The sequence below is a fragment of the Chionomys nivalis genome, chromosome 2 (assembly GCF_950005125.1).
Source record: "Chionomys nivalis chromosome 2, mChiNiv1.1, whole genome shotgun sequence".
NCBI lineage: Eukaryota > Metazoa > Chordata > Mammalia > Rodentia > Cricetidae > Chionomys > Chionomys nivalis.
In genome coordinates, this window is record NC_080087.1 from 85830000 (window position 1) to 86118357 (window position 288358).

Below are 288358 nucleotides of genomic sequence, written 5' to 3' on the forward strand. Positions count from 1 at the left end.
CACTTCTGTCCCCTGACTTCAGTGCGTGTGTGTTTTGATGACAGTGGCTTTGGAGAATAGATTCTCTGAGAGAGAATTATGCCTGCATTCTGCCTGTTCTGCTGAAGCTGCCAGCATTGAGAAGTTGCTGGGTCCTAGGAGCGGTAGCCCCTGCCGCCCCGCAGGAGGCCTGGCTGCAGTGGCCTTGGTATCCCTGGGCCTTGTTCCTGCAAGCGCCAGGCAGGCCCGGGAAGGAAGAGTTAACCAGAAATGAAGCGGCGCTGCTCCGGGGCAGGCAGGCTCGCTGCAGAACAGAGCAGCATTCGTGCGAAGGCAAGTCATTTCCCGAAACACTGCAGACACACGGCCTCGGGCAGCCTAAAACCTTTGGAGACCAAAATGGCTCGCAGGGGTTGGAAGTAATAAGGTGTTTTTCCCTTCTTTCTCCTTCACTGAGATTCTGTGAGGTTGCTTTGCATGGCTGGGGAACAATGGTGCAGTGTTTTCTTGTATTTTCAACGGGTATTAAGATCCATTACATTGTGACATTTTTAAGATTGGTTATCCTGTAGTTTGGTGTTAAATTGAAGTTGTTTGTTTTGAATTTAATTCTTTCATTTTTCAAATAGCAAATGTGGAGTTGCTGTGGCCCGGCATGGGGTTGCCTTACTGAAGTATGTTTGGGTAAGGCGCTCAGGCCATCCCCAGACCTTGGCAGAATTTGCCAGGGTGAAACTTAACCTACTTCCCCGTGGGATAGTCCGTGAGGTTCCTGGGAGGTGCTTTCAAAACCAGGAGGTAGGGGTCGTCTCCACGGCAGCATAGGAGCCGAGTTTTAATAGAATGTTCTACAGCCAATCTGTTATGGCTAATGCAGTCTGCATATAATTATTTTCTACTCTGTGTCTACGACAGCAGTCGAATCGGCTTCCACCCAACAAATGACCCAGCAGCAGCGGGCCAGCCGCCACTGAAAATGACATCTGTTAACTCTTTGTCACATGCCCCGTCCTTCCCTCTGTCTCCTCCAACGGCTCCGCACTTAATTGGGCACTGAGCATCTGACACAGGCTCTCGAGTGGAAAGACCTGCTTAGGGGCAGGGAAAAGTCTAGCTCCAAGTAATTCTCCCCTTTCTCTCCCTTAAAAATAAAATACAATAAAGAACCATAGCAAATTGCTATAAAATAAACATTCATTCGGAGCGCCAGAATAGATTGTAGGACTATGTTTTGATTAAGCCCCAAGATTACAGGGGTTACTGTAAAACGTGGTGTCTTGAGACCCAGGCTTTTGTGGGAGGAGGGAAAAAAAAAGTCACATCAAATTCTTGTTAAACCCTAAGAAATTTTCCATCAGAGGAAGAGAGGCCGCCAAGAATACCCTTGGTGCCTATGAACTTAGAATCAGGCACACATCTGTCCAGCCATTACCAACCTGGTTAATGGTGGCAGTTTCATCGTAATTGGTTGCTGGAACTTGAGATGACCAGTCTGATAAACCCAAATTTAGGACCAGCCCCAGCTGAGGGCACACTGCTTTTGCATTGGACCAGACTTCCTTGCTGGAATCTGTGGGTAGCAGCTAATATCCATCACTGGCCTGGCTACCACATTGGTGGTGGGTGATACTTCCTTCTCCCTGCCTCCCATCCCTGCCTCAGCTTCAGAGTTCCAATCATGCTGGAACCCATAGGTCAGGGCTCAACATCTGTGATCTGGTGTTTCAGGACTCACTCAGTTCTCAGTCTGTTTGCTCAGCCTGGGTTCAAACCAAGTGTCTCATCTATGTGATTGCCTGCTGGGATTCCCCCAAAGCTTTGGCAATGTAGCTAACTTATTCCCACAGAACTAGAGCCCCACCCTCACCCCACCCCCAAAATGTGCCTGGATGCTTGACCTTGCAAGAGCGAGCACGACTTCCCTACCTTGGCCCACCTGGAGGGAGAGGACCTAGAGAGACATGTGACATGCCCCAGGAGAGCCTTCCAGGCCATTCCTAGCCTGGAGGAAAATCCAGGTAGCTACATCCTGGCTATAAAGTTGAGCCAGCATAGTTCCTGGCCGCCTGGGAGACTCCAAAGCCTTTCTTTGCCCTTGATGGAGCAAGCTGAAGGATGCTGCCGTACCACAGATGTGAGCGAGGAGAGCTTTTTGATTCCGGCAGCAGATGGAGACTGATCGCACCCCAGCATTCTCCACACTGTGTTCAGTTCCTTCACCATGTCTTTCCTCCTTCTTTCCTTCTTCCTCTCTCCCTCCCCTCCTCCCTCTCTCCCTCCCTTCCGCCTCTCTCCCTTCCCTCCTCCCTCTCTCCCTCCCTTCTGCCTCTCTCCCTCCCCTTCTCCCTCTCTCCCTCCCTTCCTTCCTCCTCTCCCTCCCCTTCTCCCTCTCTCCCTCCCTTCCTTCCTCCTCTCCCTCCTTCTCTCCCTCATTCCCTCCCTCCCTCCCTTCCTCCCTCCCTTCCTTCCTTCTCAGTGCAAGGGATCAAGCCCTGAACCTTGTACGTCCTAGGCAAGTTCTGTAGCACTAACATTCACAATTCTCCTTTGCCAGGTTGGATAGAATTCTGTTTTAGTACCATTTCAAACCCCTATCATCTGGGGCAGCCGAGACTGCTGCTGCTGCTGCAGAGAACTGGACTTCAGTTCCCAGTACCCACATCAGGCAGCACATAACCACCAGAAACCCCAGCACCCAGGGGAGCTGACACCCTCTTCTGCCTCTTCAGGTACTGCATGCATATAGCACACACACACACACAGACACGCAGAGACATACATGCACACAGACACGCACACATGCACACACAAAAGCACACAGACATGTGCGTGCACACAGACACACGCACAGAGACACACTCACAAAACACACACAGAGACACACGCACTCACAGAACACACACAGAGACACACATGCACACAGAGACGCGCACATGCACACACAAAAACACACAGACACATGCACGCACACAGACACACACACTCACAGAGATACACACTCACAAAACACACACACACAGAGACACATGTACTCACAGAACACACACACAGAGACACACATGCACACAGACACGCACACATACACACACAAAAGCACACAGACACATGCGTGTACACATAGACACACACTCACAGAGACACACACACAGAGACACACACACAAACACATGCAAAGACACACGCACTCACTTCAAAAATAAAATCTTAAAAAACAAACTGAAAAACCTGGTTCTGGAGAGCTGACTCAGTGGTTAGGAGCACACATTCCAAAGGCTCCGAGTTCGATACTCAGCAGGCAGAGCAGATGGCTCACACGCACCTGTCACTTCAGCTCCAGGGGATCCAGTGCCTCTGGCCTCCTTAGGCACCCGCACACATGTGACATATGCTACACAGATACAATACACTTTTTAGTTTTATAAGTCTTTTTAATTTTTTATAAAATATATGTTGGCCATGTTTCCCCTTCCCCAGCTCCTCCTGACCCCTCCCCACCTCCCTCCCCACCCAACTTTATGTTCTCTCTTTATCTGTCTCTTTGTCTCTCTCCACTCACAATATTTTAAAAAATTTTAAAAACAAACAAACAAGCCCAAACCCCTAAAATCTGCTAGGCACAGTGGTGAGCATGGAGACTCACACCTGTAACCCCAGCATTCGGGAGTTGCAGACAAGAGGAACTGAAACTTAAGGTCATCCTTGGCTTCATAGCAAGCTGGAGGTTACCCTGGGTTACAAAAGACCCTGTCTCAAAAACAGCAACATAAAAATGAACTTCACAGTCGCCCCAAATTTTACCCCTAAAGCATCCTTTGAACCCACCTAGGACAGTCTGGTAGCCATTCTCTGGCCCTCACTAGCTGAGAGATTTGTGGGCTCAACTCCTGGATGCCACGAGCGACAACAGGTCCTGGAGGGTCCTGGGTATAAGCTACAGGTGTGAGCCCTCCTAGGGCCCAGATATCAAAGGCTCCATTCACTGGGGGTTTAAATACGTGTTTGCGTGAGAATGTAGTCCAGGCCAGGTGGATGGGAACTCTGGGCGTGGCAAACGTGAGGATGGAGGATTATTTCTGTGTGGGCTCCCTTGCCAGTATTAGGGTTCTAACCCATTAAAAGGGTCTTGAATCTTGAATCAAAAATACACTCTTTGGGGGCTGGAGAGATGGCTCAGCGGTTAAGAGCATTGCCTGCTCTTCCAAAGGTCCTGAGTTCAATTCCCAGCAACCACATGGTGGCTCACAACCATCTGTAATGAGGTCTGGTGCCCTCTTCTGGCCTGCAGGCATACACACAAAACATTGTATACATAATAAATAAATAAATATTTTTAAAAAAATACACTCTTTGATTCTGTCAGTCAGGGTTTGTCCTGAATAGCCAATACACCTATGAGGTGGGCCTTTGCAGTTTTTTCACTTACCAAACAATTCATTCCTATAATACAGTTTAATTCAAAATAAATTATTACATAGGCAAAGATTGAAACCAATCTTTTAAATTCTTTTTCATTTTATGAATATGGGTATTTTGCCTGCATGTGTGTTTGTGGACCACATGTATGCAGTGCTCACAGGGGCCAGAAGGGGGCGTCGGATCCCCTGGAACTGGAATTACAGATGGCTTTCAGCAGCCCTGTGTAAGCTGGGAATCAAACCTGGGTCCTCTGGAAAAAAAACTCAATGCTCCTAGCTGCTGAGCCATCTTTCCAGCCCTTGTTTTTTTTTTTTTTTTTTTTTTTAATTTCAAATGGTTACATTGGTGTGTGAGTGTGTGCATGTGGGTATAGATGTCTTCAGAAGCAAGAAGAGGGTATTGTATCCTCTGGAGCTGGTGTTACAGGCAATTGTAAGCAACCTGACACTAGGAACTGAACTCGGGTCCTCTGGAAGAGCAGCAGGTGCTCTTAACCGCTGGGTCATCTCTCCAGCCCTAAAAACAATCCTGGGACAAGCACACTGTCATTCTATGTCGCTTTTGGAACAGTGGGATGTGGTCATAGTTCCCTAACCTCATTCCATGCATGGCCAAGAATCAGGGTGAGATTGAATGGGACCTGATATTGGGTCTCCTGCGCCTCAGCTGTGTAGACAGAAGCACCCACCCCCACGGGACACATTGTGTCACTGACACAAGACTCAGAGTGAAGACTTTGACTTTGAGCGATAGAATAGACGGAGCTGATTAGAAGATGAGCCACAGGGAGGACTCCGCCCCATATCCTCCTTTATTCCTTCCCTGGCAGTGAGCAGGTGCCAGGGATTGTTCCACAGACGCCAATAGGCACATCCACTTTGTGGTCTACACGCCCTAACCCAAAGCCAGGGCCCTGATTCCAAGGAAGGGCCTTGAAAGGTGTTCGGGTCACCCCTGAGGCCAGAGTCTTTCTCTGTCCACCGGTCCCAGACCCTGGAGTCTGGAACTCAGGTCCTGACATTTCCGTTTAGACTCTGACCAGGGCATGCACATCTGGCTTACATTAGAGCAATATGTTTTTCTAACAGCATCTTGGCTGAAAAGCCAAGCAGATAAATGGAAACAAACCCAGCTTTATGTGAATGAAAGGGGGCTGGTGGGAGGGCAGCTTCTGCCTAAAGGGCTGCTCTGGTGAGGCTTTTCTCCGACTCTCCCCACCCCCTCTCCCTCCACCTGCCTCTCACAGCTTCTCCTGATAGGCCTCCTGTGCCTCCTATCTGGTTGTGGCACATAGTGCCGTACATGTGCCCAGGCCTGGTAAAGAACACGTATCCTACAGTCACGACACGCCGATCACTCCGCTATTTCCACCCCCACTCATCACCCATTGAGTAGGATGCCATTTGGAGGCTACCTCAGGGGGCTCAGCCCAGCACTGTGTATGACCTGTCACGAATATAGGATGCTTCTAGACTGGCTTGTACCTTCTCCTTATTGTCGTTATTATTATCCCTATGACCCCTCCAAGTTCCACCTGGCCTGGGGGTTCCATGCTGTCACGTCTCATCCAAGACTCTACGCTCCTCCCACCTAGCCTGGAAGGGTGCAGTGGCAGCGTCCATGGAGTCAGAGCCAGCAGGTGGTCGGTGGTTGATTGCCAGCACACTGGCAGAGATGCCACTCTGTCGGGGTATTTCAGTTCATTTGGAGGAAGGGGCTGGGTATGTAGGCCAGGCTGGCTTCAAACTCAGCACCCATTGTCTCTGCTGTCTAAAAGCTGAGTTCACAGCTGTGCACTAGAAGGCCTGAAACTGTTGCTGTTTTAATAGAAGCAGAGCAAGCCCCCCCCCCAATAAAGGCAGCCTGTATTCATCACTGTGAGCCGCAAGACCAAATGGCACTGCTAAGAAAATGCTAGAAGAGGGTTCCTGGGGTCATAGGACACTATCCATGTTGACCCCTAGAAGTAATTCCCAGATGTATCAAGATATCATTGACAGCCGGGCGGTGGTGGCGCACGCCTTTAATCCCAGCACTCGGGAGGCAGAGGCAGGCGGATCTCTGTGAGTTCGAGACCAGCCTGGTCTACAAGAGCTAGTTCCAGGACAGGCTCCAAAACCACAGAGAAACCCTGTCTCAAAAAAACCAAAAAAAAAAAAAAAAGATATCATTGACAGATTAAAATTGTATATAGTTGTGATATAATGTAGCGCAATAACTGTTCTATACGTTATGCGCTACCAAGGTTTGCTAGTCTGGCAAGGGCTTGGAGATTGAAACAGAGAGAGGGAGTAAGGAGAGACAAGGGTAACCCCAAGAATGCCCTCTTTATTGTGTTCCAGGGCAACTTATATAGAATCTCCTTGACTAATGACCACACCCTAACTCTCAGCTGCAAGCCCACCAGAAACCACTCCGCTGCCATCAGGAACTCCTGAGGGTCTCTTGTTTGCTCAGAGCAGCTGCAAGCATAGGAAAACAAGCTGTTTACTCCGGCAGGCAGGGAGTCACAGGAAATTCAGGGTCTGGGGGTCCACAGTCCCCAACAATATAAGAGAAAAATCCTGGGCTTGAAAAATGGTTCAGCAGTTGCTGCTCTTCCAAAGGTCTTGAGTTTAGTTCCCTGCACCCACATCAGGTAGCTCACAGCTGACTGTGTAAGACCAACTCCCAGGGATCAGACATGCTTTTCTGGCCTCCATAGGCACCTGCATTTACACACACACACACACACACACACACACACACACACACACAGAGAGAGAGAGAGAGAGAGAGAGAGAGAGAGAGAGAGAGAGAAAGAGAGAGAGCAACAAATCTTAAAAAGATAATCTTAAACAAATCTTTTTAAAAAAAAAAAAAAAGAAAAAGGAAGATCACTTTTTAAAAGATGAAAAGCACTCTTGGGCTACTCTCTGTGTTGACCTGCTCCCACGGTCCCCTGGGAAAATAAAGACAGCTGTTCTGGGGCTCCCATAGCTGAGAACTTCCCAGTACTGACTGCGCATTCTTGGTCATAAACCAATTAGTCATTAGATGGCTCAAGATTATACCACTCTGTTTTGCAAATACTTTTCTGGACTCTGTTAAATGTGTGAGAAGAGTCTCACCGGAACCCATCTCTTCCAGAACCTTCCCGCATTTGCCAGCGCCCAGTGGCTGCTTCCTCCCTGCAAAACCCTTCAACAGCTTGACCATCTACTGACACAACCTCCTCCAAGAGATTAGACACTCTGAAGAGAGGAGGCTGTATCCCAGCACATGCGCTGGCCTCAACCCCCAGTGCATAATCTGGGCCTCATGTGAACAGGTGCTCTCTTTCGGGTGTCTTGTCTTATTTGGGAAGGCAGATTCGTTCTCCACATTTCAGTCCTTTTTCTCTTTGCACAGAGGAAGCCCGAGCAGCCACCTTTCAAATGCTCCAGTGTCTGAAGCTGTCCTCTCGCCTTGGACTGGAAGATCCCCTCAAAGGCAGAGTCTCTTTCCTCACCCGCCTGGACCCAGAGCACAGCAGCCTGCTGCATAGGCAGATGCTGGGAATGAATCTGTAAAGCATGCAAGAAACTGGAGATTGCTAAGAAAATGGCAACATGGGCTTGTTTTCCTTGTAGGCTATTGTCATAGGAAACTGGTCATGTGAGCACAAAGGAAACAAGGGCAATCCGGCTGGGGGTGGCACACACTTTTAATCCCAGAACTTGGGAGGCAGAGAGGTAGGCGGATCTCTGTGAGTTCAAGGCCAGTCTGGTCTACAGAGTGAGTTCCAGGACAGCCAGGGCTACACAGAGAAACCCTGTCTCGAAAAACCAAAAACAAACAAACAAACAAAAAACCGGGTCACTATTGCTCCGATGAAACACCAGAACCAAAAGCAAGTTGGGGAGGAAAGGGTTAATTTGGCTTATGCTTCCACATCACTGAATGAAGTCAGGACAGGAACTCAAACAGGGCAGGATCTTGGAGGCTCGAGCTGAAGCAGAGGCCAGGGAGGATGGTGCTTACTGTCTTGCTTCCCATGGCTTGCTCAACCTGCTTTCTTATAGAACCCAGGACCTCCAACTGAGGGATGGCACCTCCTCTATTGATCCCTAATTAAGAAAATGCCTTATAGATGAATCTCACAGAGTTGTTTTCTCGGCAGAGGCTCCTCCTTTCAGATAACTCCAGTTTGTGTCAAATTGACATAACTGAACTAGCACAGGGATCTTCCTTTATCTGCTCTTCCTTAGTCCTGGTTACTGGGTATCTGAGTGTACCTTAAAGAACTCCCCCACCCAGTCTTAGGAATCTGCTAACTGTGCTTTCTCTTTATCATTTTACTTTTTCATATTAATACCTTTTAAAATATATTATTTTACATTGGTTTATTTATTTGCGGGGGGTATTCATGCACGTATTTATATATTTATTTTGTGTGGGGGGTATCTCTGCATGTACATGTGTGCATGCCACAGCACATGTGTGCAGATCAGAAAATAACTTACAGGAGCTGGCTCTCTCCTTCCACCTAGCTGCCTTTATTCACTGAGGCTTCTCCCCTCCCTCCCTTCTTGTTATTTTTAATTAGTAAACAAAGTAGCAGAGATCAGAACTCAGTGGTTAAGTGTAGACAAACTTTCTATTCAGGACCATCAGTTCCCTAATAATAACATGGAGACTTACTATTAATTATGAATGCTTGGCCTTCGTCTAGGCTTAACTAGTTTCTTAGTTAGGAACTAGTTCTTGTAGCTTAAATTAATCCGTATTTTTAAATCTACGCTGTGGCGCATGGCTCGTTACTTCATCTCCATACTGCTCATCCTGCTTCTTCTATGTCTAGCTTGCAACTCTCCCTTTCTTCTTCCCAGAGCTCTCTCTGTCTGCAAGCCCCACCTATACCTCCTGCCTGGCTATTGTTTAGCTTTTTTACTAAACTAATCACAGTAATATATATTTACACAATGTAATCAAATATCTCACAACATATCCCCCTTTTGTCCAAATAAAAGTGAAAGGTCTTTTTTTTTTTTAACTCTAACGTAGTAACATAATAGTAAGTAAAATAAGAACAATTTTCAGGTAAGAATTACATTTACAATGTCAAGTCCATTTGTATTTAGCAATTTCAGAGAAAATATCTATCTTAATGAGTCCAAAGTTTTATATCTAAACCATTTTTATTATAACTTGTATCATTACCAACCCAAAACTATCTTTTTAGACCTCAAAACATTTTCTTAGCTAAACAGTTTAAGCTTGTATGTCTCTCAACCTTATATAACTTTGTATCACTTTTGTGAATTTCTTTTTCTGAATTTGGTAACAAGGGAAACTGTAACTATAACTATCTCATCTTCAACTTCATTAGACACCAGAGAAGGATATAATATTACCTGAATAAGTAGCAAGCACAGAGAAAACAACTTCTAAAACTATAGAAAATAATAGAAACACCTGGCTGTCTGGACAGTTAACCAAACCTGTAATGTTGGGGCATCCATATTTAACCTTCAGGCCTAGAATATCTGACAGACTTTTCTGTAAAGGAGGAATTTTGAAGAACTATGCTACTTTATCTTGGCAAAGCTTGGCAGTCATTTTCTTTAATGTCCTGCTTGTCCAATTTAGACGGCATACTGTCTGCAACCATGGCAAGGGCAGTTTCTTGCCCAAATGACTAACTTTGTCACAATAAAAACAAACCCCATATGGAAGTTCTTTGATGCTCATTGTCCTTTTTTGAAGTAAATTTGTACTGCCAGAAGCAGACGTGTCTCACTGTCATGAAAAGCCTTATGTTACTTGAACATTTTAAATGCCATATTCTGTAGGTCTTTAAAGTGTTTGAAGACCACCTATCTATTTAGAATATATCTGTTTGACCTTGAAAATATATCTTACATGACTATAAGTTTAATTTTTATGGATGGCTAACTACTAACCTGTCTTTCTTTATTATCCTAAATAGCTTTCAAGGACTAAAACTTTATATTACATTTTAAATGAGCTAAATAGGTACAATATCTCAAACAAGATTAGAAACATATATGCAGTATAACAAAATAACCTTAAATTTGTATCAATATATAAAAATCATACCAATATAGAATATTTGAGACTAGTAGTTGTTTTTTGTTTGAAAGTAGATTCAATAATCTATCCTTTATCTTATCATTTCTATAGTCCCCCATTTTCTTTTCAGAATGAGATTCCTGAATCTAATCTTCCTTTGCTCAGCATTTTTCTGATTAGGAATAGTAACAACTTGTAGCCAAACCCCTAAACTATGACAAACATTTATAACCCACCAAATGACCAAAGAAAACCTATCCCACCTCTTGGGAATGTTGATGTTGTGTTTTCTAGACTGCTTTCTATTGTCTGGCAGTAATGGCATCTCCAGGGAACCCTGAGAAAATTTAGATAACGGTCAAGTCCTGAAAGAGCTACTCTAACATTTGTTGTCCAGTCTCTGAGCAATGGGAAAGTGTAGGGTTTATCTGAAGTCCTAGCTGGAGGAGTCTGTGAGGCTGGACCATCTCAGCTAGCAGCTTTGAAGTTGTTCTGGTTGTAGAATTTATTTATTTATTTATTTATTTATTTATTTATTTATTTATTATGAATACAATACTCTGCCTGCATGTGTACCTGTACCCCTGAAGAGGGCACCAGATCTCATTGTAGATGGTTGTGAGCCATCATGTGGTTGCTGGGAATTGAACTCAGACCTCTGGAAGAAGAGTCAGTGCTCTAAACCACTGAGCCATTTCTCCAGCCCCCTGGTTGTAGAATTTTGAAGAAACTGTACAGAGGCATTCTGAGAAGCTGGATCACCTGGGCCTTCTTTTCTTCATTTATGTCTGATCCTTTTGTTCTGAAAACATACAAACTTTTAAAGGTAACATAGATATCTGCACTAGCTCAAGTATGGAATGTGAGGTGTGCACAGGTCAGCTAAAGATGATTGTTCTATGTCTGAGCAGGTAAAAGGCATTTGTCAACTTTATAAGTTTGTTTGGACTGTAGAACCAAACCTCTATCCGTGTCATATGAAAGGATGACAAGTAATCATATGTCATGACTCATCCAGTCTCAGAGCTCTTCACAAAGGATCAGCTTAGACATCCCATGTTCTGTAGTTTTTCTTTCGTTCCTTTGTTTTATGTTTGTAGCGCAGATCCTCAGGAGGTCTCGTCTGGTCAAATCTGATCTTTATTAACTTTGAGGAATCTGTAGCTTTTTTGTTTCCTCTCCCCTAAGGCAACACATTTTTTGAATTCCATTCTGAAGCCATGACATCTTTAAACCACCCAGGCTGGTTTAATTCAGCAGTCCTTTCCATAATCCAATGTCGCTCAGCAGCTGTTATTTCCTCACCAACATTCAAAATATTCAAAGTTAAAAAATGTCAAACAGGATCTAAACACCCTGTGTATTTCCTATCTTTTTTTTGTGTTTTTTTTTTGTTGTTGTTGTTTTGTTTTGTTTTTTTTTTTTTCGAGACAGGGTTTCTCTGTGGCTTTGGAGCCTGTCCTGGAACTAGCTCTGTAGACCAGGCTGGTCTCAAACTCACAGAGATCCGTCTGCCTCTGCCTCCCGAGTGCTGGGATTAAAGGCGTGCACCACCATCGCCCGGCCTAACTAGTTCTTATAACTTAAATTAACCCATATTTTTTAATCTACATTCCAGCATGTGGGTCATTACCTTATCTCCAAACTGCCCCTCCTGCTTCCTCCACATCTGAATGGTGACTCCCCCTTTCTTCTTCCCATAGCTCTCTCTGTTTCGAAGTCCTGCCTATATCTCCTGCTTAGCTATTGGCTGTTTAGCTTTTTATTAGACCATTCACAGTGACATCTTTACACAGTGTAATCAAATATCTCGCAACAGTTAAGTGCACTTGTTTCTCTTGCCGAGGACCAGGATTTGCTTCCCAGCACCTACATGGTTGCTCCCAACCATCTCTAACTCAAGCTCCAGGGGGTCTTCTGAGTGCTGAACCACCAGTGTACACCTCCACACTCAGCTCAACTGAGGCTTTTCAACTTCCCCTCAGAAGACCAGCAAAGGCCACCAGGAAGTGACTGGTCAGTGGCCACCTTCAAATCTGCATGTCTTTACCCTACAACCCAGTCTGAGAGGGGCATCAGAAGGCGGGAGTGTAATGCCACAGTTTGTTGCATCCCTGACCTGGTCGGTAATGACAAGTTAGGTAGACTGCGCAGAAATCGAGAAGCCGGCTTCATTTTTCTCAGGAGGAAAAAGTGTCCATCTATAAACCACCTGCACAAGTGGAGAGCTAGACAGTCGGATTACTTGGTTGGGTTGTTTATATTGGGATTTGCTGCTGCTGTTTTATATTTTAAAATGCTTTGTATTTAAAAAATATGACATTGACTAACCTCTAAGGCAGTATGTGGAGCCTAAGTAAGCAAGATGGCAGGCGGGAAGAAAACTGCGGGAGGTCCCGGAGGCTCCTTCATTCTTCCTTCCGCAATTCTCAGTTGTGTCAGAGTGCAGGGCTTGTTCCTAGTTTATTTCCACAGGTGAAGCACTGACCGCCTGCAACTCATACAGTCCAAAGAGCTGTCTGACTGATGGAGAGCTGGAGAGGTGTCTGTGGGGACGCCCTAGGGCTGAGAAACCCCGTCTCAACAAAGAGTTCTCAGCAGTCCCCCTTCTCCAGTGCTGCACGCTTGAGCTTCCGGGATCTGCAGTGGGCAGAACCTCTTCTTGGGTACTGTGCCACGCTTTCATTTTTGGACCTTAAATAACCATTTTAGAACTCCCTCCCCCCTTCTCTCCATCCCAGTACCTCCTCCTCTCTTCCCTTCATCCTTCCCTCTCCTCTCCCTCCTCCTCTTTCTTCCCGCCCACATACAAGTAGTTGTCTTACAGTATCTACAGGGGATTGGTTCCAGAACCTCTGTGGATGCTGAAATCTGAGGATGTGCAAGTCTTTCATATGCAATGGAATAATATTTGCATGTAAAGCATCCATGCGTTCCCAGATGCTTTAAACCATCTCTAAATAATTTGTGTCTCTAACACAATGCCTTGCTCATAACTGGTCCGTTGGACTGATTAGGGGAAAAAGATAAAAGTAGTACAGTGCTTACAAATACTTTCGGTATGGAGTAAGTTGAAGGGATGTACATGGAGTGAATACGGAAAATCCACTGTATATGTATTACATATGCATGTATACGTATGCATGAATGAGTTTGAATGGAATCTCACATTATCCCTCACGAGTTCTTGTTTGGAACTTTTGGTCTCCAGCTAGTTTGTGCCGGTTTTGAAGGTTGAGGAGTCTTTGTAAGGAGTGGGGGTGGGAGCTGACTGGCGAAAGTAGGTCACTGGGAGTGGGCCTTTGAATGCTCCCTGAGGCCCTGGTTCCTGCTTCTCCCTCTGCTTCCTGGTTTGTCTCCACACAACCCTATGGCCAGGGAGCGCTACTGCGCCAGATCTTGCCCGTCACAGGAAGCTGAGGCAGGGCGACCGGGTTTCTTTGATAGAAACTACACAGGAGAAAGGAATCCATGCTGTAGGCTGTCATGGACTCGCCTTGATACCTCTACCGTGTCTTTCTTTCTTGTTTCCTTTTCCACCATTTCTCAAGGTGGAGAACACCCCATAGTTCTATACCCAGCAACGGTAACTTTGTTTTCCTTTGAATAGAGCTTAAAGATTGTTTTCCTTCTTATTAATTTTTTTAGTGTGTGCACACGTGTGTGTGTGTGTGTGTGTGTGTTTGCACATGTACTGGGGAGTTGGAGGATGGTAGATCCCCTGGATTTGTTTTTACAGCTGTTGTGAGCCACCCAATGTGGGTGTTGACTCTCAAATGCGGGTTTCCCACCAGAGCTACACTCTCAACTACTGAATGCTCTCTCCAGCCCCCACTCTTCTTGATTACATTATCCATGGCGAGTCGGCATTAACTCTTGTTTCTATAATCCCTGTTACACAATGTGCCTTCAAAATACAGTTGGTTATAGTGTTTAGGGTGGTGACATGCTGTAAGTCCTTTTCTGAGGACTTATCTGTTCAGTGGTTTAGAAAAAATAGACTGATTTGTTGGGGACACATGTTAGTGGCAGAGCACTTGCCTAGCAAGTAAGAGGTTCTGGGTTCCATCTTTGGTGGGATATAAATAAAAACAAAAACCAGAATAGTTTAAAGATTTATTTTATTTTAGTTATGTATATGTGCATGCGTGTGTGTGTGTGTACAAGACTGAAGGTCCTGCCATTGACCAGAAGACAGCACCAGATCCCCTAAAGCTGGAGTTACAGGTGGTTGTGAGCCAACTAATGTGGGTGCTGAGAATCAAACTTAGGTCCTCCACCAGGGCAGCGATGTCCTTAACCACTGAGCCATCACCCTAACCTCATCAACTGGTTATATTAAGATGCATATGAAAATTAAAATAGGACTGGAGATGATGGCCCAGTGGTTAAGAGCCCTGCCAGCTTTTCCAGAGGACTTGGGTTCAATTCCCAGCACCCACACAGCAGCTCATAATTGTCTGTAACTCCAGTTCCCGGGGATATGACACCCTCATGCAGACATACGTGCAGGTAAAACACCAATGCACAGAAAATAAAAATAAATAAATCATTTAAAAAAGAAAGGAAAATGAAGCCAGGCATGATGGCACATACCCTTTTTGTTTGGTTGGTTTTGTTTCTGTTTTTTTGAGACAGGGTTTCTCTGTAGCTTTGGAGCCTGACCTGGAACTAGCTCTTGTAGACCAGGCTGGTCTCAAACTTACAGAGATTCGCCTGCCTCTGTCTCCTGAGTGCTGGGATTAAAGGCATGTACCTTTAATCCCAGCATCAAGAGGCAGAAGCAGGTGGATCTCTGAGTTCAAGCTCAGCCTGGTCTACATAGTGAGTTCCAGGATGACCAGGGCTATAAGGGCTACACAGAGAAACCTTGTCTGGTAAAATAAAGTAAAATAACAAAAAGATTTGAGGTTATGTTATTTAGACAATAAACTCACTTGCACATTAACCTTAATTTTAACATCTCCTTAGCATCTTCCAGCCATCTATCTCATCAAAGACTCTTGGTGGTTTTTTGGGTTTTGTTTGGTTGGTTGGTTGGCTTTGACTCTTGGTGTTTGTTCTGCTCTCAGGTTGCTAAGAGTCTTTGGACTGTGAGTGGAAACTTGCCATCAGCTCGGGGAAGATCTGAACTGATGAGAAAAACATCCCTCCCTTGCTTTTTTTCTGTATCCCCTGGACTCAAGCTATTCTCCTGCCTCAGTCTCCCAATACCTGGAACAACAAGCATATGCTACCATCTCTGTCTTCTTGTGAAAGCCCCTGGAAGAATGGGGGTGGGAACTCTAAGCCAGAAAGCTGCCCTCCTGGGGATAGTGTCCTCCTAGTGGCACTGCGGTGATGCTAAAGACTATGAACAGCCCTTGCCTCCCAGGACCACATGCCTGTCCTCACCCTTGCCCATCAAACTCTCTATGCGTTTGTTTCAGCCTCACCTGACCTCCACATCTCTAGTGCTGTAGCTCTCTGATCCTATGCCCTCCCTCCATGGACTGGAGGTGTGGGGGTGTTGTTGGTAGTGGTAGTGCTGGGGCTCAAACCCAGCACTGTATACATCTTAGGCAGAAGCTGTACTGCTCAGCCAACTCTTTTAGCCCCACACTGGGGGATTCTAGGCAGGGCTCTACCACTGAGCCACACCCCCAGCCCCTCACTGGGGGATTCTAGGCAGATGCTCTACCACTGAGCCACACCCCCAGCCCCTCACTGGGGGATTCTAGGCAGATGCTCTACCACTGAGCCACACCCCCAGCCCCTCACTGGGGGATTCTAGGCAGGGCTCTACCACTGAGCCACACCCCAGCCCCTCACTGGGGGATTCTAGGCAGGGGCTCTACCACTGAGCCATATCCCAGCCTCTCACTGGGGGATTCTAGGCAGGGGCTCTACCACTGAGCCACACCCCAGTCCCTCACTGGGGGATTCTAGGCAGAGGCTCTACCACTGAGCCACACCCCAGCCCCTCACTAGGGGATTCTAGGCAGGGGCTCTACCACTGAGCCACACCCCAGCCCCTCACTGGGGGATTCTAGGCAGGGGCTCTACCACTGAGCCACACCCCAGCCCCTCACTGGGGGATTCTAGGCAGGGGCTCTACCACTGAGCCACACCCCAGCCCCTCACTGGGGGATCTAGGCAAGGCTCTACCACTGAGTCACACCCCCACTCCCTTACTGAGGGATTTGAGGCAGGAACTCTAGTGGTAACCTATATCACAGGCCTTCTTTCTGCTTTTGATTTTGAGATAAGGACTCACTCGGTTGCTCAGGCTGTCCTTGAACTAACTCTGTAGTCCAGGCAGTCCAGGACTTGAGGTCCTCCTGCTTCAGTGTCCCAAGTAGATGGATGACAAGCCAGGTCCAACTTATGCTTGCTGTCTTCTCAGGGTTCTTACTCTCCCTCCTGAACATGTCAGGGGAGGCTTGGTTATGGTGCTGAGGGTGGAGCAGCACAGTGGGGTCGGTCCAGAGTAGAGCTTGCGGTCTAAGAAGATGGAGCACAGGGTAGGGGAGACTAGACCAGGGTGGCAGAGTGGGGAGGGGAGGAGCTAGTACCCAGGGTGCTGACTGAGTCTGTATCAGAGCCCAGAGGGTCAGGGAGGTGCCTGAGGCTCTTAGAGAAGGGGGGTGTGCAGCTATTTTGAGGACTCAGGAGTTGTGTTTCTCACAGGTTGCTGAGACACAACTAGGAAGGAAGGACAGTGGACTGGGCCGCAAGATGTCAGATTAGAATTGGAAGCACCATTAGAGTTCTGTCATTTCTTTTTTTTTGGTTTTTCGAGACAGGGTTTCTCTGTGGTTTTGGAGCCTGTCCTGAAACTAGCTCTTGTAGACCAGGCTGGTCTCGATAGAGTTCCGTCATTTTCTGTAAGGGTAAAAATGCAGTACGATGTTAATCTCAGAACTTGGGAGGCAGAGGCAGGCGGATCTCTGAGTTCTAGGCCAGCCTGGTCTATAGAGAGAGTTCCAGGACAGGCAGGACTGTCACACAGAAACCCTGTCCAAAACCAGAGCCGGGCGGTGGTGGCGCACGCCTTTAATCCCAGCACTCGGGAGGCAGAGGCAGGCAGATCTCTGTGAGTTTGAGACCAGCCTGATCTACAAGAGCTAGTTCCAGGACAGGCTCCAAAGCCAGAGAGAAACCCTGTCTCGAAAAACCAAAAAAACCAAAAAAAAAAAAAAAAGTCAAAACCAACATCAACAAAACCAGCAAGAAATCCGTTCAAAATCACAGCATATTTGTGAGACTGGTCAAGACAATACAAACTGAAATACAAATGGTACGTGCCAGGAAGCAGGGAGGTGGTCACAAGAGGGAACGGAACTGGAGAGGAGGCTCTGTCCATGGTTAAGGGCACATGCTGGTACAGATGACCCAAGTTTGTTCCCAGCACGCACATCAGGTGGCTCACAGTCCTCTATCACTCCAGCTCCAGGGAATCCAGTACCCTCTCTGACAATGGCAGGGATGAGACATACAAACTAAAAAATTAAATTACATCCTTTTAAAAAAAACAGAGTGGAGGCATGCCCAAAGGATGTCAAAGCAAAGCCAGGTGTGATAGCTACAGGGTTGGGGGATGCAGGATCAGAAGCAGCTCAAAGTCATCTTCATCTACAGAGTGAGTTCAAGGCTAGCCTAAGGTGCCTAAGACCTCTTCTTTAAAAAATGTTTTTAATCAAAAGAGGCATTATTACCAGCAATAATGGGGCAAGAGAAGCCTCAAAATAAATCATGAAAGAAGCAGATTATCCCCTATTGAAGTGAATAGACATTAATGAGTAGTAAGAGAAAATAACTGAATGAAAGAACAGAATATCAACAATAAACGAACCGATGGGAAATTTGATGAGCGGGGTCTTGACTTTGTTCCTAAGTAGCCACCCACCGTGTTCTTAGGACTCAGAGAGAGGAAGGGGGTCGCTTCTCGCAGGACTAGCCCAGCACACAGCATCTCAGTCTTGTCATCAAATCGGACACAGTGACTGCATTAGTCGGCTCTCTGTGACAGAAGACCTGGCATTGGCTACTCATGAAGACAACAGGGTTTACTTAGATCATCTCTTGGAATGCACCAGATGGCACGGTGTGTGCTGCGTCATCTTGTGGCACAGGTAATGTTCCTTTTGTCGCCGCCCTCTCCTGACTCCAGGATCTCATGATTGGTACCTAAACCCCTCCCAGAGCACGTCATGAGTGACCCCAGGGTCACTCACTAGTGACCGTGTCCCTCTCTTTCTCTCCATCTTTATGTGCATTGGTGTTTTGGTGTTCTGCCTGCATATATGTCTGTGTGAGGGAGTTGGATCCTCTGGAACCGGAGTTGTAGACAGGTGTGAGCTGCCATGTGAACTCAGGACCTCTGGGAGAGCAGCCAGTACTCTTGACTGCTGAGCCTCTCCCCAAACCCCTAGTCACCATCTCTTAAAGAGTCCATCCACCTCAGGACTGCAGCCCAGTGAGCCCTTGGGAGGGATCACAGTTAGACAACATCCAGCAGGAGACATCAGTTACAAGACACAGCTGGATATGGTGGCTCATACTAGAAATACTAGAAAGCTGAGGCAGGAAAATAGACACACGTTCAAGGCCTGTCTTGGTTATGTAGTGAGTTCTCAGTCTGCTTTGACGACAGAGATCCGGTTGTCTCAAAACACCACCACCATCATCAACAACAGAGGGGCAGCCTGGGGTACCTAGCAGGGGCCTATCTCCAAGTCAAACAAAACAACCCCCCCCCAAAATAACTCAAACCAGCTGGGCAGTGGCACACACCTTTAATCCCAGCACTTGGGAGGCAGAGGCAAGCAGATTTCTGAGTTCAAGGCCAACCTAGTCTACAGAGTGAGCTCCAGGACAGCCAGGGACACACAGAGAAATGCTGTCTCAAAAAAACAGAAAACCCAAATCAGGGCCTGGAGAGATGACTCAGTGGGTAAAGCACTCATGACTGAATTCAGTTCCCAGAACCCAGCTGAAAACCCAGACGCAGTGGCTGCCTCTAAAATCCAGCCCTCCCATGGAGAGACAGGACAGTCAGTGGGAAGTCTGTGGGCCAGCCTGCAGCATGTAGAATAACAGAAAACATCAACTATCTCAAAACAAAACGAGGGAGAAGGGTCGTCCCCTGACCTCCGCAGCTGTACCACGGTTCAGCCCATCTGCCTTCACACACACACTAAACATACGAACTAAAATGAATTCAGAATCACTCCTCACTAATTTGTATAACTTTTTTATGTTTTATGTTCCCATCAAAATAAAGATTAAAAATTTGTTAGAATAGTTCATCAGATTCTTTTTTTTTTTTTTTTTTTTTTGGGTTTTTTTTTTTTTTTTGGTTTTTCGAGACAGGGTTTCTCTGTAGCTTTGGAGCCTGTCCTGGAACTAGCTCTTGTAGACCAGGCTGGTCTCGAACTCACAGAGATCCACCTGCATCTGCCTCCCGAGTGCTGGGATTAAAGGCATGCACCATCACTGCCCGGCAGTTCATCAGATTCTTTGCCATCAATGTGGGCCATGTTTGTTTCCAGTCCTTTCCTGTCCTATCTACTTATTCCCCGCCTCACTGATGGTTCCTTCGGGGACGTTTTCCTTGGTCCTTCTGGGCTCCCCTGACATTTATTTGTTATTTATTTATTGCTGGGACAGCATCTCCTTGGAGCCCAGGCTGTCTGTGAACTTACTATGTAGCAGAGGATGGTCTTGAACTCCTGATTTTACCTCCTGAGTTCTGGGGTCACAAACTTGTATCGCTATATCTAGTTTTATAGGATGCTTGGGACAGAACCCAGAGCTGCATGCCTGTTACTCAAGCATTTTACCAACTGGACACCTTCCCTAATCCTCGCTGCCCTGACCCTCAGTACCCAGTGCCCAGAGTGTTTCCCTTTCCCTCCCCTCCTCTCCCTTCCCCTCCTTTCCCCTCTCCTTTCCTCTTCTCCCCTTCTCTCTCCTTCCCTCCCCTCTCCTCTCCCCCCCCCCCACTGCCAGCACTCATTCCTTTGATAACCTCATCAATCTTGGCTTAAAATGTCACTGATTTGCCAAAGAAGTTCCATCTTGTCTCCTGGCATCCTCCCTGGGTGTACACTGCTCCCCAGTTTTTTCACTCTTGTGTCTAACAGACATCTCAACCCAACATTTTCCCAACTGAGCCCAGGCTGCCCCATCTTGCTCTTCCCCCACAGTCCTCTCAGCCCAGGAAAAGGCAACTCCATCCTTGTTTTGCTCGAGTTGAAAACTTGAAGTCGCCATGGCCACCTCTGTGGTCCTCACATCTCACACCTGGACATGCTGGCTTCTTTCTCTAAAGTACATATCCAGACAGAAACTGCCTCTCACCACCTCTCCAGCCTCTACTCTCAGGAGCCAAAGGCCAAAGCTTAGCCAAGCCCTTGGATGCAAGTAGTTCATTTGAGATGTTTTCTAGGTACATGCTGGGAAATACAGGCAAAGCAGGGGAGCCAACACAAAGCATGTTTAAGTGAGGTACCGTGCGGGTCACTGGAACTTGAGTTCCCCACTGGGGCTGATCGTGAGATGCTGAGAACATGCCTCCCACTGTCAGATGCAAAAGGCAAGGCGATGTCTAGGCCTTTCGACCCTATCCTCACTCCACATTGGTTGAGGATAAATTGGCTGAGTACAAGTTCCAGGGACTTAAAGTCCCTCCCCTGCTCCAAGCTCAGGGTCTATCCCTCTTCAGTGATGTTCTGCCTAAACACACAAGGCTGAGTGACCACAAACCAAATCCTTCCCCTGCCCCCAAAAGCACGAACCCCAAAAAATCTTCTCTTCTTCAAGTTGTTCTCTCGCGTATTTTGGTCACAGAAACACAAGGCGTAACCAATGCAGCAGTCTCAGGTTCTTTGGATCTTTGTTTAAATGTTACCATTTCAGTAAGGCCTTCTTGGTAAAAGGAACCTGACTCCTTCCAGTAAGGACATTCTAAAGACACTTTAGTAAGGTCCTATTTGCAGGCTGGGGATATGGCTTAATGGGTAAAGGGCATGCAATGCAAGCATGAAGTTTTGAGTTCGAATCCCTTGGACCCACACAAAGTTTAGCGTGGTAGCATGTGTCTGCATCCTGGGTGTTCCTATGGCAAGATGAAAGGTGGAGATGGGAGACTCCCTGGAGGCTAGAGGACCGACTGGCCTGAGAACAAAGCAATGAACAATAAGGAGACCACATCTCATACAAGATGCAAAGACCAGTACACGAGGCTGTCTGTTGACCTCTGCGCACATGCCGCACTTGCACACATGAGCATAAACACGTATATATCACTACATGTACATCATATACACATACAATATAAAAATGCTTTTTAAAGGATATAGGAGGATTTGCAAAGGCACGGGCAGCCAGAGAGGTGTGTACAACCAGCCATAGTTCACACCTTCAGCCCCTAAGAGTGGAAGAAAGAGATGCGCTCTCAGCCCCAGCCCCACGGAAAAGCCTCCTGCTGGAGCTGAGGCCTTTGGAGGAGGGATGAGAGATGCTGACCTCATTGTCTTCTGCCCTCCAATCTCCCAAGTGTGCTGCTCAACAGCCTCAGCCAACGAGCAGCCAGAAGGCAAGGAAGCAAGAAGCCAGAGGGTAAGGAAGCCCCTTTACCCTGTTTGTGCTGTCAGCCTGCAGGCACAAGGCAGGAAGCGAGAGCCAGTGATGGATGTTCCCCCGACACACGCCAAAATAGTAATACACACACACACACACACACACACACACACACACACTCCTATCCACCTTCCTGCTTCATCTTTACCCCATAGCAGTTAGCATGATGGAGCCTATGGTTCACTTGACTTCTTTTGTTTAATTCCCATCTGGACTCACAAGGTGTAAATGCTGCAAGGTTGGGGATATTTTTGTTTGTTTGTCTTGTTTTCATTCACTATTGTATCCTAGGAGACCTAAATGAGGACTCTGAACTCAGCATATGCACAACTAAGATTTTTTTCCTCTTTTAAATATTTATTTATTTTAAAATTGACACGTATGTCTGCAGGGCCTATGTGCATCTATGTGCACCACATTCGTGTGGGTGCCCAGAGAAGCCAGAAGAGGATATTAGAGCCTATGGAATTAAAGTTACAGGTGGTTGTAGCTGATATGTGGGTACTGGGAACCGAACTCTGATCCTTTCCAAGAGTGGTATGTGCTCTTTACTGCTGAGCCTTCTCTCTAGCCCCTTAACATTATGGAATACTAGTTGAAGATGTGTTACATTCATGCTGTGGAATATTTGCTTAGTGGTGCAAAGATGTGTCACATTCTCTTACTCTGTATTTGTTTAACTCTGTAAAGCTGTGTTACTTTGCCTGTCTAAATCACCTGATTGGTGTAATAGAGAGCCAGAAGGCCAGGAGCTAGGCAGGCGAAAGAAACAGGCAGGGCTGCTAGGCAGAGAATAAAGAGGAGAGGAAAGAATCTAGGATCAAGAGTGAGGAGGGAGGAGGGAGAAAAGGAGAGGGGGATGCCAGGGGCCAGCCAGCCAGCCACAGTGTAAGAAGGAAAAGAAAGATATTTAGAATAAAGAAAGGTTAAAAAGCCCAGAGGCAAAATGTAGTTAAAGAGAAACAGGATAATATAAGTTAGAAAAGCTGGCTAGAAACAAGGCAAGCTAAGCCCAGGCATTCCGAAGTAAGAATATCTCTCTGTGTGTTTATTCGGAAGCTGGGTGGTGGGCCCCCAAAGAGTTTTTTTTTTAAAAAAGGCAACTACACCTTAACATTTCCACTGGGGGCTGGAAGAATAATTCAGTGGTTAAGGGTGCACAATAAATAATCTGAGTTTGGTTACCAACACCCATGTTAATGGGCTCACAACTGCCTGTAACTCCAGCTCTGGGGCAGCCAGTGCTATCTTCTGACCTCTGTGGGAACCGCATGTGACATATACAGACACACATAAATAAAAATAAATCTCAAAAAGGTTTTCTTGTCTTGCTTTCTTTTTCTTTTCAGTACTAGGGATGGAACCTAGAACCTTTCATGTAGTAGCCAAGCCCTCTACCACTGAGCCAAAATCCCAGCTACCACCACCACCACCATCATCATTGTCATCACCACTACCATTATTGTCACCACCACCACCATCACCACCACCATCATCATCACCACCACCATCACCACCATCACCACCATCAGCACCACCACCTTAGTCACCATCACCACCATCACCATCATCACACCATCATCACCACCAACACCACCACCAACATCATCATCACCACCACCAACAACAACCACCACCACCATCATCACCACCACCAATACCACCACCACCTTAGTCACCATCACCACCACCATCACCACCACCATCATCATCACCACCATCACCACCACCACCACAATCACCACCACCATCACTATTTTGTGATCCTGGGAAGGTACCTAGGACCTTGCATGTATAAGCACTCAACTGCTGAGCTACAAGCCCACAACTGAGATCTCTTGAGTAAAGTTACTACCCAGTTGTGATAAGCACAGGAATCCTCCTAAATATCCAAAGGCCCTCCACAGGTATCTGCATACAGGTAAGGCTATTTGGTACAGAACAATCAAGTTTCCAAATGGAATCAAGGTTGATCCATTGACCTTAGAGTAGGGATGTTAGCTTAGATTATCTGTACATCCAGTGTAATTACGGGAGTTCAGAGAAAGAGAGAACGAGAGAGATTGAAGGATACTGGGCTGCTGACATTGAGACAGGAGCAGGAAACCACAAGCCAAGGACTGCAGGCTGCCTCCAGGAGCTAGAAATAAGGGCTTCTGCCCTCGGGTCACTAGAGAGCTCAGCTCACAATCCTGAGTCCCGTTTCACACTCTGGCCTCTAGAAAAAAGACAAAAAACATATCATCTCGAGTTTACCACTGTTTTGTGCCACAGGGTTTGTGGCTGTCTGTCACAGGCGACACAGGAAAGCGATGTACTGGCTTTTGCAAAAGCAGGCTCTGGAGCTTGATGCAGTCATTTGAAAAATGACAATTATTTTGTGTGGGGTGCGTAGGTGGGTGAGTTTGTACAGGTGTCGTGGCGTACATAGAGAAGTCAGAGGACAACTTGCAGGAGTTGGTTCTCTTCTCCTACTGGATAGATGCTGGGGATTGAACTCAGGTTGTCAGAGTTAGCTGCAAGCACCTTTACCTGCTGAGCCATCTCACAGGCCCCCATTACACTGTTCCATATCCATCTGTCCTGAGTAAATGGGACTTTTTTTTCTGGCTTTGCTTTTGTTGTTTTATTTTGAGACAGAGTCATACTGTGTAGCTCAGACTGTTCTCGAACTCCCTCTGTAGTCTAGGCTAGCCTCAGACTCCCTCTGTAGCCCAGGCTAGCCTTAAACTTGTCCTCCTTCTACCCAGCCTCATCCTCTTGAGTTCTGGGATACAGGTGTGCCCCACCATGCCCAGCCAAATGAAGCTATTAAACGCTCTTTCCGCACGGGTGGGGAGAGGCTGGGTAGGTGTATAAACTGAATAAGCTGGCCATTCGTGTCATCCAGATGGCTCAGATCCTAGCCTCCAGCAGGGTCTCTTCTAGGCCACTGGCCATGTGCCTGCCTGGCTGATGCAGACACTAAATATACCTGAAGAGTGAACATTCCCCGGGCAACTACGAATTCATAATGTTTTGTCTCTCCTGTTTATAGGACATCAGGGACTCCCGCCCCCATTTTTGACTTTTGTAAATAAAACTGAGAATTTCTTTAAGTACAAAGGGATTTCTTTTTTAAAAAACAATTGGTCCTCTGCATCACAAACCCCACACCTAAGGCTCAAAGAAAATCGAAGAGAAAGGGAAGGCCTGACTGTAAGAGGCAGAGGCCCGGTAGGCCTGCTGCAAGACAGTGCCTTCTGGACACGACAGGGAAGCTGCACCCACAGGGACTCAGCAATATGGCTGTTCAAACAAGACCTGTGTCATGGCAGCCACTCCACAGGCTGATGGTGAAGAGGGAAATGTCACAGGCCCCATTCCGAGAGGAGGAGCTACAGGAGAGGAAAGGCTTCCGGGAGAGGAAGAACCCGCTTCCTCTAAGGATGAGCCGCCATAGGTTATGAAGCCCCAAATGGCGAGCCCCAAACCCTTGTAGGAACGGACTCAGTGGGTTGTGTGTATAGAAGTAACAGTAATGATTAAAGAAGAGGTCATGAGGTTGGAGAGATGGCTCAGTGGTCAAGAGCACAGCTGCTCTTCCAGAGGACCTAGGTTTGATTCCCAGCACCCACATTTTGGCTCACAACTGTCTGTAATTCCAGTCCCACAGGGGTTCACCATTTTTTTTCTGGCTTCCATGGACCCTGCACACACGTGACGCACATCCATGCAGGCAGAACATGATTGCACATAAAATAAGATTTAAAAAGACGAGGTAATGATTTTGAGTGTCGGGGGGAGACATGGGAGAAGTTGGAAAGGGAGATAGATGGAGGGTAGAAATGATGTAAATACCAAGTATAAAATCCTAAGAAAACAACAACAACAATAATAATAATAATAAAATAAGAATTGTCTTATAAGTCTTCAAAACAGACCAGGCAGGCTTCAAGGCCCTGGCAGCTTCTCAATGCAGAGAAGGTCAGCTCTCCACAGTTGGGCACCACCCAGTGGACGCGAACCTCCCACATAACTGCAAGGGGAGGGGCAGCTGGAAGGGGAGAGTGAAGGTAACTTAGACCTTAACCTAAAGGAGGCTGTGTCTGGAGGTGGCTTAATGAATTCCCCTCTCAGGCCTGACTTTCCACATGGTCCCTCAACCAGGGCATGGGAACTAGGGGAGGCTCACAGGAGGTGGGGGGGGGCGGCAAGAGAGTGAGGTGTCGCTCGAAACTTCTCCCTGATGTAAGATTAGTGCCAAGGCCAGTTCAGTGGCTCGGGGTGGTGCCCATCAGGATGAGCTATCCAAAACCACCCTCCTTCTGGTCCCCACCCAGGAGCCCTGCACCCCAGCAAGCTGCACACCCACGACCTGAGCATGGAGGTGGGGGCTTTCCCGAGCGTCTGGGGCGACGGGAGAGCCAAGGTGACAGAGGGAACAGGCAAGCCTTCTGCAAACCCGACCACTCTGGAGGTGCCTGCCTGTGCCCGCTCTACCCCGATCACAGCGGGTACCACTGAAACACCGCAGGACTAGAGCTTGCAAGGCCGAGCAGGGAGAGGGGTTGTGAAGGGAAGCCAGCAAGAGAACAAAGGAGGCTTTGCCTGAGAAGAGAGGGAGGCACCTTCCACTGAGGCCTCAGGGCCTAGGGAAGTGAGTCACTGGGCCTCCGGGTTGGACCCACCTCTGGGGGCTCCGTGGGACTGAAAATGCAGCCCAGCTGGCCAGGCACAGACCCTGGGGTGCGGCAGGGGTTGTCTTTGGAGTTTGTTGGGTGGGGTTTTCCCCAGCTCTCCTCGCCACCCCCAGGACCTGGTGTGCGTCCAGCCTGGGGGCCTTGGCGACGGTTTTGTGCCTCATTAGGCACAGCCAGGCGGGGCCCCGATGCCACTACTGAAGCTGCACTTCCCCGGAGGCTGTGGGCGTGGTCCCCTCCACCAACCCTCGGCAGGGACCAGAGTTCTATAGCCCTCTGCAGAGCCACACTGCACCCCTGCTAGAGCGAGGCATCCGTGCCACCCAAAGGTGGCGCCCTCCTCTGTTCCAAGCTTCCCCCTTCCTGTCCTGTCCACCCTCCCCACCCCACCCCCATCCTGGGGATGGGAACTTGGAGATCTCACTGCACGCCCCAGCTTCTTGCACAATCTTCTCCCAATTATTCTCTGTATAGTGTGTGGTAACAGGGCGAGCATTCCAGGACCTTGTACTTACTCGTACAAATCTGCCTCCTGTTTGTCTGCAGGGCCAGGCGTGTCTCCTTGGGCCCGGGGAAATGGGGGTGTGTTCGCGTCCGAGAGGGCGTGGCCCGCGTCCGCCGCGGGGGCAGCCGCCCAGCTCAGTCTATTCCGTCCCAAACTACAGCCACTTCGGGAGCCCTGGACCCCATCCAGGACCCAGAGGAGAAAGCACTAGTGACATCTTAGACACAGGCTTCAACATACATGGCCTGTGTCCCCCTGTGGGCAGGATCGGCATCCTCAGGAGCCTCATCCTGGCGTGCAGGTCTTTGCCCGTGCAGGCTCTGACTCTGTGCTGAAGTTTTTGTCCTGGTTTGTGCTTTTTGTTTTGTTTTGGCATGCTTTCTTTAGTGGAACTGGGGAGGGGGATTCGTCTCACTCTGTAGCCCAAACTGGTCTGAAATTCACTATGTCGTCCAGGCTGGGCTCAAACTCAGGGCAACCCTGCCTCACCTTTCCGCGGCAGGTGTGAGCTGCCACTCCAGCCTGGTCTGCAAGTTTTGTTTAAGGTGGATCCTAGGAGGGTGGGCAACGATTATTCTTCAGCCATGGTTTTGGGTCAAGAAACGTTGCCTCCACAACCCCATGGATCACAAAGGGTGGTCGTCACATCTGGCTGTTCTGACGGAAATAAAGACAAAATTCCAAAATGAAGCCCATCTGTAGTCCCTCTTCTTGTGCGTTACACCCCACCCCAGCCTGTGAGATTGTTCATTCTACACACACACACACACACACACACGCGTAATCTGGGATTATCTGTGTTTGGTGATGTGACGAACTTAGAAACTACAATATGGTTTCTCTTCTGCATAGTTTGACAGTACCTCTGATAAATGATGGAAAGTAAATAATCCACGTGGGTAAACAGGTGTCTTCCCTTAGCCTCATGGTGCGGCATCGTGATGGAGCAGAGAGAGGGGGTGAGGCAGAGTCCAGGGGCAAGATACAACCTTCAAAGTCAAGTCTACAGGGACCTATTTCCCCTAAGCCCCGCCTATCCATCTAGGAACCCATCAGTGGGCTGACCTGTTGACATTTTCCAAGTACAGTGCTATCAGACTTTGACACATGAACCTTTTGGGGGAACTTCGTATCTGACCCATAACGGAAGTTAAGGGGGGGGGGTGTGTGTTGGAGCAGAGCCCCTCTGCTAACTAATGTCCAACACCAGCATTTCAAGTTATGCTTGAATGGCTAACCCTCAAACAGAATAAAACCTAGCATGGTGGCGCACGCCTTTAATCCCAGCACTCGGGAGGCAGAGGCAGGCGGATCTCTGTGAGTTCGAGACCAGCCTGGTCTACAGGAGCTAGTTCCAGGACAGGTTCCAAAACCACAGAGAAACCCTGTCTCGAAAAACCAAAAAAAAAACAAAAACCTAGCAGTCCTTACTCTGGGGGAGGGGCTAGGATAGGCAGACAGGAGGACTCTGTTTTCAGTGGATAAACAGTGACTGATGGACAGCCAGGCCTGGACTCACATCCCCAGAGCGGTCCTTTCCCAGGAGGGAGGTTTGGTGGGCTCACCGTGGATCAGACAGGTGACACACATGCTAAGCATTGGGGTTTGTCAGAAAAGAGCCTCTGTCCACATCTTCCGAATCTAGGGGGTAGTTTGTAGCCGGGGTAGGGATGGGGATCGTCGCTGTGACCTAAAAAGGAGAGAGGTCCCCATCATGGCAAGAGCGGCATGGCAGCAAGAGTGGGCGTGGCATAGCTGCTTCTCACATGTAGGTGCATCAGGAAGCAGAGAGTGTGCCTCTAACCACCAAGTCCCATCACTCCCTCTCCAGTGACCTCTTCTTCCACCCCTGCCTCCTGAAAGTTTCACAACCTCCCCAAATGTCATCACCAAGTGTTCAAACGCAAGAAATTGTGAGAGCCATTCCACATCCAAATGCTACAATAGGGAACACACGGGACGCACTGGGATTGAGTCTCACTTTTTGCCTAAAGGTCACTGGGTCATGAGGGTGATGATGGAGCCAACAGACTCTAAGATCTGAGAGAGAGGAGAGAGAGAGAGAGAGAGAGAGAGAGAGAAGAGAGAGAGAGAGAGAGAGAGAGAGAGAGAGAGAGATTAAATGCTCAGTCAGCTCTCTTTCTCCCTTGGGGTTTGTGTTCTTTTCAGGCCACCATTGAAAACGCTGATGCTTCCTAGAGAACAGCAGTGCCAGCCTTGCTCCTGGCAGGAAGCTACCCTGAGATGTCAACACCACCTTTGTCTTTGTCTTGTTCCACACAGGGCATCTCCTGAGTCCTCCAGAGAACACCTGGGTCACCACAGTGCATCATCAGGACGTCCTTCTAGCAGAAAGGGATTCTGGCGGGAGCAGCTCTCTAGGCCTCTCTGCCCCAGCCGGTGAGTTTAACGATTTTAATTTAAATGCAGCCGATACTGTATAGCTTTCTGTGAGTAGGTGCCCTTGACTCCCTTCCTCAGATCCAGGTGAAGTTATGAAATGTAGCAGGGAAATTGTCTTGGGTTTCCCACTGGATGCTAAGGCTTTATCTTTGAAGGTTTCCTTGGATACTAACAATAAGCCTTCGCTGGCTAGTGAGAAACCTTGCCTCTATAAATGTCTCGATGAACAGACATTAAAACCATTCCTTACCAGAAGTGGTGGCACAACACCTACAATCCCAACACCTAGGAGGCTAAGGAGAGAAGATGCTAAAGAGTTTGAGGCTAACCGGGCTACTGAGAGAGACCCTGTCTCAAAGGAAAAAAAAATCTTTTTTTTTTTTAAATTTATTTTTATTTTTTAATGTAGACCAGGCTGGCTTCGAACTCAGAGATCTGCTAGTCTTTCCCTCTGAACACTGAGATTAAGGACACCGAGTTCATCCCTCTGTTGCTAGCAATTGTTACAGTTCCTCCCCACCCCCTCACCGTGTCTCTCCAAGCAAGTCTTTCTATAGGCCCCCAGCCAGCCTAGAACTTGGTATGTAGACCAGGCTGGCCAGGGACTCATAAAGATCAGCCTGCCTCTGCCTCTGGGATGAAAGGCGTGAGCCACGATACCCGGCCCTATTACAGTTATTTTTAAGGACCTCCATTAGCAGGTAGCTCGTGGCAGGGGACAGTCTCAGCTTTGACCCTGTGCAGTAACCCAGACTGTTCAGTGTCAATGAGCCTCTGCCCATCTTCAGAGGGGCTTGGCGGGGGCAGGAGGTGGGGTGGGGGCAAGCCCTCTCTCTACTAGGAATCACTTGCTTTGCAGGTTGAGGGACAAAGATTGTCATGTCCTCATCACACAAGACTGGTGTGATTGTCATTTGAATTGTCAACTTGACACAGGCCAGAATCACGCAGGAAGGGACGTTGTCCTGCGGGCGTGACTGTGAAGGACTTTCTTAATTAGGCTAATCGAAGTGGGGAAACTCAGCTTCTGTGTATGGGGGGGGGGCATTACTTCTAAAAATGGGCCCTGGTCTGAAGGAAAAAGAGTAAGCTGAGAGTGGCCATGCACACATTCACTGATATCTTTGTGATTATGGATCTGATTTAACCAGTGCCCCCACACACACCTAAGTTCTGGCTGCCTTGGCTTCCCCACCACACTGCATTGTAACCTAGAACTGTGAGCCAACTAAATGGCTTCTCTCTTAAGTTGTGTTTGTCAGGAGTACCAGGAAAGGACACCAGACAATTGGTGGTATCATGGGGCTGCTGGAGCTTGGGAGCCAAACAGCTTTGCCCATCTACTTGAACATCAGCTCAACGTGTGACAACCACACTGTGCTCAACACCTGTGCCAGCCCACATGGCACACTCCAGACCGACAGCTGTCCTCTCTGGCCATCAGCTGGACCTCTGGCTCTGTCCGGAGCCTGGTAGTACTTGGTTTCCAGTATCCTGATGATGCCTGTCTGTATGCCCCACCTTGTCGTTTAGTTAATGGACGAAAGTGAAATAAAAGGAGAACGTGACAGCGAGGATTCTTAGAGATAGGGAAAGAGCAGGCAGAGGGGAGAGTCCAGGCTGAACATGGCTGTCAGACTAAACCAGACCACAAGAGGAGGAGGGAGGGGAAGAGAGGAGCTGCTGACCAAGAAACTGCTGTAGCCAAAATGGCTGCCTTATACAGGGATGAGGGTGCGGGGGGGGGGGTGGGGGGGTGGGGGGGTGGGAGGAGAAGCCCCTGGGAAGGAGAGGTTTAGGGTAGGGGGCGAGGCGAGGAGTGCTGGGAGGAGCCACAGACATCTGTGTGGCCTGGAGTATCCTTCTGGATCACTGTTGACCCGTCTCCAGAGTCAGGAGGGACAGAGTGTGATGAGTTGGGACTACCTGGGCAAACATCCCCAAAGAACACAGGGCAAGGATGGAGGCCAAGTTGGTTGAGGGTTTAGTGGGGTCTGGATCCCTGGTTCTCAAAGGCTTGTTCTGTGTCCCTTTTTGGCTTAGCTCACACACGCCTCATCACTGTGACCAGACAGAAGCAACTTCAAGGAGGAAGGACTTGTTTGGGTTCCCAGTGGGTACAGTTTATCATGGCCAGGACGGGACAGCAGCTGGGGCAGCAGGAGTCTACACGGTGGCTAGTCACCGTGTCCTTAAAATTCCACTGGCCTTCTAAAGCTGCAACCAGTTGTGTGGGATCAAGCATTCAATTTTGTTTGTGGGAGACCCTTCACACTTCATTCCTCACCATAATAGGCGTAGAAATTTTCTAGTCCCAGTGCTCTGAGAGCAGGCCCAGGATCTGGGAAAGGTCCCAGAGACTCACGTTCATTCACAGTGACATCTGCCAGCAGGACACACACGGGGTGTTGGCAGCCTACAAAGCTCACCAGGATCCTCAGGTCAGGAGTCCTGGCATTTGAACATGGAATCCACATTCAAGGTTCTGTAGAACCCAAGCCTTCTAGCGGCTGCCTCAGAGCATTGAAAACACACCAGAGTTGTCACTTATGAAATAACCCTTTACTGTTTCTGGAGAACACAATCAAGTAAGAGCTTTAAAAAAAAAAAAATCCCAGTTTCCAAAAGAATTACTAACGTTGTGAACTGCCTTTGAGCTCATGAATGGGACGGTGTGGGCCCACCTGCTACAGCTTTCTCTAGCACCAGACTGGCAGAAGTTTGGGAGGAAGCGCTGTCCCAGCTCTCTCTGTCCAGTTGCTTATAAAGAATGATTAGTAATAAGGTTTCCAGAGAGGTAGAAAGTGCTGGTATTTCATGGAAATGATATGATATTCACTCTCTGTGCTTTAAGGAAAGGGTGCATATTAATCATTAGGAAGATGATTTTTTTTTCCTTTTTTTGGTTCTATAGAACAGTCCCGGCTGCTTGAACTTCCTCTGTAGACCAGGCTGGCCTTGAACTCACAGAGACCGGCCTGCCTCTGCCTTCCAAGCCCTGGGATTAGGGTGTGCGCCTCCACCGCCCGGCCCTCTTTTACCTCTTAAGACAGGGCTCACAAGTTGCCTAGCTTGGCCTTGCACTTGTAATCCTCCTGTCCCAGTCTCCGAAGTAGTTAGAATTACAGGACTGTGTAAAATTACATTTCTTGACTAGTTAGCAGAGGATGGTCTTGAACTCCTGATCTTCGAGCCTCCACCTCCCAAACGCTGGGATTTCAGAAATGCCTACCATGCCCGGTTGTGGCTTCCAGCACACAAAAAAAAGATGGCTTGAAAGTACTAGAGAATCTCCACACCAGCTATTATGCTAGAAAAAAAAATCCACGAATGCATACAGTATTAGGTGTTTCCACATGACTTCCTTGCAAGAAATACCTTTTTCCTCCTCAGATGCCTGCCTGATGCCAAAATGCAGATGTGCCAGCTGCAGGCACGCTGCTCAGCGGAGAAGTCTAACAAGTTTGTCTAGCAAATTAGATCGTATGCTGGGATGGCGTCTCTGTGGCCTCAGACTCAAGGTGCTGGCCTGTATTCCCAAGCTCCGAGGCAGATGGAGGCTGGTGGCCCCGGGCAGGCATATAAAATGGGTCCTTGTGGGCTTCAGCACACAGGGCTTTGAGTAAAAACTTTTAAAAGCTCATTAAAATTAGAGGCCTATATGACATGTTCAGACACTTTCCCTGGAAAGGGACATAATGGAACCCAGTTTGCATGCTGGCTGCGTAGCCTCTGTCCCTTGGCTGGTCCAAGACATTCTGCGTCACCTTCTCACACCATTGTGTGTTGGGGTTTAAAGAGAACAAATTAGACGTAGCAAAAAAGCTACAGTCCCAGGATCTGGGACTCTCAGGCCGGTCTGGAGTACACAGTGAGTTCCAAGCCAGAAAAAAAAGAGGGGAGGAGGAAGAACATCAACCCAGCTCCAGCTAAAATACCATGAGAAAAATCCCAAACATTTAAGCGTGGTCTCACCCCTTAGAAACCTGCCTACCTGTTTTGCATCTGACTGAAGGATAAGAATCAGAAAGCAGAAATCTGTGCAGCCCAGAAGGGACCCACAGAAGTAACTAAAACACCCAGATGCAGTGAACAACAGCAAGCTTGTAACTATGCGCCTCCCACTGACCACAGCTCCTTCCTCAATTTGAACCCAGGAAGGAAACGCCCTCCTTGCCCCCTGCAACCCTCACTGCCAAAGTCAAGTGAGTCAAGTGTGGGAATCGAGCTGCGGCTTTTGCATAGGATTGGAGGCCCAGTCTTTTTACTTTACAGCGTCCTTTATGGCATGAACCAGGAACGCAACGTGTTTACACAAACACAAAACAATTGTACATCAGCATCTTTACAATATTAAAGGAGTCATATACAAGTCTACAGGCATTATACACAAGAGGGTGCCTGCCAGGGCACCCCCTCCATCAGTTCTCTGCAGTCCCTCCACGTGGGAGGAGCTAGGGAAGATGTGACAAGGCCAGAGTGTCCATCTTTTGGGCCTATCGTCTGGGAGACGGTGGGTCTGTGAGGACCTCTGAGAACCAGTCCTTGTTGGGATTCGGGGTTAAGAGCACTGGGTAAGCTTGGGTCTGTGCCTTACTGACGGGCTAGTTCAGTACATTTAGTTAAAACTCAGTGTGCATGAGTGTGGGAAAATTGGAGCTGGGGCCAACAGTGGCTTCCTGAGCAGGGGACCCAGAGATGGATGGTGACAGATGGGTCCCTTGGTAGACGGGCCCATTCCTGAGATAAGCCATGGCCCCACACTGACTGGATGCTTGGAGACTTCTCCAGGAACCCAGACGTGAGCAGTCAGTTGGGATTGGAAGCTCCTGGGCATTAGTGGGTCAGGTGTGCACCAAGTATGGCCTGGGACACAGGTGGCAGCAGAGTGTCTCAGATAACAGTCACGGAGTCACTTAGCCCCCCACAGCCCTTCTCCTGGCAGCCCTGCCTCTAGGGGGTCCCGTGCCATCTCTGGCAGCACTATCACCTGCCACATCTGTCCCCACTGCCCCAGCTCAGCAGGCACCTGGGCCCGAGTGCCGGCAGCCCATCCTTTGCTAGGCTTGCTGAACAATGGACTGAGAACTAAGCACCTGGTAAAAGCAGCGATGGTCTTGTTGGCCTTGCCGACCTGTGTGGCAACAGTTAGTTGTCTTTTAAATATTGTAGAAAAATAAGCCGTCTCCAACGTGAGGAGGCTTGCTGACGTCCACCAAGCGAGGAGGAGGATACACAGCTGCTCTCGAGTGTCTGGCCCAGCAGAGGACGCTGAACCGGGCTGAGGAACAGAAGGGCTGGCAGCTGGCAGCATCGCTGCTGCCACAGCATCTCTGGGTCACATGGACAGTCCTTCCATGGGCATGCCTCCGGCGCCCCTCATTCTGTTGCCATGACACTTAGCACTCCCACGGATGAGCTCAGTCTTGTGCCCACTGTGAAGCACAAACAGGCAGGACTCCTCAGCACTATTTTCCATGTCCCCGGGGTTGTCTCAAGACTGAGGGGGTCTCAGGTAGGCCGCGAGGCAGGGCCTAGTCCAGGGGTTCTTGCTTTATCCGGACAGCAGTTGGGGTAGGCTGCGGCCGCCGCTCCTCTCGGCAAAGCACATACTCACTGAACTGGGAGGAGTCCACACCACCCCCGCAGGATGCAGCCACACTGAACCCCCTCTGAAACAGCCTTTCTAGGACCTGCAGGGGAAGAAAAAGGGGTCAGGAGTGCCCAGCTTCCAGAGTTTGCCTGGCCTGGTGGACAGCCGGGTACCAGGCAAAGCAAGCTACCTTCTGTTGGGCCTGAGGAGGGAGGGGTGCAGTCAGGCCTGGGGGCCCCTCAACTTAGCTAACCAGGGTGGGCCTCTGCTATTCCATCCAGGCTATTTCTTCCAGCTCTCAGGGGTGCCCAGCTAGGAACTAGGGAAGCAAAAGGGGCTTTTGGGTCCCTTCCCTGTTATCCAGGGTGTGGCCTAACCCATCCCTACACACACATGGCCCTAGGCACCCCCTCTCTCAATCTCCCGCTCCAATAATGGAAAGCCCCTGCCCCCTAGCCTCAGGGCAGCCACCTGCTTCCTGGAGCTGAGTCCCAGATGGTTTGAGGCCTGAGGGCTCATCAGCTCAGAGTTCTAGGTGGAGGGAAGAGGGGGAGTCCTTTCGGTGGTTGAGTCTTTGTAGGCCTACGTGGCCTCCTGGGCTTATGTCTCTGGGAAGGTGGGGACTGGTCTTACATCTGTGTCCAGCAAGTAGTAGCCTCTTACTCAAGAGCTTACAGGAAGTGGGGGGCTTCCCCACAAAGGGTCCTTTCTGTCCTAACCCCAAAATATAAGTGTCTCTGAGTCAGGAAAAAGCTTCCAGAAACAGGGAGCCGAGGCAGGAAGAGCTGAAGTTTGCATCTGGCCTGGGTTACACATAAGATCCCGTCTCAGAAAGAAAGAAGAGCTCCAGGCGGCTGTTGCCTGCCAGTGGCCTCAGGGCCGGCCTCATGGGAAGACTCCCTGCCTTTCCTGGTGCCTGGGTTTAATTTGAATCCAAAGTCAGCCTCTGCATGTTAAATGAAGCATGTTCCGTCAAAAATACTCTGGGCCAAATTTTTTTTTTTTTTTTTTTTAGAACATCCTTTTAGGGGAGAAAGAAAAGTACAGATCAATTTTTTTAAGTCCACCCCCCAGGCACCATCATTTAATTATGAGCGAGGCATAAATTATGCATTGGCACATTGTTGCCTTTTCTGTGTGGGTCTCGTCCGTCCCATTCCGGGACTGTGTCCCCCGCCCCTCCCCCTCTGCATCCTGGGGCTTCTGGGGAGGCACCCAAGGCCCTCACCTGTACAGAGTTGAGTCGACAGTAGCCATTGAGGGGGAAACGGATGACGTGCGTGGGGTCCTGGTTCCAGCCAGCGTTGACAGAGTTGCACATGACATCCCCGGTCTCAGGGAAGACCTCCTCAATGAGGGCTTTCTCGCCACTGAGTGCGATGCGTTCACCCAGGTCGGGGGTGACTCGTACCACCAGGCAGTCACAGGCCCGGCTACGACGTCGCTGCTCTTGTTCTTGCTGCCACCGTTCCAGCTCCCGAACCATGGGCTGCAGCTGGTAGTATCGCGCCTCCTCATACAGCAGGTTAAAGTCCTGTGGACAAACACATAGTGTCAGGGAAGCAGTAGGTAGTCCCATCTGGGCCGCTCATCCTATCCACAGTGCGTCCCCTTTCCCTTTTCACAGATGTCTTAACTCCCAGGACACAGTGTGGACTAGGATGGTCATTTCCATTGTAGAGATGAGCAGAGTCCAATGAGTGTGCCCTGGATGTAAAGAAACTAAGAGCAGGCTGGTATGTTTCTGTTGAGATTCTCTTCCTGGTCCTTCAACTGGATGGCAAACAGAAGTGTCATAGAAAAAGCTGGAAGCTACTGGTAGCACACACCTTTAATCCCAGCACTTGGGAGGCAGAGGCGGGCGGATCTACAAGTTTGAGGCCAACCTGGTCTACAGAGTGAGTTTTGGGACAGCCAAGACCACACAGAGAAACTGTCAAGGAAAGAGGGAAAGAGGGAAGGAGGGAAGGAAGGATGGAAGGAAGGAGGGACAGAAGGAAGGAAGGAGGGAGGGAGGGAGGGAGGGAGGGAGGGAGGGAGGGAGGGAGGGAGGGAAGGAAGGACAGAAGGAAGGAAGGACGGAAGGAAGGAAGGAGGGAGGGAGGGAGGGAGGGAGGGAGGGAGGGAGGGAGGGAGGGAGGGAGGAAGGAAGGAAGGAAGGAAGGAAGGAAGGAAGGAAGGAAGGAAGAGCGAGTGAGCTAGGAGCTAAACCAGAGGGGTGGGAGCTGGGTGTACACTGCCTTCCTGGAAATCCACCCAGAAGACAATCACACAGGATCTGGGGCATTGCACCCTTGCCCAGCTCATGCAGACCTTCATGGAAAGCATTTTAGCTTGGTCACCCATCAGCCACAAGGCTACAGATCTGATGCTGACCTTCCCTGATGCAGCTTCCCCTCTTTACACTGGGCCCTGAGAGACATGATCATCAAAGGACAGATCTGCTGAGTGCCTGTCCTCGCCCAAGCAGGGAGAGAATATAACAAGGTCCTCATCGAACAGCCCATTCACAAAAACTGTCCCCACAGACCCTGACACTAGCCATGTGTCCACCAATTCTTGAGTAGCCTAAGCCCATTGACTCATGCCACTCAGCGGGGCTCGGGGCATAGCAAGGGAGATCAACTCTCACGACACAGTTCATCCTGAATGCCTAGCGTGCTTCTGCTGGCCCCAAAGGCCCATCATCTGGACCACCTCGAGCCGCGACCCTGCCTGCTTTCCATAACAGACTCCTTGGAGCTCCATCCCAGGTCTGTTCTCCCAGTTTTTTTTATATGATACCTCTATGCCAACTTTCTCCCCAAGCCTAGAACGTTCCATGCCCAGACTTTCGCTCACTGACTCAGGGCTGAAGCTATGAACTGGGCATGCCCTCCAGTACCTCCTGACCCAATAACCCACTCTCACAGCCTTCACACCCTTCCCCTCAATGTCACCCTCTCCCTACTCCCAGCACGCACAGAAACACAGTGACATAAGTAACTAGCCCGTCCCCACTCCCGTTCCCTGCATTTCTCACAGCAGAGCCCGCGTGAGATTTGCAGACCAGACCACTCTTCCCCACTCTCAGCCGTGCCAACTGCTGAGCCACCCACCAAGATCCAGCTATCACCAGCAGCCTCCCCTCCCTTCCCAGTTCACATCGCCCCAGACTGTCTCTCCAGTGCTATCCACACCCCCAGGACGGCCCTCCCACCCGTCGGCTCCACTCTTCCCTCACCACCCAACTCAACACTTTCAAACCCACCCAGGCCAGGTTTCCTCATCATCTGGCTAGCACTCTTATTTTGTTTATTTGGTTTTGTTTCTTTGTTTCGAGACATGGTCTCACTATATAGCCCTGGCTGGCCTGGAACTCCCTCTATAGACCACGCTGGCCTCCAATTCACAAAGACTAGCCAGACTTTACCTCCTAAGTGCTGGGACTAAAGGTGTATGCCATGATTCCTGCTGACTTTTTTCTTTTTCTTTCTTTTTTTTTCTTTAAAGATAGTGTCTTATTTTGTAGGCCAGGCTAGCCTAGAACACTCAGCAATCCTCCTGCTTCAATCTTGGAAGGCCTGGGATGAAGTGCCTGTCTCGTGGGATTCGCCATACCACTGACGATTTCTGAAGCACTGGCTCCATGCAATTGAGACCTAACCTCTACTTTCTAGACTGGAAAGGGCAAAGCCTCCAGCTTCCTCCCATAGCTCTATTTTCAGACCAAATCCAGTTGCTGCCATTTTGTAACTAGGTTGGATGAAAAAGGGCCCCAGGGCAGCTGGCGCAGTGGTCGCTGCAGGAAGCCTCAAAGCGAGGAAACACAAAGACAGAAAGACATTTGCCAGCTAGAGCCAGGCCCTAGCTTCCCTCCTCCATGATTCCCCAGGACTTCAGAGGGGCTCGGCGCTGAGGCAGGACCACAGGGTGACCAGCCACCTAAGACAAGCTCATCCCAAGTGCTGGGAGTAATGTTGGTTTAAAGGGGGACCACCTAGCTCTTAGGGGTTTGCCCCACTGCAAACTGACACCAAGGGACAGACACACAGATCTCCGACTCCTCTATTCCAGCTCACGGCAGTCCTTAAACACAACCAGCACCAACCTGGGGTGAGCACCAAAGCTTCACTGTTGCCACACCCCGATAAATACGCGGAGGATGTGAGAAAGCAGAATGAGTTTAGAAAAACTGATCTAGCCCTTGGCTTCATCGGCTAACTTTTTGTCGTTGCCATGACAACCGTGGGTCCATTTATTAAGTCACAGCGTCCCCTGGGTAATGCCATGACACTGGCAGCGCAGGGGGTGCCGCTGGCTGCGGACTTACCTTGAAGTCATCCGGAAGCAGCAGTTTTGACGTCCGCAGGAAACTCAGGATGTAGCGGAAAATCTCCCCATCCCGGTCGATGAAATAGTGTTGCTTGAGACTGTCTAGGACAATGGGCTCTGTGCCGTTGAAGAGGCGGCTTATTCTGGGAGAGACGGGAAAGATGGGATATAGGCAGGGTGGGGCTGAATTCACCTGCCTCATCCCCCCCACTTCTTAGAGGTCATTCAGCTGGAAGCAAGAGGTCCCCCTTAGAGATTTTGAAGGGTGACCTAGAGACCTTGACGATCTTGACTGCACACGCGTGAGGCAGACAGACTGCCTACACACACACACACACACATACACACACACACACACGACACTAGGGCAACCACTCCAACCACAGCCACCAGCTAGAGCCAGCCAAGGGACATACCCAGCTATGGCTGATGGCCCACTAACACACATTACAGGCCTGGAAAACCACGGCAAGGCAGAGGCAGCCACATAAACTGTCCGGTCCGAGTTAAATACACACCCATGCCAGAAAGGTGTGCCCAGAAAACATGAGTTGAGCACCCAGCACTCCGGTTCCCAGCCACGCACCTGATAAATGTATGTCAACCAGCCCAGTCTCTGGAGACACACACTCTCTCACCCAAGCCACTTGAACCAACATCAAGTAATAGCACATTCCCTCAGCCAATAGGCACAGGATCGCAGCCTCAGGTAGTGACGCTCACCAGCTAACACAGGAAGTCACAAGTTCCCCACAGCTGCTCACTGAAGGAGCCACTGGGGAGAGCCAGGCAAGAGGGAGCGTGTGTTTGCATGTGGGCTCCAGCCAGCACATCCCCCCAAAGCATGCGATAGTGAGGTCCAACCCTGGACTCATACACACCACAGCATGTGCCGATGTGGTGCAAGGCTGGGGTTAGAAAGGACTCTAGTGCCAAAAAAGACAATGCTAAGACACAGGGCCCGAGAGAGGCAAGCCTCAGGGGAGCCCTGATACCTCTCCCTGTCCAATTCATGGCAGAAACACCAGGTGTTAGGGCCGACCTAGGTTAGTGCCTCCCTAATGCACACAGCGGCAGGGTCGGGTTTGGCTAACTGCTCTGCAGATCTCAAAGGCTAAGTGAGATAATCAGGAACCCCAAAGTGGGTTGAAGGGCGCTAAGAACTTCGCATGGGAGCAGAAGGGAGGTGGGTAGTGTCCTTCAGTGGTCAGTTGACTTTGAGTCTGGGAGAACTGTTCCTAGGAAAGCCTTGGAGGCTGGGCAGTGGTGGCACATGCCTTTAATCCCAGCACTCAGGGCGTGGGGGCGGGGTGCAGGGTGGGGATGGACAAAGGCAGGTGGGTCTATGTGAGTTCAAAGCCAGCCCGGTCTAGGACAGCCAGGGCTGTCACCCCCCACCAAATAGCCTTGTAGAACCAGGGAATTAGGGGATAAGGATTTATCGGTCTGGCCTGTACAAGCTAGGACCCAAGGCCCTTCACTGCCTGAACCAACCACCCTGCCCCTTCCAAGAATCCTCTCTCTGTCCTGTTCCCACATCCACCCACTCTCTGCATAGTCCAAGTCAGCCACGCCCAGTCACAGCCATGTGTACCCAGAGCATGCCAGCTGCCAAAACTGAGAGCTCAGAGCCCCCAGTGCCCTTCTCAGGTACTCCCAATCCACGCAGTCCATGTCACTGTGGGGACGGGACACGACCCGGCCTGTCCCATAGGGGCAGTATAAAGGGCAAGGTTGCCTGGCAGGTGGGAGTGAGCAGGTCAGAACCTGTGGGTTAGGGGTGTGGAGGCCCGAGCCTGAAGAACCAGAGCTACCACTGACAAATATAAATCCTTAGGGCTACAGAGGCTGCTGGTGACAATGTCCTCCCCAGGACACAGGGAAGAGCAGACACCCCGGGACCACTGTGTTTTCGCGCTCTCTGTCTCTCTGGAGAGGGCTCCTGACCGGGGTTCTACTGTATACGGGCCACCCTGACCGGTCAGTGAGAACTCAGGATTTCACTGCCTGGCGACCCCGCTGGAAACTCTTGTGAGTTCCATAAGTTGAACATTTCGCTGTAGTGGTATGGGGGACACCCAGAAACCCTGGACAGAGATGTAGCTAAGCCACAGTATCACATGCCAGGGAAGACAGCTAAGGGTCTACACCAGGCTCTGGCAAGGAAGAGGGCAGAGCCACGTCACAGGTGAGTCAGCAGATTCGACACCTCAGCCTTCCTGGGAACTCTTTCCACCCTCCCCCGGTGGAGCTCAAACGTTCTGTGTAGCAAGCAAAATGCTGGGTCTGGCTGGGTTCCAAGATGCTCTGACGTCGGAGTTGGCGGAGGCTCCCGAGCGGCCTGTAGGTCTAGAGGATTCCCAGTCCGGGGCTGGCAGGGTTCTAGGCTGTCTACTGAGCCAGGACAAGCAGGATCTAGATCTTTCCATGGTTCGGTGTCTGTTCCGGGACTAATGACAACAGGGTACCTCCTCTTAGAACAGAGGCCTTCATGGCCCCAGCAAACAAGGCTTACACCAGATGCGGGGCAGGCCAGAGGGAAATTTTGGACAGTCACCACAAGGAAACCCTTAGCATTTCACAGGGTCTCATGAGAAAGCTCCCATGTGACCTCCTGAGTTCTGCTGGTGGCTTCTTATGTCTAGAGTAGGAACCATCCCTAGACTAGCCCTCTGAGGGTGGTGAATTTGCTCTGGCAGCTGGGACTTGCAGTATCCAGCTACTAGCCCTGATTATACAGGGCGCCATCGCATGGCCATCATCTCCTTCCTTTTAGCTGTCCGCCTTTTAAAGTGCCGACCCTGACTTCCTGGAAGGTTTAGTGCACCTGGCCACCTTCATGTGCCGCTCCTGTGTCAGCTGCAGCAATGCAACACCCAGCGGGTACGACACAGGGAGAGGCAGACCATGAGTCCACTCTCGACCTCAGGCCATATGCTCAGGGTGAACCAGAGGAGGCACCCACCACCAGGTCCACAGTGTCTAGGTCACCCTGATCAACCAACAGCCAGAGATTGGGGTACAATGCTATGAGCTCAGAAGCGGGGACAAGGGTCCCTTGAGTCTTGCAGCGCTTCCCAGGGTAGGACACTGTTGGCATCCGGAGCGGTCTCCAAGGGCAACTTCCGCACTCTTAATTCTCTATCTCCACCTGCCCCTCAGTGATACACATCTTTTCTGGGATTGCAATAATCCACTTTTGAAAAGCGAGGGAACGTGAAAGGCTTTTTCCATACATAATAGCTCTGTGGCTCCCCATGACCCTTTGCCTCTACTTGCTCTAGGCCTCAGCTTCAGGCCCAGCAAATAGCTCTGCTGGACCAGAACCATCTGGGCAGAACAGCAGATTCACCCTGAGCCCAGCTCTGGTAAAGACCACAGACTGAGAGCCCCTCTGGGCATGCTCGGGCAGTGGAGGGTCCCACATGGCCACAGCATAGGTCCAAGCCCTCAGCTCCCCAGAGAAAGACCACGGCCCGCTGCACAGCAAGTCGATCAGCAAGGACAAGCTACACTGTGGAACAGGGAGGGAAAATGTTCTCAGTCCCCAAAAGCCACCAGGGGCAAAATGTGTGAAGGGAGAGCCCTCTCCCCGCCCACCGAGCCTGGGTGCTGAGGACTGCAGGAAGGCCAGTGTCGGATCTCAGGAAACACTCTTCCAAGACGGTTGTGGGCGAAGATTTTATGAATCTCACTCACAAACACCGTCAGCCGATTAAGGGTTGATCTATCTCACACAACTCCGGCACGCCGCAGAAGGCAAAACTGAAATTAAATGAATAGAATCCATCTCCTAGCCTAGACAGGGCTCTGCAAGCGAGCATGCCGTCAATGCGGTACACGGCCTCATGATTCCTGCCCTGCCAATGCTCCGCATTCATGAGGACCCCGTGCCTCATCTCTGTGTTGCCACTGTCTGCAACAGACGCACAACCTACTTCCAGCATCCCCTTCTCCGGGGGCAGTCCTATAACGACGAGGGTCTGCCAGATACTTCCACACACCGAAGTCCTCTAGGCTCTGAGCCTCCACCCTGGTGATGAGCCCTCGGTGTCTAGGGAATTAATTAATTTCTCTTCTTATTTTAAATGTATAAAAGAGAGGTGATGTCTGCCAGGCCTGCCCTCCTGCTGGCTAGCGCCGCTTGCTGCTCTGCCATGCCAGGAGCAAGCTGCATGCAGTGTCACCTGTAGGAGGTGTCAGAGACATAGCCCACCCCCAGTAGTCTTGCCCCCAGCTGCCAGGCCAAGGTGTGTCCTTGGGAAGTAGATCCAGAAGCAAGCTGGCTTGGCGGCACTCAGCACCATGGTAAGGGTCCCTCCTGGGACAAGTCTGAAAGTTCCCTGTCAGGGTCCTGGTCATAGATAGTCCCATACATTACAAGGCATCAAACTCATGCTCAGCCACTGTCAAAATGTCCCCAGCTGTCCTCTAATTGCTGGCTCGCTCTACACCCTCCACCTCCAAAGGAGAGCTTGTTCTTAGCACTTCGGGTCAAATGGTGGCCACCTAAACAAAGGAGGGGACCACGGCAGCTGGCAGTCCATGCCTTTTCCCAAGGGTAAGGATAGGAAACAGCACTGACCATGTCCACCCGCACCTGACTCCCGAGTGTCACTCTGTGAGAGTCCCCAGCCAGCTGCTGGTCAGGCTCACAGGGGACTGGATCTCTAGGGTCAGGAACTCTGTGTCATACCACAATGGTTACTAGTGCCAGGTCAAAAGCCCCAGTCTGAAGTGGTCTTCGACAAGCAAGCCATCTCTCAAATCCTCAGGAGCACCAGCGAGCGACTGGCCTTGGGATTTGTAGCCCTCGCCTGACTCCGGGAGCAGAGCGCTTACCTGGAGTCGGGGTACTTGGTGAGCGTGGCCAGGCTGCTGGTGTACATGTGACCGCCCACATCTATGTGCACAGGTGCGTTGGCTTTGGTGAGCTGAGCTGGCAGGGGGATCCCCTGGGCAGCCAGGGGAGACACAGGCGACCGGGTGAGTGACAGCCGGGACATATTTCCTCCCTCCTAGAGACAGAAATAAATTGAAAAACAAGGGTTCCTAAATCTCCCTTTATTTTGAATGTGATCACAGATTTAATCAGATCATTTCTGCTTTGTGCCTGATCACATATTCAGCTGACAAATTACGGCCACCACTGTAATTAAGTGTATTTGCATCATTTTCTTCAAAGTACTGGGGGTGGGGGGGTGGGGAGAAGGATGCTTATTAGCAATAAGAAATCAAGAAAAAAAAATTTTTTTTCAAGGTGTCAGCCTCCAGGGGCATAAAACAAACTGCAAAATTCTAATTAAAGGTCGCAGGCTTATGTGTTAGATGTGAAACATCCCCTGACAAACGAATCACCAATTTGTGAATTGGGATTCAGGGGTTTTTTGCAAGTTTGTCTCAGTAACGAGACACCTCTAAATTAGTGACTTCCTCAGCACCTAAGGCGCCGGAGCTTTATACATGTAGTAAATTTCACATCAAATTAAGAGCATTTTTGTTTAAAAAAATGTACATAATCGTACAGTCAGTCGATATCTATCTACTAAGTGCTGGGTCCCGGAAGACCTGCAGCTAGTGGGCAGGTTCCTCAGAAAAGAGCAGAGGGGCCGAGGGGCCGACCCAGCCCACCCTGCAAGCTCACCGCGGTGGTGCTGCCGCTGCTGCCGTGTGCGTTAAGCGAGGACCCGCTCGGCCGCTCCTTGCGGTGAGGCATCTAGGCTTCCATCCCTGCCCAGAGTATCTGTGGGAAGCAGTGACAGGGGGCTTATTTCTCAGTAGCCATGGGCACTCACCTTCCCCGGGGTCAATGATTTTTTACAAAGATGCTGTCTGGGACACCATACACACCAGGAAGCCCTCCCAGATTCCACCCAACACCCCAAAGCACACCTCCAGGCCATAGCATCCATCCACTGCACCTCCCCCCACCACACACACACACACACACACACACACACACACACACACACACACACACATTTTCTAAGCAGCTCCATGTCTGCTAATTCGGCTAATGACAGCCTAAAACATATGCTCGCCATTATTGCCCTGCAATGTTTCAGAACAAATCTGATTTCTTTGGTATTTTGAGTTAGAGCCATGTTACCAAGCGTGTCTCCTCTTGCATCAGTGGAGAGAACCTTGGGGGAGTACGGCTCCCCTCAACTGACTGGGGAGCTCAGGACCTCTCACAACCCAGTTAAGAGACAGTTTGTATAGGACACCTCTTCCCTAAGAAGCCTAGGCACAGAGATGAAGAAGTGTCACTGGGGAAGGCACCAATCACCCAGACTCCCAAAGCAGACAAAACCTGTCTTTGTTTGCCTACTCTGCACCTCCCTGCTTCTCCACAGACCCCTAGAATGGTGCTGCCGGAGCCTAATGTATTCCAGACCCCCTCAGGATCATAGGCCCTTGAGGCACAGAGAGCTGGCCAGACAGCAATCAGCAAATGGGCTTTCTCCCCTCCTCCCCAGAGCAACTCAGGGACTTTCCTATGTGCCACAGACACCTGAAATAAAATTGTGCCTCAGAGCCCCAGAAGGCTCCCCTGGGGGGGGGGGTTTACTGAACTCAAAAGGGTAGGTTTCTGGCTACCACTTCTACTGGCTTGGAACTGTCTCAAAGGGAGATAGAAGGGACAGGGACAGACACACACACACACACACACATACCGTGGTGGTGGGGATTCCACATAACCTGGACTTCTCTGACATACGTGTAATCCTTATGAGTCAACTACACGATATCCTGGTGCCCACATGAAGCTTTTTCCTACTAAACTCTCTCCTCTAGATCTACGCCTTAAAATTCAGCATTCAATCATAAAATGTGGTCAGAGGCACATGGATTCAATCCCTCTTCTCTGAGCTGAACTGTTTGGGGTGAAGGGATGGTGTTCTACCCCCATGGGGAGGGGGGTCCAGTTCCCTGTTTTGGACATTCCAGGTCATTCAAGGAAGTTTTGAGAAACCAAAACAGAGCCGATGTATTATCCAGCCCTGGGAGGGAGTGGGGATGAGGGAGTCGGAAGATAAGATCTACCAAGGGTCAGCAGAGCTAGAAAGAATTCCTTCCCAAATTCTACCAAAGCACCATGCCCCCACCCCCTCCAGGGCCCAACTCAGAAGTGACAAGTAGCATCGGATCAAGCACCCATCTCCCAAGCCTGTCGAGTGTGTTTCCCACAGCACAAATCAGAAACTCACCGTTGGAAGCCCCAGGCCTTACGCCTTGACCCGAATCTCCACTGCTCCCTCCAACAAACGCATCTGTGGTGGACCACGACCCTTCTCCCGAGACCACTGCTAAGATCACAAGCATAAAAGTGCATTTGATAAGACACACAAGTTCACTGCACCAAACACCACAGCCCAGAAGCGGCTGAGGCTTGGCCAAGCCGCCTGTTGCAGGGACCTCAGCGGGTTTGCAAACTGGCCCAGCACTGACCCGCTTTTCCACGCTGTGGTGGGAGACCCAGGTCCCGCGCCCACCCGCAGCCGAGCCCCGCCCGCCAGAGCAGAGGGAAGTGAGCAGAATGCCACGCTCATTTACACACAAAATGATTTTGTGTCCCATTGTGCTCGCAGTTGTTCAGCTCTCTGGGGGTGATTAAACTGGCTGAGCTGCGGCAGCTTGAGACGATTTCACTAAATCGCTTCTTCGTGAAGTCGCTTCTTTGCTAAGCTGTTATTTTAACCATAAAAGGTAAACAGAAGGCGCCTCTGAGTTCCCTTCAGCTCTACGCCCTGGGCTCCTGCCCGGAGCGACAGTGCCAGGGGCCTGCAGGACTGTCCAGGGGGTGAACTGGGAGGGACGCGGTGGGCCACCTGGTGCGCGACAGCCCGCCGGCCCGTGTAAATTTCGGGGCTCCAGGAGCCGGCTGGGCCGAACCTCCGGCCCCGCGGGGCGGGGTGGCCAAGGTACCCTAAGGGCCCAGCGAGGAAGGGGTGGGAGTGCGGTGGGGGCGGAGACAAAGTTAAATCAAGAGGCAGACACTTCAAGACCACAGATGGGAAGCTCGCCTAATTAAGGACGTAAAAGCGCTTTTGTTCTCAAAGTTTATTGTTGCCGGGATTTAAAAAAATTAATTGAAACTAATGCTGTTATTCACTCGTGCAGTTAAATTCCTTCATGCACATTTGAGACACGGAGTGAAAACTTCAAGGCTTTATCTTTCTGCAGTCGGAGGTTTCTTGAGGGAGGGCAGAGAGGCGCTACGGTGGCGCGGAGTGGGATAACGAGGGTGTCCGCATCCAGGTCAAGGGGTGCGTGTGGGCAGCGGAGATATGGAGACCGAGGTCCGGTCTTGGGACCACCACCAGTGAGTCTAGCATGTGACTCGTGGGGGTGGGCGTCAGAGGACGCACATCTGTCCCGTTAGAGACTTTTCCCCCCCTTTTCTCTGATTTGGGCGCCAACCCGGTTCTGTGCGCCCCGAAACCCCAGCTGCAAGGAACCGGTTTCATAAAGTCACCGGCTCTGCAGGGCACTCGAGCCGGTACTGGAACCAGAGTGCCGAGGACCTGGACGTATACACCGCGCGGCAGGAAGATCGGAGCCGGGCCGAGCGGGGAGGGTCCACCCGCGGCCAGGACCAGCCCACGTGGGCACCCCCCGCCCCGTGCGCGCCAGGCCTTTGTGCTGGGCGCCCCCACGCCGCCAGCCCCAGAGCTCAGCAAAGGGACAAAGCAGCCCGCCCCCCCCAACCCCCAGCCCAGGTCCCGGCCCCGGGCCGAGTGACTTTCTCGGCATTGCCGCCACTTTGGGAAGCAGAGGTGTGCGGCGCTGAGCGATGGCCGCCCGCGCTGAGCTTACCTCGGAGCCGGAGCGGCGGATCGGGCTCCGGCGCAGCCCCCGCCCCCTGCAGCCGCCGGTGTCGGGCGCCCGGCGCAGCCTCGTCGCCTAGTGCTCGATGCGCGCGGGTCGCTCCGGTCTCGTCCTGGAGTTACTTTCTCTCTCGCCCCCAACCCTCCCCCCACCCACCCCTCCCGCCCCGGCCCCCGCTCCGCGCGGCCCCTCGCGGCGCGCCGCGCCGGGGCCTCCCCTCCCCGCCCTCCCCTCGCCTCCTCCCTCCTCGCCGCGGCCGCCGCCGCCGCCTCCTCTTCGCGCCGCTCTTCGGCTGCCCTCCCGCCGCTCCCACCTCCTCTCCTCCCTCTCTCCAACGGCCTCCTCCCCCTATGGCTGGGGGAAAAGAAAAAAAAGAAAAAACAGCCCCCCAAACCCAGCCGGCAGCCTGTGCGCCTCGCTGCGGCCCAGCCCGGATTGCAAAGGGCAGCGATCCGGTTCCAAATTACCCCGGCGCGGCGAGCGCGAGCGGGCGCGCGCGGGCGACTCCTGGCTCGGGGCTCAGCTGCGCCTCGGGGCAGAGGATTAGAGTCGCAATTAGCTCCGCGCGCCCGCGCCTGCCGCGCTCGGCGACAAAAATGCACCGTTCCCCCCCACACCACCACTTCCTTTCCACCTCACGATTCCCACCCGTGGTTCCTGGAGCCCGGTGCCTGGGTGCCGGGGGGCTCGGCCAGGACCCTTCCGGGAGCACTACGCCCGGGCCCCGCGCCCTCTGCGCCCCAGCCCCCCGCCGTCCGGCCACGCGGCGCCCGGGCCTCCTCCGGGCTCGGGGAGGGGGCGGGGGAGAGGCTGATTTTAATCATTGTCATTTCATCTGATGTAATATTTCCCCGGGCGCTTTCAGCTGGGCATAAATTTTCGACTCCCAAATAAGTAACACAGGGCACGTTTCTCACATTTCTCGACTCCTCGGTTACAAAGAGGAGAGAAGCAGCCGCCGCCGCGGCGCCCCAGGGCTGAGGGCGGGACTTGGTGTGGGGAGGGGAGAGAAGCTGCCAGGCGGCTTACCTCCCTCTCTCCCTCCCTCTTTCCCGGGGTCTCGGCCCCGGCTGCCCCTCTTCTGGGGAGCAGCGCCGCCCGTGACGTCTGCGGACACGCGGTGACCACCACGGGGGAGGGGCGTGGGGGGCACCCAGCCGATCGCCCGGGGCCACTCGCGCCATTTCCTGAACGAACGCGGCGCGATGGAGACGGCGGCGGCCAAAGGTCCCTGCAGCGCGGGGCCTGCGCCCAGGACGCCCCTAGCTGCTCCCCGCTACCCCTTCCTCCTTCCCTTGCGCCCCGCCCGTCCCTCCTTTCTCGACCCTTTCCCGGCTCCTAGGAAACGGGTCGTGGCCGGTGCGCTTTGCCCATACTGCGCCCCCGCCTGGTTCCCGGGACACCAGGGCCACAGCCAGGCTTTCGGCTAGAAAGGCGGGTGCGCTCCGGCTGGGAGCGGCGCCCCGGTCCCCTTCACTGCCTCCGACCGGGCCTGGGCGCCCTCTACCGGCCAAACTCCTGGGGGTGCTCTCGGGGCCAGAGCCGCGCACTTGTAGAAAGATGATGGGGGGTGTGGGGGGATTCTCCCCTGGTTCAGGGGACCTCTAGTGCCAAGAAAGCATCCCAGCCGCGCGTCTGTAACTTCACGCGGGAATAAGAAACTTTCCTCCTGAGGGACTTATTTATTTATTTATTTATTTATTTATTTATTTATTATCTCAAACTCCTGGAGAAGGGGGAAATTTTCTCATTAAAGTTACATCCCTGCAGTTAGTTCAATTACTTGCTATATGCAGAAGATGTTGTAAATTTATAGATTTAAATAGCTTACAAAGATGCCGCGGGCCCCATCAGTTAATTTCCTTAATTTATGGATTTTAAGCGGCTCCAAGAACAGAAAGGGACCCGGGAAGTAGGTCAAGGGATTTGAGCTGTGGGGGCCATGGCTGCCCACGTTTGCTTCCCACGCTCCGAAACCCCCTGGGCTTCTAGCTCCCAACGTGGCTTAAACGGTGCCCGTCTTCTGGCTAGCGTCAGGTCAGGTCCACTTCCCCAGCTGGATAGTCAACTCAGTTCTGTGGCTGGCTTCCTCAGTCTTGACAGTCCATCTTAGTGGAACCTAGAAACAGTCGAGTCCCTTAGTGTTGAAGAAGCTGACCCTTAGAACAAAGGGAAAACAGCTTTGCAAGGACTGAATTCCTCCCTGACTGACAGGGATGCCCTCAGCTTCAGGAGTACAACTTTCCCAACTTGAAAAGGGGAGGGCGAGGGAAGTATGCTAGATTCACTTGAGGACCAGGGACCCTCTGAAAACTACTTGTCATGGCCCTGGTGGCCCCCAGCACCCCTCATGTCTCCTCACCTGAGTGACTGTTGGTGAGTCTTTGTTTTGTGTTCAGTGCGGGTGAATACATACATACAAATTCAAACTTGAAAGATTGGCCTGAACTCAGCGGTTTTAGGAAGCCACATGGCAGTGTGATCCGGACTGGTATTCATGATTTAATGTTTCTTTTCCCTCTAGATGAAGTTCCTGAGATTCACAAGGCACATGTCAAGGACGGGTGTATAAATGGATTTTTATTTATTCACAACTCCACGACTAATTGCTTCCTTTTGCCTCAAGGCCACGAGATTGGTTTTAATATGGCACTTCAAAAGTGTTCACAGAACTCCAGAGATAGCAAGTGTCATTGTTTCGGAGACAAATCTCACCGCGGTACTGCTGACCCTGAAAAATAGCAGGTTTCTCTTTACTTTAAATCCCCATAGGTCTTTTTTTTTTTAAGTTTCACTTGATACCAACTATATTAAAAATGCACAATTTAATCAGAGCAAGGGCTGACCATTTTGAAAGACCCTTATTTCCTCGATGCAACCGATCTTGGTGTCAGTGTTCTCCAGTCCTTTTATTGAAATGCTGAACTCGGGGTGTGTCATTCAGAAGCAGTAACTTAGGTCTTAGTTTTTTCCTGGGTGTTTTGAAGTTCCTGGCTGACGCGGCTGGAGGAGAGACGACTCAGCGGCGTGTCCATATGCCATCCTCATAGAGGACAGGAGTTCAGCTCTCAGCGCCCGCACGGTAGCTTACAACTGCTTATGACTCCAGCTCCAGGGGATCCTGTACCCTTCTTCTGGCACCTGCCCTCACCTTCACTTTACACACACAATCTAAAATTAAATAAACAATTTTAATTTAGTTGCTAGCTAAATGTCAACCACCTCTTACACCGAGAGACGCTGGCACAGCCATGACAGCTGTTTAGCGATCTGTGGTGTTTAGTCCAATAGGGATACATTTGCAAACTGAACGTGTATAATTAGGACTGGAAACACACTGGACCATCTTATGGTCTCTATATTTCATTACTACAGTCCGAGAGATGAAGCTGGATGAATCCAGGCAGAACTTGTTTCGTTTAGATTTGACTAGCGCCGAAGTCTTTTATAGTCTGCAAAGCAAGTCAGATCTGGGCTCTGTTCAGATTGCCCCATTTAACTTTCCGCAGGAAGCACAGGCCAAGGCAGTCCTGTTAGCAGCACTGCTAGTGAAGGGTGGTGGTGCAGGCCTGGAATCCTAGCCCTGGGCGTGGAGGGGGACTGAGAGAGGTGGAGCCTGAGCTCCAGGCCAGACCGAGACCCCTTCGAGAACAACAACCCTCCAACAGGCCCTTAATTAGAGAGAGGAAATGAACCTTAAATTAGGTGCCTGAGCCTACTTCAACATTCTTAGGACTGGACCAACAGGTGGAGCGAGGGTCCGTCATCTTGGGCGAAGGAGGGATATGTGTGCAGGGGACCTGGGTAGAGATGTCGAGATGTCTTTTCTCCCAACTGGAGACTTCCTGGGGTCAAAGCCAGACTTACCTACATCTGTGTCCACCTCAAGACTAAGAGAGGGCACCTCTTCGTGCTAGGATGAAGCCAGGCTGGCCGAGAGTTTACAGATTGAGCTTCACTTGGCCCCGCCTCCACCACCTTGTAGACCCCCCCCCCAAAGTTTTTAAACTTTTTTTTTTTTCTTCCAGACAGGATTTTTCTCTGCAGCCCTGGTTGTCCTGGAACTCACTATATAGACCAGGGCTGCCCTTAAACTCAGAGATCCACCTGTCTCTGCCTCCTGAGTGCTGGGATTAAAAGTGTGTGCCACTACCACCTGGCTTGAATTTTCCTTAGACGATTCTAGAGAACTTGGAGACCAAGGTGAGCAATGAAAATGGAGACTGGGATAAAGATCTGATAGCCCATGTCTATAACCCCAGCGCTGGGGAAGTAGAGGCAGAAGGGACAAAAAGTTAAGGGCTAACCTGGGCTACAGAGTGTCACCCTGTCTCCTGGGCTACAGAGTGTCACCCTGTCTCCAGTATGCTAGGTGTAATGACCCAATGTTCATAATTTCAGCACTTCAGAAGGAGAGGTAGGATGATCAAGGCCAGCCTTGGCTACATCGTGGATTTAAGGCTAGCCTGGGCTACGTGAGACCTGATCTCAAAAACAACAAAGCAAAATATCAATACAAAAAAAGCTTACACCTAATTATATACCCTTAGACAAAAGGGAAATTATCCCAATGAATCCCACAACCCTTCCCACCACACCCGACTGCCCCAAACTGGGTTTCATGCCTACAAATTTTGAACAGTCAGACTTACCTCCTGCCTTGGAGTCCCTTCCTTGGGAGTGAAATGAATATTGGGCAGAATTGGGCTCTGCCTCGGGAAATGGGTTTTGCTCTCAGGCTTAGAATGCATAAGAGTTTGCGAGGTGTTTCCTAGGACCCTTGCCAACACCGAGCACAACGGCACATTCCTGCACTACCAGGACTCTGAGAGGCCAAAGCCAGCTTAGGCTGCATAAGTATTTAAAACTCTAGGGCTGGAGGGAAGGCTTGGGAGTTTGACTCCTAGTCCCCAAGGAAATCGATACCTTCTTCTGGACTCTTTGAGCCGCTGGCACTCAAATGTATGTTCTGGTCCCACATACACATATACACATAATTTAAAAATACTAAAAGTAAGTCAGGGGCTGGAGAGATGACTCAGCAGTTAAGAGCATTGGCTACTCTTCCAGAGGACCCAGATTCAAGTCCCAGCACCCCCACGGCAGCTCACAACTGTCTGTAACTCCAGTTCCAGGGGATCTGACGCTCACACAGATATGCATGCAGGCAAACAGATGTGCAGGAAACAAAAACTTAAAAAGTAAGTCGGATGTGTGTCTATACTTATAATTTGAAAATCTTTGTGTGTGTGTGGGGGGGGGCAGGGTCTCTTAATGTAGCTCTGACTGGCCTGGAACTCCCTTAGTAGATCAAGCTACAGAGATTCACCTGTCTCTGCCTCCCGTGTGCTGGGGTTAAGGGCATGCACCACCACACCCAGCATAATATTTAATCTTAAATAAGTTCCTCGAGTCCAAGACAGAGATGGTTTGATCTGCCTTTCACCTACACCCTCAGGAGACTACGCTCCGAGGTGGGGGTGGACAAGCAGAATGTGGCTACTTCCAGGCAACCAAACCAGGCCACTGGCCCCAGGCTTTCCACCTGGGTTCTTCTCAAGGCTCATTCCACTCTAGGGAGCTGCTTCAGCGGACCCTTGAGTAGCCCCCAGCAATCCCTCCAGGCATGGGGGATGGGGCTGCTCTCTGTTAACTGGGAAAACAGGCTAGTGGACACTTACACTCAGGACTGGTAATGGTCGGAAACCTAGGGGCCAGCTCCAGAATCAAGCAAAGTATGTGTGTGTGTGTGTGGTGAGGCTCTTTCTGGGGTCCTCCTGTTAGGAGAACATAGGCCCAACACTTGGGTCTTGTTGCTAAGTGACTTTGTATGGCTTCAGGTGACTATCTGGTCTCATAAGACAAAGGGCTCCATAGATGCTTTTGCAAGAGTCCCAGGGAAGTTTTTTCCCCAGGAATAATTACAGGCCATGAGGAAAGTGACCTTTGGTCTCTCAGTCCAGTCCTGGGGCTCTTTTTCCAGAACAAAAGCCTCCCAGGATGGCCCTCTGTCCCTTCTCAGGCAATCCCTTCTCCTTGGGGTTGTTTTGGAGCCTTCGTGGGGACCACGTGTCTACCTGAGTAGCCTTGGGCATGCCATCTTCTGTCTGCCTTCAGTTGTGATGTGGGAGCGGAGAAAGATCTTAGCTGATGGGAATGCTAAGGAAATGAAAGGTAAGGACAGATGGCAAAGAACTTGGCCAGGCCCAGGATAAATGCTTAGAGTGTGTGGTTCTTAAAGTGGACAGCGTGCTGGGATGTGTGGCTCATGGTGGAGCGCTTACCCAGCATGGGCAAAGCCTTGGCTTTCAGTCCTAGCATCAAAAGAGATGACGATGACATGGTAGTGACGGTGGCTGCAGCCCTTTCCAAATGACCTTTGTACCCTCACCCCTCCTGCCCATCCGTAGGAGACACAGTGGATCACGGGAAGGTTGGGCGGCTATCTCTAGAGCAGCCCCTGGATTCTAGAGTTGGGGCTTAAAGCCCCCGTGACTGTGTAATTAAGAGAAATGTATACACCTTGGGGGTGGGGGGTGAGGCTGTCAAATTTGCCTGAGGATTAAAGATAAAATACAGGACTTCAGAAAAATGTCCTATTTGCTTGGAGGCAAGATTAGGAAGTGTCCTGGGGTTTTCTGTCCTCAGGGCCCAGGAGACAAAGGGCAGCCTAGCTCCAGGGAGCAATCCCTAGCGTAAGGGTCTTCTGGGAAGTTCTCCTTTTCTTCTTTTCCAAACCCGGAAATACTTCTCTGTCTTTAAAAATATTGGAAGGGGTAAGGGCGAGTAGCAGGAGGGTTTGACCACTACCTGGTGGGCACAGGTGCTGAAGTTTCACTGGGAATTCCATTGTACAGGTCTTAGATTTAACAAAATTGGTTTTTTTTTTTTTTTTTTTTGTGTGTGTGTGTGTTTTGTTTTATGTTGTTTTGTTTTTCCAGACAGGGTTTCTCCATGTAGCCCTGGCTATCCTGGAACTCTCTCCGAAGATTAAGCTGGCCTCCAATTCACTGAGATCTACTACCTACCTCTGCCTCCTAAATTCTGGAATTAAAGGTGTGCACCACTACCACCAGCTTAGCAAAAGCCTTTTTTATAGATTATTATTATAAGCAAATACAATAAACCTCAACAAAATGCACAAAAAGGAAACATGACCTGGTCCTCTTCCTACAGGGATGGTGTCGGTTTGTCTACCTAACCACTTCCTATTCACATACACACCACATGCTCCTGGACACGCTATCGCTCAGACTCACATAGATACACACACATGAATACACGTGCTCAAAGGCACAGAGAATTAAGACTCTAGGCACAGTGCCGGGACAGACACGGATATAAACAGTAGTGAACACAGAATGGCATACGTGACTCCAGTTGTCCATGTATGTACAGACGCCCATGTGTTCCCATGTGGCACAAACATTTGTGAGTATGTACCATGCACACACAGAGAGACACACACTTGTGATTTTCAAATATGGAATTGAAGGCAGGAGGCATGACTCAGTGGCAGAACTAACTAGCACTTGCAAGGCGCTGAGTTGGAGGCCCAGCCTGCAAAAAAAAAAAAAAAAAAAAAAAAATCAGATAAGGGATTAACCTATTTGTCCAGCCGCAGACTATTTTCCGCCCACTGCATATTGTTTTCTTGTTGTTCCTTGCAGTGTTGAGCATGGAACTCAGTACCTTTGGTTCTGCTCCTGAGCTAGATCCCCGTGTCCCCATCTTGTATGTTTCAAACTATAGGAAACGATGTCACAGATAGGCAGACAGCCACCACCGAAATGTAACCGATAGTCGACAAAACAAAGGAAATAATACAAATCAGTTAAAGCCGATCCCTTCTGTGCAACTTAAGTTGGATTCCTCTGCGGGTAGCAAGATTCACGAGCAAGGGCTAGCTGCTTGTTTTAGATTTTATCGAAATGGTGTGGAAATGTGCCTCCCCTGGCATCGTGTGTGTGTGTGTGTGTGTGTGTGTGTGTGTGTGAGAGAGAGAGAGAGAGAGAGAGAGAGAGAGAGAGAGAGAGAGAGAGCAGCTTTGCTCACATAGTTGGGCATGGCAGGCCCCTCCCTTGTCCTTTCCTTTCCTGGATCCACAGGGATTCCTTAGCTCCTGCTCCTGAGCCCCCTCCCTCAAATGGCGCCTTCGCCTCCCAGCAGGTCCCGCCCCCCCCCCTTCTCTCTTTCTCTCTCTCCTCCTTCTTCTTCTTTACCTGTAGGGCATTCAAGCCTCAGGCAGAAAACCTGGAAGGTCACCCAAGGAAGTACAAACAGAAGACGAGCCTCACCGCGTTATCGCTGGCTACATTTTCCTAAGCCTTTGTTTTTACATTTAAGGCTCTCATCCTTTTTAGAATTAACTTTTGCCTATGGTTTGAGGCCTTGAGCTTAAAAAAAAAAAAAAAAAAAAAAAAAGGAACTTTCAAAACAGCTAGCCAGTCTTGTAGATGAACTGATAAAAGATGTTCACACACACACACACACACACACACACACACACGAGGTGTTTGCCTGAACTGAGGAAATAGAAACTTCTTGGGTTTTGCTTTATCACGGAAGGAGCTGGAGAGTTCGGATACATTGTAAAAAATTAAAACATCGATTCCTTTAGTAATTAGAACTAATTACAAATGAATCCCCTACACCCTGGCAATCTCATTTTCCTCTTCGTAGGGAAGCTGGGTTCAGATGCCTAAGAGGTTAAATATTGATTCTGATGTCCCCTGCCCTGTAGTACCTAGCGCTGTCTGTGGCCGCCACCACGCCATCGGCTTTGTGGTGGGCAGAAAGGACTTCAGACCCAGTAGCCAGTGTCGCCCAAGTGCAGTCTACAAGGACTGGGCGCCAACAGAGCCTGGAAATGGGGGATGCGTCATCCTGCTGCGGGGCTTGTTCCTGGGGCTTCGCAGCTAACAGACAAGACTGCTGCAGGGGCAGCTGCAGGCCAAGCCCAGGAATGAACGGTCTAGGGTGGGGCTGGGCACCGGCCCTCGCAGGAAAAATGAAGACAATTTTGTTTATCATGTGTCACCAGTGGAGGACTCTAAACTTTGTCCTGTGTGTGTGCGCACGCACTCACAAACGTATACAAATTCCATGAGAATAGTATACATGCTAGTCTATAACTGATAATTATATAATGTGCTGAATATAATTATACACACCTAATATTATGTAAAATTATGGGTGCTGATTCATGTCTTGGCTCTACCCAAACTTTTTAAATTTGTTGAGTTAATTAATTTGTTTTTTATTTTTTGTTTTAGAGATGGGTTCTCAATATGTATCTCTGGCTGTCCTGGAGCTAGCTCTGTAGACCAGGCTGGCCTCAAACTCAGAGATCTGCCTGCCTCTGCCTCCTGAGTGCTGGGATTAAAGGCGTGCGTCACTACGTTTGACTTTTTGTTTTTTTTAATGTGTGCCAGGCTGCATGTGTAAAGAAAGGTCAGAAGGCAACTTCTGAAAGCCAGTTCTCTCCTTCTACCACCATGTGGGGCCTGGGACTGCACTTAGATGTTCAGGCCGGTGGCAAGTGGCCTTACAGCAGAGCCATCTGGTCCGGGCCAGACTGAGAGGTAAATCAAGGTCCAGGGTGGCTTTTTCTTTTTTTTCCTTTTCCTTCCTTCCCTCCTCCTCCTCTTCCTTCTCTTCCTTATTCTCTGGGACAGGATTTCTCTGGGTAGCCCTGGCTATCATGGAATTCATTCACTAGACCAGGCTGCCCTGGAACTCATAGAAATCTGCCTGTCTCTGCCTCCTGAGTGCTGAGACCAAAGGCATGAACCACCACTTCCAAGCTTTAAGCTTTTATCGTAATTGTTTAGTTCTGTTTTTGAGATGCCTGTCTCTGTAGCCTAGGCAGGCCTTGAACTTGTGACCCTCCTACTTCGTCCTCCCCAGTTCTAGGTTATATGAGTACACTACCAGATTCTAATTATTTAAAAGTTGTGAACAGCCGGGCGGTGGTGGCGCACGCCTTTAATCCCAGCACTTGGGAGGCAGAGGCAGGTGGATCTCTGTGAGTTCGAGACCAGCCTGGTCTACAAGAGCTAGTTCCAGGACAGGCTCCAAAGCCACAGAGAAACCCTGTCTCGAAAAACCAGAAAAAAAAAAAAAAGTTGTGAACAGAGGTAAACACAAACATCCTCCCACCTGGACATGACCAGGAACATCCAGTTCATGTCGGAATTCTCCATTCCAGTCCTGTATGCCTGACTGTGATGACCTAGGATTGGCTAGCTGCTCCTGGCCAGCCCCTCTCTGTCACTACACCTGGCTCCATCAGCCCCCGTGGAGAAGTATGTGGGGAGAGTTGGTCTCGTGTACACACATGCCCAGCCTGTTTGCCCATTCTGGGTCTGTCTGTCCCCCGCACAGGGTCATGCACGGTCCCTTTGCCCACTCTGGGTCTGTCTGTCCCCCGCACAGGGTCGTGCATGGCCTGTTTGCCCACTCTGGGCCTGTCTGTCCCCCGCACAGGTTCACACACGGTCTCTTTGCCCACTCTGGGTCTGTCTGTCCCTCGCACAGGTTCACACACGGTCTCTTTGCCCACTCTGGGTCTGTCTGTCCCCCGCACAGGGTCGTGCACGGTCCCTTTGCCCACTCTGGGTCTGTCTGTCCCCCGTACAGGGTCGTGCACAGTCCCTTTGCCCACTCTGGGTCTGTCTGTTCCCCACACAGGTTCATGCTTCTTCCCACCAACAGATCCCACTGCCCACTTGATGTGGCTTCGACTGGGATATCCAAAATTCCTTAGACTCAAGACCCCGATACAGACTCAGATCCCAGTCTTGCTGTACTCCTAACCTGGTCTCCACCACATCTCACCTATTACTCAGCTCTGGAAGCTGGAGGTCATTTGAAAGCCTGCTTTTTGACCCTCATCTCATCCCCAGTCCATCATTAAGATCAGATAAGGCACTCCTCAGACCCATGCACGACTCCACCGCTACCTCACGCTGGGCCAGGTGCCACCAGCTCCACAATGGGAGAGAGACACAAAACAGCCCTCAGACAGACAGAGGGACCTCCTGGAGACAGAGCCACCAGTATGCAAGGTCCCAGGCCCTGGGTTCCAGTCCTCACCTGAGCCCTTGGTCAGGTCCTTTCCATGTGAAGCCTTAAGCGCCTATTGTTTGCTACTGAATGGTGCCGGCTGGAAGGCTGTCTAATTCTTACTACTGTTATCTAAAGACGGGACTACCATTTCCACCAAGGTGTGTGCACATATTGTAAGTCTGTGGTCTGTGACAAAATCTCACGTATTCTTGAGGACTCTGAATAGTGACATTGTCTCTATCGGAGGTCAAGTTCTGTGTGTGTGTGAGCGTGAATGTACTCTCAGCCAGTTGAATGCTGGTCTTGGCCATGAGACAGACTGGGTCTCTCTCTGATTCTATCCAGCCCCCTGTAGGGGTTGCCTTCAGGGAGGTGAATATGCCTGAGAGCCCCGAGAGGCTGGTGGGCACAGGAGGCTAGCCCCGCTAGGGTAGGGTAGGGTGTAATTGCAGAAAAGGGGTGGGAGTCATGGCTTCAGGGTCTGCACAGTCGCCTGGATGTGAGGCTGAGGCAGCAGTGTCTTAGCTACGTTCTAATTGCTGTGAAGACGCACCACGACCAAGGCTACTTTTAGAAGTTTGTTGGGGGTTTGCTTACAGTTTCAGAAGCTAGGGTCCACCGTTGTGGAAGCAAACATGGCAACAGGTAGGCGCGGCCACTGGAGCAGTAGCTGAGAGCTTACATCTGACCACAGGCAGCAGGCAGAGAGGGGGCAAGCTGACTGGGAATGGTCTGGACTTTTGAAACCTCAGAGTCACTCCCAGCAACACACCTCCAACAAGGTCACACCTCCTCCAACAAGGTCACGCCTCCTAATCCTTGCTAACCAGTTCCACCAATGGGCACCAACCAGTCCAGCAAATTCAACAAATGAACCTGTGGGGGCTGTTTCCTTTCAAACTGCCACAGGCAGGCAGCAGATCCACGTTCTAAAGGGAAGCCCCCCCCAACTATGTTAAAAGCCTTATTCCCACGATGAGGCCTCTGAGGGGGCCAAGGTCATGAGGGTAGAGCTCTCACAAATGGCAAGGCTATCCTTATGACAGTCTCCCAAGGCTGCTCTCCTGCTGCTAGCATTCTGTGAGGATGCAGCAGAGAGACGACTCTGTAAATCAGGAAGCGCACTCCTGGCAGACTCGAGCCATCTTGATCTTGGATTCTAGAACCTTGAGATTCTGCAGATGGAGTCCAGAGTGTGTTAACATTCCAGGCAAGTCCATCTGCCCCTGAGTGACATCCCCACCTTCCTCTCTTTAACCTGAAGACAAGGTCTCTCATCTTGCTCAGGCAGGCGTTATGCTCACCATCCTCCTGTTTCGAGTTCCCAGGGTAGCTGGATGCTGCATTACCCGGCCAGGCTCAGGTTCCCTTATGACCCTCTGGGATACAGAAACTGGGCCATGGCACTCCGCAAAACTCTTGACCATCTCCCAGTGGCAGCACAGGCTCTAATCTCCTTATTGGGACCTAACAGTCACTGTGGAGCTGCTATCAACCGTCACAGGCAGCCTCCCTCCTTCCCTATATACACTGTGCCATTGCCAGCAAGGGAGTCCACAGCGATGGTGCTTGTTCCCTAGGACCCAAAGCCACCCACACAGGGTTGTCCTGAGCCATGTGTGTGTGTGTGTAAGTGTATAAGTGTTGCAGGTACAAGTACACATGCATGTATGGAGGTTAGAGTTGACGTCTAGTGTCTTCCTCTCCAGTCTTCTCTCCTCTCACGGAGAGACCGCACCTAGGCTCAGCTAGGCTGGCTGCTGGCTGGCCAGCTCTAGGCGGCTGCTTATCTCCACTTCCCCAGTGCGGGGATGTCAGACACCCTTCCCTGTGCTTGGCTTTGCACATGGGAGCTGGGCATCTGAACTCAGGTCCTTGGACTTACTCAGCAAGCGTTTTACTGACTGACTTTATCCCCAGCCCCTTGGTGCTTGGTTTTGAACAGGGCACTATGATATCATATAACTTGTCCATCTTTGGGGTGCAGTAACCCTAATCATTGCCTTCCCCAGCTTACTCCAAGCCCTGTTCCTCAGTCACTTCCCAATGATCCTGTTCATTCTATGCCCACACCCTAAGGCTAGCCAACCTGGCTGCCAATCCATGGAGAGCTGACCTCTGAAAAATGATGGTGAGCCCTTGTCCCCGTGTCATTAATTCTCCTGCGACTGAGGCTTTTCCCTCGGGGTGGGTGCGGGGCCAGGTGACTGATCACACCTGCTTGGCCTCTTGAGGACTTTGACCAGTGGGAGGCATCAGTAGAATTTTCCCGGGTGAAATGCTGCGTGGAGATTAATGGCCCTGAGCTGTGTGAAGCTTTGGGTGTGTTAGGCTTGAGTGCGCGGCCCCAGGTGCCCGAGGCCCTTGGATCTGCCCACCGCCCTGCTCTGCCCGACCCCTTCCTGGATCAGAGCTGCACGCCCATCTTTGCCTTTGCTTGGATCTCAGAGTCCCCCAGAAATGGTAGTCTCGGCATCTTGCCTGAAACCTCCAACACAAATAATTTTCAATTTGCCTGGGAGTTTCAATCGTACAATCCGATGTTAAATAATAGATTAGATGCCTCAGGGAGAGAAACAGGATTTAAGAAGAAATAAATAAAAGGCAAAGTAAAAATCTGAGCATGGGTTTGGAGAGTAACTCTGATCTCCCAGTTTCTGTTCCTTCTGCTCTTGGCCTGGATTTGAGCACCCCGTTCCTTCCCATGGTGGTGGGACAAGCAGGTCTCTGGGGCAGTGGGGCCACCCATACACATCCCTGGAAGCAGCTGGGGCTCTCTTCCAGATACCAGATGAACTCGCTCCATCCTTCCCCTGTGCCCCTTTTTGGGGGGTTCCGCATCCCAAGGAGAAGCCTTAATTTGTACCTTTTAGCTACTGTCTGGCCGGGGTGCCAGGCTGGGCGGATGCTTGGACAGACACACAGACATTCCTGGGCAGCTTTAAGCCATGGATGACAGGAAGTTGCAGGCTGGCGGGTGATGGATGGGCAGTAGACTGGATCTCATGGAATTGTGTGAGATGCCCCAGAGGGGAGATTTATGGGATGGGACCTGCCCACTGCCCCTGAATTGTGGTCATTTCTGCTCATCCTGTGTCGCCCTTCCCTGTCAATCCAGTAGAAGTTTCCAGATTCTCAGCTTCCACCCATCTCTCTCTCTACTCCTCTGCCCTCCCTCCCAGACCAGGCTGGTTAGGGTTGATCTCTTCTCCTCCTCTTCTTCCTCCTCCTTCTCTTCTTCCTCCTTCTGCTTTTCCTCTTCCTCCCCCTCCCCTTCCTCCTCCTGTTCTCGTGGCTCCTGCTCCCACTCCCTTACTTTTCGAGGCAGGGTCTCTCATAGAGCCCACGCTGGCTCAGAACTTGCTGCATAGCCAAAGAAGACTATGGGCTCATGATGGATCATCCTGCCTCAGCTTCCAGATTACTTAGATTCCAGGCATGCACTAGCCCACTCAGGATCTGTCTCCTTCTTTCCCATCACACTTGCTGGGTGGGTGAGTTCTTGTCTCCCCATGCTACCTTCCAGCAATAGTGGGGGAGGCAGGCCATTCATCAGAGACCCCGGCAGCTACTCCACAGTGTCTGGAATTTCTGTTCCCAGCAGATCTTGTCTTTCCCTTGCTCCGGAGACTGCTGGATTCCTAATTTGCTCTCACAAACCATCCCCCACGAGAACAGTGAAGTATTCAGATAGGTGAGGACTGGACAGCAGACCAAATTGCCTGGCGCTGAGAATGGAGACAGTCCTGGCGTAGCTATGTGGCCTCAGGCAATTGTTTAACCTCTCTGTGTCTCAAGGTCCTTATCTCTAAAAATCTGGGGAGGCTGTAATTGCACTGTGTCTATCTTACAGGGTGGTAATGGCAAGTAAATAAGATAATATATTCATGAAATATGCAGAGCAGTATGGGGTAAGCCTGTAAGTACCATGATTTTATGCGTCTTCTGTGGCTTGAACCTATGACCTCAGCATGTCAACAAACGCTTTAACAGGCACCCACATCCCCAGCCTCTTACTGGGGAGTCTAAGAAGGCAATAGACCAAAGCTCGACCAATATCCCAGTTCTTCCTCTTTTTAATCTATTACATTTATTTGTTTGCTTTATGTATGTGTGGAGATCAGAAGACAACATCTAAGAGTCAGCTCCCTCCTCCACCGTGTGGGTCCTGGGTATTGAACTTAGATTGTCAGAGTTAGCGGCAAGTGCCTCTACCTCTTGAGCCATTTTGCCAGTCCCATTACTATTTTCTGAGACAGCGCCTCACTCTGTTGCCCTGCTTGGTCTTTAACTCACTTCGTAGGCCAGGCTGAGGCAAGACCTCACATGTGACCCAACACACCTGGCCATCCTTTTTACTACTTCAAGAGCCCAGGCCGAAGAGGACAATGGTGTGGTGTAGATTACAGCTCCAAGCAGGTGAAAGAACTTGGTTAGCCCATGAGGGTGCACGATTCTGATTCCAGCACTGAGGAGGTGGAGGCGGGAGGGTGGTGAGCCTGGCCAGCCTGGGCTACTAAGTACATCCAGAGCCAGCCTAGCCTAGGGTAGCAACGTGCTACGGTAATAGGAAGAAGAAAGCAAAGAAAAAAGAACAGAAGGGAGAAAGGGAATGCCGTCCAGATTCCCTTAGGAGGCAGGGTCCTGAGAGTGGAGGCACTGGAATGGAGGAGGTGAGGCTTGGGTGGGGCAGGGGATCTGAGACAGCCTCTCTGTGTGCTGATGCAGACGTGGGGCAGGTAGTTAGCCAGGGCGGGTGGAGAGCCGCTGGAGGTCAGGGGGTGAAGAACACAGTATAGGGGCAGTGCAGAGCTCTCTTCTGGGGATGGGGGTGCGGCATGCAGGCAGGTGAGTGACTGCTGAACTCAGAATACTGGAGGCAGCTGAAGAAACGGAGAAAGAGGTGGGAGTGGGGTGATAGTGGGGGTGGAGGTGGGAGGGTGTTTCCAGAGAAAGAGCAGGTAGAAGAGGGGAGTCAGAGTTTTGTTGGGAAGATAGAGCAGGGTTGAGGCAACCCTGGAGGAAGATTTGTTTTTTTATTTATTTTGATTTTTTTGAGACAAGGTTTCTCTGTGTAGCCCTGGGTGTCCTGGAACTCTCTCTGTAGACCAGACTGGCCTTGAACTCACAGGGATCCTCCTGCCTTTGACTCTTGGGGATTAATGGTGTGAGCCACCACTGCCTGGCTTATTTCTTTATTTTTGAGATGAGGTCGCACTGTGCAGCCCTGGCTGGTCTCACACGACCAAGCTTGTCCCAGCCTCTTGGGCGCTGGGATTACCTGGTGTGCACCATCATGCCTTGAGTTTTCTTTTTTTTTTTTTGGTTTTTCGAGACAGGGTTTCTCTGTGGTTTTGGAGCCTGTCCTGGAACTAGCTCTTGTAGACCAGGCTGGTCTCGAACTCACAGAGATCCGCCTGCCTCTGCCTCCCAAGTGCTGGGATTAAAGGCGTGCGCCACCACCGCCCGGCTATGCCTTGAGTTTTCTGTTTTTGATGGAGTGACTGGTTTTGTGCTCTGTGAATGGGAAAGCATAAGGACTGTGCTTGGGTCCTTATGTCTGGAAGGGGGAGGGGGAGGAGGCAGAGAGATGGGGTGAATGGGAGAGAACCCTGGGAGCTGGGAGGAGAACAGGACCCAGCAGAAAGGACGCCTATGCTTGGCGAGATGGAGGGGCTATCCGGGCTTTCCCATTTATTTAAATACGGGGAGAGGTGAAGCTCATGAGCGTGTGTGTGTGTGTGTGTGTGTGTGTGTGTGTGTGTGTGTGTGCGCGCGTGCGCGCGCGTGTGTCCGTGTGTCTGTTCTGGTTGTGTTTGAGAGGACAGGTGCGTGTCAATGTGAGAGGAGGTAGCACTCGAGTGTCCGAACGCGTGCGCGTGCGTGTGTGATTTATACATGCTGCCAGTGAGGTCAGAGAATAATACCTCGTACCTACTGGATGGATGGAAACGATCGCCTGCCTGGTGTTGGTGACCCCGCGCTGGGCCGGTATGAGGGGTGAGAGAAGTCGAGGTGCTGGGGAACGTGGTATCGGGAGAGATAGGGTCTTTTGGAACTGGTGGGTTTGAAAGTTGCCTCCGGGGTCTTTCCAGGGGCTCTGTGGAGGCTGAAATTTCACTGTAGAGAGACTGGGGTTGCAATTCCTTCCGTCTGGACCCGTCACCCACCTGACTCTGTAATGTTGCTGCCATCTGGTGGCCCAGCTTGGGATGCACAGGCGTCTGTTTAGGAGTAAGGACTTAGCCCCTCCTGCTGGTCAAGAGTGGTACTGCACCTATGAAGTCCCTGTGTTGGCTCCAGTCAAGCCACTTGGCAGAGACAACGTGCTTGGCTCACTGGGCTACCTGTCTGGATTTTTGAAGGCCTTAGATGGATTCTACTTTCAGAACCCAGGAGCAACCCTGGGCTCTGCAGTTCTGGTTGTTGACTCTATCCAGACAATGATAGATAGATTGTGTGTGTGGTGTGCGTGTTTCCTAGTGACGTTGTTGACTCTATCCAGACAATGACTTCTGTATCCAGGGAAGCTCAGCCACTCAAAGACCTGGTGGGTATCGTGTGTATGCACGTGCATGTACTTGTATGTGTGTGTGTTCCTAGGGTGACAGATCACACTAGAGGAGGACACCTGAGACTGGGCAGTTAGTCTCCAAACTTGATGAGCTTTCTTGACACCCATGACCCTTCCTAGTCTCTGATCCTGTGGCCCCCTTTCAGGGAGCATGGTGGGCACACGGGACAGGACTGGGTAGTGAACACAAGATGCTGCCAGAGAGAAGAGGGGGCAGGATTGTCCATGATCCCACCCACACAGGCACCTAGGCATAGGGAGTGATACAGAAGGACATATAGACAGACAACACACAGGCATGCACGCACATTCTTTCCTATGTTACACAGTCTGCCCCAAGCCCATGAGGCTGGATGCTGGAGATACCACAGTGAATTCTGGGTAGGGCCTCAGGGCTGGACCTGTGGCCTTCAGTTGGTGGCCATGCTGGGGGCCATCAAGGTGATGATTATGATTATCAGAGACCTGTGACCTGTTCCCCCTCCCTTATAATATAACCCCTAATAGATGATACATTGCATGTAGGCCTGCCCAGCTCAGGCCTGGGTGCCCCTGAAAAATGTGACGTGCCTTATCTTTAGCCTGTCCCTGACTCTCTCTCTCTCTCTCTCTCTCTCTCTCTCTCTCCTACTCTTGTGCAGGAGCAGACCAAGTCACAGTGCAGGCTGCTCAGCTGGGCCTTCGGGTGTCCTTTTGCTGAGTAGTAGATACTTGACTCCCTGCCCCAGGCTCTGCCACATGCCCCCACGACCAGGGACACTTTCTGCATTGTGAATCCAGTTCCCCTCTGTGAGTGCTGGAGCCCAGGGCCTGCTGTTTCTGGGCACAGTGAGCCAGGTCCTTCTTGACATCTCTTACTTGGGTCTGGAGCCGGTTCTGGCTCAGGTAGAGGAACAGCCTTCTCAGCTTTCTGGGCCTCTGGACATCTGCCTTAAATGAATCTCAAGTCCCTCCGGCTATGATTTTAGCTGCTTCCTTGTTCCTCTGGGTCCCTCGCCATCAGATGGTCACCTCCAGCTGGAACCAGAGGACAGCCTCATGCTTGCTCAGGGCTCCTGGATAGAATGTGGCCTCAGCTACTTGTTCCAATCAATGGAAGATTCCAGAGTCCACAGTGGAGGCAAAATGGAGATGGACTAGCTCCAGCCAGTGTGGAAGGCCAACTAGATTCGCATCTACTGCCTTGGGGACTCAGTGTTGTCTCTTCTTAGGGACCCAACAGCAGCTCCCTCATCAGTGGGTCTCCCAGGAGGACTGGTGGATCCTAGCAGTCCTGGGGAGACAGGCAAAAACATCTGCCCCCAATACAAAGTGCGTCCACCTCCCTACAGGCGATCCACACAGCCCCCATCACACCCACATGCTAAGTACCAACATTACCCACACTGGGACCTTTCTGTTGTCACTCTGGCTGGTGACAGTTTCAGAATCAGTTCTAACATAGAACTATACACTTTAGGAGTGGTTTCTCCTGCAGCTTTGCCTTCCCCTTCCCCAAAGGATGGGTAACCACCAGCCTTGAAGTGTTCGGTCAGGTGAATAGATAGGGCTGGAGTTATGGCCAGGGTCAAGGCTGTGCAGATTATAGCCTTAGTCAGCTTAGGTCAGATGTCCAGGAAGCGGAGGACATCACTCCCAATTGAGAAAACCACAGGAACTGACCTGTTCTCAGTGCCAAATGGGCCCCAGTAGTGGCCCTAGTGGGCAGCTGGCAGAGTGTGTGCCCCTGTTCCTGCAGTCCTCAGAGGGCCTCCTGTAAGGAGTGACACACCTCCCTCGGTGGGAACAGATCTGTCTCTTCCACAGGGACTTCTCTCTAGGAGGGCCCGCAGGTGGTTTGGCTGAAACCCCGCCCACAGGCCCCAAACCAGAGCTACACAGAAAGATCCTGTTTTCACAGAACAGGTAGTGGAGTCGTGGCTCAGCGGCCAAGAGCTCATTCTGCTCTCCTAGTTCAGACTAGAGTTTGGTTGCCAGCACCTCCAGGGGCTCACAACTGCCTATAACTCTGGCTTTGGGGGAATCTGATGCCTCCGGCCTCCACAGACACCTGCACTCATGTGCACATATTCACATAGACTCAAAAGTAAAACAAATCTGAAAAATAAAATTCTAAAACTCCCCAGAGCGTAGGACAAGCAAGGTCCCTGTGACCTCACGGCATGACATGGAGTAGACACCACTGCTCTGAAAACCATGTGCTTTATTCCGGCCTCCCCCTGGGTCATAGAAAAGCAGCAAACCACGTGGTTTGGTACAAGGCAAAGGCTAAGGGAAGGCAGGACATCCCTTACCGCTGGGGCCCTCAGTTTTCCCTGGTCAGCATCTTGGCTGAGCTCTTGGAGCATCCATGTTATCAAGCTCAGCCAACACAATGAGGAAACGGGTGTGGGACAAGAGTCAAGGTCCATTGTCTGGGCCTCTGTCCCCCCACCTAGGGCCGGTCACCACACCTCACATCCTCTGAGACCCACAGTCTAGCTCAGCTCCTAGAGACTAGGGCGTGCCTACGCACGGGTGAGTGGGCAGGCAAAGCCCTCCCCTGACCAGCAGGCCTCACCCCTCAGTACAGGTCCGAGAAAGGCTTGGAGTAGTTGAACATCAGGTAATCCATGTAGTAGAAGTCATAGGTGCGCTGTCGCTGCAGGGAGGAGAGCTGAGCGAAGTACTGATGGGTGATTCTCGACGTGGTCCGAGCCTCCTGGGAGTGCCTGTCCTTGAACCTCGGGAAGGTCAGGTTCCCAGGCGCCTGGATGAGATGTAGGAAGAAGTTGGCATCTTCCTCCATGCTCTCGAACTTGCCCACGAAGTCATAGTCGATGAGGCAGGGGCTGCACAGCCGGCTAACATGGTCCCAGTGGATGTCCATGCCCACGGGCCGGTGGACATCCAGCAGGTACTGGATGAACTCCGGGAACTGCACACCAGAGCCAGTCCGCAGTGCCTCCCGCGAGGCGTTGGCCCGATATCGGGCCAGGATAGCCTTTCCGAAGACAGGGTGATAGTAGCTGTTCGGATGCTCAAACTTGTCTCGAAAGGCAGAGACCAGCCTCTCAAAGGGTTCCCGGACAAAGAGCATCTTGGTGTAGGTACTGAGACGGTGTACAATGCCCTGACGGTCGAAAGTATCCAGGCGCTTGAGGGCGCTGCCATAGTGAACAGTGTTGTGTTGTATATCGGCGGTGGATGAGGCCAACCCTGCAAGAACCATAAGCACTCGCTTCCAATTGGAGCATCCTGCCTTGGGCACCTCGCAGTACAGCACGCGGTGGCGGTCCTCCACAAAGATGCGGGACACGTGGCGCGGAGTGACCGCTCTGCGGCTGCTGCTGGCCCTGTACTTGGCACAGGCTTCTCGCATCACACGTTTGCGCTCCTGCTGGTTCTGGTGCAGGCTGATCCAGCGACTGTCCATGGTGTTGGGTCTCGGCTGGACAAAGGTCTCAGACGAGTTGTTGCCTCGGATGGTCCCTGCAACTGGCATCTTTTTGATGAGCAGTCTCCGCCTGCGCTGCCGGAGTCGCGAAGGAGACCCCGCCGCCTTCGCCTTCCGGTGAGGTTGAGGCTGGTCAGGCACCTGCAGTTGGAGGCCTCTTGGGGATCCGCTAGGTAAATTGTGTGTGACCCTTTCTGTGGGTATCCTCAAGTGGCCATCCTGGGACAAGGAGAGAAGTGGTTAGGGATGTTTAGGACACCTGGGCATGGAGGGTCACATGACCCTGGCCCTCCACGTGGCAGGGGCTTCTAACCACTCTGGCTTAAATTTCTCTCCAGGAAAGGGAAGTGAGGACAGGCTGGTGTTGCTGGTGTGAGCCTCTCTGGTCTAAGACCTGCCAGCTACACAAAAGTGCAAAAATGTGGGACCTGAACGGCAAATATAATTTCTACCACAAGGTGGTGCAGTTCCTCCAGGAACGTCCGGTTGGCTAGGGTGGGCGGAGGGAGATGGTGGCCTGCAGGAGGCTTGCTCGGATTGACAGTCTGTTAGCTCAGTCCAAAGGAGCCGACTCACAGAGAAGGGAAATTCATGGACCCAAAGTCCCAGGTTTTGTTCCCGAGGCTCCTGGAAAGGACCCAGCACATTCTTCTTCCTATAAACAGATTTACCTTAAGCTCTGAACTGTCTTTCCTGTCCTCTCCTACTTTCCCCCAGGCACCTGCGATTTATGGGGTTCTCAGAACTTACATGCTGGGGCCTCATGCTGAACTTCATGCCTGGAAAGCAACAGAGGAGAGAGACGTGTTACACCATGGAAGTTAAGTGTAGAGTACCACATACCTGCCCAGCTCAACATGCACGACCCCTTAAGGCCACCCTCCATCCCATCCTGTCATCAAGTCTCAGAGTACTTAATACAAAGCTCCATCCGGTCTCTCTCCATGCCTGTCACCACAGCCTACTCCATACTTGAAGATGACAATACTTGTACACATCAAGCATGTGGAAGAAAGGCACTCCCTAATCCCTGGGAGGTTCCCTTGCCTTGACATCCCCGTCATAGCTCTGGTCTTCTCGGTACACTCAGGGGTATGATGTCCGTATCTGGCTTATCCTGGTGTCCCCTAAAGGTGTGAGCAGAGCCGAGGCATGGGCAATGCTGATTGGTGATGTGGTAAAGATGGAGAGAGATCTGCATGTCTCTGACTGTGTTTGTTACTTTTCTGGTTGCTATAACAAAATGCCTGGTATACACCAATTAAAAGGGGAAATATGCTCTCCCAAAGGACCTGGGTTCAATTCCCAGCACTACAGCTCTAGAGACTCTAACGCCCTCTTCTGGCCTCTGTGGGTACTGCACATATGTAGTACATATACATACAGCGTATACCCATACACGGAAAATTAAAATAAATAAAGACTTTTAAAAAAGGTAAGATTTAATCAAGACCGCTGTTTTAGAGGGACCAGTCCATGGTTGCTTGGCTTCATGGGCTTGGACGCAGTGTCATGGGGGTAGAGGAGGGTGGAAGCATGTGGTAGAGGAGAGTTGGTCAACTCACAGCTGACCATGAAACAGAGAGAGCAACACAGGAAAGGGCCTGGGACAAGATCCCTTCAAAGACCTACTTCCAGTGACCCACTCTGTCAAGCTAGGTCTCACCATCCATAGTTCTCAGAACTTCCTAAGTAGGAACAGGAGCTGAGGACCAAGCCTCTAACACACGAACCTGGTACTAACACTTTTGTTGTTATTGACACAAACCACAGGAGGATGTAGTTTTGACTCACAAATGCATCGTGGGTGAGACAGTGCTTCCTGGCTTCTGTGTGTGCTTGAGAAGAAATCTGTTCTCTCTCAGCTGACCGGAAACCAGAGATCGTAGGCCCAAATTGAGGCTGGATATAACCCTCTAGGTCATGCGTCCCCAAGGTTTCACAGCCTCAAACAGCGCCACCAGGTGGCCAAGTGTTCAACAACCCAAGTCTGCGAAGGACCTTTCACATTCAAACCAAAACAAGCCTTTTGGAGGACACTTCATATCCAAACCATGACATTGGTCAAGCTCTGGAATGCTCCCTCTGCCCATTGGGTTGGGCAGGGGTCACCCAGGGCAGCGTGTTCTAGGAAAGTTAGTCTTTGGCCAAGACAGGGGATTCTGCTTCTAATCATTCGGTGTGCAGGGCAGCAATCCGCGGTTGGGAAGGCAGATCTTCTGCTGAGGGATCTCCTACTTCAGATCTTACCCGTCCACTGAGATGCCAGGAACTCTGGTCCTGGGTCCTGAAGTGGACATTTGTGCCCTGAAACTTTGCTGCAATCTGGTCACAACCAGAGAAACAGCTGCCTCTCACACAAGCAAAGAGGACTGTGCTCAGCCATACCTGACTGGTTCCCGGCAGGGAAGGAGTAGGTGTGAGAGGCCAGCACTCTCCCTGATGTCTCTGTGTATTGGGCAGAGGGCAGTGGCTATAGTAAGTGGACAGGGGGACACTCAAGTCATTGCTGACCCCGACTCTCTGAATTTCTCTGTGGGATCCAGTTTCTTGGCTTCAGTGCTATGACCCTGATCTTGTGGTGTCCAGTCTGAGGCTATGCCCCACATCTCCTTCATTCGCTAGCAAGCAAGGAGGCCAACCAAGGCTCCTTCTGGGATGGAAAGCCTAAATGCCCTGAAGTTTTGGAACCATCACTGTGTGTGGCCACAATAGTCAACACATTTGGTGTTTTCCTCAACTATTCTCTACCTTACTTTGTCATGTGTATGTGAGTGCACTTATGTGTATCTGTGTGTGTGTATCTCTGTGTGTGTGCATCTGTGTGTGTATCTGTGTGTGTGTGTGTGTGCATGCGTGCATGTGAGGGTACAGTCTTCATCACTGACCACCTTATTCATGGGCATCTCTCACTGACCCTGGTGCTCATTACTTCAGCTAGATTTACTGGCCATTGGGCCCTTGGGATCCTACATCCCAGCACCGCCAGGCCTGGCTTTCTTACTTCGATGCTTGTGAGCCGAACCCCAGTTCTGATGCTCACACGACAAACATTGAGCTAACTAAACCAGTTCCCCAGATGCCAGAACCTTCTTTTCCATGACAGGGTCTCACTTTTACACCAAGTTGGCCCCCCATTCACAAACCGCCTGCTCCTATCTCCTTGCTAGGCCCATAGGTGTGGGCTACCATGCATATCTTCCAGAACCTTCTTCAGCTCCTAAGTGAGGGAATGTATTGGGAACCTTCTCACTGCTGTGACTGAAGTCAGGGGGAGGTTTTATCTTGGTGCACAGCCTCAGAGACTTTAGTCCACCATGGCCGGGTAGGCAATGTGGTAGTCATGGTAATAGTAGCATCAGGCAGACTCCTCCCACAGTGGTGGACTGAGCAGAACGAGATGTGGGTATAAACTTCAAATTCTACCTTTAGTGACCCACTTCTCCCTGCTGGACCCCATCCCCTAAAGCACCATGGCCTTCAAAACCGTACAACAAGCTGGTACCCAAGTGTTCAAAATACAAGCCCGTGGGGGGCCATTTCATACCCAAACCTTAACCCAGGGAAGCAGAGGCAGACCTTGGACTCTCTCTCACTTTCTTCTGCTGGGTTGGGTACAAGTGGTGCCCTTTTGGAACAAAGGAGGGCATGCCTGCTTTTCTGGGTATCCCCAAATCTATGTGTGTGTGAGCACATGCATATACACATGGGAAAGCTTATGAACAATTCTCCCTGGTGGGGGGAGCTCTGTGCAGAAGTGGGGTGAGCAGCGGGTGCCGGCTTAGAGGTGAAGCCCTCGCCCAGTGGCCCTTCACAATAGATGAGTCTATTCCATCTTCACCGGCCTCTCCCCCCCCATCCCATCCCCTGTCTTCAGCACAATCTTCCAGAGCTCATTTCTCCTTGGCAGGCGGGGTCCTCTCCTGCTGCCAACGATGACAGATCCCTTCACCAGAAGGGACCCGCTGCAGCCGCTCCGTCTCCCTCTCCACCACGGTGTTCCTTAATTATTTTCTTCTGGTGACGGAAGCGGGTTCTGCTAAATCACCTCTCCCCCTCGGAGTCTCGGATACGGGGATTTACTCCGGTTGTCACTCCTGTCAACCTGTCAAGGTGTGACGGTGCTTATTTATATTCCTTTTCTGGAGCCAATGAGTCATGCTAAACCTGGCCAGGAGTGGGGCTGACGAGCCGCTTGCCAAGGCTTTCCCATCACTTGGCAAAGCCAGGCTGTGGCCGCTAGGGCTGGGGGCCCTGTCCCTTTTCACCTGTGCAGAAGGAACAGGAAGACCCTGTCTTGTGCATGGTGCCTCCCAATCCCCAGGACACAATCCCAAACGCATTTGCCCACCAAGTCAAGTTGGCTGAAACGGGCCCCCTAGGAAAAGAAATTTTACCTTGGGGTTAATAACAGATAAAAGGACTCAGCTCATGTGGAGCTGTGACTGGGCCTGAAGCTGCCCAATCCCAACCCTGAAACTCAGAGCAGATCGTTAGGTGACTGATTTGATTCCCACACAGCTACTTCTGAATAAACAGAACTGTAATGAAGGGACTCTCCCCGATGCCAGAGGTCCAGCTCTCACGTGGCGGGGGCGGCTTTCCCGTGTGTTGCTTAAATAAAGGCCGAGGCTCTGGGCAAGTCAAAGCCAGAAACCAGAGTATCCTAAGGCTGGAGCATGAAGTGCATGCCCCAAACACTGTACTTCAGAACCACTGACACCTCTACGGAGCACCCAAGAAAGGTCAGCTACCATCATTTCTGACTGTCCTTAGGACTGGTATCAGTAGTATGGGTCTCTGAAGAAGAGGGAGGCTACCGTTTCAATATAGCCACCTCCAGTCCCCGCCTCCTAGGCTCCAGATAAACAGCATCTACACAAAAACAGAACTTAGCAGGGCACAGTGAGACGTGGTAATCCTAGCCCTCAAGACGCTGAGGCAGTAGGAGCTAGTCCAAGGTTGGCCTGAGCCATGAATGAGCCCAAGCTCAGCCTGAATCAGCTTAGAAAAACCAGTGGCTGGAGATGTGGCTCAATGGGTAGAGTGCTTGCTTACAACTATCCAGTGAGGGGCTGGGGTGTGGCTCAGTGGTAGAGCCCCTGCCTAGAATCCCCTAGTGAGGGGCTGGGGTGTGGTTCAGCAGTAGAGTCCCTGCCTAGAATCCCCCAATGAGGGGCTAGAGTGTGGCTCAGTGGTAGAGCTTCTGCCTAGAATCCCCTAGTGAGAGTCTGAGGGTGTGGTTCAATGAGGGGCTAGGGTGTGGCTCAGTAGTAGGGTGCCTGTCCTAGATTTCACTCCCAGAGAAGCAATGAAGTGAGCCTGCTGGGAACATAAGTTGTGATCCCCAGCACCCCCTTTCTTCCAATGACATGATTTCTCCCACCCTCACCCAGGAGACCTTCCCTCAAGGTCAGCCACACCCTCTCAAGGTCAGCCACAACCCTCAAGGTCAGCCACACCCTCTCTCTGCTCTCCACATCTGGGTCGCCTACTTGCTACTCTTAGCACAATGCTAAAATCTGCAAGGGCACTACAACCCTCTGCACAGCAGGAAATAAACTATTTCTTTCTCCTTCTGGACAGATGACATTCAAAGAAACACACAACGTGAGAAGAGTGAGCATCAGTGAGAAAAAACAAGGCGTGAGTTATGGGGACTGCCAAATGCGCTCAGTGCTCCCAACTCTTCATTGCCTGAAATTTTTTCTCCTCAGTATTTTGGCTGAAAACTTTTCTGGTTACTTGCTAAAGGGAAGCAAAGGCTCATTCATTCTTTATCTTTTTTTTCTTCCATTCTCTCTCTCTCTCTCTCTCTCTCTCTCTCTCTCTCTCTCTCTCTCTGTCTCTCTCTCTCTCTCTCTGACTGAGGATGGAACTCAGGACTTCATGCATAAGTGTTCTACTAATAAACCCCTCACTGGGGGATTCTAGGCAGGGGCTCTACCACTGAGCCACACCCCAGACCCTCACTGGGGGATTCTAGGCAGGGGCTCTACCACTGAGCCACACCCCAGACCCTCACTGGGGGATTTTTTTTTTTTTTGGGTTTTTCAAGACAGGGTTTCTCTGTAGCTTTGGAACCTGCCTGGAACTCCCTTTGTAGACCAGGCTGGCCTCGAACTCACAGAGATCTGCCTACCTCTGCCTCCCGAGTGCTGGGATTAAAGGTGTGTGCCACCACCGCCCGGCTCACTGGGGGATTCTAGGCAGAGGCTCTACCACTGAGCCACACCCCAGCCCCTCACTGGGGGATTCTAGGCAGGGACTCCACCACTGAGTCACAACCCCAGCTCCACAGTCAGGTTTCTTTTCTCTTCTTTCCTCCACCTTTTCCTCTTTTCCATTCTCTATTTTATTTTTGAGACAGTCTCACTAAACAACCCAGGCTGACCTGAAACCTACAATCGTTCTGTCTTGGCCTCCCAAGTTCTGGGATTAAAGGCGTGTGCCGGCATGTTTGGCATGCACAGTTTAACAATCAGGAGGGACAGTCAGAGTCTGTGACCAGGTCGGAAAGAGGCTTCATTAGCATGTGGGGTTTCCGGGTGAAAGGATCTTATGTGTAGCCCTCTGCAGAGATATAAGGAGATCAAATGGGGTCCATAGCGAAAGCCCAATCCCTAACGGTCAGCAAAAACTGGGGGAGGCAACTGGGCCTAGCCCTGTGTTTAGACTGTGTAGACATTGCCACTCACAGGGCGGGAAAGGAACAGAGTACCTAGACAGGGCTGAAAATGCCTCATGTTCCCAGGGATGGCACACCTGAGGAGACAGCCACGTGGACTACCCAGGTCACAGTCCTGGTGGGCACTGATTAGAGAGGCCTGCCACTCTGAACTCTGGGGTCCACAGAGGAAGAGTCACTGTGAAGGAGACAGAACCAGAGGGGTGCGGGCGGGAGAAGTCTAGGGCCAGGAGAGGCAGAGGGTGGGTTCCACATTCAAGTCCACCACTGATTCTTTGATCTTCTGGAATTCCCTTTTCCACCTCCTGGAACTTCTGGCTGAAGATGCCTCATAGCTGTCCACATGCTCGTTCATTCTGGGGTTTCCCAGGAGACTCCCCTTGGTTCTGTCTGGGTTCTGGGAGCCTTGCTACACACACTGAGCCCACACTCACCAACCCTCACATCCCCCCAGGACTAGCAAAGCCACCCGTGTCCTGGGCAACTCAGGTTTCAGTGTCTGCACCACGTTTCCCACTTCTTGATGAGAAGGCCATGTCTGACACAGGCTCTGGACAGGACCCAGCGCCACAGGGCAGCACTGCATGGGACCAGTGCTGAGCGAGCAGCCGGACCCCATATCACAGGAAACATGGCCGGTTCCTGAGTGAGAGGTTGCTCTCTGGGAGTCTGAGGAAAAAATACCCAACAGGATGTACATACGTGGAAAAGAAGGAACAAGGAAGGGAAGGAGGAAGGAAAGAGAGGGCAGAGAGGAGCGAGAGAGAGGAGGGGGAGAAGAGAAGCAGGTGAGGGGAAAGGAGAGAGCGGTTTTAAGGAGTTCGTCATGGATGACAGCTTACACAGACAATCTGACAGGCAGAGAAGAAGGTCAAGTCAAAGGGCTATTTGAAGGCAGAATTCCTTCTTCGAGAACGTGAATCTTTCTTTCTTTTCAAGGCCTTCAACTGACGGGTAAGGCCCGCGCACACTACTAGGCAGGTCCTTGGTATTCTTATCTTCTAACGTTCTAAATGCTAACTGCACCTAGTGTATGTATTCACAGCAACAGGAAGATGCAGGCTGGTGTCCCTTGAGCTGGATAAGCTGGCTTCCTTTCCTCTGTGGCCACTGCCGCTAAGTATCTACACACTGGGCTGAGGAGAATAACCAAAGCAATTCCGTCCCTTTGGAAGGATGAAAGTCGGGGAAAGAAGGGGTTGGGGCTGGAGAGCTGGCTCAGTGGTGAAGAGCACTTGCTGTTCTTGCAGAGGTCTCAGGTTGGGTCCCAGCATATATATGGCGGTTCTGTGACTTCAGTTCTACGACATCTGATGCCCTCTGATCTCTGAGGACACCAGGCACTCATGTAGTACACACAAATACACTCAGGCAAACCATTCAATATCCACAAAATAAATTAAAGAAATAAGGCTGTTGCCAGAGCCTCCCCACTCCACAAAGCCTATGGAGAGGAGCCTTCCTGTCTCTGCCAGCCTCTGACACTTCTGGGGTATTCCTTGGCTTTGGGCAATGTGAGTTCAGTTTCTGACTACTTTCTTTCTATGGCTGTCTTCCCCCCAAAATTGCTTTCACTTGGTATGCATGCAGAGAGCCTGTGTGGTCACAGTTATGGGTACTGGGGGTGAAGACGTTAGCATCGGGGTAGGGCATGCAATTCAATCTGAATCAGGAGAAATGTTTTTATGGGTCTGTAGAGTGTCCTAAGGGCAGGGCAGGACCAGACTAGATCTTGGCAGCAGAGGTGGAGCAGGGCAGGTGGGGGTGGGGATCTTTGGGTTTTTGAAGGACTGTGTTGGAATTTGATGTCCATAGGGGAGGGGCTTTGTCTTGTTTGCCTTTGTTAGACTGGAGCAATGCCTTGTATAGGGGCTCAATAAATGCCTGTGGTAAGGCTGATGCTAACAAACTGTGTTGGTACCAGATGTGGGACGGGAGGTGGGCCTCTCCTTGCAGAGAAGGTGGCTAGGGTTCTGCTCAGAGTCACCAACTCTTCCCAAGTATTTCTCTAGTGCAGTTCCGTGGCCTGGAAGGGGCAGCCCAAGCAGAAGGATCTGCTACCACTCACGGCTGGATGGCAATGAAGCCCTGCCTCCCCTTGACACAGACACCCCTGGCTGGCTGTATCCTGCAGCATCTGTGGCACATCAGGCTGGGGTCCCGATGCTGTGGACACTCTTCCTGTGGCTCTCTTCCCGAGGGCCCAGGTCACTCCAACCTTGAGGTATCTGCCAGCCCAGGGCTGAGCTGCTCCCAGGGACCTCTGCCTGACTCCCTGTGAACAAGCACCTCTGCATGGGGAGACCATTAATGTATGCAGATTAGATGCAAAATGAAAGACCCAAGTGCTCGGCAATTAGAGAGCAGCCTGGGCTTTAGGCACCAAATTTGGATGAAAGAAACCTCACAAAAAGGCTTTAAATCCTCACGTGTGTTCACAGGAAAATTCAATTTACTAAATTGCTAGATTACAGGGCATTGCCTGATTGCCTGAACTGGGTGCAGGGCATGCCTACATGGCTGCACAAGGTGTGTGTGTGTGTGGTGTGTGTGTGCGCACACATGTTTATGGGGGCTGTCCCGGCCAGTGGAGCTGTTCCCAAAACAGATGTCAGCTGTCCCTGGACCCTGGCTCTGTGGTTGGCACGGGCACTTTGTGGGAGGTGAGATTCGGACCAGTCCGTCATTCCCAGGTGGCACAGCAGCAACGTCTATGCGGTGGCATCTGTCCTCCAACCCGGAGCCTTGGCTTCTCTGGGTTGATGTCGTCCAGGTGTCCTGACTCTAAGTGAATTCAGTCAGATGAGGGTTTGCATTGGTTCATTTTCTGAATTACCTAAGACTCAGTAACAGATAAAACACAGTTCAGTTGGCTCACGGTCCCAATGGCCGCAAGTCCGAGAGCATGGCCGGCACCTGGGGCCAAGCATGGCAGAGGGCAGCTCATGTAGGAGGGCATAAGCTTGCAAACTCAGGTTGCTTTCCCCTCTTCTTAACTCCTTCTCCTCTTCTTTTTGCAGTTCTAGGGACTGAACCTTGGGGCTCGTCCCACACCACCGGGCACTCTGCTACTGAGTCACGCCCACGGTCTCTTGCTGGTGGATTCCATGCAGGTGTTCTACCCATGAGCTGTCCAATTCACTCCTTCTGTTTTCCCTAAGGCCCTAATCCTATCTAGGGATGGAGCTAGCCTTGAGACCTCACCTAACTCTAACTCTCTCCCATGTATCATCACCGTGTGAATCTGCTGAGTCGATTAAGTTGGCGAACACATGAATTTGGGGAACACGTGAATCCGTGGCAGAGGGTACCGTGATCTCTAAGTCTGGAATCATCCCAGGACATGGCTTAGAAAAGTTGTCTGGAGGGTTTGTTCTTAGTTATCGGAGTCAGGATCTCACTGTGTAGCCCAGGCTGGCCCTAAACTCATGATCTTCCCGCTTCAGCCTCCTGAGTGATGGGATAACATTTATGTGACATCAGGCCTGGGTGCCTGAGTATGAGTCACATCATTTGATGAAGGATCAGTATATCAAAAAGGGAGAATGAGGGCGAGTGACTATAAGGTTTGTGGGAGAGACAGACAGACATGAGTGCTGTGCAACCTTAAACTCAAGTCTCACTGTTTCTGTTTTCTCATCTATACAATGAGCTAAAAGCACTCATCGTGTAAGTCCACAAAGGCGCAGGTGGCATGGGCCATTTGGAGCTGCCATCTCCCGGTGCTGGGATGTCCTGGTCCCTTTCCCAGCAGCTGTGTTCCCGGGCACAACTGCTGCAGCGGTGCAGGGGCTCTGGAAGGACCAGCCGAGGAAGGAAGTAGGAATCTCCCATCTCTGAATGGTGGGCACTGGCCCGGTGGATTTGGCTGCTTCTTGTTTTGTTTAGTAATTCCACTCTCTGCCTCTGTGATTAGGATTCTCGATTCAACTGGGTAGTTCCCTGTCAGCTCAGCCTGAGCTGTGAATTCCCTGGGAACTGTCAAAGACCGGCCTGTAAAAGCTGTCTGTCAGTCAACCAGCCAGCCGCTTGGCTAGCCTGCGAACCCAGCAGCTGCCCCGCCGTCACTTGGTGGGGGAAGGAAGCCCTAAACATGTCAGTCCTCCAGATGCCCTGCCCATCTGCAGGCAGAGAGCTGTAGAGGAACTCCAGCTGAAGCGCTTCTTTGTGTATAGTCTGGGTGATTCCCACTGTGTCTGGGGTAGGTGAGGGGTCACACACATGATCACCGTACTTCAGCGTGTGTAAGGTGGGATTTGATTGACATGTCTTATGATCCAATACAGCACACATGGCAAAGAGAGGTGTCACATGTTCTCCACCCAGTGAGCTTTCTGCCATGTGATGTGGCATGCGCAGGGTAGGGGGCACTTGAGTTGGCATCCCTGCTAGTCTCGGGGACTCCATACAGGACTTAGCAAAAGATGTGCCTGTTGTTCCTTCAGGGGCTCTTAAATGTGAACCTGGAAGGACAGGTAGGAGCTAGTGAGCAGAAAGCAAGCAGGAACAAACTTCATGACACCCACGGGTGACACCCTGTGGCCCTCAGAGCTCCTATTTCTGCTTCTTGCACTGGCAGCACCTCAGGCAGCTGGCCTGCTGTGCACGACATCAGAATGCTGTGCACAACATCAGAATGCTCTGCTATTCTCCACCATGTGCTCACCTCCAACCCACTCAACAGGGGGCGAATACCTAGACGGGCCTGCGTGCTGCCATTGGGGACAGTGTCTCAGCCAGGAAAGGGATAGTTTAGTCCCAAACTCATGGAGTTCTCAGTCCAGTTAGGAGGGAAGGCGGGAATAAGCGACTCTCCATGTGCTTGTAGGACTGGGGGCTGCAGCAGGCAGGGCCAGTCAGTCAAGAAATAAGGTGACAGCCGTTGGCACCTGAAGGAAATCAATTCCAGGCAGAGCTCAGCTGCTTTGCCTCATGAGAGCCAGCCTCACGGGGTGAAGGGAGGCAGGCCCAGGGCATGAAGAAAGACAGGCTGAGGGGTGAAGGGAGACAGGCCCAGGGCATGAAGGAAGACAGGCTGAGGGGTGAAGGGAGACAGGCTGAGGGATGAAGGGAGGCAGGCTCACAGGGTGAAGGCTCGTGGAGTGAAGGCAGAGATGCAGAGCTGAAAAGACTGGAAGGGTCCAGCCAGCAAGGGTCTTTATGATCTTAAAGGCACCAGACTTCACCCCGGAGGGTACAAGACCTCAGCTCTGGGCTTGTGAACTCAAACACCACTGTGTGGTGAGGAGGTGAAGATAGAACGGCAAAATCCATCAGGCAAAGTTGCCCTGACCAGCGAGAGGCACCCGAGGCCTGGCCTAGACGCTAGTAAACGGAACTGGAAAAGGACAAGACCTAATACTTCAGTTTAGTGGAGAGGGGTTGAGCGTTCCACAGCTTCCTCCCTGAGCAGCTGGGTAGGGAGGAGTCTGACCTTCTGAGCTGATTACCAAGGTGTAAATATTCCCACCACAGCGGATTTCACATGGTTGTTGTGAATTTTGAGCAAGACTCTCCTGGACTGATAGAAAGTCAGCTCCAAATCACATGGGTACCAGCAGGACCTGGGGGCTGGCTGGGAGTGGAGAGAGGCAGCTTCCTGTTTCTGGCTTGGGTGTTAAATGGGACTCTGGTGTGTTTTTGTTGAAATTCGGAAACAAGCCCCAGTAGAGTTTGGGGTGCTTAGGGGCTCCCCAAGTGTAAGGACAGGAGGAGAAGGAGGGGATGAGCTGAGGCTGGATAGACATACATGTCCAGGAGCCCATTTCTCACTGGTGCTGTGTGTGTGTGTGTGTGTGTGTGTGTGCCAGAGTGACAGGAGGGCCCGGAAACAGGATGGAGGCACTGGGCCTGGGAGTCACAGTTTCGCAGGGCTGTGCCCAGTGGATCAACTGGGATGGATGGAGCTGGGTTCACATGCCTATCATCCTAGCACTTGAGAAATGGGGACAGGGGCAATGCTGTGGAACAGTCCCTTTCTACACTATGAATATATATTACTCTCAGTGGTTAATAAAAGGCTGGCAGGCCGGTGGCTGAGCAGCAAGTCAGGCGGGAAAGCCAAACTGAGAATGAAGGGGTGAGGGAGGGCCGAGTCAGGAGTCAGCAGGCAGAGGCGAGGGAGCAGGACATAAACGTGCCATGCTCATAAAGGTATTGACACACGGCAAAGCGTAAATAAGGAATATGGGTTAAAATAACGTAAAATGTAACAGCTAGTTAATGATAACCCTGAGCTATTGGCTGGGCATTTGTAATTAATATTAAGCCTCTGGGTAATTGTCTGAGAGCGGCTGCCAGGACAGGAAAACTACCTACAGGGCAACAGGACAATTTCAACTACATAGTGAGTCCCAGGCCAGCTTAAGCTACAAGAGACTTTCTGTAAAAGAACCCAGACTTAAAATAAAAGAGGGTGAATGTGGCTTCTTATAGGACAAGGGTACCTGGTGGGAGACGCCTTTCTATCATCTCAACAGGAAGGGGGTAAATTCGGTTTAAATAATAGTGAACTCTAGAGTCCCAGGGAATAAAAGCAAGGGAATCGCCTAGGAACTGGAGCCGGAGGGGGCTCCACAGAGAGGCAGTCCTGTGCTGGCCACTCCGAGGACGGATGTGTTCACTGTCTCCCTTACTGGCCTACAGAGGCCATCAGTGGGGAAGGCTCATTACTGCTGTGGCCTGACCTAAAGATAATGATCGCTCCGGCTCCGGCTGGCCTCGGACGCGTCGTCTGTCTGGGCAGCAGCGTCAATTACTGAGCTGTCCTGTGGCTGTCAGACTTGTCACCGCGGCTGACTGTGATACCCTGTAGAGCCACAAGAGCAAATCCATCTTAGTGGATGCTTCTCTAAAGTGGGCATGCCACCTTTGTCCTGAGGGAGGCACCCCACCGCACGCCACTCGCAGAATCGCCCAAGGCCCTTTCAGGGGCTTAGGGGTGGGTGCTCTGATCCTTGGTGGCTGTGCACTGGTGGCTGACACTGACCACTGGTTGTACCCAGAGGCATCCCCTAGTCTCCCAGTCCTGACTAGACTACCAGGGTCCTCTCATCCATCCAGCATTTGAACACTGGAGCCTCTGTCTCCCAGGGGTCATTCTGAGTGCCCAGCGACAGACTGGGTTTCAGAGGCGAGGCCGAGAACTCCCTGGCCCACTCACTCCAGGAGGAGGCAGGGAGGCAGGGAGAGGCCAGCATAGCTGTTCTCTGCTAATAGCTTCAGTTCACTTTTGTAAGGGAAAGGCCTTCCTGGAGTCAGGTGCAGCCAAGGACGGGACATGAGTCACCCCGGAGGCCTCTGGGCTGAATGTGTAGGAAAGCCATAAGATCCCAGAATACAGATATGAACAATGGACTTGGCAGTGGCTGCCTGTGGAGATGCCACCTTCCCTGTGTGTCTGGTTTTGTGAGAGCCAGTCTTTAGCTCTGCCCAGCCCAGCTCACGGTACAAAGTTCCCTGGAGTCCTCTCCCTAAGAGACCTCGTCTGGCCTGTGAGAAGAGGACCAAGCATACTAGCCCCAGGCCATCCCAGACGGCAAACGGCCACCTTCCCCATAGGGCTGAGTGTTCTACACGCAATACACTCACGTTTAGCCCCACAGGCCCCGTGCACGGTAGGACCTGGGCCAAGACAGCTGATGGTTCCGAGAACCCAGACTACAAGGCTGAGAAAGCAAGGGATGGGTTTCTAAGGGTTACTTTCTCAAAGGTCAATCCTGGGGCACCTCAGAAACAGCCAGAAGTGAGTGAGGGAAGGAGATGGGGAAATGGATTAGGATCGACGCCATAGCGTGGATGGGAAATGATAGGTCAGGAACTCAGGAGAGGAGTTGGGGAGGAGTGATTTCGTTGACTATTGGAGTCGGGGCAAGCATGAGTAGGCGGAGGGGAGCCTCCGACAAACAGTCCGATCCTCCACAGAGCGAATTCTGTCAGGGACGAAGGAACCTGTAGGCCTGAAGACTGATGTTGGGCTATCCCAAACCTGAAGGCAGAACTCTATTATAAACAGTAGAAACTAGGTGCAAATAGTGCCCATTAGCCAGGGTATGGCTGTACACCCTGGTTTGATTTCATTCTTCCTTCCACCCACCCCCACCCCCATCTATCTATCTATCTATCATCTATCTATCTATCTATCTATCTATCTATCTATCTATCTATCTATCATCTATCTATCATCTATCTATCTATCTATCTATCTATCTATCTATCTATCTATCTACCTACTTTGGGTAGGGGGCAGGCAGACTCTCACTCTGTAGTCCAGGCTAGCTTTAAACTTACAGATCAGCCTCCTGAGTGCTGGGATGACAGACGTGAGCCACCATGCCCACCTCCCCCCTCAGCTTTGGAGGCGGCAGAGAAACCACACAGTGCAGTCCCACGACAACACCACTGTCACATGTGACACCGCCCTCGTTAGCACTGACCCAGCACACACATATCAGACTGTCACCCAGAAAGCTCACACTTAGAATCTGGCAGTCTTCTCAGGAACTCCCTCAAGGAAGATGCTCCCAGTTGCATCTGAGGGAGACAAGGTGGGCAGGGACCTCGATTCCAGTATTTAGCTGGGTTGGGGTGGAGGGGCAATGGAATATTCCTCCCAAGGCTCAGCCTTTCTATGCCTTGAACACACTGAGGCTGGACATCTACACCTGGTTTGCCTCTGCAGACAGAACTTGGCCCTCATGGAATGAGCACCCAGCGGGTTGTCGGGGTCACTGTGAAAAGACAAAGGCATTCTGAGCTGCTCTCTGCCTCCTTTGAAATCCAACCATCACAGCTGTCCTGAGGCTGAAGAGACAGGCCAGAGGTGGTCGCTCCTGGCTGTGCGTGTTTCTGAAGAAAGGAAGACACCCCCCCGAGGAGGTTCACCAAACAGATATTGGGGTCCTTCTTTGGGTCGTGACATATGCCACTCAAGGAAACAGAGCAGTCTGTGTCTTTGGCCTCCCACACCTGTGTGCGGTGAGGGTTGAGGAGTGGGTGGGTAGGCGGGCCATCCTCTCAAGAATTAATGACTTTTGAGCTGCTCTGCCCATCGAGGTACCTTTTGCAGGATTAAACGTCATGCCTTCTAATGACTTGATTTATATCCATACGTTTACTGCTCCAAACAAAAATATTGGAACGATGGCAATAAATCATGCCAAGGATGCTTTCCAGCTGTGACTAGCACGTTTACTGTTTGTTTGGGAGCTGATTGGGGTACCAAGGGTGGGAGTGGGAGCTGCTGGGTAGCAATATACCCGGGGCACAGGGTGAGCACAGGACACAGTTGGTATTAGGTAGCCGCAAGTTTGCTGGGCCACCAGAGGGCTTCTGATGCCTGAGTCTTCAGGGAGAAAGGATTTTAGAGAAGGATTCAGAGAAGCCAGAAATCCCCTGAGTGAGAGAAGTAGCTTATGGTGATGGATGGTCCTGATGATGGCATCCCGAGCTTTCAGCCATATGCCTTCCTGTATCCCTGAGTAAGAGATGCAGAGATGGGTCAGGCTAGATGGCTCTGCAGGGCTGAGCTCCCTGGAAGAAAGACAGGCTGCAGTCAGAGCGGCCCTCTGCTGGCTTCTGTCTCAAATGATGGGCAGAGAGTGCTCTTTGGAAAGTAGGCCCTTGCCCTGCTGAGAGAAAGAGAGAGAGCTCAGAGGAACTGAGGTCAACTTCAAGGCTCACTTCGTGACAAATCTGGATAGAACCCAGCCGCCTCTGGCCAGAAGTCTGGGAGAGCGTGTACCTCCTCATGGGCAGAACTAATCCTCATCCTGGTACCAAAATAGAAGGAAAGTAGGTGGAATGGAGGGAAGATTGGGGTCCAGTTACAGGCCAAACCTGACTCATGCATGCACAGCAAATTACTGGGATTCATCCTCGGGAGACTCCCATGACCTGGAAGAGCAAAGCAAGGGCAGGTTGCCCATAAGAGGCCACAGTCCAGGATGACCAGGGGTGTTGGCACTGGGGAAAGAGTGTGCTGTGATGTGAATCTGAAATGTCCCTTCCAGGCTCGTGTTTGTGGTGCTTGTTCCTTAGTAGGTAATGCTATATTTTGCAGGCTTTAGGGAGGAGGTCATGGCTGGTAGATGCAGGTTTTGGATGCTACACCTGCCCTGGTTCTGACCTGCTTTCTCTGTTTCCCGGTCTCTCATGATGTGAACAGTCACTGCCTCACACGCCCGCTGCCACGGACAGGGTTGCTGTGATGTGCTTTGCCGTCTCCACTCTCCTGCAACTGTGAACTCAAGGCAGTCTTTCCGCTTTTGTTCCTGCTGCAAAAATATAAGATGAGCTCCCTTAGCTGGGAGGTGCTGAGGAGCTCAGATCGCCCATGTCAGACTCGAGGAAGCACGGACGATGGGGAGAAGCCCATGATGGCATGTTGATGGCAGGTGGGCGAAGGGAGGATGGTGCATGGGGTCCATGGAGCATGTGTGTGTGTGTGTTAGTATGTGGATGGTATGTTGATGGCAGTGGCAAGGGATAGAGATGGATGGTGATGAGTGGTGTTCAAAGTTTTAAGAAAAATATTTAAGACGGAGTTCCAGCAAGGGCGGGTAACAGAAGGCCAGGCAGCAAGGGCAGCATGTATAGTTGTCATACAGCCACAGGCGGGCTTTGGCTTCCTTCGACTGGCTGAAGGTACTGCCTCTGACTGTGATGTTACCATAGAATTAAATACAAGAAGCCCTTCCCCTTTTCACCCTCCAGGACGCTCTGGGTCGGCACATGGGACTTTGGCAGCAGTGGTGCCTATGAGAGGAGAGTGTGGGTCTCCCACTGACCTGTGTGAGCTCTCGGGATAGAACTGGCTCCTGGGAAGGACACTGCGGTCCTTTCCCGTCTGCAAATAACCACCAATGTCAGAATAATGCTTCCGTCCATCTTTGATTAAAACAGGTGGAAAAAGGAGAAAGACTGTTTGCTTTACAAAGTCTGGCAAATGTTGATAATGAAACCTTCCAAACATCAAGTTCGGGGAAAACCTTCCTAATTCCAGGCAGATAATGGATAATGGTAACGTATTTCAACTTCAAAAGCAAAAAATAACCTTTTATCATCGAATTTAACAATGTTGCCGGCGAAATATGTTAGGGGAATGTAAAATGCTATTTAAATGATAAAACGCGTTGTCTTGAACAGCGAGGATTTTAATTGCCACAATCAGAGTCCAAACACACTTCCTTGCCGGCCCTGACAGACACGGCTAATGACAGGTGTCCGTAAGGAATGACAGTGGAGGAAAGGGTCATTCGTGGCTTCTGTGCTCTCCCTTGGGAACCATCAGCTCGACAGCTGTCTGGGCTCGGTCGCGCTCATCAACATCGGTGCTTGTGAAGTATAGATCGCCTCTGATATTAATATTAATCACCCACCACATTAATATTAATCAGTTAATATATATTTCCCATGACAACAAGAGATGAAGGAATCTTATTATGTGGCCGATCAGGGAACACAGAATCCCTAAGTGGATTTCCTTGGGACGCACAGCAGAAAGCATGCTAAACCTCTTGGACCTGTGATCTCTGTGGAGCTGGAAGCTGGGGCTCACGTGTGGGCAATGCAACACACATGCAGAGTCCCAGTGGAAGCAGGTTCCTTTCCACACAGCCAACAGTGGGCAAGTTGCAGGGACTGGGGTTAGCCACACATCCCTTCCTCCTGGGACCTAAGTAGGAGACAGGGTGAGCAGGCACAAACTAGCTAGGTGGGAACCCTTCACAGTCCACAGTGAAGAATGATGCTCCTGCCTCCACTCACCATCCTCAGTCATGGTGGAGGGCAATACCAATTCTGTAATTACTCTTTTGGGACCACATGTGTGCCAAGCTCTGAGACAGAGAGACACAGGGTAGGGAAAAGCACGGTGTTCGCTAGCTTTGTTGATTTGCTTTTACAGTCCCCATTTGGAGGGCGCTGGATGTCTTACTATTATCCACACTGCTGGCCTGGGGGTTGCCGAGCTGAGGACTACACCTGACTTGGTGTTTTGGGTTTAGCCATTAGCCACCAGCATCTCTCAGTGTCCTGGGAAGAGTGGCCACCAAGAGGGTTGAACGGGAGTTTAGGGACAAGAGAGGGCCACTGTAGGTCTCTCAACATTACCCCATAGTCACACTGGCAGAATGAGTTCAGGGTCCTGCCCTGGGCAGCCCACTCTGGGATCCCTGGGGGAGGCCTGTTTGCTTGGGTGGGGGCAGGGTATGGGGGGACACCTACCTGCCTTCTGGCTTGCAGATCGCTTCTGCAGGCATATGCACATCTGAGCACAATTAACATTTTGAGCACTAATTATTTTACTTGGGCGTCGAAGTCTGAGGATCCTTCAATTTCAGTTTAATTGGAGAAAAATGGTCATCAGTTATTACACAGCAGGAGGGAGGCTCCATGCTTTCCTCAGCACAGAGGGGCAGAGCTGCATCGGAGAGGGAGCAGATGGGCCCGGCTACAGCAGCTGGCTCTGGGGAGGGTGTGGTGGGTGGGGAGGGAGGGCCTTGGGCACCCTGCCCCATGGCCGTCCCTAACATCTGCTGGGGGAGGCTTGCTGGCCGAGGTAATGACTTGCTGTTTTGTCCTTTCTTCCATTATCAGTAACGCGTCTGTTATACAAAGACCAACGGCGAAAGGAAATGGGATTCCTTCTTAGGGGAGAGCTCATAACTTCATATTCCCTTGAACTTGATAGTAATCTGAGCTCCTAATGAAATCCTCAGACACTCCCCGCCTGGCTGGCGGAGTATGCAGGTGCCAGTCTGGAGGAGGGGGCTCTGTCTAAGGGGCATCTGACACCCTGCTGCTCTAGCCAGTTCCCTCCAGTGTCTCTCCTGCGTCTTGATTCATGGGGTTTCCTGGGAGAACCCTGGGGTTTCGGTGAACACAATTATGGGACATTTTGACTTCTGCCAAATTTGGGCCCGTCTAGAGAGAGACTCAAGCTGACCCACTGGCGAGGATGATAAGGTGGCCCCGGGGGCTTGGCTGCTGCTGGCTGTGGGATATAGGTGTCTGTTTTGGTAGCCCTCGGGATGAGCCTGGCCTGCAGTCTGAGGGTGGGCAGTGCCTGGGACACTGGGAAGGGCTCACTTGTGTGGATCCTCCTTGGGTCTGGGCCTCGTGGTCCTGGGAAAGGGCTTGAGCAGAAAAACTTACAGTCCATCCTCAGTGAGCAGTGTTGCTGCGAAAGGGAAGTTTGAGCCCCATGGAAACTGAACTCAGCTATAAACCTATTAGGGCAAGAGGTAGGCTCTGCCCAAGAACACACCCTCCCATTCCTAGCGGCTCTCCCCAACACTCAGTGACTCCTGGGGCCCCCATCCTCCTACCCTCCGCAACTCTTTCAAGTTCCAGATTGTCCCTGGTTGGAGAGAGTCCCTGCTTTCTCAGGGCCCTCTCAGACCTAAGGCCTCTGGTCCACCTTTGAGCATCTCAGTCCCCAACCATACCACTTCCTGAACTGGCTCTCTCATTGTCCCCGTCTTTACAGAGGGCTTTGTCCCTTGCAGAGCTCAGGTCCTGCAATTCATGGACAGGTTAAAGGGCTTTTCCATTTCCTTTCCGTTTTCTGCAGCAGAGTCTGTTGCGAGGCAACGGCATGCAAGAGGAAAAGGGATGCTTCCACAGCCTGCAGCAAAATCCTACCCGAGTGTGCTGTGAAAGCAACTTCAAAGCTCCCAAGACTCCCTCAGAAGGTTTTTCAACAAGAAATATTTCATTTATGCAAGAAAAAACATGTAACATATAATATTGACACTATGAAGAATAAGAGCCGGGTGAGGATGCAGCCAGGGATCGAGTCCCTGTCTAGCATGCATGAAGCCTTGCAGGTCCAGCACTGCAAATAATGAAATAACCACAACGGCACCAACACCCAGGGATTCACCACCCAGTAGAAGGTGCCAAAATCTACTAATGTCTCTGAAGTCCCTCCTGTGTCCTCTTGGAGGGACACCTACCCCTCCTGAACCTGCCAGCACCACTTCCCTTTCATTTTCCTCAAGACATAGCCTGGCTGCTTCAAACTTGCTGTGTAGCTGAGGATGACCTTGAACTTCTGATCCTCCGGTCTCCACCTCCTGAGGGCTGGGATTACAGGGTATGCCAACATGCCAGGTTTGTGGGGTGAACCCAGGGTTTTGTACATGCCAGGCAAGCACACCACCAGGCCCCATTTCTTGCTTTCTTTCTGAGCTTATTTTTTTTTCCATGCTATACTTCTAAGCAGGTAAAAAAGAATTTTTTTTTTAACATGGAAACTTAGAATTGGATTCAGGAGAAATATTCACAGCACAGAAATTGGCAAACACTACAAAAGCAGCCTTCATTTCTCCACCCTCACCCCACAGAAGGGGTATGACCAGTGCGTGTCAGGCCATTTCCAGGGGGGAGTGTCACCTTTCAAAAGAAGAGGCTGCTGTCCACGGAAGTCAAGTCTGGGATTAAGGATACAGCTGGGTACCCCTCCTCTAGCCATACTACTAGTGGTGGGGGAGGGGCACACAACCCTGCTAAAGTCGATCTGGGTGAAGCTTCCGAAGCGCCTGCTAGAATAAGTTATAGCCAGGTCCAGATTGGAAGGGACCCCCACAAATCTGCCCGCCCCCTCATTTTTATTCGATGGCTTGTGGTATTTACAGACCATTCCTTGGAGTCAAACACATGCTTACCAGAACTCTTCCTACCCTGAAATTATTTATGACTTGGCATTCAGGGTGGAAAAGCAATTTTCTCAGAATGTCTGATGTCATGATATATAGTCCGTTTGACATGCATGTGCCCAAACAGATTGCCGTGTAGGCCTGTCTCTCGGCGACCAGGACCCCCAAATTAAAAAAGGGGAATGAATGTAGCTCGGTGGATGCAGCTGAAGAAACCGCTCGAAGCATTTAACGGAAGAAGAAACCGCGCAACGCACTGGTCATCCGGTGGGATTGTTTTCTTGGAGTTTCTTGGGAGCTATGTGACGCTGGGGTAGCGTGAAGCTTGCCGTTCTGGTTCATGGTACCGTACACTTACACTTCCTGCCTGAGCCCCACTGATCCAACGCTGTCTGGGTCCCTGTACGTGGTGCGGATAAGCTGACAGAGGAACCTCCACAGGTGTGTGGATACAGGACCAAGGGCACATCCGTACAACGAACTCCTTACCTATGAGAGTAAAAGGCCAAGATGCAGGCCAGATGGAAGCTCTCTCCGGCCAAGCAGCAAAGGAGCCCAGCACAAAAGAGAACACGGTCAAAGATCTTACTGACATGAAATTCCAGAAGAGGCCAAAGTAATTTCAGGTGGCAGGGTCAGATCAGCGGCTGCCCTGCGAGTAGAGGTGGGGTTCTGAATGCCCAGAGACATGGGGGAATATTCTGGAGTGAGGGCCATACTGTGTGTCTCCGCTAAGATGATGGTCCCTATTTGTCAGAGTTCGCTTACAGTGCATGTGTTTTCTTGTTTACATATTATATCTTAATTAAATCAACAGAAAATGGTATGAACATATTTTAGAGTGTTAAAGTGCCAGGTTGTTTTATTTTTTTTTTTTAATGCTATTTTGGTTTTGCAGAAATCTTGCTTGTATCTCAGAATCAAATGGCAGCCCTTGGAAGGCTTTCATGAATCGGAAAGGGGAAGTGTTTCCAGTAATGTCAGCTACCATTCACTTTCAACCATCTTTGAATAAGCCAGGCAATATGGAAACACTGGGAGTTTGCTTTCCTGAAAAGTAATCGCCAGGCAGTTTTTGTCCTCTGCCTGGAAAGTCTGAATTAGGGCCAGCACTGGAGCCGGGAGCTGGGGACGGGACAAGGGGAGGTGGGGAGCCTGGGGGAAAGGCTGAGTCCAGACAAGACTGGCAGCCCAGCCAGGCCACTCAAAGCTGAGTCTCCCTACAGAGGCTGCTCTCAGCTACAGAAAGTAACCTAGTCCAAGGTCGCACCTCCCTGGGGCTGCCTGCATCCTGAGTTGATTCAAGTGGAGTTTGCGGTCCGCTTCTTTCCCGGCAGCTGGGACACAGCCATGTGGGCTCCAGAGCTCCTTGTGGGCTTGGCTGACTAAATCACAGCCCGAATTGTGCCTCCATCAATTCTTACTGCCTTCTCTACCACAGAGGCGTGTGCTCCAAGGTCACTCCCACCTCCATCTTCCTACTCAGCCTGCCTGGCACACTTTCTGATGTCCTTGAGGTCTTCCCTCAGCAGTCTGAGAGTGCGCAAGCCAAGATGAAAGGTAAGAGGGACAAGAGCAAGCAGCCAGAATGGGCGGGTAAGCACAGGCAGCCCACTGCCGGTGTAAGAAGACACAGTAATGCGGCTGTTAAAATGTGCACTCCTGGTGAATGAAGCTCACACAACAGTGGAGGAAATACTCTGGTGTGTACAAAAGTGTATCTGGAAGTTAAAGAGTGTGGGGCCAATGGTAACTTGGGACATTGAGTTGGCTACCAACTGCCTCTTTGGTAGCCTATAAAGAAATTCTCCACTGGGTTCAGTGGTAGAGCCCCTGCCTAGATTCCCCCAGTGAGGAGCTGGGGTGTGGCTCAGTGGTAGAGCCCCTGCCTAGAATCCCCCAGTGAGGGGCTGGGGTGTGGCTCAGTGGTAGAGCCCCTGCCTAGAATCTCCCAGTGAGGGACTGGGGTGTGGCTCAGTGGCCCAGTGGGGAGCCGGTAATAAAACTCAGCAGCAGGGCACTCGTGGCCTAATACTTCCCTAATACTTCGGAGAGGAAGCAGGAGAGAAAGAGAAACAGAAAGAAGTAGACACAAAGGGGAGGAAGGGAAGGAGGGAGAGAGGATAGAGAGAGAGGGAAAGAGGGAGAATGGAGACGGGGCAGGGAAAGAGAGAGAGAGAAGAGAGAAAATTAGAATGTTTCCCCAAACTTACTCTAGGTCTGGCACCTGAATGAGACCTGAAAAAACGAACTGGGACATCAGGGCTGAGACTTGGACAAGTTCCCAGACGTCCCAGAATCCTCTGGGCTTCCCAGCCTCCTGCAGTATAAGCTGGTAGTCAGTGCTGGTCAAGAACACATGTCCTGCCAGGCGGTGGTGGCGCACGCCTTTAATCCCAGCACTCGGGAGGCAGAGGCAGGTGCATCTCTGAGAGTTCGAGGCCAGCCTGGTCTACAAGAGCTAGTTCAGGGACGGGCACCAAAAACTACAGAGAAACCCTGTCTCGAAAAAACCAAAACCAAAACAAAACAAAACAAAAAAAGAACACATGTCCTCCTTAAGATCTGCCCGCACACCCCCACAGAACCAGCAGCTGCACCCTCGCCAGAGAATTGCTGGGTTTGCTAAAGGAAGTTAGGGTGACATCCCAGGAGAGAGAGGAGAGAGATCCAGAAAACATACAGCGTCAGGACCCAGGAGAGTGGGACTTACTGCTGAGGGTGCTCAGTGAGAGGACAGACCGTGAAGCTGGCTACAGAAGAACGGGAGAACCATTCAGAGAGGAGCACTCCCCTGGGAGACGGGTGTCAAGCATGTGGAATGGATCCTGGAAAAGATGCTACTAGGGTGGCTGTAAAAAAGCTGGGAGGGAGCAAGCCAGAAGCGATGATGCAACTGCTGGTACAGATGCCAGACGAGAAGCACAGGTTGCCAGAGATGACCTTTCCACACCGGGTCCCACTGGTGAAAGACTCTGCTGGGTATGTTCGTGGGAGACTTGGCAGCACCCCGTTTTAGTGAAGTGCTAACATCTAAGAGAGGTTCAAGGGTGAATGTGAAAGACGCCATCAGCGACTCGGACTCCCTGGTGGATGCAGGACAGGATCCTGGAACAATCAAAGCCAAATGGCGATGCCTGGCCATGATAACCAGCGTGCACACTCATCCCAGTGTCAGCCCCAGAGGCTCACCTACAGACGGTCATAGCACACGGCATCTCCAAGGATGAGAGAGACGGGTACCAGCAGGGAGGGTACTGCCAATATACACACCAGAAAGAAATCAAGGAGGCATGCTGGGAGGCAGAGGGCAGGCCTCCCAGTAAAAAGACACAAGCCACATCCCAGATCCAGAACTCAACAGTCAAGAGCGATGGCAGTTCCCTGGTAGGGAGCACTCCATGATGTCACGGGAAACAGGCAGAGCAATGCTTCCCCAGTTCCTCCCCAGGAACCCACTGTCACAGCTGGGATACCTGGATACTGGGGAAAAGGGAGCACACAACCATCCCTAGACTTTTGGTCCGAATTGGGATTTACACCTGGTTATTTGGCCCCTGGGAGCCCTTGGCTGAGCAGGTGACAAGTGGTCCCCGTGTGGCTCATGGTGGGCTCACGGTGCTCACTTCTCTGTCCCTGGAATTATACTCCCAATGGATGTCTGTGATAACTGGCAGGGCCTCCATGCCCTTGGCCTGTGGACGTAAACAATCATAGTAGGACATATCTAATGAAAGCTTAGAAATGTCCCTTTGTGTTTTGTCTTTTTTCATCTTTTTTTTTTACATTTATTTATTTATTTGGTGGGACTAAACAGAAAACCTTTCTATTGTGCCCTAGAGTTACTTTACCGGTTTTGGTGTTCAAGGTAGGTCAGACTTGCCTTGAACCCTCAATCCTCCTTTCTTAGGTTTGCAACTGGTAGACTATAGGCATGGGCTACCACGCCTGCTCAATTGCTAAGGTTGCTGTTTTAGTAAGCCCCCTCTTTGATATGAGGTTTCCTATAGCCCATACTGGTCTCAGACTTACTATGCAGCTGAGGATGCCCTTGAACTTGTCTCAGACTTACTATGCAGCAGAGGATGCCCTTGAACTCTTAATCCTCCCTCCTCCACCTACTGAGTGTTGGATTTCAGGTATACACCATCCAGTTTATGTGGTACTGGGGATCGAACCCGGGGCATAGCGCATAAGAGGCAAGCCTTCTCCACATCTGCAGTCTCTAACCATCTCCTTTAGTGAACATTCTCAGCTGCAGTCAACTATTGCAAAAAGCCTGACATGCCACACACAGGTGGAATGATCACCACGCCTAGTGCAGGAGCTGGGGTTAGAAGCAGAAATGACTGAAGGTCATGATTGGCAGCACAAGGGAACAATCTGGCAGAGGTCAGAAGCAGAGTAACTGACAATGAGGCAGTCCAACCCAGGCTTCGGCGGGCACCACAGATCTCAGCATCACAGCTCAGCAACTGGAAGGAGGAGGCTGTTTTCAGGACCACAGACAGCTACTCACGTATGGACCTTCAGGGTCTAACTGACCCCAGGTCCTTAGCTCTGGCATAGCAAGCCTATGGAAGCAGAAGACGAAGTCTGTCCTACCTTTCACCATTAGTAACTGATGGGACTACGACTGCCTCGACAGTGTGGGCAGTTCCTTGTGGTCCTATCTGTTCAGAAGCCAAGATACATCAAACACCATGCTGTGCAGTGCCAGTTCTGGGGGCTGATGTAAAAATAATTTGTCTCTAGGGATCTTCAGTCTCTAGTGAGGAAGACAGATGGATAGGCAAGGGACAGACTCCAGGGGCCCTAGACTTCTGGAGAGAGAGAGAGAGAGAGAGAGAGAGAGAGAGAGAGAGAGAGAGAGAGAGAGAGAGAGAGGGAGGGAGAACAACAGAGACAGACACACACAAACAGAGACTTCATGTTACAGTTGGCTGACCTCTGATTTGAGACTCCTTGCTGGGCTCTAGTCCCAGGTCTATCACTCATTTGTGTAAGGCTGCGATGAAATACCCGCAAAAACAATTTAAACGGGGGATTTATTTCAGCTCATGGTTTTGGACTACTCAGCCCATGGTGACTTGGCTCTCCACCTTTGAGCTAGTGCTGAGGCAGAGCTGGTGATGGAGGGAGTGTGGGCAGTGGGCAGTGGTGGGTGCAAGTGGAGACTGAGGAAGAGACTAGACAAAGATCCAACCTCAGAAACCGACTTCTTCCATCAAGGCGCCACTTTCTAAGGTTTCTAGAATCTTTCAATATAATGCCACTAGTTAGGAACTGTGTGTTGAACGCATGAGTTTGGGATGGATGCTTCATATTTAAGAAATAACACCAGGAGCCTGCCAGTTGGGGTCTGAAGAAGTCTTCTTGCCTGTAGGGATTGGGAATTTCTGCTAGGGAATCTCACAGCCCACAGTGAGGGCAGAGATGTGTGAGGTTTGCTTGTCATGAGGTTTTCTACTTCGATCTCTTAAGGATTTCTGGAAGATCCCAGCCCAGGTTCATGTTCCCATCTAATCCCAGGATAAATTGATAAATTACAGCCATACAGCAAACTGACTTCGAAATAATTTAATGTGTGTCCTTGTGTGTGCAAATTCATGTGGAGGTCAGAGGTCAACCTGCGTGTAGTTTGTCAGGAAGTCTGTCCTCCTTGATGCCTTCTTTCCTTCCTTTCTCCCTTCCTCCCCCCCCCCCCCCCGCGCGCTCTGCTTCTCTCTTTCAAGACAGTGTGTCTCATTGGCTTGAAGCTCATTGAATAGGTTAGGCTGGCTGGCCAAAGAGCCATGGAGACCTGTCTGTCTCCACCTTCCCCGGGTTGAAGTTACAAGTCCATTATGACCAATGCTTTTTAAGGTGAGATCTGGGGACCAAACTCACGTTCTCATGCTTGTGTGGCTGGCACTTTGCCAGCTAAGCTAACTCTCCATTCTAAAATAACTTATTTTACACATTTATTTGTTTACTCTGTGTGTGGGGGCACACACATGTGCAAGCATGTGCATGTGTCGCAGCAGCCAGTGGCAGCCAAAGAGATAACCCACAGACTCGGGTCTCTCCTGCAGTGTGGTTCCTGGGGACATAGTGGGGCTTGTCTGACTCCTCATGATGCCCTTATTTGTCAGCCGAGACCCCACCAGAGCCTTTGGTTATCTCTTTTGAGAGACACCCTGAGACTAGACATCACAGAGGAGACTTGATTTCCATGTCAGGGGATGTCAGAAGAACCAAGGTGATGTTTAAAAAAGTCGGTGAGCACATGTGAACTGGAGGAAATGTCCTGGGTGCATGAATAAATCTGAATCCCATGCAACACAAGAACAGATCCATAGCTACACACCCAAGCACTCCCAGCCTGAGCACCACTCAGGTCTCCTGCTGTGACTGGACCCACAAAGTAAACAAATGAATTGTTGTCTAGTTATTCACTAACTCCAAGCACACAGGACAAAACCAGTGCGGTAGGGGTGAAGGAACTCCAAACACTGGGTATTGGGGCTGATCGGATTCTCTGAAAGGCAAGATAAACAGCTACTCAGCCATGATGGGAGGAAAAGAGGGAGGGAGGGAGGGAGAGAGGGAGGGAGGGAGGGAGGCAGGGAGGGAGGGACGCAGGGAGGGAGGGACAAGATTCTTGCTTCTTTGACTTCCAGGGGATGAGTGGAGTCCAGGCGGGACCACAGAGTCATGGTAAAGTGTCATACTGGTAAATACTCCATTCCCTGGGAGCAGGGAGAGTCATCCAGGGCCAGAAGCGGTCATGACTGAGTGCGGGGAGAGGCAGAGGTGGTGTGGTTTGAACTAAAAGCTAAAATGAGTCTCTAAATCTCCACGAACGTACATTTTTCTTGCTCACTCTACCTCCCTCTGCAGATGAGAAGGAAGTGATGTGTGAAGGCAAGCCCACAGCTTCTCACGGTCAATGAGTTTCTGAAGGAGGGAGAGGCTGTCCCCGGATACTGCCTGATTTCCGCAGACACGGTCGCCACTAGGAAGCCCTTCCAGAAGGCCAAGGAAATGGGACCCCAGAGCCTTAAGGAGTCGGGGTGATTTCTTCACCTCCCCATCCTCTCTCTCCTCCTCTAGGAAACAATCTGCTCACTTGTTAAAGAACTCAGGCACTGACTCTGCAGATGTCAGAGGAGAACTAATATCTATAGCAGAATTATAGCGTGAGGGCTCCTCGCTGGGTCTGCTTCATTTAGAGTCAATTCCTCGTTGCCTCTAAGAGTACCGTGGCTTTGAAGCGATATGAGAACGTACTTAATCCTGCCCAACCTGGGGCCATCTGTTTCGTGGCATCTTGCCAAAATCCCTGGGAAGGGGGCCCTAAGTGACAGATGATTCCTGAATCCTAATCTCTCTGCATCTCTTCCATCTTCCTAATCAATGCAGAGATCAAACGCTGTGAAAAATTTCCAGGCAAACACTGGCAGGGGCGCCTAACCCGATCAGTGTAAGATCCTACACCCCCACGGTGAGTGGGCCGTCATGGAATCCCCAAATCAGCCCTAGGAAGTCCAAAGCAGCCAGAGTCGTGGTGTATTTATCTAGCGTGGAGGCCTAGCTTCATGTCACTTCCTCATCAAGAATGGGGAAAAGGGTAATTGGATTTAAATGTCAAGATGTTCCAAGTGTAGGGTGGAAGACACATATCTATTTTCCTGGCTAGGTTTTTTTTTTTTTTTTTTTTTTTGGTTTTATGATAATGAAAACTGCAGTCACTTGTTGCGGGAAGATGGGAGCACATTTGTTCGGACTTGAGGACTTGAAGAAAAATGCTGAAGTCACAGCCAGAGGGCAGGCGAATGACTATCAGATGCGGGGAGCAGGAGCGGGGGCAAGTAACAAGGGACAAAAGGAAGACTGAGAAGATTTGGCAAGACTCAGCTGGGCAGAGGACATTCCTGAGAGGGCCCAGGGAGAGCCCAAAGGAAGAGTTGGCTAGGACATCAACCCTGGGAAGATGGCCACACTCCAGAAAGGAGTACATCAAGCTGTATAGGCCGCAAGAACAATTCTTTTCTGGAAACTCTGTCTTGTGGCTTTTTTATTTTTATTTTTAAAGATTGTCTTGTATTTTAAAATCACGGGTATATGTGTCTGGGTGGGGAGTGGCACATATGCATGCAGGTGCCCACAGAGGCCAGAAGGGGGCGTCAGATCCCCTGGAGCTGGAGTTACAGGCTGTTCTGAGCCACTTGACATGGATGCTGGCAACTGAACCCTGGTCCTCTGCAAGAGCAACCCACCCTCCAAACCTCTGAGTCACCATCTCTCCAGCCATTTTTGCAAACAAGATTTTGAAAACATTATTAGGGCAGTCAAATGCTCCCATATTTAAACACTCGTTCTCTCGCAGATAAGGCTGTTTTGGATGGTTGTGGAATCTTTGGGATTTGGGGGATGTAGCTGCTGGAAGTGTGTGTGTGTGAGGGGGGTATCACCATGGCTAGCTCCACTTCCCATCTCATTTTCTCTTCTTCCGGTTCTACTAAGATGTGCAAGGTGCCACTGCCACGGACACAGACATTCTAGCTCTCATGCCTTCCTTACCATGATGAATTTACGTCCCCTGAATCCTGAGCCAAAACAAATTTGTCCTCCTTCAAGTTGCTTCTGCCTCATTTTTTGGTCACCAACAGGATGAAAAGTTAACATAAGGAGCTAACAGTATGGGAGGCGACCTGTGTCACCTTTGTTTCGGCTGTAACCATGTCCCCTTCCAGTCCAGGGCAGTCTATTTCGAGTGCTGAGGGCAGTTATAAACATATAACTCAGTGTCCCCATGCCTGGCTGTGACCCACATATTATTTCGTGGGTTACATTCTACATCACCACAGACCCCCAATTTCCAAAGTCTGGGGTAGGGACATGAGGGAAGTAGCCAGGTTGCTACTTTCTGCAAGGATGGGACAAAAGTCTGGACCGGTCCTTCCCAGCTGTCCTGGAGCAGATGACCACAAGCGGGCAATCACCCCGCATGACCTGGCAGTTGTGCACAGCACCTAAGTGCCTTAGGAGGATCCTTTCTCAGTGAAAACGAGGCCATCATCCCACAGGAGGGCAGAACAGCGAGGAACAAGTCATAGACTGTTAGCAGAACCAACCAGGAACCTTTCTGAACAGCTGCTGAAGTATTATCACTCATCACTCTGCCGCCATTCTGATTGGATGGGAGTGGGGACGCTGTATGACCCTGATACACAGCCATGGTGACCCTGGTGTGGTGGTCTGAAAGAGAATGACCCCCATAGGCTCAGACATTCGAATGCTTGGTGTGCAGTTGGTGGAACTGTTTAGGAAGGATTAGGAGGTGTGGCCTTGTTGGAGGAGGTGGGTCACAGGGAACGGGCTTTTGAGGTGTCAAAAGCCCACACCATTGTCAGGGAGCTCTCTCTGTCTCCTGCTTGTGGATCAGATGTGAGTTCTCAGTTACTGCTCCAGTGCCATGCCTGCCTGTCTGCTGTCATGCTCCCCTCCGTGATGGTCATGGACTCTAACTCTCTGGAATGGTGAACTCCAAATGATTTTTTTTGTAAGTTGCCTTGCTCGTGGTGGTTTTTTTTTTTTTCCCACAGCAAAAGAAAAGTAATTGACACACCTGGTTAGACTCAGGCTTGCCCATTACCCATGAATATTCATAGTTGACTAAGTGAGGTGAAGGTGCTCAGGAATTGGGGTGCAATGGGAACTATGCAGACCCAGCAGTAGGTCTGGCATGACTGACCCCTGATTGGTCCTCACTTGACCATGAAGTCCTCTCCAGTCCCCTTGCCCGCCAATGATCTACATCTCAGCTCAGAAAACACGGCCAACACAGACAAAGAAAACAAGTTGCTCAGCCTGGTAGTGGACTTTGGGGTAAGGTCCAACCGCAGTGGATTCCAGACACTGTCTCCATTGGGGTGTTCTCTAAGGTCAGGAGGCGTCCATCTGGACAGTCTCTAGGCTTAGCATCCACGACAGGGGGGTGATGCAAAATGCGCTTGCAATAGAGAATTAGCGATGGACTCCCAGCCCGCCTCCGGGTGTCTGTCTTAGTCACCACAAATTGTTGGCTTTGTTGGATGGTGGTCACCTATGGCCTCTCTCAGCAGGGAACAGTCAAGGACACTGCCCCATGGATGAATGGGTGTTACAGAAAATAAGCATCCTTAATTAGAGACACGTGTAAGAGACACTGCACTCCATTACAGGCAGTAGTTAGGGGACTGTGATTTTCTGGATGGGTCTGAGAATGAAGTGTTGTGGTGTGTGTGTGTGTGTGTGTGTGTGCTCTGCGTGCAGCGTGGTGGGATGTCTTGGCTGGTGGCCTGCACTCTGCCTCCTCCCTCGCCCTCCACACGGGGGGCCATTTGCCCCTTTGTTCTGCCTCCCTTCCAGTTCAGTTGCTCTGTCCGTGAGGTGTTTGAAGCTCTGTCTTCTGGATATGTCTGTAATTCTCTAGTGTGAGCTATGTCAGGCCTCCACGGGAAGAAGGCTCTAGGCAGCCGAGGGTGGCAGGGGAGAGGGGGACCTGTGGCTGCCCTGTCCCTTTCTCTTCCACCCCCTCACAGCCAAGCTGCTGGCAGGAATAGTCTGGCAGCTAGGATTTTCTGATCCAAAGCCAGGCCTGGCACTGCGCCTTGCCAGAAAGCACATGCCTTTAGGAGAATGTCTTTTCTCCTCTGGGCTGGGGACTTCCCTGCCTGGAGAGCTGTAATGGGCAAGAGGGGCTGGGGACAGCCCTAAGAATGCTAAAGCGTGACAGCAGACAGCTGTTGATACCCTCTGGCTCAGCACCGAGCGCCTTCCCATCAACCACACGGAGGAACACTCCCCTGGGAGTCACAAGCCTGGCCTGTAGCACACTCTCACACCCTCATCTCCGTCCCACTCGAGGTGCAGCGCTGTGTCGTGCTCTCTGGGTCCAAGCCACCATCTTCTCACGCTGATAGGAGCCTGGCCTTGGAGAGTCCATTTGGTTAGCAACCGAGGCTCACAAATGTCTGCCTCTTAGGAGACTATAGTGACATGAGGGTCCTGGACGGGGCTCCCAAACATAAACTGTGATAGTCAGAGGGTGTTTGGGCTCTTTGTAATGTGTTCTTTCGGCTCTGAAGCTATGGCCACTTTGTTCATAAGTCTGGTACAGCTGCACTTGTCTGTGGTCCCGGCACCCAGGGACATGGAGGAGGGGCTGAAGCACGGGAGGAACACTGTGAGACCGTCTTCTCTACACGACACGGCTGTCGCACTCATGAATGCACAGTGACTGTTGGGCCCTTCAATATTTCATCAGGGGCGTGAGAGGGCCCCGCAGGGTCCACCTCTGCCCGAGAAGCTCCTGGCAGCTAGTGGTTGCTAGGAGGGGAAGAGCTGCTTCTACAGTGGCATATCTGTCCACTGCGTGTGCCTGTGTGTGCTCTAGTAAATAGCTCTCTCAGCAAATAAATTCTAATTCAACTCAGTGGGACCCCCCATACACACATACTTGCACACACCCACACACTCACTCCCACACATATACACACTCACACATACCCCACATACTTTTCCACCCACCCACCCACACATACTCCACACTCACACATATTCACACACCTTTATAATACACTCACACATATTCACGCACACATACTTACACACCTACTCACTCACACACACAACCCCCCACTCCCATACTCCCCCACACTTACACACTCACGCATATTCACAGTCCCCACATTCACACATGCACAGCCCCTTACACTCACACGCTCACTCACAACACTCACACACACAACCCTCACATTCACACACACACACTGACACACACAAGAATTCTGGGAAGGGACTTGACAGGAAGAAGAGGTTCATTGTAGGTGGCGGGGGTGGGGGATGAATAAGATCAAAATACATTATATACATGTACGGAACTGTCAGACAATAAATAAAAATTGATTGTAGAAAGAGGAGGGTGAAGAGGGAAGCCTGAAGCATAAATTACGGGTGGGATTCACAGAAGGAAGAAACACAGGAGCCTTGGAGGTGAATCCGGGGTCAGTGGAAGCTGCAGTTCCCAACTTCGGAGCAGCCATTTAGACAATGGTTTCCTGAAGACCAGGTGTTAGGGGCTCAGCACAGGGAGCTACTGGGAGGCTATGGGACCTTTAAGAGGTGGTCCCTAGTAGGAGAAAGCTAGGTTCTCTGGGGACTCACCTCCATGAGACTCTGCTGGACCCAGGCTTCCTGGTGAGCAATGTGTCCAAGCACACACTGATACTAGTCCTCACCATAGGCACAGAAGCCATGGTTCCACAAGCAACCCTGGTCTGAAACCTTTTCTCATTATCAGCTGATTGTCTCTGATATTTTGCTACCATCATAGAGAGCTGACTAACATACTTGGTAATGGGCTGTGGTATAATTAAGAACTTCTCTGGACTTTGCCCCTGGGTTCCTGAGCTATAGCTGTAAAAACTCCCATAATTTCTCGCCTGATGAGATAGCTCATTATGTAAACGAGGTCACCAACTGTAGGAAACTCTTAGAGAGCCCCAAGATGGAGGCCAGTCATTAGAAATATCAACCACTTGAAATGGAGGATGCCTGATGTCTGAGGAGAGGATGGTGGTGACTGGGGACTAAGGTCAATTATGCGGCCAATAAATCCAGACTACTCATAATCAAACAAAACCCACTTAAAACTCTGGAAAATGGAGAGATGGGTCAGTGGTTAAGAGCACTGACTGCTCATCCAGAGGACCCAATGGTGACTCACATCTGCCTGTAACTCCAGGACCAAGGAATCCGACGCCCCCTTCTGGCTCCTGTGAGCACTGCACACATGTGATGCACATAGACACATGCAGGCAAAATACCCACATGCATAAATAATAATTAAAAAGTAAAATTCCGGACAATGTTCAGAGGACCTTCTGGTGAACAGGCTGGGAAGGTCATGAGTCTGGACTCCACGGGAAAAGAGGGCAGCTTCTGTTTAGGACTCCACTAGCCTCTGCCCCTGGAGGGTCCTTTCTACAGACTGTCACTGTCAGTCCAGAATTCTTTGGATCTTTCTAACAAACCCTTGAACATGAAGTAGTCATGCTAACTCCCCAGCCTGGGCCAGCAGCTGGTAACCTGGAGACCTTTCATGAGGCTGGGGTGTAAAGAAAAGCCAGTCTCATGGAAGACTCTGTCCTTAACTTGTGGGGTTTGATGTTAACTCCGGGTGGCCAATGTCATGGTTTTATTGCAGCCCAGACCAGCTGGGGGTGGCCCAGAACAGGAGCTCAGCAGGAGCAGCGAGCTTCCAATGGAGAACAATGATTCCTGATACAAGGACTAGACAACATGGCCTCAGAGTGAAGAACAAATGTCCTGGACCTCATCCTGACAGCAAGGACAGATGTGAGCAGCTGCGGGGCGGGTGTGTGTTGGGGGGAGGGGTGCTGGTTTCCAGGGAGGGCGTAGGGGGACTGATTTCCAGGAAGGGTGTGTGTGGGGGGACTGATTTCCAGAGAGGGTGTGGGGGGACTGATTTCCAGGGATGGTGTGGGGGAGGCTGGTTTCCAGGGAGGGTTGGAGGGGCTGGTTTCCAGGGAGGATTGGGGGGGCTGATTTCCAGGCTTTGTAAAGAAAGATTCCATTAGAGTGGATCCCAGTCCAGAGACTAACTCACATGCAAACTGTACATAGTGGCAGAAACCTGGCTGGGTAAAGGACACACCCAGCTGCGGAGAGCCCCTCATTCCCACACTTCAGTCTCAATGCCCCCAAGGCTGTGGCAGCCTCCCACGCCAGGTCTGTGCCAGCTGCAGGGATGTATCAATACTTCTCACTTAGCTGTGACGGAACACCTGACATTGGGAAGGTTTTGTCTGGGCTCACAGTTTTGACTAAGCATAGCAAGGAAGGTGTGGGGGAGGTCACAGCAGCAGAAGCCCATGTCAGAGGCTGTTCCCAGCATTCTGGACTAGAAAACAGGAAGCCAGACCAGAATTTTAGGTGGGCTACAGCCATCCAAAGACCCGCCCCCATGACAGACCTCTGTCACTCATTTCTCAAAACCATGCCGATGTTGGTGACCAAGTGTTAAAATACAAAAGCTAGTGAAGATGTTTTTCACTCAAATCATAACACAGCGAACGAACTAGAGAATCCAGCCCTAGCCCCACGCTGACCACCTTGTGGAGAACTTGAATCTTGTCTGGAAGCACCACACTCCAGAGACTAACCTAGGGCACGGACAGATGAAAGAAAGATGAAGCATTTGCTTGGTCACACACTGACTGAGGTTTTCACATTCTCTCCTCAAATACCCACTTTTAACTCAAAACATTTATTCTTTATTCTTAACTATACGAATGCATATGTGTCTGTGTGTATGCACACAGGAGTGCAGGACCCATAGAGGCCAGAAGAGGGCATCACACCTCTGGAACTGGAATTACAGGAGGCTGTGAGCTGCCTGATGTGACTGTTAGGAGCCAAAACTCAAGTTGTCTTCAAGAGCAAGGCGTGCTCTTAACTGCTGAGCCATCTCTGCAGGCCCCTTTTCAACTTTATGAAGGAGAGAAAGCAATATGTATTCTATAAAGTCTGAACTACTTGTGCTGGGCAATGGTAGCAATCTACAGATTTGGCCACATTGTCATTTAGGGGACATAAGTGGCCATCAATGGGGGGCTGTGCTCCTAAGATAGTGTGCTTGGTAGGCTGGGTACACTGAACACATTTGTAACTTAAGATCACTTCATATATACATGGCATTTTATTTAGCCATAAAAAAATTATGTAGTTTTTTAAAAAACTGGATAGAACTGGAGGCAGTTTTGTTAATACAAGTTAGCCTCAGACAAAAATCATGTTTTCTCTCATATGCAGAACCAAGGCACAAATATCTTAAAATTTCAAAAAGCAGGAGATGAAAGAGATATACTAGATGTATCCAAAAAGTCTACACACACACAAAAAAAAAAAAATGAAGAAGAACCAGAGATAGTTTAGTGGTTAAAAGCACTGGCTGCTCTTCCAGAGGATCCAGATTTTATTCCCAGGACCTACCCAGAGGCCATCAACTCCAGTCCCAATTGATCTGACTCCCTCTTCTGGTCTCTGCAGGTACTCCATGCAAATGGCGCACAGCCATGCAGTTAAAACACCAATACCCAAAATACAAGTAAATAATCTCTTAAAAGATTAAAGGATTCTGATAGCATCAGATCTTTCAACAGCAACTCTGAGTTCCCTCCAGTGGATGTTTCTGTGATGTGGGAAGGTCATCTGTCAATCTGTTGTTTCATTGGTTAATCAATAAAGAAAACTGCTTGGCCTGATAGGTCAGAAAATTAGGTAGGTGGAGTAGACAGAACAGAATGCTGGGAAGAAGGGAAGTGAGCCAGATGCCATGCCTCTCCTCTCTAAGCCAGACGCCATGAATCCAGCCACCAGGTCAGACATGCTGAATCTTTCCAGGTAAGACACCACTTCGTGGTACTATACAGATTGCTAAATATGGGTTAAGCAAGATATGAGAGTTAGCCAAGAAGAGGCTAGAACTAATGGGCCAGGCAGTGTTTAAATGAATACAATTTGTGAGTTGTTATTTTGGGGCATAAGCTAGCCAGGCAGCCGGGAGCTGGGTGGCAGGAAGCGGCCAGCTGCTCCTTCTACATTTCTGGGGGCGATCACGTCCTCGGATCCCAGCCCTTGAAGCCTGATTTCTTCCCCCACCATCTGTGCCTGCTAACTTTCAGGTGGACAGCAGACAGACTTGGTCCAGGAGCATTGCATGGCAGTAAGTTCTAATCTGGATGGGGAAATGAAACCCACATGCTCTGTCCTGGACCTGCAAAGATAGGTGACTTCAGATTCTTTCAATTGGTGGTGTATTCAGTGTGACACTCTTCATTGTAAGGTGAGGAGGATCGGGGTTACCCCTACACCCCTTCCCTAGGCACTGTTTTCAGAAAATTTCTCCCAAGTGCTCTTTTAACATTGTCCTTGCTAAAACTCCCTGTTTCTCTGCACAGCAGCCAGGGTCACCTCATCTGTTTGAGAGGCCAGCAAGAGGAAGGTTTTATTTCTCCCGTGATGCCCCAATACAAAAAGGAAAAAGAGGCCCAGCCTTTTAGAGGTCTGTCCATCATCCACTCAAAGGACCAGTCCTCTAGACTGCAAGCCTGGGGACACACGGGAGCCAAGGACCAAGTCTCTAGATTGCGAGCAGGGGATACACGGGAGCCAAGGACCAAGTCTCTAGATCACAAGCCGGGGACACACGGGAGCCAAGGACCAAGTCTCTAGATCACAAGCTGGGGACACACGGGAGCCAAGGACCAAGTCTCTAGATCACAAGCTGGGGACACACGGGAGCCAAGGACCAAGTCTCTAGATTGCGAGCCAGGGGACACACTGGAGCCACATCCAAACCACAGCAGATGTGGTCATAGAAAAAAACAACCATTCCCCAGGAGGCTAAAAGCTGCCTCCTCTAAGCTATCGGTGCCATTCTAAAACAGCATCCGTACCAACTAAGGACACCGGGAAGCTGAACTAGACAAGACTGTGTGCATCATCCACAATTTCCCAAGACATCCTGAGTTGGTTGTGCTTACCTGAAAGAGCAGATCAATAGTCTGAAATGAGGCAGGTTGGGGTCTAGAGCTAAAAATGTAAAATCTGTATTAGAAATAGTGTTCCACCTGCCATCCCAGAACCCACGTGAGTGGCCACGAGTGTAGTTGTGAGTGTACCATGAGGTCAAGGCACTTGCTGGGGTGTCCAGGCTTCATTTATAACAACGGCATGTTGGTGTTCTGATTGTCCACAGCCTGCCCGTGGCTCAGCCATCCCATCTGGCTGGGCTGGAGGAGAGTACCAAGCAGGCAGAGGCATGACCTCTCTCTCCATCCCCAAAGAGTGCAATCTGATTGAGTCTGGGGCTCGGCAAAGTAGTAGAGTCTAGGAAAAATGGTCACCAGGAGGAAGGCACACAGGTTACACAAACAATACAGTTGGAAGGCAGCTACCAGCCTGCTCCTGCAGGAGGCTCCCCCGGGAGCAGATCCACTTGGCACCTGGTCACGGTAATTACTGCTGAACTTTAAAACCGAATGCAGCAAAACCACAAATATTTAACGTGTGCTTCTCCTCCCCAGGGGCCTCCCCGAGAAAACAGGAGCAAATGGCCAGATTCACAGCATGAACTCCCAAGTCTGTTCCAGTGGGAGCCACAGTGCTTCAGGAAGCTTCGAGGCCCAGCCCTCAGTGTCCTCTGGCTGCTGTGGAAGCCCACTCTGGGACTCCATGGTGCAAGCATTTGCCAACACTTACATTACTCACAGTCTGGGAAAGGCCAGAAGCATGTACATTCTGAACATAAACATGGGCTGTCGTCTCTGTTTCCCTGATGGGCATGGCTTGGCAGAGGGCACCATGGGAACCTGGGCTAGCCTGTCATGTTAGCACTAGCTGGTTTGGGACCCAGCAGATGGACGACTTCTCGAAGGGGATGTTTGGGGTACCTAGTTTTTCCCACATCAGGAACATAAAGTCAGCCTATGGGCGGTGGTTTGAAGAACATGAAATATAGGGAGAAGATCCCAACAGCAGGATGCATCCAGGGACCAGAAGTAGCTCCCTGTGACTGCAGAGGAAGTAAAGGAAGGGACAGGGATGGGTGAGACCCAGCTCCATCCTGCATCCTACCTAGAAAGGCTCTCCGGAGTCCAAAGGCTTGCCCTACCTTGAGGCTAATGCTTCACACTGAAAAGGCTCAGTGCTAGAGCCGTGTGCTCACGCCTCAGGGCAGAACAAGGTCAACTTAGATCTCTGCTTCCCACCAATAAAGCAAGAAAGGCCCAGCTAAGCAAGTGGCCTTCATGTTCCATCCAGGCTGCTTCCCACTAGGCCAAAAGAGAAAGGACCACCTATCCAGAGCAGAGCCCTGAGTGGCTATATCCTTAGGGTTCCCTGTGCTCAAACTGACTCCGCCTGAGCATCGTTACTCCCCATGCCCAGATCCTGGACCAGCTGCTCTGACCTGAGCCTTCCCAAAGCATCAGTCATAATCAGACAAGAGGGGCCGGGGAATACGGGACAGAGATGAAGCTGAACACTGCAGCCCCATTCTCCCGGTCCACCTCTTGTCACCTTGGAGTTGAGCTCCCTAGAGTCCTGGTTTGGGAGACTCCTAGAGGGGATGCTGGGGAGTCAAGGGAAAACTAAAATCATCTGAAATAGATGACAGGAAAAGAGGGGCTCCCTAGGCTAATGGTATAACACTGGGCAGAAACTCCAGGGGTGCTGTACCTGAGCCCCACATGACACAGCAGGGACCCTGGGCCACACCAGTGGCCAAGATACACACACACATAGGCACATTCACGCCACATGACAGAGAGACAGAGATAGAGAAAGGAAGTGACACGGAGACGAAAGGGGGTGGGGATTTGGAGACAAGGCCTTTCTGTGTGGCCCAGGCTAGCCCCCACCTTCCAAGTGCTAGGATTATAGACATGGGTCACCACATTGCATACATAACCACCGTATTTCAGTTTTTGCTTTTGCAAATTTAATTACTGAAAATTTCATATTTGAAGGATTAGAACTTTTGACTCAGTCCATATCAAAAGAGCTAGCTCTCAACAGTTGTATGTGGACAGACTCAGGTACAGGGTACCCCAGAAGCTGAGTGTGTGTGTGTGTTGGGGGGATGTCAGTCAGGAACCAAAGGGAAACAGAGGCCCTTCCCTGATCAGCTTCAAAGACTTGGGTTCCACTGTCACACACAGCCACACAGCTCTTACATCTCCCCTCCCCCACATACTCACACCACCTACACACACCTTCATGACAATACCCTAGGTGTAACCAGAGCCTAGCGGGTCACCTGATGGGAGCTGTGCCCTGCAGATGCTCTCCTGGAGTACTGGAAACCACCAACTCTTGTAGTTCCCGTCATGCCCTGAGGCATGTCTCCAGAGAGCTGGAAGGCTGCAAGAACCCCTGCTTCTCTGCAACCTGGCCTCTAACTGGGCAGAAAGGCCGGCTCCCCAGCCCCGCCACTGCCCCATCCCCTCAAAGCAGGCCTCTTGGGAACCTTTCACCTGCTACCTGTGGCAGGTCTTCCTGGCTGAGCCTACCCTGCCGCGGATGCTCTTGGGACAGGGAGAGAAAAGTGAGGCGGGGAAGAAGAAAGAGCAGGAGTCACGGCTCAGCTGATCCCGCTAAATCTGACCTCTGCCTGGCTTTGGAACTGCCCCTGGCAGGGTGGAGGCCACCCACCGGCAGCCGCCAGATTTGCAGCGGCACACCGTGGGGAAGGGCATCCTGGAAGCTGCGGCTGCACATTATAAGGTGTCTTCAATTATTCATGGAGATTTGGAAGAGCTGTCTGCCTGCCTGGAGCAACCCTGCAGCCACACTTTGCAGGATGGAAGCTCGCTGCTCCTCTGTCTGTTCCCCATGGGTGACACTGGTGTCCTCTAGGAATAAAGGAGCCACTGGGAAAGCAAGGTACCCCTCCCATGCTCTACCTGACCCCAATGGGGAGTGAGGGTGGGGAACCGGATGTCTCCTGTCTCTTAGTATCTTCCCTTTCTTCTGAGAACTGTGCAGAGGATTAAGGAACAGGGCGGTGGTGGTGCACGTCTTTAATCCCAGCACTCGGGAGGCAGAGGCAGGCCGATCTTTGTGAGTTCAAGACAAGCCTGGTCTACAAGAGCTAGTTTCAGGACAGACTCAAAGAGAAACCCTGTCTCAAAAAACCAAAATAAATAAATAAATAAATAAATGAATAAATAAATAAATAAATAGAGGAACAAGGAAACCCTGTCTCAAAAAACCAAAATAAATAAATAAATAAATAAATAAATAAATAAATAAATAAATAAATAAATAGAGGAACAGGGCACAGCTACACCCAGGGCAGTGGCTGTCAGGAAGAGGCATGACCAACACGGAGTAAGTGGACTGGATTTGGCCAGAGTTTAGGAAGGGTCTCATTCCTAGAGCTAGCCGGCAAAGCCCAGCCAAGAAGGAGGCAGCCTGAAGCAAGAGCGGTTCGCCTCACCCACACAAGGCTGCTGCCAGCATCCATACGGAGTTGGGGGCACCCAGCTCCAGGCACAGTGCCCAGTAAACCAAACACAACCCCAGGGAGGGAGGTACTCACCCCCTGCTTCTGTTCCTGGCTTGCCCACCTCCATGCACACCAGCATTTACTTCCCCAAGACCCCTACCATCTGAACCAGGTGGCACCACACACTAAGAGGGTCACGGGACACAGGAGCCAGCTGGACAACTTGCTCGGTCTATGTCCGAGGATTTAAATCAATCATGCTCTTATGGGTGAGAATTGGAGAAGTCTTGGAAATTCCAGGGCCACCGTTAGGGAAAGGATGTTTGAGTTTAAAGCAGACCAGCTCCGGTGACGCTGAGATGGCACCTGAATGTGGTGGCTCTCTTTGATGCGGTTCTGTGTAAAGAAATGCTCCCATCCAGCCCAGGTCCCCGCCCCTCAGGCCGCCTACTTTCTCCAGCAGGAAGGACAGCAGGTGCAGGACCACCCATCCCAAGTGTGTACCCAGGTGAGAGCAGCAAGGGAATGTTCCAGATTGGGGCCAGTCTATAAGGCATGCCATCTCCTAGAGAGATGACTCAGGGCCCCCCAGGGCTGCGGCAGTGTCTGACATACAGTCACACATATGACAAACCCAGGTCCCCTATGTGCACACGCACACATGCAAAGTGAACAGACACATGCTTTTCCAAGCTTGCATGTGTGCCATTCTCAAGGAAACATTCGGACAACCACACATGAACACAGAAGGGATCATGGATCATGGCCGGGCATTCAGCCTCCAGAAGTGTGCGTGCACACACAGAGACACAGAGAGAGTCAGAGAGACACACAGAGAGATCTGCTCACAACTGCAGACTCCGAGTCCCCATAGCCACGTGAGGGTCATGTTTAGGAGATGTGAGCCAGCTTAGCACCCTGGGTTTGGCAGGGGAGGGTGGCTGAGGAAACTTTGCTGGTGCCTTCTGGGAGAAGAGCCATGCTGGTATTAGGCAGGGTGAACACCAGGTGAAAAATGATTAGCTGTCACTCAGGGCTTGATGGATGCAGCCCGCCCTCTTCCTCTTGCTCTCGGCAAAAGGCTGACGCATTATTGATCTACTTAGCGTATTCAGATCGGCAGTCACATAAAGGCTGAGCCATGACTAGCTAAAGAACATGGAAGCAGGGGTGGGCTATGGTGGGGTGAATGCTGCCGGGGTGCTTCCTCAGGTCACCCCAGACCCCTGTAGGCCTGGTTGAGTTACTTATGGTAGGATGCCTGGTACTTTTTTCTTTCTTTCTTTCTTTCTTTCTTTCTTTCTTTCTTTCTTTCTTTCTTTCTTTCTTTCTTTCTTTCTTTCTTTCTTTTTTTTGGTTTTTCGAGACAGGGTTTCTCTGTAGCTTTGGTGCCTGTCCCGGAACTAGCTCTTGTAGACCAGGCTGGCCTCGAACTCCCAAAGATCCGCCTGCCTCTACCTCCCGAGTGCTGGGATTAAAGGCGTGCACCACCACCGCCCGGCCCCTGGTACTCATTTCTTCTAGAAACTTTGTGTCCCATCAGGTCCCTTCTGGGATCATGGTACCGAACACGAATCCTCAGGCCCAGCTGAAGAGGGAGGGGTAACATGAGGGAATAAGATGAGCAGGACAGAAGCAGAGGCAACCTGAGGACAGGACCCAGGAGTACTGGGGTAAGAGCCACAGGAAATCATCAGATCTGAAAAAACTAAGTTCTCCACACTGCTTCCCAGCTTAATAAATCTTTGCAGAACTTCCCTTCATTTATTCCTTATGCTACTGACACTCATTCATCCATCCACCCATCCATCCATCCACCCACCCATCCATCCATTCATCCATCCAGTCACCCATCTATCTGCTCACTTACCTATTCTCCCACTCATTCATCCACACTACATCCATCTATCCATCCTCTCACCCATCTATCCATCCACCCCGCCATCCCGCCATCCATCCATCCATCCATCCATCCATCCATCCATCCATCCATCCATCCAGTCACCCATCCATCTACCCATCCATCCATCCATCTATACACCCACCCATCTATCTGCTCACTTACCCATTCTCCCACACATACATACATCCATCCATCCATCCATCCATCCATCCATCCATCCATCCACTAACTTACCCATCATGCATCTCTCCATCCACCCCCCCCCATCCATCCTTCTGTGCACTCAACAAGCATCTATCAATCGCCTGTCATATGCTAGGCCCTGCACTCGGTGTGGTGATAGTGATGGGAGGCAAGCTTGGAGTGAAATGACAGAAGAGACCTTTGATCCTGTCCCAGGAAGTGTCCAAAGTCAGAGGACAGGGCGACAAAAACGTTATGATCTGGCTCAGGGCACCCTCTGCTGGCATTAGGGCAAACACACACACACACACACACACACACACACACACACACACACACACTCTGGACACATCACTGACTTTAACCCCAACCTCAGAAAGGATGTCCACAGACTGGCAGCCTTTCCATTGAGCCCTGTCATTTCCCTCAGAGGTTCAAGGATCAACTTGCCTTGAACCTGGAGATGGTTACAAGCGGTGTCTCTGATCAGACTACGCCCATTCAGGGTGAGAGAGTCAGGGCTCCAGTCCTCAATGGGTCCCAAATGGGCCGGTGTCAGCAGCCACTCTGATCTGAGCCACGATGGAAATGATCCCCTTAAGAAGGCCTCTAAGACATCAGCCCAGCTCCCCGATTCCGCTGTTTATCACAGTAGGGAGGACCTGAGGGGTAAGACAGAGAAGCCTGGTACCTCAATACTGCTTGCCTTGGTCTGTTTTGCTTCTGCCTTTGTACCATTCTGACTTTGCCATAGGGATTTTGGCTGGGCAGTTCTGTTCTAGACAATAGAAGCCAACAGACAGTGTATGTGACATGCCTACATGTGTATTCATATATATATATATATATATGGTACATTATACATGCGCTTGGTATACATACATACATATATGCACTGGGTGTGGGTGGTAAGTATGCATGCATGGTGCATATGTATCATGGGGTATATATCTGTGTGCAGTGTATGGCACACATATGGTGTGATGTATAACATGAGTATATTGCATAATGTATGTGTGTGATATGTATTGTGTGTACATATATATGTGTATGTTGTGTATGAATATATATGTGTGTGTATGTGTTCTATGCATAGTATATGTATATTTGTGGGAATGAATGGTGTGTGTGGTATGTATATATACGTAGTGTGCATATATATGTGTTTGTTCATTGTACGTAGATGGTGTGTGTGGTATATATGTATTTGTGCAATATTTAATGTACAGTGCATTGTGCGATGTATGTGTATTTGTGGACTGCGTGTATATGGGCAGTATGTATGTATATGCTGTGTGTGTGTGCAGTGTATACATGTATAATATGAGTCTGTATGCACATGAATGGGCAGCATGTGTATGATCAGGCCCAGACAGTCCTTCTAGTTCCTTCCCTGGGCACTAGAAACTTCCTGTGCCCTCCTGCTTCTTCTGATGGACAGGGGGTTCTCTAGGGAGGGTCTGGCTGTGGAGTTTCAGGGGTCCACATGGGTGACTTCCATGCTTTCCATGGAGCCAACTACCACAGTGATAGCAGAACCATCCATGATAAGAATGCTGTCATGCTTGCATGGGCATTAAGCCAGGGGTCTCCTCCGTGGCCTGAACACCAACCCCCATTTCCATATGGCAACCGATGGAATGACGTGTGACCATCATGGTGGCACAGTCACAAGACAGGACATCTAGCTTCTCAGACTGGAGTAGCACACAGGGGACAGTGGCCATCAAATGAAGCCCTCAACTGGAATGGGAAGCCTAGGCTCGTTGTGCCCCTTTCCTTTGGCAGCCGCAGCAAGTCACTCCAGACCCGTCCTGCTGTATGAGGTAATCCACTCTTGCCTATTCTGCTACTGGGTTCATCCACTCTTGACCTCCCCCCAGAGTGCTAGGCAGCTCTGCAGGCTTGACCCGTCTGGGGCTGGGCACTTCCATCCTCCTCGGTCACCACGGGCAGGTGACCTGACAGTCCTGCCACATTCCTGGACCCATCACACAGCACAAGGAATAGCTAGCTCATTGAACTTTATAAAAATTTCGTGTTCTCTAAGTTGTAGGCATTGTACCCCATCTCCCTCACCTCTCTCTCTCTCTCTCTCTCTGACGCCCATGCACACATGCACACACACTCACATTCACGCACGCACGCACGCACGCACACTCTTTCACTTTTCTGGGACAGCCCAGGCTGACTTTGAACTTGTTAATGTAGCTTAGGCTGACTTCCCCATCCTCCACCCTCAGCCTCGAGTGCTGGAATGACAGGCACTTGTCACCATGCCTGGCTGTAATGCTCTCCCCAAAGCTCTCCTCTCCCACTCTTTCCTGAGAGAACAATCGCCAGGGAGTTCCAGCCACTGAAGCAGGAGCCTCAAGTGGGGGTGGATCCTTAGACATAATGCACACTTCCCTAGCAAGGGCACTAAGGCCTTGGAAGAGAGAGACAGAGAGAAGCCTGAATGAGTATCAACACACATTATCTTGCCTTAGCCACACAGACCCCTCCTGTCATTTCACCAGTACCCTGTACCTTATGGACAGGTGACTAGATGGACAAGACTCATCCCCACCTGGGCATCCTCTTTTGGCCTGGGAACAATCGTGTAATATGGCTCCGCAGAATCAGGAGTTCCCCATCTGAGCCACTCCCAGCTGACAAAAGGAATTCATTTTATATCAGGGGAAGTGTAAATGGTTTTTTAAAAAAATGTATCATTGTCAGCCATAGTTGGGAAAACACATTTATTTGGGAGGTGCCAGACACTGCCTGGTCTCCGGCTGTAGAGCACCACACCTATGACATCATTGGTGGGAATGGGGAGAGGAGACTGGGCTTGTCTTAGGAACTTGAGGCTGAGGAGTTGGGGGAAGGGGGCGAGCTTTAGAGTCCTAGGTAAATAGGCACCCAGAGAAGTTCAGAAGAGCTCGCACCTGCAAAGCAAGAACTGAGGGCAGGTAGCATCTGGGATTCAGGAGACACAGAGTGGTACCCAGGCCCTGACCAGCTCCTGCCCCTCTCCACTAAGCCTCCCAGGCCTCACTGACTCCAGAGCTGGTGGCTGGGCTGGGTGGGGTGGCTTCCTCGCCCTCCTCTGCAGCCTGCAGCTTTACCTCTTCTCGAGAAGGCTTCTGGGTAAACACAGAGGACCGAACACACACATTTATCTCAGCTTCCCTCCAAGATCACAGCATAACGACAGCAAAGAATAAAACAGATAGCAGCCCACGGTGACAAACAGCACTGGTGGGGGACGGCTGCAGATGACAGATTCCAACACATTTCTGGAAAGCGGAATGAGGATCAAGGGTGGTAACAGCTTCCACGGGTGAAGGCGACTCGTTGGCCCAGCCTATGGGCTGCGTGTGATTGCAGGATTAAACCCACGGCATACAGGGAGGCGGACGTGGTAGTAGCAGGGTAGGGAGCAAACTGGAAGAAAGGCGGGGTTTGAAGCCCCAGGCAGTTTTGCCCTCTAGCCAGATCTGCCTCAGAAGGCCCTACAGAAGACAAAAGCAGACTCCAGGTTGAGATTGGGGGTACGCTGAAATCAGAGCATACCTTTAGATGGAACAGCCAGAACCCTAGGCTCCCTCCCCAGCATGCACACGTGGAGTGGGGGGCCTTTCTCAAGGTTGGGGATTGTAAGCCTGCTACAGACTCAGTTGGTGGAGGAGCAGGGCTGCGTCCCGCCACCCGGTTAGCTTTACCCGGAATAATTACACGGAAACTGTATTCTTTTGAACACTGCCTGGCCCATTAGTTCCAGGCTCTTATTGGCTAGCTCTTACATATTGATCTAACCCATTTCTAATATTTTGTGTAGCACCATGAACTGGCTTACCAGGAAAGATCTTAACCTGCGTCTGTCTGGAGTGGGAGAATCATGGTGACTCTGACTCAGCTTATTTCTCCCAGCATTCTGTTCTGTCTACTCCGCCTACCTAATTTTCTGTCCTATTAAAGGCCAAGCAGTTTCTTTATTACTTAACCAATGAAACAACAGATAGAAAGATGACCCTCCTCCATCACTCAGTTGTGTGCCCCCCAACTCACCGTGTCCTAACCCCACCCTCAGACCTGACACTACAGCTATATTTGAAGATAGGGCCTTTAAAGAGATTGGTTAAGATGCAGCCATGAGAGTGGGTCTTGCATGACTGAGAAGAGAAAGATATGAGAAGAGAAAGATTGGGTTTTCACATATAATAAAGACCGTGTAAAGACATTGGGAGGGGCTGGAGAGATGGCTCAGGGATTAAAAGCAGGCATTGCTCCTTCAAAGGACCCCGGTTTGATCCCAGCACCCACATTGGTGGCTCACAACCATACACAACTCCAGTTCTAGGGATCTGACACCTCCTACTCTGGGGGAACCTGCACTCAAGCACACATACCCACAGACAGACAGACAGACAGACACACACACACACACAAGAAAGAGAGACAGACAGATAGAAAGGCACAAGGATAAGGTAGTATCTATAAGCCGAAGGGAGACCCCAGAAGAAAAGAGTCCAGCTAACCTTGATCTGGGATTTCTGGAACCCAGTACCATTGTTTAAGCCACCTAGTCCATGGTGCTTTTGTTACAGCAGCCATAGCTAACCAATACACCTTCTTCAGCATCAATACCTTGAGTTAAGGACTTGTGTCTCCCTACGTTACATCAGGCATTTGGTGTCCTACTTGTGACTACGAAAGTGTCACTAAGGGTCGCGAAACATCTGGAAAGCCTCCATCATAACAGTAATCAAAAGGGGCAAACCGAATAAGATGACTGGAAGGAAATAGAAATAATTCATGCAGTAGGTCAAAACAAAACAAAACACACCTAGAACAACTTAATATAAATCATTAAGGTGGAAGCTGGAGAATTACAGGTTCAAAGCCAGACCAGGCTATATACTGGGACCCCCATAGGACAAAACAAGACAAAAAGGTATGCAGTTACAATACACCACATAAGTTTGGAAGGCAATAGCCATCTACATATGCTGATTAGAAAGAAGTCTGCTGTGCAGTGCACTGACAGAAAACCAAGGACGGTTTGTGGAGTATGATTTGTTTATGTGAGTGATAGCCACGTAAGAAAAGCCTTGGGGCTGGGGAGGTGGCTGGGCAGTTAAGATCACTTGCTGATCCTGTAGAGGACCTGAGTTTAGTTCCCAGCACCCACACAATGCTGCTCACAATCGCCTGTAACCCTAACTCCGGGGATCTGATACCTTTGGCCTTTGTAGGCTCCTGTACACACATGTACATACCTACAACCAGACACAAAAATCAAAAATAAATAATAAATAAATAGAATAATACAAAATAATAAATCTTAAAAAGAATCTGCAGAGAGAAAGTCTATATAATTACAATGTTTGCAGGTAAAGATTATTTTCTAAATAGATCCACTTATACACCAAATAAAGGCTCTATGGATTTCCTGGGTCCTAAGATTTCCCAGATGCCTCCGGACCCACATAGAGTTATTCCCAGTGGGTCTTCAGGGCCAGGAACTTACACATTTGCTACAGAAGGCAGAAGGAGGCAAGGCACACAGCAGGTGTTCAATGACATGGATGGATGGACGGACGGATGGGAAGAAGATGGACAGATATATATTATAGTGGATGAAAGATGGATGGGTGTGTGGGTGGTGGATTGGGGTGGGGGTTGATAGATGGATAGTGGGGGGATGAGGGGACCCATAACAGATGGGTGGCGAGAAGAGCCAGCTAAACCAAGTGAAGGTCACCCTGAGTGCTGTTGTCTGCCTGCTGATCTGCACACTTCACGGCTCCTATCACCTTCTGCCTGAGCAGTCACTGATGCCCCAGAAGAAGTTTAACCTGTTGAGTTGCCAAGGCAACGAGAAGCATGCTAGAATGCAGAGCTGACAGTCCCAGGGAAGTCTTGTCTTCTATTTGCTAAATTATAGTCCATCAACACTCCCCTGAGGCCTGATCCTATCATTTCAAAAGCTGGTCACAAGTCAGTGCATTCTTTCCTGACCCCATCTCTGGGAGGAAACTGCTGCAGCCTTGCCAAGAGCACCGTGCTACCCACACGTGGTTCCCAACGCCAGCAGTGGCTGAGATCACGCTGGAGACAAGCAGGATGCGGCAGATGACACCATAGCCAGAGAGTGTGTTAGGAGCACAAGGCACTCCACAATGACCTTGACCAAACGGCAGTCTCAGAAGGGAAGTGTGAAAGTGATTTGTTTATGTCCAGATGGGGGACAGCTCAGAGGGCAACAAGGAAGACCCTGATGGATGGATGTATACATGTATGTATGCATAGTAGATGGATAGGTGGATGGATGGATAGGGGGTGAATAGATGATGGCTGGCTGGATGGATGATAGGTGGATGGATGGATGAACCGGTGGATAGATGGATATGGGTGGATTGATTCATGCATGCATGGGTGACAGGTAGATGATGAATAGATGGCTGGATGATAGATGGGTAGAAGGATGATGGATGGGTGGATGGACAGTTAAGTGCAGGGCCAGTGTCCTAGAAAAGTCACCTAGAAAGGAAGTGAAGGAAGAAAAGGTAACCATGGCTCAAATCAGATTTCTGGAGGAAAAAGGGGGATTGAGACAATAGGCTAGCTACATTCAGAAAGATGAAGTCAGGGGCCAGGAAGACGGCTCACTGGGTAAAAGAGCTGCTGTCAAGGCTGAGGATCAGAGTTTGATGCCCGGAATCCATATGGTGGAAGAAGAGAACTGACTCCTGCAAATTATCATCTGACCTCTACACACGTGCTGTAGAGTGTGTATGTGTGCATGTGTGTGTGTGCGTGCGCATGTGTGCATGTGTGCTTGTGTGTGTGCATGTGTGCATATGTGTGTGCATGCGTGCATGTGGGTGTGTGCTGCATGTGGGTGTGCATACATGTGGGTGTGTGCTCATGTGTGTGTGCGCACACACACTAACTAAATAGATGTAATTTAAAAAGAAAAAGATGAAGTCAGGCCATTTGTTCATATGAAACACACACATACATACACAGATAATTTGAAACAGATCACAAAGATACACAAGAAAACTCATAAAAGTTTTGGAAGAAAATATAAGTGAATATTTTTGACCATAAGCTAGGCAAAGATGTCATAGACACAGCACCACAAACATGATGTGCATAAGAATCACACCTCTTAAAATAAAAAAAAAAGTTGGATTTCAAAAGGTGCCACAACGAAATCACAAAGATGGGGCTGAAGAAATGGCTCAGTGTTAAGGGCACTGGCTGCTCTTCCGGAGGTCCTGAGTTCAATTCCCAGCAACCACACGGTGGCTCTCAACCGTCTGTAATGAGATCTGATTCCCTCTTCTGGTGTGCATGAAGACAGAGCACTCATATACATAAAATAAATATTTTTTTTAAAAGAAACCACAAGGATGAGCTGCAGATGGGAGGCCACTTGCAGACCTAATGATACAGGCCTGTAGAAAGAAAGAACCACAACTCAGTAAAAAGACAATCCATTTTTCCGCACGGGTGTAAGACTGTACAGATAGTTCACTAACGGAGACATTCAGATGGCAATAAACACAAGCGAATCTGCGCAATATCATTAGTCATTGCAGAAATGCAAACTAAGACTGAAATGCCTCCTTACTTCACACTGCCTGACATGCTGTGATTAAAAAGGCGGACAATATCAAATGCTGATGGAAATGGAGACACTGGGCCACGCCCATCGTTTGTGGATACAGCTGGTTGAGTCTGGTTGCTGATTTCTTTGAAAGTCAACAGACTTTTACTATACAGACCAGCACCACCCCGTAAGAAATGAAAACACATGTTCACACAGGGCGTATGTGGAAAGATACCCAACAGCACCACACATAAGAGACAAAAGGGCACGGACCATCTAAATGGTCATCAACTTGTGGGTGAGTGAGCCAAAATGCTACAGAATGCAATAATAATTGATATTCAGAGAAAACAGCGTGCTCGTCCTGGGCAGTTCTATGTCGACTTGATACCAGCTAGAGTCATTTGGGGAGACTACGTTTCTGTAGGCAAGCCTACAGTGTACTTTCTTGATCGATTAATGATTAATATGAGAGGGTCCAGCCCACTGAGCGGGCGCCATGCAGGATAAGTGGTCCTGACTTCTATAAGAAAGCTGGCTGAGCAAGTCATGGGGAGCAAGCCAGTAAGCAGCATTCCTCCCTGGTCTTTGCATCAGCTCCTGCCTCCAGGTTCCTGCTTTGAGTTTCTGCCCTGACTTCCATCAGCGATTGGCTATGAACTGAGCGTTGTAAGCTAACATAAACTCCTTCCTCCCCAAGTTGCTTTTGGTCATGGTGTTTTATCACAGCAACAGAAACTGTAACTAAGACAGTGCTGATATGGGCTGTGAAGAGTTAAGCCTCAAAAATATTATGCTAAAGATACGGAGACCTAGCTTAGCGGCAAAGCAGCTGCACAACACCCACGAGATACTGGATCAAATGCCCAGAATTACAAACAAACCAAAGAACATGATGCTCAGTGGTTAAGAGTTCATACTGCTCTTCCCAAGGACCCAGGTTCAGTTCCCAGCACCCAGATGGGGCAGCTCACAACTGTCCTGTAACTCAAGCTTTGGACGTCAATGCCTTCTTCTAGCTCTGTGGGCACTTGCAAATACATGTGTGTATGCATACACACATGCACACACGAACTCACTCACATACATATATACCCATAAACATACACACACACATGCACACATGCACACACACACACACACACAGAGGTGGGGCATAGAATAAGAACACATTTAAAAAAAATCATGCAATAGAGAAAGAAGCCAGATGTGAAAGGCCAGACCCGGCATGATCACACTGCTAGAAGTGTCTTGAAGACAGGAACCTGCAAAGAATGACTGTGGACTTGTGGTTACGTGGGCTGGGGTGGAAATGGGGGTGGGATGGGGGGAGGTGGGTAGTGACTCAGAAGGAGCACAAGGGATTTGGGGAGAGCAATGGAAATATCCTAAAATCGGATTGAAGTAATGGTTGCGCAGCTCTGTAAATTTACTAAAAGTCAGTGAAGTGTGTGTGTGAAATAGGTGAGTTTTATGGTATGTAAATTATACAGTTGGCTCTCGATAGCTGCGAGTTCCACAATCTCTGATTCAATGAACCGTGGACTGAAAATATTTGGGGGAAATTACATTTGTGCTGAACACGTACGATTTTTTCTTATCATTATCCCCTAAACAATTCAGTGCAAATGACTATTTACATAGCGTTTACATTGTGTTATACCGTAAATAAGCCAGACTTGACAAAAAAATATACACGGGATGTACATAGGTTATAGATGCAAATGCTGCATCATTTTATATACTACAGAACTTGGGTATCTAGGGAAGGATGTTCTGGAACCAACCACAAAAGATATGTACCTGAATAAAGCATGGGTCAGTGGTAGAGCCCCTGCCTAGAATCCTCCAGTGAGGGGCTGGGTTGCAGGTCAGTGGTAGAACCCTGGCCTAGAATCCCCCAGTGAGGGGCTGGGGTGTGGCTCAGTGGTAGAGCCCCTGCCTAGAATCCCTCAGTGAGGGGCTGAGGTGTGGCTCCGTGGTAGAGTCCCAGCCTAGAATCCCCCAGTGAGGAATTGTAGGCGTGGCTCACTTGTTTGAAATATACAAAACCCTGGGTTCTATTCCCACTCCCTACCTCCCCTACTTTAAGCATTTAGATTGCATATGTGAACAAAAACAAGTGATCTTTGTCTTTTCTGAGATTGAATTTTTTTCCACATAATGTAATATCCTGACTTCCATCCATTTTCTTGCAAATGACATAATTTTTTTCTTCTTATTGGCAGAATGCTATACATATATATTTTTGAAATATATGTATATTTACATACATAAAACATTTTTCTATCTGTTGATGGACAACCAGGCTGATTTCATAACTGGCTCTTATGAAAAGTGCTGGGTTGATACACGCTGAAAGGTCACTGCTCTGGTAGAGTTCACTGTGGATAAGGAGAGAGAGAATTCCTGACCCCTGCTTCTCCCCAAGCAGACATCTCAGCAGTGTCCCAGTGGTAAGAACCAGCATTGCCTCTTCCTACTTACAACCTAGGACCTCTACTGTGCTGAGACATCCCCGCTGAGCAGGGACAAAGAAAAGAAGGTCCACTAGCGTAGTGTGGCTCCTACCTATCAGGTCTGTTTTCTGTTGCTGTAAAACTAAGCGAGACCAGGTCATTTACAAAGAGAAGAAATTTAATGGTCACTGTTCTGGAGGGTGGGACATCCAAGAGCGAGTCACCGTGCCTGACAAGGGTCCTCTTGCAATGTCAAAGAATGACTGTGTGCATGATGATATCACACAACAAGACAGAGCAAGCGTAAGTTGCCTGTATTACAAACCCACCAGTATTGCTATGGAGTCCCAAACCACTCTCCCAGAGTGCCACTCTACATAAGGTAGACAGAACTAACTAAGGAATTACATTTCCAACTAGTTTGGGGATCACATTGAGAGTGAAGCAGTGCCCATCCGATCAGCCTACCCCAGTCCCTCACTGGGGGAGTCTAGGCAGGGGCTCTACCACTGAGCCACATCCCAGCCCCTCATTAGGGAATTCTAGGCAGAGGCTCTGAGGCTCTACCACTGAGCCACACCCCAACCCCTCACTGGGGGATTTTAGGCAGGGGCTCTACTATGGGATAGGGAAAGAAACTACCAGGTGAGGGAAACAGAAGGTGGTATTGTTAACATAAAGTAACTGACATATATGTATAAGAGCATCATAATGTAATCTATCACCTTACACAATGAATACATAGTATAAAATAATCCCCAAAATAAGCCTGAGCTATCCAGTGAGTTCAAGGCCAACCTGGTTTTCATGACAGGTTTGAGAAGAGCCTGGGCTACATAACGAGTCCCTGTCTGAAGTAAATGGGTGAAGCTAGGATAGCCCTCCCGCCAGCTGCGGTCTTTCTGTTCTTTCAGGCTGCCCACCCTTTGCTGAGGGAAGGGGCTGAAACCCACACCAGCGCTGCTGCAAGTCAAGTCCTCTGCTGTGGGCACTGTACATGCCCCAAGCTCAGGCCTGATTTGAGCCCGGCCAACCCTTTAATTGCTGGTGCCACTTCTGGCTAGGCTCTTTGAAAGTACTAATTCGAGCAGTGACCACTCGACCTGAAATTTTATGAATGTAATTTCATTATCTAGTCTGTCTGGGGTGTGAGCAGGGGTTACAGTCCCCGCTTTTGCTGACGTCCTTCTGCGATAAGAATTCTCCATTCGCTTCCGTGGCTGAGGCTGTACAGAGGATTTGTGTTCCAAGCTGCCGGCCTCTGCCTGGCTATGACAATGTGGCTTTCCACCTATTTGTGGCAGGAGAAAATTTCAGGATACACAGAGAGCGTCCAGCCCCAAGTTCAGGTGTGAACTGTTTCCTGCAGGAGTCACAGGCTGAAGCAAGTACGTATTCTACAGCGGGTGTTGTGTCGGGGCTTAGACACACTTGGACCTAGACGAGATTGAAGATGAGAAGTCGCAAGGATCAGAGAGAGTCTGTAAAGTCTAGGAACAAAGCAGACTCCAAAGAACAGGACTTTGGGGCTAGTCCTCCAAAGCCACTGTCCACAGCCCCTAAGGGCTGCCAAGAGTCACAGGAAAGAATTCATAGATTTTCATGGCTCTGGAAACTAGGGTTCCTGGCTGTGTGACTGGCCCAGGGACTCTGTCTCTCTGAGATGGAGAGGGGACAAGGGGACCCATTGAAGAATATAAAACCCAGTATCTGGTATACAGAAAACACTCAATACTTGCTCTGCCACCATCACACTCATGTCGACATCATCATGTCACACTTGCTCACATCACGTTCTTAGGGGTCACCTCCCTAATGGCTGTCCATTCACAACCCTGGTGATGCTGCTGACAGGAAAGCATCACAGGAGAACGCTATTGGAGCAGGCTTGGCTCCTTCCAGGAGGTCCTTGTCAGGTAGCACCGCTGCAGGGAAGGGAAGGGGATGAGGCTGTCTCTACTGCAAGGACCACTGAGGAAAACATGCAAGCAGAAATCCTTCTTCTATCTAATCCCACTGCATCCTCCAGGCGCCCATAGCTCTATTCTGCAGCCATGTCTTAGAGAGTCACTCTAGTTTGTGGTGGGGTTGGGTGGGATTGAGGGGGTAGGGGTGTCACTGCTTGGGATTGAGTTCAGGGCCTCGTACATGCTGGGTAGGAAACTTACTGCCAAGCCATACCACGGTCTCCTTCACTGGTGTACTCCAGGCACGTGTTCTACTGATGAGCCATGTCCCTAGCCCCTCAGTGGCAGATTCTTTGCAGGGGCTGGACCACTGAATCACAACTCCAAGCTCATTATTGGTTATACAAGCACTGTAACACTGAGTCATCCTGTCAAGCCTTCGTTAGAATATCCTAGACAGTTGCTCTACCACTGAGCCATGCCCCCAGCCTCTCACTGTGGGATTCTAGGCAGGGGCTCTACCACTGAGCCATGCCCCCAACCCCTCACTGGGGGATTCTATGTAGGGGCTCCACCACTGAGCCACACCTCCAGCCCCTCACTGGGGGATCCTAGACAGTTGCTCTACCACTGAGCCATACCTCCAGCCCCTCACTGGGGGATTCTAGGCAAGGGCTCTACCACTGAGCCACACACCCACTCCTCACTGAGCATGTTTAGGCAGGGACTCTATCACTGACCAATATCCCTAGCCCTAGAGAACCCACTCTTTCCAGGTGCCCTACCCTATCTCTCTTGTCCTCTCAGGGGTACAGGGAAAACAGCAATTAAGTCTAGCAGGATGAGAGGAGTCAGCTCAGCACATAGGCTGTCAAGGCCATGGTCCCCAGCAGCCAACAGGAGACGCCAACAAATGCACAGATCCATGGGACTTTGCCAAACGCCTCCTAGCTATGGTTGAGACCTTGGGAATCCAGGTAAACGTGTTACAGTCTTAGCTGTAAATATCCTGTAAAATACAGTCAGGTCCAGGTATAGTGGTACATACCTGTAATCCCAGCACTTGGGCAGCTGAGTCAAATTTGAGGCCTTTCTAGGTTACAAAGAGAGCTGCAAAACAGCCCCAGCTACATGGTGAAACTTTGTCTCAAAGAAGAAGAGGAGGAGGTGGAGAGAGAAGCAGAGGCAGAGAGGAGGGGAAGAAGGTAGAGGAAAAGAGAAAAAGCAGTAGGGCACACAGATCATTCATCCAGGTAGAGAACCACTGGCGAGGACCCAGACTCGCCGGCCTTGTGGACAACCAAGCAGAGCTCAGTGGATAGCCTGGACAAGGCCAGACCACTCTACCAATGAGCTTCAGGCCTTTGAGGATGCCTGAGAAATTCCTCAAGCAGGCCTGAGAGCAGGAGGAAAGGCAGCCCCAACTTCTCTCTGAGACCTGGAGTCCCAGGGGTCTTGGGCCCCCTCTCTCAGAAGCCAATGGTTGTTTGGAGCTTCCCGGACTGCCGCTGTTGGGGACCACAGAATGGGTGCAAACACGCTCTGCTATTTGCCCATATAAATAAAAAATTTAAATGAGAGAATCTTCCGCAGAGCTCTACGGTGATTTGAGTTAAAACAGCCAAGCCCCAAATCCGGGAAGTAAGCTCCCTAATGAGGACATCAGCAGGCATGTAACAGTAGGCTTTGGGCCTAAACGAGGTCTTCCTGGAGGCCCCAGGCATTCTGCAAACAGTGTCAGGGAGAGAGATCTGCATGGACCCTGAGCACAGGAATGGGGTTCCCAGAAATGCGAGGGGCTGGTGCATAACCCTCCCACAGGCAGCTGGCCCCGTGGAGCATTTCCTTACCCTACACCCAGGCCCTTCCCATGTTGGATGTGCCTCACATCTCCCTCGATTTTCGATAACCAGGGCTGGCCCAGGGGCTGACAAGATGGTTGCAACAATCTTGTCTTTGGATCCCTGGCCGGCTCAGAACCAGTTCCCTACTGCTTATATTGTAGTGGCATTTCACTGGGAGGCTGGAGCTGTCACAACCCCAGTGGGCCACTTCCACTAGAAAGGGGTGTCTTGTTCTGTTTGCTGTGTGTTCAAAGGGCTCACTGTTTGGGGCCTGAGAACTGAGGACAGGTAATTTGAGGGGACAGATAAGGAAGACAAACATGGGGGTGTCCCCTTTGCCTCTCTTGGAACATCATGTCACTTTGAGATTGAAGTGTCAGTTGCCAGGTAATGCTCATGAAGGTGCTTGGTCAGTAGGTGAGTGAGGACAGGCATAGGTGTGGGGTCCAGGAGATGAGGCAGGACATTCACCCTGCCTTCTGTCTTTATGGGACTCCTCACCAGGCCTTGGTGCAGACATGGAAATTCTAATAGATGTCATTTTGGGGCATCTCACGCACAAACCTAGCCTCTGCCTCCTCCCCCAACTCTCTAATTGATTATGCCCCAGGCAGAGTGGGAAAGAGGGCACCCCACACCTAAGAACCCCCTCTGGACATGTGACTGTGTCATATGAGAACAGTCTGATTCATCCTTGGATAAGGGGGACAAGGAGGCACTGTGAGAGGAAGAATCTAAAACCAGGCCACCTGGGGACAGGGCGGGCATCGGAACCACCAGCCCCGATGGGTCTGTGCTCAGGCCGTGGCACACAATGGGGACCAGAGTCCTGGCTGGACTGTAATTTCAGAAGGTGTCTTTGGCCTGGGTCTCATTACCAGAGCAGTGGGTCCTGCAATCAGGGAGTTGAGACGTTGCCAAAATCTGTAGGGTTCTGTCAAGAAAGGTCCTTGGGGAAAAAAAAAATAGGAGATTAACATAAAAAAACATAGAAGACCCAGACCCTAACATTAAGGCAACAGGCAGGGACAGAAGGGGCCATGCCAGATACGAGTCAGAATCCAGGCCTGCCAATTCCCATGTTACGTAGCTACTTTAAAAAGTCTACGTGGAGGTTAGCAACTCACAGAGTGAAGGCACATAGGCCAAGAGTGCCCAAGTCAGAGCCTGGCACCCCCAAAACAAGACTGTCGCACATCCTGAGGCTTAATTACACTGTATTGTTTTATGAATTATCATCCTGTACCTATGTGTAGCTGTGCGGTTTCTCAAAGCCAATTCTGTCCATTAGTTCATTAGACCCACACAGTGACCTGGCTTCTATTTTTAGCGTTTTGCCGTAGCTCCCTGCAAACATAAGTCACACGTCTATCAGCCACGATGGTCCCACTCTTCTGGTTTCTCTTCTAATTTCCCCACCCCTAGGAACCTTTAGCATAACAATGCTGGGACCGTTTTCTATTAATGTCAATTTTCAGATTACAGTAATATGATGTCTGTTTCCTAATTTAATTAGGTGATTCCTGTTATTAGTTCCTACACGCTCATTATTTTTCATTTAGCGTATTCCAAGGCGCTGAAGGAAAGTGGGCGCTGGCTGAAGACCCGGGGGCGTCTTCTGCAGGATGACTCAAACATTCCCATCTGCAGGGGGATGGGGGACCCAGGACATGGGGACACATGAAGGAAGGAGGCGTTGGGAAGCCAAAGCTGTTACAGGAATGGTCTAAGCTCAGGGGAGAGAGTATGAGACAGAATGACTAGCTGTAGACACAGTGGGTCCCCCAAAGTCAGGGCCTCCCAGGAAGTATGAGAAGGGAGGCTCACCAGGATTTCCATAGATATACAGGAGAATTCAAGGATGGGATGCAATGGCTAATTATTTTTAAAAATTTATTTCTATTTCCATTTCTGCTAATGTGTGTGGATGCAGGTGCCCCTGGAGGCCAGACGAGGGTGTCAGATCTCCGGGAACTGGTGTTACAGGTGGTTGTGACCCACCAGATCTAGGTACTGGGAACTGAACTGAGGTCCTCTAACTGAGGTTAAGAGAGCAGAAGCACTCTGAACCACTGAGCCTTCTCCACAGTCGATTTGTTAAAACAGATTTTTTTTTCCACCTTGGTATTGAGGATTGAACCTAGAGCTTCATGCCTTCGTGTATGCTAGACAAGGGTTCTACCACTAAGCTACAGCCAAGCTACCCTTGACTTTGAATTGACATATCATTAAATTGTCCAAGATGGCCTTGAACTCACTCTGTCATCCAGGCCTTGCAATTTGCCTGCTTCAGCCTTTCTAGTAGTTAGAATCATAAACCTATGGTGTAGGAGGTCCTTCGGTCCATGTGTTGCTTTCTTTGGTTAATAAAGGAACTGCTTTGGGCCTATAGTGGAGCTATAGGGGAACAGAGCTGGGCGGGGAAAACTAAACGGAATGCTGGGAAGAAGAGGCAGAGAAAGAAGCCATGGATCCTCTGTCTGAGACAGATGCCAGTTAGAATCTTTGCCAGGGACTGGAGAGATGACTCAGCGGTTAAGAGCACTGCCAGCTCTTCCAAAGATCCTGAGTTCAATTCTCAGAAACCACATGGTGACTCACAACCATCTGTAATAAAGTCTGTTGCCCTCTTCTGGCCTGCAGGCATACATGTAGACAGAATATTGTATACATAATAAATAAATAAATAAATAAATAAATAAATAAATAAATAAATAAATATTTTTTTTTAAAAAAGAATCCTTGCCGGTAAGCCACTGCTATGTGGCGATACACAGATTAACAGAAATGGGTTAAATTAAGATGTAAGAGTTAGCCAATAAGAAGTTAGAGCTAATGGGCCAAGCAGTGATTTAATTAATACAATTTCTGTGTGGTTATTTCAGTTCTGGGCGGCCAGGACAAATATATGGCCTCCTTGCAACAAACCTATGCCAGCAGGCCCAGTTACAATGGTATATATAGTTAACATAATCTATAATACAAACATGTTAATACATATGCATATATAAAGTGTGTATTCCTGAGTAAGTTATGTGTACTGTGTGTGCCCAGGTACCCCCAGAGGCCAGAAGCAGTTGCAAACTGCTCTGCGGGTACTGGAAACTGAGCCCAGATCCTCTGCAAGAGCCCTAAGCACTGTTAGCCATCTCTAGCCCCTGATGGTTGATTTTGATTGACAGGCTGATTGAATGGACCAAGGAGGGAATCCCCATTCTGCACAGGGAAGCCCACCTCATAAGCAGGAGATTCGGGTACAACAAGAGGGAGTACCAGCTAATCCAGGCTCTCTCCTCCCTCCCAGCCTCCATGAGGTAAGCTGTCCTGCCCACACCCTTCCACCTGATGTGCTAAAATCTCTGAAAACTTGTCCACATGTCCTTCCTCCTCTGTTTTACTGGGCATTTTGGTCACAGTGACAAATAATGGACTAATGTCAGGTGTGGTTGCGCACACCTTTAATCCAAGCACTCGGGAGAGAGGCAGAGGCAGGCAGATCTCTGCGAGCTCAAGGTCAGCCTGGTCTACAGAGCGAGTTCCAGGACAGCTAGGGGTGCACAGAGAGACCCTGTCTCGAAAAACAAAAAACAAACAAAACAACCCGACTAACACAGGCTCTAACACCAGCACCATGGAAAGCCCCCGACTCTGCCAGCCTGGAAGACTTGAAGACTGTCTCTTTCTAGCACTAACTGATGGCCACAGAGGGCTCTGTGTCCACCCCGCTTTCACTTCTGTTCTCTGTCCAGTTGTAGGGTTGCCCTTCACACCACAGTCTAAATTAGCATTGAACACAGTGTGAATGGAGCCTGCCTTGTGCCAAGGACTGGTGTTTTCTAGTCTCGCCCAAGTGCGCGCCACCAGCTGTGGACAATGAGCCTGCCTGCCTGCCTGCCTGCCTGCCTGCCTTCCTTCCTTCCTTCCTTCCTTCCTTCCTTCCTTCCTTCCTTCCTTCCTTCCTTCCTTCCTTCCCTTTCCCTCCCTCCCTCCCTCCCTCCCTCCCTCCCTCCCTCCCTTCCTTCCTTCCTTCCGCTGAACAGTGAGGACTGAGCTGGCCCAGGAGGAATCTACAAGGATTCCTTGAGTCTAAGGGTCGGGAAGGGCAAGGCCTCATGAACCCAGAAGGAACAGCTGGCCTGGTTTCCCCTCCCACAGCCCTGACTGCGAGAGCCTGGCTGCATTATTTTCATACGATGCATGGGGGATGTCCCGGGAGAACTGAAGACCAAGTGTGTAAATTGCCCCAGAGTGAAAATGCGTCTCTGAGGTTCCAGAAAGGTGAGACAAGGGAGGGTGAGGTGTCCCTGCTGAGCTGTGGGCGGTGCTCAGTGAGTCTGAAGATGGTACAGGTCTATTGTTTAGAAACACTGGGATCTGAGAGTCCCAGCCCAGCTGATTTTGCAATGATATATTGCCAGCTACTTAACAGGATGGATCACTGCAATTACATGTCACTTCTGATATTCACAGTCACAACAAGGATGTGTCAGCCTCACAAGGTTTAGAGGAAATATATACGATGTTCCGCAATGCCGTTAGAGAACGGCTTCGGGGAAACAGACTCCGGAGGATTCCAGTAAAATCCACCTGTTTGAGGAGAGCAGCCAGCTCCATGGAAACAGAAGGGGGCTGGCTCCTCAGTCCTGGGAGGATTGTGGATTTCAATACCCCAGCTCTGAGAGGGCAGGGTTCATAGGATTTAGTGCTGGGGCACAGGTGTGGGGGGGTCACTGCACTTTGATGAACTGGCTGAGAGTTTCCTGGGTGCTACCACTGTGGCTCATTCGGGGCTCTGTGGATTTGGAGCTCCCAGGGTTCACAACTGGACAAGGGTAGCCTCTGTAGAGACCGGATGAACCTGGCATTGCAGAGTACCATGCCCCTGGTACTGTGGGACCCAGAACAAGGGTCACACATGTTTTAGCCAGCACAGTTTTGTCACTGAGGATAAACGGGGGCCTCAGAGTCAAACAGACCCACAGATACTGCGACTTTGGCCCTGTAGGTTTGGAGCTGAGAAACCATGGGTAAGGTGGTGAGCAGCATGTACTCTGGAGAAAGACTTCCAGCTCCATGGAGCGCCCCTAAACCTACCTGGATGCCCGCACTGAGGGCAGTACCACAGGCTGCTGGAGAAGCTAGATGGACATCCCACAGCAGGTTGACTCCAGGAAGCCCTTCTGACTCCTTTTCCTTCGGGAGGCCCAAGACTCATAGCCACCTTTGTCCTCTGAGTGACACCCAGGTGAATTTATTTCTCCGCTAGCCCCCTCTGCGACAGGGCCATGCTTCTCCCACATGCCCAAGGGGCCCTTTAGGGAAATGCTCAAGACTTTGTCTTGATCCCCAGATTGTACGCTCCTGGACGCAGAGCCTACCCAGTCTTCCTTCAGTCACATTTCCTTGTATCCCTCACCGTCCTCGGAATGGCTGGACCTTGTGGGGTCCCTGTACAGACAGCCACACACGGGTCTCTTTCCCCAGCTGACGAGCCCAGCAACCCAGATGGGGTGATTGTGTCCCAGGACAGGTTAGAAGCCTGATCCTAACCTTGGCAACAAGGAATACGGGCAGCGTCCAGTACAGGCTTGTGTCTACAGAGACAAAGAGAGCAGGTCCTTCTGGGGCAGGGCTCTCCAACAGCCCTGTACACCCTCACTGGCCCCAGGACCCCAACCTCAAGCGATAAAGAGGGTATGGAGGCAGAAGGAACCCCCCGCCAAACAGCCTGTGGGTGTGCAGGCCCTTGTCAGAGAGGTTACAGGACACCTCCTCATACGCTGCCCCGATGTCATGGATTATTCCTATACACTGTGTGAAGTAGTCACTGTGATTAGCTTAATAAAAAGCTAGCCGGCCAATAGCTAGGTAGGATTTTCAGGGCTAAGCTAGTGCCGCGAAGAGCGGGGTCGAGAGGAGACACCAGGCACTTTAGAGGAAGTATCAGAATAAAGGAAACCGAGTCATGTAAAAGAATGTAGATTGAAAGAAATGGGTTAATTTAAGTTGTAAGTTTGTAACAAGCCTAAGTTATGGCCAAGCTTTTAAAATTAGTAAGTCTCTGTGTTATTACCAGGGAGCCTGTGATCCCAACAAAAACATTCAACTATACCCAGAATCTCAGATTCCCTAAGCCCGCAACTGAAGCCATGCCCCCTGCTCTTCCCTGTCGGAGTTACCCTGGAAAAGGGTACCCTCCATATGCACCCACCACGGCCAGAAACCCCAGACACTGCTCTCCCCATTCCCTCATCCTTCCCCACATCAGGCCACCAGCTCTGCACAGGCACAACTAAAACTGTATCCGGTCTCTGTTACAGTTTAACCTGAAAAGTCCTCATGTTTTGAACACACTATCCTCAGTTAGAGGCACTGTTTTGAAGGCTGTTGAGCTTTTAGGAGGTGGGTCTGGGTTTGAATGCAGGTCCCGAGGAAGGCTGTCGAGCTTTTTGGAGGTGGGTCTGGGTTTGGATGCAGGTCCCGAGGGGCAGAGCTTTGGAGCAAACATGCTTCTCTCTCTTACTCCTGGTCTACTATGAGGTGTGTAGTTACTGCTTTGACCTCCCTCTGCTACGGACAGAGGCATTCTAGTGCTCCGCCCTCAATCACTGTTTGAAACTCACTGAGACCATGAGCCCAAACAAGCCCTCCCTCCTTAAGTTGTGTCTGCCAGGCCTTTGCAGCAGCAACACAGGCATAACTAATACAGGGATTGGAGAGATGGCTCAGTTTGAGAGCGCTGGCCGCCGGTGCAGAGGATGAGAGGTCCATTCTCAGCACACACTCACACATACACTAAAAATATTTTAAAAACTAGCCTTTCTCAAGGCAGACATGGTGGCACATGTCTTTAATGCCAGCACTCAGTAGCAGGCTGATCTCTGTGAGTTCAAAGTCAGCCTGGTCTACAGAGTGAGTTCCAGGACAGCCAGAGCTACATAGTAAGACCCCGTGTCTCAAAAATAAAAAAACACAAAACAAAACAAAAATCAGCCTTTTTTTTTCTTTTCCTGTTTCACTCAACACTGATAAAAACCACCATCCTGGACTAAGGCTCAACAATGACACAAGAAACTTCTTTGTGTCCCTGAATCCTTTCTTCTCCCATTGCCTTCCCCAGGCCTGTGGTCCATCTGCTGAATCTGCCATCCTCAGCTGTCCTGCTTAAGTATGCCTTGTCACCCTCATACTCCCGATCTCACGAAGCCACTAGAATGAGCTTTCTTTTAAGTAAAAGACCTATTTGGCCGGGGGTGGTGGTGCATGCCTTTAATCCCAGCACTCGGGAGGCAGAGGCAGGCGGATCTCTGTGAGTTCGAGACCAGCCTGGTCTACAAGAGCTGGTTCCAGGACAGGCTCCAAAACCACAGAGAAACCCTGTCTTGAAAAAAACAAACAAACAAACAAACAAAAAAACAAACAAAAAAAGACCTATTTGTATTTGTGTGTGTGTGAGTGTGTGTGCACACATGCATGAAGGTCTCCCCAGAGGCTGGAGAGTGCTGGATTCTCTGGAGCAGGCTTTACCGGCAGGTGTAAGTGGCCTGACATGGATACTGGGAACTGAACTCGGGTCCTCTGCAAGAGCAGCAAGCGCCCTTAACCACTGAGCCATCTCTGCAATCCTAGAGTGAATTTTTGAATGTTCCACACTTTGGCCCAGAGTCTCCAGTTTCCCATACCCTGAGACAAAGGCTGGCTCCTCCCCATCGTGTCCCAAGGGGGTTGCTGGACCCGGATGATTCTTCAGCCATAGGTGATGTCCTCCCTTGCCCCCCAGCCACTCAGAGTTCTTCATGTGCCACACTCTCTCTGGCCTCCAAAGCTTTATCAACACTGAGCAGTGCTATGAGCCTGGGTGATGTCAGTGGCCTGTGTGTGAGGGAGAGGGGTCAAGGGGGTTGGGAAGGGGATGGGGAGGCAGATGCTTACAAGCACAGGCCAGCTCTGAGGCCTGGAAACTGTGTGGCCTTGGGCATGGTTCTTCACCTCTCTGACCTCATTGGTCTCACCATGGGCTTCTATATAGAGTCAAAGGCATCTAAGATGCCTGTGATAGTGTCTGCCACATGGCCAGAGCCTGGCAGTGTTTGGTCATCGTTCCTGTGTCTGAGCTACTTAGCGAGCATTCAGCGCATGGCAACAGAAACCATGGTTATAAGAACCATACTGTGGTGTGGCGGTGGATACCTAAAATCCCAGCACTTGGGAGACTGAGGCAGCCGGATCTAGTTCAAGGCCAGCCTGGGCTATTAGCAAGTTCCAGACCAACTATCCTTGACTACACAGAGAGACCCATTCTCAAAACAAAACAAAACTAAGTATTTGCTTAGCATGAGACTTTGCACACGGTGAATGCACTGTTGACACTGGTGATTTTTGCTCTAAAATGCTTTTTTTCAGTAACGTGGTCCAAGGGTACCACACAGACCGAGAAGCCATCAGTGGCTGTCCCTTTGTCTAAACCAGGGATCCTGGAAAAAGGAACAGGGCTATCACTATGCTACCCTCAATTACGGCTACTCCACTCTGGGAAAGAGCAGAGAGCCCTGAAAAGCAGGGAGAGCCTACTTTAGGGAAAGCCACTGTGCAGAAGTCAAACATTAAAGAACATGGGCTGGCAAGAGGGCTCAGTGGGTAAAGGTGACTGCTGCTAAGTCTAATGACCTGAGTTCAATCCCCGGAATCCACATGGTGGAAGGAGACAAGTGACTCCTGAAGGTTGTCCTCAAACCTCTAGAGGGACCCCATGTCATAATGTCCCCACAAGTAGGTAGGTAGGTAGATAGATAGATAGATGTAATTTAAAAGATTTTTAAATATTATATAAAGTGCATCAACAGACTCTGTCTGAAAAGATCAGTTTCACTCTCTCTCTCCCTACTTTTTTGAGACAAGCCAAGTACCTTAGGCTGGTCTTGAACTCAGAACTCTCGATCCTCTTGCCTCAGTCTCCCTAGAGCTGGAATGTCAGCCATGCACTGCCAAGTCTAACACTATTTGTTTTTTTTATTACATCAATCAAGCCATCGATCCAATATTCAGTTCAGCTTCATGGGTAGCTGGCAACAACTCACCTGGCCCCATGAAGACGGACTCCACCCCGGATAAGTGAGGAAGAAGGAATGACAGGATGAGGGTGAGAGGTCCCGGTGTGACCCCCAAGTAAGGGGCAGATGGAGGTGTGGCCACTGGCATGGACATCACAAGAGAGCCGGAGGACGTGAGCTGCCTGACAGATCACTGAGCCACGTGTGAATTCCTGTCTTTTTTTTTTTTTTTTTTTTTTTTTTTTTTACCACTATACAAACGAGGATCCTGTCTTTTTTGATAAAAAGCAAAGTGGGGCCAGACTGAATCTACGTGTGCTCTCTGCGCAAGATTTTCCTAACCGTGTGCAGAGTACGAGGAATAAAGGAGAAATAGGTGCAATCAATTGAAATGGGTACATTCCATACGACCCATGACCCAGAAAAAAATAGGAAAAGAGAGGAACTTAGATGTGGAGAGAGATTTGAAGTGTTCATAAGGTAATTGCTATGCATGACTGCAGCTGGATATTGGACAAGACATTGGAGATACATGTGCCTATATTTATGAGACAATTAAGTCTCAACACTGACTAGACATACAAGTCGTTGTTTGTTTTGATGCAGGGACATAGCCCAGGCTCACCTCAAACTTTGGATTTTCCAGTTTCAGCTTCTCATGGATTGCCTACTTAGCTGTGGGACAATTTTAAGGAAATCTAAGATGGTTGGAAGTAATGTTAAAAACATCAATTTCTTATCATTTGAACTGAGAAACACTGAAATATTTATGTGTGAATTGGTTCAATATCTGGTGTGGATTTTAAAAGTCAGACCTGGGGAGAGAAGCCTGGAGGGAGGGATGGGGCCAAGCTGGTCAGGCTGGAGTGCTCGGGGGTCGGGGTGGAGGCTCCTGGGGCTCATTCTGGAGGGAGGGATGGGGCCCGACCTGATCAGGCTGGAGTGCTGGGTGGGGGCAGGCTCCCAGGGCCATTCTACCATTCTAATTTCCATTCCCTATAACACTCAGTTCACAGAGAAAGGCAGCTACTGAAATTGTCTGCCCAAGTGAATGCAGATGCTGCCTTCTGAAGACCCGGGAGCCCTTGTGCTGAGTCTATTATCCCCAGTTCTGGCCTTTTATGAGGAGAAAGGGTGAGTCTTGTGTCAAGAAGTGAGTTTCTGGGTGGGTCGTGTGGCTCAGTGGTAGAGCATTTTGCTTAGCATGCTTTAGGTCCTGGGTTCAAACCCTAGCACCGTAATAATAATAATAATAATAGTTATAACTCTCCCTAGCTGGGTAATTTCGGCAAGCATGGGAGAAGCTACAGAAGGGGGCTGTGACTGTAAGGCCGGCCTGAACTACATGGCAAACATGGTCACAAAAATAAAGGAAGCCAAACAACAGCAATAAACCCCACAGAAGCGAGCATACTGGGGGCAGAAGCTCTGGCCTCAGGACTGGTAATTTTGCAGACTGGATAATAATTATAATTAGATAGGTAGAATTCTCCAGTAAACAAAGAAAATCTAATCTTAGAATGCAGGTTGGCTAGTGGGCACCTATCTATTATAGTCTGGATCTACGATGTTGCCCATAGGAGCATCTTGAATGCTGGGTCCCCAGCTTATGGTCCATTTGGAAGGTCTTGGGGGCTGTAGACGATGTGGATGCCAGAGGAAGTGTGTCACCGGGGATGGAATTTTAGCAGGAACACCCCCGTCCAGTCTCAGTCCTTGCTCTCAGCTTCCTGTCTCAGCACACGAAGGGTCTCTGCCTTGAGCTCTGGCTGCAACATTCCTCCCACCCCACCGTGAGGGCTGACAGCAGGAGCTGAAGCAGTTGTTTCTGTCATGTACTTTAGTTCTGCTTCAAAGGGGCTAACGTAAAACAGAACACTCTTTAAAAAAGAAAACACGGCCCACCTTTACCAAAGCTGGTAATTCTGTAGGATTCTTTTAAATGCCCTCGTTAGGTTGAGGTGGACGAGTTGGCCCCAGAAGATGTGTCGTAGCTAACTGTATCTGTCAACTTGATACAAACCTAGTCACCTGGCAAGAGAGAACCCAACTGAAGACTTGTTCCACCAGATTAGCCTGTGACCATGGTCTGTAAGGAGTTTTCTTAAATGTTAATTGATGTAGGCAGGTCCAGCCCACTATGGGCGGCGCCATCTCTGGGCAGGGGGGCCATAGAGAAAGTCAGCTAAAATAAGAGAGAAGGAGTTGGTGGGCCATAGAGAAAGTCAGCTAAAGTAAGAGGGAGAGAGTGCCAACAAGCAGCATTCCTTCATGGTTTCTGCCTTGAAATTCTTGCTTAACTTCGCTCAGAGACGGATGTGATCTGGGAGCTGTAAGATGAAATCAACCCTTTGCACCCCAACATTGCTCCCTTTGCATCCTGACATTGTGCTCATCACAGCAACAGAAAGCAACCTACAACAACATGATTTCAGCATCTAGTAACTGCGCCCGTGAGATCCGATCCGTGTCGGACACCAAGAACTACAAACACATAAGAACTCCATTTCCCTTTCTCAAGCTGGGTTCCTGATGCTTGCATCCACAGAACTCACACTTGAAGTCTCAGCGAAGCTTCTCCCACGGTGCGGAACTGTGTTCTAGTCCCTCTGGTGTTCCTACCGTCAGGGTAGCCTGCTAGTCTACAGCACCTTCGGCGGAAACTCCCATGCTGGGTCAGGGGCCCCTGGGGGTCACCCGCCACGCGACTGGGCGCATACACGTGGTAAGCACTGGTTTCCAACAGATAAATGTAATCAAGGTTTATATGCTCAGAGACGCCAACAGGATGGGGTTGTTTCACTTGAAGGATCAGAAGAAAATTGTAACTAATGTTGTGGAAAATTACTTTGATATTGCTTTCTTGGTACCGAATCACAATTAGGCTGCTGTGAGAAGTACAGGGAAGGAATAAATGAATAGTAACAAATCAACACAAACAGCTCGTGTCAGGACCACTTCGCTCAGGGAAAGTAACGTAAGCATTACTTAAAGTTTTATGACTGCGCTTGGTGTGATTTCCGCAGACCGTCAGGGCTGTCCAGCACATAGTGCATCGTGAGGGCGGCCAGCCTGCATCTGCCAATAGGAAGGATGTCACAGTGAAGACCCGCCCATGCTCCTCACCTGGCTCTGCGCACCACAGCAGATGCGCATCCCGAGCGTCACGTGACCCTTCACACCCTGCTGGTGTGAGGCTCAAGCGCCCCTCCATCATGCCATGCCCCCCCTCCACCATGCCATGGCGTTCTATCCCAGAGCTCCCAGCTGTACTGTGGTTCCCACCTACCTGTAATCCACACATCTGTGCACTTGAGCAGCTGTTTCAGAGCAAAGCAAGCTGCAAGGAGGGGCGGGAATACAGTGCCTGTGAAATTAAGGGTTCCGCTCTGCCCCCTGACTATTGCCATGGCAGGGCACACCCTAGGACCAGCAAAGCAGAAGTTCACCTGGCGAGAGTTCACCTGTCCCCGGAATGAACCGCAGAGGGACCCATACCCTGGCCCTGATGGAAACCATACATACACTTACGCCTTTTCTCCCTGGTCCCTCCCACACAGTGCAGACACCAGATACCTGAACATCCTGCCTGTGTGTGCATTGTAAGCACACACAAAGGCGTTTCCCAGAAGCCTATAGCACCATTAAATTCGTTTCCCAGAAGCCTATAGCACCATTCGTCCAAGAGTCTTCAAGCTCCCTGGTTTCCTTTCGCAAAGGACTACAAACAGTCGCAGGGACCAATTTCCTGCTCTGCAATGGCACTGTCCTGCGGGACCCAGCTGTGCTGACTCGGTGTCGCTCGCTATTCTAAGGCTCTTGAGAGGCTACAAAGTCCCCAGAGGAGCCAGCTCAGTCACGCACACTTGCTTCCTCAGAGGCTGGGGAGCAGCCAGACCCACTTTTTGACAGCCGCCAGCTGGAGGGGTTGACCCAGGCATGCGTCAGCACAGTGGCTTGCCCGCTGTTTCCAGGGCCTGCAACTGAACCTGTTTCTCGCTCCCCGCCTGTGATGAAAGGCATAATTGATGAGCCTCCCCCACGCAGGGCTTCTGGCAGCCGCTGCCAGGTCCAGATAGGCTCTGGCCTCTAAGTGTGCTTCTTCCTTCCATCTTGATGCCGCCCCCCCACCCCCAGCCTTCAATCTGGGCTCAAGGCCACTGTATAGTGTGGTTCAAGGCTCCAGTTTACAGAAGCAAAACAATGAGGTGGTACAAAGAAAGAGGGCCAGAGCTGGGGAGAGCTAAGAGGAGAGCTCCCGGCTGGTGAGCAGGCATGCATCCGCCCTGTGTAAGGCTGCAGGCAGGAGTGTCACAGGAAGTCATCTGCCAAAACCTCTGACCTCCGCATCTCTTTATCCTGTACCTGCAAGTAGTGTGTCCCGCAGGAGAAAACACATCTCTGGGAGTCTTTACAAGGGACCTCTGCGAGTGCCGTGGTCTGGAAGCCCAGGCTTCCTTTTCCTTCAAAGCAGATTAACCTCCGGCCTCAGCCCCACGCCTGTGACTGCCAGCTCCGTCATATCTAGCACCAGGAGCCCCGGAGACCTCTTCCCATGTTCTGTCTGCCCTAAGTGTTCCGCTCCATACCTTGCTCTCACTGTACCCCACCACCCCCAGCAGACAGTGACTGCTCTAATGGGTCATAGGGCACAGAGAGAATGGGGGTGTGGTAGGAGCGGGTCTCAGACTCACAAAGCCAGGATGCCCTTGAGTTTCTGTCCCAAGCCAGAGGGGTCAGATTCAAAGGGGATCCCAGGGCTAGATAGGGAAACTGAGTCACACTCTGGATTTGTGAGTTCAAGAAGATGACAAAGGCTGGGGATGGCGGGGAAGATGGGTGGGAAGATGGGTGGCCCAGCAGGACAGGTGTTTGCCCCCAAGACTGAGTTCAGTCCCCAGAAACTACTTGATGGTAGGGAAGAATCAGCTCCTAAAGGTTGTCTTCAGACCTCCACATGCATGCCTGTCGCCCAACAAACAAATTAATTCATTGATGTAACATATATATATATATATATATATATATATATATATATATATATATGTATATATATCCACAGAGACTTCACTACACAGCCCTAGCTGACCTGGAACTTGCTATGTAGACCAGGCTGGCCTCAAACCCATAGAAATCCGCCTGCCTCTGCCTCTCAAGAGCTGGGACCAAAGGTGTGCTCCAACACGCCCTGCTACAATAAAAAATTTCAAAAGAAGACTGGTGATACAGGCCCATAAGCCTATCTACTCAAGAGGATGACCTAGGTTCACAAGTTCAAGGCCAAACTTTGTCTCAAAATAAAAATACAAAATGATGAGGGCACAAGGCCCTGGGTTCAATTCCCAGGAACATCTTTGAAAATTAGATATTTATCCCCTGGTGTCCCAAGAAGAATGCAATGCAGAAGATGCCCCAAGAGTTGGCAGAATTTTTTGTGCATCTGAGATTCACGGAAGACCGCAAACCAGATGGGCAGCCTCTCCACTCCCCGAACGCAGCTCAATGGCTAAGGAAGCCATAACCTTGAAACTGGTGGTCAGCCTTCAGAAAGTCACTCCCACACGGACACCAGCACCGTTAGGGGCAATACAGGGCCCCTTCTCTGTTTACAAGGACCGTTGTCCCCCAGGGCCAACACACCAGGGCCACCATGAAGGTCTGGGCTCACCTGGAACCTGCTGCGGGCTGAGCTCTACAGGGTCCTGTAGGCTGATGAAGAGGAGGAGGCCCGCGGCTCCAAACAGCAGGATGGATGAGAACATGCAGGCTAGCCGCATTGTTCCAGGTCGTGGGGTCATCCGGGGCACACTCCGGGGTCACCTCTTGGGTGTAAAAGGCACGTTCTTTCCTCATTATCTGCACCAGACATCCATCAGGCTGGGGTCTACGAGACGGAAGGGAAGAAGTCTGTTTCAGTGGAGGATACCTGGGCAGGTGACGGCAGCGACAACAGGCAGCCACTGGATTCCCCAACCCACCCTGGAGCTCTCTGTCTCCTTCCCTCTCTCCTTCCCTTTGGACAGGGACTCACTATGCAGCCCAGAGTGGTCCCAAACTCACAATCCCCCCAATCTCCTGGGTGTTGGGATTACAGACATGCACCGCCATGCCAGCACACCTTTTGAAGCCCACAGAGGCTGAATGGGGTCCTCCTGCTGCCTGCACCCTCCAAGGGTCTCCTGTCTGAACCTGCCATAGAGCCACAGAGAGACGCACAATCTCTCGTTGCAGTCTGGGGACATCTAAGGGTGGTGAGAACTTTGACAGTCACAGGTGGTAACCAGTGACAACCACCTGTCCTGCCCAGCTCTGTGAACCCCTCAGGAAATACCCTGTTCCCGTCAGAGGTGGCTCACAGCCCTTCATCCCTGCTTGCTCCTCTGGCATCTGTAGACTCAGGGTAAGTACAAGTGAGTTGTTCACCTTGGGTCTACCAAAAGAGCAGAAGGAAGGCCCTCCACTGAGTACAAGTAAATGGCCCTGAATTGGATCAGATTGCGGATCAAGACAGACACACCCCAGGGCTGGAGAGATGGCTCAGTGTTTAAGAACATTGGCTGCTTTCCCAGAGGACCAGGGTTCAGTTCCTAGTATCTGCATGGCAACTCCCAATCATCTATTCCAGGAGTTATGATGCCATCTTCTGGCATATACAGGCATTGCACACACATGATATACAGACATACACAAAAGCTAAACATTCATACCCATAAAATAATACAACAATTTTTAGGTTTATTTTTCTTTTCTTATCCTTTCTTTTCTATTTCTTTTTTTTTATTTTATTTTTTTTATTTTTCGAGACAGGATTTTTCTATGTAGCCTTGCTGTCCTGGGACTCACTTTGTGGACCAGGCTGGCCTCGAACTCACAGAGATCCACCTGCCTCTGCCTCCCAAGTGCTGGGATTAAAGCTGTGCACCACCACTACCCAACACAACATTTTCTTTAACAGACAGGTACACCTCACCACGGTTTGAGTCTGAGATGTCCCCAACAGATTCATGCCTTTGAACACCTACTCTCCAAATATTGGTGCTATTTCAGAAGGTTGTGGGACAGGTGGAAGTAAGAAGGCAGAGGAAGTTCCCAAGACACCTGCTGCAGGCCTAGGCAGGTAGATCTCTGACACACACAATATTCTACCCACACCCACACCACTGCAGGGACTCATGTCCCACCAGGTATTTGGGCATATGGCCTCAGAGTGCTAATCACTTTTCCCATTGCTGTGATAAAATACTTCAGAGAAGCAAACTCAAGAGAGAACTTGGGCTGGAGAGATGGCTCAGTGGTTAAGAGCACTGGCTGCTCTTTCAGAGAACCTGGGTTTAAGCCCAGCACCACGTGGCAGTTCACAACCATCTTTAACTCCATTTCCAAAGGATCTGGTGCCCTCTTCTGGTCTCCATAGGTACTGCATGCACATGGTGCACAGACACATGCAGGCAAAACACCCACACACCAAAGAGGTAATTAAAAGGACAGAGGGCATAGGGAGGAAGTTTTATGTTGGCTCTTCATTTCAGAGGGTTTGATAGAGCAGTGTAAGGAAGGTGTGGGGGACCTTCTCTACAGGTCTATTAGGGTATGCCAGGATGCTGACCTCATACATTGGCCAGGCCAGGAAGCCTGAAACAGAGCTAGGTTGTATTAATGGCCTGTCCACAAACCAAAGGATACCCCTTCTTTCCACCTAAGGAGTCTGCAAAGATCTTGCCATCCCAGCACAGGGCAGTGCCAAAGGAAGTTGATGCCACCCAAGGCCACAGGACCCAACACACACTGCTGTCTGTGTACAGCCTACAGACCCTTAAACAGAAAGCAAAACTTATAAAGTCCGTCTCTGCCATTCTCTGTGCCCAGAAAAGAATTCCCAAGGACTAGATTGATTCTCAGAAAAGCTTAGGAACCGAGGAGTATAAATTCCAGGCTCGGCTTTCTCCACTCTGCAGTCTCTGTAATTATTTTTTCACTCAGTTAACTTTAATTAACCTGCCGCAGGCCTCTACGCGCCTGGCGCCGGGCTCCCAGCACTGTGCAGAGCAGGTGGTTCCCACGACCTCCCAGCTTTTATGTTTAGGAAGCAGAAACAAGCAGGGCTTAGTTTATCGGTAGAACCTGCTCTGGGGTTTTTGAGCAGGCCACGACCTCTGTGCAACAACCTTGCCCTAAAAAAAAAAAAAAAAAAAAAAAAAGAACAAACAAAAAAGACTTCTGCTGCCTATCATCTCTGAGATGTGGCAGAAGGAGTCCTGCCTTGCTCACAGTATGCCCAGATGGAGAATCATAGATCCCCAAGCCTCAGACCTGAGTACAGCTGGGGCTCCCTGTAGTAGAACTGTCCTGAGTGTCTAATCAGTGTCTTACAGAGCCAGAGACGCATCTTTTAAATTTCACGACTTCCTAAAAGATGAAGTCACCTTCCACATAGCTGACTAGAGTGTGCCCTGGTGTCCTTTGTCCAAGAAGGGCCTGCAGAACCAGGATCATCGCTGTCGGTACCGGGAGAGCGAGAGCGACCCAGAAAGGACGGGTGGGGCTATTTCCTCTCACAGGGATGCTTATATCCGGTCTTCATCTTTGTGTCCTCGGGCACTACCCCCGTCTCCCCCCCCCCCACGAGCAGTTGCCACAGCCCCTGAGGAAACCAAATGGTCCTGGAAAGCGGCTGGTTGGGTGGAAACGACTTTCCGCAGCAGCACAGCAGAGGAAAGACTCCCGCAGGGGAGGTAGGAGAGGCAGTTGACACATTTCTAGGCAAGCTGACACCCTCACCCCACCTGTAGACTGGAGCAGGTGTTCTAAGGAGGCACACATGCCCTCACTCATTCCGGTGTCTACATCAATGGCTCCCCATCTATGATATTGGCACGCTTCCTACGACCACGCCAGCCTCCCACGGAGGACGCCTGAGGCCAACCAGACCGAAAGTTGGCGGTCTCTGACAGGAAAGTAATTCTCACAGAGGATGAGGCCCCCAGAGGCTCAAGTCTTTGGGCTTGGTTCCCTGGTGGTGGGGCATTGTAGACACTTAGAAGAGGGGACCTAGCTGAAGCAAGTGGGGAACTGGGAGTGGCCTTTAGGAATGCCTGGTCCTTGGCTGCCACCTCCTCTTCCCTTCCTCCTTTCTTTCTCTCCCCTTCCTGTTTGTCAACAGGTCAACACCCTCCTCCACCACTGCGCTCATTGCCACGATGAGTATCCCAGCTCACAGGACAAAGCCACTAGAGACTAAACTCTCTGAAACCAGCAACCAAGACAAACTTGTCCACCTTTACACTGTCTGTTGGGCATCGTCAGGTGACAACAACAACCTAACCAATACAGAGGAAGAAAAGAAGAGAGAAAGGACAAATTACGCTCAGCGCACCGAGACACCTGCGAAGATGGCTAATAAGGTCCCACGGCGTCACCACCAAGGCTATCTGATGGACAAAGAAAGGGATTCGGAATCCCCTGTGATCACTGCCTTGCTTGTTTCCAGTCTGGCACTGTTAGATGTGACCCCAGAAAGCGGCTTTATCCTCTCTCTTTCCCCCATCTGTCACATGGCCACCATTACAGCCACTGCAAGCTTCTGTCAACAACTAAAGGGGTTCTGCCATTGTACCCCGAATCCGTTCACACAAAATCTATTCATGGAGACAGGATGGGGCTGCTCATGGCCCTGGGACCAGGAGAAGAGGCAGGAGACTCAGTAGTACATTTGCCATTTCAAAGACCCTGGAGAGCACACAAGCACCTGCCAGCATCACGTGGCTTCCCACCCAGCTCCTGAGCCCCACCCCCAGCCTTTCCTCCTGGGATCCTGTTCTCCATGTTTGTCCTCACTAGGGACTATAGGGTCAGCCAACTCCTGGCTCCATATAAATGAGAATCAGAAGGCCAGCTGCCTATCTTCCCGAGGAAGTGGTTTGCAATCTGACTAGATCGGTAATGTCCTAGGAGGGGACCAGCATCCTGGAATCTACAAGGTCCCTCTTCCCACAGAGCCCCAAGAATGCATGCTCCAGAGGACACATCTCTGAGCCCTCCCCCATATCCCCCCAGGGTTCTTTAGTCACACATATTTTCAAGACAAGGGGAGATGCTGGCCCAGAGGTCATTTGTCTCCCCCTTCTTTGAGTCCAGCTGTTGCCTTGGGCCTCCATATAACAATGTGTCACGGGCCATGGCCTGGCTGCCCCGGGCCATGAAAACACATTTGCAAGACCTTGGCTGCCACCTGGGACTGCCCTGTTCTCACCACATACATCACACTCTGCCTTGGTGACAAGTGCAAAGGTCCCTTGTCTCCCTGCATCCCTTTCCAAAACCAACAGACAAGAAGAAAATTCAGATTATTGGCAGTGAAGAAGAGGTTGCAGGGGGCTTGGTTAAGGCATGAAAAATACACAGCCTGGTTGAGTATTTGGCCCCGCTCAAAATTACAAAGCCTTCTATTGGTTTCTTTCCCCAAGGCCTAAATGGCATCACCGACTTTTATTTTAAGAAAGAAAAGAACCAATTAATGTTACACCTCCCGGGATCCAGGGCAAGGCTGAAGATTTCTCCCATCTCCTTATTTATTTGATTAAAAAAAAATTGTCTCTTTGGGGAAATTGACTTCAGGGTATAAACTTCAAGGTAAAGGACTTGAGAATTCAGCCAAAACACACGCACCTCCAGTGGCGACAGCTGGACACATGGAAGACTCCAAGGACACGCCTGGCTGTGGCTGTTCCGCGGCCGAGATGTTGCTCTCAGCCACTCAGAGGACCCCCCTCTGGCTGTTGGGTCCTCTGGCTGTTGAGACCCACCCGTACATCTCACTCCAGACAGCTTGGGTACACCCACGTGGTCAGCGGGCCCCAGGCCCAGGAAAGTTCTCTGTCCCGATGTGTTCTTCTCACACGGGCAGGAGCGAACAATGCGGTCCCTCCCAGCTGAGGACTACGGGAGATGCTGCTCGTCGGGAGACGACGGGCTGCTATGGCAACTTGAGGAGAATGGAGCCAGGCACTGCCGTCACCTTGAATCCGGCACCGTGCCTTCTGCGGCAGTGGCAGAGCAGACCTGGCACCTGGCTCTTCCCACTCCTGCAGCTGGGCACTGGTAGCTGCTCCTCAGTTACCGTCCTGGGCCTCCTGGCCTTGGATGCTCATCTGCTCCTCCTCCTCGATCGGAGGGAGCCCACGGCCCAGTCCCCTGAGAGCACCACCTCCATTTGTTATTTGTCTGACTAGTTCTTCCTTGTGTGCGTGGCTCCCGCTTACTTCTGAGATGGGGCTCTTCCTTGATTTCAGCTCATTAAAATCCTGCAGCTAATTAAAACCTGCTCTAACAGCGGCGGCAGCGGCGGCAGTGGCTGCAAACTCTGGGACTCGTCCCTCCAGTTTTATGCGTAGGCATAAAGTTGCAGTGCTCAGTGAAGAAGACGGATGGCTGGGAGGGCTTAGACTCTGAGGCAGGGCTGCAGGCTCCAAATTGCTCCAGCCCTCCTCCACCAACTGGGCCTCAGGGGTGTTGGATGCAGTCCTGAAATTCCCAAGGCCAAGCTTCGTGGAACCCAGCACAGCTCATCTGCACCACGTTTAGATAGGTGGGGAGGTTTCGATTTGACCACCGCCCTAGGTCTGTTATAAGGTCAGATTCCCTCCGATCTACCCCATGCAGAAGCTTCTGCAGGTCAGAGAAATGTCTCCCTATTGTGGAGGTTAGAGCGTAAATCGGGTTCGTAGATCCCCGAACTTTGTCCCTGAAGCCCCTGTGAGCACCACAGTCCAGCCTCACCACCCCCTCCCAGAGAGAGTCTCCCTGAAGGCTGAAGGATTTCAGAAAACTCATGACTGCCGGCCATGGACCTGGTCAAAGAAGCAGCAGCCACAAGGTAAACCACAGGTACCGGTTCCGCCTAGTTTTTCTCACCTGCTCAGGGAAATCCACACCCATTGGGCAGAGAGCAACCGAGTCCCTCCTTACCCCAACCCTGGCAGATCTCAGCATCCCCCAAACCCTGAAGCTCTGAGCTTCTCTTGTAGACCGCTGCGCTCACATGGAGCCATGGGTGCTGGGTGGGACGCTCCTCCCCACTCTCCATCTTTGCATTCCCAGGGCTGAGCACCGAGCCTGGCACCGGAGAAGTGATCAATAGCAGCAGCGCAAGCGAATGTGCATGAGTTAATAAATGGAAGTGTTGGGGGCCGTCGGGAGAGAGGCACACCACGAACCTGGAATTTTAAAAAGGTCATTTCAGGGAGCTATGGGTTTGTTTTGATTGGGTCTGGGCTGGAATCAAGTCCAGCAATGGCAACAGAAAAGTCTGGAAGTTGAGGACGCCACCAGCGAACCCCATGGAGTTGGTTACCTCAAAAAAACACCCAAGGCTCACTGCCCATCAGGATATCACCTGGAATTCTTTCATCCATTCAAGATGGCACAACATGGGGCTTGAAGACATCGGTTTTCAAAGGTAAATGCAGAACCTCTCTCTTGTCATTATGCAAATGTACATGAAAACATTTACATAAAGAGATGTCATAAAATGGATGGCCTCCAACCCCTCTGTATTAGTTACTGTATTCATTGTTATGACAAAGGACCTGACAGGAGCGATGTGGAGAAGGAAGGGTTTTATCTCACAGCGGAAGTTGAACACGGGAGAGCCATGAAGGAGGAGCGTGAAGCAGCTGGCTGCGGTATCTCTGCAGTCGGTTATCCGAGAGCCATGGTGTCGATGCTCAGTCGGCTTCCCTCCCTTTTTGTTCAGTCTGGAGCCTTAGCCGAGGGACGGACCGTGCTGCCCACATTCAGGGTGGATCTGTTGCCCTGCTCAGCTCAGCCTCTAAATTCCTTCTTCAGCACTCCCAGAGGTGTGTTTTCATGCTGATGAAGCCAAACCACCGTACATCCCAACTGTAAGATAACGTTAGCAAACCCCTGGACAGACAGACGTACAGCTCATGTATGTCAATCAAATGTCTACGAAGGGGCTGGTGAGATGGCTTATTGGGTGGAGACCCAAACATGACTCCAGGAGTTTGAGCCCTAGGACTCATACAATCGAAGAAAAGGACGAACTCCCCAAAGTAGTCCCTGACCTCCTTTACATGCTTGTGTGGGCGTGTGAACACACACAAAACACACATACAATCAACACAAGGGGATCTCTGAAGATGTATGTAAAGTGAGCTAGAACAGTCACAAAATACTGAATTGTCCATTCAGAGAGAGTAGGTGAGACAGAGATTGCCTGGGTCCGGGAGAAGACAGCGGGTACAGAGCTCGTCTGGGAAGGCGAAAAGGTTGGGAGGGAGACAACGGCAAAGGCTGCAAACCAGTGTGAATTTAGTTAACGCCACTGAGCTGCACACTTGAAAAGGCAACAATGGGACTGGAAGGATGGTTCAGCAGAGTGCGTGCCGCTCCTGCAGAACACCCAGGTCCCAGCACTCATGTAGGAAGACTCACAACAGCCTGTGACTCCAGTTCCAGGGGATCTGACACCCTTCTCTGGACTCCCTGGGCACCAGGCACAAACGTGATGCACACACATACATGCAGACTATGGTAGCTTGAATAAGAACAGCCCCTCCCCCCAGGCTCTTATGCTTGAATGCTTAGTGCCCAGTTGGTGGAACTATTTGGGAAGGATTAGGAGGTGTGGCCTTGTTGGAGGAGGTGTGTCACAGGGCATCTTTGAGACTTCAAAAGCCCCAGGACATCCCCAGCCCACTCTGCTTCCTGCTTGGAGTTTGAGATGGGAGTTCCAAACTGTTCCTGCTGCCATCGTGAACTCTGACCCTCTGGAGCTGTAAGCCCAAATAAACCCTTTCTTTCAGAGTTGCCGTGGTCAGGTGCTTCATGACAGTGGCAGGAAAGTCATGAAGACAAGGGAAACACATACACAGAAAATAAAGCTTTCAAAAAAAAAAAAAAAAACCGGTAAAGCCATCCATTTAATGGATGCATGTTTTATATATTTCTGTTTTTATTGAGCTCAAATAGGGAGTTCATGTTCTGGGCCTGGCTTCCCCTCCAGCCAGGTATGAGACCCTTAAGATTCGAATTTCCTCATCTCACAATCTGTCGTCAGACAAACCATCAACTATGGATGAGTACCCAACTCCCTAGCAGCTCTGGGGGTGAGACAAATGCCTGGGAACACAGAAAGGCATCTTGTGACTTCCACGCCCACACTGCCACTTTCAGGCGGATGAGCGGCCATCTGGAAAGAGTGTCCATCACCCATGTCTGAGGCCTGTTCTTCACCATGAATCTCAGTCACTTCCATACAAAATCTTCTGGAAGGCTGCTAGGGTTGCGCCCTAAAGTTCGACATTACTAAAATGCACTGTGGCAGAGGCAGCTGGGTCCCCGTGGACCGAGTAAGTCCTGCCAAGCTATCTGCCTTCATGACGGCTCGGTCTTTGACACAGGTGTCTGTGACAACCCGCTGTAGTATCAAGCCGTGCTGTTAAACCGTGCACTATATTCTTGGAATCTGCAAAACCAGATTTTTCTACCAGAGGGCTCTCTGGCTGAAATGAGGTCACCTGGATCTGCTGTGTACCAGGGGACTATTGTTTTATGTGTTCACTACATGGAGCTGTGCCCTGTTAACTAGAAATCTCTGGGACCTGGACAATGAGCCCGGGTCTCACGCTGTAGCTCAGTCTGGTCTAGAACGTGCGATGGAATCCAGGATGGTTTGGGAGTTGAGATCTTCCTCCATCCCCCTCCCAAGTGCTGTGATTACAGACATGCACGGCCACACGGTTCCTGATGGAAATCGCGTTAAAGCCGACATTTAAACCGGGCTAATGGTTTGGATCATAATGTAACTACGGCCAGCTTTTTCATTTAAAAATCTTTAATTTTTAAAGAACTTTAAAGGGCAACCTGGGACTGCATTCGGTGATGAAGCGAACTCTATTTTACAGTCTCGTCATGGATATCCTGGTAGTGATGCTGTACTGCCATACAACACACCTGTGCACAGTGCTAACGGGAGGAGAAACAGAGGAAAAACACACGGGGCTTCCGGAGGTTCTTCTGGGCAGCTGCACGAATGTATAATATCCTAAAAATGTTTTTTTAATTAAGAAACCATGAACTTAAAATTAAAAGTCCTTGGGGCCAGAGAGATGGCTCCATGGTAAAGAACACAGGCCGCTCTTGCAGAGGACCTGGGTTCGATTCTTCGCACCTACATGGTGGCTCACAACCATCTGTAACTGCAGTTCTAGAGGATCCAACGCCCTCTTCTGGCCTCTGTGGGCACTGTAAGTGCCTCCACACGTGCAGGCAGACACTCATGCACATAAAATAAATCCTAAAAATTTCTGGCCTTTCAGTTCATGCCTAGTGGAAATGAACTGTAACACTGCGCCCATAAATAACAGAAAGCTCTTGTCATGGGCCAGTGTCAGCCCTCATTGTGTATATGAAACATCTTAAAGTTAGGAGACTATTCCTTTAATAGGAAAATTTGATGTGTTAGCAGCTACTGGCCGATCTCTGTGCGTTTTTCAATTGCAAATTGTGCTTAAAAAATGCAAACAATTATTAATATTGATTTGGACTAAAACAATATTGAATTTCAATATATCTCCAAATCCTTTATGAATTACCCCGTGGACACATGGCGATTATGACAGAAGAGCATCGGCACGCTCCATCTCTTTTCAGTGAGGATCCTTGAGAAGGGCTGACGGGATGCATGAATAATGAACTTCACAGGTACGAGACTAGCACCAGCATCCTTGACCATAACCACACATCTCCTCCCCAGCACAGGCCTCTGAGTGAGCCCAGAGCCACTTGTCTCCCTGGACCTTTCCCCAGCCCATCTTACAAAGCACAGGTTAGGGACACATGCTCGAATCCCAGAATAGACTTGCGTGGTTTTTTAGAGGAAGGAAAGAAAACGGAACAGATATTTATCTTGCTTTGGTAATGTTTCAGAGACTACTCAGGACACTATAGAAGTAGCCCACTTAGCTTGCTTCACAATCACTTCTTAAAGTGAAAATCATTACCCTTATTTGTCACAGGTCTGGTTCTCTGTGAGAAGGAGCTGAGACGCCGTTCAGAGGTGTGTTTATTAAGGACCAACACCTATGAAGGGAAGAGGCCAGAAACTGAAGTGGGCAGGACACCTCTGCAGCAGGCACAGCCTGTGGGAGCACCTTGCAGTGGGTACAGCCTGCAGGAGCACCCTGCAGCAGGCACAGCCCGTGGGAGCACTCTGCAATGGGTACAGCCTGTGGGTACACCCTGCAATGGGTACAGCCTGTGGGAGCACCCTACAGTGGGTACAGCCTGCAGGAGCACCCTGCAGCAGGCACAGTTTGTGGAAACACCCTGCAGCAGGCACAGACTGCGGGAGCACCCTGCAATGGGTACAGCCAGCAGGAACACCCTGCAGCAGGCATAGCCTGCAGGAGCACCCTACAGTGGATACAGCCTGCAGGAGCACCCTGCAGCAGGCACAACCTGTGGGAGCACCCTGCAGCAGGCACAGTTTGTGGATGCATCCTGCAATAACAGGCAGCAATGGCAGATTTTTCTACATCCAGCATTCTCTGTGACTGGGTGTGGGTCACCCACGGAAGGGTGGGCCCTCAGGTGAGGTGCCCTGCTGCAGCTGAGGCAGATCCCGAAGGAACTGGCAGCTGATTCTGAGTGTTGACTGCTTGTCCAGAGTGAGGTCAGTGATCCCTCCTTGGAAAGGAAGGTGTACATCTCTCAGTCTGCCTCTCTATTTCCCAGTGGACAAAACAAAGACTCGGGGAGACCAAACATGTCAAGGTTACACCATAAATTACAGCCATCCCAGATCCATCTGATTCTAAACCTGTCTCACTCCCTGCCAGCCCAGTTTTTCTCCAACAAAGCTTACATCACAGACTGTCCTGACCTTCAGCCACGGAGACAGGAGGGCTTGGAAGCCTCCAGAGAAAAATGCAGAAAGTTTGGCTGTGTAAGCAAATACACTCCCCTCACTAACATCTGTGCTACATGTGCGCATGCGTCCTTCCTCTCATTGCTTTGCTAACAGAAGGGGGAGGCACGGGATATTCCGGTGAAGCGCTCCCCTGACTTATAGCTTGGAGACCATCTTTTCCTAGTAGATCCACTGGGTCTTGCCAAGAGCAGCCAAGAATGCACAGCGTTGCATGGCCAACCTCCTTTTACTTTTAGCAAGCACATTTCCCAGCTGCTCTGACATCCACAGCAGGGAAAATTACAGGGAAGGGAAAAAAATTGCATATTTACTTCTCCAAATTGAAAGTTGGGGTATGATATGGGCAGGAAGGAGCGCGTGTGTACAACTGGAGCGCCCTGGCCCCTGGCAGGGCACAGCTGCCTCCAAGCTGCCAAAGGCAATCCAGAGGCTCTGGAGGAGGAGAGACGGGCTGGGAGGCTTGGCTTCCTCCCAGGGAATCCCCCTCCCTGTGGCTGGCACAGGGTGGCCTCCGTGGACTTGCTTTTAGGCACTCGGCTGCCAGCAATGACTGGGAGAGAATCGGTGGGTTCTTGGGCACTGTGTGCTGAGCAGAGCATCCTTCTGGGAAGAGGAGAGGGCGAAGGCACTCACACGCTAGAGCAACGGGTTCTTTCTGCTAAAGTCATGTGGCTGAGACAAGTAGATGCAGCAGGCAGATGCAGAGCGATTGCCCCTTTCTTATTTCTTTTTTATTTTTATTTAATTTTATTTTTTGGATTTTTTTTTTTTTTTTGGTTTTTATTTTTTGGATTTTTGAGACAGGGTTTCTCCTTAGCTTTTTGGTTCCTGTCCTGGAACTAGCTCTTGTAGACCAGGCTGGCCTCAAACTCACAGAGATCCGCCTGCCTCTGCCTCCCGAGTGCTGGAATTAAAGGCGTGTGCCACCACCGCCCGGCTTCTTATTGCTTTTTTAAAGATGTTTCTCAGTAAGTTTTGTGTGTGTGTGTGTGTGTGTGTGTGTGTGTGTACATGTGCATGTGAGGTATGGGTGCCTAAGAAAACTAAAAAGGTCAGACCCCCTGGAACTGGAGTTAAAAGTAGTTTAGAGCCACCTAAGATGGGTGTTGAGGATCAAACATAGGACCTCTGTGAGTTAAGGGCTCTTAACCCTGAGCCATCTCTCCAGTTCAACCATTTCTTTCCTGACTAGTGTACGAGTTACTTTTCTCAGCACCGTCACCAAGTGCTGGCCTGAAAAACTGAAAGGATATGGCTTTTATTTGGCTCACTGGTAGATGGATTTCAGACCATCGTGGTGGGGAAGGTATACAGGAGCAAAGCAGCTCCCATCATGGCAGGAGGCAGAGAGAGGGAATGGCAATCCTCTTGATCAAGATTCTCTCTTGACCCCTTTCTTCTAGGACTCGCAACCCAGGTGACAGTGCTGCCTACATTCAGGAAAGACCTTCCTTGAGTTATCCTCTCTGGGATCATTCTCACAGCCACAGCCACAGGTGAACCTCCCCTATCTCCTAGGTCATTTTAAATCCAGTCAGGCCGAAGGGGGACTGAGCAGCACACTCCCCATTATGGAGCTAACCACCGAACAAGCTGTTCTCCTACAGTCTAAGGTCTCGAGGACTGGCAGCAGGGTGAAACAGTCAAGTGTCCTGGCCCCCTCCTTCTGTCCCATGAGTAGGCCAGCATGAAGGAGTCCGGGTTTCAGTGACCTGGAAGTTCTAATGCATGAGTCAGGGGCCCAACTCCTCATGAGTGGTCTTACTAACATGTCTGTTCTGAGTCTCCTCTGTTTCATTGATCTCTTGATGGTCCCTTCTTTCCCCCAACAGGATTTTGGAAAGCCAGAATTTACATCCCCTCCCCCCAAGCCCCTTCCTCCGTTCTATCACACTAAGCTGCAGACCAAGCCCTCTGAGCATCTTTTCCTGTCTGTTGGTGCTAAGCCGGTTCAGCACCCGGGGTCCTGGACAGCTCCCGATCTCCAAACTGTATTGTTTTCAGTCACTAAGTTCCTGTTCAAAACGCACCCAAGGCTCAGAACTGCCCAGTTCTGCTGCAGAACACTAGCTGAAGATGTGTTACATTTGTTTATGCTGTGGAACATTTGTTTAATGATGCAAAGATGTGTTGCATTCTTTTCTGTTGCATTTGTTTAACTCTGTGAAGCTGTGTTACTCTGCCTGTTTAAAACACCTGATTGGTCTCATAAAGAGCTGAATGGCCAATAACTAGGCAGGAGAGAAAAATAGACAGGATTGTCAGGCAGAGAAAATAAATAGGAGAAATATGAGGAAGAACTAGAAGAGGGAGGAACAGGAAAAGGAGGAGAGGAGGACACCAGGGGCCAGCCACACAGCCATACAACCAATCACAGAGTAAGAAAGGAAGAAAGACATAGAGAAGAAATAAAGGTAAAAAGTCCAGAGACAAAACATAGAAGAGGAGAAATGGCATAATTTAATTTAAGTTAGAAAAACTGGCTAGAAACACAAGCCAAGCTAAACTGGGCATTCATAAGTAAGAATAAGTTTGCATGTATTTATTTGGGAGCTGGGTGGTGGGCCCCCAAAGAGTGGGAAAAAAACACCTACACAACTCACATCCATACATCTCAATGTGACCCACGAACTTGGAAGAGCCCGTCTCTGGTAAGACCCAAGCCCCACCCTCCTTCGTCATTCCCAGATGATGCCTATGGAAGTCTGCTATTCTTTACTGTGCCCTAAGTCCCCAGGGCATTTCTCCAACACAGGGAACCAGGAGAGAGCAAAGTGTTCCAAATGTTAGACGTCCAGCACAGTGTTTCTCATTGGGTGGCAGCATCATGTCATATTTCCTGTGCAGTAAGGAGGTCCCTCATGGACCCCATCCCACAGGGTTACTCATGGAGATTCCTGCTGTGATGGGCTGATGTCTGGGGTGAAGGACCCAGTCCTCTTTCCACAGTGCATGTACCTCACAGATTGTCCCCCTTTCTTTTTTTTAAAAAAAATGTACATGTATTGACTGTTTTGCCTACATAGATGTAGGTGAACCATAGGTATGCCTGCTGCCTGTGGAGGTCAGAAACAGGGATTAGATTCCCTGGAACTGGAGTTATAGATGGTTGTGAGCCACCATGTGGATGATAGAATCTAACCTGAGTCCTCTGCAAGAGCAACAAGTGCTCTTAACTGCTGAGCCTCCTCTCCAGTCCCATGGTCCCATTCTTTGCAATGGCTTGGCTGATTGTGTTTATGTTAAACAAAATGCAGAGATGTCTGGTTTCTCTCCTGCTGAGCCCACAGCCTCTTTCTTACTATCTCAAATCCTACATAGTCTCTACTCAGCCTCAATGATGCAAGAAGAAAAGAAAACCTTGATGCTCCCAAGACATGGTGGTGCTCCAAGGCACTTGGGTCAGATGGAGTGGGTCACAGCTATAGAAAACCATTAGCCAACTGGTACCATCTCAAAGTGGAACAGCATCCGCAAGGCCCCACCCTTGTGCCTGTAAACGTCTCTGTCAGCTGAACGCAGTGGAGTTTATTAAGCCCCAACTTTCATAGGGTGCTGAAGAGAATGAGGAAGATAGGCAGAAACAAGCATCTTATAAAGGGACCCAAAGTGGCCAATCATTGGTCTTTAGTGAGTCCCTGTCAGAAGCAGCTCATTTCCAGTAATAATTATGCATCCCTTTGTATAATGAAAGCTGTTCTTCGAGTGACATAGCCAATGCCCCCCAGGAGCAGATCCCATCCCTCAGATCTGGCAATCTGGAGGCCTGGATTTCTACTATCAAGTCTTCCAATTCTCAAATCGGCAAGCAATGCAGTTTTACAGAACTACTCAACAGGCTAGGGGTGCACCTTGATGGTACAGCACACTGTGATAGTGGGATCCCAAGTTCAAGCACCAGGGAGTGAGGGGAGGAATGGAAGGACTAGGTATGGTAACACACTTAAACCCAGCACTCAGAGGAAGCAGCTGGAGCTCTGTGAGTTCAAGGCCAACCTGGCCTACATAGTGAGGCCTGGTCTCAAGAAACAAAACAAAAACATAAAGGCCCTTTGTCTAAAGCCACTCAGCCCTGGGGTCCACTCCGTCATGAAAAGCACAGCCTCAGGTGTAAGGAGGCACAAGTGATGCCTAATGTTGCAGAGACTCACATAAAATCAGCTGAGCAGAGAAAAGGCTCAAGTCATCGGTGTGCCAAACTGCCGTGGTCTCCCTGGTTAGGAGCTGGCTCTACTGCTCTGGAACCTGATGGTTCCCATGCAGAAATGTGGGCTTCCAGCATGAGGCTTCTGCTTCTGTCTGGAGGATGGTCAGTGTGGTGAGGCAGGGCAGAATATATGGTATGCCACCCCCAGCCCCATCCTCTCCTTCTCTGCCCCATTGATGCTACACACACACACACACACACACACACACACCAGCACCACCACCACCACTTTACAGTTTGGATGATATTCTTTTCCAATTTATATTCTCACATCCTGGCACCCAGAATGTGACTTCATCTGGGATTAGAATTATTGCAGACTAATCAATCAGGATGAGGCCATGATAAAATAGCAGGTACCCTGGACCTAAAAGATGGTCCACATTGTGAGCTCATGGCCAACCAAAGCTACATAGTGTGAGCTTTCTCTAAATAAAGGACTAGTGTGTCCTTAGAGAAGGGGGCCTACAGACACAGACTCATGTCCTAGGAAACCCTTTATCCATGTGAGGTTGAGGATGTGAACATGTCTGTGACTTGCGCATGTGAAAATACAGCTCCACGGCTCTGTCTGTGTACTGTGTCCTAATGAGCATGTGCCAAATGCACACATGTATGTTTCCAAACTCCTCATTATGTTGTCAGCTGCCACTAGCTAGAACAGTCCAGCCGCGACCGGGCCACCTCCTGCTCTGACCCCCAGGGGGAATGATCCCCAAGTAATGCTTGTCCCTGCTCCTTCCGTTCTTCACAGGAGTGGGAGAATCAGCTCTCTCCTGGCAGAGGCCAGCAAAGCTCTGTCTCTTCTCTGGGCCTGGAGGAAGGACAGTAGGAGGGTGGCCTGGGCTGGCAGGGTGGGGGGAGCTTAGGAGCTGCAGCCTAGCAGGGGCCATCTGCCATCTGTGATACTGCTCTGTTGTCCTCTCCGTCCCCTCTCCGCCTCAGGGTGCATCGCTCCGGTGACCCCTGGGAACTGGAAGCTGATTTTCCACCATCATTAGTGATGGGAAGACCTCAGGTTCTGCCTTTAATTAAAGTCAAACGTGGGGCTTAGGAGAAGCGCCGCACGCAGACGTCCCTGTCTCGCTTGTAAAAGCCATATGCAAATAATTAAGCAAGGCATGGAAGCCATAATTAAAAATTTCACAAACCCCTCATTAGCTGAGCAGGCTGCACAGAGAAGCTGGACTGAGGGCCTCCCCCACACCCAGGGCAGTTCCTGCAGATGGTTAATTGGGGTGGGGGAGGGAGTGGCGGGTCACACCTAGGGGACAATGCACCTGCAATGTGCCTGCAGGGCTCCTAGGACATTTCCTAGGACAAAGCAGACTGCTTGGTCCCTCTGTCTCTCAGGATATGGAGGCTCCATAACAGGGGCCCCAGTCCCAAATTTCACCTCCTCTCCTGGGTGCAGTCCTGACATGTATATAGCTGGGACCCACTGGCAGAATGGGAAAGAAGGGTCCCATTGGAGACTAAAGACCCCCTCCATCTGGACAAGGCTGAAGCCCTCATCCTTCCCGATTTCCTGGAGTCTTTCAATCCCTTCCATGCAAGCATACTCTCTGGACCTTGTAGCCACTGTGTTGTGATTCACATCAACACAAAGGCCTTGGGCAGGGTACCCACAACCCAGAGAGCGCTCACCCAGTCTTGGCTTTGATCAGCATCTCTGGTAATGGGGAGGGTGGGGTGCCATGAGGGTGTGTCTGACAATTCCAGGCTCCCTTTGGTTTCTCTCCCCCCAATCACACCGGGGGACCCTGGCTCCAGCTCTCAGCATCCACAGACACCTGGGTCACCTCATGATGGGGATTGATCTTGCCAGGCGAGTCACCACAGGCCTAATCTTTACTTGCTCATTGACATTTCCAAATGAATATTCACTTGTCCCAATTGTGGCCACTTGTTTTCTGTCTCCTCTGATCAATGGTATTCCTCGGAAGGCACCGTGCTCACTGGAGACATTGATTGATGGTCAGGAAGCTGCCCGGAATACAACAGGACCAAATGCGGTCTCCCAGCTAAGAGACTAGGATGCCGGCTTGCTTGTCTCGCCTGCAGGCTGTCCTGGACTGGACCAAAGCTTCCACACAGCCCAGATGCTGAGATTCCAGGTCCACACCATCACACTCAGCTCCAGAAGGAGATCTTAGGTGCTTTAGGACCTCGGAACTGAGAGTGTCCTGCTTGGCCACCTCTTGACCTAGAAGATCTCTCTATCTTTACCCACATTTCTGGACTAAGCCTTTTATAATTCAGACATTGCTTTCCTGGCGGCTCAAAAAAAAAAAAAGGTCATTTTTCTTTCTCTTCTTTCACATAGAGAGGATGCAGGCCACTCAGCCAGAGGTGACCAGACACTGTGCCAGGAGTCTCAGAAACATCCAGAGCTGGGTGGTGAGCCAAGCTGTAAATCCCAGCACTTGGGAGGCTGAGGCAGAAAAATTATGAGTTCAAGATAAGCCTAGACTCTATAGCAAGACCCTGTCTCAGAAGAGAAAAATAAAACAATAATTGTCTTAGTCACTGTTCTAGTGCTACAAGAGACACCATGACTTAAGTAACTTCTAAAAGGAAACATTTAACTGGGGCTTATAGTTTCCGAGAGTTAGTCCGTGACCATCACGGCAGGGAGCATAGCAGTGGGCAGGCTGGCCTGGTCCGGGAGCAGTAGTAAGAACTCACATTTGATCCACAGGCAGCGGGGAGAACAAGACTGGGCCTGGTGCGTGCTTTGAAAGCCCTAGTAACACACCTCCTCCAACAAGGCCACACCTCCTAATCCTTCCTAAACAATTCACCAACTGGAAAGCAAACATTCCAATATAAGAGTTTATGGGGGCCATTCTCATTCAAACCCCAGTAGTAATCCAGACTAGAGCAGTGGTAGACGGCCATCTGTGTTGTATGTTTCCTTCTCCGGCACCACTTCGAGAAAAGCTCTTAGAGCCAGTTTGCAGCCCTCTTCTTCCTTTTTCTTGTCCTTCATTTACGAAGCTTCCCTGCAGGTCAGATGCCCGCCTCCTCTTCCTGCCCCATGCATCTTCTGCATCACAAAAACACCTGACTGTAGGCCGAGCACCCTTAACGTCCATATTCAAAACACTTCAGAAACCTAAAACTTCCCCGCTGCTGCTGATGTGATCCACAGATAGGAAACTCCACCCTTGGAAACATGATTTTTCTGTACAAAATAGAAATATTGTATAAAATCACCTTCAGGTATCACGTGCATAGGAAGCACCCACGAATTTTGTGCTTAAACTTGGGTCTCATCCTTTAAGATACTGTATCATTTTACACACTAAGGTTCCCAAACCTGAACAGCGCAGGAACACATTTTGTATGAGGAAGGATTCACTTGGGGTGCACGTTTGGGTGGAGAAATGGACCATCCTATTTATACAAACCACCAAAACATTACAAATTCTCTTTCTCTCTATCTCTGTTTCTCTCTCTCTCTCTCTCTCTCTCTCTCTCTCTCTCTCTCTCTCTCTCTCTCGGTGTGTGTGTGTGTGTGTGTGTGTGTGTGTGTGAGAGAGAGAGAGAGAGAGAGAGAGAGAGAGAGAGAGAGAGAGAGAGAACATGCAGGCTACCTTCATGCCGTTTAGCCACACCCTCAGCCCCTCATTGCTGTATTCTGGGCAAGTGCTCTACCACTGAGCCACACTGCCAGCCTCTCTGACTCGGTTTAATTTTAAAAATTCTTTATGCGCCCACACAAAGAGTAGTGATTTGGGTTCCCCTTGAATCTCACCTATTGCTTCCCCCATTTTCCCCTTCGAGGTAACTCGTCCATGTGGTAAATATTTAATAAGCATATATTGCAGGCCTGGAACTATTCTAGACAACTGACACACCTTAGTCAACAGAACAAAGAACAGAATTATATAATGAACATAGTAAATTATATGGAACATTGGAAGGTGCTCAATGCAATGAAGACAGAAGAAAAACAAAACGAGTAAGGGGAAGGAACCATGGAGCGCTTGAGCCTGGAAATTGGTCTCAGCCCCTCAGTATCAGTGCATGGAAGATGTCTTCACAGGGAAGGTGCCTCGGAGCCACATAGACATACGGGGTGGCTTGTGCAAACACCCCGGAGTGAGGATTTTTCTCAAGTGTGTCAGGAGAAAGATGTCCACCCAGAAGGAAGAAAGGAGGCGAGATCAGAGAGGTGACTTGATTTGATTGGGACTCAGCAGAGCCCTCCAAGGCTGCAGAGAGCAATGGCAGAGACCAGGGAAGAAGCCACTGTTAGGAGCCAGGTGAGAGAGGTCATAACCCTGGTGTGGAGATCTACGACTGCTCTTGTTAGAGAGAACTGGTGCTTTAGAAGCTGGCTGTGTTTTGATGGTGATGGTCCAGACATCCTTAATGTGAGAGCCAACTATGATAATCGGTCACCCAAAGGAAGTTCTTTACTTCCAACCATTATCACCTGGGACTCTGGCTATCGATAAATTTAAATAAGAGGCCTGAGTCCCAGTACTTCACCCTGAAGCAATATCTGGTAGCAGAAAAGAACCACAAGCTGAGATAACCGGACCCCCACCCGAGGGCAGACCATTCAAAGGAAATGCCTGACATTCCAACTGCTGTAGATAGGATCATCTGCCAGTGCACCTCACCAGGACACCCCTAGACAAATGTCAGCCAATCAGGGGCCCTGAACTTCAGAGGCCCCCTCACCCCTACCTTTACTACTATAAAAACCCAATTCTAATTGAGCTCAGGGCTCTCCGGTTATTCCAATACGTTGGACATGCGTAGAGACCGAGTTTGCAAACTTGATTAAAATAAAGGCTCTTTGCTTTTACATATGGAACTCGGTCTCCTTGTTGGCTTTTGTGGGGACCCCACAGATTTGGGCATAACAGTTAACTCTGGTCTGTGATGCAGATGAAGGTCATGGGTATTGTGGATCCTAGAAACAAACTGTTCATGTCTCTTCTCGGCCCTGGTCATTCCTACCTGTGTCCAATGGGGATGCTTAGGAGCCAAGGAGGTGCCTGTGTCCAAAGCCAGACCAGAGCTATGGGACATGCAGCGATGACATGGAAGAGGGCCCTGAACAGCCAGCTGCCTGCATAGTACTCTGGCTCCCCTTTTGCGACAGTCAGTCTCGATGGAGAAGCATCTAGAAGACTGGTCGTGCACACTTTGGGAGTGTCCATGAAGGCATTTCCAGAGAGGCACCATCTCAGGGACTGGGTCCCTGGAGAGGGGAAGGAGGAGGTTAAGGAGAATTCAGGCATGCTCTCAGCCACGCCCACTACACCATGGCCGTCTGAAATCTTTTTGACTCTACAAGCTGGCACATATTCATCCTCAGATAATTGCCAAAGCAATGAAAAGCTTAGGCAACTGCTTGCTGGCTGAGCCACCGGGGGCAAGTTACTTGACCTCTCTGTGCTTCGGTTTTGTTTTCCAATTTAAAACGAGGCTACCATACTAGGTTAATATAAGCACTAGACGGGCAATCAGGGTGATTTTGTTGAAACGGTACCTGGCACTTAAGGAACCCTCATTCAAGTTAGCGGCTAGTTTGGAAAGATGGACGAAGCCCTTCCTCCCCATCCGTGCTCCTCTCTGAGGCAAGTCCATCATCCTACAGCTGACAAGATCTGAATGCCTGCAAGAAACGAGAGCTGTAGAAGCTTCCAACAAGGTTCCCAGGAAATGTCTCCCAAGCACAGAGAAATGTATGTTCCTGGAAAGGGCTTCCAGGAAACAGCCTGTGAGCACTTTATCAAGAAGGGAGAGAGTGAAGCTGCATTCTTGGCCGGATATTTGCAGCCAGTGCTGGCCTTGGGCTACCTCCACTGGCTGGTGTCCCGAAGAGCAGCAGGGATGGTATTCATCTGTACAGTTTGTGTTCGGAAGTGCTCTCTGAACCGTGGTTGCTGGAGATGCCAAGCTCCATGCAGAACATCTATTTGCAGGGTGCGAGGTGGCTGGGTCTCTTCCCTGATAGCTAAGCGTAAGGTATCACACCTCTGATGGCTTCAAATCAGCTCAGAAGGATCCAGTGCACAAATTAGGTTTCAACACACAGATTGGCATGGCTCTGAAACCCCGATTCTGCTGGCTCTCAAGGGTTCGTCTACACTGGTGTGTGCCACCACGCCCAGTCGTCTACACTGGTGTGTGCCACCATGCCCAGGGGACCATTAGAAATGACCCACGTCAATTCCATGGGATCGTGGAAACAGGGTGGCATTTAACGTCCTGTTGAGTTGGGTTTTGTTGCTTTGTGGAGTGTTTCTCCCCCTCTTTTTACATAATTAATTACTTTGCTTGTAAGGTTGAAGTCTCCTAAAAATTCTGGCAAAATGCTAAAAGTTGATGCTTGGCAGAGAATGATAGAGTGTATTTTCAAAATATTTGTAGGTTTTCTTCTGCACACACACACACACACACACACACACACACACACACACACCAGCCTTGTCTGGAACTTGGCATTGTTGCAATACCCATAATGGAAACCTGATATTGTTTTCCAATCCAACTTGAAGAAATTTGACTCCAGTTCATACAAAAAAAGGGAATCTCTAAGACCTAAGAAAACAAACTTTTCTTCTGTTAAAGATTTGATTTTGTTGGGCAGTGGTGGCACACAGTTTCAATGTAAGCACTCCAGAGGCAGAGGTGTGGGAACATTCCCACTGGGCTACACCTAGCCTGCTCCAGAGTACTAGCACCTAGCCCTAATCCATCCATTGCTTTGCAGACCTTGTCTGAGTTTCTCAAGGACACAAAGCCTATGCAAAACTTGGTTGGAGGGAAACCCGAAAACCTTGACACTCCCTTTATGGAGAATGTGCACTCCGCATTGTACCTTTGGAAGCTTAGACAGGTTGTTTTGAAGATATGGAAATCAACTGACTAGGTGTAAACTGAAGGACAATAAAGCCCTGGGCAAAGGGAAATTGGTTCAGTCTTTAGGATGGATCCATTGAGAAAGGCTAAATTCATTCTCCACACCCCCAGCCCCAGAGAGGGTTTCTCTGTGGAATAGCCCTGGCTGTCCTGAAACTCACTCTGTAGCCCAGGCTGGCCTCGAACTCACAGAGCACCATCTGCCTCTGCCTCCTGAGTGCTGGGATTTAAGGCATGCGCCACCACCGCCCAGTGCTGATTTCATTCCTATGGTACTGGTATCTCTGGGTCTTATGTCCACGGACCCGTATGAACCCAGCACCCTCACCGCAACACAGAGGCAGGAAGATCCCTGAGTTTGAGACCAGTCTGATCTACAAAGTGAATTCCAATCCCAGAAGAGCCCTTACCATTTGGGGGGAGTGGGAGGAAAAAGGGAAGATGGGAGGAGGTGGAAATGTTAAATAAATAAATAAATAAATAAATAAATAATTTGAGAAGCAAAAACAAACAAACAAACAAACAAAAAAAAAAAACCAAAGTGAATTCCAGGACAACCAGGGCTACACAGAGAAACCCTGTCTTGAAAAAAAGATTTTTTTTATGAGTGTGTGTGCATGTGTGCGTGCTCTCATGCAAACAGGTATGCATGTGAGTATATGTGTGTGCCTATGCACGCATGTGGAGGCTAAAGGATAAACTCAGGTGTCACCCTCAGGTACAGTGTCCATCTTCATTGAAACAGGTTCTCTCATTGGTTTGTAGCTTTTTACTGAGGCTAGCCCAGCCGGCTAGTGAGCCCCAGAGATCTGCCTGCCCAGCAATGTACTTACAAGCCCACGCCACCCACCCAGAAGTTTTTATTTATTTTTTATTTTTTTGTCACTTCATTTTATTTTATTTTATTTTATTTATTTATTTATTAAAGATTTCTGCCTCCTCCCCACCACCACCTCCCATTTCCCTCCCCCACTCAAGTCCCCCTCCCTTGTCAGCCCTAAGAGCAATCAGGGTTCCCTGCCCTGTGGGAAGACCAAGGACCACCCACCTCCATCCAGGTCTAGTAAGGTGAGCATCCAAACTGCCTAGGCTCCCACAAAGCCAGTACGTGCAGTAGGATCAAAAACCCATTGCCGTTGTTCTTGAGTTCTGGGGGTCAAACTCAGGTCCTCATGTTTGCAGGGCCAGCGCTTCACTAGCTGAGTCTTCCCTCCAGCGCCTGTTCCTTTGTGATTCTGAATAGTCCTTGTACACGTTTATGGGGGTCCAATGTGACATTTAAATGCATGTACACACTGTGTAATGATCAAACCAGGGCAATTACTGTATCCATCACCTCATGTTTTTGTTGCTTGTGCTGGGAATACTCAAACTCCTGTCTACTAGAGGCTTTGAGCACATAGCATAATTGCTGTCCTGAACAATCCAACGGTCATTCCTCCCCTTGCAGGTTCACCCCTCAGCCTTTCTAGTAGGTGCCATCTTTAACGATGTGTCACACCTCCAGGAGCTTGCGCGTGCTTTCTCGTCTCATCCAGCCAGCACAATTAATAGCCAAGAAATAGATCTGACCTTTTACAAAACTCAAAACCTGCCACTTATATTAAAGTGGTAGCTGGGTACAAAAAATAAAAAGGCCTCTCTGAGTGTGATACCATTTTTCTTTTTCTTTTTTCATTTATTTATCTATCTATCTCTTTATTTTTGATTATGTAGCTCTGACTGGTCTGTAATTCACTATGTATGTAGATCAGGCTGGCCTTGAACTCAGAGGTCTGCCTGCTTCTGCCTCCTGAGTGCTGGTGGTAAAGGCGTGCACCATACCCAGCTCATCAGGGAACGTGTTTGCCTGATGTTATGAGTTCAGCGTGGCAGGACCTACATGGCAGAAGAATAAAGCCAACAAGTTGTCCTCTGACCTCCACATACACAATGGCACACAATCCCTTTCAAAAAACTAAATGTAATTACAACGTGAATTCTAATTGGTCTTAATAATAAAAACCTAGAGTCAGATATTAGGGGGTGGAAGCGGAAAGATCAGAGAAGCAGAGCAGCCAGCCACTAGTTCTTATCTCTATGAAACCTCAGACTGAACGGGGTATCCCGTCTCTACAAGTCCTCAGACTGAATGCTGAGCTCCTGTCTCCTCCAGCCTTATCTTCCTCTCTCTGCCCACTTCCTGTCTCCACCTCCCTAGTGCTGGGATTAAAGGTATGAGCCACCACAGCTTGGCTTTGTTTCTCTTTTAGACTGATTCAATCTTGTGTAGCCCCGGGTGGCCTTGAACTCACAGAGGTCTATCTGCCTCTGTCTCCTGAGTGCTGGGATTAAAGGTGTGTGCCACCACTGCCTGGCCTCTAAGGCTATCTGATGTGGCTAGCTTCGCACTCTGATCTTCAGGCAAGCTTTATTTGTTAAAACACAAACAAAATATGATCACACGTAATAACAGTAATAATAATAATAATAATCTTGAAGTCCGCTGGGCTATCTTTTCTATTTTCTTGTAAAGTCAAGGATTTGGAAGTTCTTGGTGTGGGTTTCATGGGAATTCTCCCCTCCCCGAAGGTGAGGATCTGTGTCTCTAAGGGTCACAAGGACTTTGTCCTTCCCTTCTGAAGAGGAGCTTCCCGCATTGTCTTCAGGTACTCCCAAAAGGGACAAAGAATCAAAAGACAAGAGAGCTGATGCTCATGTGTGATTTGAAGATACCCCTGGAGACCTCGGTGGCGAGCCGGAGGGGCCTTCAGCAGGCCATGTGTTTATCTATATTGGGTTCCAAACAGCCGGATGCGCCTGTGAGTTGGTGGGCTTGTCTGGCGTGCCGTCATCAGGATGTACACGGCTGCCCGTGCAGCCTCAGAGGCCCTTGGCATCCCCAACTGTAACCTCAGACCACCTTAAGGTCATGGAAGGGATCCACCGGAGATGTCACACAAACAAGTTTCCCAAACTTGTCCTCTGCTATCAAACCAAAGCACCAAACTTTTCCTCAAAGCACGTCTTAATGTAGAAAAAGAAGATACCTTTGTGACATGAGGCACGGACCATGACATATATGGCAACATGAATGCACGGTGATAGCTATAACAGAGTCGCACAGGCAAAGCCTCCAGATCCCCAAATCATGGTCTTCCACACATAGGAGCTGATGAGAAACTTTGTCCTACCACCATTGCCCTACAAAAACTATAATTTTATATGTTGAATCCTGCAACAAAATCTCCCCCGCCTATTGAATTTCTTCCTCAGCTACTCCCCATTCCCCAGTAATACTGATACACTGTCCCATGGGGTCCTCTGATCTGGCCTTCATCTCTTCCATTTCCCTGCAAAACTGTGCAACACCCCACATGAATTATGGTGCAATAATTCAGCTTGGTTTCCCAAAGTCTACTTGCACCAAAGCTTTTCTTCCAGCCTCACGAAGCCCCTTACCTTGCCTCCTCCTGTTTCAGACAATGGTGGACCAAGCCCCAACATCCAGCATGGTGGAGCCTGTGGCTTCTCTCTAACTTGAGCAGTGAAGAAGGTCAAGGTAAGCCTTCACAAAAGGAAGGCAAGGTTTGGAGCAGCATGCGCAGTATGGAAAACCCAGGATTCCCAAGCGGAAGCCTCTGTCCCCTGGCAACAATCACCACAATGCAGTCTAGTTAATTCTCTTCCACACCATCGAGGCATGTGTGGCGGCTTTTGCAAAGGCAGTGTCAGAGGAGGCAAAGTCACGGGGATGAGGGAACCTTAGGGTCATCCTTTCTTGAAAACGCGCGCGCGTGCACGCACACACACACACACACACACACGACTTACTCTTTGGCATATATAAAGTAAGGTTGTAGTGCCATTCTCATCCATCCCCCAGCAGACCCTGTTGTTTTAGGATATGAAGTGATGCTAAAAATGGCCAACATCTCACGCCTGACACAGGGGCATAAATCAGCACATCTTCGGCGCTTTCGTTGTGGTATCGATTTCTTTCTGAGGATGGAGGCAGATGGCTCCGGCATGGCATCATCTACCATCCCACCCCCACCCCACTTGATTTATAGATCTCTTTGTACATTACCTGAACACAAATGAGCCTAGCATCATTCCTTGAACACTTGTCAAATTAAGGTAAGATATTCTTGTTGACCTTTAAACCTTAAAAAAAATAAATTAATTAAAAAATAAACCAACGTGTAGGAGACATTTTGCAGTGAGAACTATAAATGAGCCGGGCTCTTGGATGCCAATTAAGAGGATGTAATTATGAAGGGGATTGTCATGTGTGCTGCGGGTAATGATTTAATTTTAGCTTTAATGCGTTCACTCAATGGAGGAAAAGAAAATAAGCTGGTTACGAATCATCTCGCGGAAGAGCCGAGAACAACTTGGCACCATTTGTTCCCTAATTTACCAAAACGGGAAGGAGCTGGGGGTGCTTGGCACCGGAGCCTTCCAGAAGGAAAGAACACTTTGGAAAAGGTGCAGAAAGCAGATGCACTGGCAGGAACCAAAATAGAGACAAGGTGGCCGTTTGTTGCGATGTTACCAAACACAGCCAGAGCCAGCCCGTTCTTGTGGGGCTGGGCGAGGGTGTGAATTGGATCCGATTTCCTGCCAGGGAGGAATTCTGCTCAGGGGAGGCATTAAGCCTTTCTCCTCTGTTGCTCTTCCCAGCATCCTTTCTAGAACAGTCAGTCTTGGATTCAGGAAAGGAGTCCCTGGGTATTAGGGTTCGAGTGGAGAACATCCCACAGACCCTCGAGTGTGGGAACCGTTTCCAGCTGGTGGCAACTGGGCTAGTGGTAGGAGCTTTGGACACAGGGGCACAGTGCTTCTAAGTAATTAGCCAAGCCAGAGAGCTCTCTTCTCCCGTCAGACACAATGTAAACAACAGCCTCCCAGGGCTGCTAGTCTAGCCGTGAGCATGCTCCCCAACACGATGCACCCCATCCTCGCCAAGCATGAACCAGAAACAAGCCCTTCCTCCTTCGAGTTGCTTCTCCCAGGTGTGTTTTTGTTTGTTCGTTTGTTTACCATGAACAAGAAAAGTAATTAAAGCACTGGGCGGTGACAGGTGACATCTTCTTGGGGTCAACCATTGGTCTGCTGGGGAACAAAGGCATACCCCTCTCTTCCCATCTCCATCCACAAACACCCTTATTCAAGACCAGATGATGCTTGCTGTACCGATCTGTGCCGGTCTCGGAGTGCCCAAACACAGGTCCACACTGCCCACCCCCACAGCCAAGAACACCTAAGATCTGGCCTATCAGGTTGGCTCTTGGCGGCTTCCGTGAGAATTTGCATAAGAATATCACGTAACAACCGACTTTTAATTAATCTGTCTTTAAAGCTCACCAAGTGTGGAGCCCTCACTTTCTCCCACCATCTTGACTGATAACTTCCTTTCCTCAACTCGGCCCATGACCCCTGCTGTGCACAGCTTGCTGCTTCCCCCCCCCCCAGTCCCTTCCACTTTCTAGAGACTCCTCTTCTCTCTACTGAGGTGACCCTGCTCTTCCCCATCCCCTTCCTCCTAGGCAGACAGGATTGTGTCTGGGACAACGGGGTTAGATGCTGGAATCCTCTATGTTGGCTCACTGTTAAGGGTTCAAATATGAAACATCTCCACCAGGCTCATGTTTTGAAAGCCAGTCCCCTTGTGGGAGGTTGCAGAACCTTGCAAGGTGGGTACTACCTGGAGGAAGTGGGTCCTTGGGGACACATTATCCCTGGCCACTCTAGGCACCCCGAGCCACATAATGTCAACTGAGTTGCTCTGCCAGGCTTTCCTGTCGTGACAGACTGAACTCTAAATTGTGAGCCTGAATAAAATCTCTCCTGCAAAATTGTCTCCTCCGTTGAGAGTTTTGGTCACCACAGTGAGAAGCTAACCAATATGTTCACACATCTGCAGGTGCACACTCATGCATACTCACACGCGGCCAGGTGGGCTTTGGTGGGCATGGAGGAAGGAACTCCCTGAGTTTCCTAGTCATTGGTTATGGAAAGTTCTCCATCCCAGACAAGCATGGCCTATCTACAGTCACGTGACTAATCAACATGGCCTACACAGCCCCACACTAATAGACTCTTCCTGCCACCGCCCCCCCCCCCACTTCCTGTCAGTGCTCTGAGCCACCAGCTCATGCATAAGCCTCAGGAAAGATGAAAGAAGCGTAGCAGTTCCCGGTGCCACCAAGGAGGCCAGGGCTGCCTTTTAGCACCCAGCGTGGGATGGATGCCACAGGCTTTGTCTGCTCTATTCTGACTTATGGGCTTTCCCTTGGGCTTTGCGAGTCACTCAAGGAGAGCCTTGTTCATCTCTCTGATTGTGTCCTGAGTGTCAGCCAGTACCCTGTAAGCTCCTCAAACTTGCACAGAATCGAGAATTGCTAAGCTACCTTCCAGAGACCCCTCCCACAAGAGACACAGAGGAATCGGTCCTACTCCTGGCCTCTGGAAGCTCTGGTCCCAGTGGAAGAGACTACAGGACTGTGCTTCAGCCAAGCATCTCTGGCAGCAGGAGAGATGACTCAGGGGTTAAAAGCACATACTGTTCTTAGAGAGGACCTGAGTTCAATTCCCGGCACTCACACCTGGTGGCTCATAACTGCCCAGAACTCCAGCTCCAGGGATTCCGACACCTCTCTGTACTCACACATGCACAGACCTACACAGACACATAATATTAATAAGGGGCTGGAGAGATGGCCCAGTTCTGACAGACAAATATGGCCCAATGGTTAAGAGAACTGGCTGTTCTTCCAGAGGACCCGGGTTCAGTTCCTAGCACCTATACGGCTCACAACCATCTGGAACTTCAATTCAAGGGGATCTCAAGCCCTCTTCCAGCCTCTGAGGGAACCAGGCACACATGTGGTACAGATATACAAGAAGGCATAACACTCATACATATAAAATAAGTAAATCTAATAACAATACATAATAAGAATCTAATAAATAATGATATTATGGCTGGTGGCTGGTGGTGGAGCACGCCTTTAATCCCAGCACTCAGGAGGCAGAGGCAGGTGGATGTCTGGGAGTTTGAGTCCAGCCTGGTCTACAAAGCTACAACAAAACCCTGTTTCAAAAAACCAAAAAGAAAAAGAAAATAATGTTCTAAAAATAAAGTTCTCCAGTTCTTCAGCATAACTGTTCTGATGGGAACCCTACCCTGCCCCTCTGACTTCATAGCCTTCTGTGCACACATCAGGGACCAAACAGGCCTGCCACCTGTTTCCTTAATAAAGCTTTACATCTTTCTTAAAAATTTTTTTCGCTTTCTGCGTGGGCTTCGAAGTGAACCTAGGACCTTGTATATATGCTAGACAAGTGCTCTACCATGGAGCCACATCCCCAGCCTCGCAAATAAACTTTTACTGGAACACAGCCACACCCATTTGTTGTCCCTTGCGGTATCACAGCAAAGTATATTCAGCCCAAAGCCCGAGACATCCACCACCTTCCCGAGAAAACTTTCTGACCTACGGCCTAAACTACACATACAGTTCCTTCATAAAATACCTGCCAATTAACTTTTAGGGTTGTCCATTAAACTTCGAGCTAGCCATTCAACACCATCACTCAAAGAAAGAAAAGTGAAGATGCCAAAAGCTGAGGATAAGCCATATTGATTCCCGATTCTAAATCCATACATGAGCACACAGGAAAACAGTCTCACAAGGAGAACCTTCAAGCAATGCGATTAAAGCGAAGATTCCTCTGAAGGTTACACCCACTTCAGGCCACTCCACACCGGGGCCACTGGCAGAATTCTTCCCGGACGTGCTCTTGATGGATACTTACAGAAGGAAGCAGAGGCCATACAGCTTCGGCCTTTAGCACATGGAGGCCTTAGCCACAAATTATACATACACGGGCCTGAAGAGACAGCTCAGAGGTGAAGTGCTCGCTGCTCTTCCAGGGGATCAGTTTGATTCCCAGCACCTCATCAGGTTGAATTCTAGTGCCAGGAGATGTGATGCCCTCTTCTGGTCTCTGTAGGCAACTGCACTCATATGTGCACATACCACCAATACACACACACACACACAAATAAATCTTGGGGCTGGAGAGATGGCTCAGTGGTTAAGAACACTGTTCTTGCAGAGGTCTTAGGTTCAGTGTCCAGCATCACATCAGGTGACTCACAACTGTCCTTCACTACAGCTCCAGGGACACATGCGGTACACAGACATACATGAAAGCAAAACACTCAGACACATAAAAAAATAATTTTTAAAAATACATTTCTTTTTAAAGAATGGCTTTGAATATCTTACTTAGCCAGGTAGCATAAACAGACTTACTGTGTGCTTCCTAGCTGCTGGAATTTTCCAAGGTGTGGGTACAGAATCCAATACCCTGCACAAACACCAGAATCAGTCACTATGCTTAGCATATACAGCCCACTCCATACCCCAAATAGCACCCACTTTGCTTATGATCTCCATGAGAAAACACCTAACGGCAGCAGCTTAAGGGAAGAGAGATTCGTTTGTTCAGTTTCTGAGAGTTACCGGCGGGGAAAGCACAGGTGTGAGCAGTTCAGACCCCAGGGGTCTTGGCAGGCTGGGGAGCACACCTCAGCAGGGAACCCGAGCTCCCCCAACCCCCATGACTCAGCCCTGCCTCCTGAAGGTTCCACAGGAACCGCAACAACTCCACCAGCTGGGGGACCAAGAGTTCAAATATATGATCCTGTTGGGGACATGTTGCACCCTAAACACAGGACAGTGGCCCACAGGTCATTTTAGAAATTGACCCCTCAGTAGATGGACTAAAGGTCCCTGCAGCAGAGCCCATCTCCTTGAGATTGTCCCCTCCATCCACCTATTCCAGGAATCCTGTCAAGGAGATTCTGCGTGCCCCGCGGCCTCTGCTGGTTCAGCCCCTATGATCCACAACTCCAAACACTCCATTCAAAGACGCTATTTGAAAGGAGAATCACTGTGAATATAAATGACTTTCTCAGAAGCTTGACTTTTAAAAAAGGAAGACGGATCTGGCCCTTGCAAATAAAAAACAGATTGAGAAGCTGAGCTTCGTGGAGTGACTTAAGCAGGCATTCAGAGTTGGCACCCGCTGGGAACAGTGCGGCAAACTCGGGAGCTGGAACAGCCGAGCAGAGCCTGGGGCCTGGCTCACCAGGCCTTTCCTCCCCACTTCGCATGGCCGCCTCCTCCCGTCTCTCCCTCCCACCCCTGCACCTTCAGATCATCTCTGTTTCAGAAACCCTTAGTGAGCACCTACTGTGTGCTGGTCGGTGTGCCTGGACTTGGCTGGCCCTACAGAGTTCCCAGGGATGCTACGGAGCAAGGGACCCCAGCGAGGCACCTCGCCTGATGCAAAGGGAAGCCTACTGAGGAGGCAGGCCCGGGAAAGGGGCCGCGGTGAGGCGCGTTCCTCAAGTCGGTCTGTTGGGCAGCCTGTAACCGAGAGAGGGATATTGGAAATTTTCCTTTCCAAGACCAGCTCTGCCGCAGGTGGAGAACAGAGTCACGAGGGTCAGCTCTCTCTCCTATTCTCCGTGTGCTCCGGGTGGGGGTGGACAGATAAAATAGCGGGGAGGGGGGAAGGGCCTCAGCTGGAGCAGAGGCTGTGGCTGCTGTCAGAAAGAGCCAGGCCGGGCACAGGCACGTCTGGATGGCCCTGCTGAGCAACTCTCGTTGTGGGGAAAGACAAGGACCCCTGTGGGGGCGGGACTGCACTCCTGGAGGGGACTTTATGAGCACTCAGATGTGAACTATAGTCCCACTGTGCTGAGGACCACACGCATGGTAATAATCTTGGGATTCGCCTCATTGACTGTTCCCAGGAGAGGGGGTCAGAGGCCAGGAGTCCACAGTGAGAACTTCATGAGGTAAGAGCAATCAATGCACTCCAGTCAGTGGGTTTTCTGTGCCGATGGATTGGCGCATGATAGCATCCAGTCAGCAGAGGAGCCCTTCCTATTTGCCCAGTGATAAGAGGGAAGGAAGCACAGTGCCCTCTGCCCCCCCCCCCACACACACACAATCCCTGTCCTACGGCTCTACTTGCCATGGTTTCTGCTAGTCATGACCAAATAACACCCGGAACATTCCACAGTTCTGCAAACAATTCTTAGGTTTCAAATGATTTATAGTATAGTATAAAGTGACAGTAGTCACTATTAGTTATTAATCTCTTACTGTGGCCAATTTATAGCTTACGCTTTATTATGGGTATGTATGTGTAGCAATAAGCATTACATACATAGCGTTGGGGAGCATCCAAAGTGTCCAGTGTCCCCAGACTACAAATGCAGTCAGAGAGCTGCTTAATACCACAGAAGGCTTGCTGAATTCCTCTTCTTCCCAAATTCCCACCAAAAAGATCAAAGAAATACAAAAATCAGAGAAAAGGTAGGCCTGTATCCCCAGACAAGAGCTGGCATGTTAGGTTCATTTTGCTGTCACAAAATGCCTGATGCAATCAACTTTAAAAGTAGAAAGGTTCATTTTGGCTCGCAGTCATAGCAGTGTCAGTCCATGATCATTTGGCACGGTTGCTTCGGTCCATGGCAGTGTGGTACAACCGAAGCATGTGGTAGAGTGACCTGTTTGCCTTTGGCATCCAGGAAGAAGCGGGAACAAAAGATGGGGGCTGACATCCCAACATCCCCTTTCATGCACACCCTCAATAATCTACTTCCTTAGCCGGGCTGTGGTGGCGCATGCCTTTAATCCCAGCACTCGGGAGGCAGAGGCAGGTGGATCTCTGTGAGTTCGAGGCCAGCCTGGTCTACAGAGCAAGTTCCAGGACAACCTCAGAAATTACAGAGAAACCCTGTCTCAAAACAAACAAACAAACAAACAAACAAACAAACAAACAAATCTACTTCCTTCTATTGGGCACCACCTTCCAGAGACTCCACTACCTCTCGGTAGCACCAAGGGCTGGGTACCAAGCACTTAAGTCATAAGCTTTTAGGAGACACGTATTCAAATCATAGCGGCTGATCGCGGTCAGAAAGCAGGGGCGAGGGGGTGGGTGTCCCTGAAAGCCACAGAATAGAGATCTGGTCAGATGCACAGAGGTTAGGAGCCTGGGCAAAGTATAAAAGCCCAACTCTGAGAGAGAAGACGGTTTTGAGAGGAGCCCGGGAGTCACCCCACAGAGGGCACCTGCCAAGGGCCACTCTGTACTTCACAGCACAGCAGCGGTCTATAGAGCGAAGGTCAAGGGGAAAGAAGAACCACAAACCGCTACTGCTCAAGGTTTTAACGGGGTTTAAGAAAATTATTCATTTACTTAATTTGTTTTATGTGTATGTGTATCTCACCTACATGTGTGACTGTGCACCACGTGTGTGCGTGCCTGGTATCCATGGAGGCCAGATGGGGCATCAGATCCCCTGGGACTTGAGCTAAGGACAATTGTGGGTCAATGTGTGGGTGCTGGGCATGGAACCCTAGGTCCTCTGAAGGATCAGCCAGTGTTCTTAACTGATGCGTCATCTCTCCAGTCCCTTGTTTTTTGTTTTTGTTGTTGTTTATTTGAGACAGGGTCTAACTATGTATCCGTGACTATCCTGGACCTTGTTATATAGACCAGGCTGGCCTCAAACTCACAGAGATCCACCTGCCTCTGTCTCCCAAGTGCTGGGATTAAAGGTGCACACCACATTTTAAATGAGAAAATTATTAAATTTAATTAGTATTTAATTTAAAATTAATTTTAAATTAAAATTAAGTGAGGACAAGTTAGGAAGTGACTGCTTATGCCTGTAATCCCAGCACTGAAGAGGCTAACGTAGAAGGAATTCAAGGCTAACCTGGGTTAGGGTGAGATCTTTTCTCATAAAACAAAATCAAAATAAAATTAAGTGAAGAACACTAAGGGTTAGGACCTGGAGAGGTGGCTCAGAGGGTATAAGTGAGCATTGTTCTTGCATGAAACCTAAGTTCAATTCACAGCATCCACGCCAGGTCATATAGCTCACAACCCCATGTAACTCCAGCTCCAGGTTATCTGACGCCCTCTTCTGGACTCCATGGGCACTGCACCAACATGCACTGACCCACACACAGACACATGTACATACACAACTAAAAATAAAATAAAATCTTTTTTTAAAGGGATACAAAGAATCTAACTAATGAAATCTGGCTTTCCAACACAATTTTGTGTTCATCAGACAGAATACAGTTTTCTTCAGTCACTCAAAGATTATTTAGAAAAGTTGGCTTATGTTAGACTACAGAAAAAGAAATCTCAACAGAAGTCATTATCTAGCCAAAACGCAATAAAATAGAATATTAAAAAAATGAAGGAAACATACTGACCACAAAATTGTTTTTGACGGAAGAAAATAGAAAATCTATACTTGACCTTTTCTGGGAAAGGGAAGTTCCTGTTTCAAAGGCTTGAGGAGGGGGTTAAGGGCCAGGAGCCAGGGATGAAAGCCATAATATCACAGTCACAAGCAAAATTAACATACCATCAGCAGAGCAGAAGATTTCAGCAGGTCTCATTCAAACTCAGAATGATCATGGGGCTTAAGGAGAACGACAGGATATAGAAGACTTAAGACGCACAGTCCACACTTGATTTTACATGTGTGTGTAAATTAGTTCCCATGTGTGTAGAAATACATATGTATGCATATGTATATGATGTATATGTATATATTCACTGGCAAGATGGCTCACTGGCTTCTAAAAGCTGACTGCTTTTCTAAAGGACCTGGGTTCGGTTCCCAGCACCCACACAGGAGCTCCCAACCACATGGAGTTCCAGCTCCAGGGGATCTGGCGCCCTCTTCTGGACTCTGTGGGCACCACATACACATGGTGCACAGACACACCTGCAGGCAAAACATGGAAAATATTTTTTGAGTGGTGGCAGACTACATACCCTGCTATAGTATGTTGTGAAGAAATGTACTTTAGAACACATCTCTCATCGTGATGCACGTTTAAGGTAGTTTTTTTTTTTTAATCTCTTTTGACATCAGCTCTAAACCAGGATGCTTCTAAGAACTGATGAGATGTTAGAGCCTTTCCACTGGTACCAAAAATAATGGTGTGCATTATAATCGGCCGCATTTTAGATTTCGTGAGAGCATGGCAATTCTTCAGAAATGGATAGTATGTATTACTATTGAGCCTGAAATTAATAATAAAAGAAAGAGTAGACGCTCTCAGGTATTCTCCTGAACACTTCTCTCACATCAACGAGGAAATAAAAACAGCAATTTTAGACTATGAAAAATTATGATAATGGCAACTTGTGCCAATCAAAACTTATGGAAGGCAGCCAGAACGGTGCTTGGAGAACACTACTGGTTTGAGTGCTACATTCCTTTCTTAAAAAGATAATAAATGACCTGTACATTCAACTTTTAGAAATGGAGAAAGGAGTAAGAAAGTCTTGACGGTATTTAAGATAGTAAGAGGTGCTGTTCAGAGGACGAATGAATCCAGCAGCTCTCTGTCACAAGGCAAATGGAACAGATCAATCTCTAGGAAAGTTCTAACCGAGAAAGGAGAGGTCCCTGGCACTGGGATGGATGGCTATGAGGCTGTATAGTTCAGTGGTGACACACCAGCCTACAAACCCTCAGTGAGGGGCTGGGGTGTGGCTCAGTGGTAGAGCCCCTGCCTAGAATCCCCCAGTGAGGGGCTGGGGTGTGGCTCAGTGGTAGAGCCCCTGCCTAGAATCCCCCAGTGAGGGGCTGGGGTGTGGCTCAGTGGTAGAGCCCCTGCCTAGATCCCCCAGTGAGGGGCTGGGGTATGGCTCAGTGGTAGAGCCCCTGCCTGGAATCCCCCAGTGAGGGGCTGGGGTGTGGCTCAGTGGTAGAGCCCCTGCCTAGAATCCCCCAGTGAGGGGCTGGGGTGTGGCTCAGTGGTAGAGCCTCTGCCTAGAATCCCCCAGTGAGGGGCTAGGGTATGGCTCAGCAGAGAAGCCAGTACCTAACATGCTTAAGGCCCCAGGTTTCATGCTCAGCAATGAAAAAAGTGTGTGGGGGGGAGTAGAGGAACAAGCACTAATGAGAAAGAGATAGTAGCATTTGTGCAAAAAACATTATTACAATATGACAATACTACAAAGAATTCTATTTTAACTTTTTGATTGAATGTATGGTAGTCTTAGGAGGCAAAAGTCATACAAACTGATTAAAAATGTGGGGAATCTGGACAGAAAATAAATGTGTGAAACTTGCATCCCCACCCCGAAGAGCATTGTCCTCCACTAGTTGCAACCTTCGAGGAAAAGGCATTTTCTCTCCCATTTAAAATGTTCCAGAGGATAAAGAAAGCAGGAAAACTTCCTAATTAATTTTATGAATAACGCATAACCCTGCTACTAAAACCTGCCAAATATGAAAGAAAAATAAAATCACAGACTAATCTTGCTTGTTACGATAGATGCAGAAAGTCTAAATAAAAGATCATGGCAGACATACATAGCCTCCTCAGCACCAGCCCCCCCCCCCCCCCGCACAAATGCACAGGACTGCTGGAGAAAACAGAACATAAAACAATTAAATACATACTTCCAAGATCCCTTTACTATGGAGAGGGGGAGAGAGGAAGGGGGAAAGGTGAAGTATGAGGAGAAGGAGGAGAAAGAAGTGAGGGGGAGAAGAGGAGGAGGAAGAGAAGGACGGGGAAGAGGAGGAGAGGAAAGAGGAGGAGGGGGAGAGGAGGAGGGGGAAGAGGAGGAGGGGGAAGAGGAGGAGGGGGAAGAGGAGGAGGGGGAAGAGGAGGAGGGGGAAGAGGAGGAGGGGGAAGAGGAGGAGGGGGAAGAGAAGGAGGGGGAAGAGGAGGAGGGGAAAGAGAAAGTGGGAGGAGGAGATATGGAAATGATACTAATGTTCCCAGGAATCCCAAAGGATGGACAAAAGACCCCAGAGGTCAGGGTCTGGGGCCTTGGTGCTCACACATGGAGTCAATGCAGACGGGACCCCTGTATGATAAGGAACTGAGCTGGACTTTCAGGGGCTGCCGCCTCAGTGTAGTGAAACCTAGCCTCAAACTCAAGCCAGGCGTCGTGTCTCAAGACCTGAAATCCCAGCTCTGAGAAAGCAGAATCACTGAGACCAGGTCTTCAGCTCCAACCCCTGGAACCCACATGAGAGAAGGAGAGACCTGACACCCAAAAGTTATCCTCCTCTGACTTGTACACATGTGCTGTGGAACACACACACACATGCACACACACGCACGCACGCATGCGAAAGCGCGCACACACACACACTATTACAATAAATGCAATTAAAAAGCAAAGCAAAACTTTTTAAAATTCCTGTACAAAGGGGAAATGTTTTCTGGGGAAAAGAAGTCAGCGCACACCCAAGGCCTACTCTGGCTGTGGAATCCACGCTTCTGTTACCTATGTGATCCTGGACTCCCCACCCTCACTACAGAAATAAAGGGACCAATAGGTCCTGGGTTTGTGCATGCATGCAAGCTCCCAGCAGAGATAATTCCTGATTTTGACAACTCAAGAAGCACAGGGATAGCATTAAAAAAAAAATCCCTACCAACCTTAAATTAGTCTGGATAATTTTTGCTTCTGTCAAATATTACATAGAAGCCATAATCCACACACGGAAATGACTCATGGTGAAGTCGGAGGGTGAGGAAACAGATCAGAACCTAAGCTGAGGGAAGAATCCAATTTGCATGAATTTACTTATTGTTTATGTGAACATTTCCATTTTAAACCATTGAAGGGACAGATAGGATCAAGCTAGGGAAGGTGGCTCATGTCTGTAAAGCTGAGGCAGGAGAATAGCTGTGAATTTGAAGCCAACCTGAGCTACATAGCAAATTCAAGGCCAGTCTGGGTTGCATAGTGAGATACTGTCTCAAAAGAATTTTTTTTTAAAGAATTCAAGCAATAAAGAAAAAAACAGGAAACCATAAGTCAGGCACGTAGATTTCAATATCTCTTTAGAGTTTCAAGAAATGAAAACTATAGTGATTGGAATTTCAAAAGCACATTTCCAGGGATTAAGAATAGACTCATTATCGAAGTAGGAAATGCAGGCATCCTGATGAATCCGACATAAACACGCAGGTAACATATATGGGAAACATGAGACCGTGAAGTATTAAGAGACTGGAATAAGTCCCAAACAGTGTCATTAATCATAGGGACTCTGACAGCAATGTCAACCTGGGGACCCAAAGACAGTTCAGTGCCTTCCGGATGATTTGCCGTAATGGGCTTGAGGCATCAAGCCAGTGTCAGCACAGCACACCGAGAACCAAGGCTGACCAGAGGCTCTCTTCAGCACACTGCTTCTTTACACTTACTCCATCCTCACGATGACCATAGAGTTTGTTAATACGACTGTCCCCATTCACAGATGCTAAGCAGAGGGACTGAGAAAAAGTCTGGATGGGCTGGAGAGATGGCTCAGAGGTTAAGGACATTGCCTCCTCTACCAAAGGTCCTGAGTTCAATTCCCGGCAACCACATGGTGGCTCACAACCATCTGTGATGGGGTCTGGTGCCCTCTTCTGGTCTGCAGGCATACACACAGACAGAATATACATAATAAATTTAAAAAAAAAAAGTCTGGAGAAAAGTCAGATCTAAGCGGCCCTCTGCAGGATTCAGGTTTATGCTCGACTCTGTCCATGTGACTGGCAGTCCAAAGGCTGACATTCAGAATAGGGGTGTAATGGTTAACCCCGATGGCAAACTTGATAGGGACTGGAATTACCCAGGAGACAGAACTTATCTGTGTCTTTTCCAGAAATGTTCAGCTGAGGAGGCGGAGGCCCACCTGGACATGTTGGGGAGGGCACTGTTCTTTGGTCTGGGGTCCCAGACTGAATAGAAAGAAGAAGCTGGAGGATCATAAGCATGCATCTCTCTCTTTTCCTGCTTGTAGGCAAACGCATCCAGCTGCCTCATGCTCCTGCCCTCAGGCGTGGAGCTGCTGTCACTGATTTGCACGCCCCTCTGTGACAGGCTGTACCCTCCAACCAGAAGCCAAAAAAACCCTTTCTTGCCGAGGTTGCTTTTGCAGATTGTCACAGCAACCAGAAAAATGACTGACACACAAGGAAAGAAACTATTGAAGAGACGGTAAGCGAAATTGCAGTTAGGAAAGGGCCTCGCCCTGCTGTGCACACCTATAATCCTAGCACTCAGGAAGAGTGTCGGAGGACCAGGAGCTGGAGGCTAGCCTGGGCTGTAACGAGACTCTATGAAAGGAAGGGAGGAAGAGAGGAAGAAATGGAACGATGGAGGGAGGGGGGAGGAAGAATTGTGGAGGTTTGAATAGATATGGCCCCCACAGACTCATGTGTTTGGGTGCTTAGCCCACAGGGAGTGGCACTATTAGGAGGTGTGGCCTTGTTGGAGAAAGTGTGTCACTACAGAGGCAGGCTTTGAGGTCTCAGATATGCTCAAACTACACCCAGTGTGAACCAGCTGTTTCTGCTGCCTGTGGATAAACACTAGAAGAATAAAACAAAGCAAAACGGAAGATGCAGGTGCCAAGCCAGAGAGTGAGAAAAGGGAATTGAGAGGGTGAAGGTTCAGTTGGTGCTTTGAAACCAGGACTTCAACAACGATGAAAATCCAATCGATGTGGAACGAAATAAAGCTTTAAGAAAGAATACAGAAAGGCAGGAGAGGTGATTTCATGGTTAAGATCAAATACTGCTCTTGCAGAGGACCAGAGTTCAGTTCCCAGCACCCACATGACTGTTCACAACCTCCTCTAACCCAGCTCCAGGGGATCCTGTCCTCTTCTGGGCACTGCTCTCTCTCTCTCTCTCTCTCTCTCTCTCTCTCTCTCTCTCTCTCTCTCTCTCTCTCTCACACACACACACACACACACACACACACTTAAAAATGAGTCTTTATATTTTTTCTTCTTCTAAAAGAATAGAATACATTAGTAAACATGAAAACAGATTAAAGTGCAATGAAACTTTCAAAGCATGATTCTGAAATGTTAAGAGATAGTAAACGACACATACACACGCACACACACATGCACACACACACACACACACACACCAGACGAATAACCAAGGCAAAGTTATTTTTACAGTATAACTATTAAGTCAAGCTACAGTTTATTTGATCAAAAGAATATCAGTAGGGATTTAAAGAGTTATTACGGGCACAGGAGAACACTTCCTATGTATAACCCCAGCAGCACAAACACTAAGGACATCATTGAATAAATGGGACCTCCTGAGACTGAGAAGCTTCTGTAAAGCAAAGGACACTGTCACTAAGACAGAAAGGCAACCCACTGACTGGGAGAAGATCTTCACCAACCCCGCACCTGACAAAGGTCTGATATCCAAAATATATAAAGAACTCAAGAAATTAGACCGTAAAAGGTTAATCAATCCAATTATAAAATGGGGCACTGAGCTGAACAGAGACTTTTCAACAGAAGAAGTTCAAATGGCCAAAAGACACTTAAGATCGTGCTCAACTTCCTTAGCAATCAGGGAAATGCAAATCAAGACAACATTAAGATACCATCTTACACCTGTCAGAATGGCTAAAATCAAAAACACCAATGATAGCCTCTGCTGGAGAGGTTGTGGAGATAGGGGCACTCTCATCCATTGCTGGTGGGAATGCAAACTTGTGCAACCACTTTGGAAAGCAGTGTGGCGGTTTCTCAGGAAAGTCGGGATCAACCTACCTCTGGACCCAGCAATACCACTATTGGGAATATACCCAAGAGATGCCCAAACATACAACAAAAGTATATGCTCAACTATGTTCATAGCAGCATTGTTTGTAATAGCCAGAACCTGGAAACAACCTAGATGTCCTTCAATGGAAGAATGGATGAAGAAAGTATGGAATATATACATATTAGAGTACTACTCAGCAGTAAAAAACAATGACTTCTTGAATTTTGCATACAAATGGACGGAAATAGAAAACACTATCCTGAGTGAGGTAAGCCAGACCCAAAAAGAGGAACATGAGATGTACTCACTCATATTTGGTTTCTAGCCATAAATAAAGGACATTGAGACTATAATTCGTGATTCTAGAGAAGCTAAATAAGAAGGTGAACCCAAAGAAAAACATATAAGCATCCTCCTGAATATTAACCTTCATCAAGCGATGAAAGAAGACAGAGACCAACATTGGAGCACTGGACTGAAGTCTCACGATCCAAAGGAGGAGCAGAAGGAGAGTGAGCACGAGCAAGGAACTCAGGACCGCGAGGGGTGCACCCACACACTGAGGCAAAGGGGATGTTCTATCGGGATCTCACAAAGGCCAGCTGGCCGGGGTCTGAAAAAGCATGGGACAAAACCGGTCTCGCTGAACATAACGGACAATGAGGACTACTGAGAACTGAAGAACAATGGCAATGGGTTCTTGATCCTATTGCACGTAATGGCTTTGTGGGAGCCCAGGTAGTTTGGATGCTCACCTTAATAGACCTGGATGGAGGTGGGTGGTCCTTGGACCTCCCACAGGGCAGCGAAACCTGCTTGCTCTTGCGGCTGAGGAGGGAGGAAGACTTGATTGGGGGAGGGGGAGGGAATGGGAGGTGGTGGCGGGGAAGAGGCAGAAATCTTTAATAATTAAATAAATTAATTAATAAAAAAATAAATAAATAAATAAAAAGAGTTATTACATCAAGAATATGGTAAGTCTCTAGGAAAATATAATAATCTTGAACTTGTATGTAACTAATAATATTGCTTTACAAAAACAGAGTCAAAGTTGATGAAATTGTAAAGTAGAATCAACAAATTCATAACCACTTAGGGAGATTTTTAATGAATCACACGCTGGTGTAAATAAAAATAGGCCAAAAAAATTAAAGTTGTAGAAGATACTATAAGAAGATGACCATAACATGACCAAGTTAGAGAATGTATATGGATGGATACACATGGAATTCTGCACTTGATAATTAAAGGTACACATTGTTTCAAGCATAAGAAACAACAATGACCACACCCTAGCCAAAACACAAAGCAATTCTCAACTAAAATTAAATAATCAATATCAAACAAGCCACAACCTCTCGGTACAGCACAACAAAACTGGGAATTGATTTTTTTAAAAAGCAGAAAAGAGAAAATGTCCTTGAAATGTTTAAGATTCTAAATAATTCATAAGAGAAGGAATCACAAGGAGATTATAAACCTTATGGTTATTGAACAGGAAATACAGCACAGCAGTGATGTACACCAGCCAATTACAATTTAATTCAGAAGTGCATTGCAGAATGGTTCAATATTAAAATAGCTATTAATACAATTTATTGCACCAATAGATCAAAAGAGAAGATCATGTTGATTTCTACAGAGAGACTAAAGACATATGTGTAGGGGGTGTCCCTTGGTTATCTATAAAATTAGTAATATAAGCTATTATTTTAAGTTTAAAAGTATCATCCCACATAGACTAACTTACAATCCAATCTTGTCACTCTTGAGTATTTACCCAAAGGCCTTTAATCAATGTAATCACAGACAGGCTTGCATATCCGTGTCATAGCTGAGCTCTTCACAATAGCCAGGAAGAGGAACCAGCCTGGATGTCCATCAACAGAGAATATGACATATGCACACAATGGAATTTTATGAAAATTTGGAAAACCAAAATCCTGACATTCGCAGAAAACTGGATGGGAACTGGAAATCATGTTAAGTGAAATAAGCCACACTCGCTTGGTAAGACAAATGCTGCAAATTGTCTCTTATATGCAGAACCTAGATGTAGAACCAGGTATCGACGGAGCGACTTCTATCCGAGACGTAGACAAGCCTCAGCCCCTCTTCCCGCCACTGCCACTGCATTCCTTCGCTTCACTTTCTAAATACCTCAGTCACACAAGCTTTGGCTTCTCTCCCCTCATGCCCTCCTACCACTAAATTAGACACTTCCTCCCACCACCCCACCAAGCCCACGCTTGCTCAATTCTTGGTCCTCATCTTCTAAATATATGTGTGTGTGCGCGCGTGCGTGCGTATGTGTGCATGTGCTTGTGTGTGTGCGCGTGCGCGCGCGTGCGCGCATGCTCCCACAAACGCACACCCGAGGGCAGTCCCATAAAGGCCACAAGAGGGTTCTGGATCCTCTGGAGCTGGAGTTACAGGACATTGTCAGCCACCCATGTGGGATGATGGGAACAAAACTCAGGTCCTCTGGAAGAGCAGCCAGTGCGCTTCACCACTGAGCCGCATCTCCAGCCCATTGGCCTTCATCTTATACTTCCTGCCACTAGCCTTTGACATAGGGAGCCATCACAATGAACTTCCTTCCCTGGGGTTCCAGGACACGCTACTCTTCTGGTTTCTTCTTGCTTAGCAGGTCACTTCTTACCTCTCTGCTTCAGTTCCTCCTCGCTGCTCGGACTGCTTCATGTGGAAGCATTCTGGTTGTTACTGATCTCTTCTGTCTACATTCCGCCCTAGGCTGACCTTCATCTGTCTGGGGCTTTATCAACCATCTTCGAGTGAATGGTGCCTGAGCTTTCTGTCTCCAGCTTTACCTTCTCTCTGTAATTCCAGGTTCATCAAGTCACCCAGATATATAGTTGGAGATGTACTGGACCTCTCAAAGAGTAGACATGGTTGCCCAAACTTCTTGTCCAAAGCCCTCTCTTGGCTGTTTCCTTTGCTGGCCTCCCTACCCCAAGTAGACTCACAGACCCTAAACTTTTCATTCCTCACTTTCCATCAGGAAATGCCCACTCTGCCACCATGCTGGTGTAGCCCATCCTCTCCTATTGAGACAGCGCTCATGGCTCCTCATCACGGCAGCTGTTAACGAACAGACCCATCAGACTAAGTCTCAATAATAGTCCTTCTCCATTTAAATTCCTGAAGACGCTTTCCACGTCCCTGAGGGAAAGTCAGGTTCCTTCTTATTGTAACTTAAATATGAAATGTCACCAGCAGGTTCACGCTTTAAATGCTTGGTCCCTAAGGGGAGGAGATTTGGGGTCTCTGTGAGATGCTGAGGAAGTTGAGCTTAGCTAGAGATGAAAGGCAAGTACTCTGGGACCCATCAGGGCTGGTAACTTCCCATCTCACTGATGACTTCCTTGTGGACCACCAGTAAGTTACATAGTGTGGGAACATGGTAGTGGCTTTGAACAGTCATGTAGGATAAAGGAGAGGGGAGAAGGTGGATCAAAGACCTAAGCGGGGTTGTGTTATCCTTTGGGTAAAGTTTTAGTACATACCCCCGAAGTTTGGCATACTAGGGTTAGAAGCTTGAACCCTAGTATGCCAAATGAGACACGACAGAAGCTCTGAGGAAGCTTTAAAAGGTGGGTTTAAGCTGGGTGGCGGTGGTGCACACCTTTAATCCTAGGATCTGGAAGGCAGAGGCAGATGGGGCTCTGAGTTCAAGGCCAGCCTGGTCTGCAGAGCTAGTTCCAGAACAGCCAAGGCTACACAGAGAGACTCCGTCTCAAAAAACCAAGATAATAATAATAATAATAATAATAATAATAATAAATGAGGTGTGTTTAGTGGGAAGTGGTTAGTCTGAGGAGCAAAGTCCTCGGGGGCGGGGGATTAATGTTCTCCTGCAACTTGTCTAAGTTCTTCTTCTCCTGCTAGACTATGGTCCACAGAGGCTGAGATGTCCCTGGGATTTATTTTCTGATATGTGTGCCCTTGTTGCCTAGGACAGCAACATACACAGTTGATTCTCAATAAATATCTGTTGAATACCCAGATAGATCAGAAAACTCAACATGATAAGTCTATTTGGAGGCCTGTATGTTTGTGAATTCATCCTTCGTTCATCTAAAAATAAAACACAACTCACCATAAATCTCTGTTGGATATTATATGAAACTGGAATGCATATTTCCAAAAGACTTTGAAAATCAAATGTGTCATCCCATAAAGAACAAGATAAAACTTGCCTCCAAGATTTTAAGAAAGTATTCTTAAGACACAATAACTAAAACAGTGGATTTGGGGGTGGAGAGGGGGCTCAGAGGTTAAGAGCACTTCCTGCTCTTCCAGAGGACTTGAGTTTGGTCCCCAGTGTCTGCATTGAACGGCTCAGAACAGCCGTAACTCCAGTACAGGAGATACACTGCCCTCTTCTGTCTTCCAAAGGTACTACACACATGTGGTGCCCATATACATGCAGGTAAACTTTCACACATATAAAATTAAAATAAATTTTAATATAAAAATTTGTTTTCCCTTTTCCATTTTCATATATGTACTCTGTCTGTCTGTCTTTCTGTCCGTCTGTCCGTCTGTCTGTCTGTGTATTTGGAGGTGCACATGCCTGAGGATGACGTCCAGAATCACCCTTCATCACTCTTCCACCTTATTCATTGAGGCAGTGTCCCTTGTGAGACCCAGGGTTTGCATGCGTGGTAGCCTTACTGGCAAGCTTGCCCCAGGGATCCCCAGCCTCCACCGACTGAGACTGGAATTGCAGGCAGGCCTCCACGCTCACCTGGCATTTCCTGCGATCTAGGGATCTGAACTCAGGTCCTCACAATTGTGTGGCAAGTGCTTTAACCACTGAACCATCTCCCTGACCCCAAAAGTTATGCTTTTAAAAAGCAATAATTATGGCCCTCTTTAACCTATCAAATTGACAAGGATTTTAGAAAAGCAAAGATTCCCTGGGCCAGCGCAATTACGAGAACAAATAGGCACACTCACGCACCGCTGGGTCTTTCTGGAAAGCAATCTGTCGGGAACTGTTACAAGTCTTAAAACCATGCCCACCCTTCGAGGAGGCGCCCTCCATCACCAGAAATCTATTCTGTAACGACACCAAGGTATACGGCAAAGAACACTCACTTCAACGTTCTCTAAAATTGAAAAACAAAAATGAAAACCACCAAAATGTCCAACAGGGAACTGGGTATATAAATTATGATAAATTCATGCAAAGGAACGCAGTGCAGATGTCAAAAACGGAATAGAAACAGATCCATTACCAGAGAAAGGTGTTGGTGATATATAAAGTGATTAAGCAGGTTATGTGCGGTAGGCATAAAGATTATTGCATTTTTATAAAATGAATGTGACTTATGCATTTATAAATATAAAGTGATAGAGGAGACCCTCTCTCCGTAACAATATATGCGAACACAGGCGCTGGGTGCAAAGACTTTGTCTCTCTCTAGCTCTCCACGGGTGCAAAGCCCATCCGCCACTCTCACTAGAAGCAACCTTTTCACTCCTGTGAAGGTGGGGATGGGGTGCAGATTGGGGCTCCTATGAAGTGGGCTAGAGGGTTCTGGCAGATCCCTTCTGCTCCACACTCATCCTGAGCCCAGGGAGGAAGGGTCCACCTGGAAAACTGGGGTTGCCACGGATTGGAGCCTAACTAGTAGCCCACCTGGCCAAACGCCTGGACACTGAAGACTTCATCAGCCTCTCCTAGGGCACAGGCCAGAGGTGCTGAGCTGAGCAGCTGAGCCATGGCATGGAGTTTTAGCCATTATGGTCCCTTTCTGCTGTTCTGTCCAGACATGAGATGTCAGGCCCTTGACTTTGGGTAGGGAGTGTTATCTCCCTCGACAAACTCAGTGGTTATCCATCTCCAGATCCGTCTTCTCACAGACAGGAAATGCACAGAAATCTTATTCTAGTCTGATGGTGGTGGCACACCTGTAATCCCAGCACTTGGGAGGTGGAGGCAGGAGGATCACACATTTGAGACGAGCCTGAGCTGGATGACAAAATGCCTCCTCAAAAGCAAACAAAATTAGAGGCTGAGAATTTGGCACAGCGGGTCAAGCGCTTGCTACAAACGTGGGAGGACTTGAGTGTGGTCCTCAACACCCATGTTAAAAAAAAAAGAAAAAAAAACCCAAACAGGCAAAGTGGAAGTGCAAGTCCGTAGTCACATCAATGGGGAGGCAAAGACAGGAGGATCCTTGCGGGCTCACTGATCAGCCTGTCTACCTGAATCAGGGTTCCGCCAGACACCCTGTCTCAAAAGGTAAGAGCAGTGGAAGACAATAGTGTCAGTTTCTGGCCTTCACACACATGTGCACGCACCCACATGTGCACACATGCACCCAAACACAGACACACACACACAGAAACTACACGTTCTTTTTTTTTAAAATTATTTATTTATTATGCATACAGTGTTCTGCCTGCATGTATCCCTGCAGGCCAGAAGAAGTTACCAGATCTGATTATAGATGGTTGTGAGTCACCATGTGGTTACTGGGAATTGAACTCAGGACCTTTGGAAGAGCAGCGAGTGCTCTTAACCTCTGAGCCATCTCTCCAGCCCATTTCTTTTATTGTTTTATCGTAGGTAGTCCTTGGGGTTGAATCCAGAGCAGCTGGCCCACTAGGCAAGAGAGATCTACCACTGAGCTTCACCCCCACCCATTCTGTATATTAAGTGTTCGAATACCTGCCTACCCTGGTTCGGCATCCGTTTTGATTGGCAGCTGAACTGCCCTGTGCTAACCACTCCCACCCTGGGCTGAGTATTCTACTAGAGATGTCCCAGCTTCCTTCCGAGTACCTGAGCTGCCCATGCCCCTTCTCCCCACCTTGCCAGGAGCCCCCCTCCATCCCCTCCTCCTCAGCTGTGGGAAACAGAGCCGACTGACGCCACCGCCAAACCCTCAGACCTGCCCCTCTGCAGAAAAATCCCGACTCCCCTTCCTTTCTCAGATCCAGGGGCCTGACCCACTCCCAGCTGTGCTGTGGCATCTTAGACGGGTGGGAGCTCTGCGGCTCTGCCATGACTCAAATCCTGTGCAGGAGGAACCGGAACTGAGCCCCAGAGCCTGTCAGCTCCTGAACAGCAGAACTGAGCTAAAGAGGGGACCCAGAGCAGAACAACATCCTGGACCGATAGCTCATCTTAACGGTTGACTCGACCATGTTAAAAAACACCTAGCCAAAAAATAAAATAAAATAAATTAAAAAAAAAAGAAGTACCTAGCCAATTAGCAAAGCCCATCTTTGAACTGTCTGCAATGGCATTTTCAGAGACAATAGATAATGAGGGTGCTGACCTAATCAATGGATAGTCTCATATTGGGTTTATAATATGATGGCATTATTGAGAAGGTGATGAAAGGGAAAAGATGGGACGCAGCTGTAACAAACAGGTCACTGGAGTGTATCTGTGTGTGTGTGTGTGTGTGTGTGTGAGAGAGAGAGAGAGAGAGAGAGAGAGAGAGAGAGAGAGAGAGAACATATGTGTAGGGGTATGCTCACTCATCTGTGTGTGTATGGAGGCCCGAAGCTGACCCTGGATATCATACTTTATTGCCCATCATCCATTTTAGCTACTTTCCTGTTGCTATGAGACAATGCCACGACCAAAAGCAACTTAGAGAAGAAAGGGTTTGGTTTGGCTTATGATTCCAGAAGGATGAGAGTCTGTCGTGGCTGAATCCACAGGCATGGCAGCAGAAGCAGGAAGCTGAGCAAACCAGCTGGAAGTAGGTGAGGCTTTCTACTCTCAAATCCTGCCTCCCTGGTGGACTTCCTCCAATGAGGCCACATTTCCTTACCCTTCACAAACGGCACCACCAACTGAGGACCAAGGGTTCAAACACCCAACACTATAGGAGGCATTTCTCATTCAAACCACTGCTACTCATCCAAACACACTACGTGTGTGTGTGTGTGTGTGTGTGTGGTGGTCACTGTGTGTGTCTGGGTTTTATGTGGGTTCTGGAATCTGAATTCTAGTCCTCACATTTACAGAGGAGGTGTTTTATCCACTATGACATTTCCCGATCTCTCCACCTTATTTTTTGAGCCAAGGTCTCTGGCTTAACCTAGAGACCACCAAGTCAGTTAGACTGGCTCACCAGCAAGTCCCTTTGGCCTACCTGTTTCCCATCCCCTACCGACAGTGGGGTCATAGGTCAGCTCTTCGACCTGGATGCTAGGATTTGAACTCAGGTCCTTAGGCCTGAACAAGAACTTTACCCATTGAGCCATCTCCCAGGACTCCTGGAGTATAGACTTAGGGGCTATATCTTGCCCTGACCCTGCCCCACTTCCGCTCCATGAAGCGTCCTCACTACTGGGATGGTGTTCTGTCTAACCCATTGGGTCAGGTGAGCATGGACTCCATCATGAGACAATTGTTTTCTCCCTCTGTCCATGTCAGGTGACTCATCACAGTGACACCACAGTCACTGACAGGTCCTTGGGGATGCTGACCTCAGCCAAGGAGGACTAAGGAAAGAGAAATCTCAACATGCCCAGGGTGAAGGTTGGGTTTCCTGGAAACTTTAAGATATAGCTCAAAGACCATTGAGGGCCTTGGGGAGAAGGCTCCAGACAGAAGACGGCTGATTCAAGACTTTACGACTGGTGGCTGGAAGGGTCGTCTCAATGGAGGGCATCTGCCTTCAAAGCCAGTCACTGCATACGGGTGAGGCTAAGACCCAAGGCCCAGGAAAATTCTCCCTACGGATGCCATTGGGAACCTCACTAGCAGCTATTCCCAGCAACCCCCGGTACCTAATGACCTAAACAGAATATAAGATGGTCCCAACCACTGGATGGGCAGGGAATTCCGTAGGGAACCGCAAGAGGGCCACCCCTCTGGGAGGAGGACAGAGGTGGCTTCCTAGGCAAGGCCACGTAGGATGGGCTATGGAGGACTGCACTGGAAACCCAGTCACATCCCAGCATTTATTTGAAACAGAACATTAATTCTGACTGTCATTAGAGTCCATTTCAATTTTGTAATAACATAAAAAGTTAAGAGTCTAATTTATTCATACAAATCTTGTTAGCATCCAATTTCCACATAATATAACATATCTCTTAAAAAGCTGACAAAGCAGGAGGAATTAAAAACAGTTTCAGAAAAGATATTCAGGGGTTCTCGCACTGCCTTGGAGGCAAAGGTGAAGAGGGAGACAGCAGTCAGAGCAGCTTGGAGAAAGCTAGAAGCTTGGAGACCAGAGGGGCGGGCTAATTCCTTATATGCCCCAGACTGCCCCCTCCTGCCGCCTCCACGGAGTCCCCATGCTGTGCCACGTGCAGGTGTGCGCCAGGACGCCACCCAAGCACACCTCAGGCAGGTCCCCAGCACTTCCCCCAGCAAACGGATCCTGGGGAGCCTGTAACTCCTCTTAATTACACGGTTGCAGTGTTTGCATTAGATAGCTGTCGCCCTGTAATTTACCCATACACGGGTTTTAATTGTACATTAATCTTTCTTACACGCCACTCCCATGCTAGATTCTGTACTGGCAGCAGTCCGGGGTCACTTTGTTTATTCCTCAACCAAAAATAGCTGCTGAGTGTAATTGCCCACCGCCCCTCCCCCGCAGCTTACTCTTCCAGAATTACCTGCGGGCTGCTGGGGCTAGGAGAGAGACTCCTGTCACCTGCAAGCCACCTTTCGGCGCCACGTTTGACTGTTTCACAGCTGACATCAATTTTAGCAGAAAGGTCAGCAGCCACAAACAATCTTCCCATCACCAGCCACAAGCTTTGGGGTGCGGGGGGTGTCTTGTCATCCTTTCTCTGAACTCCCACAGGATGGGTGGGCCTGGGAGGGCTCACTTGGGGGGTGGGTGGCAAGCGCCCCCCAGTACCGTGTCGTGTGTCCCCCATTGTGCCCCCCTCCCCTGCTCCCCATCCTTCGTGAACCTAAGAAATCTAGCAGCACAGAGGTTCCAAGGTCACTCGGAGAACCAGGAAGGAGAAGTATAAATTACAAAGCCCTGGACGGCTGCCAGGGCCCCAGAAAGCTACATTTAGCGTGTCATTCTCCCAGCGGTAGGATGAAGCCTTAACTCTCTTCCCGAGGAATTTGAATGGAATTTGTTACAGGGATGTTGTGATTGAAATATCACCAATTGGCTTTTCATGACAACTCAGCAATAGATTGCAGTGGCGATGGGGAATCTCTCTCTCTGTCTCTCTCTCTGTCTCTCTCTCTGTCTCTCTCGTGTGTGTGTGTGTGTGTTAGCGTGCATGCATGTGTGTGCGTGCGCGCGCGCATGTGTTTGTGTGTGTGCGGGCATGTGGTGTGTAGAAAGAGGGGGGATGCTGTTATGTTCTCAGGCTCACCAAGGTGGCAATGAGAGAGTCCCATACAATATTTATGAAATCCAGATGAAGTCCTATGCCCACAATGAGCTGATACCATAACACAGATTTCAAAAAGACACCTTGACATTTGCCCAAGATCAGATTTTCCCTGCCAGAGGCCCAGGAGGCTTTGCGCTGACGGAGGTCTATATGTTCCTCGTCCTCCAGCAATCTTCATTTAAGCTAAGGGCAGTTAGCACTGGGGCCGGCAAATACTCCTGAATGTGTGTGTGGGATGAGGGAAGAAAGATTAAGTGTCCATGGCGACATATTTGTGGGAAATCATAACAGTGGTTTTTACCGGTAAAACACAGGTCTGTTCTGTTTTGTTTTGTTGGTCAATTGAGATTTTTGGTAAGACAGGTCTCTCAACATATCTTGACTGGTCTGGAACTTGCGATGTAGACCAGGCTGGCCCAAACATTCCACCTATCTGTCTCTGGAGTTTGAGATTAAAGAAGGGCAGTTTTGATCATTTTTACTGTTAAACACTTTTCTGGTGTGATGTGCAGAACTCCAGAGAGCTTCTGTGGTGAGGCTCAAACAGTTGCAAAGAGAGGGGTGCGACCATAATCCATCACAGGGAAGCCCAGGAAATAAAAATAAAAGCAAAAATGTATGTCCTTGGGGCCAAAGGTTTATTTCAGGTGCAGCCTCTGCTCTCTCTCTTTTCTTCTAAAAAAAAAAAAAAAAAAAAAAAAAACAAACAAACAAAAAAAAAACAGTGTCTCACAAGGTAGACCAGGCTAGCATCAGACTAGCAATCCTCCTGCCTCAGCATATCAAATGCGAGGATTGCAGGCTTGTGCCACCACACCTAGTAACCTTTGACTTCTTCCAGAGAACCTTTGGAGTCGGGGAGCTGTTTAAGAAGGGGACATTTCAGCCCCCTGAGAGAGGCTGCACTGAGGGCCCTAAGCATAAGCGTGATCATGGGTGGTTATGCGCAGGACCGTTTCCAAAGCCATCCTTCAGAACCTCGGACTCCCCCTCCCCCAGAGTTTGTCATGTGTCTGGAGGTGGCTTTTGGAGACAAAGGCCGGTACACACATACCAGGATCTGGAGTGGGGAGACATGAAATACTGAATGAAGTATGAGGCTCAAGTCCCCAGGTTGTTTACGAGTCCCAAGCAGGGTCGATTTAGGTGGTTTTTGATAAACACTTCATACTCTACATCCTAAGAGAGGCAGAATACTTGTCAAGCACACATCTTTATGATCTGTCCGCCTATAAAACTCGCACGGAAGGTCCGTGCTTAATGCTGGTCTGGCAGTAAATTGGCGCGTCGCGCTGGTCGGCAGAATCAAATTAGCATCGACCCGTAAAAATGTTACTGAATGATTCCTCAAATCTGCCAAGTCTTCAAATCAATTTTGCAAAAAACGTCAGGCTTTTTTTTTTAAACATTGATAAACCTTTCATATTAGTTTTCACAGAAGACCATAAACCTCTCTAATCTGCCATCGTACCAAAGGGGAAAAAAGGTGTTGTTTTCGCAAACCACTTTTAGCTCTTCCATCTTCACACACCCGCCTACACATCACACAAACAATGTGTGTGTCACGGAGTCATTTGTTGTCCTATTTTAAAGTGACTTGTATTTGGTTCACACAGACCGTGTGCCCTGTGATCCCAAACCTTGGAGAGAATTTCTCCCAATACCAAGATAGAGAGTTCTCACTCTTGGCCTTGGAGGTAAGCGGTCTCAAGTTGGCTTCTTCCAGAAAGCCTTCTAGAATTCTCTACTGAATCTTACGCATTTGCATCCCTTGGGCACCCAGTGTATTTGTCCTGTGAACTTCTCATTGCTGATACTGGGTAGGCGGGGGTTGCTCACACTGATTCATGGGGGAGGTGTGGGCTCTCTATCTTGAGGGTCAGTCCAGCTGCCCCAGCTAGAATCCTTTACCCACTTTGTCAAACCTTAGACACCCCATCACTCTGTGCTTGTCACACCCCAGTTGAATGTGGGTCCACTCCCTTCCCAAAGGATAACAAGAGCATGAAGAACGGCTCATTCATTCCAAGGACTCTGACTCGGGGTTCTCATTGCCCAACCACATAGCTTTCCAAAGACTTCTGTTTGATTGGAAGGAAATGGGCCAGATGCAGCCAAAGGCAGAAGGTATTGTTATGGTCAAGCGATGGCAGGATCCGTTGAGATGGTTTTATTAGTTCTGCTTCCACTCGGATGGAAAACAGGACAGCTACGGAAAGCTAGCGTTAAAAGCCAAGGAGCCTATGACACATGAAAGAAACAGTGCTTTTGATGGGGCAGAAGGACTTCCAGACGCCTGCAAAGGGATCCAACAGCAGGTACACCCATCGAGGATGGAGAGGAAGGCACCTAAGGAATGGAACCTAACACATGCTAGACAAGTGCTCTACCACTGAGTCCCTCACTGCTAGATTCTAGGCAAGGGAAATTACCTCCTGCCTCTACCACTGGGTTATATTCCCAGACCTTTTCTTTTGAGATAGGATCTTCCCCAAGCTGGCTTTGAACTCACTCTGTAGCCCAAGTAGGTCATGAACTTGTGATCCTCCTGCTTCCGCTTCTGGAATGGCTGGGATTACAGGACCATGCACCAGGCTCAACTAAGGGATGATGCTTTTTAACGGCCGGTGCTTATAGCCCTGGGTAAGCATGTGTGCTGCTCCCTCATAGCTGTTCCATGATAGCTGCATGTGTGCTGCTCCCTCATAGCTGCATGTGTGCTGCTCCACCATAGCTGCATGTGTACTGCTCCACCATAGCTGCATGTCTGCTGCTCCCTCATAGCTGCATGTCTGCTGCTCCACTACAGCTGCATGTCTGCTGCTCCACTACAGCTGCATGTCTGCTGCTCCACTATAGCTGCATGTCTGCTGCTCCATCATAGCTGACTTTGGAGAGGAAAGGCCACTTAGAGGGAACAGATTCCCAGTACAGAATGGCCTTTAGGGACTGAGAACCCAACTTCTAGAGCCCTTACCAGGGCAGCTCAGTATACTGAAAAAGCCCTGTCGGGTCACATAGGTAGGAGGGGCTAAAAGGACCAATGAGTTGCTCTTCATCACATGGGCTTTCAGTCATTGGACTTTCACGGTGCCTTGATTTGTACTTGGATAGTCTTGGACACTGAGACAGCAGTGAACGTGATTCGCACAGGGCAGACTCAAAGTTCATAGTGACAGTTGCGGTTCCCACCCTCACACAGAAGTGCCAGACTACTCCATCTCCTGCCTTCTAGAAGAGCAGATTCAAACTTCCCCCGGAAAGGAACTATACACACCTATAGAGACACTTCAGAATCCTATCATCTGGGGGTGGAAGTGAATTTTAAGATATTGAAGAATGTTTTCAGGTTCAAAATATCCTGGGCAAAAAAGAAACTCTATTAGTCATCTGAGAAATCAAATTAAAAACACAGTGTGATAGCTCTACATAGTCACAGGATGGCTAAAATGACAAAAGCCAACCACACAGATTTGGAAAGAACGTGGAATGACCAGAACCCTTACACATAACTGTTGAGGAGACCAAGGCGGTGCATCCTACCCCCACCCCAACACACACACATGCACACATTCATATACGCACACAGGATCTCGATAGGAAGGTTGGGCTGGTCTTGAGTTCATGATCCTCTGGCCTTAGCTTCTCACGTATGGGAATTACAGGTATGCACCTGCATGCATAAATCTGTTTGCAGCTCCCATAAAAGTTGCGTTCCCCTAACCTAGAGACTCTAAGTTCTTGCTTCTCAGAAATGTTTATATGAACCCAAGGAACACATGCAGAAACATGTGCAACATGGTTTGTCACGGTCAAAAGCCTCGGAGCAACCTAAATGTCAACCAACAGGAGAATGGGTAAATAGGTTAGAGTGTGTGCACACAAGTCAGCTCCTTGTTGCCACAGCGAAACAGATGAGGGAACTGCTGTGTAAAAAGAAAAAGGGGGGTTAGCTTATGGGCCTAGAGTTTCCAGTACATGATTAGGAGGTCCCAAATGCTTTGGGGTTCTGATGAGAGTGCCAAATGACAACGATGGAGCACCTCATGAATTCAAGAAGCAACAAGAAAAAAAGAAAGACCATTGTATGATTCCACAATCCCCTTTCGGGCACGCCCTGAATGATGACCTAAAGTTTTCCCAAAATACTGCACCTCTTCATGGTTTGCAATACTTCCCAATTAATAGCACCTTAGGGACAAAGCCTTCCAAACATGGGCCTCTGGTGGACACACATGCAAACCGCATGGGAGCCCTGGAGAATAATCAGGATGAAAAACCAACAGTGATACACAGGGCAGATGTATCCCTCAAACACGATGCTGACCCAGTCACACAGGCACGTAGGCTGTAATTCCGTATCTCTCAGATTCAAGAGCAAGGAAAACAAACCTATGGCATTAGTAACATGAAGGGGGGTGGCTGGAACAGGAAAAGGGATCTCTGGAGTGTATGTTAGCCGTATTCTGATGCCTGCTCTGGTGCTGGGAAACACGGGCCTGAGCGGCTCTCAGACAGTCGATACATGGCTCACACACGCCCCACTCACTTTTGTGTATGCTTTGCTGTAAGTGGAATAAAAGCTTTTCAAGTGCACTTGTGAAGCATATCACTATATTATACTATATCATCGGGAAACCGTTTTCAGAGGATTTGGGCATGGAGACAGCTGGGCAGTTGAGAGTGCCGGCTGCTCGTGCAGAAGACCCAGATTCAGTTCCGAGCACCCACACAGGCAGCTCACGACTGCCTGCAACAGCAGCTCCAAGAAATCCCATGCTCTTTTACACACAAAACACACACACACAAATCCTCTCAAACAAAGACTTGAGGTGGCCTTGGCAGAGGAGCCGCTTGCCCCACCCCAAACCTTTCTCACTTTGTCAGTTTAGATCCCTGACCAACGTGTTAGGCTAAGAGACCAAAGGAAGGACAGTAACAACAGCAGCTGTCGCCTTGCTGGAAGCTGCTAGACTCACCTCGAAGAGGCATGGAAGGGGAGAGGTGGGAGCTCTCATTATTCCCATTTTATAGATGAAGAAATCAAATCCCAAGCCCACACAATGACTAAGGGGCAAAAAGCTAAGATTCGAACCAGTTTGACTCTGTGCACCAGCTTCAGTTACAACCTGGAGGTGGCCCCCTGGGGCGGAGTGAGGGGTGTATGTGGTTGTCATGGTTGTCTGTTGACATTTTAATTAATGGAAAAGGAGATGGAGACGAGCTAAATCACAGCCAGAGTGCGCTTTCACAGGATGAATGGTCGTGAAATTAGATTTGCCGATGAAGCCAAACCTCACGAGACCCCAAATCTCAGCAGAAAACAGCGAGTCCGACCCAAGCAGGGGAAACTCAATTTACTACGCACACCAAGTCAGTAATCCACACAAAATGACTTTCCAAAGATGAAGACATGTGAGTGGCTGCCATGAAGGATGGTGGAGGTGGCACTGACCACGGACAGCCCGCAGCCTCTGCTGAAAGGACGTAACGGACATAGGAAGGCCATGGGAACTGTCGCTAGGGAACAGGACCCACATTGGACTCAGATTATTTGTTGGAGGCAAGGTAGGGAGGTATCCTTATGAGGGAGAGAGACACCTAGGAGTGGGCAGATGTTTCCAGAGAAACCCAGAACACTGGCTCCAGCAAGCCTGAGGTCGGCCATGTGCCCCACTGTCTCAAAAAATATAGTAGTCCGCTTGGATCTCATGCTGAACTCAACAGGAGTAGCTAGTGCTTTGAACACTGACTCAAACAGTGGTACAGACAGACTTCACCGTGAGCTGGGTTTCACAGGCAGTGTACCATAACGGAAGCTCAACCTCGGTAGAGAGAGCACCTGCCAAATGTACTGGCTCAACCCGTGTGAAAGACTACCTGCCTCACCTACTGGTTTCCAACAGTGTAGACAGACGCCGGCGCTGCAAACTGGGTTTAACCACCTGAGCCCTGGAAGACAAAGGCTGCTGACAAGTCAGGCTGGGGTCTGAAGGGACGCCTGGGCCTGGGCAGAGCCTAGTCACCAAGAAAGCTGTCTGAGCTCTCTGAGCTGCGTTCAAAGGCCCCGGAGAGTGGGGCAGACACAGACTAAATGGTGGGTTCCAGTGCTGACTTCCAAGACTCAACCAGTGTACGCCTCCCACATGTACCACACGCCAGCTCCACAGGACAGACAGACTGTCTGCACCAAACCCTAATTCAGCCAGCGGCAAGAAACTGCCCGCATTAGGCACTGGCTCAGCTGGTGTAGATATACTATGTCACACGACGACTCCACCAGTATAGACAGACCGAAAGTTTAGGGCCCCAGGCCTGCCAGTCAGCAGAGCCGTGCGTACCTCCTCCAGACCAAACTCTTCATGGCTGACACAGCGGGAAGAACAACATTTGTACAAGCTCTGTGGCCCTGTGGCTGAGTAGGTTAGCCCAGGTTCCCCCAAGGCTAGGTATGGGGACCTTGGAGGCTGAGATGCTCCCTTCTAACACTGCCTCCTTCCCTTACCCCACCCTGCCCACCAACAAGGCTGGAGGAAGGTCTCAGTGCTCACAAGGCTGGGCAGATGAATCTTGTCCAGACAGATGAGTCAGCCCCCCAAAAAGAGATGGCTTCCAAGATGGGTATGACTTGTCTGTTAAGCATGAGTCAGCCTGAGCCTAGGGTATAGAATGCTGGCAGAGGGACATTGCTGTATCGCCTCCCCATGGATGGGCATGCCCAGTGGTCCACCGATAGCTAGCAGCCACAGCAGAAGAGGGCCGGGCCAGCCTGAACAGAAAGCCTTGGGCAAGCGGCAGACAGCCACAGGGGACTCCACCGGAGAGCACGGAGAGCCAGGGGAGAACAGCCTACCCTCAGGCAAAGAGCCTCAGATAGGCCCAGGGTCACAAAGCATAAAACCATACCACCTAGAACTTCTTCCCTGCCTTCGCTCTCATCTCCAAGGCTGGCCCAGATGGGAAGCATCTGGCTCTGGCCCAGACACAGTGAGGACAAGGTGACAGCGACCTGGGCTGTTGCCTGCAGCTCGGCAGCCACTCAGCTCAGGGCCTGCAGCCAGCAGCATGGGCACACACCAGGAAGTCGGGTGACTCACAGGCCTGCTTTCCCCCACCCCAGCTCTGGAAGACGAAGGAGCCTGGGGGACAGGGATGCTCTCTGTGTGGAAGCCAGGGCCCTGAGCCACAGACAGCCTGGGAAGATGTAGACTTCAGAGGGAGTGGGGGAACCCTCAGCTCTGGGCAGTGTCCCTCAAAGGGACAGAAGCAGGTACAGTTCATTAGGAGGGAGGGAACAGAGGGACGCGCGAAGGAGTTCTTTCTGAGCAGATGCCAGCCAACTGCCAGGGTAGATCCACTACATGGCAAGTGAAGAAACTATGGGGCGGGGGGCGGGGGAGGCCAGGAAGCTAAGTAAATACAACACAGCAGGAGTAGCAGGCAACCAGCTCCAGAGGAAGGTGGGCCAGCGGACGAGCAGGTGGCTGAAGCCTTGCTCCACTCCCCTGGGGGAAGGCGGGTCCTGGGTGAGGCTAGTTCAAAGAGGTGTCCACTGTGTTCATTAGCTTTGGTTTGGTTTGGTTTTTGGAGCCATCTGGGAAGAGGGAACCTTAATCAAGAGGATGCCTCCATCAGATTGGCCCGCGGGCTTGTTTTTTAAGGGCATTCTCTTGATTAATGATTGATGAGGGGTTGGAGAACTGGCTCAGTGATTAAGAGCACTGCCTGCTCTTCCAGAGGACCTGGGTTCAAGTCTCAGCAACTTGATATAGATGGCGGCTCACAACCATCTATCATGGGAACGAATGCCCTCTTCTGTTATGCTGGCATACACGTAGATAGAGCACTCATATGCATAAATAAATATGTAAGGTTGATGTGGAAGAGTCCAGCTCACTGCGAGTGGAGCCCACCCTGTGCAGATGGTCCTCGGAGACATAAGAGAAGTAGCTGACCTTGAGTCAAGAGGGTGAGTCCGTAAGTAGGGGGTCTTCGCTTCAGTTCTTGCCTGCAGATTCCTGCTTGAGTTCCTGTCCAGACTTCTCCGCATAACGAACTGTACCGTGTAGGTGTAAGACAAATCCTGTCCTCTCCACATGACTTGGTGCTTTCTCACAGCAGCAGATACCCCAACAGACAAGTTTGGTGCAATAGAGGTGGGCTGGGGAGTACTGCAGAGACCTGGCTGCACGGCCAGCCATCGGACCACTGCGTCCTGGAACCGACAGGAGCTCAGACTCCAGGAGGACCTCTTCCTCAGGGAACCACGAGCTCTCACCTGTGTCCCACAAGCCTCATCTCAACCATGTCCCCTCCCAAACCAGTTCCTTTGGAAGTGCGGCTCTGTATTTCTACTGTCTCTGCAGCTCCCTTCTCATGGGTCTCCCTACCCCACAGCAGCTAGCTGAATAAGCACCTGGTCTCGAATGCAGCTGCCTCTAGCCTCTCTTGCATCTGTCAGCAGCACACAAACGTGGTCCATTCCTTCCTGAGGCTGCCCCCCCAACCTGGTACATACCAGCCACTCCTTTAGATCTTAGCAGAAGAATCATCTCAGTTCTCCCACCATGAACTCAGGACCTCTGGAAAAGCAGCCAGTGCTCTTAACTTCTGAGCCATCTCTCCAGCCTCCACCCTCAGTCTAAGTCAGCTCGCTAGCTTGCTTGTAGGGCTCCTAACAACCTAACTATTCCTGTTGGGGTCACAACCCAGCACTTGCTTGGCAGACGCAGGTCCAAACATCCCCTCCATACCTTTCTCAAGTCTAGACAGCCATGGGCATTGGTTATTTCTAATAATGCCTTTGCCTAGTATATAATGGTGCAATGGATGGATGAGCGACAGCCGTCACTGTCTCACAAGGGCAGGGACTGCACCGCCTTTGCTCACCTTGTATCCAGGGTCTGACACAGTGACAGACATCAAATACATACTCAATAAACACTCACTGATGGCAGAATGAAGGAGAGTGACGGGAGGGCTGGCCCTGGGAGTGTGACACAGGAGTCATTCGACTCCAAGTTTCAACGCTGACAACCGTAGTTTAGTCCAAATAAATGTCACTCACCAAAGCCAGCTGGGTTTGACAGGGAAAGGATACCATACCCTCACTATCACCAGACGTCCCCCCACCAAAGCATCAGTGCCCCAGAGGTAGGGTCTTCCAGGTGGGAAATGAGGATGCAAATCCCAGCCTGCCAGCCTGGGGAGGCAGCTACACCTGACATCCCCAGCCCTAGATTTGGGTACTCTGAGAACAGGACCGGGGTTGCCACTGGCTGTTGGCCCACAGGGACACAGCCTTCCCGGCTTCTTCCGGAGGGCAATAACTACTCCTCTGATTTCCTAACCACCCACGATCAAGTCCCGGCGAGCCTGTCTGCAACAACAGATGACAAATGACAGGTAGTTTTCCAGAGGGTAGAAGTCACAGTTTCTTTACACTAGCGATGTGTCAGTCACATCCTCTGCCACAGTGATTTACTGACCGGAGGGTCATTTATCCTTCAGCCAATAAGAAGTGAGCCGATGGCTCCCTATGTTCTGCACCTGAGCTCAGGAAGCTGTCCCCAGGTCACCGGAGCCAGTGAGTCTTTTCTCTTTGGGGGCCGCTTTTTCTGGGGAAGGAAGGACTCAGCTGCTCTGAAGTCAGGCAAATCTAGCAAGGGACTCCAAGGACAAAGCACCCAGGAGCGTCTGGTCACTAGAGGGTCACACGAAGGCTGCCCACCTCCAGCAAGTGTCCTGCTGCTGACACTGATGCCACATATGCACGCACGCAGCGTCTTTACTCATCTAGTTTATTTTTGGCTGTCCCTCTGCAGTGCCGTCTTGACCTCCCCAGGCCAGCATTATATAAACCTCCTTTTAGAAGACTCATTACCTTCTGATTAACATAGGGGCTGGGCAGTTGTCTACTGACTGTAATTTGTTCCGTTGCAGCTGTTGTGCATGGACAAATCAGAGTGGTGAGGACCTGGGTGTGTTAAAACGGGGGGTCAGACTCCAGGTCAGTGTAGGTGAGAGGCGGGCAAGTGAGCAGGTGACCACACCTTTTCCACCTGGCCCCCTCAGCACTCCAGTGGCCCCAGCAGTTTTCTCCGACCCCACACACCAGCCAAGCAGTCATCCCAGCTCTGAGCACCAACCTCTCCTCCATCAGCAAAGCCACAAAAAGCAGCGGCTGGCACGAACTCAGAGCAAAGTGCAGGGAAGCAGCCAGCACCGTATTTCCAATCAGAGAAATCCGACTTTCCCCGTTGTAAATGAATGAAAGATAAATTCTGAGATGAGGCTGCCAAGCACACTTGCCCAACAACCGTGGTGGGGGAGGGTGGGGGGGGTAGTTAACTGAACTTTCCCAGACTTATTAGCTTACATAAACAGAGATTTGAATAAATGTTTAAAAAATCAAATTCCCTTGATACACTGTAATCAGTAAATGTTCATTACGGAAACACAGCAAATATGCATAAAATTTCCCAAGTGATATTCCAGCTACAAGATGGAAAAGACATCTCCAACAGCAGGCTGAGTTACACAGCGTCCTCCGTCAAACAAGCCAGCTCTCCTTTCCTGGCTGGAGCCAGAGAAAAATAGATTTCATTTTGCCCACTCAGGGAATTTATAAATGAGTACACCCCCTCCCCGGCTGATTGATGTTTCTCTATAAATAATTAATCCTTGACCTTGCTTTGAGACAGCCTTGACTTTTTAAATTTGGGGTCTTTAAAAAAAAACAAGAAAAGCAAAAAATCAATACCCCAGGAACATAATTCACTCCCACAAAGTTGGATTCCAGGTAAATGAATAAATAAGTTGGCCATTCATGTGTCCCATGGTGACTCTACCAAATGATGGGACGGGGTCAGGCTTTGAGGTTTTCTGTGTTCAACGCTACTGGATTATTGATCACCCCCATTTTGACTCAGTCTTTTCGGGGCTGAATAACAAGGAACATGTTTCCACTCTCAAGAGGCCCTGGACCCTGTCTGCCTGCAGGTGGTGGGGTGGTTTGATTAAAAGAAAACGTCCTGTAGGGCATAATGGCCCACACGGGTAATCCCAGCACTCAGCAGGTTGAAGCCATGAGTTCCAAACCAGCTTGGGCTACACAGTGAGACTCTGCCTAAAAAACAAAAGAGAGGGACTTCTATGAGAACCACCGTCCCTCCCTCATTGACCTTACAACAGTGCTTCAGGGTCAGGAGACACTGGTGATGGGAAGTTTGTTAAAAAGAGTGCTGCGTGTCAAAGGTTGCACTAGGGCGGAACTTAAGACAAGGCCCCCTCTCCACCAGTAAAAGGTCAATGTGAACCTTCAAAAAAGTGACTTGGTGGAGGAAGTTCAGGCCTGTGATTGAGAAGGGAGGTAGGGGAAAGAGTTAGTCTACCTTTACCCTTTACTCCTACCACCTGGAGCTAAGTCCTTGGCCACCAACGGAGTCTCCCACTTGGCCTGCAGCCTGGTTACTTCCGTAGAAACAGAGAGCTCCAGAAGCCCATTCCCCTTAGAGCCAATCACGCTTAGGGTCCTGCTGGGAGGAGGCTCAGAGACGCGACGCGGTAGATGCCGAGTCGCTGAAATGGCTGCAGGACAGTGTTCCAAGATTGGACCTGTATGCCTGCAGCCCAGGACTCAGTCCCCCGACTGTTCCAGCTCCAGGCGAGGGCCGCAGGGCACGGAGACAAAATGTACAAGTAAAGTTAGGGTTTGGAGTCCTGCGCAAGAAATAGAGAGAGGTCACTGCATGCCCAAGCGCCACCTCTGGCCCTGCCCAAACCCGGGAACGCACCTTCGCCTGGTCAGGCCGGCCTTCCGCGAAGCCAGAGCTGCAGTTGGCAAAGCAGCCCCTACTCAGCAGCTGGAGTTGCTGCCACCGCTAGACTGGGCTCAGTCCCGCCACGAAGAGGATCATCTCACCGCCTGCCACCCCCATCCGCCGGAGGCTCCAACTCCCGCACTCCGGGACACACGCATGCACACACCTCCCTGCGATCACTGACGCACGCACATTCGCCCGAAGCACAAAACAGGCCGGGGCCCTAGAGAGTTGCGGGGAGGAGATGCGCAATGGAGTGCTCAGATACCTTACGCCTCCCGGTGGGAAGCCAAGGTCGCCAACAACTTCCCCTTTCTCCTTGCCAGCCCCAAACTGATCCCTTTGTCCCAGCTCCAAGCGCACGTCAAAGCCTCGGCGCCCTGGTTGTCCCAGTCCGACCCTGGGGCGCTCGCCGCTCAGAGCCCAAAGCTGCCTCCAAGCACCCAGCATCCAGGTCTAGGAGCAGGAATGAAGGATCCTCAGGGAGAGCCCTAAGAGAGAGAAAGGCAGTTCCCAGGCGCGAAGAAAACCAAGGATCGAAAGTCTAATTAAAGTTCCCGCTCATGGGGGCTGGTCCCCAAAGTACCGCCAGACCCAAGCACCGCACGCCCCACTAGCACCTGCAGCTTGAGATTCCGATCCATGTCGAGCGTCGAGATTTGCGCTCAGGGCGGTCCCGGGTTCATTCAAGGGTTCCCGAGGGCATCCCTTAGGGTAAGCAGCCGGCTTAAGGAGAAAACAGGATGATGTGGGGCGCAGGCACTTACCTGGCGCGGCCGGTGCTTTCCAGGCCACGGGTTTCTCCTGTCCGGCGAGGTTTTTGACGGCGGGAGAATCCTCCTCGCGGCTCTTGGGAAGCAAGGAGGATCTCCGCCCGGGCCGGGCTGCGTCTCTTTCTTCTTGTAGTCCTAGGTGCCGGGAGTGGGCGATTGGCGTAGAGTCGGCGGCCGGAGCGCGCGGGAGAGGTTGCGGCGGCGTGCTCCTATTGGGTCCCCCGCACTGGTTGCGTCCCCTGTCTCTGCCACCGCCCGGTCCTGTCTCCTCCTCACGGAGCCACCAGACCCGGCTCCAGAACCAGCACCGGGAAGGCTCCCAGCGAAGTGCGAGCGAAGCCTCCGGCGAGGCTGGAAATAGCGCCGCGCCCGCCCGGCGCCCCGCCCCCAGTTCGGGCCCCGCCCCACGGTGGAAAGCGGCTATCGCGGTGGCGGGGTAAAGAAGAGGAAAATCTCTTCCCGGATCTCTCAATCCTCCCGGGAGCTTACGGGCGCCACACCCACGCTCGATCGGCGGCTCCCGCGGCCCCAGTGGCCGCGCGCTCCGAAGGAGATGCCGCTGGGCGCGGTCGGGCGGCTGCGGGGGGTGGGGTGGTATTGGAGCGGGCATCGCCGGGCTCGGGGATCCCCATTGCTGGACTCTATTCTGCCGCTTGGCTCCACTCCGCAGCTTCTTAGCTTCCACTGCCCGGGTGGTGGCACTGAGTAACCCCACGCTGACCTGGGGGGAAAAAAGAAAAGGCGCTAGCAGACAGGGTCGTGTGCTCTAGACCCAACAGCGCGGGGTTGGGGGTGGGGGTGGGGGTGAAGGGCTTGAAAAGGGTTTGATGCACAGAAGATTCAAGTAGGTTCCCAGACTACAGTCCGCGTGGAATTCGATCAAGGCTTTGTGTCTTGGTACTCACCCCCAAATTTCTGAGTCTGTATTTAACCACAAGTGCCCAATGACCCGGATTCTCGCTTGAGAACTTCATCCGTAAGAGTCCGCCTGGCACCAGCCTGAGAGCTAAAGCAAGCAACCCTTCTCCATCCATCCCAGAGCAAGAATGGGAAAGTCACTGGTCCACAGCCACACAGCCCAGGGTAGAACGGGGACTCGGTTCCAGGGCTGTGGATTCAAATCCTTGTTTTTCCAGAGAAGAGGAGCCCCAACCTGCAGAGGGTGATCAGGCACTAGGAGAAAAGACCAGCTGTGCACCCATACCAACCATTTCTAAGCCCTGTAAGTCTGTCACTGCCTCGTCTTGAAGGAACATACAGAACAAGATTTAAAAACAAAACGCTTAGAAGCTTCCAGTAATGGAAGAAATGGCGGTTCCCTCCCTGAGATGATTTGTTGTTTGGTTGGTTGGCCTGACTCCACCCAGCTGACCCACGTGAGTGATGAAGTTAGGAACTGGAATGGACCTGTGGCTATTGAGTGATCTGATAAGGATGTGGCAGTCCTGGGGAGGAACAGAGCCACGCATGAGCACAGCCTGAGCGGTCCTGGGGCCTCTTCAATGGCCTCAGTTAAGCTGAGTGTCAGAGGATCATCACCAGGGCAGGTGAGAAGACAAGCAAGCTTATGATGACCTTCCTTAGATTGTTTTTGTTCTGTTTCTGTTTTTTAGATCGATTCTCTCTCTCACTAGCCCAGGCTAGCCTCACACTTGCAGTGTAGTTCAGGCTGACCATGAACACACCATCTTTTTTTCTCAACCTCCAAGTGCTGGGATTACAGGCATGTACCACTTTTAAGGAATCTTTGTTTACACTGTGAAGATGCATTTTTGCCAAGGCACCTTCTAATTGGTTTAGTAAAGGGTTGAACAGCCAATAGCTAGGCAGGAGGTATAGGCAGGACTTCCGGGCAGAGAGAGGAAGTAGGAGGAGATAATCAAGAGGCAGAGAGACATCAAGGAGGTAGATGGACATACAGAATGAAAGGAAGGTAAAAGGCATTTTAAAATGTAAAATGTAGATTAATAGAAATGGGTTAATTTAAGTTATAAGAGCTAGTTAGGAACAAACCTAAGCTACAGACTGAGCTTTCATAATTAATAATAATTCTTTGTGTCATTATTTATGAGCTGGCTGCTCAGAGAAAAATCCATCTACATCCACCACACCCAAGCTTCCTTTTATCCCTTTTATTTTTGCATCAATAAAGTATGCGCTGTTATTCTTATCTTTCACATGAGGAAACTGAGGCACAAGATGCCATCAAGTTGTGACTGTCAACAAACCTGGATGGTGGTAGAACTAGGATGGGGCCTAAGTGGAATGGGTTCATGTCGGAGTACCCTGTTTGGAGCACAAGGTGGTCCAAGTCTTGGGGCTGTGCTGCTCCTTTGGCTGCAGCGGTTACTTGTAGGAAGGAAGGTGCAAGTATGTTCAAGTTCAGATAGAGTGAGATGGATGTGAGGGACAGGACTTACAAGTCAGAAAGAACGGGCAGTAGAAATGTCAACCTACATCCAGACACTGTCAGAGTGGAGTGGAAGAGGCGGGCACAAGGAAGGCGAGTGGGCAGAAAGCTCTAGGCAGGTGCTCTACCAGTGAGCCACAACCAGCTACTGTCCACGACCGTCCGGCCAGCCTAAGCTGCAGTCCCCATGGCTTTACAGCCCCTCAACTTCCAGCCTGTCACCGCACCCAGAGTCCTGGCCACCGCACCCAGAGTCCTGGCCACAACTCCACTAGATGGTTGCCAGCGAGGGCTACATCTGAGCCTAAACTAACCCAGTAACTTGGTCTCAGAAGCCCACTGGTCACCGGAACCTCTTCAGCAGCATGCACCCTTTAGAGGGTAAATACACATGCATGCCAGTTACACACCTACCCTCAAGCACGTGTTTGCACACATTGGCCAGTGGAGAGATAATGGGAACTTCCATCCCCAGCCTAGCCTCAAAGCTGGGAGGAGCCTTTAGACAGCAATCACCTGCATAGAACAAGTTTACACAGGCTTTATTTCCCTAGAGCCAGTCCACACAGGCTTCCCCATGACGGGTGAGCACAGCTAGTCAGGCCATGGCAGCTGTCCTGTGTGCGGCAGTCCTCCTGGGAAGGCCGGTTTTTCCGTTAGCTTCCCCAACTTTACTTACTAACCCTTATTTGCATGTAATATTCAGGCAGACGCCAGGAGGAATAAACAATGCTGCATGCCTTTGACACTCTCCACATTTTTGTCCCTTTCACTCGTCCTTCCCTTGGGGAGAATCCCTGAAGGAGGCCAGGGGCCCCTGGAAGGAACAGGCAATGAGTTTTCCTCCTGAGATTTGCTAAGGGCTGCAGTGCCCTTTTGTGAAAGTCAGGCCCAGCCTCTGCAGCGAGGGAGGTGGAGACACGCTGTAAAGCTCAGGCATGAAGCCCTGTGCCTGCTTGCGGGTTTTGATATGTGCGTCTTCACCAAAAGATTTGTGGCAAACACATCTCTTTGCATCCTAACTAAGGGAAAAGCCACTTTCATTGGGTGGACTGGTGAGTTCACAGCCTAAGCTCCCGGGAGCTGCAGAGGAGGAGGAAGTTCAGACACCTCTCTATAGGGTGGAGTGCAGGGATGTTTAGCTACAGACTACAGGCTAACCCCTTGCTCCAATTCTGAGCTGACATCTTATTTTCCCATAGCCACCCTGCCTGCAGTGGAGAGTCCTGCCCTCCTTTGCTGGGAACTAAAGGTAACATGGCTAAGAGGCTGTATCTGATGATTCTCCCTGATTGGAAACTCCTAGGTAAAACAGTGTTGAGTCCTAAAACAGTGAGAAGAGCCAGGGCAAGGGCTGGGGATGGGTAGAGCCCCTGCCTAGAATCCCCCAGTGAGGGGTTGGGGTGTGGCTCAGTGGTAGAACCCCTGCCTAGAATCCCCCAGTGAGGGACTTGGATATGGCTCAGTGGAAGAGTCCCTGTCTAGAATCTCCCAGTGAGGAACTGGGTGTGGCCCAGTGGTAGAGCCCCTGCCTAGAATTCCTCAGTGGGGAGCTAGAGGTATGGCCTGGGTCTAGAGCACTTGCATGGCATGCATGGGTTAAATCTCCAGCATAGCAAATAATAATTGTCCCTATTAAAATTAATTGTAGTATAACTATCTGTTGAGGTTGGTGGCTGTGGTAGTTTAAACGTAAGCTCAAAGGAAGTGACACTATTAGAAGTTAATGGGTGTGGCCTTGTTAGAGGGAGTGTGTCACTGTGGGGGTGGACTTTGAGGTTTTCTATGGTCAGGCTATACCCAGTGAGACCGTTCACTTCCTGTTACCTGCCTGTTAGGACTCTTAGCTCCAGCACCATGTGTGCCTGCATGCCACCATGTCCCACCATGATGATAATAGACTAAACCTCTGCACTGTGAGTTACCCAATTAAATGTTTCCTTTATAAGAGTTGTTGTGGTCATGGTGTCTCTTCACAACGATGGAAACCCTTACTAAGATAGTGGTATAGGCATATCATCTCAGCCCTTAGGAGGCGTAAGTTCTGGGCCAGCCTGGACTATATATCCAGTTCTGGGCCAGCCTGAGCTACTTCATAAGGTCTTGCTTTAAAAATCATGTAATAATAACAAATCAGAAAATGATCATAAATCCGAGCACTGTATTGCAGAAAAGATTGAGTTGCTCTTGGTGGCCCATGAAAGAAAGAAGAGAAAAATGAAATGACCAGAATGCCATTATGGCTCTCCTGGTACCAGTGTGAGCCAGGTGGTCTCCAAAGTCTTCCAGGCCTCAGATCCTGCTTCCTGTTTTCATGCCCTGCAGCATAAGAGTGTGAGTGTGTACTGGACACCAGAATACCTGGGGTGGGGCTGTGTGCTCTTCTGGTCTGCCCTAAGCCACCAAGGCAAAGTGCCTCAGGGCATGATCTATCTCTACCTCAAGCATGTGACCCTGGCGTGGCCTCTGATGACTTCTGTGTTTTCCCAAAGTCACTCTGATGGACAGACGGGCCAATGACATGCTGTTGAGTAGGCTAGCCAGCCATAGCTGCCTTCCCCAGCTGCCTCTGCTGAGGGGCTAGTACGGTCACATGGCCACAGCCTTTCCTTTGCAAGCCTTGTCCTCCCCACTAAATGAGAGTGAGATTGGACACCAGGCTCTTGGCCCCTGTTTCAGGCCTGAGTTGTGGACCTTTGATTCTTGAAAGGACCTTGGCTGGGAGGAAAACTCAGGGCCAATTCTCTTAGCCACCTTACTGTATGAGTATTTCTCCCAGGTCCTTTTCTGCCACTTCCCATGATATTCCTCATTTCCTGTCACCCCTTGGATATTCAAGGAGTTGGAGAATTGTGTTTTGCCCTTCACTGTGGCATTGCCTGGGATTTCCCAATGTCAGCACACCCCTGAGGCCCCTGCAATAGCATCAGTGTGGGGGTATCCACATGCCCCATGTGTTAGTCACTTTTCTCCTTAATTTTTTTTAACCAGATACCTGACATCACAGTGGCAAAGACATGGCCGCCGGGGCAGCCCAATCCATTACAGCAGGACGTGGGTGGCAGCCCTTGTGTGTAAGTGGATCAGGAAGCAGAGATCTCAGGCTGGACCCAGAAGCACAGACTACCTTCAAGGCCTGCCTCCATTTCTGCTAGCTAGGCTATAGGCCTAAAACAGTGCCACTAGCTGGGGACCAATTGCTCACACATAGGAGCCCGTTGGGGGTCATTTTAAATTCAACTGTAGCACCCCATATACCTGTTCTGATTTCTGAAATGTCTCCATCATTCTTAGGAGCATAACAATAGATAATTTTTGCAGGGCAGGTTTCTGGAGACCGAAGGCAGGCAAGAGGAGCAAATACGCTGAGGGGCAGCCCTGTGGGTTTTTAGGAAAGAATGCCTCTCTGGACAAGGTAAACTACTATCATGGCCACCTTCTTCCTCAATCTAAAGTGAGCCAGCAGACAAAGAGGGCTTGTTGACCCTCTAGCCCAAGACAGATCTAGGCCCCAGCCCATATCTAGCCTCTCCATTGATAGCCAGTGGTTTATCAATTTCAAATTTAAAACAGCAACAAAGTGAAGTCCTGTTATGTGGCCTAGGTTAGTTTGGAACCTACAGTCTTCCTGCCCCGGTCTGCCAAGTGCTGGGATTATAGGTGTAATGCCACCATGCCTGACTTAATGCCTCTTACAAAAAACTAAACAAAACAAAACAAAAATAAACAAACAAACAAAAAAAACCCAGCCAACCCACCACTGGGGCTGGCGAGATGGCTGGCTCAGCAGGCAGAAACAGGGGTAGTCCAAGTGTAACACCCTGTACCCCACAGTGGGAAGAGAGAACTGTCCTCTCTCCTCTACGTGTGTGTCATACACGAGAGAGTGAACCCACACGTAAATAAGTAAGTAAACAAACAAATACAGTTACCGGATGTCTGACCTGACCACCCCTCAAGTTCCAAGGGCACAGCTGAGACCCCTTCTCCAGATCTGTCCACTGCAGGAAGAGGAGACAGCTCCAGGACGCAAGGAGGAGGGAGTCTAAAATGCCTTCAATCTAAATGGTAGTTTCTGCCCTCAGTTCCTTTTACTCTGAGATAAATAGTTTAAAACTGGAGAATGCCGATCTGTCACAATTCAACAAATGCTGTTTGATTTGGACCACACTAATTCAGTGTTGGTATCACGCAGGGCTGGGCTCGAGTTTACTTTCTTTACTGTCAGTCAGAGACAGTGGGAACCGGCTTAAGAAGGATGCCTCCCTTGCCTAGTCTAGCCAGTGGGTTTTGACACCTCTTAACAGAGGGTTATGTCTGCAGCGGGCTATGAATGAGCTCATCACAAACATTTTGCTCTATTCACCCAGGCTTGTTTGGCTGTCTCTCTTTCCTGGCTATATGTTGCTGATCACTAACCAAGGTGAGGATTACGGTGGGGGAATGATTATGTAATGTAAGTAGGTGGCACTTGGTTTTGAATGATCTCTGATTTGGAGAGCTTGTTAATTCCCTGCAACACTTTCTGGCTTAGCCTGGATTGGCTGGACTCAGAGGTCTTTGATGCAGAAAAGTTGTAAGGGGTTCAGCTTTGCCTGGACTTCTGTGGGGTTTGAGAGGGACAGTGGAGCCTCTTAGGACAGGAACATCAGCTCAGACAATGGTTTCAGAACTCCTACAGTCTCCAGGCACAATGGCGTAGGGCCCGCAATCCCAGCACTTGGGAGGCAGAAGCAGGAAGGACGTGAATTCAAGGCCTCTCGGCTACACACAGAGACCTTGTTTCAATACACAGGTACACACCTCCTCCCACTTATCAAGGACCTCTCCACTGTGCAGCAGGAAAGGAGTGAGGCTTAAGTATTTTCTGAGTCCCAAGACAGCTGAAAGCAATTTTTTTCAATGCAAACTTGAATGCTGGTCTAAATTTAATGCATAGTATTAAGCATCAGCCTTGGAGATTTTTGAGAAGAAAAGATGGCTTTGAACCGAATAAAAATATTTTCAGCAGAAAATTCCAGAAACATGTGTCAGATGCCAGCAGGGACATGCCTTTGGGTAAAGATGTGCACAGTGAGACGTCCTTGCCTCCGTGGTAAGGGGAATAATGGGATTGGCTTAGAACTGCTCCGTAAAGACAGAGGGCATGAGGCAATGTTTAGGCAAGGCTAGAAAGACCCCATCTTGGAGGCACTTCAGACCCTGCACCCTCAGAGCCAGAGAACAGAGCCACCATCCAACTCAGCAGTGGCTTCTGCCTGCCTGAAGACGACAGTTCTCCCCAGTGCAGCGGGTTGGTTGGCCTCCAGGTTTGTTCGGATCCTGCGAGCACAAGGCAGGTTGTGCCATAAAGAGTGTGGGCGGCTACAGCCGGGATGGAAACACAGCGGCAGGTACGGCCGTGCTCCACGCGGTCTGAGTGAGTGGTATTTTCACACTGTGCTCAGAGCCCACACAACACCTGGTGGCGCGATTCGTTCCACTGCAACGGAAAACAAAAGCCTGGTGGAGGCATGCATCCAAGGCGACAGGACCGGGAGAAAGCCATCCGCCGGGCCGAGTGCATGCACAGGGACATCTAAGTGCACCGGATCAGGAACATTTGCCCCAAGTGGAGCATGCAAGCAGGGGTCCTGGCCTGCAGCCTCTGTCAACTCGGCAGGGAAAATCTTGCAGCGATACCAGACCCTATGTTCTCTAGGTTCTCTGTGAGAAGAACATCTCCACGGCTTGCTCCCTCAAATCCTCCAAGGGTTTTGCACTGAAGATGGGTAATGCAGAAACTTCCAGCCCATGCCCAGCAAGTAGTTGAGAGCCTGTTGCCTTCCCAAGTGGCCTGTGAGCTTTACTAAACCACCCCCTGGTGTGAAGAAGGGGTCAAGGTCATCAGGCAGGTCGTAGTCTGCAGTTTCTGAAGATTCTCGGGTGTAGGAGTGTTCTGAGAGATACCTCTTGGAAAATAGATCCCTGCCATTGAAAAAGAAGACAGTGCTGGCCCCAAGACAAGCAGCTAAAATGCTACGCCGAGTTCTCCCCAAGCTCAGGTAACTTCATCCTGCAGGCAAAGCCCAGGATGCCCGGAGTTCAGCATACTGCCCAGTGGCGTCCTGTCTGTAGCCATGGAAACAGAGAGACAGTCGCCTTCCGTCTGCTTTCCTGCAGGAGACATCTTGCTGTCAGCGGTGTTTAAAGTTAGCTTTAGAAAGCAAGGCAGTGCGCATCTCCTCTTCTGACACTATGCAAAGAGCCCTGTGGTCATAAAGATCCCAGCATGGAGTCTGTCACACTCTGTCCTCCATCCCTGTCCTTTACCCAGATGGAACTCCCCCCCCCCTGCTAGGACTTAACAGTGGTTTCTCAGGCTCCTGCAAACCCACCTTTAACGCTTGCTGTTTCTGTACTCATATTCTGTTCCAAGATTCAGAGGGCAGGGCATGGACACAACTCAGCTCTGGGGGCAGGTGTACTGAGATGTCCTCCAGGCCCATGTGCAAGCTAGAGACAGGCTCTGTGGTGATGCCCAGTTCCCTGGACAGGTGCCTGAGCCATCTGTCCCCAGGCACAAGCTGCCTAGCCAAGCCTTAGAGGATCTCCTAGAGGCTGGGTCAATAAGAAACTAACAATTAGGAAGACAGACAGACAGACAAGACTTCTAACTAGAAGGCAAAGCAGACCGTGATAGTGCTACACTAGTAGTGGCTAAGTTACATTCCCTGGGATCAGGGATCTGGTGTGGCATTTGACCTGGCGGGTCTGCACTCATATTCCCAAAGGAGCAGAGAGATAATAACTCAGCGTGCATTTTGTGAAACACTAAGCATATCTTGGCAACTATAGACAAAGAATTCTCCCTTCGTGTTCAGAAAAGAACAACAAACAAAACAAAATAAAACAGAGTTGACAGTGAAAAGATTGCTGAATTCTGGAAAACAAGCCTAGCATTAGGAGAGACGGGGTCTGGGGTAAAGTGCTTGTCATCTGGACCTTGAGAGAATAAGGAAGTTGTAAACAAGGAATAGAGGATCACGTCATTTACGTAGACTACACAGATTTCTCACCAAACGCCATTCAAATTATCCCATATTAAAAAGCCATTAGTGGGTAGTTGGAATAGGCCGACACTATAGGAACACAGCCAGTGTCTCTCTTAGGCTGTGGTCTCCCCCACACCCTACCCAGCCCTGCCCCGAAAGCACACCAGAGACAAAGCTTTGAGAGTGACCTCAGAAGCACAGGCCAGGTCATCAAGCTTCGGTAGAGGCAGGGACAGCCTTCAGGAGAGAAGAGATGCAGGTGCCAGCTGGCGGGTAGAACTGTGCCCTGGTGTTGAACTTGAGCTGACTGTAGGGTTACAGGCAGGCATCAGAACCATCTAGCTCAGTGCAATATTCAACACGCAGCACTATAGAAAGGACTCAATGTGGTTTTCTTCTTCAATGTGATTTTTAATAAAGCATCCTGAGTTAATAACTAGTTATGACTGGGGTATTTTTTAAAAAAACAGCAGCAAGGCTAGCGGCATAGACTTGAATGTGCCAGTAACAGAGAGCAGACAGACCAACTTAGACGGCGAAGCCAAAACCTACAGCAACTCTTGAACTAAGCTAGTGGGCACCAGTGGCACGCACCCGTCATTCCAGCATGCAGAAAGCTGAGGCAGGAGGCTCAGGAGCCGGAAAGCAGACAGGGCTGCGTAGCTGCATAGTGATTATTCAAAGAATAGTCATTACCAAAGCCCGTGTGGTACTGTGTTGGCTCGTTTGAGGTCAAGTAGGCACAGGTTGGAGTCACCTGAGAAGAGGAAACTCCAATTGAGAAATGCCTCCGTAAGACTGGGCTGTAGGCAAGCCTGTAGAGCATTTTTCTTATTTAATGACTGATGGGGGAGGGCCCATCCTGTTGTGGGTGGTGCCATCCCTGGCCTGGTGGTCCTGGGTTCTATAAGAAAGCCATGAGGAGCAAAACAGAAAGTAGCACTCCTCCATGGCCTCTGCATCAGCTCCTGCCTCCAGGTTCCTGCCCTGTGTGAGTTCCCACCCTGGCTTCCTGTGATGACGAACTGTGTGATGTGGAAGCGTAAGCCAAATAATAAAGTCTTTGCTCCCAAGTCGCTTTGGTCATGGTATTTCATCACAGCGGTTGTGACTCTAAGACATGACATGTGTGAAGAAAGGAACACATAGGTGCTCGCCACCCTTGTCAGTAGGATGTCCCTTCTTGGGACAGGCAGTAAATAACGGCTGAGAAGCAGAGTCTGAAAACTGGTGGTTTTCTCTTTTTTGTTTGTTTGGGTTTTTTTTTTTTTTGGTTGGTTTTTTGTTTTTGTTTTTTGAGACATGGTTTCTCTGTGTAACAGCTCTGGTTGTCCTGGAACTCAGTCTATAGACCAGGCTGGCCTTGAACTCACAGAGACCCACCACGCCTGACTGGTTTCTGGTTTATTAGAACTAGAGATTTGAACCTAGGTCTCCCATGAGGCAAGCACTATCTGTGCCTCCCAGTACCTAGAATGGCAGGCTTGTACCAGCAGGTCTGGCTAGCCACTGGGGGGCTCTGCTCAACACAACACTGCATGTGTGTGGTAGGTCTTCAGCGGGAAGATGGAAAGAGCCGGGAACATCCCTACCCATGAGCACTCCGGAAGCGATCTGGGTTTTCCTCTGGGAACGCAAGAGAAAATCACCAAATGAAGAATCTAAACTAGATCAAGGGAGCTTCTGGTGTAACCCAATGGTAGGACATAGCTAGCATATGCTTGCCCCTGGGCTCAGTCACTTGCATGGCAATAAATGGATAAGTGAATAAAATAATGGAAGGGGAGAAAGAAGGTTCAGGTGATGGGAGATATTTTTTTTTTAAAGAGACAGGGATCTCAAATCTCAGAAAACAGGCTGCCATATTTTTTTTCAACACTGCCAGAGAAGAAAAAAAAACCCCAAAACAAGCAAGCAAGTGCTTTGTGAAATTAAGAAAGCTCTATTGAGTTCACCCTCTTTGTAAAAGTTCAGAAAAATTAATTTCACCTTTACAGAAGTGAATAACAGTAAAGAACTCGGGTTCCCTCCTGCGCAAGGTGATTTTAATGAAGGAGATATAATAAAGAGTGAAGTAATACCCCCAGAGACACGGAAAAACTGCACGAGGAAACACGCGTGCCGAACAAAGGCTCGCGCCTCCCGTGTCAAGAGCAAACACAAAGGGACTGAGGCAGCGACGGAAGCGATGGAGACACAGCAAGTCCACACACAGAAGAACTCAGAATCACAAATTCAGGGAGGGATCAGCCCGCATGAAAGAAGTATTTTCAGAAATGAACCTGGGGAGAACACAAAGATGAATAAACACGGCAGATAATGCCTTGGAAGAAATTAAAAAAAGAAAACAAAGAAAAATGGAAATGTGCAAAAAATCAAAGAAACAAACATGACTCGGAGATGAAAGAGAGAGCAGCAAACCTTGAAGGAGGTCAAAGGGATTCAAGACAGAGACGAGAGAAAGCCAGGAAGAAAGAAAATGAAAAACCACAGCAGCTGAGAGAGCACCCTGAATGAAGGCTGCGACTCAAGAAAGCCTTCCAGAAACAACAAGGAAAGAAGGCTTGAAGCTAACTACACGTGGAAAGGTTATACTACATTAGCCCGGAGAACACTGATCGAGAGTGGCCCAGACCAGGGAATAATTTTGCAAAATGATGAAACTTTAAGGAAAACAAAAAATCTTTTGAGTAAGTGAAAAACAAAACAAAACAAAAAAAAACCTAGTGCATGAGCTGGGGAGGGCTTAGAAGCTGAAAAATCCCCCTGAGATTTTGTGTTGCAAGCAGAAAAAAATAGAAGAACATATTCCTGAAGCCCAAGGAACTAAAACACACAAGCTAGTATCTTAGGTCTGGGGAAACTGATTGACACAGAGAGAGAAACAGACAGACAGACAGACAGACAGACAGACAGACAGACAGACAGACAGAGATTCTCTGTAGCTTTGAAGCCTCTCCTGGAACTAGCTCTTGTAGACCAGGTTGGCCTCGAACTCAGAGATCCTCCTGCCTCTGCCTCCCAAGTGCTGGGATTAAAGGCAGTTTCTGCCCAGCCGGAAATTGATTTTTAAACATCAGGGTACAAATAAATTCTTACCAGCGTGTAAGAAAGAACTTTGAAAAAAGTGTTCCCACGAGCCTTTCCTGAGGAATTTACTAGAAAACGAATTTCAGAGAGCCAAAAATGATTAGAACAGCTATCAACTTGTGAAGATAAATATTAAATATATAGTTAAAGAATTAAGAGTAAATGAGGAATAAGGGACCAGCAAGATGGCTCAGCAGATAAAGGTGCTTGCTACCAAAACTTATAACCCAAGTTCGAATCCCTGGGATCCACATGGTGAAAGGGAAGAACTGATTCCCAAAAGTTGTCCTCTGACCACCACAGAAGACAGAAGAGAGGGTCAGATTCCCTGGAGTTGGAATTACAGGTGGTTGTAGCTGCCTGATACAGACCCAGGGAATCAAACTCAGATTCTCTGAAAGAAGAACAAAGGCTCTTAACTGCTGGTCCATCTCTCAAACCCTTTATCGGACATTTATTTATTTATTTGTTTGTCATTTTATATATATATATATATATATATATATATATATATATATATATATATGGGTATTTTGTCTACATGTATGTTCTATGTACCTCCTGCATGCAGTGCCTGTGGAGGCCAGAAGAAGGAGCCACATTCCAGGTTCAGGGGGTTGTGAGTCACCACGTAGGGGCTGGGAATCAAAAACTCAGGCCTTGAAGAGCAACCACGGCTCTTAACCCTGAACCACCTCTCCAGCCTTGCAGTAGACATTTTGTTTTTTACTGTATTGCATTGAGCTTTTAGAGCAGCCTTAGGGTCTGAATGAAATGTAGTTTCCACAGACCTTTTCCCACAGATACACACAGCCCCTCTCACCATCAATGCCCACGGCAGTGGTTTGCTTGCTGTAGCCAGTGTGCTAGCGTTGACAGCCATCAACCAAATCCCGTGGTTTACAGTGAGAGCCACACTTGGTTGTGTATTTGTGGATCATGAAACATAGACAAGAATGTGTATTCGCTCTTATAGTGTTGTTCAGAAGAGCTGTGTTTTCCATCTCTGCCTGTTCATACCCTCCCCCACCAGAGACCCTAGCAACTCCCATCTGCCTGTTCATCCCCTCCCCCACCAGAGACCCTAGCAACTCCCATCTGCCTGTTCATCCCCTCCACCATCAGAGACCCTGGCAACCCCTGTCTGCCTGTTCATCCCCTCCACCATCAGAGACCCTGGCAACCCCTGTCTGGCTGTTTGGACCCTACAGTATATACCCTTTTCAGAATGACCCTTTTCCTTTTCTTTCTTTCTTCTTTTTTTTCCCTCAACATAATATTCTTACTAATGATTTGGGAATTTCATACAATGCATCCTGATCACATTCGCTTCCCATTTCTTCCAGGTCTCCCTTCCCACTCTTATGCCCCTTCCCCCCAAAAACCCTACCAAATCCAATTTTTGTCTTCCATATACTCATTGGAGCATGGCCAAACTCCCAGTGGTCAGCCCCTTAAAACCGAATCCTTTCCCACCCATCCGCTAGAAGCCATCAAGTGGGAAGAACTACACTTCAGCATCTTTATCACAGTTTTAAAGGACCCTCTTTAGGAGCTTCCTGTCCCGACTGTTTCTTTTTCTTTTCTTCTTTTTTGAGGGTGGGGGTGGGGTGGGGAGAAGGGTTTGTCCCAGCAGCCTTCAGTGTCTCTCGTTCTCAGTTATGAGTCTGCAGCCATCAACACCACTACAGAAGAACCTTCCCTGTCCATAGCAGCAGCGGCAGCATGGATCATGGACTTCCACGTAGTTTCTGGAAGCAGCACAGATTGTGGACATCAACCTGGTTCCCGGTAGCAGCATGGATCAAGGCATTAACGTGGTTTCTGTCCAGAGCACAGACCACAGACTTAAACATGGCCTCCAGTGGCCTCACAGACCACGGACCTCCCTCTAGGAGACTCTGTCCAGACAATGAACCACTCTTCATCTGCAGCATCCTGCTGCTGCTCACAGTCAGGGCAATCATTGGGCTAGACAGAGCATCTGAGGGCAGGATCCGTGCAGGCTCCAGGCTGCTGCACTGCACCCTTCCCTTGGTGCTAGCTGCCCCACCAGTACCCTGGGCACAGCCATTGTGTTTGCAGCCTGAGGGCAGCACCTCAGCCCACGCTCTCCTCCCCTCAGAAGGGCAGACAGCCCAAGCAACAGCAGCAGCGGTGGCGGCAGCAGCTCCACACTGTGGGCAGGACCAGTGGCACCCAGGTGAAGTGTCCTAGCAGTGCACAGACTAGCCCCACTCAAAAACGACTTGCTCCTTTGTCTATTCCCACAGTGGTTCCATACCCGCCGCCACCACCGTCACCACCCTGACTCCAGTTCTGCCTCTCTTCATCACACACACAGCTCCACCCTGCCATCTTTCCCATCTCTCTATCGTATACTCATTTATTAAGGCGGTGTTGCAAACCGCTGGATGTCACACAGTATATTCTTTTGCCCAAACAGCTTTACATGAAAATGCTTATTGCAAGGAATCGTTGATCTGTTTCAAGGTTTCCGAAGCACCATCAATACTGGAATATCTCTGAGACTAGGCTCAGATATCCCTGCTGCTGCCCAGAATCAGGGGGATCATCAGCAGGACCTGCAAGGGCTCGAGGTGACTGCACACCTCCCTGTCGTGCTGGCACCCCGGGGATGACCATGTGCTTGCAGCCTGACTGCAGTGCCAAGCCCCATGCTCTCCTACGCGCAGCAGGCAAGCAGTGTGATAGGTAGCAGCGGTGATGGTTCCACGTCACGGACTTGGCCCGTGGCTTGGGCAGTGGCACCGACCTGAGTGGGGAGCAACGAGGCTAGGGGAGTCAGATGGTGGCCCGAGCCTCCCAGTGATCTGAGGACTGGTTCCACTTGGTAACGCCTTGCTCCTTTCCTTTGTTTACCACGGCCACATTTCCATATCTCTCACCACAAGCATGATGTTCCCTACCACCATCTTTTTTTTTTTTTTTTCCAATTCCATGAATCCACGTTTTAAAAGCATCCTCCCATAAGAACTGCCTTATGCTGAGGTTGGTCTGTAGATACCGCTCGCCATGCGGGTTCATCCTCTGCTGCTGCATCTCCCTGAAAAGCCTCTGAGGGTTTATGGGGCTCCTCAGTGTTGCCCCACAGACCCGCAAGTGCTGGTGGCTGCTGCCATCTTGAATCTCCAGAATGGCTCTTGGCACTCTGCAATATGCATTCCGATTTCTTCCAAGACTTTCTGCGGCTCGATGACTTATTTACTTTTATGTCTTTGGATATTCTGGATAACGATCTATTATCAGATTTGTCAATATTTTCCCACAGGCTGTGGCTATCTTCTCATCATTTGAACATTTAGCAATTTGTGACGAAAAGAGGCTGGAGAGACAGACAGACAGATGGAAGATTCTGCAACAGTGCAAGGCAGGACATCTTACAGAGATGGGCGACTTCAGGTTTGGAAGATGTGCTAGCTGAGGCTAAAAGGTGGAGTTCAAAGTACGTGAGAATCATTTGTAGGAGGTTCCCACCGGCCAACCTGAGAACCATCCGTACATCAGCAAAGATTTTAATCATAGTGGATTGAGCCCCATCAGATGCAGTTGAGTCTTTAGTTCTTAGAAACACTGTCAGCTGGGCACTGGTGACACACGCCTTTAATCCCAGCACTCAAGAGGCAGAGGCAGGTGGATCTCTGTGAGTTCGAGGGCAGCATCCTGGTCTACAGAGTGAGTTCCAGGACAGCCAGGACTACACAAAGAAACTTTGTCTAGGAAAACCCAAAATAAAATAAGATAAAATCACGGTCACCTTTCAGAGGATGATGAACAAACTCATTCTCTCAAAGACAACTAGTAGGCTTAGCGACCTACACCTATAATCCCAGCATGCTGGATGTGGAGACAGAGGATTATGAGTTCAAGTCCAGTCTGCGCTTTTTAGTGAGTTCTTGTCTCTAAAACAAAACTGGTTTGTAAAGGAAAAACAGCAAGGGGCTGTACTGCCTTTAACATGTAAACTCTACCGCCAGGTCACTCAGTAGACAGCCGAGTGGAAATGTCTCTTTACAGAGTATTCAAGGGACCACGTGAGAGCATGCAGAAAATCACCGTTTAGATCTCCTCAGTGCATTAGGGGACTAACACATCGTATGGCGACAGGGACACACATCTCACACGAGAGGTGACAAGATTCGCCTGCCTCCCTGTAAGAACAGCCCACACCTGTATGAATTTGACAAAAAGAGAGGCCCTGGTTCTAATCCAACCCCTGGATCCAGCTGCCACTTGGCAGGAAATTTGGGTGTGTATCTTGAACCACCCCCAATGGTGTCAATCAGAGGAATCGAGACAGTAGAAACACGGTGTCCATGGCTCAGATTCTTCAGCATGCAAACTGTGAGATAAGAAAGGCGTGAGGGTATTCCTGCAAACTAAAGGAGACTCAAAAGATGGAGAATGCTTGAAAAGGAGGAGACAACATTCTGTGTCTACAGAGGCACGCTCAGGTGTGTGGGAGAGAGAACCATCAAAACAGAAGAGAGCGGATACCTAGAACAGTGAGGTGAGGGCCCAGAATGGTGGTGTGCGTCTACCATCCAGTCCCTGGGCAGCTGAGCCAAGACGTGTGGGTTTGAGTCCATCTTGGGCTTGGAAACAAAAACAAAACAGTCAGGAGAGCAGGAGAGGGTTGCTTCAGCCAGGAGAGGGGCTATTGAGGTTGGGAATAGTCAGTCACAGGAGGACTTCTGGGGACAGGGGAGATGTTTCATCCCTGGCCTACATGGTTATTATAATAATTGCTCAAGTTATACCTCTGCTTGGCTTTTCTCTGTCTTATCCTATGATAGATGTACATCTTTTCCCCTCAGTTTTCCTAGTTGAGAATTCCAGTCAGTGTATTTTGGTCATATACACTGCCCTCCTTCAACAACCCCCAGGCCCGCCCACCCCCTTCCTTAGTCACCAAACTTTGTGTCCTCGGAGGTTGATTTTGTTTTTTCACCCATCAAGTCCAGTTTGTGCTACCCTTATGCTCTTGGGTGTGGGGCCATCACCTTACGAAGGGTGCCACTCTCAAAGAGAACTGACTCTTACCAGCCGCCAGTTGGCCAATAGCTCCCCGACTACAGGTGGGTCATGGTGCCCACCTCCCTTCCCTGTGCTGGCACTTTTGTCTGGATTGAGCTTGTTCACTGCAGGCTGTTAGAACTTCTGTGAATGATTAGTTTTGTCTGTTTGTTTTGGGGGACGTTTGCTTGTTGTTTCAGAGACAGGGTCTCACTATGTAGCCCTAGCTATCTGATAACTCATTATATAGACTGTCTTGGCCTCAAACCTACTGTGATCCTCCTGCCTCTGCCTCCTTAGTGTTGGGATTAAAGGCATGTGCCACTACTCCTGGCCCTGCTGTGAATTCTTTTTTTTTTAAAAAAATATTTATTTATTTATTATGCATACAATATTCTGTCTGTGTGTATGTCTACAGACCAGAAGAGGGCACCAGACCTCATGACAGATGGTTGTGAGCCACCATGTGGTTGCCGGGAATTGAACTCAGGCCCTTTGGAAGAGCAGGCAATGCTCTTAACCACTGAGCCATCTCTCCAGCCCGCTGCTGTGAATTCTTATGTGTAGCTGCCCTGCTGTGTCTGGTGGTCATCTGTAGCCTCTGGCTCTCTCCCCTGCCGTCTTCTGCAGTGGTCCTTGAGCCTTGGGAGGAGGCAGTGTGATACCAATGCCTAATGAAGAGCTAAACTTTCTGAAGTCTCTTATTGTCGGCACCTTGACCAAGTGTGGGTTTCTGAGTTAATCACCATCTAGCACAGAAGGAAGCTTGCTGATGAAGTCTGAGAGAAGCCCTGGCCTACGGGAATAGCAGTAAGTCATGACTCCTGACAACTTTCTGATAAATGTATTTCTTCTGTAAAACGATCGAAAGATTTAGCTTTATTTTATGTGTATGAGTGTTTGCCTATATGTGTATATCTGTGCACATTGTGTACCAATGCAAGCCAGAGAGGGCATCAGACCCCCTGGAACTGGAGTTACAGATGGTTGCAAGTCACCACATGGGTGCTGACAACAGGACTCTCTGCAAGATGCTTCCCCAGTGAGCCACCTCTGCAGCAGTCTGTGCTTCTTAGCGTTTGTTCTTCAGTTCACAGTTTGTGTCTCATTCTGCACCCCAGAGGCGACAGTGGTAGTCATGACTGAAGTCCCCGCTGGACTGGGCCACTTGAGACATGGAGCTTCCGCCAGAACAGAAGGTCTAGAGGCCACAGAACATGCTTGCGTGCTTGCTGATGTATTCCCAGATGAACCTAGCAGCTCAGTAAATGTCAGCTGAGTGGATATACAGTAGAGAGCAGACTCGGGACTCCCTCTATTCTGTGAAACGTGTAGTGTCAACAATATGAAAGCCAATTTGTCCCCACCATGACGCTCTGTCTCCCTATTGTCTCTGACTCAATGACATTTATAGCTAAGGTCATTTCATGGCTCCTTTGGCCACCGTGCCTCCCATCGTCTGAGTCAGGGGACAGAAGAGTCCCAAGAACCTCTCTGTTGTTCACCGTCCCATCTATAAAGACTATAAAGTCTACAAAGGAGGCCACACAGGAACTGGTTGAGCCAGGGGAGAGGTGGGACCCACCTGTCACTTGACTCAGAGTCTGCTGACATTTCCATGAAGCAGGGTACGTGGCATGCTGGAATGTGTTTCCTTTGTGGCCAGTCAAGGAAACCAGGGACACCCGTGAGCTTTCATGCGCGGGGTGGAGTCCTGCAAACACGATCAGGGAAAGATGTCAGTCATGCTGGCTGTGTCTAGTGTGGGGGCGCATGATTGGTGTCTTCTATTTCTGCCTCCCAGCTCCAGGCTCCCCACTCTAGGTCCTTGGATCCTACCCTAGTTTTTCTGTTTGCTATAATAAAACACTCTGACCAAAAGCGACTAGGGGAGGGGGGCCTTGTTTGACCTGTAGCCTGTTATTGAGAGAAGCCAGAGCAGGAACACCAGGCAGGAACCTGGAAATGGGAGCCGTGGGGGAGGATGCTGCTGGCTGGCTCACTTGCTCATTGGCTTATGTCCAGCAGGCTTTCCTACTCAGCCCAGGACTGCCCACCTAGGGATGGTGCCGTCCTTAGTGGGCTGTGCCTTCTTGCATCAATTAGTGATCAAACGCATGTGTTCCCGGGGGCTGGAGAGATGGCTCAGAGGTTAAGAGCATTACCTGCTCTTCCAAAGGTCCTGAGTTCAATTCCCAGCAACCACTTGGTGGTTCACAACCATCTGTAATGAGATCTGGTGCCCTCTTCTGGCCTACAGGCATACACAGACAGAATATTGTACACATAATAAATAAAATATTAAAAAACAAAACAAAAAAACACATGTGTTCCCGGGTTCTTCCAATCTAGGCGATTCCTCAACTGGGGCTTCCCTCTCAGAGGACTCTAGGCTGTGTCAACTTGACCAAACTGACCAGGACAGACCCCAACACCATGGGGATTCCAGGTGTGCCTTCAAACAAATATATGGTACCTCCTTCATCTTAGGGGATCCAGACCCAGGACACATAGGAAAGGCAGCATCTAGACTGAATTAGGGGAAACTCAGTTGCTGAGCTTTCATTGGTGAGGGATGCCCCCTCCTTCCTGTCTGAGACTGGTCAGAAGGTGTGACGCCTGAGCACAAAAGGCTCAGTCATTATTCCACCTGGAGAGCTTAATGGATTCTTGTCTCTGTTTCCCATTTAACAAACATTGGCTGAGTCCATTAGGGCTGGGGTGGTGCTGATCTTGATCTGAGATCAAGAGAGGAGTGTTACTGGACCTGGAAGCAGTTTCTTTCACCTGGCATTTGTTCGACAGTTTTCTTCCAAGTCCACAGACGCTGCTCACCCCTGGAAATAACGCTTCTCTCTCCCCTTTCCCCAAAAGACAGGCTCCACAAATCCTAAGGATGCCAGTTCTGTACCCCTCTTCTTCAGAGTCATTCCCTGTGGATATTAGCCTGTTTCATCTTGCTATAGCATGACCCCCTCTCCCAGGCTGGATACTTGATATTTTCTTTTTAAATCCAAACAGTTTGGGAAAGTCTGTGATTGAGCAGACCCGTCTGTTTGGCCTCTCGTGAGGGCTTCCTTGTCTCCACCACATCCTGGCGGATGGCATCATGGGGGAGGACCATGCAGATTGGCAGAATGTGCAATGAGACAGGAAGCCAGAGAGCAGGCAGGAAGCAGCCAGCTTGTTCTCACACGGTCATCTGCTTGAGAGAACTGACAGCCCCACGGGAGCTACCTTAGCCTCTTCCGAGGGCAGACCTCCCAGTGAGCCAACCAAGTCACATCGGGTGCCCACCTTTCCAAAAGCCCCCCACTGGGACCAAGCTTCTGATACTTGAGGAGAAGCTGTGTGAAAACCCAAGCAATGAGATTGGGCCAGGGAGTTGACGAGAATTCCTTTGACTCCTACTGTACCAGTCACAAAGTGAGCGAGACTTGATGGGACCTACCTCAGGGCTCGTAGCCTGGCCAATGGGCATGGGAATATCTATTTTTGTAGTTTATGGAAGGGGACGGAGGTTCCTTTATGATAGAGAGAGTCATGTTTCTCTCTAGTAACCCCTTCACTGCCAGTTAAGTACAGTAAACCTATTTAAGAGTGTCCCCCAGGAAGCATAAACTTCATTTCATTGCACCATATAATCCCCTATGATGGGAAACCAGTAATGAGGGTGCCAACAGCAGGTGCAAAAGGCGGTTTTACATCAATAGAACATTCAATTCTAATTAATCTCTTTGCAGCCAACATAATTGAGTCATCACGGGGTACACCGGCCTCACCCTTACACCCCACCACACAGTTGCGTTTGACAGCCCTGCCTTCCCCCAGCTGGGTTAGCATCCGTGAGGAAACAAAGGAGAAGCAGCGCTTGATAGCATCTCTGGCGATGTGGGCTTGCAGAAGAGTCTCTTTATTTCCATCACCGAGTTATTACTGACATGGAAGGCCCTGAGCTGAGTCTCAGAGGCCTCCCCTCTGTATGTAAATAGCATCCTGGCTTGTTATTTATTTCTCGCCTCTCCTCTTTCCTCCTCTGCCCCCAGGGTGTTTTTTTGGTTTTTTTTTTTTTTTGTTTTTTATTCTGAAGACATCACCAGGGTCACGTCTCTCTCTGCTATCACAGCACTCTCCACTTTAGCAGCCTAAGAAAGAATTATGAGGCTGCGGAGGGCCCCATGGTGTGTGGGTGTGTGTCTTGTCGGCCTCTGTCCTCCCAGGTGGAGGGGATAATTCATGCATGGGTGACAGCCAGTTTAAAAGCGATCCCTGCGAGGCCTCAAGAAAACGCACAGACTTCATAAGCTCCCAATATTGCTTCATCTGATCTATCTCCTTCATTGCTTTCTTCCCCTGATGTTAAACTACAATCATCCTCAGCATTGAGCAAAGTTGTGACTGCCTAATGTACAGAGCATCTCTGTTAATTAAAACGCCCCCCCCCCCCATGCTAGCTTCCCAGGGCTTGACTCTCAGCAAATGGGAGCACACAAACATCAAGTCAAAATCAAATTTCAGGCCAACCCTGAACAAGTCAAGCAGAGACGGGGTGGGAGCCCTGCCAGAGAAACGGCAGGGTCACATAGAACGACCTCAGTCACTTTCAAGGGCACCCGAAGGTGGTGTCCCCAGTGGCCTAACTAACTCCCACGGGGCTCCGCCTATTGAAGGCTCAGCTCCTCACAACATCACCACACTGGGAGCTGAATATCCTATGACCACACCCAAACCCCAGAGTCACAATTTACCCCGTTCTGACAAGTTGAAGATCCCTCAACTCCATCATTCCACTGGTACAACATAGAATGAGGAAATGTAAGCTCTGCCTTGGAAGCCGGCTCATAACATCAAAATAAAAATGAGCAGCATAGGGCAGGATCGGTCGTTTAGTAGTTAAGAGTGTGGACCCTGGACCTACAGCTGGTTCACAATTGCCTGTAATTCCAGTGGATTCGACGCCCCCTTCTGGCCTCTAGGAGCACTGCACTCATGTGTGTATACTTTGCCCACCCCATACTCATAATTAGAAATAATTATAAAATCTTTGGAAAAAACAAAGAATGAGCAACCTGAGGGATTCATTGCCCCTGTTCCCTAGCTGCAGATGCAACATGGCCCCTAGTCCCAGTCCCCTGCTGCTGTGACCTGCCCAGCCTGATTGACTGCATCCTCGAGGTGTGAGCCCAAATCTTTTCTCCTGCGAGTCACTTTTTGTTTGTTTGGTTTGGTTTTGGTTTTTTGAGACAGGATTTTTTTGTGTAACAGCTCTAACTGTCCTGAAGCTAGCACTGTAGACCAGACTGGCCTCGAACTCAGAGATCTGACTGCCTCTGCCTCCTGAGGAATGAACTGCTTTTGTCTGGATAGTTTGACACAGTAACAGGAAAAGTTGTGTGTGTGTATATGTGTGTAATTTTATAATGAGGACAATGTTCGGTTCTGGCCTTCTGAGGGGAAATGAGCTTTTCCTATATAGATCCCATAGGGTTAATACATTGAGTGAGTATGAGTGCCAGGCAAAAGGCTGGACTCTGAAGAGGGCAGGGGATGCATGTGAAATTCAGACGGAATGGCCAGGTCCGTTCTTACAAATTGCCAAGCGGGAGAAGCTGACGATAGGACCGGGGTGGGGGTGTGTTGAATATCACATTAACACAAGGTCCTGAGCCCCCCGTGGACCTGTGCAATGCAGGCAGAAAGTGGAGGAATGAAGGCTCATTTCTCAGAAGTGAGGCTACATCAACTACCGTTTGTACAGACTTTGAAATAGATCTAACTTGATTTTTTTTCCCCGAGACGAAGTTTCTCTGTATAATAGCCCTGGCTATCCTGGAATTTGTTTTGTAGAACAGGCTGGCCTCGAATTCACAGAGCTCCTGCCTGTCTGCCTCCCATGTGATGGGATTAAAGGTGTTCACCACCACCACGCCCAACTTGATTCTTCCTTTTTTTAATTTAAATATTTCATTTTACAATTCAAATAAAAGGAACCGCTCGCTTCTCTGAGCTTCCACCTTCTTTGGGACCTACCTCTTCTCTTTACCTCTTCTCTTTCTAGGGGTAGATGTGAATTTTTGAACTCTGTAGGTGAAACTCTGTGTAACCCCAGGCAAGGCTGAGTGCATCACCAGGTAGCTGCCCAGGCCATCCGGTTGGCCGCTGCTCCTATCAGTATCTCTCCCTTTTGTTATCCACGGAGTCAAAGTCCTCAGTCAGGAATTCAGGGCTGGATTTGTATAGGAAATTGTGCTCCACACACTACCATCATTCACGGATCCTGATGTCCCAGAATTCAGTGTCCTCTTGCCTCTGTCCGTATATAAGAGGGAGTGAGACCCCTCAGAAAGCCAGAACCTGTGTGGGGTTTGGAATAGGGCACAGAGGGAATCCATCACCTGAACTTGGGTTTCTTATCAGAGCTTGGGGTCTGGGGTGGGGGAGGAGGAGGACAAAGGGGTCTATATTAAGGATTGTCATATACTGGATGTTGATTTCCACTGAGGTCCTAGGAACACTTTTACTATTAAATGTGCACCCCTCTGCCCAGATCCCTCATAGAATCTCTGTAGCTCTCATCTACCAGGTCCCAGTCCTGCCCCTCAGGTCCAGCTGCTTGCTTACTGCCAATGTAATCCATGGCTCTTGCTGGGGGTAGTGGGTATTCCCTGGGTGACTTCTCTCTCCTCCAGGAAGAGGCTCAGGCTCTTGCTGAGTTTGCCCTTCTGCTTCTGTGTGGAGTGGATGTGATGGGCAGGAGAGAGGTGTTGGTAGCTGTTCTGGGGTGCAATGGGGAGAGTGGGGGAGAGTCTGGCTTGGCAGCATAAGAAGTGGAACTCACTGCCTCCCTTGCCCCTCCCACTCTCACACCATGCTCTGGAGGCCCAGCCCTTTTCAACCTGTGGACGAACACTGTTGTCCCAAGCCCATAGGGATCTAAGTCAGTGGATGTCATCAGATGGGACACTCTTGACCACCAAGGAGATGGCTGAGCCACTACCATTGACCTGGGAGGTAAATTATACTGGAGGCCAAAGCTACAGTCCCTTGAGGCTGGCGAAAGTTGGGTTTCCCTGGATCATCATTTTTGTTACAAGGAATAAACAATAGCTAGAGTGAACACAAAAGGCCATGTGCTTCTGGGAAGTACAAGGAGTGTGGACATCTTCTATAGGGTGAAACAGGAAGGTCTCAGACATCTGTGTAATGATTGCTCCAGCTCTTTAAGAGACAAGCCACGCCCATTCCCTCCCCCATCCCCTGAGGCAGGCTGATCTTCAGCTTCCTGCCTGAGCTCACTCTCTTTTCCATCTTCCTCTCGGAGAGGCAGCTTTTGCCTCTCTCCCTACTTCTCCCCTTCCCTTCTGTCTCTCTCTCTCTCTCTCTCTTTCTCTTTCTCTCTCTGCTCTTCTCCCCTTCTCCCTCTCCCCTCCATAACCCCCTAAATAAATATCCAACCTCACTCTGCATGGCGTGCCTATCCATGTCTCTGTCTCTTGTGGGCCGCCACATGTCTCCCTGCCTGGGACCTACAGCATTTCTGCTGCCTACTGCCACTAGGGATCCTGCACCATTTTTAATTTTTCCATAACAATCTGGACAGGGAATAGCTTAGTCCCTGGCTCACATGAGCCCTTCAGTGAAAACACTCACTTCACTCCGAGCTGCTCTGGCCCTGGTGCTAACTTGCACACAAGACTGTCCTCATCACACCCCACACCATTCCTGTCCCCACCACCTCTCACTTGGCGATTCATGAGGACTTATTTGGTCGTCCCGACTGAATCCCCCCCGTGGGGGGGGCCTTCCACCTCTGTCTGATCAATGCTGCTGAGATACAACAGGTCACACCCGTCTGATATTATGCAGTCTGATAACTACCTAGAGCTCACCAAATGGAGCGCACAGTCCTCACTATGGATCTGAGGCCAGCCTCTCCCTCCTTTCTAAGTGTGACCCTTCTTCCTACAGCACCCACTCACAGGGGTTCTCTGAAACACATCCCCCACTGCTCACCCTCACACACCCTTGCCTTCCAGCTGGCATCTCTTGCCTGGTATCCTTCCAAGCATTTTAGCCTGTGCAATATGTCAAGAAAAGAAGTATCAACGAGAAGAGGGAAGAGCAAAAGAAGGAAAGGATTTCAAAGCACTCACCAAATAAAAAAGCAGAATATCAAGACCAGAAATAGAACCGAGATCCACCATTATCTACATGCAAATGATAACCAATTAAACATAATGGGGGCAGGGATATCCCATTCACCATAGCAACAAAAATCCAAACTATCCAGGAATGATTAAGCAAAAGAAATTTATAGCGTCTGATTTTAAAAAAAAAAATCTATAAAATGACTATGGGATACAAAATATGAGCTTCATAAATGGAGAGACATGTTACAGCCTCCAGAGACTCAATAATAAAAATATATCAACACCCCCAAACCAATCTATAACTGTAATTTCAGTAAAGATTCTAGCAGGTCTCAGAAGGAAGAAGATAGTGAAATTCAATGGGAAGGATGCCAGATGACTAAGATGAGCTTAGAATTAAAAACAAGGATAATGGGGGGCTGGAGAGATGGCTCTGTGGTCAAGAGCACTGATTGTTCTTGCAGAGGACCTGATTTTGGTTCCTAGCACCCACATGGTGGATCACAGCTTTCTGTAAATCTGTGGGCCCAGCACCCACATCCAGCCTCCATGGACTCCTGCACGCCCCTGGTGCACAGACATACATTCAGGCACACACATGCACATACACCTGGTGCACAGACATACACTCACACACACACATGCACATAAAACATTTTTTAACCTAAAAAAGAATAGTGAAATAGACGTGTATTAGTGGCTACTAGACTGGAACAGGAGGAGAAACAACCAAGGAGAGCTAAGACGATCCCTTCTCTGGTGCGGAGCTGGGGTTGCCAACAGTCATGATGGAAGTTGGCCTAGGATTTCTACCTGCCCAGCCTGCTGCTAAGGACTTTGCATATTACTGGATTTAAATCTTGACAGTAACCCATATTATGATCCCAAACAAGGAAACTAAGGCACAGAGATATCAGTTCACTTGCCCAAAGACACAGAGCATTACAGAATTAGAGGGGAGATGACGTCATGTAGTGGTGAGTGTGGCATTCGGAGTCTTCTAATCTCACACCGTGTACAAAATTGAACCCCAAATATGGGAAGCATTTCATGATAGAAGAATCAGGCTAGGCATGGTGGTATATACCTGCAATCCCTGTTACTCGGGAGTTTGAGACAGAAGAATTGAGAGTTCAAGGTTAGCCTGAGCTACCTTGTCAGATCTTGTTTTAAAATAACAAATGGAAAGCTATAGCTCAATACTAGAGTGCTTGCTTAGCATGTGTGAGACTCTGGGTTCAGTCCTTGGTACCACATCCCCTAGCTCCTCCCCTCAACCAAAAGCGGTAGGTATTCATAGCAGTTCTATTAAGAATAGTCAAACACAGACACGGTGCAAATAACCATCCCCTGGCAAATGACCCGAGTGTGGTGTAACCACACCAGGGAATCTTTTTCAGCCCTGAAAAGGGAATGAAGTTCTGATATGTGCTTCAACACAGCAGATCTTGAAAACAGCACATTATGGGGAACCGTGGTGGCACAGACCTTCAATCCCAGCACTCAGGAACCAGAGGCAGGAGGATCTCTGAGTTCGAGGTCAGCCTGGTCTAGAGAGTGAGTTCCAGGACATTGAGGGCTACACAGAGAAACCCTCAAGGCACAGGAGTAGCCAGGCCCTGCTCCTCAGACTACTCAAAAGGCCATAATGGTTGTTTTCAGGCAGCCAAGCTCCACCCTACAGAGAAAAAGAGAGCCCGAGATAAGGCACAGAAGTCCACCAATCCCTGAGCCTGTAATCCTGTCAATCTCATCGATCCCCGAGTTTGCCCCCAAATCCCACCAATCCCAGGGCACCCTGGAAGCCCCACCCCCCCAAACCCTATGTAAAACCGGCCTTCTGCTCATTTGCAGCTTCTCCTCTGAGCAGAGACAGGGATCCTCTTGTGTCTTTCCCAATATATCTCTTGTGTGGGGTTTGTTTTGTGGCATGACTGTGGTATTCTTTGTCTCAACTGCCAGGATACCTTTCTCCTCAGAGCTGCAACACTTGCACTGGGGAAACCTTTCCCCTCAGAGCTGTAATGCTTACAGAGTGAATGCTTGAAGTTATTTTGTAATGTAAATTTTACCTAAAAGAGAAATACTGAGTGGCGCCATAAACGACTGATTCTAATACTTTAGTGCAGTTGGTCATTGTAGCAATGGCATCTGATGATTCACACTTCCTTGTCCCTGTGTCTGTCTGCAGTGTGGCTTTGCTATCCTTTCCATCACGGAGTGGAGGGCATCTCTCCATCTCTGAACGACACTGCTTCCATACTTGCCTTGACTAATGAAGAGCAATGAATCCACAGGTTCAAGTCTTCCACCTTAAGGGAAGTAGCACCTTCTACCTTAACAGGCACTGCAGAAGACACACACTTCAGGGCATGCCTGTAATCTCAGGAGGCAGAGGCAAGAGGATTAAGGCACAGCCAAGCCCCTCCTCTCAAAACAAAGCAAGAAACATTTAAACACACAAATGAAAAACAAAATTGCAACTTTCTCTTTGCTAACCTGGATCCCTAGGACCACCCACTTTGGTCCTTAGCAGAGGCCAGTGTGGTCTCTTGCAGGATGAGGGACCCACAACCACCTGCCAGTCTCAGTCAGGTGAGACCAACAGAAAAACCATCCAACTCAACTAGGTCCAACCATCATCCAGATATTTATCCTAAAAACAGTGCGTGGTCATTATTGTGAGTTGCAGTGTTTTCCAGAGAGAACTGTTGGGTAGAAATAGGTAGCGGATACATTTAAGCTTCCCGGGATCCTTTGCCCCCAATGCAGAAATAAGATAAATCTAACTATAGAAACTTTAAAACTAAAACAGTTACATAAGACCCTTTTTTAGCCCATGGTCCCTATCCTGGGGTGCATCAAAACTGCCCAGAAAGGGAAAGTTCTTAGAAAGGGGTGCAAGAGAGACACTGAGATGTACTGCTGCTGGAGGTGTGGGGGTTATTAGCACCCTCATGGCTGCATCTCTGTGTCTAGCTCCCTCTTCTGGCCTCTGAAGGTACTACACTATGTGCACATACTTGTATATAGACACACACATAATTTAAAACAAAATAAATCTATAAAACGGAAGCACCAAACAGCTCCTGAACAAGATATGGATTTAGGATGTTCACTGTTGCTCTTTTCATGATCATCCCTTGTTAAAACAATACAGATGCCAATTAATGTAGATTCATAAAGTAATGGGTATTAGAAAGACACTAAAGCAAGTTTCAGAGTATAATGGCTCTGATAGGATCCATTTTGGCAGATAGTTCTGCCTCATCTGGCAAGGAGCAGGGTGGACTATAGCATCAGGATATCTCACCAGGCACCAGGGGCTGAGGATCCAGCCGTGCACATCAGCTTCATCAAACCCAAGGCTGATTTCCTCTCCATCTGTCTGATTACTGTATTTTATATTTCAAAGCATGGTGGAGAGAAAGGGCATTGTTTATCGCACACCTCCAATGCCAACAAACCCCTCATCTTCTCTTGTTCGTTCACAATAGGCTTGATTTGATGAACCATTAAAGCCCATCGTTTAGCAACCAAAAAACCTGGTTACCCTTTCTTTCCTCAAGGGTGGGAAGGGCTTGCTAATGCAAACCTTCCCGGGAGGGAATGTAAGAGCTTTGCATTCTGTCTTCCTGATGCAACAGGGAGAGCAGAAAAATCAAATACTTTGGAGTCTCTATAAGTAGGCTGGATGCACATATTCTGCTACCTGGGAAATGCAAGCTTCATTGTAAATACAGAGGGGAAGTGCTGGAAGAGCACCCCTCCAAGAGTGAAGCTGAGGAAGGAGGGAGCAAGAGAGCTGAGTAAGGGGTTAACAGTAATGGGGAGAACAGACAGAGACCCACACGTTTGGAATCAAGCTGTCAGTCATGCCCATTGCCAAACTGGTGAGGAGTCTTTGCTCGCAGCCTTGTGGTGCGAAGGGTCTGAGAAATGAGCTGGGCTGAAATTTGGCTGGGTTTCTCTCCCTGGATTCTGCAAACTTAGAAAACAGCAGCCAAAAAACAAACCAAACAAAGAAAAACCCACCCACTTTTTAACCCAGTAGCCCCAGCAGTGAGGAGGAGGTGGGAGGGCAGTTCAAATTCTTCAGTTTGAAATCAATCTGGACAACGTGGTGAGCCCTCATGAGGGAACCTTGACTGTCCACCTAGTTGGATTGAGAGTCATCAGGAAATGAGAATGCATGCTTTTCTCAGTATGTTGATGATGGCGTTTCCAGGGAGGATTAAACAAGCAAGCAAGACCCACCCTGGATGTAGGCAGAACTGTCCAATAAAGTTTGATGCCCATGGGAACAAAGCAGGGAAGGGGGGGAAGCTGTAGTATCCTCTCCCTCTCTCTACTTCCTGGTCACTGTAAGGTGAGCAAGGAAGGTTATACATCTGCATCCTTCCTCCACGGTTCTGCCTCACCACAACCCAGAAACAACAAAGTCACTTGATTCTACACTGAGGTCTCTGAAAACCACAGGCTAAAAGAAATCTTTTTCACCGTTAAGTTGGCTCTCTGAGGTGGTCTGTAATAATGACAGATACAACCATCTGAAAGCAAGCAAGCGAATGAACAAATACATAAACAAGCTGTTTAAGCCTGTCCTGGCTGCATGATGTCATCAGAAGCATGTTAACAGGCATCAAACTTGGTACCGGAAGTGGGATTGTAGGCGAACAGTCTCTCTCTGAAGGACAATGGACTGACTGAGAAAGTATGAGGGTGAGAAGCTGGTAATGAGGATTTCCCAACCCACACCGAGAAACCTCTCCACTGGCTTGACTTATTAGAGAAACAATCAATGATGCCTGTTGGCTCGCCGCTCGAAGAGTAGGAACCAAGAGAGAATGAGGCTGGAGGAAGCCCTCACAATTGGATGACTCAGATTTTCATTAGAGATGTGCTGCCAGGAAAAAAAAAAAGAAAAAAAGAAAAAAAAAGAAATCTGGCCAAGAGAAACTGGTCATTCTGAGTCCCTCAGGACATCCAGCTTCCTCCAGGAACCCTCCCCAGAGCTCCTTTGCAGCGGGATCCCACAGGACTCTTGCTTGCTCCCCTGTCCAGCAGAAAACACCACGGTCAACAGGTCACCAGAAAAGAACCAGGGGAGGCAAAAGTCAGTGTGTTCTCAAACTGCTTCACTCTCTGTGGGCAGGAAGCCACGTCACCAGCTTCAGGAGAAGAGCAGACTGGAATTGTGTTCAGGAAGATTCTTGTGATGCTTGAGATTGAGCCCAGGGCCTTGAGCATGTCAATCAAGTGCTGGGCCACTGAGTTATTTCTCAGGCTGCGCTGGAAGATGCTTCCTCTTCCTTTCCTCCTCCTTTCTCTCCTCTGTACTGGGGATCAAACACAGACCTGTGAGATTTCTAGGAAAGCATGCTACCACCAAATTATACCTCCATCCGAGGAGGCTCTTAACATGGTCTTTCTTTCTGAAGATGTACTTTTATCATTTTTAATTACGCACGTGTAAGTGGAGGTGCCTGTGCAGGCCAAGGCATTAGAATTCCTGAGAGCTAGAGTAGCAGGAGGTTGTGGGTGGCCCCCATGGCTGTTAAGAACCAAAATCAGGTCCTCGGGAAGAGCACTACACACTCTTAAGCGCTGAGTCATCTCTCCTGCCCAACGTGACCTTTCTCATAATAAAATTCAATACATCCATGGGGTATGCTGGGAAGATTTCATCAGAACTCAGCCTGCATGTGGCACCATGGAGACCAGGCTCGGGGAGGTGCGGGACTGTTCTTCCCTCCAAGAAGGTAATGAGCTCTGTGTTTAGTCACTGCCCAGTAGGGTGGTCAGGGAAGTCGTGTTTCAGGCACTTTTCACTGACATCAAACCAAAACAGTTGGCTAGGTCAGAGGGGGCATCCTGGGAGCTCTATACCTCTGGTCCTTAGAATTCCAACACTGACTGTCCTTCTAGACATGGGTTCCAGGGTGGCCTTCAAAATCCTGCATGGTGGCACCTGCCCAGGACTCCGGAGACTTAGGCAGGAGGATGGAAAATTCAAGGGTCACACAACAAAACAGCACGCTTGATATTGAAGTCAGCTACCTCCACCCATTGTTCCTTGCAACTTACAGAGTCTTGATTTGTTCATTGATTTTTGTTTGTTTGTTTGTTTTTCAAGATCCTTGTCTTTCTCTGCATACCCCAGCTGCCCTAGAACTCGCTTTGTAAACCAGGCTGGCCTTGAACTCAGAGAGCTACCCATCTCTGCCTTCAGGGTACTGGGGTTAAAGGTGTGTGCTATAACGCCCAGCTGAGTCCTGAATTTTTAAATTATTTTCACTAAAAGGCAATAACTGAACACTATAATGAATTAAGGATTCTATATGAAAAGTAGGCCTCCCCTCTACACCAGACCCCTGACCTATGATACAGCAGAAGACACTGCTGACAACTTCTATAAAGCCTTTGAGAAACTGCCCATGCACATATAATCTCTGTATGTATGTGTGCAATGCGTGTGTGCGCGTGTGCATGTGTGCGTGTGTGAAGGTCAGAGGACAACTCATGGGACTTGGCTCTCTTCCATACTATGGAAGGAAATTCCTAGGATGGAGCTCAGGTCCTGAGATTGGGCAGTGGGGCTGGAACCCAGGTCCTCAGACTGGGCAGCAGGTGCCTTTTCCCCCTGAACTACCTCACCGGTTATTCTGTATGTAGTTCTTGAAAACAAACAAGAACCTGGCATGGTGGCTCACATCTATAATTTCAGCACTTGGGAAGCTGAGGCAGGAAGATCACAGGTTCAAGGTCAGCCTGGGGTACGTAATGAGCTCCATCCAGGCTAGCCTGGGTTGAAGAGTGGGCTCAAAACACCAAGCAGCTAAACAAGCAAACAAAAAGAAAACAAACAAAAACAACAGCTCATTAAGCCCACTGTTCTGCCCTTTTAGTTTCCCCTTTACTTAATAATATCTTGGGGATTATTTCATGTACTAATTTATTTTTAATTTAAAAACCACACAGATAAATAAATGGTGCTGTGATAATTAACTGTTTATGAAAAAATATTAAATAGATTTTCTCCCTTATATCATGTACCAAAATGAATTTCAAGTAGTGGATTAAAGATCTCATGATAACAAATGGAGACCTGAGAAATAACGCAGAGACGTGTGGGTGTGCAATCCTCATGCCACACACTTGGGTGGGAGGATGCCTTTTGGCTTAATAAATGAAAAGCTCCCCCAGACTCACAGGTCTGAGTGTGTGTGTCTCAGGGCTCTCTGGACTCCTGGGTTTTTGTTTATTTGCTTTCCTATTGAGAGAGGGGTCTTAAGTGGGGCAGCTCCTCAGACAGAGCAGCCACAGACAGGTGACTAGGAAGAAGATGCTCAGGAAATGTGCCAGGGGAGGGGTATGCAGGGCAGGAAAGGGCAAGGAGCCAAGCTAGAGTGGGATCATGCAACACTGTCACTGTCCCCACAAGGCAAAGGATTCGGCTGTCATCCCACTGGACCGATCAAGCTTTCCCCAGAAGTATCCAGGGAGACCTGAGCTCCTAAGCTCACTCCCTGTGCCCAGTGAGGAGGGCAACTTCCTTTCCAGGGTGGTCCTCCCAAGAATAGAAGATGAGCAAAGCGTCCTACAAGGCACAGGGAACCAGAGGGATTCTGGAAGCCACAGTGACTTATTTCTGTAACCCCAGTACCTGGAAGTCAGAGGTGGGAGGAATTCGAGTTTGAAGCCACCGGTCTGGGTTCCGTAATGAGATGCCATCTCAGGACAGAGGGTGGGATTGGAGGAAGTGTAAGCCCGTACACGGGAGCCATGTATCTGTTCAGGTTAAAGTTTCTGTTTGGAGTTAAAGAATAAATTCCTGCTTTCCTCTTTTAAATCCTGGCAAGTTAAAACTTCTGTATCTAATTAAGAATAAGTTCTTGTTCCTTAGATCTGATGTAAACTGCAAAACACGTTGTTTTTCAACCTACACTGAACTTGTGGCGCCATTCCCATGATGTATATCCTTACCCTTGTTCCTCCCCTTTCATTGTATTTTTCCTAGAATAACAGCCGATTCTCTCGCCCCTGTAAACTTTATCTCTCCTATAAAAGGGACCTGCTCTCTAAAACCCCGACATAGAGAGATGCAACAGGGCTGGCCAGTCCCGGTGAGCCCCCCAAATATAACTTGTTTTAATCAAATAATCGTGAACTTGAGTTTTCTCCTAGCAATTTTCAGGTTTAACAGAAGAAGTCGCCAAACAGAGCTCACTGCAGGTGCACTCCTTCACAAAGGCGCCCGGGCTCCCAGGAGAAATCCTGAGCCAGCAAGCGCAGCAAGTCCCTCACACCTAAAACCTGCCAGTTCACCCCGGACCCAAAGGCAGCCAAGGCTTAGTTTCCTGCAGTTCAGCTTGGTCTGAGTAGGTCTGCTCTCAAAACTAGGAAAAGAGATTCCCCCACCATGAGATTTATTTCAGCCAGTTCCTGCGCACGCGCCGGGGTGGGGTGGGGAGTATTTCTAGCCTGGAATTCCCCCTTCTGAGTTGCCCCAAATCGGGACAAGAGGCAGGACTTTTGTATTCTCACCTCGGGCAGTCTTTGGAACCAGGATCATCCTCAAAGAGGTTGTAACCCTGAAACCCCGCCCTGTCTGGTGAAGTAATTCCCAGTGAAGACCGCAAGAAGATTCCTACAAGAAGAAGACTGTGGGCCTGTACTGCCGCTTGGGACTGGTCTGTCGGGAGCATTACTGTAAAGTGGGGAGCTGGAGAATTTCTTCATTGGAACTCCTTGGCAAAGGAAGACCCTGGATCGCGTGTCCCTGGATCGCCTGTCTGTCTCCAGAAGGGACCCACTTGGGGCAGAAGGGCCTGGCTTGGAGTACGCTGTGAATTTCTTCCAGCTCCTATATCAGAAGAGCAGAGAAAGGGGCCCGGAAATATGGTGAGGGGCTAGGGAGGTTCATGTCTGGAGTTGTATAGTACCCCAGCCCCATCTGTCATCTCAACAGCTATTGCTTTTAAATAACTTTATAGGCAGCCAGGCCTGGTGGTACATGCCTGTAATCCTGGATACTTGGGAGGCTGAGGGAGAAGGATTGTAAGTTCAAGGTCAGCCTGATCTAGTACGATTGTACCTCAAAAAGCCCCGGGGGGGGGGCACTGAGATGTAGCTTTATGGTAGAGTGCTTGTTTGCTTTAAGATAGGTAAGGTCCCTATTACAGAAGGCATCCACGGGAGATGGCTGGAGGTACAGTAGCCCATGCACCTTTTACAAGCGGGAAACTAAGGCTACAGCTGAGGAGTGTCCTGGGACCCCCCAGGGAGACAACAGGGAACCTGGCACCTCCATATGCCAAGTACAGCACAGCTCGGGGTCTGGCAGGATCAAACCAGTCAAGGAAGAGACAGAACAATGAAAACAACCTGTGTGGTGGCCATCCCCCTACCCTGCTCAGTGCTGGACCTGAGCCGGGATCTCAGGAGGACTTGGCTTTGGATCTGGTTGCCAGGATACAGCACGGCCCTGCCTGAACATCCCTGGAAAGTCAGCTTTCTTATAACACCCCCAACCAGAATTGGAATGGAAGGGCCGAGCCTCATTATGGGCTGAGCTGATGGTTCTTAACAAATTGTCTTCAGCAAGCTTGACAGACAGGGACGTGAGGGCAGCTGAGCCCTGTGAGATCAGCAAGGTTTATCTACCTGAGGCTCAGGGAAAGGAGCTGTGCATCTGTCAAGATCAGGGCAGCCATCATCCGGCAGGACAGGTCCTTATTATTATTTTTTTCCAGAACCATCCCTAGAACACCATGCACTGGATCCTGACCATACACCCCTCTTCCCAGCACCACCCTTGGCTCCTGTGGAACCAAAGAACGGGAGCTGAATTATGGATTATGTCCCAAACCAGGAAGGACAGCCTACAACTCAGGACAAAGCTGTTTACACGGTATCGATCGGACCTGGCAGTGACTTAGAGGCCAGAGAGAACCAGAAGTGCTGGCAGGAGGTGAGAGTTTCCTGACTGGCGGGCTGTGAACGAATTCAATAAACACGGAACATTTCCCGAGGGTGGCACGGCGCCCCCATTGCTCCACCTTGCTCAGAAAGCCACAGATGGTACACTTGGAGCTCAAGTCCAGTCCCCCCAAGGACAAAGGGGTTCCACTAAGGACTCAGGATCTTGGGAGAAAACAACCCATTATTTACAGTTTAGGAGATGACCTGTTGGCCAGCGTGGGTACATCCTGGGTTCTGTCCTACTGGATGGTGACACCAGTCACATGCCCCTGGTTCCTAATACTGGATGCAAACCTACTGTGCTCCAGGGCATTCAAAGTAGAGATATAATTGGCGTTTGGCATGTCCACCCTCAGTGCCTTCCCTGCCCATGACTTGTAGCAAGGTTTCTAGAAGGGAGTCCTGATCAAGTGGGTTGTTGGGAGTAGGGGTTAGGGTCTTTCTAATATTTTCATGACTTTTAGGGGTTTTTCGAGAAACCCGGGAGGGTGGGGAAGGTTATGTTTGCCTAGGCAGCAGATAGGGCAAGCTCTGGAGAAAGGAGTAAGCAGCCCTGAGCCGAGGCTTCAGAGGCTGGCCAATATGGTAAGGAGTGTGGAAGTAGGCCATGCACGGGACAGGACAGTTTCTCCAGGCCCAGCGAAGGAGTCTTTGCCATGCAGAATGCTTGGCTTCTGCTCGGCTAAGCTCTCCTCTGAAGTCCTGAGGTGGTGTGGCATGCGGGTGTAGTGTCCTCCACATGCATGTGAACCCCCTTTTCAAAAATTTATTTATTTGTATATGTGTGCACCTGCTTGAGCTGATGTGCGCCGCGTAAGTGCAGAAGCCTGAGGAAGTCAGCAGAGGGTGCTAGCGATCCTGGAACTTGAGCTACAGGCAGTTGTGGGTCACCATATGGATGCTAGGAACTGAACCAAGGACCTCTGCAAGAGCAACAGGCACTACAGGCACTGAGCCACCTCTCCCGTCTCCATTGTATAATCTTTTGAATGTGGGATCTAGCTGGATGACATAGGACCATGGGGTGGGAGCCTTATAGGTGACAACCTTGATTCTCTTCTGGCTCAAGGTTCCTACTTCTTGGGTTGCCATGGAGTTCTGTGGCCACCATGGCACTGTCCCCTACATTGTTTCTGTCAGTATTTTCCAGTGATGGGAAAATTAACTAATACAAGAGGAGGGCCATGGGCAAAACCTGGGCTGGGTGTTGGGATCAGTGGTCACTGAGGGTATTTTCTAGACAGTGCTCTACTCAGAATGTTCTGTCCATCACCAGCATGGTCTCTGTCTTGTCACTGAGACTGGGCATCTCCTTAGCTCCTTCCACTGACTTCTGTTTGTGGTGCCCGAGGGCACAGGCAAGTGACTTGCACAAAAGAAGTGATCTGAACACACAGCCCAAAGGTGAGAGACTGCAAGCATCTTAATTCCTTTCTCGGAAAGCCACCTGCGAGCCAGAGCACAGGCTCCATCCTTGCGTCAACCAGCTGGATATCAGGGCAACACCTCCCCAGAACAGCTGTGTAGACGGTGGCACCCTGCAAAGAGGGATTTGACTGCAGACACCCAACTAGGCTGGAAAATCACGGAAGTGACTTTTCCCTTATCTGCTTAGGTTAATGCAGCCACGACCAGACAGGCTTCTGCAAACTAGACTCCTTGGACTGCCATGGTGAAGGGGCTTGGAGTGTGAATCCAAAATCGTCCTCCTCCCAGGCTCATGTTTCACTCCTTGCTGCCCAGAGGTGATGCCACTCTGGAGGCTGTGGCACCTGCAGAAGGTGATGCCACACTGTTGGAAGCCCTTCACTACGTGTTCAGGTCTCTCTCTCCTTCCCTGTCATTCGTGATGTGAGGAATCTAAGCTACATGATGCCAGCACCGTGGGCTCTGCCATGCCTCCTGCACCAAGATGGACCAAAACCAGAAGCCCAAGTGAATCTTTACTCTCCTACTTCTCTCAGACATCATGGTCACAGCATTAACCAGCTACTCCGAGAACCGACTTCAGAGGCTGCAGATAGATCCCGATAGAGGGAGTGGTGCACCACACCTAAAAACCTTTAGCCATGGGCTCCTGCCAGGAGCTTTCCCAGAGTCCTTTGGGGTCGCTGGAGCTCAAGGTAGCTCATCTGGGCTTCACTCTCATCCCCCTGAGATTTGTGGTGCCCGGCACTCTGAGCAGATAGAGGCAGGCGCTGTCAGTTATGGGAAGAACTTTCTGGTAGCCAAAGCGCAGACCGCTGGCTGGTTGTCACCACGACCCATCTCCGTGGCTTTTGCAGTCATCAGTGTGTGGAGAGAATAATCAGCAGTGGAAGGAAGGATCGTGACTTAACTGTCACTCTTTCTGAGGGGTGGAGCCTGGTGAAGAAAGGACTTTTGTGTGATGTTCTCAGAGAGCCAACTGGGCTTTTGTTTCTGCTACACACAGGCAAAGGCGTTTAATTTAATTTTTTTCATACGACATATTTAATCATATTCACCCCACTTCCCCCGTTCCTTCCAGATTCTCCACGCCTCCCTACCCACCCAACTTTATGTTCTCTCTCTTTCTTTCTCTCTCCCTCTATATCTCTCTCAAAAAGAAACTGAAACAAGCAAAACAACACACAAAACTCCCAAAAGACAAAAGAAAATACAAAAACAAAGCAAACGTTTTGTGTTTGCCAACTATGCCTGGATACAGGCCTGTCCCGAAGTGTGGTTGGTACATGTGGTGACAGGCCATTGGAAAAAAATAAAACTGATTTCCCTCCCTCTCCACAGGTATCAATTGCAAAGAGCTTCTTGGCTAGGAGCAGGATTTTATGTGCATCTCCCTTGCTCAGTGCTGGTTTTATCTGGTTTGAACCTGCGTGGATCGTGTGTGTGCTGCCACAGTCCCGTGAGTTCATGTGGGCATCAGTCCTGTTGCGTCTGGAAGATGCTGTTCTCCTTGGAGTCGTCCATCCGCCTGACTCTTGCAATCTTCACATACATCCCTGAGGACTTGGATGAACACATCCGGTTTATGGCTGAGAGTTCCAAAGTCCCTCACGGTCCGCACACGGTCCAGTTGTGTTCCCGTGCTAATTCTCATCTACTGCAGGAATCTTCTCTAAAGCGGACTGGGTGAAGTGCTGATTTGAGTTGCAGCCTAGGGTTTTTTGTTTGTTTGTTTTATTTTGTTTTTGAAACAGGGTCTCTCTGTGTAGATCCGGCTGGCCTAAAACTCACTCTGTAACTCTGCATGCCTCAGCCCTTTCCATGCCGAGGCTCCAGCATGTCCCACTCACCCAACATGCCTCCTTTCTATTCTAGCCCCCACTGCCCCTTATGCATATGGATGTATGCCAACCATGTGTGTGATCTGTGCACTCCTGGGGGCATCTTCCACCACACGGGGGAGGGACTCAAGGGGCCCGGGCATCAGGTGGGGGGCATCTCAAATGCAGAGAAGAGAGGTGCCCAGCAAACAGCTCCCTGCAGAGACCAATAGCTCCCCCTTTTCCTAGTTGATTTGAGAGGCTGGGCAAGGTATGCCAAATAAATCACAGAGGTGTGAGACGGCAAAGAGGATGGGAATTCAGCAGAGCCAGTGGCCGGGCCAGAAGGGCCAGGAGAGAATAATTCATTTCCCTCTGTCGGTTTCAGCTCCACAGGACTCTCAAGTGAGTTATTAGACTTTCGCATGCATGTGAAATAGTATCTAGATTGCGAGGGCCACCTGGGTTATAGCTGTGAGGTTTGATAGTGCCTGACTTTTAATATCGTTATCAAAGCCGTGCATACGCATAGCTCTAAGAGCGAAAGACTGACCATGGGGGACAGGAGTAGGCCCCAGTCTTCCTTCCTGACAACTCTTTTTTGGACTCCTGTTGGTACGCTGGACTGAGATTTCCAAATTTCTTATCATTCTGACCCAGTGAGGGTCTGAGTCAGAAACTGGTTCCATGGCTTTTCTTTTACACCAGAAGAACCAGCTAAGATTCTAGCCCAGAGTGTGTGTGATTTCCCTGTGGGTGGGTGTGATATATGCAGTACATAAGTATGGTGCGTGATGCGTGTATATGGGGTTTATGCGGACATGTATATTACGTGCAGTGTATATATGGTGTACGTATAGTGTAGTGAATGTTTTCAGTATTGTGTTATGTCTTTGAGTGTGCTGTGTATTCATGTGTGTGTATGGTGTGATATAAGTATGTGGTCATGGTATGTGTTTGGGTGTTCTAAGTTTGTAGAGATGCACATGAATGTAGGGCTGTTGTATGTGTGTTTGAATGTAGTGGGTGTGGATGGATGTATATGTGTGTGGATGTTGTATGTGTGTACATGTGGGGTGTGTGTATGTGTACAAGTGCAGTATGTGTGTATGGATTCAGTGGGTATATGTGTGTGTATGGGTCCAGTGTATGGGTGTATGTGATGTCTTTGTATGGATGTATTGTGTGTGGACATGTGTGGTATGTATATGCGACTATGATGTGTATACATGTGGGGAGTGGCATGTGTATTTATGTGTGTATGTATTGATGTGACATGGGTGTGTCATGCATGGATCATATGTATTGTGTTTGTATAAATATAGTATGCGGATATGGGTGTAGTGTATATTCAGTGCAGTACATATGTGGGTTCAGTGTGTGTGTGTGTGTATATATATATATATATAGTCTTAGTTAGGGTTGCTATTACTGTAATAATGACTAAAAGCATCTTGAAGAAAGGGTTTATTTCACCCACAGTTCCAGATAACTGTTCGTCACCAAAAGCAGTGAAGGCAGGAACTGAGAGAGCGTGGGAACCTGGAGACAGGAGCTGATGCGGAGACCATGGCAGAGTGATGCTTACTGGCTTGCTTAGTCTGCTTTCTTATAGTACCCAGGACCACCAGGTGCTATATTATGTGGCACCATCCACAATGGGTTGGGTTGGGCCCTCCTGCATCAACCATTAGTTAAGAAACTGCCCTACAGGTTTGCCTACAATCTGATCTCATGGAGGCATTTTCTCAATTGAGGTTCCCTCTGCTCATTTGACTACAGCTTGTGTCAAGCTGACATAAAACTAGCCAGGACGGTGTATAGATGCACATAGCGGATTGGCATGTGTATGTTTGTGGGTAGGTATGAGGCTGTGTGACAGAGGACATCCCGTCTCTGGCCAGTGGAAGTCTGAGCATCCTCACTACCCACAGTCCTCTGCCTCTGCCTGATACCGGGAAGTTAGTTCAACTCCTTGGTTCAGCTTCCTAACAAAGTGAATCTCCAAGTCCCGTTTCCTGTCTCTGGTGCCAGGGGAGATGATTTCCTAAGCACGTTAGCTGCAGCCTTGGTCAGTTCTTGTTTCTTAACTTCTTCTATTTGTTTTTTTTTTCTAATTTTGGTTAAATGCATGCCAACATAAAATTCACTATTTTCTTTCTCCTTCCTTCCTTCCTTCCTTCCTTCCTTCCTTCCTCCCTCCCTCCCTCCCTCCCTCCCTCCCTCCTTCCTTCCTTCCTTCCTTCCTTCCTTCCTTCTCCCTTCTTCCTTCTTCTCCTTCTCAATTTGATTTTGATTTTTCCAGCTAGGGTTTCTCTGTGTAACCCCGGTGTATAAAGTGGGCATTTCGGCATAGATGTATAAAATGAGAACATGGCCACTCCAAGGTATGGTTGAGGAGAAGGCTTTGTTGTAGATATGAGGGAGAGCGCAGCCAGAGGCATCTGGAAGAGTCCAGAGCAGGGAGAGAAAACAGTGGACTGAACATGGGCAGTAGATAGAACCGGGTCATGAGAGGGGCAGAGCAGGCAAGAAAGTAAGAGAGGAGCTAAGTGCAGGCATGGCCAAAATGGCAGGGTTATGTAGGAATGAGAAGCTGGGGATGGAAGCCCAGGAGTTTAGGGTGGGGGTCAGGGTGAGAAGAGCTGAGGAGCCAGCACGGATCCTATGACAGGTACTTGCTAAGCTGAAGGAGCCTGGAGGCCAGCATGCACTTTGGTGTGCTAATGGGCACCACAGGTAGCCATTTGTCCCCATTTTGGTTTTGACCTGACACCTGGTTGTCTTGGAACTCCCTCTGTAGACCAGGCTGACCTCGAACTCAGAGATCCACCTGCCTCTGCTTCCTGGGTGTGGGAACGAAAGGTGTCCTCCACCGCTGTCCGGCTCATTTTCTATTTTTAACAATACAACAGCGGCATTAAGCGTGCTTACAGTGGCCATGGCCACCACTGCTTTCCATTTCCAGAGGGTGTTGTTCTCTCGCACAGCGACTCTGCACCCCCTGAGCACTCTGAGGGTGCGCTTCACCATCGGCTCCTACCCCCAAGATCCTCCGCCGTCCTGCAAATCTGCCTGCTCTAGGTGTTTTGCGTAAGTAGCATCCTACAGTACTGTCCCTTCCGGGCCTGGCTCCTTCTACTCAGTGTAGTGTTTCTGAGGTTTGTTACACGACTGGTTACATTCTCTTTACCCATCCATCTACTGATGGAGACTTGGGTTGCTTCCACCATTTTGGTTGTTGTCAAATAATTGGTGCAAAAATATTTGCTTTTTTCCTCTACTTTCAGATATTTTAGATATATACCCAAGAGTGGAATTGTTGCTAAAGACATGGCAACTCTGGGTTGAACTTAAAAGTTTTTTTCATTTATGTGTATGAATGTTTATTCTGCATATATGTCTGTGTACCATGTGTATGTAGTGCCTGTGGTTGTCGGAAGAGGTGTTGGAACCCATGGGATGGGAGTTACAGATGGTTGTGAGATGCTACGTGGGTACTGGGAATTGAACCCAGGTCCTCTGTGAGAGCTGTCAGTGCTCTTAACCACAATGAACCATCTCTACAGCCTGTCCACTTTCTTTTGAGAAAGATAAAAAGTTCTGATTTTATTTTAATTTGAAGAGGAAAAAAGATCAAATTGTAAAAAATAGAAATAAATCTGCTCATGGTGGTGGATGTCTGGAACCATAGTACTGAAGAATTATAGGTTCAAGGCCAGCCTAGGATGCATTGTGACATTCTATTTAGAAGGCGGTGAAGTTTGCCGTGAGACAACTCTGCAGGTAAAGGTGCTTACTGTCTGACCATGCAAGCCTGACTACCTCATGCGCTTCTCAGAACCTCAGTAAAGGTAGAAGAAAAAAAGGGAATCCACAAAGTTGTCCTCTGACCTCCATATGCATCCCCCCCACACTACTACTAATAATAATAATAACAGCAACAACAATAATAGCTATTTTAAAAGAGTATGTATTAGCAGGGTTGGTGGCATCACTAAAGAAACACAATTTTACAGTAAAACCTAGGACACTTTAAAGCCCGTAATAAGTATTCCACAGCGACTTCAAAACAGTTATGAATGACACATGAATGCCTAACAGAGTCTCTTCAGCCAACCCAACTCTGTGCTAATTTTGACGATGCTGCAGGCTGGCTCCCCCTGGGCTTCATGCTACTGCCTTCCAGTTTATATTCCTACTAGGGATTCACAAGAGGTTTTGATTGAGTGACATCCGCACAAACAGCTGTTGAGAGATGACTCAGTGGTTAAGAGCACCGGCTGCTCACCCACAGGACCTGGATTCAATTCCTAGGACCTACATGGCAGCTCACCACCACCTGTAACTTCATCTCCAAGGAATCTAATGCTCTCTTCTGGCCCCCGAGAGCACCTGGACACATGTAGTGCACACACACACACCTAGGCATAAGTGAATCTTTTTTTTTTATTAAGGTGTTTATGCTATGTTCTCATGGCATGAGAAAAATAACCAATAAAAATCAACGTCTCTGTCACACATCACACCTGAACCCTGCAAGTGTTCAACAAGGTGACAAAGGTCTATGCAGTTGCTTCAGACAGCTGTTGCTGTCAACAGATGTTTGGGTGGAGAGATTCCTCTGACTTCCGACATTGCCATTACCTATGACATCACACATTTGCCTGTCTGTCACCTTTTGTGACACCACTCCCTTTCTCTATTTATAATCCTTCTAACCATTATTCCCAGTTCCAGCTTCCAGAACCTGCCTCACCCTCTGTCACTGCCTAGGAATCTATGATCAATACGCTCACGCCTTTGGTTCCTCTGAGCCACACCCAGTGTCACTTTCTCTGCTCTACTTAGTCAGACTGCGGTCCTCCCTCTTTGTCTACCTTCTAAAGTCCACCAGAGTCACTGCCATTACCGCCTCAACTGGTCCTGTCCCTGTTAGCTCATACCTTTCTGAAGAGCTTCGCTTTCACGGTGACAAGACTGAGCTATCTGAGATCTACCCACTTGTTTTAGCAGGACCACCTGGCTTTTCTGACCGTCTCATGTTTTCATGTGTGGCAGCCGTTATCGTGGGCTGTCATTTTGTCCCTCTGTACACTGGCTCTGGCAGTCAGAAGGGGTGGAGTCCTGAATTTAGAAGGGTTTTGCTCATCACTGTAGCCAAGTCAGTGCAGGAGGAGGGTCAGCTATGAGCTGCATGTGCGGAAACTGTGTCCAGATGGGGTGGCCTGGGCCCCCAGGTGTATTCAGGAATGCTGTCTGTCACACACAACTCCAGAGCAGTCTGTTTCTGGGTGTTTTCTCCAAGAAAAGATCTTGAACCATGTATGTGACTGTCCTGTCCCATGGATAGGAGTGGAGTGGGGCAGGGGGAGCCTGAACCTTAATAAGAGTCCAAAAGTGGCCGAGTCTCTATATGATTGCCAACGGGTGCCAATCACTCTCCCAGACCCAGGGAAGGCATCATCTTCTTCTGTCCTGTAGTGTTTAATATTGTGTTTCAGCCAAGCTTATGATCTCAGCCGCTGTCAAAGGACCTACAGCAAAATCCGCTTTTATTGAGGCAGAAAAGGTCAGCTTTCTTGGACGTCTCCATGGTGAGGATAATAAATGCAACACATTCATCCCCTTATGACATTTAGGCACTTCAGCTGCAGTGACCCTTGGGAAAAGGCATTGGAGATTTTAATTATGTTTCTACAGAAGAGATTGGTTAGTAGGCTGTCTCCTTCCTGTGTCAGGGAGTTCACCCCCACGATGTGGCATCTGGCTTAGCCTGGATGAGCTCTCAGTGTGCCATCTGGCTCAGGGGAGTGTGGCATCCACTTAGTCTGAATGTGCCCCCAAAGAAGTGTGGTTTCTGCTATTCAAGGCCTGTCCAGTCATTGATCTGAATCTGCAGGGCAGGCCTCTCTCTTCTGTCCCATCTCACCTGCAACAGAGGGACCCTCTGTGGGAAAGGCACAGCCAGCTGTGCTCCCTAGGACACACTCCCTGAGGCAGATAGATGAACCTGGATTTCCTGATGACAGACACGGAACAAATGCTGTGGACAGAGACCAAGAAAGAGAGGAAGTTGCTGAAATGGAAAGGAGAGGCCATGCCAAGACAAACAGGTTTACAGAGATGCGGAGGAGGAACCCAAAGCCAGCCTGTCTTAATCCCTTCATAGCTGCTCTTTGCTCATTAGTCTAAGAGGTCTGACTGTTTAATCAGCCACCTCTCAACATTTGTGGGTTGTCTTAGTCGAGACAGGGTTGTTATTTCATCCTCCTCTTCTCCTCTTCTTCTTTCTCCTACTCCCTTCCTCCTCCTTGTCCCCCATTTCCTCCTCTTCCTCCCACTGACAGTGTCTCTCAGGATCTTCATGTAGACCATGCTGGCCACAAATTCACTGTCCTCCTGCCTTGGTTTCCTAAATCCTGGGATTACAGGCATGCCCCACCCTTTCCTCAAGGCTTGGTAATTTACAAAGAATAGAAGTTAATTTGGCTTATGGTTCTGGAGCTACGGAAGGTTCAAGACCCCTGTGTTGGCACCTGCTTGTCCGAATCAGCGTCTATATCTTAACATTACATTGGCTATCAAATGGTAAGGCAGAGTACTCATGGCAGCTCCAAACTCTGTGTGTGTGTGTGTGTTTAATTCTGCCTGTTATCCAGAGACAGCCTACAGATGTGGTTCTATCTTTGTTTCAACAAAGTTTTCTTCTCTTTCTTTTTGGTGTTTACTTTTCCCTTATGTTATTATGAAAACTCCTTTCTTGGTTGGGTTCCAATATCTTTCAGATGTGCTGCCTTGTCTTTACCTCTCACTTCTCTCATCTTTTTGGAGATTCTGAAAAGTCAGTGTCCAGAGGGCTTCTCTACAGGCTCATTCTCGGTCAGTGGTTGTTTAAAAATTCTGTCATTTAGGATCAAGTATAACTTAGTAGTGCAGCATTTGCATAGAATACCCCCAGGGTGGCTAGGGTGGGGGGAGGTTGGCTCAGTGGTAGAGCCCCTGCCTAGAATCCCCCAGTGAGGGGCTGGGGTGTGGTTCAGTGGTAGAGCCCCTGCCTAGAATCCCCCAGTGAGGGGCTGGTGCGTGGCTCAGTGGTAGAGCCTCTGCCTAGAATCCCCCAGTGAGGGGCTGGGTTGTAGCTCAGTAGAGCACATATCTAGTACATTTAAGTTCCTGAGTTTGATTCTCAGCATAAACAGTAGAAATCAAAGCAAACATAACAACATTCTGCTCTTTTCCTTCAGATTATTTACCTGGCTTCCAGCTTCATTTTGGTCACAGCTTGCTTTCATCTCTTCCTTATTTCCTGGTTTTCAGAGCCGATTACTGTCTACAACACAACAAAGAAAACCCTGCATCCTTCCAGGTGTAATGGCAGCACACAGCAGGCCGAGGCAGGAGGATGATGAATTCCTTAACTACCCAGTGAAATGTTGTCTCAAAACAACAATGACAAAATCTGTTTCGTGGAGTAAATATTTTTGGAATTCTGTTCTTTCTCCTTTCTTAATATTATTGCAACACAGTTTCCTGCTCCATCTGCCTTCTCTCCAGGTGCTGGGTGGCTGGGTTCACTCTTGCTCCCAGGTTTCTGCCTGCCGAAGTGGATACTTGTCTATGCTGTTTGTGAGGGAGAAGCCCTCTTTTTCAGGAAGGGTCCCTGAGGGCGGGCTAAGCCCAACATGGTGATGGAGGGGAGTCCAAGAAGAACCTGGCCACAAAGAAGTTAGCCTGAGGATGCTGGATCTTTCAGGATGGCAGTTTCCTTGTGGCAAGAGGTTCTTATTATGCCTAGGCTTCTCTCTCTCTCTCTCTCTCTCTCTCTCTCTCTCTCTCTCTCTCTCTCTCTCTCTCTCTCTCTCTCTCTCATGGAACACAGGGCCTTGCAAGCTAAGTAGCACCCCAGCCCTCACTGGGGGATTCTAGGCAGGTGCTCTAACACCGAGCCACACTCCCAGCCCCTCATTTGGGGATTTTAGCCAAGTGCTCTGTCACTGAACCATCCAATTCTTTTTAATAAGATACAGAACTCACTAAATTGCCTAGACATGAGCTCAATATATAACCCATATAGGGTTGAACTTGTGATTCTGCCTCAGTCTCTTGAGAACATGGGAATACAAGTCTTCCCCATAGACTTCCCCAAGGCACCACTATAGACTACTCCTTATATCCAGATTGCCTCTCCAGAGTAGGAAGGGCTTACCCACAAATTACTCAACCCAAGGAAATAGACAGGTCACGGAAATGCTACATGTTCATGTCTTCTTGGTTTAGCCAAGACTACGTTCATAATCCTGGGGTATTAGCCTCTGAAGTCCTTGAAACATGGCAGTTTGAGGCCACATACTCCCTACGACCATGGTCACTGCCTCATCGAGACAAGAGAGGATGTGTGCAAGTTCCAGCATTTTCTGTCTGCCTGTCCCCGACACTTCACTGACTCTCGACAGAGAGGGATGTAAGACAGCGTCAACTAACCCATTTCACCCTGGTGTCTGCTGCCTAGTACCTACTGAAACTCAATTGTTACAGTTTGATTATGAAGTGTGCTCCCAAAAGGCTCAGGTCCCCAGCTCATAGCACTGTCCTAGGTGGGTCGGGAAATCTTGCAAAGTTGGGCCAGCTGAAGGAGGCGGGACTTAGTTGTATCTTTTGTCTCTGTCTATATCTTTGCTCTCCTGCTGCAGTTCCTGTTTGTCAGGAGGTACAGACGTTCCTCTTACTGGACATCTGCTTTTGTTCCCAGCACTCAGGCACCAGAGGCAGGTGGATCTTTGTAAGGTTGAGTCTAGCCTCGTCTACACAGCAAGTTCCGGGAGAGCCAGGGCTGCACAGAGTAACCAATGAAAACAAAAAAGGGGTTCTCTGTCACACTCCCAGTACCAGAATGTTCTGTCCAAACATGTGATGGTCAGCAGTCACAGACAGAGGCCTCTATGAGAAAAATACATCTTCCCTGTCCCCACCCCAGTTCCCAGTTTCTCCTCTTTTAAGTTGTTTGCCTCAGATATTTTGGTCAAATTTGCACAAAAGTAATATGTATGTGAACTGGAGTTGGTGCTGGAGCTTCTGCTAAGCTTCTAACTTTGTTTTCCACCCTCAATTATTCTCATTTCAGAGAGGAGCGCCGAGGCCTTTTCTGACACCCACTGTCTTCGTTTACACCCCTCACGCTTGGTAATTGACACACTCTGTCAGTCACGGCTAAGAACCCCAGTGAGTCATTTTTCCCTACTAAGACTTTCAGAAGAGACAAAAATATTGTGTGTGTGTGTGATAAAAGGCCGATGACATGTTTGGGGAGAGGAGAAAGCTCGGCTTGATCTGAAGATGGGGAAATAATAGGACATACTTTAGGTTCTCTGGCTGAAAGTCATTAGGCGAGCCCGTGCCCGTAAAGTTTAGCTCTGTGCCCTGCACAGGGGGGAGGGGTAAGCACTTCTTGGGCGTGTTATTTACTTCATAAAAAAAAACGGTCGCTTCTCTTCTGGTTACACCTCTCTCAGGTTGAATTGCTATGCTATAGTATAATAGCATTCTGTGTTTATGGCGACACACACACAGCAAATTTCTAAAATACAAAGGGGCCCTAAGGTTGGGATTATCCTCTTGCCTCACGTTCAAAGCCCAAAGTGGGTAAACACGCCGCTGTTGAGGGGAAAAGGGGACTGCCGAGCTATTTTGGCTTATCCTAGTGAATGAATCTTGTCTCCGGCACTTTTAAGAATAATAAAGAAAACGTACATGTTTGTGAGTGTGTTATACAGCGATACTTCCGCCCAGCTGACCACCCACAATGTGACAATGGTCTCTGAAAACTTTAATGGAGCTGGGATTTTTCTGCCAGCTAGTGATGGTGTAACTGTCACACCACAACAAGATGCACTGGACCCCTGTCATTTGTGGCCATCCGCGTGAACACTTTCTGATGTTGTTATTTTGTTTTTCGAGACAGGGTTTCTCTGTGTAACAGCCCTGGCTGTCCTGGAACTCGCTCTGTAGACCAGGCTGGCCTCAAACTCAGAGATCCACCTGTCTCTACCTCCCAAGTGCTGGGATTAAAGGTGTACACCACCACCACCTTACCAGTGTAAACCATTTTTAAAGAGTCCTGCCTGCTATTTAAAAATATGGCAATATGGTAGTGTTTGTGACTTAATCGTGTTTTTTTTCTTAAAAAATATTCTGGGAGGGGGGGTTGAGACACGGTTTGTCTTTGTAAATCTGACTGTCCTAGAACTCACTCTGTAGACCAGGCTGGCCTCGAACTCGCAGACATCCGCCTACCTCTGCCTCTCTGAGTGCTGGGATTAAAGGCATGTGCCACCACTGCCCAGTTTAAAAAATATTCTTACATACATGTGTGTTTTGCCTGCGTGTACTTCTGTGTATCATTGCATACAGTGCTTCTGGAGGCCAGAGGGCCTGGCTGTCCTGCAGTGGGACCCACAGACTGTTATTAGTTACCATGTGGGTGCTGGACTCAAACCTGGGCTCTCTGGAAGAACAGCTAGCGCTCTTAACTGCTGAGCCATCTCTCCAGCCCTATTCTGTTCGTTGTTATTTTTAATTAGTGTGAAAATATCGGGTTCCATTATGATATTCCCATACATGCGCATCAAGTACTGTCCCTTTTTCTCTGAGACGGGAGCCTCATTATGTTGTTCAGGCTGGCCACGAACTGCTGAATTCCAGCTATCCTCCTGTCTCAGCGTCTTCAGAAGCTGAGCCCACAGGTCCCACTGCTATGCTTCACTGTTTGCAATCCTCCATTGTACTTGGCTATTGCTTTTGGAGACACTTGCTGTGTGGTCCAGACTGACCTTCAGACCACATCCAGAGTTCTGGGACTACAGGTGTGCACCTCCACACCTGGCTTATTTTATACTTATTTTTTAAAGATTATTTTTTGCAAACACAAATAATTATAACAATTTATAGTAAATAAGAGTGAATTTTAAATCCATTAGGGGAATATGGAAATTACAAGCATTTCTATAAAAGAAAGTCCAACCCCAAGTGTTAAAAGCTTAACATAAACCAACTGCATTAAAAAAAAAATCAACATTTAAAGCACTTAGAAATAGTAATACTTACTAGGAAAACGGAAAACAAATGAGAGAGATGGGGTGAAGCAAGAAAATGAAACATGAACAGAACCCTCAAAGGCATTTTAAGAAACGGGAAATCACAGCGGGGGATAAACACACACCTCGCCAGGCATGAGGCCCTGGATACAGCAAAAAGCAACTCAGAGGCAGGATAAAGTAAACAAACAGCAGCCCCCAACCCTGGTTCTTAAAAGGCTCAATCCAGGTGTTACTCTGCCCTGGCGTCAAGCCCCAGAGCTGTAGACTTTCAGAACCGTTCATCCTGGAAAGCCCACGGCAGGAAAATATTGTTTTTCTCACATACCTGTTGACAGGAAAGAGTAGTATGTCAAAGGAGGATTTACACAAGCCACGTTTTCCAATGACCAATAGGATTCAGTCTTTCTCAGTAAGTGGATCTAGACATGATTGCCTTCACAGCCCCCTGGTGTTCTGAATGGGGGGGAGGGGTTGCAGTTTACTCAGTGGTTGTCAAACTGCACCGTTAAAGTTTATTTATTTATATTTTATGCACGGGGTGTTTGCCTACATATATGTATGCACACCATGCATGTCTGGTGCCCGTGGAAGCTAGAAGAGGGTGTCAGATGCCCCAGCACTGGTGTTACAGACAGTTGTGAGCCTCACTCGGGATGGAACCCAGGTCCTCTGCAAGAACAGCCAGTGTTAACTGTTGAGCCATCTCTCCAGCCCCTTCTTTTGTATTTTATTTTAGAATATACTCTCCTACTTATTAAAAAAACAAACAAACCCAAAGTACTCACTAGAAAACATTGTACTGCCAGGCTAAGCCGGCAGCAGCTCACACATCTCTTGGGACGATGAGGATTGTCAAGTGGTGAACCTAGACCCCGTAGATTCGGTGTTCGTATCACAAAGTCACCAAAGGACACGCTTCTCAGAATGTGACCCTGACTTCAAAGGATGCCTGTCTGTGACACACATACACACATGTGCAGGAATGCCTGTAGAACTAGTCTCCTCCTCATCCCGTCGCCTTCATAGTGGTACCCGGAGTTAATGCTCACCTGTAACTTTCACAACATCCAACAAGAAAGGATGCTCCTTTGGGAGTCAGAATGAGGTTCTTCTCTCGCTCAGACCCCTGAGTCCCCGGATTACACCCTCACAACCCACGTATAGGTGCTCTTTCCAAAAGTTCAGAGGAAGGGAGTTTTTCTCCTCCAAGGACAATTGGCAAGAGGGCACTACTTTGCCAGTGTGGCTCTGTATCCTGCAGATGATAGGAAAAGAGACCTTATGTGTTCTACAGCATCATGGGGGTCCAGTGTCTGTGTTGAGGATGCTACTGCTCCACTGCAGGTGGTCCCTGTCAATTCCCTCTTAGTGTGTGCATTTCTTACATATATGTGTGTGCACCATGTGTGTGCCTGGTGCCCACATTCCCTCTCTACGGATGTATGGGTGTTTGCCTGCGTGTGTGTCTATGTACCACATGTGTGCCTGATGCCCACATCTTCACTCTCTAGGGACATATGGGTATTTGCCTGTGTATATGTGTGTGCACCATGTGTGTGCCTGGTGCCCACAGGTCACACCATTTAACTTGGCCATGGACTATCCTCTACTCCACTGCCCTTGTTTTTTTTGGTGGGGGGGGGGGTGTAGAAGAGGCAGGCTCCATTGAGGAGTCAACACTGTGGGCTCAGGTAACCTCGGTGTGGACTAGGAAGCTTCTTAAGTTCTCTGAGCTGCGGTTTGTGGGCCTGAAAAATGGGGGTATCTGTAGGGAAAGGCATCATTCAAAATCCACTTAATACCTCCCCGTTTCCTGTGGCCCGGTGGCTTGCTTAGCTGTCAAATCGCATGTCTCTACTTACCCGTCATCCTAGACACCCCTGTTTAATGCAGACAGGCTTCTCCACTAGGCCTATTCTAGCCCAGTGGTTTGATCACAGCTGACAGTTTCCACTTAGTTAATCACTAAATCCCTCTGCCACCACCCAGGTCCCAGCCTCCTCCACCCCCACCCCATCAGCCCAGAGGAGGGAAGCAGAAGCAGAGCTCCAGTACATTTAGAAGCCTGAGAATATTCTGGAATGACCAATAATGACCTGTGTAACTGCAGGCCTGTACTTCAGGCCCAGTGTCAGCCGGACCCAAAGCAAGCCATTAAGAAGGGAACAGGCACCGTGCTGACAGTAAATGCCTACCCCACTGTGGCACAGTGCAGTGAGCCCTGGGGTATATTCTGTGACAACTGGGCATTCTCTTGAGCCATTAGCACAGTCTGTACTCTAATGGTTCCAGCCCTAGAAGATCTGGGCCAGTATGAGGAATATCAAGAGAAAGATGCCCAGACCCTTGCCCCGTGCCAACCAACTTCAGTGCTCTTTTGGGTGACACTGGTTAATAAGAGAGTTGTCTCTGGAGAAGGAAACGGGATACATTGCACACATCGATACACGTTTACCCAGATATGTATACCTGCATGATCACACAGATTGCATATACGCACCCTGTACACATACCCGTGTGCACCTCCCCTTAAATGCCATAAGCATTCAAATATGTTTCTCATCCTGAAGTCACCCTTTGGCCAGGTTAGCACCCCTCCCCCTGGCTCTGGTGGGCCCAGATGGCCCCATTAGATGTCTGCATGTCCCAGTGCCCCTGGCCTGGCCTCTGCTGTTCCAGGAGGCAGACGCTTCTGTTTAATTTCCCATTATCTTCCCTTCACCAAGGAGACCTGGAAACCTGAGCCGCCTAAGGGCATGAGCTGTGCGTGAAGCTGCATGGGATTCATTTCAGAATCTCCAGCGGTAGTGTCAGACTGCGTCAATTCCAGAGTGTCAGACTTTATTAAAAAATGAAAAACAAAACAAAAAAAAAGACACAGTGTCTGGTCTGGCATAGCCTCTCAGATAAATGCAGGTGCCCGAGCACACACACAAACCTGCAAAGTCACAGGTCCTTAAATTCGCGCGATATACATCTACCCCAGCATGCTTGCTTGAGTGTGAAAGAGCCACACACAGACACATATCCACAGGCTCACAATACAATCATGCTATACCCATTTCCACGAATGCTAATACAGTACAAATACATGTGGGCAGGCATTTGCACACAAAGTAAGTGTGTGTGCACTTATTTACATACAGAGTAATGCACCTGCCGCAAAACCATCATGCATGTATACCCATACTACAGTGGGGTAAAGATGTTGCCAGCATCCCACTGCTTACTGAAAATCCTTCTATCCCATCTACTTCTGAGCCCCTGCTGCAGGAAAAGACTGGGTATAATTTCCTTTCTGTGGCTGTGATTAAATACCCCGACCGAAAGCTACGTAGGGAAGGAAATGATTTATTTGGCTTACAATTCCAGATTACAGGCCATAGTTGCAGAGAAGTCATTGCAGCAGGAGCTTGAGACAGCTGGGCACTATACATTCACAGTCAAACCAGAGAGAAACAAATGCACCCATGTGGTCTGCTTGCTTGCTTTTAGCTTCTCTTTCTATATAGCTCAGGATACCTCCTCCCACTCCCCCCCACATAGGGAATGGTGTCACCCACGGTGGGATGGATCTTCCTACACTAATTAACAATCAAGATAGTCCCCCACAGACATGCCCACAGGCCAACCTGAGCTAGGCAGATCAGTTCCCAAATGATTTTCAGCCATGACAAGCTGACATTACAAAACTAGTCAGTGAAGACCTTTTGCTGAGCAGACAGAAGACCGCCCAAGGAAAGGGGAGCAGATGTGAGAATCGACCTTCCAGGTGCCCGCTGGCCACTCCTTCTTCTAGACTTCTCCCTGCCCCCACCATCCCACAGTGCTCTGAGCTGCGGAAAGTACCTCAATAAGGAGCCGGGTGACCCCAGTCTGACCTCGTCTCTCCCCAGCCTGCAAACCGACAGCACCCTGTCTTGAGAGGAGTCCACAGCTTGTATTCCGTGCACCCAGAGTTGCTCTCCTCCCGCCAACGTTCTAACGTCTAGCTTTCCCCTTTCCCGCATAGTTCATTATCGCCACAAGCGGGGGTCGAGTGTTCAGAACAGGAGCCAGTGGGGGACATTTCAGATTCAAACCATAATTCTGTCCTTGTCACTCTGAAGACCAGGGAGACTCAGTTGTGTATCCAGTTTCTTGACTGTTTCCCCTTCACATGAATGTGCAGGGAACCCGGCTCAGAGTAAGCCCTCCCTGAATATTTGCTGGCAGAACCAAGGTGCAAACACATCCACCAGCGGTGTTAAGTTGAAGTGGGTTCTGTTCTGTTTGGAGATGAGGACCTGGGCCAGCTAGATGGTCCTCCCCTCCACTATACCCTTCTCCAAATTCAGCCATGTCCTAGGAGCAGGATCTGCCTAGAGATCTCAGCAATGGAGAGGCACCTCCCACCCTGGTCCTCACAAGGTGCCTCAGCAGGAAGCTCCACCTCTAAGCAAAGGGGGAAATCAAATCAGGCGTTCTGTTGTCAAGTCTGCGAAACTGTGTTATCGTCCAGCTGTGGCCTGGCTGTGACTTCCAGATGCAGGGCCATGAAAATGCCTGGTACAGGAGAGGATGCGTTCCCGTGGGTGGAGTCACAGCCCTGAGTCGGTCCCCAGAAGCTGAACTGGTGCTCAGGGGACACCCACCCATGACAAACTCTCTGCCAACAGGAACCGTCCGCCATTCATTCTCATCTCTGGAGCCTTAAAAAACAAACCTTCCTTCCTACCCCCAACCATGTCCGCTCGTTCCAATCCAAACCTGAGACTTTTGCCTTTTAAGGACAGTTCAGATATTTTTGGGCCTAAATTTCCGCATTTATCATTAAAGCAATTATCAGCTAAGAGTTCTTGGCTCCCTAAGACAATGTAATCAGAGAGCAGGAGGGAGTTGGATTATAAATAACTTGCACCCTCCCTGCTGTTCGTTTGTGGCGCTATATAAATCTTTAGGTGTGTGAATTGCATCATTACTAATGGTCTTTAAAATGTAATACAACTTTTCTCATTAAACACAGCCAGCCAATCACAAGAGGCACCTCACAGACCCTCCACCAAGGAGCTGCGGCATTTGCATTGCAGAAAAACTGTAATTTTATTCATGGGTTGGCATCGCCTCAGCCCATCAGTAATTAAACACGGAACAGCTGTCACTCTGCGGCATCCTAGGCAGGCAGGATGGAATAATGAGCCTGTATCGATGGGCTCGGCGGTCGGGGGCTGGCATGGCTGGGGAAATGGCGCTTCGAAGAGGCTGGCGGGGGCGGGGGCTGACAAGGTGAGGGACTCCCAGGCCTGTGCTCAGGGCTGTCCCTGCCTCATCTGTGCCCCCTCCTTAATCCTGTTAGAAGAGTAGCTGGTGATGTGTAGTGGGAGATGGGAGCGGAGAGGGGTTTGTTCAAGTCGGAACACATATCCTGGAGGCCACATGGGATGGGGAGAGGTAGGCCAGGGAGAATGGGTTAGGGAACACTTCCGGCTTCTACTTGGGTTTTTTTTTTTTCCTGGTTGAATTGTGTTAACAAACAAGTAGGCATTCCCTCTATAATTCAGAAGACTTAATTATTTATTTTAAAAATCAATGTTGGGGACTGAATTCAAAGCCTTGCATATGCTAGGCAAGCACTCCACCATAGAGCTATACCCCAGACCTTGATAGAACTAAATTAAACATCATTTTTTTTTTTACATTTATGTGTGTGGGGATTTGTGTGGAGCAGGGACCATGCACCATGGTGCACGTGTGGAACCCAGAGAACAATTTTGCAGGTGTCAGTTCTCTCCTTCCATTATGTGGGACCCAGGGATTAAACTCAGGTCCTCAGGCTTGGCAGGAAGCACCTTTACCTGTTGAGCCCTTTTACTGACCCACCCCAGAGCTGATGTTTTAAAACCGTGGTTCTCACCCTGTGGGTCACAACCCCTTGGGGTCAAATGGTCTTTTCACAGGAGTTGGGTATCAGATATTTGCATAATGATTTATAAAAGTAACAAAATTGCAGTTGTAAAACGGCTGCGAAAATAAATTTTGGTTGAGGGTCACCAGCGTGTGAGGGTCGCAGTATTAGGAAGACTGAGAACCACTGTTTTAAATGTTTGCATACTGAGCAGCAGGAGCAGAGGAGAGGAGGGGGAGGTACTGCTCACTCCTGGGTTTGGAGGGCAGGGTCATAAACATGCATACCCCAGCCACGTGCATGTGTGTGCCCCAGAGGTCCTGTGCCCCGTATCTAGGTAGCTTTCTCGTTGCTGCGACAAAAGGCCAAACAAGAAGCAATGGGAGGGTGGAACGGTTTATTTCGGTTCATAGTTTGAGGGTACAGTCCATCATGGACGAGGAGTCATGGCAGCAGCAGCCTGAGGCAGCTACAGTCAGGAAAAGTGATGACAGCCGGGGTTCGCTCAGTCAAAGATGGTCGCCCGGGGAGTGGTATCACCCACAATTAAGGCGACCCATTCCACCTCAATCAACTAACCTAGGTAACCCCTCACAGGGTTTCCTTTAGGCTTGACTTCTGGATGATTCTGGATCCAGTCAAGCAGGCGATAAACATTAAGCATCACATAACCCAAGGGCTTATTTTGCTAATGAGGAAAACTGAGGGCTGAAGAAGGAAGTGGTTTGGAGCTATGGTCAGCAAGAGGCTAACATGTCCAGAGGCCTGGGTTCTGAACTCCCATGGTGGAACCTCAAGAAGACCTCTGGGCTTCAGTGCCCCTTCCAAAAAAGGGGTATGGGAGGGGAGTCTTTAGGAGTGCCAAACCAGAGGTCTCAGGGGCAGGCTTGACCCATTCATGACCGTGGGCCACACGCCTGACTGTTTGCTGCCTGTTCGTCTATCAGCCTCTACTGACTGGGTTCCCCCTTGTGTCTCCTCAGCCCCAGACTGCAGAAAACTTACCCACATACCTCCCAGGAATCCCTCCCTCCTTCTTTCATCTGGACTTTTTTAGGCTCTTTAAACCAGCCCAGCAGCGTCAGCAGGGGGCAAGGACAAGGTATCCCAAAGCCCCATATCATGAGAAGTAATACCTTGGGCTCTACATTCCTGCAGGCCTGGCTCTATGTCTACTCTCAGGGCCATGATGCAGGAATATCCCCTTAGAGGACCTTCTGTCCTGACTCAGGTCTCCTGCCACGTTGAGAGTCAGGGCAGTGGCCTATGGGGAAGCTTCTTGACTTGTTTGAGCCTACCACATATCTTGCCATTTTTGGAACCCTGTCAGAAAGGGCACAGTAGACCTGGCCAGCCCAACTAAGGTTGGCAGACCCGGGGGCCCCACAGTGAGGCTGTGTTGGCTCAGTGTCACCAGAGTGTCAAAGAGAGGTCTTGCGCTGGTTTGTGTTGAGTGTAGTGCTGAGGTCTGGTAGCTACATGCCGTGTATCCACAGTGACAAGAGAGGGCACCCTGTGAAACACCACAGGGGACACTGACTGACCTGGGTGTGTAGACGGTGGGCGTGTCCCTTGCTTCACACAACATGTGGCAAAATCCCCAGCAGAAGGAACTTGAGGCAGGAAGGGTTTGTTTTGACTGAGGACCATCCCGGTGGAGAAAGCCTGGTGCCGTTCACGGTGACACAAACCCAGGGCTGGGAATCCTTGCATCTTGGTGGATCAGGAGATAGTAGCTCAGGAGACACACCGGGCTTGGCCATAGCCTTTCAGGTAGCCCTCACGCCGTGGCCCCACTCCTGCAGGGAGGCCCTTTTAAAGGTTCCACAACCTCCCGAACAGCTCCACTAGGTGAGGAACAGGTGTTCAAACACATGAGCCTGTAAGTCACTCTGCGCTCAAGTGTTTGGCTCTGAGGGAGGCTGAGAATGCAGCATCCCAGAGGGAGGTACCTCTGAGGTCATCATTGCTGGGGAAGAGGTAATCAGGTCATTGCTAAAAGACAGTAGGGGGTGTCCACAGCCAGGCAGTGCCCTTTAGGACCCTGCTCCAGTAGGGAAAATATGTAACCCAGACCCAGGGCACACAGTGTGTTCGTCACACACCATCACCACATGTCCCAAGGCTGTTCCAGAGGCTCTCCTAGGTCTGTGTTCTTCCTGTGACAGAGTTTTATGTCCTGCTGGGTCTGCTATCCTCTAAGTCATCTTGCCTAGGCCAGCGAGGGTGGCTGGGCCATCTGTGATCTGATGACAGCATGCTGGAAACCAGAGAGAGGCCCTCTCATCAAGCTCCTGGGCAGTGAGGCAGGAGACTGTCCTCCTGTAGGATAGGTGAGGGTCAATATTTATAAGGATCAATGGATACAGGAGATGACCTGTCCATGTAACTGGGGACCTTGATGACTGGAGAGGACAGTCACAAGCAGCAGATGGTTTCCCAGGCTGGCAGCAAACAGTGCTCAGGGCGTGTGGATCCTGTGGAATGCCATAAAGAGGCAATGCCATGAAGAGGCTTCTGCTATCGGCAGGAAAAGCAAGCATTTTGGCATGCGTATGAGTGTGCTAGTGCGCACACGTGAGAATATACATGTGTGCCAGTGAGAATGTGTATGGGTACATATGTATTGGTATGTGCATATGTATTGGTGTGTGAAAGTGTATATAGATGTGAGCATGCTCATGTGTATGTGTAAGTGTGTACACTTGCTTGTGTGCATATATAACAGTATGCATGCATGTGCACATGTGTATTGAGAGTGTTTGTGCATGTGTGATGGTACATATGTGTGTGACCATAGGTTGGTATGTATACATGTACCTGTGAGAGGGTGCATGTGTATACATGAGGGTTGCATGTATGGAGGTGCATGCATATGTGAAAATGTATATATTGGTGAGCATGGACATGTATGGATGTGTGATCAATGTATGTGTGCACGAGTGCCTATGTATGTGCACATGCATGTGTGCATACACATAACTTCATATATGTGGTACACATACGTGTATGAAAGGGTACCTATGTCATGGTGTGTCTGTGTGTGGCCATGAGAGGATGTACATTTATAAGAATGTGCCTGGAAATGCAAGCATGCTGATATGTGAACACGATGCTATACATGTATTACATGTGTGAGAATGTGTATGCATGTGTGTGTGAGTGAACATACAAGTGTATGTGTGAGCATGCATGCTATGTATGCATCTGTAAGAATGTGCATGCAAGTAAGCATATATGCATATGAGAGTGTACATGTATATAACTATGTTAGTGTGCATATGGAAGTATTTATGTGTACATGCAAAAGCATACATGTATCCATGTATGCCTATGTGGGAGCATATTTGTATACAAGCTTCGTCTCCACTAAACCAGGCATTCAGGAGGGCTTGGGATGCTGAGTTGACTCAAATTACAGTGTCAGCCCAGATAGAAGATGTGTCAGAAAAACTAATGGGAATAGAGGTGTCATTCCCATTGGTGGGAAGGGGTGGCTGTCTCTGCATCTTCATTGCTGAGAAAAGGATTTGAAACCAGCACGGAAGCTTTCTTGGGGCAGCCCCATTAGTGGTTTTTGACTGCTGTGGCTTCCACAGTGAAGGCTGCCATGGTAGAGGACATCTGCTCAGAGCTGGGGATTTGGATTTCCTTCTGGCCTGCTGTGCCCAGTGGTCCTGGGAGACTGATGGGCACATGAGCTGGACACCACTCGGCTCTGAGTACAGGAACACAGGGCGTTTGCAGCTTGACTTGTGGGTATCCAAGGGCATCTAGCAGAGCACAGAGTGCATAATTGCTGAAGAGGCACAGGAGGTAAGGCAGCACCTCCGCCCTGTGACCGAAGCCCCAGGTAGTCCAAATGCGGTGGGGTGTGGTACACCACACGGTGCTACACCCCTCTCCCCACCGCACCAGTCATTCCTTTTAGCATATGCTTTGTACAAAGGATCAATGCAGAATTGACATGGGCACGGTAAGGGGCCCTGGCTTGCGCAATCAATAGGATTAGGCCTGTGGAGAAGACAAGGGGTGCTTCCTAGCAGAAGGGAAAGTGCTCCTGCGCACTGTGAGTCTGGCGGGCAGGCCCACTTCCTGGACTGTGATATCGCCTCGTGGCTCTTTCCACGTGATAATTTCTCGACAAGCATCCAGCCTCTACTGGAAGCCAGGACCGCTCTTTATTGCACGCTTCCTCTGGTCAAGTGCTGGGCTTGGTGGCATGCACGGGTAGCCCATGCGTAGCCATTACAAACATCCATAGTGTTAGGAGCCGAGAGAAGCCCCCAGAGAAGACCAACAGGCACATATGCGTTTTATTAATTCCAACGTTGGGGTGGCACCTGGAGACTCCCAAAGAAGGTCACAGGCTCCTTTTTAGTGGAGTTAGGGGAATTCCAGAGAGGAGGGATTAATCTGGGGCTGATTGGTGGAGGAAAGATTAGTATGGGGGCTGATGATTGGTGGAAGGTCCTGGCAGGGTAGGGAAAACTATCTTTAGTTATCAAGAGACTTGGGGGGGGGGCGCGTCTGCTGAGCCAGGAAAGGGACTTTCGGGGCCTGCTGAGCCAGCACAAGGCTGTGGTTTTTCTGAGGTCTGTCTGTTTAGCTCTGTCCCATTTTAGTGAACCGAAACTAAGGCTTAGACTTCTGTCAGGCTACTAGGAGAGCCTGGTCTGCACCCGCCCCCGCGTGCTTCCCCCCCCCCCCCCAGCTCTTTCACATAGGAGCTCATCCTCTCTCCCTTCAGTGCTGGAGAAATGGACGATGGCACAAGTTACAGCGATAGAAATCTGACGCTTTTCTGAGCAGCATCGCTCTGCCCAGCTCTTCGCCCTGTCAGCTCCACGTGAGCACAAGATGGCAGCCAGGGGTTCCAGACCAGCAGTCTACTCAGAAATCAATGGGATGGAGAGAACACCGATGTTTCATTGGCTCAGCGTGAGTCACATGCTTAGCCTTGACCCAATCACCTTAAGTAGATAATTCAATGCTCTGATTGGCTTACTCCAGTGTTGAGGCCCTTCAGCAGCTGCAGAAGCAGAAAGTCCAAAGAGTGAGGAACGGTGAGTGGGGTAAAGAGAAAATAAAAGGTTCCGTGTTGAGTGGCAAAGTATAGATGCCCACCATAAAGGCCTAACAGAAGTCCAAGAATGTCCCCCAATGCCTCCTCTTGTCCACTACTCTATAGCATGGTAGGATCAATGAGCAGATGTAGCTGCCCCCCCCCTTTTCTTTTTTTACTATGTGTTTCTGTGAAGGACTGTGACTGGGCCTCAGGTCTTAGGGCCCTGTACCAATGAATCAATCAACATTACTTCTGTTTGAGATATTTGGGGAGGTGCAGGATACAGGAGACCAGAGGAGGGTCCCCCAGCATAGGCCCTTTAAGCTAGGAACCCTGGGGAGTCCAACTAAATTTGCCACCGCTGTTATATAACTTAAATATATGGGACATAATTATTTTTAAAAATATACCCATAAAATTGTCGCTGATTATTTTAGTCACAATACAAATAGCCTCAATTAGAGCAGAAATAGGGCGCGGGTTTATGGCTCCCATGAATCTGTGAGTAACCTCAGCACCAAGGCGGTAAAGCCTGCAGCTCCTTGCTGGCCCTGCCATGAATTCTGGGGCAAAATGGATCCAGATCCGGCAGCATGGAGGCAGCGGCGGGCGGGAGGAGCGAGGAGGGCACATTTCACTGGGTCATTTGTTGTGTGGACTTGGATTTGTGTGCCCTTGCCTTTCTGTTGGAATCAGTGGCTGGACACCCTCAGGACATTGAAAAAACCTATATGGAACAGAACTTTTTATTTCCTTTTGGGTTGTCAGTGTCTGGTCTGATCCACACAGTCCTCCTGAGAAACTGGGCCTCTAGGTTCCCTCTTCCAAGATGGTAGCGGCCACTAGCCAAGCATCCGATGACAAATAAAGAACCCCAGGGTTGGAAGGGAAGCAGGCCTTCCGTGTTCCTCCGGAGTAGGGCAGGATCCTTCTGGAGTGGAACTCTCATTCCCTGGCTGAGGCGCACACATCAGAACACATCCGTGTGGCCACACCCCTCAGCCCAGTGGAGTCTGCTCTGTCTGATGAATTTTAGCGTTTCCCATCAATCTCCCGTGGAAATATTTTTTTGGGACTTTAAAAATTAGCAATGACAATTTAAAAAAAAAATAGACAACAGATAAACTTAGAAAAAAACTGGAACCTTTTCAAGAGGGAGTCATTTCCATCTGGGGAGGATGATCTCTTTCATGAGACTTGTCTTTTGGTCCTTTGAAAATGGTTTTTGTTGGTTTGTTTTCTTTTGTCTGTGTCTCATGTGGGTTTTGTTACAATTGTATCATTTACAACTTTGTTCTGGTTTCTTCTCCAATGCTATGACAGAACACCCCAACCAGCCGCAATCCAGGGGGTCAGAGTGTTTATGTGGATTATGGTTTCAGGTTTTAGTCCTAAAGCAGGGAATTCACAGAGTCAGGAGCATGAGACAGGCTGGTCACATGGGTCACTGTCAAGAGCAGAGAGACACAATGCCTGTTTGCCCCTTCCATGATGCCTCTCGGCCCTTGTTGGGCTCGCCCTGCATCACCCATTGTATGGAAGTCCTTAAGAGGGAGCTGAGTATGGTGGGACATACCTGTAATACCAATACCCGAGAGGCAGAAGCAGGAAGATCAGTAGTTCAAGATCAGCTTCGGCTACACAGTGTCTGTGGTAAACAAACAAGATAATAAAAAAGTGAAGCACCTGGAGAATGTGTGAACAAAGCCAAGAAAACCTCCCTCGGCACCCCCCACCTGCTCTAGGAGTCACTTAACACAAGTTGGCAGCGCAGCCCGCCCAGCTTGAGCTTGAATAAGATCCAAGCCCTGGAGGATTTTCTCAAGATGGAAGACAGTACTGAGATGTCTTCTAGAATCGTGCACATGCTTCAGATAGAAGCGTCTGGCGTCTCCAGGATCACCGCAGTGGAAGTCTTGGGCAAGACAGTCCAGAGCCCTCGGGGCTCCTCTCTGAGGCCTCACTGAGAAGCTGCAGATGATTGTCACATCCCAGAGCAAGGGGCTGGTCCAGTAAGACGGGATAAATTAAACAGAAAAACCACAGAGCAAAGATTTAAAAGGAAAGGACAAGATTAACATTCTTGGCAGATAATATGCTCGTGTTTATCTTGAAAATCCAAGAGGATTAATTGCAAAATGATCAGGTAAAGAAAGTGCCATAGGCTGGGGGGGGGGTGTAGCTCATGCCTTGACACTGGCACTTAGGAAGACCAAGGTGTGAGGATTTCAAACCAGCTTGAAATAAATACCTCAAAATAAATGAACAAATATAAATAAACAACCCAGAAAGATTCATGGCTTCCTGTGTGCCATGGAAGTGCTAATTTCTAGATATAATGAAAACAAAACAAAACCTGTCATTCACATTGTTTTAACTGTTGATACAGCCTAGAATCATTGAGGAAGGCGGTGAGTGAGGATCATCTTGATCAGATTGGCCTGTGAGTATGTTGAGGGAGGGTGTTAGTCGTGGACCTGATGCAAGAGCCTAACAAGGGCTGAGGGGCACCGTGGTCCTCTTTTCCAGTGGATTCCATTTGTCTTCCGTTCATCACAAGCTCACCATCTGCCACTCCCAGTGCAGCCGCTGAGCCAAAGGAGAGCATCTGAGTGGAGGGAGAACGCTCAAGGGAGAGCATCTGAGTGGAGGGAGAACGCTCAAGGGCAGCTCAGCCAGATCAGCGCGCATGCGCAGATGGAGTGAGGAGAAGGCGGGGAGTTGCTGCTGAGGCAGAAGCAGTCACCTCTGCTTGGCTTGCATCACGAAGAAGGGAGAGGCAAATATGAGGGGCATGCAGGTACTAGGTGGACATGACGAGAAGACACCGCCGGGGGGGGGGGGAGGCCATCTGGGCTCCAGGCTCCAGTTGGGGCAAACGTCAAGGCTGAGAAGGAGAGGCTATGATGGTGGTGGCCGTTGGGAGAATGGGCAGGAAGGGGAAGGTACGAATCAGAGGGTCCAAAGGGAGGCTCTTACGCTGAGAGTGAAGGGAAGAAAGATCACTTCTGGCATGGCATGGTGGGACACATCTGTCATCCTGGTGCTCAGGAGGCTGAAGATCAGGAAGTTGAGGCCAGCCTGGGCTATGCAGTAAGCCTGATTTATAGCAGGGACAATATTCACGTCTTAAAAACTCTTAGTTGCTTTTTTGGGGGGTTGGGTATGTGCCACAGAGCACACGGTGGGTCAGAAGATAACTGTTGGGGGTAAGTTCTCTCTTTCCAGCTTGTGGGACCCAGGGTCAACCTTAGATTACCATGCTTGGTGGCAAGCACCTTTACCAACTGAGCCATCTCACTGCCCCAGTATTTATATTCTAGCAGCTTCCAATACCATGACTGTTTTTGAAGTCCTTTACCCAGGGCCAGGCCCTGGCTGCCATGCTTGGGGTGGAGACCCTGCCAGATGGATTCTCTCAGGGACAACAGCTGATGGTGCCGGGAGCCCTGTTCATGCTCAGAGCCAGGGAGAGGAAGAGAAAGAATTCCATCCCTGAGGCCTTCTTAACTCCCCAGATTTGTTAGTGTTCTCTTTATTAGAACACGCTTTGGGTTGGTTTGGGGATGCCCAACACACATCCCTCATTCTTAGGGTACTGACTCACTGGTGAGTATCTCTACCCTCATGTTGTAGATGGAACTGTACCCTAGAAGGGGCGACATATGACCTAGGGTCCATGTCCATCACAACATGGCTTTCCTGTGGCCATGGTGATTGGACTTGGGATATGTGGCTCTGCTTAAATAATCAGGCTCTGTTGGAACTAGCCCTGGGGCCATTGTCTGAGAAACTTGGAAGCTGGGCCCACAGATCCTAAAGATTCTGCACTGGACAGTTAGCAATAAACTCATTGTTGTATATAACTTAGTATATGTCACCGTGAGAGTCGGCCTGAACCTGGAGATCGTGGCTGCATCCAGTCCTGCCATTACCTAAGCTTCCCTGGGTGGAATCTGCTTGGTTCAGCATTGAGCCAAGCATTGGCCAAATATCCAACAGACACAATGTGAGGTGGGGAAGGGTGGCCTTGGCTCATGGTTTCAGAGAGTTCTGTCCATTTAGAAGGCGGAGGCCTAGTAGGGGCAACGGAGGTTCCTTACATCATTACAAGGTGGACAAGACATAGAGTGAGTGGGTGACAATGATAAGTGAATCTAATCTTCAAAAGCATTCTCCCAGTGGCCTGCTCCTGCCAGTCAGGCCCTGTGTCCTGGAAATCCCACAACCTTCCAAAACAGTACATCCAACTGGGGATCAAATACTGAGGCCCACAAGTCTGTGTGGGGCATTCCATCATTGAAAGGTAGCCTGAACATTCCTGCCTCTGCCATCCAAGGAGACTGTCCTGTGTACATCATTTTCTCAACATGCTGACCCCTCCTCTGACTTAGTCCCAAAGTGGTTTGCATCTCCTGGCAAATGAGGCAGCCTGGCGGTACATAGTCTATAATCCCAGTCACTTGAAAGTCTGAGACAGGAGCATGACAGGTTCCAGAGGTTGAGAAGAGCTCTTCAACACAATCTGGAGCTGGCCATACCCGAAGGTTCCAGCAGTTCAGGAAGAGATAAGCCTAGCTGGCATTGGCCTTTTGAGGAAAGGGACAGGAGGGAGTATTTCCTGAAGGGGACCCTGGGACAGGCTTGGAGGGCTAAGTGGCTTGCATTAGGTCTTGGTGGCATTTGGATGAGAGGTCACATACTAATATAGAAAAACAAAGGGAGCCGGGCGGTGGTGGCGCACGCCTTTAATCCCAGTACTCGGGAAGCAGAGGCAGGTGAGTCTCTGTGAGTTCGAGACCAGCCTGGTCTACAAAAGCTAGTTCCAGGTCAGGCTCCAAAGCCACAGAGAAACCCTGTCTTGAAAAACCAAAAAAAAAAAAAAAAGAAAAAGAAAAAGAAAAGCAAAGGGCCCAGGTAGGATAGTCTTAGATCCCTAGTCGCACCCTGGAGTAGAGGGGTTACATCCTGCAAGCAGGCTGGACAGTTTGGACTAGATCTGTAGGATGCAGAGCATCCCTGCAATACGATTTACTTTGGAGTGGAGCCTCGCAGCATAACCCTATAAGTCCAGCTACTCTGAAGGCCAAGACAAGAAGATTCCAAATTCAAAGCCAGGTTAACCTTTCAAGCAAGCTCAAGGCCAGCCGAGAAAACTTAGGGAGGCCCTATCTCAGCAAGTAAAAAGAGGGCCAGTAATATAGCTCAGTGGGCGAGTTCTTGCCTAGAATCCACCAGTGAGGGCTTTAAGGTATAGCTGAGGGCTCGGACATTGGCCTAGAACCCCCTGGTGAGGGGCTGGCAGTGTGACTCTGCTGTATAAAGCTTGCCTTTCAAATGCAAGACCCTGAGTTCAATCTCTAGCACCACAGAGGGGGATACAAAATGATTTACTGCAGATGGATGGTCAATGATTCCATTTCTGACAGGTGTGCTATTCTGGAACTTGACAAAGAGAAACATTAGATCCAGAAGTCCCCATTCTGCATGGAGCAATCACATTTCTCTCCGCCTGGTCACCTCTCCAGCCCAAGCGCTTTGGTCCCCGTGGGGGAAGCGAGGATGGATTTGAATTAACCAGGAAGTTTTTTGATGGCTATTTTAAAACTTCTCTCTGGTACCTGGCCTGACATCGTAATTACCCACCTGTGATTTATCTCAGGCAGATTATGAGTGATGATAGGTTTTGGGGTGTTAATTGAGGGGATCCGGCGCCTCACCTTCTCCCAGTCATTCACTCTGCAGCATCTGAAGTTCCCCTTGAACACCAGCATGCAAGGCTGCGGTGGAGAAGGTGACATGAGTTCTGCAACTGTATCCCACTGGGGCCAGTCCCACGGGTTTGGACCTGGACACGTGGAAGTCATCCCATAGACATAATCCCAACTCGTATGTTAAACTTGACCTACGCTTGCTCTTCACCCGTTAGTGATTGGATCCTACCCATGGCCAGCTCTGCTGTGGACATGCGTCAGACAACAGAAAGTGCTCTCTCTGCAGGCTGCTCAGCAGGGAGTTTGGAGAGGCAGAGTGGCCATGATGGAATCAAGAGAAAGGGTACCTTCAACAGAAGAGGTGTGGAAGGCAGCACAGAAACCTTGGGAATGGCTGATCCCATCTAGACTGCTCTAGCAGGGAAATCAGGAGGCCACTCTGAGAGGGGCCATTGGAGGTGATCGCAGAATAAGCCACCAGAGGCAGTTTGGAAAAGTTTGGTCCACACAAAGGGAATAGCAGGTACAAGGCTCCTATTGCAGAGGGGCCAGTGGAGACAGAAAATGGCCAAGGCGCTGGTGATGTGGCCCAAGGGGAAAGTGAGCATAATTCAGAGAGGCTGATGTACTGGAGGGGTGCTCTTCCATAGGTTCCCGGTTAAGTTGTCGCCCTAAAGCATCTGCTTATCCAACAAGAAAAGCCGGCCAGACACGGTGGCACACAGCCGCCATCCTAGCACTCACGAGGCAGAAGTAGGAAGATGGCTGCAACTTTGAGACCAACCCTCTCTGAGTGCTAGGCTAGCCAGAGCCCCATAGTGGGACCCTGACTTTAAAAAAATAATCCCAATGTCTAGGCCCATGCCAAACAAATCTTGAGAATGAGTTTATGGTATTATAATTTGCTTAAGCGTGCGTCATTGCGAGGAGAGATAGAACCTCTTTTCTTTAGGGGTGCGGTTCCTGGTAGTTTGACCATGCTTCAATGGGTAACTCCACACTGATATATATATCACTAATTGAATTCAGTGGGTAACAATATGAAGTTGGAAGGGAGGATCTGGGAAGTGTTAGAGGGGGGAGGGGATAAATATAATTGAAAAACATTGTATGCATATATGAAATTCTTAAAGAATAATTTTTAAGCCGGGCGGTGGTGGCGCACACCTTTAATCCCAGCACTTGGGAGGCAGAGGCAGGCGGATCTCTGTGAGTTCAAGGCCAGCCTGGTCTACAAGAGCTAGTTCCAGGATAGGGACCAAAGCTACGGAGAAACCCTGTCTCGAAAAATCCAAAAAAAAAAAGAATAATTTTTAAAAATTTTATATACATTGATGTTTTGCCTGTATATATGTTTGGGTGAGGGTGTTGGATCCCCTAGAACTGGAGTTACAGACAGTTGTGAGCCTCCATGTGGGTGCTAGGAATTGAGCCCGGCCCTCTGGTACAGCAGTCAGTGCTCTTAAGCGCTGAGCTATCTCTCCAGCCCTCTCAAAGAATAAATTTAAAATGATGTATAAAAAAGTATTCAGCCGCTGGGCGGTAGTGGCACACGCCTTTAATCCCAGCACTCGGGAAGCAGAGGCAGGCAGATCTCTGTGAGTTCGAGGCCAGCCTGGTCTACAAGAGCTAGTTCCAGGACGGGAACCAAAAAAGCTATGGAGAAACCCTGTCTCAAAAATCCAAAAAAAAAAAAAAAAGTATACAGCCAAGGTTGAGACTCAGTGATGCCGGGCTGTTCTCCCTGTGAGTGCTGGGGAGTAGGGGTGGGGAGATGAGGAAATAGAAACCATTACTACAGCTCTCTGGTGGAGAGAGGCCACAAAGATAGTAACTGAGTCCTAGCAGGCAGGCTACCCAGAGGTGCCGGGGACCCTGAGCTGTCTGGCTGCTCTATGTTAAGTTTAGGGATCAGCTGTGGGACAAGGGAGGGGACAGAGGCAGAGAAACTGGAACCGATCTCTGAGAACTGAAAGGTGCAATGGCAAGAGAGAGGCTCCTTTGCTGCTGCCAAGGGGAAGAGGGAGGGCACTAAAATCAGCCAGGGCTGGTAAGCCAGGCCTGTTAGATACATTGGCTTAAAAAAAAGACCTAAAACTTTAATTAATTAACTAACTAATTAATTGTTGTGTTTGAGAGAGATGGAGAGGGAGAGAGAGAAATAGAGGGACAGGGAGGGAGGACAGTTGTGCCACTGCATACACGCATCCACGTGAAGGTCAAAGGGCAATCTGAGGGAGTCAGTTCTCTCTCCCCATCGTGTTTGCCCAGGAGGCTGCACTCAGACCTTCAGGCTTGCTGGAGAGCAGAGAGCGTCTTTCCCAGGTGAGTCAGTTGCCTGCCCTTGGCTCCTTCCGCTTTGTATTTGTAGGACACATTAGCGCTTCAGCTCCTCCAGCTCCTGCAGGTATCTTGTTTTGTAGCAGGATCTTGCAACTGAGTTCTGACTGATCTTCGGTTCACTCTTCCTGTCATAGCCTCCTGGGTGCTGGTACCATCACCCCTGGCTCTTCAGTCTTAAGACCTAAACCGGAATCTTTTTTCCTGGGGAATAACAGAACTGACCATTAAGAAGAGGTTGTTGAAATCCCAGCTACCAAATCACCCCTTGAACTTGTCTTGAAGAAACAAAGGCAGGAGGCCCCAAGCTGTGTGGGAATGAGGAGGGACACCCTGTCCATGACAGAAGGGAACAAATGGAAACCTCATGTTTTGTTTGTTTGTTTGTTTGTTTGTTTTTATGAACCCCTGTTCAAATTGGAGCTGCTCTATCCAACGGGCTTCTGGCTGCACAAGAGTTCTGCGATAGTCCTGAAGACCGAGGTGTGATGCCTGTAATCTCAGTACACCAGAGGCTGAGGCAGGAGGATCATGAACTGAAGGACAACCCTGGGTTACAAAGTAATCCCCTGTCTGAGAGAGGGAGGGATGACAGAGGGGAAAGAGATGGAGATAGAGGATAGATAGACATGGTTGTTCTGGCTGTTTTAGTCCATACTTAGCGTGGACACAGGTACTCTTCAGGTCAATGTCTCAGACAGCCACTTAGTGCTCCACCTGGAAGATGAAGGGGCAACACCACCAGGCATGCCTGGTGGAGGGGACAGCATCTCAGCAGCTGAGAGTCAGGTGCTGCTGGGGTTGGCATGAGCAAAATGTTGAGGGACGACTCACTTCCCCCAGTCATACCAGCCTGACTCAGTCTGGAGCCAGTGAGCTGAGCTGTGCCCCGGGCACCGATACCTGCACGGATGAGCTAGGTGATGAGGCTTCCATGAAGCACACAAGTGTCCCTTTCGAACACTGCTGTTGAGTTCAAGGAGCTTTCTTGCTAAACCAGGCTGTTCTGGAGCACCCTTCGGCCAGTGGTGAAGCAAGGCAAGGGCCCAGTGATGGACTCCTTGTGTGAGTCAGTTCGGCTGCAGAGCTCCACCAGAACTTGGCAGTGACATCATCAGGCCTCGCCCAGGGCCCACAGCTCTCCCTGCGTGATCTCTCCCACTGGTCCCCTTCACAGAAATCATCTCTGATGAGTCTGAGGAATTTCTAACTGTCATCTCATCTGCTTCCCCAGGAACCTACAATGAGGAAGACATGAGATAGCATGAAAGCGAATTCAGGGCCCTAATAAATAACTGTTGCATTGGGGATGTCATCCACTTGGATTGAGTAGGGCCCCGCAGTTTCATGGGGAGAGTCACCCCTGTATACAGAAGCCAGTCTGCTGTGCCAGTGCCCACAGCCGGGCATGGTAACAGAAACTCCTGGAACCTGATGCCCAGGAAGGATACCCTTTCTCTGGAAGTGACCACAAAGTCTCTGAACACACATGAGCCTTGCTATGGCCCCTATTCTGTCTGGGGAGCACTGTGTCCCCAAGCCATGGACCCAGAGTCCCTTTTTGACTGGGAGGGCAAGTTGGGGAGAGGCATTTAGCTTGTGGGTGCTCATGGTGTTTGCTGAAACAGTGGTGTGATTTTGAACCAAGAAGCAGGAAGTCTGGACTCTACCCAGATTCTGCCACCCGCTTCCCTGTATGAACCTAGGAAAAGGATCCGTGGGGCCAGCAAGATGATTCAGCAGGTTATATCACCTCTGCTGCGCTGATGATCTGAGGTCTAACCTGGGACCCACATGGTAGAAGGAAAGAACAGACACCTTCAAGTGGTAGCACATAGTCATAATCCCAACATTTTGGGCAACTGGGACAGGAGGATTGTTAACTTGAGGTCAACCTGGGCCTCATAGGAAGAACTTATCTCCAAAATAAAACAGTCATTGGGCCAGTGAGAGGGCACTGCGGATTAAAGGCACTTGCTATGCCTGTCTGGAGACTTGAGTTCTGCCATTGGAACCCATGTAAATATGGAAGGAGGGAACTGCATTTACAGAGCTGTCCCCTGACCTCCACTCATGCCCTAAAAATGCACCTACACGCATTGGAGGTGGGGGAAAGACAAGAAGAAATAAAATTCTTTGTAAAGCAGAAAAAAGATATTAGTCCAGCTCAGCCTCAACGTATTGAGCTGTAAAATGGGTGCAACGCCTTCTCCACAGTGTCCCTCGGAGCTGTGACTGATGGACTTGGATCAGCAGTTGCTGGGCTGGGTTGGGTTGGGTTGGGCTGGCCACAGATTTCCTGGTAACAGGACTGCTGGTGATTGTGCCGAGTGTAGAGGTGGAGACAGCTTAGACAGGGTAAAATCACAGGCAAGTACAGGGACTGAGGGGTCTCTGCTTCTTGTTCAGCGGGTGTCCAGGACCTCTTAGGAGCAGGCTTTGAGTGACTGCAGATAATTCTTCCACCCTCAGTTCCGGGGTGGGTCTTGACCCACATCCGACCAATGAGACGAACTCATTCCTGTAGCCTGTGATGGGCCTGGGCCTGGGGCGCTGAGAAGCTGTCTTTTATCTGGATTGAGGAGGTGTTAGGTGGACAGTGACTTTGGAAACGACTGTGACTATTGCTACCACAAGAGTCAGTCTTCCTAAAAATGGAGCCAAAAATACACAAAAGCAGAAACCAAAGGAGTCCTCCTGCTGGTGCTCCGTTTGGAACCTGGTGGTGTGCGGTTCAGACCCAGATCTGTCTGTTCCTGAAGCAGGAACCCATTTGGACTCCTCGGTTGTGCAAGTCAATAAACCCTCTTCTCATCCAACAAATGGTCTTTTGAGCGCTTGTTAAATGCCGGGGAATTTACCAGACTCTGTGAAAACAACATGAGGGGGCAGATGTGGCTAAACACAGGCGGAGCTCACAGGTTGATCAAGAGAGCAACCCCCTACCCCAGCTACGAATCCAGCAGGAGTTTGTCGATTGGATCTTTGTAAGGGATGTGAGGAACACAGCAGATGGTGTCTGCCAGTGCAGTTTTATGAAAAAAGGCAGAGAGAGTCTTCATTCGAACATTTTGTCTATTGATCTTTGGCACAAACTGGGAGGGAGCAGAAGATGGGGCTTGGTTTAAAAAAAAAAAAAAAAAAAAGCAGCTTCTGTATGAAAGCTGAGAGGCGCAGCGCCCGGCATGCCTTCCTGGCAGTCTGAGTTGAAACAGGAGATGCAGTGCTTGGTGTGGCTATGAATGGCTGGTTTGTCCCCTGCGCATACTCCTCTGAATGACAATTATCCTAGCCCGGCTCTTGACAGAAGCAACTCCGGAGAGAAATGTTTTAAATGTTTGAATATTTTTTTAAAAAACTAATGCAGACAACAAAAGCATGTTAACAAATGTTTGGAAAAAAGAGAGAAAAACATCCCTTGTACCCCCAGAACCTTGTACAAGCATTGTTGAAATACACCATTTTCCCGTCTCTATACAGTGACCTGTGTGAAGTTCGCATTGCTCTGTTCTTGGCTCACCACGGATCTGGCCTCACAAGTGAGGAAAAGGTGCTCAAGAGAAATCAGTGTCCCGTTCTTTTAAGGACTATGTGATCTTGGGCAAGTAGCTTGGCCTCTCTGAGCCTGTCTACTCCAGCTATAAGATGGAGATGTTTCCTGTTTCTTCAGCAAGGGACAAGACTGAAAAGGTCACAGTGACTGGGCCTTAGCCGCTGAGCACAGGCATGGTTGTGGCTTTTCTCTTGGCTCTGACAAGATAGCCGACTGAACTGAAGTGCAGAGTTTTGTCTTGGCTCACAGTTTGGAGGGTGCAGTCTGTCATGGCAGGGGAAGCAGGTCATCTTGGGGTCGTGGAAGACTGTATTGACTGTTCACATCACAGTGCTAGACAGGAAGCAGACCGCCCAGCCACAGCGAGAAGTAGATACTGTTTTCAAGTCCTGGCCCCAGTGTCCTGTCCCATCAGCTAGGCTCCAAATTCTCCCAGCCTCCCAAAACAGAGCCACAAGCCATTCAAATACACACACTTCGCTGGGCGGTGGTGGTGCATGCCTTTAATCCCAACACTTGGGAGGCAGAGACAGGCGGATCTCTGTGAGTTCGAGGCCAGCCTGGTCTACAAGAGCTAGTTCCAGGACAGGCTCCAAAGCTACAGAGAAACCCTGTTTCGAAAAAAAAAAAAAAAACCTACGCACTTATGAGGGACATTTTATTTAAACAGTGACAGACATAGATCCTGATCCTGACTGACCTCATACCCCTCCAGTGACGAGCCATGGGGTCTCAACCGTGGACCGTTAGTGAGGAAGCAGGGAAGGCCATGGGGCTCAGTGGGAAGAATGACACTTGTGTGCTCTTGCTCTCCCAGTGTCCCATAGGATGGATGTGGGACCAATGCAAGCATCTTGGGAACCAGCCTCCCGGTTTCACCTGGACCCTCTCCTCCTGATGTCACTCACCAGATCTGTATTTGAAGGTGTCTAGTGACCACATGCTGCCCGTTGTCTCCAGGGACCCTAGTGCTGATAGAAGAGATCTGCATTCATCCACAGAGGCATTTGCTTAATAGTCTTGTTGTTGCTGTGACCAAAGCGCCTTAGGAAGGAAGGGAGGAGGGAGAGACAAAGAGAGGGAGGGAAAGGAGGGAGGGAGGGGAGGAGGGAAGGAGGAAGGCTTCACTTGGCTTATAGTTTCAGAGTCTATCCACAGTCTGTCCACCCCATGTACTTGGGTAGGAAATCATGGCTGCTGGAGACTTTGGCAGAAGACAACTCTTCTAGTCTTCTACACTTCATGGTGGACAGTTAGCCAAGGGAATGATCATAGGAAGAGGTCTGGGTAAGATGGAGCCCCCAAAGCCCCCACCGGTGACCCCTTCCTTTTACTAGGTTCCACTGCCTGCCTCCCACCTTTCCCCAGTAAGTGTATCATGTTTTGAAACTATCAGGAGATTAATCTGCTCCGGAGGCCGGAGCCTGGGATCCGCTGCCTCTGGAAATGCACTCACAGACACACCCCATGTTGTGTGTCACTCATTCCCTGGTGTCTCCAAATGCCGCCACGTTGACAGCCATCTTTAGCCATCCCAGGACATGACTCTGCAATGTCCAGGGGCCTCCAAATCCCACTAGGTGTAAAAAGGCCTGTGGGTTGGCCCAGGGGCAGAGCACTTGCCTCCCTCCAGGTCCTGCGTTTTCTCCCCGTACTGCTGTGTGAGGAGCGGGGTGGGGGATGAGAGCGAAGTGTCAAAATCTCAATGAGAGTTGTAGACCGGTTCTGTGGCTTTTGAAGTGACAATGCTCAAAGGACGGAACTGCAGTCAAGAGTTTAAAGTGAAGTAAAAACAACATGAGCTGGTTTCCGTATTTCTGTTAAGAATTTCTTTTCATAACTGCAACAGTACGGTGGCTTAGGAGACTCACCGTTCAGGTTTACGGACGAGAAGGGGAGGACTCATGGGGTCAAAGGTCGCTTGCATTTTGGCTGTTAACCTCAGGCTTGTTTGAGTTCTTTCTTGGAAAAAGGGAGTGTTGTCTCTATGCGGGCGATCTTCCGATTGGTTTTGATTTTTGTCGGTGATATTGAAATTGTGATTTCGAGCCAGTAAGAAATACAAATCGAATGACAGAGGTTGAGGGGTCCTTTCCCTTCCTGTGTCCTGTTAATGCCCCCAGTCTCCCTGTACCGCTTCACAAACATGAAGGCTGACGTTAGTGTTAGCAGGGGTCTCATGCCACTTAATGGCGTTCAGAGGTGGCCCCTCGGAAAAGTGACTCAGATTTTAGGGTGAAGCTTTTGCGGCTGAATTCTGATGACTTTCCACAGAGAGGAAGAGGGGCCATGCAGGCAGATGCATTACTGCCATGACAGAATGCAGCTGGGGAGCGCCTTGCTACAACCCGCACTGTTGGTTGAACTTCCAGCATCCAAAACTTGGGGCTGAATCCACCTCCTTTCCTTATAAAGCAGCTTCCCTCTGGTTTCTCTTGATAATAATAAAAAGACGACACAACAGAGAAGCTTCAAAGGAGACAGGAGATGAGGAGGAAGGAAAGAGCCCACGTTAATACGGAAGGTGGAGGGCGCAGAGAAGACACGTGCCCAGGCAGGCTATCTGTGGAGACTGGAGAGTCCTGTGTTGGGAATGTAAAATAAAAGAGTTGGGCTAGAGCTGGTGACAGTGCTTGGGTCCTGTGCTCAAGGGTGCTGGGGTGGGATTAAAGCTACATCGTTGACAGTTCCCTGGGTGACAGTAGGATGCAGCCCACTAGAAGCGTCACTGTTATCCCAAGAATGATGCGCTGAGGGGAATTCATAAGGTTTCTTTTGTTATTGGATGGGATGACTGACTGGAAGCCCGAGAGTCTTGGGCAAGTTTCCAGTCATAGCTCAGGGTAGGAGAAGTGAAAGTCTGGAGCTGGGATGGGAGAGGGGTTAGGGCTGAAGGTTGACATTTGGTAACAGATAAGATTTACCTGTGAAGATTAGGGGAAACCCAGATTTGTGTTGAGGCTGTAGGTCATGTGACTTCTGACAATGGGCACAAGAAGTTATTGTTTCAAACTTTCCATTCCCAGTGACACCTGAGGAGAGCTGTTACGCTATAAACTTTACATCTCACTGGGTGGTGGTGGCGGCACAAGCCTTTAATTCCAGCACTTGCAAGGCAGACACAAATGCATCTCTGTGAGTTCAAGGCTAACCTGGTCTACAAGAGCTTGTTCCAGGACAGCTAGGATCACACAGAGAAACTCTGTCTTGAAAAAATTTACAGCTCTTTTGTCAGTTTCTTTTCTGAATTTGGTAACAAGCAAAACTGAAACTATAACTATCTAGTCTTCAACCACATCAAAGACCCAAGAAGAATATAATATTACCTGAGTAAACAGTAAGTATAGAGCAAACACCTTCCAAAACTATAGAAATGACGAACAGAAACAGCTGACTGCCTGGACAGTCGCCCAAGATTCTTCTGCAGTGTTGGGACATCCATCTATGATCTACCAGCCTAGGATATGACAGGCTTTTCTGTGAAGCAGGAATTTTGAAGAACTGTCCTACTTTGTCTTGGAAAAGTTCAGCAGTCACTTTCTTTTGTATTCTGCTTGTACTGTTTGGACAGCATACTGTCAGCAATTAAGGCAAGGGCAATTTATTGCCCAAATAGTTAGCTAACTCCATATGGAAGTTCTTTGATGCCAATCATCCTTTTTTGAAGTAAATTGGTACTGCCAGGAGTAAACGTGTCTCACTGTCATGAAAAGCCTTATGTTATCAAAACTTTTTAAATGCCATATTCTGAAGATCTTTGAAATGTTTGAAGACCATCTATCTATTTAAAATATATCTCTGTTTGACCTTGAAAACATATCTAACATGACTATAAATTTGATTGTTATAGATGACTAACTAAAAACCCATCTTTTTTATTATTCTAAATAGCTTTCAAGGACTAAAACTTTTCATTTTTAAATGAGCTGCATAGGTATAATACCTTAAACAAGAGTAGAAACATATATACAGCATAATGAAAAAATCTTACATATGTATCAATGTACAAAAATCCACACCAATGTGCAATATTTGAAACTATTGGTTATTCAAAAGTAGACTCAACAATCTACCCTTTTATTCCATCATTTCTATACTATGTCCCCCCTTTTTCCATTCAGAAAAAGATCCCTGAATCTCATCTTCTTTGTTCATTTTTTTCCTCTGATCATGACCAGTAACAACATGTCTCCAAGCAGCTATTGGTTTTTGCTCATTAGCATTTAAAAAATTTAAAGTCAACTGTCTATGCTGATTTTTCACTGTATCTGTTTAAAGGTTTTCGCAGTCTGGACCACTAAGCCTACAGGGAGCAGCGGGGAGCCTTGTCTCTATGTGCTGTGGCCAGCCTGACAGACTATGGGACTAGGAAGCCTCTTTGGCTTCATGTTTGTGTGTTTGGAATCATTTTTAAAGCTTTCTTAGGTCCTATGTGAAAATATGTGTTCCCATGTTGAATGCTATATGTAAGGAGTCTTTCTCTGTCCTTCCAGCCAACTCCCAAATAATGACACGGAGACTTCTTATTAATTATGAAAGCTCCACCTTTAGCTTAGGCTTGTCCCATTAGCTTTCATACCTTAATTTAATCTGTTTCCATTCATCTACATTTTGCCTTGGGGCTTTTTGTTTTTAATTCTGTATGTCCTGCTTTCCTGCTTCCTTCATGTCTGACTGTCTGGCCCCTGGCATCTCCATCTCTCCCTCTGTCTCCCTTTTTCTTTTTCCTTTCTCCCCAAAGCCTAGATTTCTCCTACCACTTATTCTCTCTGCCTGCCAAATCCTTCTCTTCCTCCTCTGCCTAGCTATTGGCCACTCAGCTTTTTATTAGACCAATCAGGCAGGCAAGGTAAAACAGCAACACATCTTTATATAGTTAAATAAATGCTGGGTGATGATGGTACAAACCTTTAATCCCAGCACTCAGGAAGGCAGAGGCAGGTGGATCTCTGATTTCGAGGAGAGCCTAGTCTACAGAGTGAGTTCCAACACAGGCAGAGGCACACAGAGAAACCCTGTCTTGAAACCCGCCCCCCAAAGAATTAAACAAGTATTCTATCTATGCCACAACACTAACTAGCTCTTATAACTTAAATTAACCCACTTATATTAAGCTATGTTCTATCATGTGGCATTACCTCTCTTCCATCTTGCACCTCCTAATTCCTCTCTGTGTCTCCTGGCACCTTCTCCATGCCCAGATTCCACCTCCTCTTCCTTTCGTTCCCTGGAAATCCTGCCTATACCTCCTGCCTAGGTATTAGCCTTTCAGCTCTTTATTACACCAATACATCTTCACACAGTGTACAAATATCCCATAACAGAAGGCAACTGTGGAAGACCCCTAACATGCACCCACATGCATGTACATGTGTACACATAGGCATGTCCATTTACACCCACACGTACAGCACCACATACCCACATACTAATTCATGCACATCACACTCACAAACACTTGTCCATGAAAGAGAGAGCCATAGTGACAGTACCCATCCTTTCTCTTGTCACTATGCATATCCTATGGGTTCTGATGAGGTGGGGCAGTCAGTAATACTTTGCAGACACTTGGGGCTGCTTTGTGTAGGCTGGATGCTCCCAAGGAGACAGTAACCCGCTTCCCCTGCTTCTCTTCAGCAGACCAGTTAATTTTGCAGATAGCATGAGAGCCTCAGAAACAAAGGACCCATCATGTTCCCAGACAGGATGGAGAATGATCCAATGATGTCCTTGATGGTCTCTGAACATAACCCCCCAAGATTTCTCTGTGTTCTGGCTCTCTTAGAACTCACTCTATAGATCAGGCTGGCCTTTAACTCATTGAGATACACCTGCCCTGCCTCCTGAGTGTTGAGACTAAAGGCCCGCACCACTACTGCCTGGCCTGTCTCCTTACAGTCTACTGCATGTCAGAACACAGAATTTCTGGACCCAGGTCTTAGGATTTGTAATATAATGGGGTCAGAGGCTAAAGACAATGGGCAGGATTTGAGGCAGCTCCTTCGGCCAACTGTGGGACACTCAACATACAGTTTAGACAGTATCCCTTCTTGTGGTGGTCACAGTCAGCATACCCTGCCTGTCATGGAATTCCCTCAGAGTTTCTTTGATGTTAGGTATTAACACGGAGTGATTTTTTTGGAGCTCCTTCACACCCCTCCCCTTCAAAAAAATGAAATTGAGATGTGTTGGGTACCAGCAAGTCTTCAACACTTCCTGGGAGGGTCTCTAGAGGCAGGGTCAGTGGATGTGTGCAGAACTGATTCAAAGCCTCTTCCCTTCCTCCCTCCTCCAGCCATTGGGCTACTCCCTCTCTCATCCCCTCCCCCTCTCTTGGGACTCAGGTGCTGGGAGCAAATATCTGAATCCATGGAAACCAAGAGAAGGCAGGAAACCAGGAAGGGGGAGGGGTTGAGAGCTGTCTTGCAAATGGGCAAGACAGAGAGGATATTCCCTTCTCATGAAGAAAGGGCAAAAATACCATTTTCTCTTCCGTTGGCAGTTACCCCACGGACAGCTGGCTTCTCTCCTGGATTGTTAGCAGGCCCTGGTTGGATAGCAAGGTCGTGTGTGTGTGTGTGTGTGTGTGTGTGTGTGTGTGTGTGTGTGTGTGTGTGAAGGGTAGCCCTTGAGAGACCAGAGGGTCAGAGGTAGTGGTTAGTAGAGTGGAGGTGGGGGGGTCAGAGGTCAGAGTCAGGCTTGAAGGTTAGAGCTGGAGTTAGAGGAGGGGCTCTGGGCCTGGGTAGGGTCTGTAGGGAAGGCTGGTTAGGATTTGATAGACAGAGCTAGGAGTGTGGAAGACTGGGGTGTAGAGGACAGAGGTGGAAGGTTGGAGTGGGCACATGAGGTGTGAGTGCACATCAGACAAGGGAGGTCCCTTCCTCAGGACTTAAACCATCCCTTTGGCATCAGGCAAGAGAGCCTTGTCTATGGTCCCTATAAAAAGTCTTCGACATACAAATCTGACCTCCTCACCCTGGACAGACTTGGACCTGTAACTGTCGAACCAGGAACTGAGAAAGGACAGGTTGGTGTGGGGGTAGGATGGGGATGTCTGGGAATAGCGCCCATAGATTCTGGACCCCACGGACTCCTTCACAGTACCCTCCCATCTCCCTGAAAACAATCCTTTCTGTTTATTTTCTCCTAGACTTTTAAGTGCTTTAAGCACATAAACCTGTGTCTTTAGAGAATCCACAGCCCCGCCTCTTGCTCTAAGGACCTGGCACACACACACACACACACACACACACACACTCGGGGGGCTACTGCCTCTCATCGTCACTGTGTGGACAGCTCCCATTGGGGCACCCACAGAGCTAGGACAGACCTCTGAACTGGTCTCACACTCTCCCATGTGGCAGACAGGAGTTCACTTATCAGGGACACACATGGCCTCTAATTTTCCTCTGCCACAACCCCAAGCTGGTACTTTCCATTTCCTTGCATGAAGAGGCATTTCTTTACTCGTGTGCTGAGAATTGAAGTCACAAGGTTAGAAGACTTAGTCCCTCCCTCCTTTACCCCCTCTCTCCCTTCCTTTCCCCACACCCACTTTGCTTTCAATACATATTTCCAAAATGCCCTTCATCCAAAGTGGCTGTTCTCACTGATTTCCCCATGGCATGACACAACATTCAATCTCAGTGAGCTTCTAATTGGTACTGGTCTTAGGTACCAGTCTAGTGAGCTCTCCAGACTGAGCAAGGGCTGGGCCCGAATGTAAGTATTCCAAGATAGTCTAGATAGGCCCTTCTCTTTTTAATTAATTAATTTTATTTTATGTGTGTGTGTTTATGTGCACAGAGTGCATATGTGAGCCCTGGGAAGCCAGAAGAAGGTGATGGATCCCCCTGGAGCTGGAGGTACAGGCAGTTGTGAGCCATCATGTAAGTGCTGGGAACTGAACTACTGTAAGAACAGCAAGTGCTCTTAACCACTGAGCCATCTCTCCGCCCTCAGTCCTGGCTGGCCTTCTTATCTGAGCTATTGGTAGGGCACAGGAGTAGTGTTGAAGAGTTCTTCCTAGATCAGTAATTAACTAGAAGGAGTAATGAACTTGGAATTGATGCCCGTTGCCCATGCTTCTCCCAAGGAGAAGGAACTTACAGTCAGCATAAGTGTCCACATAGACTCAAAGCACAAGAAAGGACAGTTTCCTTGGGTAGCTGCCAAGACAACGCACCCAGAATCTGATCATAAGCCACAGGTAGCTATAGTGCTGGTTAAGTACCCAGGTGCCCAGGCCACAACCAAGCCCTGTGTATCAAGATTGCTGGGGTGGGCAGCAGGGCCTCACTCCTCAACAGCAACCACAGAAGGAGCTTGGAGCTCTGCTTTTTGGATAGCCTTAGAAAAGGCCCCTATTCTTCGTGTAACCTTGTGGTTTGAATGCAAACTGTCCTTAACCCTGTGCTAACAACATGATCTGCAGCTGAGGGTGCTGAAAACTTTGGGAGACAGAGCCTAGTTGGAAGAAGTAGGTCACTGAGGTGTACCTTTAAAATTTATACTGGCTGTGTACCTGATACCTTTCTTTCTGTGTGTCTCTCTCTGTGTCTCTCTGTCTCTGTGTCTCTCTGTCTCTCTGTCTCTCTGTCTCTCTCTCTCTCTCTCTCACACACACACACACGCACACATACACACAGTGGTAACTTGAAAGAAAATGGTCCCTAAAGGGAGTAGCACTATTAGAAGGTATGACCTTGTTGGAGTAGCTGTGGTGTGGTCTTTTTGGAGAAAGTGTGTCACTGTCGAGGTAGGCTTTGAGGTTTCATATATGCTCAAACTATGCCCAGTGAGGCAGTCTACTTCCTGTTGCCTGCATATCAATCTGTAGCAGCTCCTTCTCCAGCACCACATCTGCCTGCATGTTGCTATGCTCCCTGCCGTGATGATAATGGACTGAATCTCTGAACTGTTTTCTTTGTGAGAGTTGCTGTCGTCATGGTTGTCTCTTCACAGCAACAGAAATCCTAAAACCAAAGTTAGTAGCAGGAGTAGGGTATCGCTGTGATCGGCCTGACCATGCTTTCGTTTGAAGGAATACAGACCTTAGGACTGTGAGTTAGAAAAGCAGTTGGACACTTTAACTGCTGCCTAATGGGCCATCCTGGTAGGAGCATGAAAAGTCAGTGGTGCTAAGAGTTATTAGACCTGTTGGGGGCCTGGCTCAAGGCATTTCAGATTCACAGGAGAAGAATTTAATATATTGCCTAGAGATCCTTCTTGTGATATTTTGATGAAGAAAGTGACTGCTTTTTGCCCTTGTCTGAAAAGTTTCCCTGAAGCTAAAGTTAAGAGTTTTAGATAAATTCCCTTGGCAAAGGAAATCTCAAAACTGCCCAGTGTAGACTCTGTCATGTGGTTATTAGTGTTGACTCTAATGAAGATTTATAATGAAAAGGAGCAAGCTGAGCAGGGTAAATTACAAAATGTAAAATTTAAAGAAAAAAAATGAGCACCAAGAAGTGGAGTGGAACTAAATCCTGTGTTCAAGGAGATAAACAGATTAAGAAATAGAACGAAGGGAGTGGTGACCTCAGGGCAAGATCCCATCCAGCTCAGTTTCCAATATATAGAAAGAAATTAAAGAAAAGCTTAGAAGCCAGGCAGTGGTGGCGCATGCCTTTAATCCCAGCACTCGGGAGGCAGAGGCAGGTGGATCTCTGTTAGTTCGAGGCCAGCCTGGTCTAGAAGAGCTAGTTCCAGGACAGGAACCAAAAAAAAGCTACAGAGAAACCCTGTCTCGAAAATAAAAAATAAAAAAAAAAAGAAAAGAAAAGTTTAGAGACCCTGTATAGTGGTGCATACCTCTAATCCCAGCACTGGGAAGGCATAGGCTTTCCAGACCTCTGAGTTTGAGGTCAGCCTGGTCTACACAGCAAATTCCAGAACAGTTAAGCTTAGGCAGTGAAGGACAGAAATCTGGGGAAGATGTAATTGAACCAGAGGGCCATGTTCCAGCCCCAGCAGGCAGCAGAACTTGGCAGCTTCCGTTGTATGGTTCTGGCTTACCGTCAAGTAGAAGAAAGGAACCTTTCTTCATGGCTAAGGAAAGCTGCCGAGGGCAGGCATGCGCCAGGGGTGTCCCCGAATGGAGGCTTAGAAAGGCCATTGCATGAAGCTGTGAAGTTGAAGTCTGGATTTTCTTGGAGAAGCCACGATGTTGGAGATGCCAGAGTCATAAGACACCTGCCAAAGAAAGCTGCTAACGGAGTGGAACCAGCTCAAGAGAAAGAAG

General features: G+C 49.4%; 2 protein-coding genes across 6 annotated transcripts; both read right to left on the bottom strand.

The window, feature by feature from the left end:
* Positions 1-33905: 33905 nt before the first annotated feature.
* Positions 33906-49336, bottom strand: Kctd15 (potassium channel tetramerization domain containing 15). Of its 4 annotated transcripts, none has more exons than XM_057763353.1 (7): positions 49321-49336; positions 46783-46878; positions 45216-45314; positions 44414-44589; positions 39570-39714; positions 36486-36791; positions 33906-35357 (listed from the first exon to the last, which is right to left on the bottom strand). In XM_057763353.1, the coding sequence occupies exons 3-7, from the start codon at positions 45285-45287 to the stop codon at positions 35199-35201; spliced, it is 858 nt and encodes a 285-aa protein (XP_057619336.1). In that variant the 5' UTR covers positions 45288-45314; positions 46783-46878; positions 49321-49336; the 3' UTR covers positions 33906-35198. The 4 variants fall into 4 exon arrangements, with proteins under 4 accessions (XP_057619336.1, XP_057619332.1, XP_057619333.1 ...); XM_057763349.1 differs by lacking the exon at positions 49321-49336 and adding an exon at positions 48392-48532 and having other exon boundaries at positions 46783-46881; XM_057763350.1 differs by lacking the exon at positions 49321-49336 and adding an exon at positions 48392-48526.
* Positions 49337-68252: 18916 nt separating this feature from the next.
* Chst8 (carbohydrate sulfotransferase 8) lies at positions 68253-205902 on the bottom strand. 2 transcript variants are annotated; one of them, XM_057762108.1, is made up of 4 exons: positions 205502-205902; positions 141514-141729; positions 70234-70262; positions 68253-69702 (listed from the first exon to the last, which is right to left on the bottom strand). In XM_057762108.1, exons 2-4 carry the CDS (start codon positions 141641-141643, stop codon positions 68611-68613), a joined length of 1251 nt encoding a protein of 416 aa, XP_057618091.1. In that variant the 5' UTR covers positions 141644-141729; positions 205502-205902; the 3' UTR covers positions 68253-68610. The 2 variants fall into 2 exon arrangements, with proteins under 2 accessions (XP_057618091.1, XP_057618092.1); XM_057762109.1 differs by lacking the exon at positions 205502-205902 and adding an exon at positions 146511-146618.
* Positions 205903-288358: the final 82456 nt, after the last annotated feature.

Bases quoted from the DNA above. Each gene is read 5' to 3' on its own strand.
- Chst8 (XM_057762108.1), bottom strand. From the start codon at position 141,643: ATGACCCCACGACCTGGAACAATGCGGCTAGCCTGCATGTTCTCATCC. The intron at 70,263-141,513 runs GTGAGCCCAGAC...GTTGCTTTCCAG, and splicing joins CAGCCCGCAGCAGGTTCCAG to GCATGAAGTTCAGCATGAGG. The intron at 69,703-70,233 runs GTAAGTTCTGAG...TCCTTGTCCCAG, and splicing joins TCAGCATGAGGCCCCAGCAT to GATGGCCACTTGAGGATACC.
- Kctd15 (XM_057763353.1), bottom strand. From the start codon at position 45,287: ATGCCTCACCGCAAGGAGCGGCCGAGCGGGTCCTCGCTTAACGCACAC. The intron at 39,715-44,413 runs GTAAGCGCTCTG...CGTCTCTCCCAG, and splicing joins ACCAAGTACCCCGACTCCAG to AATAAGCCGCCTCTTCAACG. The intron at 35,358-36,485 runs GTGAGGGCCTTG...CTTCCCCTGCAG, and splicing joins GTCGACTCAACTCTGTACAG to GTCCTAGAAAGGCTGTTTCA.